This window comes from Budorcas taxicolor, chromosome 17, assembly GCF_023091745.1.
Source record: "Budorcas taxicolor isolate Tak-1 chromosome 17, Takin1.1, whole genome shotgun sequence".
Lineage (NCBI taxonomy): Eukaryota > Metazoa > Chordata > Mammalia > Artiodactyla > Bovidae > Budorcas > Budorcas taxicolor.
This window is the reverse complement of record NC_068926.1, coordinates 61327459-61612198: the sequence shown is the minus strand read 5'-3', so window position 1 is coordinate 61612198 and position 284740 is coordinate 61327459. Positions and strand designations below refer to the sequence as shown.

General features: G+C 48.5%; 8 protein-coding genes and 1 non-coding gene across 10 annotated transcripts in view; 8 read left to right on the top strand and 1 right to left on the bottom strand.

Moving 5' to 3' along the window:
- RPH3A (rabphilin 3A) overlaps window positions 1-41643 on the top strand; it is a 62074-nt gene extending 20431 nt beyond the window's left edge. The window contains exons 4-20 of the mRNA XM_052654804.1: window positions 12504-12633; window positions 14127-14213; window positions 14360-14531; window positions 16509-16547; window positions 16647-16799; window positions 18534-18620; window positions 21116-21178; window positions 23066-23305; window positions 25543-25622; window positions 28756-28830; window positions 30234-30343; window positions 35477-35603; window positions 37579-37635; window positions 38340-38494; window positions 39061-39142; window positions 40449-40545; window positions 41513-41643. Of these exons, the coding sequence (XP_052510764.1) occupies window positions 12504-12633; window positions 14127-14213; window positions 14360-14531; window positions 16509-16547; window positions 16647-16799; window positions 18534-18620; window positions 21116-21178; window positions 23066-23305; window positions 25543-25622; window positions 28756-28830; window positions 30234-30343; window positions 35477-35603; window positions 37579-37635; window positions 38340-38494; window positions 39061-39142; window positions 40449-40545; window positions 41513-41643 (1885 nt within the window). The remainder of the gene's footprint in view (window positions 1-12503; window positions 12634-14126; window positions 14214-14359; window positions 14532-16508; window positions 16548-16646; window positions 16800-18533; window positions 18621-21115; window positions 21179-23065; window positions 23306-25542; window positions 25623-28755; window positions 28831-30233; window positions 30344-35476; window positions 35604-37578; window positions 37636-38339; window positions 38495-39060; window positions 39143-40448; window positions 40546-41512) is intronic.
- A 6736-nt stretch (window positions 41644-48379) lies between these two features.
- On the top strand, window positions 48380-83857 carry LOC128062104 (2'-5'-oligoadenylate synthase 2-like). Its single transcript, XM_052654459.1, is given in 18 exon segments — window positions 48380-48559; window positions 49351-49660; window positions 51353-51537; window positions 53637-53869; window positions 54671-54714; window positions 56518-56627; window positions 59044-59213; window positions 60697-60980; window positions 62682-62872; window positions 64362-64600; window positions 65659-65818; window positions 73860-73867; window positions 76652-76835; window positions 78145-78427; window positions 79814-79998; window positions 82390-82622; window positions 83655-83829; window positions 83831-83857. Coding segments are annotated over 18 exon segments (3201 nt in total).
- A 10775-nt stretch (window positions 83858-94632) lies between these two features.
- Window positions 94633-101816, top strand: LOC128062381 (2'-5'-oligoadenylate synthase 1-like). The gene is made up of 5 exons (XM_052654838.1): window positions 94633-94812; window positions 96123-96399; window positions 97787-97971; window positions 100370-100602; window positions 101636-101816. Exons 1-5 carry the CDS (start codon window positions 94633-94635, stop codon window positions 101814-101816), a joined length of 1056 nt encoding a protein of 351 aa, XP_052510798.1.
- Window positions 101817-111064: 9248 nt separating this feature from the next.
- Window positions 111065-118328, top strand: OAS1 (2'-5'-oligoadenylate synthetase 1). Its single transcript, XM_052654793.1, has 6 exons — window positions 111065-111241; window positions 112048-112339; window positions 113942-114126; window positions 115727-115959; window positions 116786-116939; window positions 118097-118328. Exons 1-6 carry the CDS (start codon window positions 111065-111067, stop codon window positions 118226-118228), a joined length of 1173 nt encoding a protein of 390 aa, XP_052510753.1. The 3' UTR covers window positions 118229-118328.
- A 5584-nt stretch (window positions 118329-123912) lies between these two features.
- Window positions 123913-140910, top strand: OAS2 (2'-5'-oligoadenylate synthetase 2). Its single transcript, XM_052654458.1, is given in 11 exon segments — window positions 123913-124089; window positions 125863-126139; window positions 129820-129998; window positions 131697-131848; window positions 131850-131930; window positions 132425-132566; window positions 133644-133703; window positions 135426-135708; window positions 137422-137612; window positions 139453-139691; window positions 140742-140910. Coding segments are annotated over 11 exon segments (1950 nt in total).
- A 25167-nt stretch (window positions 140911-166077) lies between these two features.
- SLC8B1 (solute carrier family 8 member B1) lies at window positions 166078-195254 on the top strand. Its single transcript, XM_052654736.1, has 16 exons — window positions 166078-166770; window positions 167362-167602; window positions 177521-177673; window positions 177777-177829; window positions 177986-178042; window positions 178175-178281; window positions 178376-178543; window positions 179491-179598; window positions 181471-181530; window positions 181823-181953; window positions 183956-184097; window positions 186826-186947; window positions 188783-188936; window positions 190043-190123; window positions 191516-191580; window positions 194136-195254. Exons 2-16 carry the CDS (start codon window positions 167447-167449, stop codon window positions 194331-194333), a joined length of 1755 nt encoding a protein of 584 aa, XP_052510696.1. The 5' UTR covers window positions 166078-166770; window positions 167362-167446; the 3' UTR covers window positions 194334-195254.
- On the top strand, window positions 176468-176539 carry TRNAC-ACA (transfer RNA cysteine (anticodon ACA)). Its single transcript has one exon. It is a non-coding gene; the product is annotated as a tRNA-Cys (tRNA).
- Window positions 195255-195555: 301 nt separating the features above from the next.
- TPCN1 (two pore segment channel 1) lies at window positions 195556-259342 on the bottom strand. 2 transcript variants are annotated; one of them, XM_052654321.1, is made up of 28 exons: window positions 259220-259342; window positions 256202-256438; window positions 230250-230377; window positions 224295-224471; window positions 223784-223897; window positions 222878-223008; window positions 221398-221486; window positions 219321-219355; window positions 218745-218803; window positions 218386-218485; window positions 216008-216124; window positions 215605-215729; window positions 214759-214807; window positions 214223-214286; window positions 212947-212991; window positions 207959-208015; window positions 207502-207555; window positions 206390-206462; window positions 204967-205074; window positions 203925-203996; window positions 203347-203436; window positions 202006-202121; window positions 201214-201260; window positions 200586-200654; window positions 200408-200492; window positions 199480-199619; window positions 198892-198972; window positions 195556-198036 (listed from the first exon to the last, which is right to left on the bottom strand). In XM_052654321.1, the coding sequence occupies exons 2-28, from the start codon at window positions 256311-256313 to the stop codon at window positions 197917-197919; spliced, it is 2457 nt and encodes an 818-aa protein (XP_052510281.1). In that variant the 5' UTR covers window positions 256314-256438; window positions 259220-259342; the 3' UTR covers window positions 195556-197916. The 2 variants fall into 2 exon arrangements, with proteins under 2 accessions (XP_052510281.1, XP_052510282.1); XM_052654322.1 differs by lacking the exons at window positions 256202-256438; window positions 259220-259342 and adding an exon at window positions 239769-239809.
- Window positions 259343-273354: 14012 nt separating this feature from the next.
- IQCD (IQ motif containing D) lies at window positions 273355-282451 on the top strand. The gene is made up of 4 exons (XM_052655061.1): window positions 273355-274083; window positions 276708-276941; window positions 280505-280576; window positions 282149-282451. Exons 1-4 carry the CDS (start codon window positions 273355-273357, stop codon window positions 282449-282451), a joined length of 1338 nt encoding a protein of 445 aa, XP_052511021.1.
- The last annotated feature ends 2289 nt before the right edge of the window (window positions 282452-284740 follow it).

Below are 284740 nucleotides of genomic sequence, written 5' to 3'. Positions count from 1 at the left end.
AAACTTGTGTGTGCAGGGTTTGTTTTTGTTTTGTTTCCCTGGTAGGTTCCTCCATGTCTTTATCATATTTCTTTCTTTCAGAGCCTCTCAAAGGCATTTGCTCACATATTCTGTCTGCAAGGGGACAGGCAGCCTGGTGGTTTCCTTTCGAGGTTGATGTCCCTCAACAGATGGATCCGAAGAAGTAATTAGGATTTGTCATTAACCTTGGTGTCCAAACACTGTGATGGAGGAGGAAGTCAAAGAGACACCAGGAGACCTGTTGTTGACAAAATCTGTTGGATTTCTGTCACCTCCCCATCTCAGTTCCACCATCCCCTATAGTCTTAGCCCAGAATTTTTCTCAAAGTGTGGACAGAGGGAGAAGTGAGTAATAATGCTTGGAATTGCTGCATCTAATTAGCTAGGCATCTTTCCTATGGCTTGACAAGCTGACAGCAAACCAGGTCATCTTCTCCTCCCTGCTACCTTTTTTTTTTTTTTTAACTTGGAGTCCTAGACATTCTGTGGCTAGAACTCAGGGGTTCTGGGGCATCCTGATGTTATAAACATAGTTATCTGTGTGTATGTGTTCATTTTTAAGAAGAACTATTCATAGATGTCATCAGGTTTGGGGGGATTCTGAACCCCCAAACGTTGAGAAACTGAATAGTACCTCAGTTTTTCAAGGGATCAGATCAACACTTTCTTATGTCCATGCATCCTTAATAATATATGGAATCTGTTTGCACAAGATGAAAACAGTGAGTGAATGAATGAATGTTGCTCAGTCATGTCTGACTATTTGCGACCCCATGGACTATACAGTACTGAAGTAGATAGCTGTTCCCTTCTCCAGGGGATCTTCCCAACCCAGGGATCAATCCCAGGTCTCCCCCATTGCAGGCGGATTCTTTACCAGCTGAGCCACCAGGAAAGCCCAAGAATACTGGAGTGGATAGCTGTTCCCTTCTCTAGGGGGTCTTCCCAACCCAGGGATCAATCCCAGGTCTCCCCCATTGCAGGCGAATTCTTTACCAGCTGAGCCACCAGGGAAGCCCAAGAATACTGGAGTGGATAGCTGTTCCCTTCTCCAGGGGATCTTCCCAACCCAGGGATCAATCCCAGGTCTCCCCCATTGCAGGCGAATTCTTTACCAGCTGAGCCACCAGGGAAGCCCAAGAATACTGGAGTGGATAGCTGTTCCCTTCTCCAGGGGATCTTCCCAACCCAGGGATCGATCCCGGGTCTCCCCCACTGCAGGCGGATCCTTTACCAGCTGAGCCACCAGGGAAGCCCAAGAATACTGGAGTGGGTTGAACCGGGGTCTCCTGCATTGCAGGCAGATTCTTTACCAGCTGAGCTATATGGGAAGCCCCCAGTGAACACAGATGTCTTCCTAATTCGTTAAGCAGTCCAGTGCCTGGCATAAGAAGAAGAGAGCAAATGAATGCATGTTGGATAATTCTAAACCCAACTGACTAAGTCTCTCATTGAATGATTTTAACTTTGAGATTTATCAGACTTCATCTATAAAATGGGGAGTTGGAGTTGGACTATGTCCATCTCCAAATCCATCTAGCCCAAGGTTCTTGAACCTTGGCACTATTTACATCTGGAGACAGATAATTCTTTCTGGTGGGTGTGGTTCTGTGCCCTGAATTTTTTAGCAGCTCCTTCTGGCTCCTTCCAACTGGATGCCTGTGGTAACTGGGACTGTTACCAAGTTGTGATAATCCAAAATGTCTCCCGACATCGCCAGATGCCCCCCTGAGGGGCAAAATCATGTCGCGTTGAGAATCACTGCTCTAGCCTTCTTGCTGAGTGACTCAAAAAAGAAAGAAGAAACAAATGAGAATTTTCCTGCAACTGTAACTCAACTTCTAGGGAAATAATAATAGTTCACCCTTACAAAGCACCATGTGTTGGCAGTGTACTCAAAGCTTTATTCAGATTCATCTATGTAACCCTCTCAACAGCTTTATGCATTAAGCCATATTATTATCATTCCCATTTTACAGATGAGGCAACTGAGGCACAGAGAGGTTAAGCAACTTCCCAGGGTTGCGCAGCTAATAAGCAATACAACTGGGATTGCAAACCCAGACTGGCTGGCTTCAGAGTTAGATGCCTATTCTGCTATTCTATAGAGAGATTTAAGCTATGGTTTTTCCAGTAGTCATGTATGGATGTGAGAGTTGGACCATAAAGAAAACTGAGTGCCCAAGAATTGATGCTTTTGAACTGTGGTGTTGGAGAAGACTCTTGAGAGTCCCTTGGACTTCAAGGAGATCAAACCAGTCCATCCTAAAGAAAATCAGTCCTGAATGTTCATTGGAAGGACTGATGCTGAAGCTGAAGCTCCAATACTTTGGCCACATGATGCAAAGAACTGACTCATTGGAAAAGACCCTGATTCTGGGAAAGATTGAAGGCAGGAGGAGAAGGGGGCGACAGAGGATGAGATGGTTGAATGGCATCACCGACTCGATGGCCATGAGTTTGAGCAAGCTCTGGGAGTTGGTGATGGACAGGGAGGCCTGGCGTACTGCAGTCCATAGCATTGCAAAGAGTTGGACACGACTAAGTGACTGAACTGAACTGACTGATAGAGGGATAATCATTTATAGCCAAGCATTCTATTAGGAACTTTCAAATATGTTGCATTACCTTTGATCCCTACTATGTCCTCTCAGAGTGAGAGACTACTGTCTTTACTTCACAGATGAGATTACCGAAGTCCAGAGAGGTTAAGGCACTTGCCCAGGGGTCCACAGTCTTTTCATGGCCAAACCAAACTCTGAACTTGAATCTGTCTTTCCACATTATCTTATTGCCTTTCAGAGGTGCAGGTAGGAAAGGCAATTGACAAATGACTTCAGAGCTTCAGGGAAGTCAATAATTTACAGGGTGTCTCATATATTCACTCAGGTTAAAAGATTCAGTGTCACACACTTCTTCCTACAGTGGGGCAGTTCACCCTTCTCCACTGTCCCTTGTGGGCCTCAGCATCATATTCTCTCAACCCTACTTTCCATGACAAGAAAGGGCAGGTGCAGGAGTTAGAAGGGGCCCCAACTGTAAGCACTGAAAAGAAACAAAGGCTTCATTCTTCCAAAGCGGGTAACAGTGTCCGAGTAGCTAGACCCAGCCTCCAGTCCCATCTCGGGCACTTGCTGGCTGTGTGCCCTTGGTAAGTGACTTCCTGTCTGTGTGCCTCGTTCCCCGCCCCCCCAGCCCCCCATAAAATGGGAGTGAATAATAGATCTGACCCCACAGGTTGTATGGCTTAAGGAAAACAATGCGCAAGGAATGCTTAGCACAGCACCGGATAACTGGTGCTATTATTGGGTTTAAATGACCCACTTCCTTGCCTGGCTGACTACATTAGCCCCGCGGAGCCCTCGGGCTTTCTCTAGTGGCTCCAACCCTGACCCCAAAGTGCTGGGGTCCAGACAGGAATCCCACTGACCAATCCATCAAGGAGAGAGAGTAGGATCAACAGCTCCCCAGCTAGTGACGGTAATAAACAGCAGTAGAAATTAATGAGTCTGAACTGCGCACACCCTGCATGCCAGCAGCATGGCTTCATGATGGAGGGACTTAGTCATTTAAGGACAGGTTCCCGAGAGACCTTGGCGTTGGAGTCTCAGACCAGCCCCCTTCAGAGCAGCCATGTTCACAGTCTAGATGACCCAGTCTAGACTTCAGGAAATGCCAAGTCTAATAAACCTAGTGGTAGCATCTCCCCACTTGGCAATGGGGTGATGGGGAAAGCAGCATGCCCCTGGAATTAATGGCGCGTGTACGTGAGGGAGAGAGACAACATGACGCACTCTCTCGCTCCCCTGCGTCTTCCGAACCGTCGTGCCGTCACGCTCCATCGAGGCTCTAAAGGCAGCTGTCTGTCTCCGCACCATCAGTGATGGAGGCCCAGCTTTTCGCCATTCTCCCCACCGGTTCAGGGACCAGCATGTAAAGCCAGCACACCTTCACAGGCAGGGTGTTCTCAGCTCTGCAGCTCACCCCTTCAAACCTACTTTCTGGAGCAGCTGTACATCTGTTAGGCTTCTCTTCAACATTCATCAAGATGTTGCAGCACTGCTGGTTTGAAAGCTCTAAAGCAGTTGCCTGAACATTTCTGGGGCCAATTTGGATTTTTTGAAGGGAGCCTGAGCTCAGCGAACAAGCACTGTCAGATCTGCAGTTGGCTGGTATCCTTGTCGGCAGAAGGCAGCCAACTAGGGCTAGGCTTCTTGCAAAAGCAGAGTGTGTACAGCTGTGTGTGTGTGCAAGCATGCTCTGTATGGAGGTGACAATCACACCCATGCTCCTGTGTGGTTGTATGTTCCATCTGTGTGTGTGATTAGAGATGGGCACATGAGTTCTGTCAGTTTCTAGTCACGGCAGCCCCTTTAAAAGCTTTAGAAAGATGGATTTCATGTGCAGATTTTAGCACCCTGGTTACAAAGAAAAAAAATGTGAGCATAGGGAGCTATTAAAGCCACAAATTTCCAGAAGAAATAATTAGCAGCAGCCACAACTGAGTAGTTACTGTGTTCCGGGCATTTTACAAACACTCTCGTTTTATCTTTGCAACAATTCCAGGAGGCAAGCACTTTGTTTTCATTAAATTTACAGATGGAAAACAGAAGCTCAGAAAGGTTATATAACTTTCTTAAAGTCTCAGAGCCAGGAAATCGCAAAGTCCAAAGCCCAAAGTCCACTTGCACCCAAGCAAGGTCACTGCAGAATGGACATCCCAACTCCTGCATCATAAGTGCCTCACATTTCTTAATTCTGAAAGAGAGAGAGAGAGAGAGTGTGTGTGTGTGTGTGTGTGTGTGTGTGTGTGTGTGTGTGTGTGCGCGCGCGTGTGTTCATGTGCGGAGTCTATGTTTTCCTGGAGTTGAGTACCCAGAGAAGGTGATCAGAAACTCACAGAGTCCAAAAACTTGATTTGTCTGACATCCACAGCCAGGCAGGGAGGAACTGCCCAAACCCTGCTCCAGAGAAGAGAACCTGAATCTGATTTTGACCTGAACCAGGTGGAAACAGAACTTGCATGCCAGATGGGGCAGGAATATAGGTGTAGTGGGTAGAATAATGCTACCCTGCAAAGATGTTCACATCCTAACCCCTGGAACCTGTGACTGTTACCTCTCATGGCCAAAGAGACTTTGCAGGTATGATTAAGAATCTGGAGGTACAGAGATTACCCTGGAATAGCCAATATAATCACATGGGTCCTTATAAGATAGAGGTGGGAGGGTAACAGCAAGCTTGGCAAATGCTACCCTGCTGGCTGAAGATGGAGGGAGAGGCCACAAGCCAAGGAATGTGGGCAGCCTCTAGAAATTAGAAAAGGCAAGGAACAGGTGTTCTAGAGCTTCCAGGAAGAACACAGCCCTGCCTGCCAGTACCTTGAGTAAGTGAAACCTGTGTCAGGTACGTAATCTCTAGGACCCTTATGCTGTCATAAGCCACTAAGCTGTAGTTTGTGACAGCAGCACTAAGAAGCTAGCACAGAGGGACTCCTGAAGCCAGCTAGCAGGCAGTGGCATCTCATGGGCTTCCCACTAGTGTACCCTTTCACCACTGAATTAGAGCCACTGGGGACAATCTTATAGTTTCAAGAGACCTGGTCCACTCCCATGTGTAGACAAAGTCTGGTGACCTGCCTGCCTCATTCCACCTAGAACCACTTTGGCATTTGAAACTCACTGTTCCAAGACTGCAGGGGCTCCATCATATGTCCATACATTGTCTCAAAATGGGGGAAGTTGGGTTTCCTCTACCTAAATCCCTTTCATGCTTTCCCATCACTGTTAGACTCAAGACTTTGAGGGAATGGCCCCTGCCCACCTCTCCAGCCTCATCTTCTGCCGTCCTGCCCGAGGGCTGTTAAGCAACTCTCAACTCCCTTGCACTTGCTGTTCCTTCTTCTTCCAGTGCTTTTCCTCACCCTCTTTACTGGTCCAGCTCCTCTTTATCCTCAGGTCTCATTTCAGTGGTCACTTTCTCTGAGGCCCCATCCTACTTAATGTCCCTCCCTCTGAGTTCTCACAGTTGCCCGTGCTTGTTCTGCAGAATATACTCTGAGCCTAATTATGATGATCAATGTGATCATTTAAAAAATGTCCGAGTCTCTCACTAGAATGCCAGCTCCGCGACGGCAGGCGCCTCATCTGTTTTGCTCCCCGTTGTGTCCTCGCTGTCTACTGTCACATAGTAGTTTCTCCATAAATATTCGTCACATGAATGAATAGCCCATTTGCGTCTATTTGGACAGCAAGGTCAGAGCACCTCGGGAATCCACTTCCCACCACCTCCAGGGGTTGTCTGTTGGTGCCCAGAGGAGGAGACCATTAACCTTTCTGGTGCCTCCGGAAACATCCTGGGAAACGGGAGATGCCCACCCAACTTCACTGAATCACCATCAGCTCCCCTTAAGCACCCAGCCTGGTGATGGACGGGTTTCCTGGATCTGAGGTACGAGTAGGAATCATAAAGTTAATCAGGCATGTAAAGACACAACTACAGAGTGACAGCCACGTACAGTGTCCAGCTAATTGGGCGCTTAATGTGGAGACATTAGACAGGCAAACAAAGCTAGCCTGCCAATGCGGATGGGTCTTCTCTCTGTCAGTGAAAGTCCTTCAGTTTCAAAACACAAGGAGAAATCTTGATGCTTCAGCCTCAGCATCTGAGAATCCCTGAATGTTGCCCAGGGGAGGAAGCTTGAGGTGCGTCTCATCTAACTGCTCACATTATTGTTTGGGGTGAAAGCACGCAGAGCACAAAGCTTTTTCTAGGTCATTGACTGGATAAGGGGTAGGATTTAAGGCCATGGCTTTTAACCGTTGGCTTACATGTTATCTATCTCCAAAAATGCTAATTTTATCGTGTAACATAAAGTAGCTCATGTTTATCACAGAAAGTTAAGAAAGTATAGAGGAGTCCAGCTAACTGGGTGCTTAAGGGAAGAGGGTAGCACAGGTATAAAAGAAGGGGGAAAAGGTACTCATAATCCCACCGCCTGGAAATATTCATTGTGAATATTTCAGTGTGTTTCTTTTATACTTTTTTTTCCCCCTGGTGCACACTAGGCAAATGTATTCAGATGAGCATATTCCAAACCCAGCCTTATATCACGATCACAGTTCTGCACAGACTTGGGGGATTTTCCTCCACTTAACATAATGCGGAGAGCATTTTCTCATGTGGTTTGTCCCACTGCTTCCTTCCCTACTGAAGCATTTCTCAAAATGTGGCCAAAAATTCACCAGCACCAGGATCCCATAGGGAGCTACTCCAAACTACAGACACTTGGAACCCATCCCAGTCCCACAGAATCTGAATGTTGAACACTCTTCTAGGGTAATCTAGATGGACCATCCATTTGCAGAACATACCCCCATGCAGTGGCTCTCAACAGGACCGCAGGCTGAAATACTGGTTTCCGGGTGTAATCAAATCCATAACTGAGAAGTTTTAGAGCTGGGGCCCCAGGCGTTTTTTTTTTTTTTTTTAATTTTTCTGGGTCATTAACATGCATTGAGGGTTACAGGCATCCTTCATAGTGCATATAGGACTTTCCTGCCAAGCCTGGTAACAAGAAACATTCCTTATGGGGTGAAGAAACTGAAATGTTTGATCACCAGGATAAAGACCCATCTATGACTCATGGTCTTCATGACATCATTTGGACTTAGTTCCCTGCAAAGTTTTATTTCCAAATGTATGCTTCTTGGCTATTCAGGCCCTCCCTGTTGCGCCCTAGCATCTGGGGCTGCAGAGAGGTTGTCCGAATGGTCAGGCTACGGGAAACACCCCCGCACCTGCCACCCTGCTCATCCCTGTCTTTGAGCAGAGAAGGAAGGTCTGCCCAGCCCTACTCCACTACCCTCTCTCTTCATTGGTCTGTACTGAATTCATGAGTAACAAGGGGTCGCTATGCGGAGAGATCTGGATAATGAGCTTCCATCTGTTTTTCCATGCCATTTGCTGCCACTGATAGAAGCTAATGAGACACTCCCAGTACAATGCCTGTTAATGGGGCCTTTTGGAGTTGAGGACTGAATGATGGAAGGAGCAAGCATCTTGAGAGGGATGCAAGAGTGTGGGTTTGCAAGTGGCAACAGGTGAGCCTTCTAGGTTTCCTGAGTAAAGCGTGCTGCAGTTTAGAATTGGGCTGTCTAGCCCATGCGCTCTTCCTGAGCTGGGTTGGCAAAGCTTGACTTGAGGCAGGAGGCCACGAGGGGATTTCATGGAAAGCAAAGATGGTTCACTGGCTCAGAGAACTAGATTCTAGCCCAGGCTTAGTGCTTTCTGTACTTTGAGACTGCCCCCTTCACCACCATCACCACCACTGATAGCGTGAGAAGAACAAAATGTAACTACTTTCTGGCTAGATGAATCACTTCATCTGGCTGTGGATGAAGGGAAAAAAATGTGAGAACAAATGTGTGTCCAAAAAAAAAAGAAAGATATATATATGACACTGTGCAATTACCATCCCCTGCCTCCATTAGCTTACCTCATTGTCTCATAACATTTTGTAATTGTATGGCATTGAAAAGCATCTTCAAATTTGTCTGCTCCAGACAACTTCAAACTGTTTCTTTAAATAGCGGAACCAACTTTCTGAAGGAAATCTAATTCGAAAGCTCAAACAAATGGAAGAGATACACACAGATATACTCTGAATGAAATAGCTCTCAGCATTACTCTCGCTATAGCACTCCAGTGAGTGGCCCCAAGATGGTCTCTGAGGAGCCTCTGGGGTGCCATAAAGCACAATTTGACAATGACCAACTTAGCCCAACACCTCCTTTACAGATGAGGAAATTGCATCCCAGAGAGGCAAAACTCAAGGCCAACATCCCGATTTCTCCATCCGACATTGGGGACTTTTTAGGGGAACAAGATGGCAGCTCAGTTGTTGGTGTCTTATCCCAACTTCTGAGAAGTCAGAGGCAAAAAAGATAGAATCATGTGTGCAACTTGGTACCTACCAGTGATCGAGGCCCCACTGGTGTGAGAAAGGCAACGGAACAGAGCAGGGGGAGACTGGACTGTTCAAGAAGGCCCCCGTGGCTCTGCTTGGCAGTAGCAGCTGCGAGGTCTGAATAAGAACAGGGACTTGAAGGACTTCCCTAGTGGTCCAGAGGTTAAGACGCTATGATTCCACTGCAGGGATGCACAGGCCCATGCCTGGTCAGGGAACTAAGATTTTTTATTTACTTAAATGTAGGGGAAAAAAAGAACAGGGACTCAAAAACCAGACTGCCAGACTGCCTGGATCTGAGTTCAGGCTTTCCCTACCCACCTCCCAGCTGTGTGACCTGAGTACCTCACATCACCTCTCTGCGCTTCACTTTTCTCATTTGGAAAATGAGGAAAAGAATAGTCTTCCGCTTGCAGTGCTGCTGGAAGGACTTGTTGAGGAAATCCACGTGGAGTACCCACCTCTGTGCCTGGCACACTGTAAGTGCTCAGTAGACACTGGCTGCTGGTGTACTGAGACTGAGCACCGGGAGCCCCTGGATCTGGTTACCTCGCATCATTGCGTCGTCCTATAAAAGCCATTTGTAGGGAAAATGTGGGGAGGGCCAGGGCAGAGGAGGAGGAGGAGCGTGTGCTGCCTTTGCTTTTTCACATGCTGCCTCCCTAAACAGCCCTGTCAGATCAGGGTCACAGCGGGCTCTAGCGCCCACAAGCTGCTTTTGGCTCCTCCGTGGGCTCCCCTGTTGAATGGAACACAAAAAGAGAAGCTGCTATTTATAAGACAGCGACTAGAGTGCTTTGAGTGGATGGCGGGACCGAGGAGAGATGGCCGTGGGGAGAGTTGGCATCAGGTGGCTGCCAGCAGGGCTGGCCAGGGACCTCCTGGACCCTGTGATGCCTAAGTGCCATCCCAGGGGTTCTCATGCTTCTGGTGTCCACAGCTGAGAGCCAGCACGTGGAGGGGTGGGCAGGATCCAACTTCATCTGAGTCCACTGGCGGTGGCTGGAACAGAAACAGTAAGGTTTTGTTTGAGGGAAAAAGCAGATGACTTCAGGCTGCTGTGTGCATACTAAGTCGCTTCAGTCATGCCCGACTCTTTGCGACCCCATAGACTATAGCCCTCCAGGCTCCTCTGTCCATGGGATTCTCCAGGCAAGATTACTGGAGTGGGTTGCCATTTCCTTCTCCAGGGGATTTTCCCGACCCAGGGATCGAATTTGTGTCTCTTACATCTCCTGCAGGGATGGCAGGTGGGTTACCACTAACGCCACCTGGGAAGCCCCTCAGGCTGGTAGGAAGTGTCAAAAACAACGCACTTGAGATCAAAGCAGGATGCCCCCACAGGTAGAGTCATCACGTGCAGCCTTGTGCTATTCAGAGTGTGTCCTGGGACCAGTAGCATAGTGTGGAATCACTTGGGAGTTTTGTAGAAACACAGCACCTCAGGCCTCACCCCAGACCTGATGCCTTGGAATCTGCATTTTAACAAGACACCAGTGTGACTGGTATGCACATTAAGTTTGAGAAGGGTTAGCGTAACACATGGGCTTCCCTAGTGCTCAAAATGTCAAGAATCTGCCTACAGTGCAGGAGACCTGGGTTCAGTCCCTGGCTCAGGAAGATCCCCTGGAGAAAGGAGTGGCAACCCACTCCAACATTCTTGCCTGGAGAATTTCACAGACAGAGGAGCCTGGTGGGCTACAGTCCATGGGGTTGCAAAGAGTCAGACATGACTGAGTGACTAACAGACACACACACGCGCACACACACACAGTGTAGCACATAAGATACATGGGTTTCAGTTTTAGCTTTGCTACTTCCTAGCTGTGTGACCGTGGGCAAGCAATTTAACTTTAAAGAAAGTGCCTCACTTTCTTTACCTGCAAAATGGCTTATTAATAGTACCTCCTAGGGTTGGATGGCAAAGCACTTCATGCCATGCCAGGCATATAATAAGCACTATGTATTCATGAAGTATAAGATGCTATTATATGTCACTAGACATTGAATTCAGCTTGCTTTTGCTGAATACATATTTGGGAGGCGGGCTGCATGCATTCATTCATTCATTTGACCATCATGTGTGAACACTCACTGTGGACCAGGCACTGTTCTGGCCCTGAAGACAAGATCCCTGACCCAGGGGAGTTCTTAGTCTAGAGATGGACTCACAGTTACCTAATTACTTAATGTAGACAATCCCACAATTACTTATACATGAGACAAGTGTTATGCAGAAGGGTTGCAATTAGAGTAAATAAAATGGGTAGTCAGAGACGTTTTCTAAGGGAAGGGGATATTGGAATATGAAATATATATGGAATATGAAGGATAAGGGGAATCTAGACAGGAAAATTGTGTGTGTGTGTGTGTGTGAGAGAGAGAAAGATCACAAAGATGTGCAATGGGCAAAGGCATGTTTCAGGCACAAAGAACAAAATGTACAGAAACACTGAGGCAGTTAGGAAAACTAGAACTCAAAAAGACCAGGGTAACCAGAGCAGTGGTTCTTAAACTTTTGCCAGAATCCCCTGGAGGGGTTGCTAAAGCAGATTGCCAGGCCCTACCCCCAGACTCTCTGATTAGGTTATTCTGGAGTGGGGCCCAAGAATTTTCATTTCTGACAAATATCCAGGAGACACTGGTGCTGATGGTCTGGTTATCAGACTTAAAGAACCACTGAACTATAACACTGAAGTAAAACTAAGAGGGAGAAGAAGTTTAGGGTTTTATCTAGGGCCAGACCACACAGGATCACGGAAACCTTGTGGAATGGGAACCAGCTGAAGGTTTTAGGGGGAAGAGGGGGTGCCACGATCAGATTTATGTTTTAGGAATCTCTCCATGGCTGTGGTGGGGAGAACAGACGATAGAAGGGGATGAATGAAGACACAGAGACTGAGAGGTTCCTGCAGTCACCTGGAGGAGAGATGTCTGTGGCTTGGCTGAGGTGAAGACAGAGAAGTGGGTGGATTCTGGAAGTGGTGTGGAGTTAGACACAATAGGACTTGGTAGGGTCACTGAATGTCAGGAGAGTAGGGGCTCAGGAAGACCCTCAAGGTTTCTGATTGGAGCCAGTTAGTGGGTAGCGCTACTGCTCCCTGAGAATGGGAGCAGATTTACTGGGGATGGAATGAAGAGCAGCCAAGATGAAGAGTTGAGCTGAAAGTGCAAGTTTGAGACCCAAGTGGAGACATCGTGTAGACAATTAGATAAAAAGATCTGGAGTTCAGAAGACAGTGTCCCTGGAGGAGGTGACAGGAGAAAAGATTAAAGTTCTTAATCTGAAGTTAGTAGAATAGATAGGCTTTGGGGTACAAGGAAGGGGTTCCATGATGTTCTGAAATATATCAGAATGTATGTACCATTTTTCTGGGGAGTGGCCCAATTAGTCATCATCAGATACTCGAGAATATGTGCCCCAAAGAAGGTTAAGGCCATTAGCCAGATATTGAGGGAGCTGCTGGTGGCCCCTGGTCCTGTAAGGTCCATATAACGCTGACTCTGCTTCCAGGCGCCTGGTGGACCGCCTAGAGAACATGAGGAAGAACGTGGCCGGGGACGGGGTGAACCGCTGTATCCTGTGTGGAGAACAGCTGGGGATGCTGGGCTCCGCCTGTGTGGTGTGTGAGGACTGTAAGAAGGTACCATCTCCCTCTCCTTCCCTGCTTCCCTGGCCATCCCATGCAGAGGGCCTAAGCCTGGGGTCCAGCCTTTTGGGGGCCTTGGGTCTTAGCGATGGAGCTTGGATCGATTCCTTCTAGCATGCTCTTGTGCCTGTTCATGGTTCCTCCCCTAGATGTCATGCTGACCCTTCTGTCCCCTTGGAGCTCTGCTCCATACAGGATGAACTTGGGAGAATGAGGCAGAACATGAACTATGGTTGAACCTACAGGTATTCTGGCTTAGCAAGATATTGGTCATCCTAAAGAGGATACTGGGGGACTTCCTGGTAGTCTAGTGGTTAAGACTCCATGATTCCACCACAGGAGGGTGCAGGTTCAATCCCTGGTTGGGGAACTAAGATCCCACATGGCAAAAAAAAAAAAAAAAGTATGCTGGGCTTATGTCTATATACATGTGTACATGGAAAGCATACACAGCATGCTCTACCCTGGGTTATAGTACAAGCCATTTTAGAAAGCCCGTCTCTAGCCAAGTTAGGCCAAGTTAGACTTTGGTCTTCTTAAGCATTCACTTTTTTTTTCCTTAAGAAAAAAAAAGTACATGTTTTGACATGTACTATTTTTAAAGTCTTTATTGAATTTGTTACAATATTGCTTCTGTTTTATGTTTTGGTTTTTTGGCCATGAGACATGTGGGATCTTAGCTTCCCAACCAGGGATCAAACCCACACCCCCTGCATTGGAAGATGAGGTCCTAGCCACTGAACTGGCAGGAAAGCCTCAAGCATACACTCTTGGGGCTTGTATGCTTTCCACCTTGTACCCTCTGCTCAAGTTGTCTGCACGTGACCATTTCAGGACAGAAACACAACTGTCCTTGAGTCTGTCTGATTCCCAGGAAAGGAATTCAAGGGAACAATCCAGCTGGAGAGATCCATAATATCACCTGACTTCTCCTACTTGGGGTCCCAGTTAGCATTTAGAATGGAGTACTCCAAAAAAACCTGTCTTCTGTAGTCAACTAGATAGTGAGAATTTTGTGACCTATTTGTTTTGACTGGCAGGAAACTCAGCCAAAAGTATACTGTTCCATCACATAGTCACAGCATTTACTCAGATAACTTCCTTCTTTGTAAGGAGTTGAACCTGTAGTCATAGTCTAGCTTGTCTCCAATTCATTTGGGAAAGAAAGAAGAAATAAAGAAACAGATAAATAGTGGCTCTTTAAAAAATTATGTCAATGATCTCCCTGGTGTGGATGCTGAAAACTCAGGCCCCACAGAGACTCTTGGAGAATCCCTGCTTTGAGGGCTTGGGAATGATTCCAGTTCTTGTTATCAGAAATCAAGACTCAAATTAGAACTTTATTCTAACTGGCCTTGGTCATGGGAGGCAGGTGAGGAACAAGGGAGAATAGGGCTCCATTGCCACCCTTCCCAGCCACTTCTGATTACCAGCAGCTCCGAGCCTGACATATCTTGAGTGTGCACTGGGCTGTGTTTTGTCTCCAGAATGTCTGCACCAAGTGTGGGGTGGAGACCTCCAACAACCGCCCACACCCTGTGTGGCTCTGCAAAATCTGCATCGAGCAGAGAGAGGTGAGTGGACGGGTCCCATTCGGTTCCTGGAGCCTATTGTGTCGGTGCTCTGAGGACAGGGAGCGAAGTGGAAAATTAGTGTTCATCAAGACCGGAGCAATAGTGCTCAGCTGCCATGTCTTCATCTTCTACCTCTCCTCCTCCAGGTGTGGAAGCGCTCTGGAGCATGGTTCTTCAAGGGCTTCCCCAAACAGGTCCTCCCACAGCCTATGCCCATAAAGAAGAACAAGCCCCAGCAGCCAGTCAGTGAGCCTGTGCCCGCTGCCCCTGAGCAGCCTACTCCTGAGCCCAAGCACCCTGCCCGGGCTCCAACTCGAGGTAGGAAAATACAGCTGCTGCTTTCAGGACCAAGGGCAGATCTTGGCTAACTGGTCTACCTGAAGGGTGTCCTGGCATCATGTCTGTGTTTCTACCCAGCTGGTGGACAGCCAGCCAGCCTCTGGGCTTTGGTCTAGAACTCCTGTGTCCCTTTCACAACTCACCATGGACCCTTATCAAGAGAGTAGCACAGGGAACTCTCCAGCAATGCCAGGCTGCCAAAAGGCTTTGTTGTCATCCCTGATGGAATATTTAGAGGTACAGCAGAGGTGGAAGTCAAAATCAGGAACTGAGAAAGACTCCCAGCACCAAAGTACACACTGGAGTCTGGAGGGCAGGGGATTGGAGGCTTGCTGAAAAGGCCTTATTTTCTCCTGTATTTCTTATATCAATCACCAGCAAATCTGAAACTGGACTAATTAAAAGTGAAAGATGAATAAAAAGGAAATTAGCAAAAAGAAAATTACTGCTACTATGGATATTATCACTATTATCTATTATTACTAATTATAAAAATGATAATAAAAAGAGTGACAAAACAGTAAAAAGAAGAAAAAAATGCAACCTCAATAGAACATATTTTAATTTAATAAGGCCACTAAGACTGACCACATAAAGCTCTTGCAGTACTTTTGATTAACCAAGTGATAAAAACTGGTCTGAATGACAGTTCCAGAGTTGAGTGCAGGCAGTACTTCTGAAAGGAAAGTTATAGTTGAAGATCGCAAAAATTGAAGTGCCCAATCGTAGCTTCTCAAGGCACCCAGTAACATGTCTGACACTCAAAAGGCACTCAACAAATACTTTTATCCTGGCAAGGCATGAGCAATTTCTGCTCTTTGCAGAGACTCACCAAACTGTCAACATACCCTGTAGCCCTGGGTTTCCATCACTAGAGCATCTTTCTCCCTGGTTAAGCATTACTCCCTCTAAGACGAAGACTATAGCATAACTGTCAACATCTTGAACATCTGAGCCCAGGAATACTTGAATTTGAATTCCAGCTTTGCAGCTTACAAGTTGTGTGAGCTTGGATGAGTAATCTAACTTCTCTGAAACTCTTTCCTCATCAATGAAATGAGGTTAATAACTCATGGGGTTATTTTGAAGATTAAATGAGATGCTACAGGCATACCTCATTTTATTGCACCTTGCTTTATTGCACTTCACAGTAATTGCAGTTTTTCACACACAAAAAATGATTTGTGATCAGTGGTCTTTGATGTTACCATGGCAATTGTTTTGGCATTTTTTAAGCAATGAAATATTTTTAAATTAAGGCATGTACATTTTTTAAGACATAATGATATTTCACACATAATAGATTTAGAATTATGCCTATGATATGAACTTTCAATATTCTTTTAACAAGCAATTACTGAACACCTAATGAGTTCCAGGCTCTGTTCTACACCCTAGGGAGTCAGTGAATGAAGCAGATAAAATCTGTACTTTCATGCAATTAAAGTTTGATGGGACAAACAGATGCTCAACAAACAGCAAATGCAAATACAATAAATATCAGGTAGTTATAGGTGCCTGGAGGAGAAGTGAAACAGGTAGAGGGGATAGAAGCTTCACGTTGGGCAGAATGGTCAGAGAAGGGCTGTCTGAAGAGATGATATTTGAGAGAAACTGACCAAGGTGGTTAAAAGTGCCCATAGAATCTTTGGGAATATCGCTTGCGAAGGGCTTGAGGTTGGAGCATGCCTGATGAATCCTGGGGAAAATCAAAGTAAGTGAACAAAGCACATTCTAGAAAGAATACAGAGGTGATGATCCCAACTCATTTGCAAAGGAAATAATGTGATGTTGTAAGCAGTCTCTACATTAGAGGGGAAATTGGGAGAGGAAATTTTTAATTTTTTTTTTAGCTCTTAGGAATGGTGGACAGACCCTTTTGTGAGCTCCTTAAGTGATGCCTCTTCAAAAACATCAAATACATACCCCTGGTCAGTTTTTTCTCTCTCTCTGCAGGTGACACTGAAGATAGGAGGAGCCCAGGTCAGAAGACAGGTGGGTTCTGCTGACTCTGTCTTCTACTCTGGGGACAAGAGTCCTTTCCCCCATTCCTCCAGTCCCCCTTTCTACATTCCATTCATGCTTTCCTTCCAGGCCCTGACATGACCTCAGCTCCTGGGCGAGGAAGCTACGGGCCTCCTGTGCGCAGGGCCTCTGAGGCACGAATGAGCTCCTCTGGCCGAGACTCAGACAGCTGGGACCAGAGCCACAGCATGGCTGCTGGGGACCCTAGCCAGAGCCCAGCAGGTGAGAGAGATGGGCAAATCCAAACAGGCTTCCTGGCGGAAGAGAATCAAAAGGAATGGGGAGGACAGTGTTTTATCCATTTATTCACTGGCCATTGGTAGACATTCAGGGAACACTTGTTGAATGAGTGAGTGAGTCAATGGATGGATGAACAAAGACCAAAATGAACAAGCAAACAAGCTGTGCTAATGCAGGACCCTGAGGCAAGGCCTGGGGACTAGTTAGCCCAGCCAGGAGTGCAGGAGTGGCCAGGTACTTTCTGTTCTGAGCGTTCAAGCGCCTCTCCTGTGGAAACGGTTTCAATTCAGGACTTACCGGGTGGTCCAGAGATTAGGACTCAACACTTTCCATTGCAGGGAGCATGAGTTTGATCCCTGGTCAGGGAACTAAGATCCTACCAGCCACTCAGCATGGGCAAAAATAAAAAGAAAAATAAATAATCAGGATTTCCCTGGTGGTCCAGTGTTTAAGACTCCATGCTTCCAGTGCAGGAGACACGGGTTTCATCCCGGGTTGGAGAACAAGGATCCCACATGCCACAGGGTGCAGCCTTCCCCAAAAAAGAGAATTTCCTATAAAGCCTACACATTTTTATTTCTGGAAATAAAAGTTATACATTTTTTTTAAAGATCTAAATTCAGGAAAGGTAGGATCCAGCTCAGCAAGGTGAGCGAGGACAAGGCATTCTTCTGGGAATGTCTTACCTTCTGGGCACCAGGAGCTGCTATGTGTATCATCCACATTTGATCCCCAAGCAGCTCTGCAAGAGGCAGTAGCGCGTAAAAGTTTCAGGCAGACTCCAGAGGTCAAACACCTGACTTCAAACCCAGGCTCTGCTACTAACTAATCAGGAGACACTAGGTGAGCTCCTTAACCCCTCTGTGCCTCAGTTTACCTGCTTGTAAAATGGAGCTCATAAAGCACTACCTCACAGGGTGTGAAATTAAATAAGTTCTTATAAATAAGCATCAGCCCATTGTTATCAAGTGGGTAGAGTTATTGCCTGCATGAAGCATCTGAGGTTCAGCGAGGGTGAGTGACCAGCCCAAAGACACACAGCTTATAAAAGAAAAATCTGGGATGCAAAACTAAGTCCTCATGAAGATAAGAACAGTCTTTCAGGACTAACTCAGCCATGCAGGGGTTAAGACTCAACACTTCCACTGTAGGAGGGGCACGGGTTCAATCCCTGGTTTGGGAACTAAGATCCCATATGTCACAAGGTGTGACAAAAAAAAAGAAATCTGCTTGACACAAGTACCAAAATAAATTCTAAATTGATTTTTAAAATCTACCAGATGTTGAGTGTTTACTACATGCCAGGCACTGTTCTGAGCACTTTGCATGTATTGTATCATTATGGGTCTCCACCACAGCCTTGTGAGCTAGGTACTGTTATCCCATTTGACAGATGAGGAGACTGAAGCCCAGAGAGGACAGGTCATTTGTGCAAAGTCATGCAACATCACAGAACCTGGGCTTTTCAATACCCACACTGCTGCTGTGACTTCTCAGGGTGATCTAAGTACTGAAAAGAGAGAACACACTGAGGAGGGGAGTAGAATGTCTGAAAGAGCCGAGAATGTCAGGGAGCTGCCTCCAGTTCATACCCAGAGGACCGTACCTTATGCCAACTCACCAATCCCAAGCTTCTTCCTGCTTTGACTGTATATGTGTGTGTGCGTGTCTGTGTGTGTGTGTGTAACATGACAAGCTCTTTTCTTTCCCCTACAGGTTTGAGACGGGCCAACTCAGTCCAGGCTTCTAGACCCGCCCCGGCCTCAATGCAGAGCCCAGCACCTCCCCAGCCTGGGCAACCAGGTACCTGCCACCCACCTGCCCACCCAGGTCATCACTCAGCTGTGACTGCGATACCTCCCACCTTTGCTTGAAGAATCCGCTGGGCTTTTTGCAAAGCTGCAGCCATTGCCAAACTCTAAACTCTTCCATGACCCTTAGAATGAGTAATACTAGAATAGAACGAGGCTGAGAGCCCAGCATGGGTGGGAGGGTGTGGGTAGCATCATATCCACCTAAACGCAAAAAGTGACAATATTTCATCCCCCAGTGTGCCCCGCCTTCCAGTAATGTCACCCCACTGTCACAATTCTCACCACGTACGTCTACCATCTGCCCTCTTATTTCCTTAATATTTTCTCCACATTGACCTCCTTTAAAAACATAACTGAGAGAAGTTGTTACCATAAACTCTCTCTCAAGGAAAATTTAAGGACCTTGGACTTTAACAAAAAGGCATGTTCTCAGACAGGTATGTGAGATTCATGAAGAAATAGTGGGCCAGAGATTAGTAATATGAGAAAATTTGAGCACATGTGTCTTGTATAAAAGAATGGAAATAATTCCTAATAGGTGCATTTAAAAAGCTGTTATTTTAGGTACTTCCCTGGTGGTCCAGTGGCTAAGACTCCATGCTCCCAATGCAGGGAACCTGGGTTCAATCCCTGGTCAGGGAACTAGATCCCACATGCTGCAACTAAGAGCTGGTGCAGCCAAATAAATAAATAAAATATTTTAAAATTTTTGTCATTTTAAAAGAAACCTATAATAATGGGAAACCAGTATTCCATACCAGAAAAAAAGAGAGTGTGTTATTAATAGTTTGCTAGGGCAGTCATGAATATTCATTGGAAGGACTGATGCTGCAGCTGAAGCTCCAATACTTTGGCCACCTGATGTGAGGAGCCAACTCATTGGAAAAGACCCTGATGCTGGGAAATATTGAAGGCAGGAGGAGAAGGGGACGACAGAGGATGAGATGGTTGGATGGTGTCACCAACTCGATGGACATGAATTTAAACAAACTCCAGAAGATAGTGAAAGACAGGGAGGCCTGACATGCTGCAGTCCATGGAGTCTCAAAGAATAGGACACAACTTAGTGACTAAACAGCACAAAGGACAATCGTAACAAATATCACAGCTGGGTGGCTTAGAATAAAAGAAATGTATTGTGGCCCAGTTCTGGAGGTCAAAAGTCCAAAATCAGGGTGTTGCCAGGGTTGGCTCCTTCCATGAGCTGTGAAAGAGAATGTGTCCCATCCTCTTCCCTCGCTTCTGGGAGCCTCAGGCATTCCTTGGCTTGTAGAGGTATCTTCACATCATCCTCCTTCCATGCTTGGGCCCTGTATGTCCAAACTTCGCCTCGTTATAAGGGCATAGTCATATCGGATTAGGGCCCAGCCTAATGACTGCGTCTTAACTTGGTCATCTGCAAAGACCCTCTTCCTAAATAGTCACATTCACAGGGACTGGGAGTTTGGACTTGAACATCTTTGGGGGAATGCAATTCAACCTACTGTGAAAGCTATTATAAAAATTAGTATACTGGGTCTTCTCTGGTGGTCTAGTGGTTAGGAGTCTGCCTGCCAATGCAGGGGGACATGGGTTTGATCCTTGTTCTGGGAAGATCCCACATGCCATGGGGCAAATAAATCAATGAACCACAGCTACTGAGCCTGTGTGCAGAGCCCGTGCTCTGCATCAAGAGACACCTGGGCGATAAAAAGCCTGCGTACAGCAACAGAGAGTAGACCCCACTCAGCACAGCTAGAGAAGGCTCACACACAGCAACAAAGACCTAGATATTAAATTATAATTTAATTTATAAATTAAATACAGCTTTAAAAGGTTAATGTACTGAAGATAAAAGAGCACAGTGATATTCTCAGTACACTGGCCTACTGAAGGTTTGGAGCCTGAGGCCTGTCCTCTTTGGCTTTTTCAAAAGGGACACTTAAATAAAGGTTAGAGACGTGTTAAAGAAAAGGAGCACTGCAGTAAGACTTTTCCCATGATGGGATCAGTATCGAACCAATGGAGCCCAGATGGCTTTCTCACTGCATCGTGGGATGTTATTTTTATTTCATGCCCCAAGCCTGTGGCTCTCTCCCACATCCCAAGCTTTGGAAATGTAGAGAATCCCCTGGACTGGTAATGACCCTGTAATAATGGTGGACACAAAACATGGGCTCGCCTGTTACCTTGCAAGTGGTTCTTATTCCATTAGCTCGTTGCCCTCATAACAGCCAGCAAAACGTGAAGAGCAGGTATCACCAGCCCCACTTCACAGCGGGGAGGAAGCTGAGATTCAGGAAGGAAGGACTGAGGCTTGAAGCTAGGCCTCTCCAACCCCAGGATCCCTGCAGTGGGACTGTTCCTGCACCCCTGGATACCTCTGCGCATCATCCACCACCCCGGGCCTGTGTCTGCACCGTGAAATGAGGAGAGCTTGGGGCAAACCCTCCAATGATGTCACTGTCTCTGTTCCAAGCTTCTTTCTCTCTTTGCCTCACTCAGGACCCCCAGGAGGCAGCAGACCCAGTCCGGCACCGACGGGACGCTTTCCAGATCAGAGACCAGGCGAGTGTTTGTTTGCTTCTTTTTTGTGCCTGTACGGGTGACCACCTCTGTTTCACCAATTGAGAGAGAGAGAGAGTGACAGAGACAGAGATAGAGAGACAGAGGTGGAGAGAGAGAGAGAGAGAGGGCTACCAGACATTGGCCCATTCTGCATCCTGAGAGCTAGCTGATGATCTCTAAGGGATCCCCCGAATTCTAAAACTCTAGAGAGTCTGTACTAACATTTGATGGACAGAAAATGACAATGCATTTAGTGGTTAAGAGCACAGGCTGCCTGGATTCAAATCACTGCTTCTTCACTTCCCAACTGTGTGACCCTAGGTAAGTCACTTAACTTCCCTGAGCCTCAGTTTCCTCATCTTGAAAAAGAGAATAACACAAAGACCTACCTCATAGAGTTGTGAGGATTAAGTAAACTGAGACATAGAAAACCTTAGCACGTGGCCTCTGCCCATCACCTGCTGCCCCTAGGCCTGTGTCTACACTTGTGAAATGGAGGCAGGGCGGTGCATGGGGCAAACACTCAAATGATGTCGTCCTCTCTGTTCCAAACTTCTTTCTTTCTTTGCCAAGATCACTCCAAGTGACAGTGATTATCACTGATACATATGTAACAGCCCCAATCAATACAGCGTATTCACTGCTTGCTAATGCACCAGTTACTGTGCGCCGTGCTCAGTTCCTCAGTCACGTCCGACTCTTTGTGACCCTGTGGACTGTAGCCCACCAGGCCCCTCTGTCCATGGGATTTCTCAGGCAAGAATCCTGGAATGGGTTGCCATTTCCTCCTCCAGGGGATCTTCCCGACCCAGGGATCGAACCCGTGTCTCCTGCATCTCCTGCATTGGCAGGTGGATTCTTTACCATTGAGCCTTCTGTGCAAATATTAGAAAAAAAAAAGTTTAAATAATTGCTATTACTTTGTCAACAAAGGTCCATCTAGTCAAGGCTATAGTTTTTCCAGTAGTCATGTATGGATGTAAGAGTTGGACTATAAAGAAAGCTGAGCTCCGAAGAATTGATGCTTTTGAACTGTGGTATTGGAGAAGACTCTTGAGAGTCCCTTGGACTGCAAGGAGATCCAACCAGTCCATCCTAAAGGATATCAGTCCTGAATATTCATTGGAAGTACCGATGCTGAAGCTGAAGCTCTAATACTTTGGCCACCTGATGTGAAGAACTGACTCATTGGAAAAGACCCTGATGCTGGGAAAGACTGAAGGCAGGAGGAGAAGAGAATGACAGTTGGGTGGCATCACTGACTTGTTGGACATGAGTCTGAGCAAGCTTCAGGGGTTGGTGATGGACAGGGAAGCCTGGCGTGCTGCAGTTCATGAGTGGCTGAACTGAACTGAACTGAACTACTATTTGAGCACATTCAGGTCTTAAAATTCCCCATTTGGGGGATGAGGAAACTAAGGCTCAGAGACAAGTCACTTGCTCCAGGACACACAGCTGAGATTCAAACCCAGGCTGCCTGGCTTCAGAGTCCACACCAGTGAGTGCTCTCAGTGCGGTCTGTTTTGCCTCCATTTGAATCAGCCCACAGGTCTTGCTATAAAACATAGATTCCAAGGCCCCATCACAGGGCCTTTAGATTCTAGCTGGGGCCCGGGAACCTGCAGTTTTGCAGACCTTCCTTGGGTGGCTTTGACAAAGGCGACATTCTGAGATCTGGGGAGCAGCGCAATGTGCACCCCCCCACCGTCCAAGGAAAGTGACAGTCCCCCCATTGCAGAGCAGTGGGTGATTCTGGTGCAAAGCCTGACAAGCTCCTGGTTCGTTGGTGCTCGTCACTCGCAGTAACACTGCAGCAGTTGTCATTGCTAGAATTCCAACACAGGGACTCAGCTGCCTCTTTCTCACCCTCTCCCATCTCCCCTGCAGAGGCGGCTCCCAGTGACCCAGACTATACAGGGGCCACAGCCCAACCCCGGGAGGAGAGAACCGGGGCCATCGGAGGCTACTCAGCGGCTGGAACCAGGGAGGACCGAGCGGGCCACCCCCCAGGCCCCTATTCCCAAGCCTCTGCGGCTGCTCCCCAACCGGTGGTGGCCCCAGCCCGTCAGCCCCCACCCCCTGAGGAGGACGAGGAGGAAGCCAACAGCTATGATTCGGATGAAGCAAGTAGGTGACTCGTAACAGAGGGGTGGCTGAAAAAGTCGCTTCAGTGGTCACCCCCTGGGAAACAGGAATGGGTCTGGGGACAGCCCTGTATACCCCAGCCCCCCATAAACATATTAGCCAAGCTATAAACATACAAATTTGTGTTCCTAAATTCACAAAATGACATCAGCTTTCTAAAGTATAGGTGCTGTATGGTTTTGCATCATGGTAAAGCATACATAACATCAGTGTTACCTTTTACATCATTTTTTATGAGTATAATTCAACTACATTCACAATGGTCTACTGGGTGATTTCATAGAATTATCATATGACCCAGCAATTCCACTCCTAGGTGTATACAAAGAGGCGTGTGTTTTAATAGTTTCCCAAACTCTTTAGTGTGTCTTCTAAAAGTCGTTTTTTTAACCATGGTTTAAAATTTTCTGGTATTTCCTCTTGCATCCATCCACTCGATGATTTATGAAGTGTTGGCTCTGTGCTTCTCTCACTCAGAGCTTGAGTCCCAAGGGGACACACACGCACACACACACACACACACACACACACATACACACACGCGCGCACACACACACACACACGCCAGTGGCACTTCTCCTGGGTGTGGCTGGGTGCTTCAAGGGAGAGCTGGGGTGGCCCTTGTGAGCTGGAAGGAAGCACAGATGGGTCGTGTCTGGACCTGATTCTCGTGGGGTTGGAGGGATATTCCAAGACCTGCTGGTTGGACGGGGAGCCTGGACCCGCTCCAAAGAAATGGACCAGTGGCTGTAATCAGTGGAATGGCTTTGGCCCTTCACGTTATCTCTCCTCATTGTAAAAAGGGGAGTGAATACTGCCTCCCATGTGGGGCTGAGGGGAGGGTAAACTTAGTTACCTCCTGAGAAAGGGCATCGAAAACCAGAAATCATTTTATATAGTACAAAACACACATGGGGAATTATTATTATGCAGCATGAGCATCAGAAGTAATAATAGTCATAGTCAACACTTCGTGAGCACTTACTTTGTGCCAGGCACTTTTCTAAGTGTGTTACGTGCATTGCTCACTTTAACCATCCCAGTGAGTCTAGGAATAGTCGCTTTTCTTATTCCGATTTCACAGATAGGGAGATGGAGTCTCGGACAGGTTCAAGGGCTTGTCCTAGTTCCCATGGACAGTGAGTGGAGGGGCCGACGGTCAGCCTCAATGCTGCAGCAGATCGGAGGCCAGACCTGGAGGAAATATGAGCTGTCCTGTCTCCCCCAGGGGTCGCGGGGCTGCAGGCTTGGGGGAAAGGAGTCTGAGCTGTCGGCCACAGGCTGCTTCTGCTCTGGAAAGGCACCATGTCTATCCCACCTTTTGGCTCTTCAATCCTGGCCCCTCTGCCCAGAGCAGTGACCACTGCTCCTTCCATCCACCTGAAGTGTCTCTTCACTGACCTGCCAAGCCTAGAATATCCCTCCCAGCCTATGTATATCCCTAATAGGAGCTGTCCTTGATGATTTATAACAAGCCTGTCTCTGTATTGGCTCCCTCCCTCACTCATCTGTGTATTGACAAGTATTTATTGAGCACCAACTAGGTGCCCCTAAACTATTATAAGTGCTAAGGATACCATGGCCAAAAAAAACAAAAAGACAGACAAGATGGCTGATCTAATGGAACTAGCATTCTAGTGGAAAGACACATAATGTACCAATGAGTTGATTTCAAACAGAGACAGAGCATGGTGAAAGAAGTAAAATAGGGTGAATGACCAAGAAGGTAGCTGCTTTAGATGGAGCAATCAGAGAGGGCTTCTCTACGGAGGTGGCATTTAATTTAAACTGAGAAGTGGATAATGAGAAGTCACCAGCCACATGAGGATCTAGAGGAAATGCATTCTCGACACAGGCAACAGCAAACGCTAAGGCTCATTTATTCCTTCAGCAAGTAAGTGAGCCAACTGTGTGCCCTGCGCTGTGCCCAGTGGGGACATAGCAGTGAACAAGACAGTCACAGCCTTACCCTCACGGGGTTCTCAGCCTAGCGGATAGAAGTCATCAACTAGGCAATTGCACAAATGATTAACTGATCATAGGTGTGCCGAGGGCTCCAGGGAGGAGGAGGGTCTATGAGGATGAGGAGTCCAGATAAATCTTCCTCTCCCCTGTAGGCTCAATGCCTTTCCCAGACTGGGCACATGGTAAGTGCTCAGGAAATGTTTGTTGAATGACTGAACGAGTGTCTTCTTGGTACCTGCCTCTGTCCTCTTCAGCCACCCTGGGTGCCCTGGAGTTCAGCCTTCTCTATGACCAGGACAACAGCTCCCTGCACTGCACCATCATAAAGGCCAAGGTGGGTGAGGCGCCAAGCTGGGGACCGCTCAGTACGCTCTGGCATTTCTAGGGGACTTGGGGAGGGCAGGGGATATTAGGCCTGTCTCCTGCCATGGCCTTGTCTGTCTGTGACAGTGACAGTAATGAGAAAAGAGCAGGAATTGGCCACGGCTAATTCCTTTCGGGGAGGACTTCCTGTGGGAATGGCCCGGGAGGGGTTTTACTTAACTGTATCTGCCTCCTGGGAATGATGGCAACCAAGCTTCAAGGGCAGAGCTGAGACCTGCCCCATCCACGGCCTCTGGAGGGCACTGCAGAGGTGTCACCCGGGAGGCAGTGACAGCCGATCCTGACAGCTGACATGTCACTGAACAGCTCCTTCTACAGACGTGGCTGTCAAGCTGGAGTAGGAGACAGTCAGGGGCCTGTTGTTGCAGGTCAGGTGCGCTAAGTTACCTCAATAGCGTCTGACTCTTTGCAGCCCTATGGACTGTAGCCCACCAGGCTCCTCTGTCCATGGGATTTCCCAGCAAGAATGCTGGAGTGGGTTCCCGTTTCCTACTCCAGGGGACCTTCCCGACCCAGAGATCGAACCCACATCTCCTGTGGCTCCTGCATTAGCAGGCAGATACTTTACCGCTGAGCCGCCTGGGAAGCCCTGTTGTTGCAGATACAAGGACAGTCATCTGGCCTTCTGAGGGGGCGGGAAGGGCAGACCAGGTTGGAAGAGCATCTCTACACTGCAGGTTCCAGGGGCAGTGAGCCGACTCCACTCTAGCCCCCAAGGAAAGCTGGATGATGCCAGTGCCAACCCCAGGAAGTACTAAAAACTAACCAGGATCTCCCCTGCCCGAGTCTGGTCTATAGAGAACAAGCAAGGCCCAGGAACCAGACTTCCTGAGTTCTAACACCAGCTCTCCTGCTCCTGGCTGTGGGACTTGGGGGAAGTTACTTAACCTCTCTGTGCCTCGGGGATAATAGTAGAGCCTCTCCCATAAGGGCGATGGTGAGTATTACACAGGAGGTAGCTGGGTATCCCAGTTTGCACAGATGGCCCCCATTATGCCTGTTGCCTTGCTAAAATAATTAAGAACTCTCCTTCCCACTCACAAAATGTCCCAGTTTGGATGATCAGTGATGTGTGAAATACTTAACACAACTTCTAGATCAACACACCCAGGTCACTTCTTCAGCAGGTGTTTAGATGCATTTACACCCCTTCCCCAATAACATGGTGAGGTAAGGCCCTACATTATCTTGTTTAATTTTCACAGGAACCTCTGAGGAAGAGATTATTATTAGCCCCATTGTACAGATGGGAAAACTGAAGCTTAGAAAGTTAAAGCCTGAGGCTACTCAACTGGTAAGGGACAGAGCTGGATTTGAATGCAGATGTAATGGCCTCCAGCTTCAGAAATGGGAGAAAGCCACACCATCACAGCCCCCTTGAGACAGGGGCTTAATGACTTACGGGCTAGGTTGGTAATAGAGACAAGAAAAGCATGTGGAAAGCGTTAGGGAATGGTAGTAACTTCGGTAAACTGGTATGTTTACCAAACCAACATGTTCCCATTTCAATTTGAAAACCACGACATCTGCTGATTTGCAAACTCACAATCCAAGCAGACATTCCAGAAATGTTTATTAAATAGCTACTGTGTACCAGGAACTACCCTAATGCTGGAGAATGTTAGAATGAGCGAGAATAGCCTGTGCGCTCATGAACTTTGTTCTAGAAATGGATAAGAAACCATCACCTGAATATTATTCAGGCTTCCCTGTTGACTCAGCAGTAAAGAAGCCACCTGCAGTGCAAGAGACACAGGAAACCCAGGTTCCATCCCTGGGTCAGGAAGATCCCCTGGAGAAGGAAATGACAACCCACTCAAGTATTTTTGCTGGGAAATCCCATAGACAGAGGAGTCTGGTGGGCTACAGTCCATGTTGCAAAAAGTTGGACATAACTGAGCGGCTGAGCACTCTTGCACACATGAGTATTATTCACCCTCCGGGGCTTTCTACAGATTATTTTGTCCCATTTAATCTTCACAACAAACCTATGAGGATGGTTCCATCATCATTCCCATTCTATAGATGGGGAAACTGAGACGCAAGGAAATTAAGGGACTTGCTCAGGTCACAAAGCCCGGAAGAAGTGGAGCTGGGATTTGAACCAATGTTGTCCAGCTCAAAAGCCTGTGCTCTTACGCACTCGGCTCCCTGGCCAGATTTACCCCTTGCACCCTACTTTGTGGCCTCCTGTCCCCATACAGTACTAACAAACACTGATCATACTCAACTTATGCCAGGACCAGAGCCCAGCCTTCACAAATGAGAGCTCCTTTACTCCTCCAAGAATCCCATGAAGCATTGGCTGTGATCAGCCCCATTGAACAGATGGGGAAACTGAGGTTCCCAGAGATCACAGAACGAAGCACATGGGATTGGAGATTAGTGCTTTATAAGGAGACTGTGGGAACCCAGAGATAAGACACCTGCCCAGCCAGGGCCTAGGGAGTGGACAAAGTGTATCTGAGCCCCAAGAATTTTGGAATTGCTCATACTAACAAGCCCAACTTAACTCCTATCCCAGACAGACTCCTCTCCCTATGGTTGATTTGAGCCCCATGTCAGCTCTGAGAGGGACCAGACAGAGACTGTGATCTCCATCACATGGATGGAGAAACTGAGGTCTCAGAAGCGAGTGAAGAGGCCAGGGCCAGAACGCAAGCTTCCTCTCCCTAGCCTTTCCGCCTCTCCCACCCATTCTGGGACATGTCCCTCCATCTCAGCAATAACAATCCAACCTTAATGGAGCACTTCCAGTGTGCCAGGCACTGTGCCAAACACTTTACAAGTGGGAATGCATTTAGATCTTTGACAGGTGTTTTGCACCGCCGTTTGACAGGTGAGGAAAATGAGACTCAGAGAGGTTAAGACACTTGCCTAAGGTCACACAGCCAGTGAGTGACATGACCAGGCTTTAAAGCTCATCTGCCTGATTCCAGTGCTCATTCTGAGATGCTGTATTTCCTTTCTCTTTCTTCAGAGGAGGAAGCACACAGGGTGGACCGATAACTGCACGTTGCCTTTGATAGCTGAGTGCCCAAGCCCTCCCCAGGCCCTCACACCTTTGCTTTCTTTTCTTACAGGGACTGAAGCCCATGGATTCGAACGGCTTGGCCGATCCCTACGTTAAGCTGCACCTCCTGCCAGGAGCCAGCAAGGTACCATATGGCCTGGGCCTCTTGGCAAGCCGGGTACATGGGCTCTGGAAAGCACCCAAGGTTCCCAGCTCAGAGCCTAAAATAGCCCTATCTGCCCCCAAGCCCCCTCTTCCCTGATTGGCAAAGTCTTTGCCCGGGGTAAGGCATGGGCCAGAGCCATCCTCCTTCAAGAGGCAGGGGCTCTGCTCATTTCTCCAGCTCAGAAACCGGGACTCCAGTAGACAGGCAGATGCCATGATTAAGCCCTGACCTGCTCAAACACCTATAGTGGCTCCCCAGTGCTGACTGTGGTCACCCCTCCCACGCATTTTGTGCCTCAGCCAAACATCTCTCAACAGGGTGAATAACTCTCTCCAGATAACCTGAGAAAATATTCTGTCATTAAGAGAAAATGGGCCCCCATCCCTCCTACCTTTCTCTCCCATTCCACCTCACCTGCTGATCATTATTTTGCTCTGGGGAGGAAAAGTGGGATTAATTCTCCTTTCTTTGGATTGACCCCCTCAGAACACAAGGCTGGAAATGAAAGTGTGCCTTCTTGAGTTTCATTTTTTGCTTTGTGTTCATTTGACATGAATGTCCTAAAAACAAAGCTGACTCTATACTTGGTATGTACTATACACATGATCTTAGGAAAACGCCTTTTCAAAAATTTCTGTGAGTATCAAATGCCCCATAAGACAAAAGAGGATACACTTACATGTGTGCAGGCATACACACACACCCCCACACACACTTTATGTCACTCTTTTTTTTGTTTAGATCAAGAAAAGACAGTCCCATCGCTTCTCAGCCTTTAGGCTAAGATCAAGTAAAGAAAAGACAGTCCCATCTGGCCATGGCCAAACTAGCTGGCCACTGCTGCTTCTAATCCGAGTGACATTTGCTTCTCCTTGACACTCTCTCCTTTGCCCACTCCTAGATCCAGACCTGCTTTTCCAGGGAATCCAATCAGTCATACATGTTAGTATGAATTAGACTTGTCACCAGGTGTATTTCTAGCCTTCACTCCTAGAGTAAAATAAAAAATTTTGTTCCCTCCGAGGAATTTCCAGCATGGAGGATTCTGTTTGGGGAAATTGAGAGAATTGTCCCAATATCCCCAGATGACTCTCATTTCTGCCTCCCTGTCCTGGAAATAATCATTTTTCTCAAAGAAAGGCATCGTAGCTTTCTAATCTTTATGGAAAGGTCAACGAGAGGGCCTGGAGGGAGGGGTGGCCCACCGTCCAGCGTTGCTGATGCACCCTAGAGCCTGACCCCGACTCCCCCGAGAACAGAGCCCTGACGCCCCTAAGGGGAGCCTAAGTCACGCAGCCACCCTAAATGGGCCCAGGGGTGTGGCTGCAGGGCTGGCTCCCCACTGAGGCAGGTGTCTGTCTGTCCATCTCTCTGGGTTCTAGTCCAACAAGCTTCGTACAAAAACCCTGCGGAATACCAGAAACCCCATCTGGAATGAAACTCTGGTCTACCACGGCATCACAGATGAGGACATGCAAAGGAAGACCCTCAGGTGCCTGCTGGGTGGGAGGGCAGATACGGGGCCGCGGCTGGGCAGACAAGCACGCACGGTCCCCAGGAGCTATGCCTTAAAACATCTCAGGGTAGTTTTACTTCTAAAAGATGTTATCTATTTCAAGTGGACTTTTTTTTTGAAAGTACAGATAAGTGAAGCTGGTAACATCTTGGTGTCTTGACATCTGGGTTTAGCGTGTGTATTTGTGTGTGTGTGTGCGCACAAAAGTATTTTTTTAATAAAGTATTTTTTAAAATGTTTATAAGAATGGACCATCCTATTGAATAATTAGCCAGCTTCACTTAACAACATACTGTTGCCACTTCATATTCTTCTATAATGTATTAAAATGCATTAATGAGGCGGGCATGGCAACCCATTCCAGTATTCTTGCCTGGAAAATCCCATGGACAGAGGAGCCTGGCAGGCTACAGTCCCTGGGGATGCAAAGAGTGGGACACGACTGAAGCCACTTACACACAATAAATGAGTATATCCTTCTTGTGAAGAATTACTGAGAAAACAAAGCTGCCTTTAAATGTTCATCCCTTCCTCAGCCTGGGTCTCTTTTCCCCTTCTGTGAGTGTGTGTATATTCATTAGATATATACATGGTGGTGGCGGTTTAGTGGCTTCAGCCATGTCCAACTCTTTGCAACCCTGTGGACCACAACCCGCCAGGCTCCTCTGTCCATGGGATTCTCCAGGCAAGAGTACTGGAGTGGGTTGCCATGCCCTCCTCCAGGGGATCTTCCTGACCCAGAGATCGAACCCACATCTCTTAGTCTCCTGCATTGGCAGACAGGGTTTTTACCTGGTGCCACCTGGGAAGCCTCATATACATACATTTAGTGTACATATATATGCAAACACCGTCATTTACAGTATAAGAAATATCTTCTCGAATATATCTGGAACTTGCCTTTTTCCTTAACAATATATCTTAGGTTTGTGGCCATGAGAAGACATTTAGGTCCACCTAATTTTTTTCAGGATATTTATTTTACTTTTTAATTAGAGTATATTTGCTTTGCAATGTTGTGTTGGTCTCTGCTGTACAACAGCGTGAATCAGCTGTATGTATACATATATCCCCTCTCTCTTGAGTCTCCCTCCCAATCTCCCATCCCAGCCCTCTAGGTCATCACAGAGCACCAAGCTGAGTTCCCTGTGTTGGACAGCAGCTTCCCATTAGCTACTTTATATATATATATATAAATGATCTTTTATTTTATTTATTTTTTTCTTTTTCTCTTTCTTTTTAAAATTATTATTATTATTATTTTTACTTTACAATATTGTATTGGTTTTGCCACACATCAGCATGAATCTGCCACAGGTGTACATGTGTTCCCAATTACGAATCCCCCTCCCACCTCCCCCTCCACACCATCCCTCCAGGTCATCCCAGTGACCTGCATCCTGCAGGTCAGCCCCAAGCATCCTGCACCCTGCATTGAACCTAGACTGGCGATTTGTTTCTTATATGATATTATACATGTTTCAATGCCATTCTCCCAAATCATCCCACCCTCTTCCTCTCCCACAGAGTCCAAAAGACTGTTCTATACATCTGTGTCTCTTTTGCTGTCTCGCATACAGGGTTATCGTTTCCATCTTTCTAAATTCCATGTATATGCATTAGTATAGTGTATTGGTGTTTTTCTTTCTGGCTTACTTCACTCTGTATAATCAGCTCCAGTTTCATCTACTTCATTAGAACTGATTCAAATGTATTCTTTTTACACATTTTACACATTAGATCTACCTAATTTTTAACTGTTTCAGAAAATTCCACGGCATAGATTTATCACATATTTTTAAATGCTTTATTATTAAATATCATGAATATATATACAGGCTTCCCTGGTGGCTCAGATGGTGAAGAATCCACCCGCAATGTGGGAGAGCTGGGTTTGATCCCTGAGTTGGGAATATCCCCTGGAGGAGGGAATGCCACCCACTCCAGTATTCTTACCTAGAGAATTCCATGGACAGAGGAGCCTGGTGGGCTACAGTCCATAGGGTCGGAAAGAGTCAGACATGACTGAGCAAGTAACACTTTTACAGAATATAAAAAAAAAAACCGATCTTTCAAAAACCTTAATATTTTGTTGAATTTGCTTCTGCTCTTTTTTTTTTGTAAAGAATTAAGCACTACAGATGCAAACTGAAGCTCCTCTTAATACTCCATCCCCCACCTCCTTTCTTCTTCCTTCCCCAGGGCTAACCACTATTCTGAATTCTATGGGTATCATTCCCAAGCGTATCCTATGCTTCAGCTGCATAATTATGTGTCTATAAACAGTATATGATATTGTTTGGCCTGTCCTAAAGTTTTATGTGACTGTTTACCCCTTTATTTATCCAGTTCCCTGTGGACAGGCGTTTAGACAGCTCCCAGCTTTTCTCTATTATAAACGCATTTTCAGTGAGCACTCTTCATGCTTCCTTGTGTTCATATGAGTATTTCCTTAGGATAGAAATCAAGGAGGAGTATTTGCTGGATCAGAGGATATAGGGTGTGGGTCTTTTTAATTTTACAAGACATACAAACTCCTCTTCAAAGAGGCTCTTCCAAGTACATTCTTGTCAGCTACAAAATTTTCCTAAGCACACATTTTTATAGCAGTGTAATATCCACTTAGAAAAGTGCGCATGAGAAAAGCGTACAGGTAGATGAATTTTCACAGTGAACACACTGAGTTAAGAAAACAGAGTGGCCCTGGGCCACGGAAGCCCTCCCCTGGTGCCCCCTTTCAGTGAGGACCTTTCCCCGCAGGGGGTCCCCCACCCTCACTGCGAGCAGGACAGGCTCACTTAGTCTAGTTCTGCACTTTATACAATGAAATCACACCACCTCCTCCTTTTATGTCTGTCTGCCTTCATTTAATTCCTGTTTGTGACAGTCACCCGACTTGTATGTAGCTGCAAGTTGCTCTTTCTCATTGCTATTTAGTATTCCAGTGTGTGGACATAACACGGTTTCATGTATTCATTCTACTGTTAATGGGCATTTGGTTGATTTTCTGTTTGGGGCTATTACAAATAGTGCTGCTGGGAACATAGTAGTAGCTGTTTCTTGCATGCGTTTCTGTCGTATATACACCTGGGAGGGTAATGACTGAACCGCAGTATATGTATATGTTTAGCTCTAGTAGAAACATAGCCAGTTTCCCATAGTTTTAGCAGAAACTGTTCTTTACACTCCAACAAGCAATGTCTGGGGGTTCCAGCCACGTTCTCATCAACACTTCTCCATGTTGGCCATTCTGGTGAATGTGTAGGGGTGTCACATTGTGGTTTTTGCATTTCCCTGGTGAGTGAGGACATTATTTTCAATGTGTACTGTTAACGTTTCCAGGATTATTTCATAATTTTCTTAAGATCTCTCCCCATTATAGAATACTTGTGTTATTTCTGCTTTTTCACAATTACAAACAAAACTATAGGAAGGCTCTTAAGTTACGTATTTTTGCACTTGTATCTTGAAGATAAATTCCTAGAAGTGGCATTGCTAGGTCAAATATGGTGACTATTTTTAAGTCTTTGGAGACACAGTGTCCTGTAGAAAGGATGGTGTTGCTCACACCCCTACTGGCTGCATGGTGTGTACACGTGGGGCTCAGGAGGGTGTTCTGACCCTCTAGAGCTATGAACCTTGTTCAGCAATTTTTTTTTAACTGGAGTATACTCATTCAACAAATGTTGATGGCCAGGAGCAAGGGGCTGTTAGTTCCTATCTGCCTCCCATGCTGGTGAGGGGGAAATTCCTTCCTTCCTCTTAGTATATGTCAGGGAGAATTATCATGCCTCAACTTGTCCTTTGGGCCTCCTGAGGTACCTTTCTCATGACCAGCCAGTTTTGTGTCTCTAGTGTGCTTAATGCTGTACAGAATGGATAGCGAAAGACGATACAGTGTTCTGGGATTCAGGAGCTTCAAATTCTGGTTCTGCCCCTTGTGTGATGTTTAGTTGTGTCTGACTCTTTGTGACCCCATGGACTGTATGTAGCCTGTCAGACTGCTCCGTCCATGGGATTCTCCAGGCAAGAATACTGGAGTGGGTTGCCATCTCTGCCCCTTAGTAGGGAAAAATTATTCAACCTTTCTGGGCCCCAGTTTCCTCTGCGAAGTGGGAAACTTAGAGGTTTGGGAGAAGAGAAAGAATTAAATGAAAAGAGGTCCTAGCCTAACTTTGGAAAACATGCTGCTGAAATGGCCATAAAGCAGATGAAAAGGAGGCTGAGCAGGGAAATGTAAATTAATCAGGGAAATGTAAATTAATACTACAAGGAGATAGATACTATGGCCTACTCAGAAATGCAAAAGTTAAAACTGACAAAATCGAAATTAGAATGAAGAACAACCAGGACCTGCGTAAACTACTGGTAGGAATATAATTGGAGGAACCACTTTAGAAAACTGTTCAGACATTTCTACTGAGGTTAAATTTGTGTGTTAACCTCAGGAGAAGCTTGGCTCAGCAATACCCAATAGAAACACGTGCATATACAAAATGACATGAAAGTGAATATTCCCTTGCAGCTTCATTCATAACAACTAGAAATAGCTCAAAACCAAATGCCCATATGTAGCAACATTATTAGAGTATATTTACATGATGGAATACTATACAACCAAAACAAGGACAAATTACACGTGGCTGAATCTCACAGACATAATGTTGAACAAAAGAAGCCAAATGTAAAAGAATCTATACATCTGATTTTATTTATATGCGGGTCAAAAACAAGACACTGAATCTTGCCAAGGGAACAAAATGGTTATCTTTGAGGAAGTTAGTGACGAGGAAGAATCATGAGGGTCTTCTGGCAGCTGAAATGTTTTACATTTTGATCTGAGTGGTGGTTACATGGGTGTATGCATATTCAAAAATCCAGCAAGCTAAAAATTTAAGTTTTGTTGCATGTTACTGCTCATTCAGTTAGACTGCTATCAAGAAGAAATGTGAAATGCCTGGCCTAGTGTTCAATAAATAGGAGGTTGTATTATTCCTGTGCACATTATACGTTCCCTACCATCATGAATCACACACAGCTCTTGGTACACAATATGTGCTCAGTATATGCTCTTTTTTTTTTAATCCCCATCCTTTATATTGGCCACAGAATTTCTGTCTGTGATGAGGACAAATTTGGCCATAATGAGTTTATTGGTGAGACCAGATTCTCCCTCAAGAAACTGAAGCCCAATCAGAGGAAGAACTTCAATATCTGTCTGGAGCGGGTGGTCCCGGTGAGTGCCTATGCCCTGAGGGTCCAGTGAGGGAGAGGATGGGATAGATCTGTCAGGCGCCAGACAGGAGAGGGGCTGCGGCAGCTCTGGGGAGGAGGGTGAAGATTTCAGCTCAGAACATCATGGTTGCCTCCTGGCTATGCCTTCTTCCGACCCTGGTTGGCATCGCTTCTGAAGGGCAGTGTGGTGTGGCAGGGTGGTCTGCCTGAGTTCAAAGCCCTGCCATGTCCCTGCTCCCTGGCCTTCACCAAGGGTCTGAACTATTCTGGGCCTCAGTTTTTCTTGTCTATAAAATGGGCATTACAGTAGCACCTGCCTCGTAGGAGGGTTGTGTGAAAGACATAACTAAAACAACCTTGCGCATAATGAGCATGCATAAACTAACTGTTGTTATTATAGAAAATAATGCTGCCTTACCCACCTGTCAGTCAAGAAGTTCGTAAAGCATCGCAGAGGTACGCGGAAGGCAGGATAGCAGAGTGCTTAAGAGCATGGGCTCTGGAGCCAGGCTGGGTTTGAGTACCAGTTTCTGCCACTTGCAGTATAACTTGAATCCCTTGACTTAACCCCTCTGTGCCTCAGTTTTCTTATCTGCAAAACGGGAAAATACAGTACTAACCTCATAGGGTCTTTTAAGGATTGAGGTGACAGTACATATAAAGCATTGCAACTGCTATTTCTCACCTTTTGAGAAAGAATGAGAACCGCACTGAGGCTGTTCAATTGGGCTGCACCTCAGAATCAACTGGAGATTTTAAAACCAGAGCTTTACAAAACAGATTTCACGGGAGATCTCCCTGGATATTCTGACTTAGCGAGGAAGGGTGAGACCTAGCAATCTGTATTTTTACAGATAATCCAACCCACCCAGTTTTTTTTTTTTAACCTCTGAGCCACCTGGGGCCTAGAAAGAGGAGGGAGTTGCTAAGATATGAGTCGGTGATTCTGCTCTCTGACACCGGCCGTAGCCCAGCTTTGCTGCGATGACCAGTGCGCCTCCTCGCTGGGCAGTGAGCCAGTGCCCCCATGGCGAGGCCTGCAGCATCCTCCCACCAGATGGCCAGCCTCAGGAGGGGCTCTCATGTGTGCCACGCCATGTTCCATAGCACCAACAAAACAACAAGGAGAACTTTACACCGGATGCCAGGCTCCAATAAGTCACCAGATGTGCTAGGAGGAAGCCTTTCCTCTGGGTCTTTGCCTGGTAACAGCTGGCTTCTTCAGGCTTCATCTCCTTCCCCTCACTCAGTGAGTCCAGTCGGTCAGGACAGGGCCAGGCCCCCATCTGGGTCTTCAGTTACTGGGTCTGCTCATCTTGCTCTGATGGGCACAGCCAGTCCCAGTGGCACAGAGGTGGCAGGACAGGCCTGCGCTGGCCCCAGAACCCTGCTGATCTTTGCTCTTAACCCTCTCACCATTGACTCCCTTCATGTGTCCCACCAAGGACAGGGATCTCCTAAGCACTGTGCCCTTTCCTCCGCACCTCAGTTTCCTCATCTCTAAAGGGGAGAGGTTGGATTTAACCAGCGCTTTTCACATTCTGTTCCCCAGAGGAGCCGTGGGGGAAGAAGCATCTGGTGGACCAGATCTCAAGGCCCCTGTGCTGCTTCAACCAGAGCAGACAAAACCTTATTGGTTTTGTGGATCCTGTAGTCTGCCACTTACTGATCGGGGCAGGTGGTTTGACCACTCTGACCCTCAGTGTCATCATCTGCGAAATGGGGACATTAATACAATCTACATCATAGGCTGTTGTGCATTAACATGGTCTCTCAAATGGTTAGCATTTTATATACGTATATATTAGCTGAAAGGAGAGTGCTGGAGGGCTCCTGAAGCTTGGAGGACCTCTCATCACGGCTCTGGATGCTAGTGGAGGGGAGAAGAAGGGGTCTCTGGTCTTTCTTGAGTAGGGCGATGAGCCCCATTGACAGTGCTGTTTTTCTTTTCTATCTTTTCTATCTCCCTCCTCAAGATGAAGCGTGCCGGAACCACTGGGTCAGCCCGAGGCATGGCCCTCTATGAGGAGGAGGTGAGTGCCGAGGAAAATGGAAAAATAGAGTTGAAGCCACAGACAGGGTTTGACATCTCCCCTTTCTCTCCCTCCCTGGCCCCTTTCCCACACTTTCTCCCCAAACCACCTGCCTGTTGGCTCATGATGAGAGGTGCCCTTGCCCAGGGCATTAGAACATGAGACCAGGAGCATGCTCTTCACACCTGGAGCCCCCAAGATGGGGGAAGCCCCATCCTCTTGCCCGCAGGAGACACCCTCGTGTTCCCTGGCCTTGTTTGCAGAAGCTCTTCTAGTAATTCTTCTGCACTAGGGCAATGCCACGCTCCCCTTGGGAAGGCAGGGCAGGTTCTTTAAGCTGTGCATCTGGCAGAGGCTCAAGTTGGGCTTCACAGCCATGCCCTTGGTCCCAGGCACTCCACTTTTGAGAAGACTGGTTGGATGGGGGGTTCTGAGCTCAGAGTTGGGCTGGCGTCAGGGTCAGGCTCAGTCTGTGACTAAGTCAGAATAAAGCCACCGGCCCCTGTGTGCCAAGGGCTGGGCCTCTTGGCTTTCATCCTTTGCTTCTCCCTGGAGGTTGGAGGGGTGTGTCTGCTGTTTGTGGTGCTGAACTGCACTTGTGCTGGCCCAAGTCCTCCTACTCTCCACAGACTCTCTCTTAATGATCACCACCCATGTTCCCAGACCCTGTCCATCCTAGACCCACTCAACCTCTTCTCCTGCAGCAGGTGGAGCGTATTGGTGACATAGAGGAACGCGGCAAGATCCTGGTGTCCCTCATGTACAGCACACAGCAGGGAGGCCTCATCGTGGGCATCATACGCTGCGTGCACCTGGCGGCCATGGATGCCAATGGCTACTCAGATCCATTTGTGAAGCTGTGAGTCAGTGCCGGGGCCTGTCAGTGGGCCCGAGAGGGGATCCTAGGTCCTTGCAAATGGAGAACTAGAGAGCTTCCCCAAGATCATTTTACATTGAGGCCCCGAGAGGGCAAAGAACCTGCCCAAGGTCACTCAGTGAGACAGATGCCCAGCTTAAGAGGTAATCAGTAGTGAATCCCCAGACACCATCATCCAGGTTCTCAGTGATCCACTGGGAGAAAGTCCTGGCTAAGAGCACAGACTCCAGAGGCAACAGCTGCCTTGAGCCCCCAGCTGTGTGACTGGAGGCACATGTTTCAACTTCTCTGGTCCCTCAGTTTCCTTATATGTAAATGGGCGGTTGTACCATCTAGGGTTTGTTGAGGATTAAATGTGCATAAGGTGCTTAGGTAATGTCTGGCATCAGGTAAATGCTCTAATGCACACTGGTCATTATTACTGTTGATTCACTTTCTGATCTGTTCATTAATTATTCTCCCGACACTAGTTGGACATTTAGGGTCATCCGGAGGCTATTCCTATTCATTAAACTTCATTCATAATAGCCTCTTATGTCTGCACTCAGCTGGCTGAAACCAGACATGGGAAAGAAAGCCAAACACAAGACTCAAATTAAGAAGAAAACCTTGAATCCTGAATTTAATGAGGTATGGTTGTCCTATTTTTTGTCATATGCTGTAATAGTTCCTATATGTGAAGGTGGAACAAATTCCCTGCTAGAAAGTTGTAAAGCACATTTTTTTTAAGAAATAGCTTTTTTTCATAGATCACCTTGAATTATCTAAAGACGAAGGAATGAGTTCCTCATCACCGGTGGGAATCAAGCCTAAGACAAAAGCCTATAGATTTGGAATGTCAAAGGGAAGATGCTGCGTTTGGGGAGAGAATGTCTTTACTAACTCTAATTGTGTGTAATACTAATATTTGAGGAAATAAATAGGAGCAGTTGTCCCCCTTACCAGCCACCTGGTTGGCAGTGCCCTCTCCCTCTCCCTCAATTCCCAGATCCATCCAATGCATCCAGTCCTGCTAAAGCCACTCTCCAGATGCCCATTTAAGGTGTTCCTTCCTCTGTATTGCACTGCGACTTGTCAGGGACCTAAATCCTCAACTCATGGGCACGAGGTTACGGTCCAGGCATGCAGCTGGTAGATGAAGCCATTGAAGTGGTGATTTGGGAAAAAAAATATTAATAAATAAAGAATAAAGTGGTGATGTAGAAAAAACTGCTAACATGCAAAATTGGTTCTTACCATCTGTTATAAAATGGAAAAAGGAAACCACAGTACAGTATATTCATATTATATTTCTATAATTTAATATTTGAATATTTCATATGATATAAAATTCAAATTAATACTCACATTGGTTTTTTAAGACATACACCAATATGGGTGACACATGGGGAACGTTGACCTTGGTCATTCTTGGGTGGATAGATTACAAGTTTGGTTTGGGGTTTTTGTAGGAGTTGCTTCCATGTTTGTTTTAAAAGTGAACATGAGTGAATTCTATGATTGGGCAGAGGAGTTATTGAAAAAATCAGGTTATCTGAAAACATAAACACCTAAACCTCAACTACCTTTAATCTCTGAATGATGAAGAGGAAGGAAAACCACTTCAGAAGCTATCAGAATGTCAGGACTGAGTTCATGTCTGTCTACCTTCAAGGAAATGTGACCAGAATCAGCCTTCTTAGAAAAACCCCACCAGTCTTCCCAACTTCAAGCAGAGTCATTGAAAAGAGAATTACAGGGCCTGGGGGGCTTTGTTATACAGAGTGTTTGTTTAAAGGGGATTATCAGGCCTGGGGTAAAGACCCCCTTGATTCCAAATAACCAATACAAGGGCCCCTGCCTTGGTCCATGCACCCCTCGGACTCAGCCTCTTAGCTCCTGATGTTGAAGGCTCAGAGAACCCTGTCACTCACATACCTTCCTCTGCTGCATCTAGGAATTTTTCTATGACATCAAACACAGTGACCTGGCGAAGAAGTCACTGGACATCTCAGTCTGGGACTATGACATCGGCAAGTCCAATGATTACATTGGTGAGTGGTCCCAGCCCCCGGGCAAAATGCTATCTTCTATCCTCCTAGGAGAAGAGAGCCTTACCCAGGGATACAGAGGTTTGAGGACCCTGCTTTACTCTGGCAATTACTTTGTCCAAATGCAAAGTCAGGACCCAGGGTCCTCATTTGGGTCCAATTTGGGTTACAAAGCTGGGAAGATTGGATCATGATTGGTTATTTGCTGAACAGATCACCTCCAGTGGAATAAACAATTGCAGAGGAGAGGAGTGTGCGGCCTCTGCAGAAAATAGGGTGCAAAGGACGTCTCCTTAGTCTACTGGCAAGTCCAGGATGAAGGTTCTGTTGTTCCCAGTCCCCCTCCAAATAATGAGGAAGCACCATCATTACCTGTGGAGCAGGGAGGGAATTCCCGACAATGGATACAGCTCCAGCAAAGGAGTGCAGGCGGGACTGAGCGGGGCGATGAAACGGACTCCTTGGAAATGCATGATGAGTCCCCAGAAGTAGTGAGAGAGAGTTTCAGTGAGCAGAGTGGTGATTTTAAAAAGGTCTTTAGGGACTTCCCTGGTGGTCCAGAGATTAAGAATTCTCTGGATTCACCTCCCAATGCAGAGAATGTGGGTTTGATCCCTGGTCAGGGAGCTAGGATCCCACATGCCAAAAACATAAAACAGGAGCAATATTATAACATATTCAATAAAGACTTTAAAAAAATAAAGGTCTTGAAAAATAGACGGTATAGTTATGACTTGATGCCATAGTAGGGAGCCGTTGCAGGTTCTTAAGCAGGGAGTCTGTAGACAAAGAAAACCAGTGGTAATAATAACATCACAACCACAACTTCCAGGAAAAAGGATGGATCCCAAGTGGCTGGGTGGGTGGGTGATCACTGCTTGGTGGCAGGTTTTCCCCCAACTAGACATTTGGGTCTAGAATGAGAATCCACTCCGACCACCTGCCCCTGTCTTCCCTTCTTGTCCTCCAGGAGGCTGCCAGTTGGGGATCTCAGCCAAGGGAGAGCGCTTAAAACACTGGTACGAGTGTCTGAAAAACAAGGACAAGAAGATTGAACGCTGGCACCAGCTACAGAATGAGAACCACGTGTCAAGCGATTAGGATGGTGCCCAGGTCCCCAGGTCCATGCCCCGACCTTGTGCCCCTCACCCCCACCCCAAGCCTGCCCCAGCTGCCCGTTGCATTCTCATCTCTCTTCTCGACACCTTCCCCACCCATCCTTCCTAGAGCCTGCCTTTGAGGTCTCCCCTGCACCGTGGACATTGTCACCAATAACCTCCACTCTCCATGATGCTGTGATGCAGGCTCTGAATCCAGCCTGTCTCAGATCCCTCCAGGATGGAGCTGTAGGGATGAGGAGAGTTTCACAAGAAGGTTATTCATTTAACAACCTCTCAGCCCTGGTGAATTACAGAGGCTCTTCATCATTTAGGACTGTTTTTAGATCCTCCTGGCCTTGGACACACCTAACATCCATTTGCCTATACCTTCAGCTGTCAGCAGAGCCAGACAAGGTCATGAGGATGAGCCCTGGGACAGAAATGGAGCACCCCGGCTCCCCGCGCCCCCCTCCCCCACCGGCTTCTTCACATCGTGCACTCAATTGCCACAAAACAGACCCCCGTGTTTAAACTCTCCAGTGACTAGGAACACACTTCCCAGCTCTAGATGCATCAAGAAATGACCATGCAGAATACCCCAAGGGACTGGGTAGCCCCCTCTTTGAGGATGTTCCCTATTTGCTTCCTAACAATAACTAGCCCCCATTCTGTACCACCCCTCTCCTACTTCTCCTCCTGCCTTTTGCCTGATGCCACATTCATCTTTTTCTTCTCACCTCCTTATCTCTTCTCTCCACCCCCACCTCTCGCCCCTTCTTCTTTCCCCTTCTCTGAGGGGATAGAATAGCAAAAGCAAAAACATATATCTTAACACAGGCTCACCTCCTCGCCTCCTCTCACCAGCCTAACGAGCAAATGCTGAGAAACTGGCAAAATCCTGAATTACCACGTAGGTCCCTGCTTCTGTAACCACTTCTCCCCTTGGCAGAGCTGGGTGTACTTGGACCTTGGGCCGCTCACTAGCACTGCTCTGGGAGCATGGCAGCATCCAGCAAGCTGCGTAGATGCTCCGCTCAGAGGGCCTTTCTCAGCCCCTGACCTCCCCAAGTGGGCGCAGGTGTTCAAACCAGAGCCCTGGTTTCCAGGGGGCCTCTCCATAGAAGCCACCAGTCTCCTTCCTTTGCTCCTAGTTAAATGAACACATGACCCGTTCCCCTCACTCTCTCTCTCTCTCTCTCTCTGACTGTCTGTATCCTGCCTCTAACTCAGAATCATCTCTGGTCTCTCTGTGTCTCTCTGTCTCTTTATCTCTTGCACTCTGTTCATTGTGTTGGGAGAATAAAACACCATCGTGCACATAAAACATTAGAAAGTGACAGATCCTGACACCAAAGGCTTTTGTTCCATTCTGGACTGTTCAGTCGTCCTAAAATTTTTTTAAATTGTTTTAAAGGAGGAAAAGGCAATGAGGCCAAACTTTATAAGATTTGAGTCCAGGTCATCTCCAGTGCCCTGCAAGAAAGGTTGGATTTTTTTTCCCCTATTTCCAGTAAGTCTTCCTCCATGAAAATCACCCCATTCTCTCCAAAACACCACCATTATCTACAGAAGTAGCCAAATGGACACTAAACTCTCACTGTCTCCAAACGCACACCTGTTAACCTTCCATTCAGGGGCTCCCACCCCTAGCTCCCCTGACAAGTCATTGGAAGGCATCGATTTCTTGAATAACCATTTTCTAGATGCCAGGCACCTCGCCTTCTCTACAGTGGCCAGCAGCTTCCTGGCTGCCATCTTCCCCACTGACCCTCCCTCTCCCCAGGGACCCCCTTGGTGCCCGTTCTCAGCCCACCTCCTTCTCATGGTTTGCCCTTAGGAGAAAGCACTCTGGCTGTGTCGCCCAGGCCTAACGCTGGCATCGGCGCTGGACTCAGCATGCAGCTAGCTCACAGTGCCTCGGCCCAGGCGCGCCCCCTCCCTGACAGATGCAAGCACCTCCCTGCCTAGAACACACACACACACACACACACACACACACACACACACACACACGCCCTCTGGTGCATGCAGAACCACCCATCGCCTTTCTTTGTGATGATGTAGCCAAAAATAAAGTAGGAATATCCAGGAAAACCGGTGGCCTGGGTTTTTGTCCTCTCTGGTTTTTGGAAGCTTTCTCTTCCTGCCGACATGTATGATGCCTACTCGGATAGTCAGTATTTAATGAGCATCTGCTGTGTTGCAGCCACTGGGGTCACAGCAGTGAACAGGCAGATGTGGTCCCCGAGCCCGTGAAGTGTGCTTCCTGGTGGATTTCATCTTGGAAAGGTAGACTCCAGCCAGCTTGGCTGAGCTCACACCCTCCTGGAAGAATGCTCTTTGCTGGTGTCCACTCAATAAGAAGGGGACATCCTCCTCTTCTTCTGCCTAACCCAGCCTTGGGGAAAAACCCCTAGTGGTTGTGGAATCAGATAATGTCAAGGCTGAAAGAGACCATAGAGTTGAGCCAGAGTCTAGTTCCGTGAACTCGCTTATCTGACAGATGAATAATCCAAAGTCCGGAGAAGGGAATGGCACACCCAGCATCTCATGGCTGCAATGCCAGGAAAGGAGCAAGATCAGTGAACTCCATGCGCACTGCTCTTAACGCACCAATCCAAAAAGGCAACTCACCAAACACCTCCTTTGTATTCTAGCACTTTCCATCCTGCGGCGAGCCTTTTCAGAGAGGATCCCTCACTTGAGATTCTCAATGGTCCTGAATGTGAGCTAGTAAGTAAACTAACTTTTCAGAAGGATTTGGAAACTCCCTGTAAGTGAAATTTTTCAGCTTACACCAAAAGTGCTTAAGCAACTCACCAGGAAGGTTGGTTACCTCTCAGAAGGAGCTGGCAATTCCATCCAAGTGTAACTTCTCTTCATGCCAAGTTTGAGGCAGTTTCCTTTTCTCATCCCCCAAAGGGTGGTTTTCAAGGTTGGAGACAGAAGCTGGCATATTAGAATCATCTGGGGAGATTCTTTTTTCTTTTTTTCAAACTACTGTGTTTGCCCCGTCACCTTCTCTGCTCCCTTCAGATTCTGCTACACCCTGGGGACGGGAGGTATATTTGAAAACGTTCCCTGGTTGATGGCCTGGTCTTCCCACCTCTATCATGATTTTGCAAACCTCTGCCCTAAAAGTCCATCATTTTGCCTCCAATCCCGTCAGCTGCCACCAGGTGGAGAGAGGTGCCCGTTAGGGCCACAGAGCTTTCTCGGAATGGCAGGAGACCCGAGTTACCACTCTCTTTCCTGTGCTCATGGTGTACCACTGGACACTACTGCTGAGAGAGACTGAGGGCAGGAGGAGAAGGGGACGATAGAGGATGAGATGATTGGATGGCATCACCGACTCGATAGACGTGAGTTTGAGCAAGCTCCACTTTCCTGATGGACAGGGAAGCCTGGCATGCTGCAGTCCATGGGGTCGTGAAGAGTCAGACATGACTGTGTGAACTGACTCACTTCCCACAGAACCTACGAGCAGCATCTGTGTCCTGCTCAACACAGCACTCTACACCCAGCATCCACCATCGGTCAGTCCCTGAGCAGCTGAAAGAAGCCTAATTTCCACCTCTAAAATGGTTCATCTCCTTACCTGGGCGTGGGGACATCCTTAATGGGCTGAGATGAATACACACGAGGAAAGTTGTCATATATATCAGTACACTTAACTTGGCTAATTTTCTTTTTCCCTACTGAAACCAAATATATCATAAGAGGGGATGCTGTGTCCTGAAAATCACCCGACCAGGAAAGTACACCAGCTATTTAATCCTCTCAGTGTGACATTCAGATCCTGACTGTCACTTCCTAGCTGTGGAACCTAAACTCTCTGAGTCTCAGTTTCCTCATCTGGAAAATGGGGACAATAATAAAGACCTCAAATAGGTGAGACCAAGTTGTCAAGGTCTGATCTCCCCTCTGGGTTGACAAAGGTGAAGGTCAAGGGGCTGGTGGCTCCTGGTGAAAGCTGGGCACAAGCCAAGTGGGTTAAACACCCAGGGCTCTGAAACACCCTGGGCTGGCCCCACCTCAGCTCAATCAAACTTGCCAGGGGCCTTGCCTGATAAGGTTAATTAATAATAATAATACAAGCACCATGGAAACAGAAATGGCTGTCCATGCACATAACAGGTATAATATTTTGCTTGGCTCTGGCCCAAGTTTGCTTCTTGAGCTTGAAGACCCTTCTATGGGTCTTCAATTCTGTAGGCAGGACATCAGAGTGTCCTGATTCTCTCACTTCGTTCCCCAGGCCCACAGATGTGCCTTCATTTCCCAGTCATTCGAAGAAGACCTAGACCATATCGCTGAAGGCAGACCCCCTGGCTGAAATCCTGCGTAATCTGTCTCATAAAACACATGAGAATGAGCCATCTATGATTTCCTGCGCCTGTTTCTTTAAAGGAGACAAGAACATAAAAGCCACTTGCAAAGGCATAAGGGCCTAATTCTGGATTTTTCCAATTATGCCCTCAGCTCTTTCACAATTGTCTCACTCGTACTTAACTCTATGCGATGTTTTAGGGAACTTGGCTTTATTACATCTTGCCGAAGAATTCAGTGCTGGTTTTCTAAGGACAGATCTCTTTTGCATTAGGGGCATCACCGACTCAATGGATAGGAGTTTGAGCAAACTCCAGGAGATAGCGAAGGACAGGGAAGCCTGGCGTGCTGCAGTCCCTGGGGTTGCAAAGAGTCAGACATGACTTAGCGACTGAACAACAGCAAGGATTTGTTTACATATACTTTGTCAAAAGTATATATTTCATTAATATGTATAATTGCCCAAAAGTCATTTGGGAACAAACAGAATCTCTGATAAACATATATTCCAAATGGCTGTATAGAGTGTCACATAGATGGATACCCATCCCCTTTATGGTTCCAAATATCTTAGGCATGTCAATATGTTACACAGAAGAAGTGGAGAGTGTCAATTAATTGATGAACTGGTTAAGACAAGGGTGATTCAGAAAGGTAGCTAATTATCACTTACAGACCACTTCACCCAACAGCCAAATACACATGTCTCTCAAGCTCACATGGGACATTCACCAAGAAAGACCACTGTTGGGCCCACAGGATGCACCTTAACAGATTCAAAAGAATAGACAGCATAAAGTATAGAATTAAGAAATGAGGAAAAGAAAAATACTTGGAGAATTCCAGCATCTTTGGAGATTAACTAACACATGGGTCCAAAAGTCTAAGAGACATGGAAAAACTTTTGCACTCAAGGAAAAGAAAAAAAAAAAAACAATTAAAATCTCGAGATGCAATGAAAGCAGCACTTAGAGGAAAACTTTTAGCACTGAATGCATATATTAGAAGAGGAGAAACATCTAAACTCAGAGAGAGATGAGCTGGTGGAGCAAGAGGTGGAAACATTCTGGGGTGATTTCATAATTGGTGGAGATAAGACATGATTTTGGCAAAGTCATAAAATGTACAACATAGAGTGAACCATAGAGTAAACTTTGAGCTTTGTTTAATAATAACATGTCAATATCAGTTCATCTTACCACTCCAAAGTCAAAAATAGGGGAAATGATGGGGACATAAGTGAACTCTGTTCAGTTCAGTTCAGTCACTCAGTCGTGTCTGACTCTTTTCAATCCCATGAACCGCAGCACACCAGGCCTCCCTGTCCATCACCAACTCCTGGAGTTTACCCAAACTCATGTCCATTGAGTTGGTAATGCCACCCAACCATCTCATCCTCTGTCGTCCCCTTCTCCTCCTGCCTTCAATTTTTCCCAACATCAGGGTCTGTTCAAATGAGTCAGCTCTTCGCATCAGGTGGCCAAAATATTGGAGTTTCAGCTTCAAGTGAACTCTGTACTTATACTCAATTTTTCTGTAAACCTGAAGCTTCTTTAGGAAATAAAGTCTATTAATCAAAAGGGGGAGGAAGTACAGGACAACGTCATTTAGGAAAAAGAGACACATGGTTGTCCGTTAAGCTGGGGCGAGGGGGGATATATATATACCTGAAAAGATCTACACCAGAATGCTTATAGATGTAGTTCTTGAGGTTTGGGATCCTAGATGGTCTTTACACTCTCTTATTTTCCTGGCACTTTTCTTTTTGAAATATGCAGGTAGTGCTGTAAAGATCACAGGAGACTATAAAACAGTTTGGTAAAAAAAAAACAGTTTGGTAGGCAACCAAAAACGACAGAGGAAATCTCCCAAAATGTTTTTACCTATAATTTCTCTTGAGTTAGGTACTAACCTGGGTTAAAAAAGCAACATTTTCAGAATAGTCTCAAGAAAGGCCTAATGCTCTAAGGCAGGGGTCCCAACCAGGCCACACAACAGGAAGCAATTGGCTGGCGAGCAAGCAAAGCTTCATTGGGGCTCCCCATCACTCACATTGCTGCCTGAACCCCCTGCAAGAATTCATATATCTTCCAAGAAACCAGTCCCTGGTGCCAAAAAGGTTGGGGACCGCTGTCTAGGGGGCTGGTTAAAAACAAAAAGTCTCAGAAAACAAGAGACAAAGGTCAGGATCAAAGAGACGCTTAATTTCTTCAATGCAAAGAACAAGAGTATGGCTCCTCCCTTCTAAAGAGATGATAGCCCAGATTCTGGCAAGGCTCTGCCTTTCCAAGGAAATGAAACTCATGGCAGCCTAGTCCCAGGCAGCAGAAAAGACAGCAGCCAACAGGTTTTGGCTACTAGTTCTGCCTGCCTCCAGTGGCTCTCCTGCCCCTTCCTGCTTGAGCATCATGAAGAAACTCAGAAGAACCCAAGCCAACAAACTGGACGTGTTCATCAAAGGCCACCTCCTGCCATACAAGGAGTTTCGAAGGCAGGTCAATGAAGCCATTGACATCATCTGCACTTTCCTGAAGGAGACGTGCTTCCCAGAGGCCGCCCACCCTGTTCGGGTGTCCAAAGTTGTGAAGGTGAGTCTAGAACTGCCTGGCTGGGGAGAAGCAGGGCTGGTCAGCAAGCATTTCCACAGAGACAGACAGACAGCAAGAGGTTGAGGTCTCTAGGGCTGGTGGTTTCTGATTTAGCCATGCCAAAACTATAACCACACTTGTGAAAACAGCTTCTGGGGAGAGGGCATCCAACTGTAAGTTTTAAACAAATGCCCTGGGAAGTGTATAAACCACCTAGATCACAAATCTAGGCAATCTGAATCCTGGCAGTATCTACAGTCCGCTAATCTTTGACCAGGCTGGGGTCTCACTGTTTCTGCAGAGTCATGAGCTGGTTAAGAGTATAGGTTTTGAAAGCAGATAGCATCTGCTGGCTGTGAGGTCTTGGGCAAGTCACTTAACCTCTCTGTGCCTCAGTTTCCTTATCCAGAATTTTCAGCAGATCAAGTAAAGTCAGCCATGGGCCAGTTTATAGTATTAATCACATAAGGTCATAAATTACAAGACGTAAAGAACACAGACTTTAGAAAAAGACAACCAGGGTGTGAACTGCATCCCTGTCACCCACTAGCTGTGCGACTTGACTGATACACAATCTCTCTCAGCATCTGTTTCGCCATCCAGAAGATGACAACAGATAATAACAGTAGCTAGATCCCAGAGTTCTTGTGAGCATTCTAGGAGTTACAGCCTCTGATGCCTTCAGAGCAGTGGCTAGCACTCAAAATGTTAGTGATTGTTCTCAGCATTTTATTTAGGGAGGCTCTTCTCAAATGATAAATGTCAGTTCTCATTCTCATCACCTGTTTTAGGGCGGCTCCTCAGGCAAAGGCACGACCCTCAAGGACCTCTCAGATGCTGACCTCGTCGTCTTCCTCACCAATCTCACAAGTTTTCAGGAGAACTTTAAGCACTGAGTAAGATTCATCAAGAAAATTAGGAGACAGTTGGAAGCCTGTCAAAGAAAGAAAATGTTTGAAGTGGAGTTTGAGGTCCAGAAGCGGCGAAAGAGGAAGTCACGTGCTCTCAGCTTCGTGCTCAGGTCCTCTTGGTTCTGCCAGGGGGTCAAGTTTGATGTCCTGCCCGCCTTTGATGCCCTGGCTAAGCACTCCCAGTCACAAGGTATTTCAGTCTTTATCCTATGTCAGGGATTCTTTCTTTCTTTCTTTCTTTCTTTTTTTTCATGATTTTGAGCAGAAATCTCCCTCAGTTCAAGAGCCTTTTAAAACATCCCGTCAACACGGGGAGGAGATCTTAGTATCTCTCTCAGAGCAAGATAATTAGGGTCATACTCAGCCACCATGACAATATTAAACAGCAAATTGGTAGAAATTCCGGGTAAGATGTTTCTTATAGCCAGGCTTACTAGTTCTACTTATGCCAAAGTGTGTGAATCTTACCTTACCAAAAATGAGGAAGTTACACATGAAACAGATCACCAACAAGGATTTACTGAGTAGCATAGGGAACTATTGGAAAAGGACATGGCAACCCACCCCAGTATTCTTGCCTGGAAAATTCCATGGATGGAGTTGCCTGGTAGGCTAGTCCATGGGGTCACAGAGAGTCGAACATGACTGAGTGACTTCACTTTCAAAAGGGAACTATGTTCAGTATCTTATAGTATATCTTATCTATTTATAACTGAATCACATTGCTGAACACCTGAAACCAACACAATATTGTAAATAAATTAACTTCAATAAAATATTAATAGATAAGTGAAAGTTTTAGTCGCTCAGCTGTGTCCAACTCTTTGTGACCCCATGGACTGTAGCCCACCAAGCTCCTCTGTCCTTGGGATTCTCCAGGCAAGGATACTAGACTGGATTGCCATTCCCTTCTCCAGGGGATCTTCCTCACCCAGGGATCCAACCTGGGTCTCCTGCATTGCAGGCAGATTCTTTACCATCTGAGCCACCAGGGAAGCCCAAGAATAGATAAATCCCATCCTCCAAAATGAAGCAGCATAGATCTGATGTAAGCTCAGAATGTTAATTTCATCTATTTTTCAAAGCATGAGGAACCTCAGCAAACTTATGCTGAGCATTAGCGTCTATAGACAATCTGCAGGATCACTGGGACCAGGAGCAATACATCTCTGAGGCTCAGTTTCCACTGTGCACCTTGGAGGCGCAAGGCCTATTCCATGGCCTAAATGAGACAGACAGGGAACCTCTCTCCTGGAGCCTGACCATGTGAACACCAGGAATGAGATGATAACTCGCTCTGACAAAACCTGAATATGGGGGTCCAAAAGAGAGAGGTGGGGGTCAGAGCACTTTCACAGACAGGGCGACAAGGGAGGTGACCTCTGACCTGAAGCATGTGGGATGAGAAGAGGCCAAGCACTCAAAGATCTGGGGGTTCCAAAGGAGGAAACAGCAGGTGCAAAGACAGGAATGAAGGTGGCATATTTGAAGAAATGAAGTAACCAGGAGAGTCAGTGGCAAAGGGATTGAGGCAGGAGGGAAGACGGAGGAGGAGGCAGGTCTCACCATCTGTGTGGGCCACTGCGAGGACTTGGGATTTTATCCAGAGGTCCTGGGAAGCAAGAAGTGGAAGGATCAGGTTTAAAGGCCTCTATATGGGCTGTGGAGGATCCAGGGAGGAGGGTGCCACCACCTCTGCTGAGTCCAGGTGAGAGACGATGGGTGACGGCGGTAGAGGCGGGAGAAGGGAGGACCGGGGATGGACCTCAGGCCTCCTGGCTCTGGGCCTGCTGACCTCCCCACTGCCCCCCTTGGCCAGTGAGCTTGTTGTCTAGAGAAGAGAAGAGCTGATGCCTTAAAGTTCTGTATGCCGCCTCCATAGGTCAGGTGACTGAAGATTACAAACCTGACCCTCAAATCTACGTCCAGCTCATCCAAGAGTGCGAGAAACTAAGGAGAGAGAGCGAGTTCTCCCCCTGCTTCACAGAGCTGCAGAGAGCCTTCCTGAAGGAGCGTCCGACCAAGCTGAAGAGCCTCATCCGCCTGGTGAAGCACTGGTACCAACTGGTATGGCCGGTCTCATCTGGGCAGAGAGCCGAGGAGGAGGAGGAGGAGGGGAAGGGAGAGAGTGAGGCCAGGAGAGGAGGGGCGGGTGGCGTGGAGGAAGGGAAGGAGCAGGGAGAGGTGTGGGAAGGAGAAGAAAGAGGAGAGGAGGGAGGAGGGGAGGAATCAGAAAGGATGCAGGAGGCAGGAGGGAGCCGGACAGAGATGAATGGAGAGGAGGGAAGGGCGTGGAGGAGGGGAGAGGGCAGGAACAAGAAAGAAAGGATGAAAGGAAGAAAGTGGAGGTGTAGAGGTTGTAGGGAGGGGGGAAAAGTTAGGGAGAAAAAAAGGTAGGGCCTGGGACGGCTGCCAGTGGACATCTCATTCTTCCTAGTCTTCCCATATCACGAAACGAGAGCTCCATCCTTCCGGCTACACTGGGCAGAACCATGGGTCTTTATCTTTTTCACACACATACCCACACACACACCCATCCAACCAGTCTGCAAATGGCTTGGTCCTGTATCTAAAATAAACCCATTATCATCAATTGCTACCATCTTGGTCACTTCCACTGACCCCCATACCCTCCCCGCCACCGTAATCTCGGAAGGCTCACAGGATCTGCCCTCAAGCTCCCTGAACCCCTCTCTCTGCCCTCTCACCCCCACTCCCAGGCTGTCTCTCCTCTTCATTAGTTCTCCAAGGAGGAAACTCTCCTCCAGCCTCAGGGCCTTTGCATGAGCTTATTAGTTTGTTTATTGTCTATCTCCCCACTAAAAATGGCCACAAAAGAAAGGATTTGTATATTTTATTTATATATGTTGTATAAATATACAATATAATATTGTATGTTTTATTCACTGCTGTTGCCGCAGAACCTAGAATAGTGCCTGGCACATAATAGGTGCTCGCTGGGTAATTATTCAATAAATTAATGAGTGCTAACCCCCTACTCGCCTCCTCCCAACCCACACTCTTTTGATCACTTCCTGACTATCTGAATTAGGGCAAATGAAGTAACCTCTTGTGCTTCCCGTTTTGTCACTTGTGAAGAGTAACACGGCCCACCAACACTAAATCATCGGCCATGACGACGCGCTGATGGTTTGTTGGGTAATTTGCACATTTTAACATCAATTCCTCAAAGCTGTCGTCACTCTATCTTTCCACTTACGTTTGTCATCTTCAGTTTCTCTCATCAAAGTCTTATACACTGCAGGGTCTTTCACCTCTATGGTTAAATTTATTCCTAGTTTTTAAAATTCTTTTTGATACAGTTATAAATAGGATTGTTTTTAAAGGTCTCATTCCAATAGTCTGTTATTCACGTATAGAAGTACAACAGATTTCCATGTATTGTTTTTGTATCCTACAATATTTCTGCATTCAGTCTTTGATTGTCTTAAGTTTTTGGTGGTGTCTTTTGGGTTTTCTACGTATAATATCATGTCATCTGCAAATAGCAATAGTATAACATCCTCCTTTTTACTCTGGATGTATTTTGTTTCTTTTTCCTGCCTGCTTGCTATGGACAGACTTCTAATACTACATTGGATAAATGTGGGGAGAGAGGGCATATATGTCTTGTTCCCGATCTTAAAGTAAAAGCTTTGAGCCTTCACCACCGAGTGTGATATTAGCTGTGCACTGGTCGTATAAGGCTTATATTGAGTTATGTTCTCTCCATACCCACGTTGGAAAGAGTCTGTATCACATATGGCTGTTGAATTTTCTCAAATGTTTTTTCTGTGTCTGGGCAAATGGTCATATGCTTTTTATCCTTTATTTCCTTAATACAACTGTATCAATTGATTGATCTGTGATACTGAAGCATCCTTGCATCCCTGGAATATATCTAAATTGATCATAGCGTATGACCTTATAATATATTGGAGAATTTACTTTGCTAGTATTTTGTGGAGGATTTTCCCATCTATGATCATCAGGCCTATTGTTTTCTTTCTTGTGCTGTATTTGTCTGGTTTTGCTATAAAAGGAGTTTGAAATCATCTCTTGATCCTCACGTTTCTGGAATAGTTTGAGAAGCATTGGCATTAACTCATTAAGTCTTCATACAAAAGCTGAAAAATTCATGTTTCTAATTTTTTTCCTCTTCTCAGTGTAAGAAGAGACATGGGAAAAAACTACCCTCACAGTATGCCCTGGAGTTGCTGACTATCTATGCCTGGGAGCAGGAAGGCTCAAAAACAAAATTCAGGACAGCTGAAGGATTTCGGACTGTTTTGGAGTTAGTCCTGAAGCATCAGGACCTCTGCATCTACTGGAAAAAGTATTATGACTTTGAAAACCATGTTATTAGACAATACCTGAGGAGACAACTTGAAAAACCCAGGTACTCTATCCTCACATGGCTTATCCCCATATAAATGAAGCTCTGATTACAGCTGTGGAACCCTGGAAATTTAGGAAGAGAAAGGGTTCCACATTTATTGATCATCAGCTATTGTCAAACATGCTGAGTGCTCTACTCTTACCATGCAATTTAAATAATAACCTGCAACCCTATGAGGCTGGCACTGTGCTAACCATTCCACAGATTAACTGAGGTTTGGTGAAAGAAGAGCTTGCTCAAACCTTTACAGAAAATGAGTGAAATAACTGAAATTTTACTGACATAACAATAGCTGCAGCAATGATAAAAATTGCTTCCAGGAAGTAAGAGCTTGCTGTAAGACAAAAACACTGATAGAATCATGGAATCTTGGTTATTAAACCTGGCATGTATAGACCCCTTATTATGTTTCAGTTACGGTTAGGAGCATGTCAAGTACTTCTCTAGATCCTCATACAACATCCTTTGAGGTAGGGATTTTCAAATCTGCCCATTTCACACATGAGGATACTGAGGACTAGAGATTCAGGTGACCTGTCCAAAGAGACAGCACTACTCAAGAGCAGAGGTGAGATTGAAAACAGGTCTCTCCAGGCCCAAATGCAAGCCTCCTTCACCTCGTGTTCAATGCCCACTGTAGGGCAGGGCACCCAGGTCACAAGCCAGAGAGAGGTGTCCATGGGGCCCTCCAGCTGCCCCCAGAAACAGTCTACCCAGGCTGGTATTTTGCCCTGCTGGGAGCTCTGAACCCCCCAGACACAGCCCATGTACTCACCTGTCCTCTCTGACTGTTGTTTCCAGGCCTGTGATTCTGGACCCGGCTGACCCAACTGGAAATGCGGCTGGTGGAGAGCCACAGAGGTGGCAGCTGCTGGCACAGGAGGTTACAGTCTGGCTCAAGTATTCGTGCTGTAAGAACTTGGATGGGACGCCAGTGAGCACCTGGAATATGCCGGTGAGAACTCCTGATTTCTTCATGTGACCTGATACTGATGGCATGTTGAGATAACAACTTCTAGAAATGCTACTTAAATCAAATGGAATTTCATCTTGGTCTTTGTATTCTTTCCTTGTGGTTACTAGAAAATGTAGAATTACACCTGTGTCTGCCCCAGAATGAATCCCTTGGTTAGACAGCAGGCTTACCAACTTACATTGTCACCCTGTCTTGGTACCCAAACCAACGTGTCATTGACAAAAGTTCATTCCAGAAAAACTCCCATAAGGACACACAAAAGATCAAGATGTTCTTACCACCTGAGTCACTGGTCACCTAAGTGGCTGGAAGACAGCCTTTGGCTTCTCCATATTGCTGTTCCTCCTTTGAGGCCTCCAGCACCCCCGTGACATGGGTTTTACTCTGATTCTCATAATAATACATTGAGACATGGCCACTCACTCAGAGTCCCCTGGTGAGTGAGAGACGACAGTGTGAAGTTGAACCCTGGTCCTTCTTGCTGTGAAGCTCCTGCTCTTTGTTGCTGCTCTCAATGTGTCTTCATACACTGGATTTTTCTGTTCCCATTTGGAAGCCCATTACGGGCTTCCCTGGTGGCTCAGAGGTTAAAGCGTCTGCCTGCAATGCGGGAGACCTGGGTTTGATCCTTGGGTCAGGAAGATCCCCTGGAGAAGGAAATGGCAACCCACTCCAGTATTCTTGCCTGGAGAATCCCATGAAGGGAGGAGCCTGGAGGGCTACAGTCCACGGGGTCGCAAAGAGTCGAACCCGACTGAGCGACTTCACTTTCACTCTTCACTCTCATTTGGGGACCATGACAAGGAATCTAGCAGAGCCTCAGTGGAGGAAACATACTCGGCTGAGCATACCAGCTACTGCCCTTCGTGATCCATCTCCACGTTGACACCAAAGCCACGCTGCCTACCTGCAGCTCCCAGACAATGACCACGGGTGCCAGAGACACTCAGGCAGCCCCATTCCTGAGAGTCAGGGGAAGCTCCGACATGGGACATTGGCGAAAGGACTCTCCACGAACTTGCTGGACTTTGTCTTGACTGCAGAGCCAACTGTCCTTCCTTCTTGCCTTCACCCAGAGTCAGATTAGATCAGGGTTGTCAGCTTGCACAGCTTCTATAAGATCCCTGATCATTGTCTCTCACCTGGCTGTTTCCCCAAACAATCTCCCACATTTAATCTCACACTGGCATCTGCTCCTTAGAGTGACCCAGACCCACCCAAGCACCTCTGCCACCACCCTCAAGGTAGATGTGGGCTCTTCAGCAAATGCTAGCTGTGATGATGACCCGAGGTACCATCCTGGTCATCCTCAGCCGTCACCTCTTCTCAGTCAATGTCACTGCCTCCGAGGTGGCTCCTAGACGAAGCCACCATCTCACCCTCTCCCCACCCCATCGCAGCCCTCATCCTGCTCCTTGGCCGGGGCTTCTGTGTTTATCGTTTCTATATTTGTGTTCTCAGATGCTTTGACATCTGGGCCCTGCTGATCCTGGAGAGACTGCCCTCCCAGGGTTGGCTGGTTCCTAGACACAGCCAGCAGCTCACCTGTTGGCCTTTCCCATGCAAACCTGTCGAGCATTTCCTCTCTGCTCCACTGCCCAGACTCAGAGCCAATCTGAGCCACAACCCACCCTGCCCCACTCATGCTGGGACAAGGTACCAGGTGACTCAGGAAATGTGAGCACGGATAACACCTGCTGGCTACTGCTAAAACAAGAAGCTCAAAACTCGTTGCATTCTCTCAGGGAGAATGAGTCACCCGGACCATCTTGGAATGTTCTGGTGAGAGGACTTTCCAGCACAGCTGGTGTGCTGCTGCAGACAGGGCCCGCCTGACACTTGGACTACAGTCTATCCAAGATCACCCTAAGTTGGTTGCCCAGAGCTGCTGTGACAAAGTGCCACACACTGGTGGCTTACAGCAACAGGGATGTATTCCGTCTCAGTTCTGGGGCTAGAAGCCCAAGATCAAGGCATCAACAGGACCGTGCTCCCTCTGAAGGCTGCAAGGGAGAGTGCCTCCATGCCTCTTCCAGCCTCTGATGGTTGCAAGAAATCCTTGGCGTGTGGCAGTGTCACCCCAGTCCCCGCCTCCGTTGTCACGTGAGCCTCTCTCGTGTTTTCACAACATCTTCCCTCCATGCTTGTCTGTCTTTGCGTCTCTCTGCTCTTCTTATAAGGACCCCAGTCATACAGAATAAGGGGCCTACAGGAACGACCTCATCTCAGCTTGATTCTTTTCACTGTTTGCTCACCGTCCGACTCTTTTGTGTCCCATGGACTAGCCCCCCAGGCTCCTCTGTCCACAGGATTTCCTGGGCAAGAATACTGGAGTGGGTTGCCGTTTCCGGCTCCAGAGGATCGTCCTCACCCAAGGATCAAGCCAGCACCTCCTGCATTAGCAGGTGGATTCTTCACCACTGAACGACCAGGGGCGGCCCCTTAACTTGATTACCTCTTTGCAAAGACTCTGTTTCCAAATAAGGTCACATGAATAGAGCCCAGAGGTCGGGACTTCAATGCAGTTTTTAGGAGGACGCAGTTCAGTCTGTACACACACCCTTAGGGGCCTTCCCTTCCATTAAAATGATGGTGAAGTGTAAAGTTGAACAAAGGAACGGGGGCATCTGCAAACGAGAGGTTAGTTTCTGCAAGAGAAGAGCAGGTGAGAAGGTGGAGACAGGTGAAATGGAGCAGAGCCCAGGAGACGTGCGTGGTGGCCCCCTAGCAGATGCTGGATCAGGCCCTGAGCTCCCTTCACACACTGTGGGGGTGGGGTGAGAGTGAGAAGGGAGGCTGGAGATGGGAGCTAATGATGCGGCCAGATGCATTGACTTCCCCTCTCCCCTCCCCCAAAGGAGAAGCACATCGATCCGCACATGTCTGGTCATACCTGCAAGGTCCCACCTTCGCATAAGGTAGGCAGAGTCATAGAGCAGGACGCTGACTTTGGGGAGGCGTATCGCTGTTTCCCCCCACCCCTCACCCGGAGCAAGAAGCAAACTGCCTCTGCAGACTGAGGCCTGAGCAAAACAGCAAAGAGAAGAGGCTTGGGTGAGCTGTCTTGAGCTGTGGTCCACAGGGCACATGCCATCTGACGTTTTCTACTGAAGAGGAGAGAACCGCACTTCTGGGCGGGTGTCAGACCCCTTTACCCATCAGAATATGGTTTCCTTCCAGAAGCGGCCTCAGGTGCGAGGGAGTGAGCAGGTCCACTCTTCACGACCCCATTTGATTTGAGAGCAGGGAACTGCCCCCTTCAGAATGAGCACACAGCCCCTCTGACCCCAGGACATCCCTCTTTTCAACACACTTGGAACAACATCCCCTGCCGTGAAGGGTCGAATAGTGTCCCGGAAAATTCACGTCCCCCCAGATCCTCAGCGTGTGACCTTCTTTGGAAGCAGGGTCTTTGCAGATATCATCAGTTAAGGGGTTACCCTGGATCAGCGTGGGCTCTGAATCCAATGGCTGGGTCTTATAAGAAGACACTCAGGGACAGACATAGAGGGGACGAGGTCACGTGACAACAGAGGCAGGGGTAGGCATGATGCCGCCACCAGACAAGGAAGACTGCAGGACTGCCAGAAGCTGGAAGATGCGAGGACGGATTCTCCCCAGAGTCTTGGGAGAGAGCCCGGCCCCGCCTGTGCTTTGATTTCAAGTGTTCAGTCTCCAGAACCGTGGTTTGTTACAGCAGCACCTGGAAACCCAGTCCACCTGGGCACAGGGTGTTTAACAGAAGCTGATAGAACCTTGACAGAAGGAATCAGTGTGATCGTCAGGAGTCAGCAATACCCACAACCAATGGGAAAATAAGGAAGGAATATGGCAGTAGGAGAAGCAATTCATAGGAGGTACTGGCAATTGGCAGACGAAGCCAGAACAGAAAGTGGAAACGAGAGAGTGATTTAGAGCCCAGGGCATCACAAACCTGTTTGGGAGAAGGAGCCAGATCCCTCCTAGGGGGTAAGGAGGAGCAAGGAGGGGAGCTTTTGTTTCAGGTGGATCTTGGGTACCACCTGGAACTCTCAGGCACGCTCTTAGGGTATGTGATGTGAGCACTCAGATGACAAAGGAACCAGCAGCAGGGCTGAAGAGCAGGAGGGAGGGGTCGGTGGAACAGAGAAGGCAGGGGAGGACGCGGGCTGGGGGGTGGTGGCTGGCAGGGGCATCTCCCGGCTGGCTCCTTCCACAGCCTGCGCTGCTCTACATAACCCCAGGCCATCTGCTAGATAAGTTCATCAAGGACTTTCTCCAGCCCAACCAGACTTTCCAAGACCAGATCAAGAAAGCTCTTAAAATCATCTGTTCATTCCTTGAAGAAAATTGCTTTCGACATTCAACTACAAAGATTCAAGTTATCCAGGTGAGCCCTGGCCTTTTTCTTTGTTCCTGGCGGGGAATTAAGCAGTCCCTGGATCTCGGCAAGAGTTGTGACCACCGGAAATGTGCGGCAAAAAATGCAGGAGGGAAGCTGGGGAGAGCAGCGCCTGGGATCCCGGTACTCAGCGGGGGGTGCTGAGGCACTGCTTAAGTCACCCGTGATAGGCCCTGGGGCGGGGCACGTTGTGTGTCTCCCAGGGTCTTTATTCCCCCACCAGATATCGAACCCACGGCATTGAGAGCACTGAGTTCTAACCGCTGGACCACCGGGGGTTCCCGTTCACGACAGACTTCCGATTCTGCGTTAACCTCCAAGGCTGACACAGAGGTGAAGGATCGCTGCTTGGCCCTCCTTGCCCATCCTTGGCTTGTACTGTATCACTTGCAGTGGGAAAATTTTAGATTTTTACTATTAGTTGAGGATATTTTTTTCTCACTATGGTCTCTTTTTAAAGTGATTGTTTTCAAGTATAGTTGCTGTACAATATCATATAAGGTACAGTAAGCTATAAAGTAAGTTGGGCTTCCCTGGTGACACAGTGGTAGAGAATCCACCCGCCAGTGCAAGAGAGGCGAGAGACTCAGGTTTGATCCCTGTGTCCGGGAAGATCCCCTGGAGGAGGAGATGGCAACTACTCCAGTATTTTTGTCTGCAGAATCCCAGGGATAGAGGAGCCTGGTGGGCTATAGTCCATGGGGTCACAAAGAGTCAGACACAGCTGAGTGGGCACACACACAAGGTGTATGATACAGTAATTCACAATTTTGTAAGAGAATGTAATTTAAATGGTGGCTCAATGGTAAAGAATCCACCTGCAACCCAGGAGATATATGTTCAATCCCTGGGTTGGGAAAATCTCCTGGAGGAGAAGACGACAACCCACCCCAATATTCTCGCCTGGAGAATTCCATAGACAGAGGAGCCTGGCGGGCTACAGTCCATGGGGTCGCAAAGAGGCAGACAGGACTGAGCAACTGAGCACCCTCCATTTACAGTTATTATAAAATAGTGGCTTTATTCCCCATGGTGTACAGTATGTCACTGCAGCTTATTTCATCCCTAATAGTTTACACCTCTTACACCCCACCTCTATTGGCCCTGCTCCCCGCCCTTCCCCCACTGTAATCACTAGTCTGTTCTCTGTGTCTGTGAGTCTGTAAAGCTATGCAGTCTTTACCGGAAGTATTTAGGACGTTGACTTGAGAAGGAGGTCATTTAAAACTAACCCATCCATTGTTTGTGGGTAAATTCACACATCAGAAAGTGTGGAATAAACCACCTTTGGAATCAGAGGATTCTATTTCTTGGGAAAATGAAACACTCTGCTTAGGACTCAGCCCTAATTGGAGACACAAACTTGGGGCTACCCCTGGCAACCTCATCAATTAACCCGACAGGAGCCAGCCCACAGGGGCGAGGGGCGAGCTCTAGAAAACGCTGCATCTCGATTTGCCTTTCTTCCCTGGGGGGGTCGACTGCGAAAGGCACAGCTCTGAAGACTGGCTCTGATGCCAGCCTCGTAGTGTTCGCAGACTCGCTGAAAAGCTACACTTCCCCCAAAAACGAGAGCTGCAACATCATCAAGGAAATCCATGAGCAGCTGGAAGCCTGTCAGCAGCAGAAGGATTTTGAAGTGAAGTTTGAGATTTCAAAATGGAAGCCTCCCTGGGTGCTGAGCTTCACTCTGAAATCCAAAGTCCTCAATGAAAGTGTTGACTTTGATGTGCTGCCTGCATTTAATGCCCTGGGTAAGACTCCCGAGATTTGAGCCTCTGGAAGAGGCTTCTGGCATGATGGAAGAAGGAAGAAGGATTCTGGTGTGATGGAGGCAGGGGCGGGGTAGAGGGAAAGTCACGTGACTCACTAATCAGTCTTGGGTCCAGTGCCCCAACAGGTGACATAAGGACACCAGCATCTTACACCTGTGTGCATTTTTATCCTCATTCAGGTATCCTGACGAAGGCCAGAGAGCTTCCCTGGTGGTTCAGTGGTAAAGAATCTGCCTGCCAATGCAGGAGATGCAGGTTCGATCCCTGGGTTGGGAAGATCCCCTGGAGGAGGAAATGGCAACCCACTCCAGTACTCTTGCCTGGAGAATCCCATGGACAGAGGAGCCTGGAAGGCTGCAGTCCATGGGGCCGCAGAGTCTGACACGACTTAGTGACTCAACAACAGCAACAGCCAGAACCTGCATCGTATATTCCCAGGATATCACTTGCTGCTGCTGCTGCTGCTAAGTCACTTCAGTCGTGTCCGACTCTATGAGACCCCATAGACAGCAGCCCACCAGATTCCCCTGTCCCTGGGATTCTCCAGGCAAGAACACTGGAGTGGGTTGCCATTTCCTTCTCAAATGATGAAAGTGAAAAGTGAAAGCAAAGCTGCTCAGTCGTGTCCGACTTGCAGCGACCCCAGGGACTGCAGCACAACGGTTCTCCGTCCATGGGATTTTCCAGGCAAGAGTACTGGAGTGGGGTGCCATTGTCTTCTCAGATCACAGGAATTCAGTACACATTTACAGATAAAATGCCTCAAGTATTAGGGAAGGAAATTTTAAAAATAGACTCTGGGAGAAATTCTGAGGCAAAAACAGGAAATCTGGGTGTTCACTTTCAATCATAGGCAAAAAATTTCCTTTGGAAATTCAATTTCTAAGTGACAGATACACAATGATGTATTAAAAGAAACCAAGGGTGTGTCAGGCATTTTCCAAATCAAAATCGAGAAGACTCTGGTCCTTTCCTTCTGAATGGTTCTTCGTGTCTTTAGAGAGGAAATGACAGTAGGTAGATTGGGGGTCAGCTAACTTTTTCAAGCCTGGGTCTCCTGCGTTGCAGGCAGGTTCCTTACCATCTGAGCCACCAGGGAAGCCCTATAAAAGATAAGAGAGCAAATATTTTCAGCTTTAAGGACCATAGTGTATCCATCACAACTACTCAACTCTGCCTTTGTAGCTTGAAAGCAGTCATAGGCAATACATTAATAAGTGAGCATGACTGTGTTCCAATAAAGCTTTATTTATAAAAACAAGAAAGGGGCCAGATGTCATCTGGGGGCCAGAGTTTCCAAAGTTCAGGTTAGCACTGTCCAGAAAGCCTTTCTGCAATAACAAAAATGTCCTATGGAGAGCTTGAAATATGGCTAGTGCTACTGAGGAACTAAATTTTTCAGTTTTCCTTTAATGAGTTTGAATGCAAATAGCCATCTTGGCTGATGACTACCCTATAGGACAGTGCAGATCTAGGTAACCCTTTAATAATGCCATCTATAGTCATATAAACCATATAATTTTTAATAACTCACTACTCAGCAGATATTAGGCATCAGTAGTTTACATACACTAATAGAGTTAAAGTAATTTCCCAGGATTAAATTATAATAACAGTGTTTTGAGATCTGTTACTGTCTAGAGAGACTATAGCATAATGTAAATTTCTCGCCCATGCTAGGTGAACTGAAGTCTGGCTCCACACCCAGCCCCAGGACCTATGCTGAACTCATCTATTTGTATAAACCTTCTGATGTTTTCCTGGGGGGAGAGTTTTCTGCATGTTTCACGAAGCTACAGCGCAATTTTGTTCGCTCCCTGCCCCCAAAACTGAAGGATTTAATCCGCCTGGTGAAGCACTGGTACAAAGGGGTATGATGGCTCATTTCCTAGAGCCACCTCATAATTACTATTTTTAATTCTCTATTTATTGTATTTTTAAAAATGCTTCTACTTATTTTTGGCTTTACCGGGTCTTGGTTGCGGCCTGGGCTTTTCTCTAGTTGCGGCAGGTGGGGGCTACTGTCTGGTGCGGTGCACGGGCTTCTCACCGTGGTGGCTTCTTTTGTGCTGGAGCACAAGCCCTAGGCATGCAGGCTTCAGTACCACTTGGGGCTCAGTTGCCCCGCTGCATGTGAGGTCTTCCCAGACCGGGGATTGAATGCGAGTCCTCTGCATTGGCAGGCAGCTTCTTAGCCACCGGACCGTCTTGGTCTTTATTTTTATCAGTACTCTGTGACCACAAAACCAGCACTTATCTGGTGCTCACACTTGCCCATGCTGGGAGGGGACAGAACCACATTAAGAAATCTTCCCACTCTTAACCTGCGTGTCTTAGTGGCGTTCACATCCCTGACCCCATTGAGTCGGGTCACATGCAAGCCCCTCATACCCCCAGAGCTGCTGCATGTGGCTTATTCTGCCTCTGCTCTGGCACCCAAAGAATTCTGGAGCCGAAGGGAGGGTGAAGTCGGGATGTGCATGCCTGCAAGTCGCCAGCATGGCTTACCTACTGATGAGTGCCCACAACACACACAGACGCTACTCTTGGAAGGCAGGTTGGAGTGACAGGCGGCACCAGCGGCTGCATTTTCTATACTGGTTTACCTCCATTCACTTCCATCAGCTCATGGGGGCACTTTCTGAGCCCCACACAATAGCTGCTCTTTCGGGAGATGTTCCCTTTCTGTGTCCAGATTCCTGAAGCTGGAAAAGACTGAATCTGAGTCTATGCCGAGCCCCAGGGAGCTCAGAGGACTCAGGGCTCCTGGGTGACCTTGGGCAAGTCACTTCACTTCATCGTGGTGACCTCTGCCTGCTGGGTAGGGACATTGGAGGATCAGGAATGAATGATGCAGGTGGAATGTCTGGCCACATAATTAGCACAGACTGGGGCTTTTGGAAGTGGTGAAAGTGTTAGTGGCTAAGTTGTGTCTGACTCTGCGGCCCCACAGACTGTAGCCCACCAGGCTCCTCTGTCCATGGCATTCCCCAGGCAAGAATGCTGGAGTGGGTTGCTATGCCCTCCTCCAGGGAATCTTTCCAACCCAGAGATGGAACTCGGGTCTCCCTCATTGTAGGCAGATTCTCTACCGTCTGAGCCACCGAAATCCACGACAAGACTGTGTTATAACTCTGGGAAGGCACATACAGGCAGAGTTCAACAAAGAAGCCTGCTCAGCTGCCTTTGAGCTGCAGAGCGGCCCTTCTCAGGCCCCAGCAGACCGGTCCCCCCAGGGCTGAGTCTCATGACTCGGTTGTTCTGCTGTGGCCGCAGCATCCTTCGGTGCACCTTCTTGTTACGTGCGTGTCACCTCCCTGCTTTAACCGGTATCGTCTGATGTTTCCACTCTTCCCTCAGTGTGAAAGCAAGTTGAAGCAAAAGGTGTCTCTTCCCCCTAAGTACGCCTTGGAGCTGCTCACCATCTACGCCTGGGAGAAGGGGAGTGGGGCACAGGATTTTGACACAGCTGAAGGTTTCCGGACGGTCCTGGAGTTGGTCATACAATATCAGCATCTCTGTGTCTTCTGGATGGTCAACTACAGTTTTGATGATGAGATTCTGAGGAACTTCCTCCTGACCCAGATCCAGAGAACCAGGTGCCCCAAACCCCTCTGTTTCTTAACCTTATTCCCTCCAACACTGTTTTGGTGATCAGAATTCACCTCCCAGGGGCCCTGATTCATTATTCCTCATATGAAACTGAGAAGGGAACTGTGCTGACCGTCAGAACCTCCCACGGTCTCCAGGGAGGCAGGGGAAATGTCATCCAGGAGGAACAGAGAGGGAAGGACCAGGGTACCAGGTCCTGAGTTGCTTTCATCTTTCTAGGTCAGAAGGAAAAGCAGGGATTCTTTAGCAGGTCTAAAAGGTGTGGGAGTTGGAAGAGTGTCCCTGAGAAATAGTGCTTTTGGAAGCACTTCACTGCTGAAGGATCCTGCAGGTTATTTTTTAGATCGGGTTCCCATCTCCATCCTACAAATCGGTTATCCTCAAGAATAGGAAGGAATCTTCGTGCATCCACTCAGCGCCAGCAGCAGGGAACCAAAACAAGGGAAGCAAGAGAAAAGAAAGGAACATTGAGAAAGAATGGAGGAAGGAGGGGGAAAAAAAGAGAGAGAAAGATACCGTGGCTTGCCAGCCATGGTGTGACCAGCTTGACAGTGTGCGCCCAGTCACTCAGTCACGTCCGACCCTTCGCAGCCCCGTGAGGCTCTAGCCCACCAGGCTCCTCTGTCCATGAGATTTCTCAGGCAAGAATACTGGAGTAGGTTGCCATTTCCTCCTCCAGGGGATCTTCCCAACCCAAGGATCAAACTTGCATCTCCTGTGTTGGCAGACAGGTTCTTTCTTTAATCACTGAGCCACCTGGGAAATAGAGTTGATTAAATGATAAATCATATTTCAGTTGCACCAGGATGGGGAGATGTTTATATCATGCCTTCATGTGCGTAATAACAAATAGCTTTCTAAACTTTTCTGACAAATATGATTTAATTCTAGGAAATCCTTTCGAACTGTTTCGGTACATTGGAATGACTGATATCTAAGCTAGAAAGACGCATTGTTTTATCATGGAAAAGAGAATGGGCCCCTAATTCTGAGGCCACCATTTCCGAAAAACCATGTCTCCAATGACTCCTAACCTCTCGTTTAGGCCTGTGATCTTGGACCCAGCCGATCCTACTGGCGACGTGGGTGGAGGGGACCGTTGGTGTTGGCATCTTCTAGCGAAAGAAGCGACTGAATGGTTGTCTTCTCTCTGCTTCAAAGATAAGTCGGGATGTCCCATACAACCGTGGAAAGTGCCCAAAAAAGTCATCTGAAGTAGTGTCATCTGGAGATTACTCTGGGTTGGGCTTCCATCCAAGAGCTTCCTCTGCTCTAGGAACTTGAGATTCACTCAGCCACACATTACAGATAGCCCAACACAGGCGCTTAAACGATTGGCTTTTTTTGGTCCCATTTGATGAAATCCTAAGGCAGGCAATACAGGACTCACTCAACAGCTCCATCAGGCTTTCCCCGGGAGCAGATTGTCTCCACCATGACAGTTGGTATTCGGGCCTAGATAGTTCTTCATGGTGTAAGCAGTGTAAGATGTTGAGCAGCAGCCCCTGGTTCCCTACCCAGGAGATGCGGGCGCACCACCCCCGAGGGCAATAGTCAAAAATGTCTCCAGGGATTTCCCTGTTAAGAGTCTGCCTTGCAGAGCAGCACACATGGGTTCGATCCCTGGTCAGGGAATTAAGATCCCACGTGCTGCAAGACAGCTAGGCTCACACACTCTAGAACCCATGCAACACAACCGGAAAGCCCGTGTGCCACGATGAGAAAGACCCGTCACAGCCAAATAAGCAAATCAATTCTTTTAAAAAAATGTCTTCAGAGATGGCCGAGTGTCACCCGGGGGCACGCTCATCCCTGGCTCCTTCTGGCTCCGCCCTCTTGAGTTGTCTAGCTGAGTCTTCCTGGCACTGAGAGTAGCTGTTGCACCTCTGCGTGGGGGGTTCACCAACAGGCTGGAGGGACAGAAAAGTGGAGAACACCTACCCACAGGGTGTCTTATTTGAAGCCTGATCTAGCAAAGTCTTATGTTTCATTACCCGGAACCGTTGCAATGCGTTGCTTGCAGCTTTAAAGTGACTCCATAAAGAGGGGTGGTGAAGACAGCCATGGGTGGGATTGAGTCAGTCAACCAAGAGTGCCTGTATCTGTGTTCTCAGATGCTTTGACATCTGGGCCCTGCTGATCCTGGAGAGACTCCCCCCCCGCCCCGGTTTGGCTGTTTCCTAGACACAGCCAGCAGCTCACCTGTTGGCCTTTCCCATGCAAACCTGTCGAGCATTTCCTCTCTGCTCCACTGCCCAGACTCAGAGCCAGTCTGAGCAACAACCCACCCTGCCCCTCTCATGCTGGGACCAGGTACCAGGTGACTCAGGAAACCCCTTCCTCTCCACAGCCCTCTTACATTATTTATACTTGCCGTCCAAGACTGCTTTCCCTGCCTCGCCTGCCTTTCCCAGAGAAATGACCATCAGGGTCTTGGCCTCGTTTTCCTCTAAGTCAGTCTGCCTCATGGAAGACCCTGGGGGTTCCCGTGTGGCCTGGACACAGGATGACAGGCTGTGTCTCCTGTTTCTAGGGACCTGGGAGGACCATAGTTGGTCATTGATTTAAGCATGAGAGTGAGAAATGTTTTTGTTTTTTAAAAAAGAGGAAGAATCCCAAAGTGTCTCGAAAATTTGGGACCTTTTCTTTTCTGTCTCAATTTCCATGTCTATGTTGAGTCTTTCTGAAAATGGGATTTTACCCCAGATGGGGTTTTGTTACCACTGTGTTATCTTTAGCACAGGTATCTCTTCATGCAGAGAGGACACTTTGGAATCACATGTAATTACCATGTGGGTGGCCCCCTTGTATTGTTTTCTGAGGGTGTTTCAGAATTATACATAAATCCACAGTCACTAGCAGATTAATTAAACTGGGAAATAGCTGCTCAGCTGAAGAGCCACATGGATCATATGGCAGAACTATTGGTAATTCTTGGGGAACTCTCCTACTGTTTCCATAGTGGTGGCACCAAAGTGCGTTCTCAGCAAGAGTGGTCAGGAGTTCCAGGCCCTCCGCATGCTCACCAACACGAGTGTCCTTTAACACATGTAACAGCTATGCTAACAGGTAAAAGCGATGTCTTATGATTTTGATTTCCATTTCCCAGATGATTCATAATATTGAGTATGGGAATTCCCTGGGGGTCCAGTGGTTAGGACTGGGTGCTCTCACTGTCGGGGTCAGAGTTCAATCCCTGGTTGGGCAACCAAGATCAGGCAAGCTGCACAGTGTGGCCAAAAGAATAACGACGCGCATCTTTTCATATACCTGTTGGCCATTTGTAAAGCTTCTTTAGAGAAATAAAAATTCAATCTTTAGCCCATTATATAGTTAGGATATTCGTCCTTTAGCCATTGAGTTGTCCAAGGCCCTCATTATTTGCTCATTTACCCCTCATCAGATTTGTGGTTTGCAGTCATTTTCTCCCTTTCCATTACCTTTTCTCCCTTTCATTTCACACATTTTTTTTCATCTTTAAAATTGGAGTACAGTTCATTTGCATTGCGTGTTGCTTTGACTGCGCAGCTAAGTGATTCAGCTATACATGTGTCTATTCTTTTCCATCAGTTACCTTTCCACTTCATTGGGGTTTTTTTTTTTCATTTGCTGGGCAGAGGCTTCTTAGTTGGATTAGTTCCCCGCTGTCTATTTTTGCTTTATTGTCAGTGCTTTGCTTACACAGTCAACGACTCTTTGGCAAGGTTGTCAAGAACATACAATGAGGAGAGGACAGTCTCTTCACTAAGTCAAGCTGGGAACATTGGATATCCACATGCAAAAGGATAAAATCACACCTTTTCCTCCAGCATGCACAAGTATCAACTCAGGATAGATAAAACTTGAAACTGTAAAACTCCTAGAAGAAAACACGGAGGAAACTTCATGACATGGATTTGGCAATGACTTTATGAACGTCAAATCAAAACACAGAGAAACGGGTGTGAGTTGGGGGTCCCGCACCAGTTCTTTTTCTTTTTGTTTTAACTTTTTATTTTTACTTTATTTTACTTTATAATACTGTATTGGTTTTGCCATACATTGACATGAATCCACCACGGGTGTACATGCGATCCCAAACATGAACCCCCCTCCCACCTCCCTCCCCACAACATCCCTCCAGGTCATCCTTGTGCACCAGCCCCAAGCATGCTGTATCCTGCATCAGACATAGACTGGTGATTCGATTCTTACATGATATTATACATGTTTCAATGCCATTCTCCCAAATCATCCCACCCTCTCCCTCTCCCTCTGAGTCCAAAAGTCCGCTATACACATCTGTGTCTTTTTTGCTGTCTTGCATACAGGGTCATCATTGCCATCTTTCTAAATTCCATATATATGTGTTAGTATACTGTATTGGCCGCACCAGTTCTTCTATGTGGATGCCAAGCATTCCAGCAGCACTTGCTGAAGGGACCATCCTTCCCACTGTTCTGCAGAACCACCTCAGACATATGTGCGGAGTCCTCTGTGTGTGAGCCTGTGTTGGTCCATTGGTCAGTTTTTGTGTCCTTGAGTTAATACTACCTTGACTAATTATGATATCCTGATATTCTCAGTGTCTTGTGGAAAACTCTATTCTATCCTAACTAATGTCTTGTCTTGGCTCTGTCTATTTCTATCATAATATTATAATCGGTGAATTTTCACCCAAAATACAGGGAGGCATTTGATTAGAATTCCATAAATTAGTTCAGGGAAAATGACATCCATGTAATATTGAGAATTCCAGTCCACCAACTTGGAACTTCTTTCCATTAATTGTCTTCTTTAATTACTCTGTAACTACATTGTATAGTTTTTCCCTGCGTTCCTAGTACATATATTTTGTATTGCTAGTACATACATTTTACACATATTATTCCTAGATACCCATTTTTATATTAGTGTACTTAGCAAGTTTTCCTTACTTTCATTTGTAATGTTGGTTTCATGAAGACCTCAATGTTTTCAGTGGGTATGTGGATTATAGTATGATGAGTGAGCTTTATAATTCTCTGAAGTTTGTGGTTTTATTGTATGTTGCTCTAAATCTATATTCCTGTATGACCACAAGAAACAGTAAAGCATTTTCTTTCAAAACTTTTTTGGATGAGTGTTTGTCAGCTGAACTCTGATGATTTGGTCAAAGCTGGCAGAAGCAGGTGACGCAAAGCTCGAGGGTGGTGCACTTCAGAACTGCTGGTTCAACCACAAATTCATGAGACTCAGCAACAGAGAAGAGAGCGTGTAAGGGATGATGGACATGCTCGCATGAAATCTGAAACAGCCAAGTCGTAAATGCCTCATAGCCCCGACCTGAGTGCCCCCCATTCTGGGCCACTTCCTGCCGAGGAAACAAAACTGGGGAGAACTGAGACTAAGGCAGGAGAGGGGAGGGTGGAGTGCTCTGAGCCTCCCTGGAGGCTCAGCATCTTGTCGGGGGCCCCAGCCCCACCGGGGGTGCGGTCTGCTGTGCTACCTGCCTTCTGGGGCTCCCCGCTCCATGGGAGCTGTCCTGTCTCAGGGCTTCTTCCTCTCTCTGTTCATGTTTCTGAGCACAAGTCTCCCACAGTTCGAGAGCCTTACCAAAATGAGGGGTCTCTAAAAAGTGGAGCAGAGATCATCGTATCTCTCCTGGGGCCATCGTGCCTAAACCAAGCAGGCAAGAGGAAACGGTAAATTGGCCCAATTTGGGGACAAGACATTCTTTATGGAACCCCCACCAGCCTTACTCGTTTGATTGAATGGCAAAGTGTGTGAACTTAATTTTTCTAACAAAGGGGCAGCATAGATCTCTCCTCTGCAGCTGGGGACCTGAGAGGTACACTTTTCGATTTTTTTTAGAGGTGTACTTTTGTGGGACTTGATACATGGGAAGTTTTTAATTAATACCTGCCATAATGATTATAAATGATTACCATCACTATCTTATTCACAGCAAAGAGTGTTTATTAATGATCTCTCCAGCCTGGTTCAAATTGTGGTGCCTGAGAAGCCTCTTGAGAGTCCCTTGGACTGCCTGCATGGAGATCAAACCAGTCAATCCTAACGGAAATCAACTCTGAATATTCATTGCAAGGACTGATACTGAAGCTGAAGCTCCAATACTTTGGCCACCTGATGGGAAGAGGCGACTCATTGGAAAAGACCCTGATTCTGGGAAAGATTGAGGGCAGGAGGAGAAGGAGACGACAAAGGATGAGATGGCTGGATGGCATCACCAACTCCATGGACATGAGTTTGAGTAAACTCTGGGAGTTGGTGATGGACAGGGAGGCCTGGTTTGATGCAGGCCATGGGGTGGAAAAGAGTCAGACATGACTGAGTGACTGAACTGGGACCATTAGCCAATTTAAGATCCAATAAAGACTTTTTTGAGGGGCTGCTCAGGTAGGTAACGAATCTACCTTCCAATCCCTGGGTCAGGAGATACCCTAGAGCAGGAAATGGCAACCCACTCCAGTATTCTTGCCTGCAGAATCCCATGGACAGAGAAGCCTGGTGGCTGGAGTCCAAGGGGTCACAAAGAGTCAGATATGACTTAAAGACTAAACTACCAAAAAGATTTTTAAAGTCAGAATCGCCCTTTATTTTGGTTCAGTATTTGATACCTTTCCAATCCCCTTTTGTGTCTCCTCTTTCAGATTATCCTGTGAAATAGTTCCCAGAGTGATAACAAAAAGTTTCTCCCGAGAAATGGAATATTTCCTGCCGTATCAGTAGAGACTTATGAGACCTTCAAGAACTAACACCCGAAAAAGATGTCCTTTCATTATAGGGGAATGAAATGCAAAAGTAGGAAGTCAAGAGATACCTGGAGTAACAGGCAAATTTGGCCTTGGAATACAAAATGAAGCAGGACAAAGGCTAACAGAATTTTGCCAGGAGAACTCACTGATCATAGCAAACACCCTCTCCAACACCACAAAAGGAGACTCTACACATGGACATCACCAGGTGGTCAATACCGAAATCAGACTGATTATTTTCTTTGCAGCCGAAGGTGGAGAATCTCTGTACAGTCAGCAAAAACAAGGCTGGGAGCTGACTGTGGCTCAGATCATGAACTCCTTATTGCCAAATTCAGACTTCAATTGAAGAAAGTAGGGAAAACCACTAGACCAGATATGACCTAAATCAAATCCCTATGATTATAGAGTGGAAGTGACCAATAGATTCAAGGGATTAGATCTGATAGAGTGCCTGAAGAACTATGGATGACACTGTACAGGAGGCAGGAATCAAGACCACCCCTAAGAAAAAGAAATACAAAAAGGCGAAATGGTTGTCTGAGGAGGCCTTAGAAATAGCTGAGAAAAAAAGAGAAGCTAAAGGCAAAGGAGAAAAGGAAAGATAGAAGCATCTGAATGCAGAGTTCCAAAGAATAGCAAGGAGAGATAAGCAAGCCTTTCTCAGTGATCAATGCAAAGAAATAGAGGAAAACAATAGAATGGGAAAGGCTAGAGATCTCGTCAAGAAAATGAGAGATAGCAAGGGAACATTTCATGCAAAGATGGGCTCGATAAAGGACAGAAATGGTCTGGACCTAACAGAAGCAGAAGATACTAAGAAGAGGTGACAAGAATACACGGAACAACTATGTCAAAAAGTTCTTCATGACCCAGATAACCATGATGATGTGACCCTAGATAACCACGATGGTGTGATCAGACATCCTGGAATGAGAAGTCAAGTGCGCCCTAGGAAGCATCACTATGAACAAAGCTAGTGGAGGTGATGGAGTTCCAGTGGAGCTATTTCAAATCCTAAAAGATAATATGCCAGCTCAATATGCCAGCAAATTTGGAAAACTCAGCAGTGGCCACAGGACTGGAAAAGGTCTGTTTTCATTCCAGTCCCAAAGAAAGGCAATGCCAAAGAATGTTTAAACTACCACACAACTGCACTCATTTCACACGCTAGCAAAGTAATGCTCAGAATTCTCCAAGCCAGGCTTCAACAGTATGTGAACCATGAACTTCCAGATGTTCAAGCTGTATTTAGAAAAGGCAGAGGAACCCGAGGTCAGATTGCCAACATCTGTTGGATCATGGAAAAAGCTAGAGAGTTCCAGAAAAACATTTTCTTCTGCTTTATTGAGTATGCCAAAGCCTTTGACTGTGTGGATCACAACAAACTCTGGAAAATTCTGAAAGATAAGGGAATACCAGACCTCCTGACCTGCCTCCTGAGAAATCTGTATGGAGGTCAAGAAGCAACAGTAAGAACTGGACATGGAACAACAGGCTTGTTCCAAATAGGGAAAGGAGTACATCAAGGCTGTACATTGTCAGCCTGCTTATTTAAGGTCTGTGCAGATTACATCGTGAGAAATGGTGGGCTGGAGGAAGCACAAGCTGGAATCAAGAATGCTGGGAGAAATATCGATAAACTCAGATATGCAGATGACACCACCCTCATGGAAGAAAGTGAAGAACTAAAGAGCCATTTGATGAAAGTCAAAGAGGAGAGTGAAAAAGTTGGCTTAAAATTCAACGTTCAGAAAACTAAGATCATGGCATCTGGTCCCATCACTTCATGGCAAATAGGTAGGGAAAGAGTGGAAACAGTGAGCGGCTTTGTTTTGGGGGGCTCCAAAATCACTGCAGATGGTGACTGCACACATGAAATTAAAAGACACTTGCTCCTTGGAAGAAAAGTTTTTGACCAACCTAGACAGCATATTCAAAAGCAGAGACATTACTTTGCCAACAAAAGTCCGTCTAGTCAAAGCTATGGTTTTTCCAATAGTCATGTATGGAGGTGAGAGTTGGACGATAAAGAAAGCTGAGCATGGAAGAATTGATGCTTTTGTACTGTGGTGTTGGAAAAGACTCTTGAGAGTCTCTTGAACAGCAAGGAGATCCAACCAGTCTGTCCTAAAGGAAATCAGTGCTGAATATTCATTGGAAGGACTGATGTTGAAGCTGAGATTCCAGTACTTTGGCCACCTGATGGGAAGAGTCGACTTATTGGAAAAGACCCTGATTCTGGGAAAGATTGGGGGCAGGAGGAGAAGGGGATGCCAGAGGATGAGATGGTCAGATGGCATCATCAACTCGATGGACTTGAGTCTGAGTAACCTCTGGGAGTTGGTGATGGACAGGGAAGCCTGGTGTGTTGAGTCCATGAGGTCACTAAGAGTCGGACACGACTGACCGACGGAACTCAACTGAACTGGTATCAGTAAACAAGGTTGTCAGAGTCATCAGCAATTGCGGCCCTTCAGTGTGACTGGTGAGCCCTGTGGAGACCCAGGAAGAAAGGTGAGCCCTGAGGGGAGGCAGCTCAGGATGTGGAAGCAGGAAGGGTGCACTTGTCGCTCAGTTGGGTCTGACTCTCATCCCACAGACGATAACTGGGGCTTCCCGGTGGCTCAGTGGGTTAGAATCCACCTGAAATTCTGGAGACCTGGCTTCGATCCCTGAGTGGGGAAGATCCTGTGGAGGAGGGTTTCATACCCCACTCCAGTATTCTTCCCTGGAAAATCCCCATGGACAGAGGAGCCTGGTGGGCTGTAGTCCGTGGGGTCGCACAGAATTGGACATGACTGAACAGCTAAGCACAGCACAGACTGTAGCCGCCAGGCTCCTCTGTCCATGGGATCCTCCAGGCAAGAACACAGGAGCGCGTAGCCATGCCCTTCTCCAGGGGATCCTCCTAACATTAGCCCCAGATAGCGGAGGCGCATATCAAAGGAATGATTTCAGTGAGCGCCTACTCTGACATCTTCCCATATAGAGAAAAGCACTCTATGCCTAAACTTGAGATTGTTGCTGGCCAAAATCTTGGCTTTCTCAGCCCCACAAAGCCAAATAAAAAATACAGAGACAGAGTTTGGAGGAAACAGACAGGTGGCTTTAATTCTCAGCCGGCAGAGAGGGGTGCTCCATAAACTCATGCCTTAAGAACTGCGCCCCCCACCTTGAGGGGTCCAGGGACTTTTATAAGATGAGGGCTTCCAGTTCAGGAATCAATGATGAGGGACAAAGGTGTTAGGATCTTGACGTGTTCCTTTTGCCCTATTTCAAACACAGTCACAGGCTGGCATCAGTAATCCAGTAATTGAGTCTGGCAGTTTGGCGGCTCTGTGGCTGTCTTTCCAATATATAAAAAGAAGAACTTTAAGGGGAAGAGTGTTGCAAGCGTAAACACCAGATACAGGATGTATTTAGCCCACCAGGCCTCAAAGAATTGGCACTGACTAAGCACTCTCGAGCACACGCACAGAAAGGAAAATGGGGGTGAGCTGTAGCCCCTGCAGAGTGAGGAGGCAGAAAAGCAAATTTACAGACATGCGCAGTCAGGAGCAGTTACAGTTGAACAAAAAGACCCTGGTGCTGGGAAAGATTGAAGGCAGGAGGAGAAGGGGACGACAGAGGATGAGATGGTTGGACGGCATCACTGACTCGATGGACATGAGTTTGAGCAAGCTCCAGGAGTTGGTGTTGGACAAGGAGGCCTGGCGTGCTGCACTGAACTGACAAAGTGAAAAAACTAAGAATGTTCAGGCCTCTCACTCTTCTCTTTATCTTCTTTGTTCTCCGGAAAGGGAAAGCAAAAAGCTCATTCCTGTATTTTTTTTTTTTTTTCTCTTTTCACCTCAATGGGATATCTGGTTTTCTTTAATTTATTCAAAAACTTTTGATGTCCAGACTACCTGACCTATGTTGCGAAACTTCTATACAACCTGGCTCCTCCCCTCGCCTCCTTGGAACAGTCTTCTCAGGGTTACTTGAGAGGCTGTCTCCCCGGCTTAAAGTGCTAAAAATTCCCATCGAATAAAACATATGTCAACTTTTATGTTGTGAATACTTTTCAGGTCGAAAGTCCTCTTTACAAATTAAGACAGAGAGGCATGCCCGGTTACCTTCGTGTTCAAAGCTGCACAGCTAGGGACAGCTCACAATTTTTCTGTCAACCTAAAGAACTAAAGTTTATGAAAAAGCAAAACATATAGATTCAAGCCATTAAAAAAAAGAGAGAGAGAGAAATTATGTTTGTGTGTATGTGTGCGTAAATCTAGAAAAATATCTCGCAAGACTACACCAGAGTAGTTCTGGTTGTAGTCTTTGAGGTTTAGGATCAGGGGTGGACTAAACAATGCTTCCGGATTTTTCTGACTGTTTCTGTTTGCAATATACATGTACTGCTGCAAGGATCATAGGAGACTATAAAACAATTTCATCCACAATGAAAAGAGGAAAGGGAAACCAGAAATCTATCTGTAACTGTGATTAGTCTTGGGTGAAGTACTAACGTGGGTTTAAAAGCCGATTATACAGAGTAAAATAAGCCAGAAAGAAAAACACCAACACAGTATACTAACATATATGTATGGAATTTAGAAAGATGGTAATGATAACCCTGTATGCGAGACAGTTAAAGAGACACAGATATATAGAACAGACTTTTGGCCTCTGTGAGAGAGGGAGAGGGTGGGATGATTTGGGAGAATGGCACTGAAACATGTATACTATCATGTAAGAAACGAATCACCAGTCTAGGTTTGATACAGGATACAGGATGCTTGGGGCTGGGGCACTGGGATGACCCAGAGAGATGATATGGGGAGAGGGTGGGAGGGGGGTTCAGCTTTGGGAACTCATGTACACCCGTGGCGGATTCATGAAAATGTATGGCAAAACCAATACAGTATTGTAAAGTAAAATAAAAATTAAAAAAAATAATAATAAATAAAATAAAAATAAATAAATAAAAGCAGCTTTTCAGAGTACAGTCTGAAGACAGACCAGACATGCTAGTCTGCCTGGTAAAGGCAGGGAGTAATTCTGGGATTCTGGAGGAAAAAGCTGAGAGACCTGACAGGTTTGTGGGATCGCAGGAGCGTTTCATTTGCAGAGAGAAAAACTAGAAACAAGGATTCAGGACAGAACTCCTCCCTTTCAAGGAACCGAAACCAGCAGCAGCATAGCTCCTCCCTGCCAGTGAAATGAAACTTAACAGCCCCCTAGACGCAGGCAGCAGAGGAGACAGAAGCTCACAGCTTCAGGCAGCAGCTCCGCCGCCTCTGGCTCTCCGGTCCCCAGTGTGACGATGGAGCTCAGAAATACCCCGGCCAGCTCTCTAGACAAGTTGATCAAAGGCCACCTCCTGTCAAACACGGAGTTCCACAAGCAGGTCAAAAGAGCCATCAAAATCATCTGCACTTTCCTGAAGAAGAGGTGTTTCCGATTTCCCCCTCGCCCAGTTCGGGTGTCCAAAGTTGTGAAGGTGAGTCCAGAACTGCCTCACTGGGGAGAAGGGGGGCTGGTGAGCAAGCCTTTCCACAGAAACAGACAGAAAGCAAGAGGTTGAGGTCTCTAGGGCTGGTGGTTTCTGATTTATCCCTGCCAAAACTATATCCACACTTGTGAAAATAGCTTCTGGGGTGAGGGCTTCCATCTGTAAATTTTTTAAATTAATTTATTTGTTTTAATCGAAGGATGATTACAATATTGCGATAGCTTTTGCCGTACATCAGTGTGAATCAGCCACAGGTGTCCATGTGTCCCCCCATCCTGAACCCCTCCCACTCCCTCCCCACTCCAACCCTCTGGGTTGTCCCAGAGCCCCAGCTTTGGGTGCCCTGCCTCATGCATCGAACTTAACAAATGCCCTGATGAAGTGTATAAATCACCTCTGAAACATCCACTAGGCAACCATTAAAAAAGAAAGATAGAGAAACTGTGTGTGTGTGAATGTGTGTGTTGACTGAGAAAGATATCTCACAAGAGGTCCAGAATCAGCAGTTAGAGAATGCTCCTGCTCGCACCTGTGGGCTCAGCTCCCCCCAGCTCCACCTGTCGGTGAAGTTTGATGTCCTGCCTGCCTTTGATGCCCTGGGTGAGTGCTCCCAGTCATAAGGCGTTCCAGCCTTTGTCTTAAGTTGGGGCTTATTCTGGTCTCTCTTTAGTTCCCTGAGCAGAAAATGCTCACACTTTGAGAGTCTTATGGCATTAAAATAGGCAAACTGAAATCTCTCTGTATCAACAATCCTTACTAGTCTTTGACAGTCTAAGGTTTCACCAGTTCTGCAGAGTCACAAGCTGGTTAAGTGTATACGTTTTGAAAGCAGATAGCACCTGTTGGCTGTAAAATCTTGGGCAAGTCACCTAAACCTCTCTGTGCCTCAGTTTCCTTATCCAGAATTTTCAGGACCTCATGGGCTTGCAGGTCAAATAAACTAAGCCATGGGGCCGCTTTAAGTATTAATCATGTCAGATCACAAAACAACAGGGAGTAAAGATCATGGATCCGGGGGGAAAAAACGGTGTGAACTGCATCTCTGTCACCTACTAGCTGTGTGACTTGACTGATAACATGATCTCTCGCAGCATCTGTTTCCCCATCCAGAAGATGACAACAGATAATAGCAGTGGCTAGATCTCAGAGTTCTTGTGAGTATTCTAGGAGTTACAGCCACTAAATGCCTTCAGAGCAGTGGCTAGTACTCAAAATGTTAGTGATTGCTCTCAGCGTTTCATTTAGGGAGGCTCTTCTCAATGAAATGTGTCAATACTCATTCTTCTCACCTTTTTAGGGCGGCTCCTCAGGCAAAGGCACGACCCTCAGGGGACGATCAGATGCTGACCTCGTCGTCTTCCTCACCAATCTGACAAGTTTTCGGGAACACTTTGAGCGCCGAGGAGAATTCATCGAAGAAATCAGGAGACAGCTGGAAGCCTGTCAGAGAGAGAAAAGATTTGAAGTGGAGTTTGAGGTCCAGAAACAGCAGAATCCCCGCGCTCTCAGCTTTGTGCTGAGGTCCCCCAAGCTCAACCAGGTGGTGGAGTTCGATGTCCTGCCCGCCTTTGATGCCCTGGGTGAGTGCTCCCAGCCACAAGTTCTTACAGTCTTTGTCCTATGTCAGGGCTTCTTCCGCTCTCTTTCCTTGTCTCTGAGCAGAAATGTCTCTCACTTTGAGACTCTTATTAACCAAGGTATCCCTTCAGGTGGGAGGAGATCCCAGCGTCTTTCCTGGGACAAGAATGCCCAGGGTCACACTCAGCCACTGAAGTGGCTGAGTTAAACAAGAAATTGGTGCAATTGAGGGGATCAAGATATTTGTATAGAACACCTGCCAGGCTTACTAGTTTGACTTTTGGCAAACTGTGTGATCTCTTTCTAAAAACCAAGTCTAGGGTAAACTCAATATGTTAATTTCATTTTCTATGCAAAATGTGAGGCAATCATTCAAACTTTCACTGAGAGCTGGAATCTTGAGATGACGTGCAGGAGCACTGGGACAGGAAGCAATTCATTTTTGAGGCTGTTTCCACTGTGAACCTTAGATGCGGGGCTTCCCTGGTGCCTCAGTTGTTTAGAATGCACCTGCCAAGCAGGAGATGCAGGTTCAATCTCTGGGTCAGGAAGATCCCCTGGAGAAGGACATGGCAACCCACTCCAGTATTCCTGCCTGGGAAATCCCATGGACAGAGGAGCCTGGCAGACTACAGCCCAGAGGGTCTCAGTGAATTGGACAGGACTTATCAACTGAGCAGGAGCACCGACTCAGAGGCGCAAGGCCTATTCCATGGCCTACATGAGACAGACAGAGAGCCTCTCTCCTGCAGCCTGACCATGTGAATACCAGGAATGAGATGATAACTCGCTGCAACAGAAATGAAATAGGGTGACCCAAGAGAGCAATCAAAGGAATCAAAGGACTTTGGAGGCAGGGTGACAAAGGAGGTGACCTCTGACCTGAGTCCTGAGAGATGAGAAGAGGCCAAGCACTCAAAGATCTGGGGGTTCCAGAGGAGGAAACAGCAGGTGCAAAGACAGGAATGAAGGTGGCATATTGGGAGAAGTAAAGTAACCAGGAGAGTCAGCGGCAAAGGGATTGAGGCAGGAGGGAAGATGAAGGAGGAGGCAGGCCTCACCATCCGCGTGGGCCACTGTGAGGACTTGGGATTTTATCCAGAGGTCCTGGGAAGCAAGAAGTGGAAGGATCAGGTTAAAGGCCTCTATATGGGCTGTGGAGGATCCAGGGAGGAGGGTGCCGCCACCTCTGCTGAGTCCAGGTGAGAGACGATGGGTGACGGCGGTAGAGGTGGGAGAAGGGAGGATGGGGATGGACCTCAGGCCTCCTGGCTCCGGGCCTGCTGACCTCCCCACTGTCCCTCTCGGCCAGTGAGTCTGTGTCCCCGGGGCGACAGAAAGAAACTCAGAAAAAAGCTGACATTTAAACTTGAATTCATTCCCAACAGGTCAGTTGACCAAAGGTTACCGACCTGACCCTCAAATCTACGTCCGGCTCATCCAAGAGTGCGAGAAACTGGGGGGAGAGGGCGAGTTCTCCCCTTGCTTCACAGAGCTGCAGAGAGCCTTCCTGAAGGAGCGTCTGCCCATGCTGAAGAGCCTCATCTGCCTGGTGAAGCACTGGTACCAACTGGTATGGCCGGTCCCATCTGGGCAGAGAGCCGAGGAGGAGGAGGAGGAGGAGGGGAAGGGAGAGAGTGAGGCCGGGAGAGGAGGGAGAGGTGGTGTGGAGGGAGGGAAGGAGCAGGGAGAGGTGAGGGGAGGAGAAGAAAGAGGAGAGGAGGGAGGAGGGGAGGAATCAGAAAGGATGTGGGAGGCAGGAGGGAGCCGGACAGAGACGGATGGAGAGGAGGGACAGCGAGCCAGGAGGGAGACGATGAGAGGAGGACCGTGGAGGACTAGACATGGTCAGACGGGGAAAAACATGGGGAAGAAGGGTAGGGTCTGGGGCATTGCCAGTGGACTCAGGTATCTTCCTCTTTCCGGTTTCCCATATCAGCCAATGACAACTCCATCCTTTCAGTTGCTCTGGACCAAACCATGGGCCTTTCTTATCTTTTTCATAAACACACACACAAACTCCACCAATCTACGAACACCTTGGTCCTGTATTAAATATCATCATCAACTACCCCCTCGCCCCTGCTCCCAGGCTGGTCTCTTCTCTGCATTGGTCCACCAAGAAGGAAACTCTACTTCAGCCTCAGGGCCTTTGCATGAGATAATTTGTTTGTTTATCATCTGTCTTCCCTCTGAGAATGTACATAAAAGAAGGCATTTGCTTATTTTATTCATGCATTGTGTAAATATATAGTATGATACTGCATGTTTTATTCACTGCTGCTGCCCTAGAACCTAGAACAGTGCCTGGAATATATTATATTCTCAGTAAGTAATTATTCAATGAATTAATCAGTTCCCCCCCATCCCCGTCCCAACTCCCCTTTGCTCACTTCCTAGCTGTCTGAATCTGGGCAAATGAATTAACCTCCTGTCCTTCCCATTTTCTCCCTTGGAAAGAGTGGCATGGCGCAGCAACACTAAATCACATACCCTGAGGCCATGCACACAGATTGCTCCAGGTAGGATGCATGTTTGAAGAATATTAACCCCTCAAGTCCAGGAGCGTGGTACCTCTTTCCATTTATTTTTGTCATCTGCAGTTGCTCTCATCAAAGTCAGGTATAGGTCTTTCACTGCGGTTGAATTTTTTCCTAGTTAAAAAAAATTTTTAATGTAATTGTAAATGGGATGGCTTTTAAATTTCTCTAATGAGGTGGATGAAACTGGAGCCTATTATACAGAGCGGAGTAAGCCAGGATGAAAACCACCAGTACACTATACTAACGCATATATATGGAATTTAGAAAGATGGTAATGACAACCGTGTATGCCAGACAGCAAAAGAGACACAGATGTTGGAACAGTCTTTTGGGCTCTGTGGGAGAGGGCGAGGCTGGGTTGATTTGGGAGATGGTACTGAAACATGTAAATTACCACATGTGAAATGAATCGCCAGTCCAGGTTCGATGCATGAGACAGGGTGCCCGGGGCTGGTGTGCTGGGATGACCCAGAGGGATGGGATGGGGAGGGAGGGGGGAGGGGAGTTCAGCATGGGGAACACATGTACACCCATGGCTGATTCATGTCAATTTATGGCAAAACCAATACAATATTGTAAAGTAAATAAATCAATAAAACAGATTAAAATAATAAATAAGTTTCTCATTGTGATAGTTTGTTACTCAATATAGAAACACAACATATTTCTATGTATTATCACTGTATCCTGCAATCTTCCTAAATTCAGTTTTTATTTCTAATAGTTTTCTGGAGTTGCCTAGCGTTTTCTATGTATAGTGCCATGTCATCTGCAAATAGCAATAGTTAAACTTCCTTTCTAATTTGCATGGATATTGTTTCTTTCCTTGCCTGATTGCCATGGATGGACTACCAATACTATGTTGAATAAGTGTGAGGAGAGTGGGCATATGTGTCTTGTTCTTGATTTTAAAGAAAAAGCTTTCAGCCTTCACCACTGAGGGTGATGTCAGCTGTAGGTTGGTCATATGCGGCCTTTATCGAGTTATGTTCTCTCCATACCCACCTTGTTAAGAGTTTGTATGACAGTGGTTGTTGAATTTTCTCAATTTTTTTCTATATATGGGAAACTAATCATAAGTTTTTATCCTTTATTTTGTTAATAGAAATGTATCTCTTTGATTGATTTGTGGATTCTGACATCCTCGCCTCACTGGACTATATCCAACTTGATCATGCTGTGTGACCTTGTAATATGTTGGTGAATCTGCTTTGCTAATATCTTGTAGAGGATTTTCCCGTCTATGATCATCAGGCCTGCTGTTTTCTTTTTTGTTCTGCATTTTCCTGCTTTTCGTGTAAAACGAGTTTAGAATCATCTCCTAATCCTCACTTTTCTGAAATAGTTTGAGGATAGGCATTACCTGTTCTCCACACAAAAGCTGAACATACTCATGTTTCTAATTTGTTCCCTCTCCTCAGTGTAAGATGAAGTATGAGCATAAGCTGCCCCCACAGTATGCCCTGGAGCTACTGACCATCTATGCCTGGGAACAAGGAAGCTCCAAACCAAAATTCAGCACAGCTCAGGGATTTCGGACTGTTTTAGCATTAATCCTAAAGCATCAGGACCTCTGCATCTACTGGAAAAAGTATTATGACTTGGAAAACTCTACGATTAGCCAATACCTGAGGAGACAACTTGCTAAACCCAGGTACTCTATCCGCACATGGCTTAGATCGCCACATAAATGCAGCTCTGATTACAGCGGTGGCACCCTGGAAATGTAGGAAGAGGGAGGTTTCCACAATTATTCATCGTCATCTATTCTCAGTCACTATGCTGGGCACTTACTCCTACCGTCTGATTGAAATAATAACCTGCAACCCTGTGAGGCAGGCACTGTGCTAACCACAGATCACAGAGGTATGGAAAAAGAAGAGCTTGTGCAAACTTTACAGAAAGTGAGTGAAAGAGCTAAAATTTGACTCAAATTGCAGTAGCTATGAAAAGTGAAAGTGAAAGTGAAGTTGCTCAGTTGTGTCCGACTCTTTACGGTACTGTGGACTGTAGCCCACCAGGCTCCTCCGTCCATGGGATTCTCCAAGCAAGAATACTGGAGCGGGTTGCCATTTCCTTCTCCAGGGGATCTTCCCGACCCAGGGATCCAACCCAGGTCTCCTGCACTGCAGGCAGATGCTTTAACCTCTGAGCCACCAGGGGAACCAGCAATAGCTATAGCAATAATAAAAATGCTTCCCGGAGGTAAGAGCTTGCTATAAGACAAAACCACTGAGATAGAATTGTGGAATCTTGGTTATTAAACCTGGCATGTATAGACCCCTTATTATGTTTCAGTTACTGTTGGGAGCTTGTGAAGTGCTTCTCCAGATCCTCATACAACATCCTTTGAGGTAGGGATTTTCAAATCTGCCCATTTCACAGATGAGGATACTGAGGACTAGAGATTGAGGTGACCTGCCTAAAGAGACAGCACTACTCAAGAGCAGAGGTGAGATTGAAACCAGGTCTCTCCAGGCCCAAATGCAAGCCTCCTTCACCTCGTGTTCAATGCCCACTGTAGGGCAGGGCACCCAGGTCACAAGCCAGAGAGAGGTGTTCATGGGGCCCTCCAGCTGCCCCTAGAAACAGTCTACCCAGGCTGGGTATTTTGCCCTGCTGGGAGCTCTGAACCCCCCAGACACAGCCCATGTACTCACCTGTCCTCTCTGACTGTTGTTTCCAGGCCTGTGATTCTTGACCCGGTTGACCCGACTGGAAATGTGGCTGGTGGAGAGCCACAGAGGTGGCAGCTGCTGGCACAGGAGGTTACAGTCTGGCTCAAGTATTCGTGCTGTGAGAACTTGGATGGGAAGCCAGTGAGGACCTGGAAGGTGCCGGTGAGAACTCCTAATTTCTTCATGTGACCTGATACTGACGGCATGTTGAGATAACAACTTCTAGAAATGCTACTTAGTCAAATAGAATTTCATCTCGGTCTTTGTATTCTTTCACTGTGGTTACTAGAAAATGTAGAATTACACCTGTGTCTGCCCCAGAATGAATCCCTTGGTTAGACAGCAGGGTTACCAACGTACATTGTCACCCTGCCTTGGTACCCAAACCAACGTGTCATTGACAAAAGTCCATTCCAGAAAACCTCCCATAAGGACACACAAAAGATCAAGATGTTCTTACCACCTGAGTCACTGGTCACCTAAGTGGCTGGAAGACAGCCTTTGGCTTCTCCATATTGCTGTTCCTCTTTTGAGGCCTCCAGCATCCCCGTGACATGGGTTTTACTCTGATTCTCATAATAATGCATTGAGACATGGCCACTCACTCAGAGTCCCCTGGTGAGTGAGAGACGAGAGGGTGAAGTTGAACCCTGGTCCTTCTTGCTGTGAAGCTCCTGCTCTTTGTTGCTGCTCTCAATGTGTCTTCATACACTGGATTTTTCTGTTCCCATTTGGAAGCCCATTACGGGCTTCCCTGGTGGCTCAGAGGTTAAAGCGTCTGCCTGCAATGCGGGAGACCTGGGTTTGATCCTTGGGTCAGGAAGATCCCCTGGAGAAGGAAATGGCAACCCACTCCAGTATTCTTGCCTGGAGAATCCCATGAAGGGAGGAGCCTGGAGGGCTACAGTCCACGGGGTCGCAAAGAGTCGGACCCGACTGAGCGACTTCACTTTCACTCTTCACTCTCATTTGGGGACCATGACAAGGAATCTAGCAGAGCCTCAGTGGAGGGAACATACTCGGCTGAGCATACCAGCTACTGCCCTCCGTGATCCATCTCCACGTTGACACCAAAGCCACGCTGCCTACCTGCAGCTCCCAGACAATCACCATGGGTGCCAGAGACACTCAGGCAGCCCCATTCCTGAGAGTCAGGGGAAGCTCCGACATGGGACATTGGCGAAAGGACTCTCCACGAACTTGCTGGACTCTGTCTTGACTGCAGAGCCAACTGTCCTTCCTTCTTGCCTTCACCCAGAGTCAGATTAGATCAGGGTTGTCAGCTTGCACAGCTTCTATAAGATCCCTGATCATTGTCTCTCACCTGGCTGTTTCCCCAAACAATCTCCCACATTTAATCTCACACTGGCATCTGCTCCTTAGAGTGACCCAGACCCACACAAGCACCTCTGCCACCACCCTCAAGGTAGATGTGGGCTCTTCAGCAAATGCTAGCTGTGATGATGACCCGAGGTACCATCCTGGTCATCCTCAGCCGTCACCTCTTCTCAGTCAATGTCATTGCCTCCGAGATGGCTCCTAGACGAAGCCACCATCTCACCCTCTCCCCACCCCATCGCAGCCCTCATCCTGCTCCTTGGCCGGGGCTTCTGTGTTTATCCTTTCTACATTTGTGTTCTCAGATGCTTTGACATCTGGGCCCTGCTGATCCTGGAGAGACTGCCCTCCCAGGGTTGGCTGGTTCCCAGACACAGCCAGCAGCTCACCTGTTGGCCTTTGCCATGCAAACCTGTCGAGAATTTCCTCCCTGCCCACTGCCCAGGCTCAGAGCCAGTCTGAGCCACAACCCACTCTGCCCCACTCATGCTGGGACCAGGTACCAGGTGACTCAGGAAACCCCTTCCTCTCCACAGCCCTCTTACATTATTCATACTTGCCGTCCAAAGACTGCTTTCCCTGCCTCGCCTGCCTTTCCCAGAGAAATGACCATCAGGGTCTTGGCCTTGTTTTCCTCTAAGTCAGTCTGCCTCATGGAAGACCCTGGGGGTTCCCATGTGGCCTGGACACAGGATGACAGGCTGTGTCTCCTGTTTCTAGGGACCTGGGAGGACCATAGTTGGTCATTGATTAAGCATGAGAGTGAGAAATATGGTTGTTTTTATTTATTTTTGTTTATTTTTTTATTTTTGGTTGTTTTTAAACAAGAGGAAGAATCCCAAAGTGTCTTCAAAACTTGGATCCTTATTCTCTAGTCTCTTCTGTCTCGATTTCCATGTCTATGTCGAGTCTTTCTGAAAATGGGATTCTACTCCCCGTTGGGTTTTGTTACCACTGTGTTATCTTTAGCACAGGTATCTCTTCATGAGGAGAGGACACTTTGGAATCACATGTAATTACCATGTGGGTGGCCCCCTTGTATTGTTTTCTGAGGGTGTTTCAGAATTACACATAAAGCTACAGTCACTAGCAGATTAATTGAATTGGGAAATAGTTGCTCAACTGAAGAGCCACATGGACCATATGGTAGCTGCTGCTGCTGCTGCTGCTAAGTCGCTTCAGTCGTGTCCGACTCTGCACGACCCCATGGACTGCAGCCTAACAGCCTGCTCTGTCCATGGGATTTTCAAGGCAAGAGTACTGGAGTGGGCTGCCGTTGCCTTCTCCGTCATATGGTAGAACTATTGTTAATTCTTGAGGAACTCTCCTACTGTTTCCATAGTGGTTGCACAAAATTGCATTCTCAGCAAGAGTGGTCAGGATTTCCAAGCCCTCCACATGCTCACCAACACGAGTGTCCTTTAACACATGTAACAGCTATGCTAACAGGTAAAAGCGATGTCTTATGATTTTGGTTTCCATTTCCAGGGTGATTCATAGTACTGAGTATGGGAATTCCCTGGGGGTCCACTGGTTAGGACTGGCCACTGTCACTGTTGGGGCCAGGGTTCAATCCCTGGTTGGGCAACCAAGATCAGGCAAGCTACACAGCGTGGCCAAACTAATAACAGCGATGAGCATCTTTTCATATACCTGTTGGCCATTTGTAAACCTTCTTTAGGAAAATAAAAACTGAATCCTTAGCCCATTATATAGTTAGGTTATTTGTCCTTTAGCTATTGAGTTGTCCAAGTGAAAGTCGCTCAGTCATGTCTGACTCTTTGCTACCCCAGGCACTGTATAGGCCAGAATACTGGAGTGTGTAGCCTTTCCCTTCTCCAGGGTATCTCCCAACCCAGGGATCGAACCCAGGTCGCCTGCATTGCAAGTGGGTTCTTTACCAGCTGAGCCACCAGGGAAGCCCAAGGCCCTCAATATTTTGTCATTAACCCCTTATCAGATAGTGGTTTGTAATCATTTTCTCCATTTCCATTCTCTTTTCTCCCTTTCATTTTATACCTGTTTCTCATTTTTATTTTATATTGGAGTATAGTTGATTTACATTGTGTGTTAGTTTGAATGTACAGCAAAGTGATTCAGCTATACATATACCTATTCTTTTTCATCAATTACCTTTTCACTTCACTGTGTGTTTTTCATTTGCTGGGCAGAAGCTTTTCAGTTGAATTAGTTCCCCTTTGTCTATTTTTGTTTTCTTGTCACTGTTTTGTTTACACGGTCAATTACTCTTTGGCAAGATTGTCAAGAACATACAATGAGGAGAGGACAGTCTCTTCAATAAATCAAGCTGGGAAAATTGGATATCCACATGCAGAAGGATAAAATCACACCTTTTCTTCCAGCATGGACAAATATCAACTCAGAATAGATAAAGGCCTAAACATAAGAGCTGAAACTGTAAAACCCCTAGAAGAAAACACAGGGAGAAAGCTTCAAGACATAAATTTGGCAATGACGTTATGAACGGCATGTCAAAACACAGACAAATGGGTGTGAGGTGGTGGTCTGTACTAGTTCTGCTGTGTGGATGCCAAGTATTCTGGCAACATTTGCTGAAGGGACCATCCTTCCCCACTGTTCTGCAGAACCACCTCAGACATATGTCCAGAGTCATCTGTGTGTGAGCCTGTGTTACATCAGTGACCAATTTTTGTGTCCTTGGTTTAATACTACCGTTACTAATTATGATAGCCCGATATTAATTCTCAGTGTCTTGTAGAAAACTCTGTTCTATCCAAACTAATGTCTTCTCTTGTGTCTATTTCTATGATAATATTATAATCAGTTGGTGAATTTTCACCCAGAATCCAGGGAGGCATTTGATTAGAATTCCATAAATTAGTTCAGGGAAAATGACATCCATGTAATATTGAGAATTCCAGTCCACATACTTGAAACTTCTTTCCATTAATTGTCTTCTTTAATTACTCGTAACTACATTTTATCATTTTTCTCTGCATTGTTAGTACATATGCTTTCTCATATAATTCCTAGATATCCATATTTATATTAGTGTACTTAGCAAGTTTCCTTACTTTCATTTGTAATGTTGGTTTCATGAAGACCTCAATGTTTTCAGTGGGTATGTGGATTATAGTATGATGAGTGAGCTTTATAATTCTCTGAATTTTGTGGTTTTATTGTATGTTGCTCTAAATCTATATTCCTGTATGACCACAAGAAACAAAGCATTTTCTTCCAAAACTTTTTTGGATGAGTGTTTGTCAGCTGAACTCTGATGATTTGGTCAAAGCTGGCAGAAGCAGGTGACACAAAGCTCGAGGGTGGTGCACTTCAGAACTGCTGGTTCAACCACAAATTCATGAGACTCAGCAACAGAGAAGAGAGCATGTACGGGATGATGGACATGCTCACGTGAAATCTGAAACACCCAAGTCATAAATGCCTCATAGCCCCGAGCTGAGTGCCCCCCATTCTGGGCCACTTCCTGCCGAGGAAACAAAACTGGGGAGAACTGAGACTAAGGCAGGAGAGGGGAGGGTGGAGTGCTCTGAGCCTCCCTGGAGGCTCAGCGTCTTGTTGGGGTCCCCAGCCCCACCAGGGGTGCGGTCTGCTGTGCTACCTGCCTTCCGGGGCTCCCCGCTCCATGGGAGCTGTCCTGTCTCAGGGCTTCTTCCTCTCTGTTCATGTTTCTGAGCACAAGTCTCCCACAGTTCGAGAGCCTTACCAAAATGAGGGGTCTCTAAAAAGTGGAGCAGAGATCATTGTATCTCTCCTGGGGCCGTCGTGCCTAAACCAAGCAGGCAAGAGGAAACAGTAAATTGGCCCAATTTGGGGACAAGACATTCTTTATGGGACCCCCACCAGCCTTACTCGTTTGATTGAATGGCAAAGTGTGTGAACTTAATTTTTCTAACAATGGGGCAGCATAGATCTCTCCTCTGTAGCTGGGGACCTGAGAGGTACACTTTTTCTTTTTTTTGAGAGGTGTACTTTTGTGGGATTTGATACATAGGAAGTTTTAATTAAAACCTGCCATAATGATTATAAATAATTACCATCACTATCTTACTCACAGCAAAGAGTGTTTATTAATGATCTCTCCAGCCTGGTTCAAATTGTGGTGCCTGAGAAGCCTTTGAGAGTCCCTTGGACCGCCTGCATGGAGATCAAACCAGTCAATCCTAATGGAAATCAACTCTGAATATTCATTGGAAGGACTGATACTGAAGCTGAAGCTCCAATACTTTGGCCGCCTGATGGGAAGAGGCGACTCATTGGAAAAGACCCTGATTCTGGGAAAGATTGAGGGCAGGAGGAGAAGGAGACGACAAAGGATGAGATGGCTGGAAGGCATCACCAACTCCATGGACTTGAGTTTGACTAAACTCCGGGCCTTGGTGATGGACAGGGAGGCCTGGTTTCATGCAGGCCATGGGGTGGCAAAGAGTCAGATATGACTCAGTGACGAACTGAGACCATTAGCCAATTTAAGATCCAATAAAGACTCTTTTGAGGGGCTGCTCAGGTAGGTAACAAATCTACCTGCCAATCCCTGGGTCAGGAGATCCCCAAGAGAAGGAAATGGTAACCCACACCAGTATTCTTGCCTGCAGAATCCCATGGACAGAGAAGCCTGGTGGCTGCAGTCCAAGAGGTCCCAAAGAGTCAGACATGACTTAGTGACTAAACTACCAAAAAGATTTTTAAAGTCAGAATCGCCCTTTATTTTGGTTCATGTTTGATACCTTTCCAATCCCCTTTTGTGTCTCCTCTTTCAGATTATCCTGTGAAATAGTTCCTAGAGTGATAACAAAAAGTTTCTCCCGAGAAATGGAATATTTCCTGCCGTATCAGTAGAGACCTATGAGACCTTCAAGAACTAACACCCGAAAAAGATGTCCTTTCATTATAGGGGAATGAAATGCAAAAGTAGGAAGTCAAGAGATACCTGGAGTAACAGGCAAATTTGGCCTTGGAATACAAAATGAAGCAGGACAAAGGCTAACAGAATTTTGCCAGGAGAACTCACTGATCATAGCAAACACCCTCTCCAACACCACAAGGGAAGATTCTACACATGGACATCACCAGGTGGTCAATACCGAAATCAGATTGATTATTTTCTTTGCAGCCAAAGGTGGAGAATCTCTGTACAGTCAGCAAAAACAAGGCTGGGAGCTGACTGTGGCTCCGATCATGAACTCCTTATTGCCAAATTCAGACTTCAATTGAAGAAAGTAGGGAAAACCACTAGACCATTCAGATATGACCTAAATCAAATCCCTATGATTATAGAGTGGAAGTGACCAAAAGATTCAAGGGATTAGATCTGATAGAGTGCCTGAAGAACTATGGATGACACTGTACAGGAGGCAGGAATCAAGACCACCCCTAAGAAAAAGAAATACAAAAAGGCGAAATGGTTGTCTGAGGAGGCCTTAGAAATAGCTGAGAAAAAAAGAGAAGCTAAAGGCAAAGGAGAAAAGGAAAGATAGAAGCATCTGAATGCAGAGTTCCAAAGAATAGCAAGGAGAGATAAGCAAGCCTTTCTCAGTGATCAATGCAAAGAAATAGAGGAAAACAATAGAATGGGAAAGGCTAGAGATCTCGTCAAGAAAATGAGAGATAGCAAGGGAACATTTCATGCAAAGATGGGCTCGATAAAGAACAGAAATGGTCTGGACCTAACAGAAGCAGAAGATACTAAGAAGAGGTGACAAGAATACACGGAACAACTATGTCAAAAAGTTCTTCATGACCCAGATAACCACGATGGTGTGACCCTAGATAACCACGATGGTGTGATCAGACATCCTGGAATGAGAAGTCAAGTGCGCCCTAGGAAGCATCACTATGAACAAAGCTAGTGGAGGTGATGGAGTTCCAGTGGAGCTATTTCAAATCCTAAAAGATAATATGCCAGCTCAATATGCCAGCAAATTTGGAAAACTCAGCAGTGGCCACAGGACTGGAAAAGGTCTGTTTTCATTCCAGAAAAGAATGGCAATGCCAAAGAATGTTCAAACTACCACACAACTGCACTCGTTTCACACGCTAGCAAAGTAATGCTCAAAATTCTCCAAGCCAGGCTTCAACAGTATGTGAACCATGAACTTCCAGATGTTCAAGCTGGATTTAGAAAAGGCAGAGGAACCAGAGGTAGGATTGCCAACATCTGTTGGATCATGGAAAAAGCTAGAGAGTTCCAGAGAAACATCTTCTTCTGCTTTATTGAGTATGCCAAAGCCTTTGACTGTGTGGATCACAACAAACTCTGGAAAATTCTGAAAGATATGGGAATACCAGACCTCCTGACCTGCCTCCTGAGAAATCTGTATGGAGGTCAGGAAGCAACAGTAAGAACGGGACATGGAACTACAGGCTTGTTCCAAATAGGGAAAGGAGTACATCAAGGCTGTACATTGTCAGCCTGCTTATTTAACTTCTATGCAGATTACATCATGAGAAATGGTGGGCTGGAGTAAGCACAAGCTGGAATCAAGAATGCCCGGAGAAATATTGATAAACTCAGATATGCAGATGACACCACCCTCATGGCAGAAAGTGAAGAAGAACTAAGGAGCCGCTTGATGAAAGTGAAAGAGGAGAGTGAAACAGTTGGCTTAAAATTCAACATTCATAAAACGAAGATCATCTGGTCCCATCACTTCATGGCAAATAGGTAGGGAAAGAGTGGAAACAGTGGAAACAGTGAGCGACTTTGTTTTGGGGGGCTCCAAAATCACTGCAGATGGTGACTGCAGACATGAAATTAAAAGACACTTGCTCCTTGGAAGAAAAGTTTTGACCAACCTAGACAGCATATTCAAAAGCAGAGACATTACTTTGCCAACAAAAGTCCGTCTAGTCAAAGCTATGGTTTTTCCAATAGTCATGTATGGAGGTGAGAGTTGGACGATAAAGAAAGCTGAGCATGGAAGAATTGATGCTTTTGTACTGTGGTGTTGGAAAAGACTCTTGAGAGTCTCTTGAACAGCAAGGAGATCCAACCAGTCTGTCCTAAAGGAAATCAGTCCTGAATATTCATTGGAAGGACTGATACTGAAGCTGAGGCTGCAATACTTTGGCCACCTGATGGGAAGAGTCGACTTATTGGAAAAGACCCTGATTCTGGGAAAGATTGGGGGCAGGAGGAGAAGGGGATGCCAGAGGATGAGATGGTTGGATGGCATCATCAAGTCGATGGACTTGAGTCTGAGTAAGCTCTGGGAGTTGGTGATGGACAGGGAAGCCTGGTGTGTTGGGTCCATGAGGTTGCAAAGACTCGGACACGACTGACCGACAGAACTCAACTGAACTGCTATCAGTAAACAAGGTTGTCAGAGTCATCAGCAATTGCGGCCCTTCAGTGTGACTGGTGAGCCCTGAGGAGACCCAGGAAGAAAGGTGAGCCCTGAGGGGAGGCAGCTCAGGATGTGGAAGCAGGAAGGGTGTGCTTGTCGCTCGTTTGGGTCTGACTGTCATCCCACAGATGATAACTGGGGCTTCCCGGTGGCTCAGTGGGTTAGAATCCACCTGAAATTCTGGAGACCTGGCTTCGATCCCTGAGTGGGGAAGATCCCGTGGAGGAGGGCTTGGTAACCCACTCCAGTATTCTTCCCTGGAAAATCCCCATGGACAGAGGAGTCTGGTGGGCTGTAGTCCGTGGGGTCGCACAGAATTGGACATGACTGAACAGCTAAGCACAGCACAGACTGTAGCCGCCAGGCTCCTCTGTCCATGGGATCCTCCAGGCAAGAACACAGGAGCACGTAGCCATGCCCTTCTCCAGGGGATCCTCCTAACATTAGCCCCAGATAGCGGAGGCGCATATCAAAGGAATGCATTCAGTGAGCGCCGACTCTGACATCTTCCCATACAGAGAAAAGCACTCTGTGCCTTAACTTGGGATTGTTGCTGGCCAAAATCTTGGCTTTCTCAGCCCCACAAAGCCAAATAAAAAATACAAAGACTGAGTTTGGAGGAAACAGAAAGGTGGCTTTAATTCTCAGCCGGCAGAGAGAGGAGCTCCATAAACTCATGCCTTAAGAACTGCGCCCCCCACCTTGAGGGGTCCAGGGACTTTTATAAGATGAGGGCTTCCAGTTCAGGAATCAATGATGAGGAACAAAGGTGTTAGGATCTTGACGTGTTCCTTTTGCCCTATTTCAAACACAGTCACAGGCTGGCATCAGTAATCCAGTAATTGAGTCTGGCAGTTTGGCGGCTCTGTGGCTGTCTTTCCGATATATAAAAAGAAGAACTTTAAGGGGAAGAGTGTTGCAAGCGTAAACACCAGATACAGGATGTATTTAGCCCACCAGGCCTCAAAGAATTGGCACTGACTAAGCACTCTCGAGCACACGCACAGAAAGGAAAATGGGGGTGAGCTGGAGCTCCTGCAGAGTGAGGAGGCAGAAAAGCAAATTTACAGACATGCGCAGTCAGGAGCAGTTACAGTTGAAAAAAAAGACCCTGGTGCCGGGAAAGATTGAAGGCAGGAGGAGAAGGGGACGACAGAGGATGAGATGGTTGGACGGCATCACCGACTCGATGGACATGAGTTTGAGCAAGGTCCGGGAGTTGGTGATGGACAGGGAGGCCTGGCGTGCTGCACTGAACTGACAAAGTGAAAAACTAAGAATGTTCAGGCCTGCTTACTCTTCTCTTTATCTTCTTTGTTGTCCAGAAAGGGAAAGAAAAAAGCTCATTCCTCTATTTTTTTTTTCCCTTTTCGCCTCAATGGGATATCTGGTTTTCTTTAATTTATCCACAACTTTTGATGTCCAGACTACCTGACCTATGTTGCGAAACTTCTATACAACCTGGCTCCTCCCCTCGCCTCCTTGGAGCAGTCTTCTCAGGGTCACTTGAGAGGCTGTCTCCCCGGCTTAAAGTGCTAAAAATTCCCATCAAATAAAACATATGTCAACTTTTATGTTGTGAATACTTTTCAGGTCGAAAGTCCTCTTTACAAATTAAGAGAGAGAGGCATGCCCGGTTACATTCGTGTTCAAAGCTGCACAGCTAGGGACAGCTCACAATTTTTCTGTCAACCTAAAGAACTAAAGTTTATGAAAAAGTTAAACATATAGATTCATGCCATTAAAAGAGAGAGAGAGAGAGAGAAATTATGTTTGTGTGTATGTGTGCGTAAACCTAGAAGAATATCTCACAAGACTACACCAAAGTAGTCCCCAGGTGTAGTCTTTGAGGTTTAGCATCAGGGGTGGACTAAACAATGCTTCCGGATTTTTCTGAATGTTCCTGTTTGCAATATACATGTACTGCTGCAAGGATCATAGGAGACTATAAAACAGTTTCATCCACAATGAAAAGAAGAAAAGGAAACCAGAAATCTATCTGTAATTGTGATTAGTCTTGGGTGAAGTACTAACGTGGGTTTAAAAGGAGCTTTTCAGAATACAGTCTGAAGACAGACCAGACACGCTAGTCTGCCTGGTAAAGGCAGGGAGTAATTCTGGGATTCTGGAGGAAAAAGCTGAGAGACCTGACAAGTTTGTGGGATAGCAGGAGCATTTCATTTGCAGAGAGACAAACTAGAAACAAAGATTCAGGACAAAATTCCTCCCTTTCAAGGAACTGAAACCAGCAACTTCAGGCAGCAGCCCTGCCGCCTATGGCTCTCCAGTCCCCAGTGACATGATGGAGCTCAGAAATACCCTGGCCAGCTCTCTAGACAAGTTCATCGAAGACCACCTCCTGTCAAACGCGGAGTTCCGCAGGCAAGTCAGACAAGCCATCGACACCATCTGCACTTTCCTGAAGGAGAGGTGTTTCCCATGTGCCCCTCGCCCAGTTCGGGTGTCCAAAGTTGTGAAGGTGAGTCCAGAACTGCCTCACTGGGGAGAAGGGGGGCTGGTGAGCAAGCCTTTCCACAGAAACAGACAGAGAGCAAGAGGTTGAGGTCTCTAGGGCTGGTGGTTTCTGATTTTTCCCTGCCAAAACTATATCCACACTTGTGAAAATAGCTTCTGGGGTGAGGGAATCCATCTGTAAATTTTTAAAATTAATTTATTTGTTTTAATCGGAGGATGATTACAATATTGCGATAGCTGTTGCCATACATCAGCGTGAATCAGCCACAGGGGTCCATGTGTCCCCCCATCCTGAAGCCCCTCCCACTCCCTCCCCACTCCATCCCTCTGGGTTATCCCAGAGCCCCAGTTTTGGGTGTCCGGCCTCATGCATCAAACTTAACAAATGCCCCGATGAAGTGTATAAATCATGTCTGAAACACCCACTAGGCAACCATTAAAAGAAAGAGAAAGAGAAACTGTGTGTGTGTGTGTGTGAATGTGTGTGTTGACTGAGAAAGATATCTCACAAGAGGTCCAGAATCAGCAGTTAGAGAATGCTCCTGCTCGCACCTGTGGGCTCAGCTCCCCCCAGCTCCACATGTAGGTGGAGTTTAATGTCCTGTCTGCCTTTGATGCCCTGGGTGAGTGCTCCCAGTCATAAGGCGTTCCAGCCTTTGTCTTAAGTTGGGGCTCATTCTGGTCTCTCTTCAGTTTCCTGAGCAGAAAATGCTCACACTTTGAGAGTCTTATGGCATTAAAATAGGCAAACTGAAACCCACCTGTATCAACAATCCACCAGTCTTTGACAGTCTAAGGTTTCACCAGTTCTGCAGAGTCACAAGCTGGTTAAGTGTATACGTTTTGAAAGCAGATAGCACCTGCTGTCTGTGAAATCTTGGGCAAGTCACCTACACCTCTCTATGCCTCAGTTTCCTTATCCAGAATGTTCAGGACCTCACGGGCCCTGCAGGTCAAATAAACTAAGCCATGGGCCGCTTTAAGTATTAATCATGTCAGATCACAAAACAACAGGGAGTAAAGATCATGGATCCGGAAAAAACGGGTGTGAACTGCATCTCTGTCACCTACTAGCTGTGTGACTTGACTGATAACATGATCTCTCGCAGCATCTGTTTCCCCATCCAGAAGACAACAACAGATAATAGCAGTGGCTAGATCTCAGAGTTCTTATGAGCATTCTAGGAGTTATAGCCACTAATGCCTTCAGAGCAGTGGCTAGTACCCAAAACGTTAGTGATTGCTCTCAGCATTTCATTTAGGGAGGCTCTTCTCAATGAAATGTGTCAATACTCATTCTTCTCACCTTTTTAGGGCGGCTCCTCAGGCAAAGGCACGACCCTCAGGGGACGATCAGATGCTGACCTCGTTGTCTTCCTCACCAATCTGACAAGTTTTCGGGAACACTTTGAGCGCCGAGGAGAATTCATCGAAGAAATCAGGAGACAGCTGGAAGCCTGTCAGAGAGAGAAAAGATTTGAAGTGGAGTTTGAGGTCCAGAAACAGCAGAATCCCCGCGCTCTCAGCTTTGTGCTGAGGTCCCCCAACCAGGCGGTGGAGTTCGATGTCTTGCCTGCCTTTGATGCCCTGGGTGAGTGCTCCCAGCCACAAGTTCTTACAGTCTTTGTCCTATGTCAGGGCTTCTTCCGCTCTCTTTCCTTGTCTCTGAGCAGAAATGTCTCTCACTTTGAGACTCTTATTAACCAAGGTATCCGTTCAAGTAGGAGGAGACCCCAGCATCTTTCGTGGGACAAGAATGCCCAGGGTCACACTCAGCCACTGAAGTGGCTGAGTTAAACAAGAAATTGGTGCAACTGGGGGGATCAAGATATTTGTATAGAACACCTGCCAGGCTTTCTAGTTTGACATTTGGTACACTGTGTGATCTCTTTCTAAAACCTAGGTCTAGGGTAAACTCAATATATTACTTTCATTTTCTATGCAAAATGTGAGGCAACCATTCAAACTTTCACTGAGGGCTGGAATCTTGAGATGACGTGCAGGAGCACTGGGACAGGAAGCAATTCATTCTTTGAGGCTCAGTTTCCACTGTGAACCTTAGATGCAGGGTTTCCCTGGCGGCTCAGTGGTTAAGAATGCACCTGCCAAGCAGGAGATGCAGGTTCGATTCCTGGGTCAGGAAGATCCCCTGGAGAAGGACATGGCAACCCACTCCAGTATTCCTGCCTGGGAAATCCCATGGACAGAGGAGCCTGGCAGACTACAGCCCAGAGGGTCGCAGTGAGTCGGACAGGACTTAGCAACTGAGCAGGAGCACAGACTCGGAGGTGCAAGGCCTATTCCATGGCCTAAAGGAGACAGACAGAGAGCCTGTCTCCTGCAGCCTGACCATGTGAACACCAGGAATGAGATGATAACTTGCTGCGACAGAAATGAAATAGGGTGACCCAAGAGAGCAATGGGGACTCAGATGACTTTGGAGACAGGGTGACAACGGAGCTGACCTCTGACCTGAGGCCTGAGGGGTGAGAAGAGGCCAAGCACTCAAAGATCTGGGGGTTCCAGAGGAGGAAATAGCAAGTGCACAGATAGGAATGAAGGTGGCATATTGGCAGAGGTGAAGCAACCAGGGGAGTCAGCGGCAAAGGGATTGAGGCAGGAGGGAAGACGAAGGAGGAGATAGGTCTCACCATCCGCGTGGGCCACTGCGAGGACTTGGGATTTTATCCAGAGGTCCTGGGAAGCAAGAAGTGGAAGGATCAGGTTAAAGGCCTCTAATGGGCTTTGGAGGATCCAGGGAGGAGGGTGCCGCCACCTCTGCTGAGTCCAGGTGAGAGACGATGGGTGACGGGCGGTAGAGGTGGGAGAAGGGAGGACCGGGGATGGACCTCAGGCCTCCTGGCTCTGGACTGCTGACCTCCCCACTGCCCCCCACGGCCAGTGAGTCTGTGTCCCTGGGGCGACAGAAAGAAACTCAGAAAAGAGCTGACATTTAAACTTGAATTCATTCCCAACAGGTCAGTTGACCAAAGGTTCCAGACCTGACCCTCAAATCTACGTCCGGCTCATCCAAGAGTGCGAGAAACTGGGGGGAGAGGGCGAGTTCTCCCCCTGCTTCACGGAGCTGCAGAGAGCCTTCCTGAAGGAGCGTCCGGCCAAGCTGAAGAGCCTCATCCGCCTGGTGAAGCACTGGTACCAACTGGTATGGCCGGTCCCATCTGGGCAGAGAGCCGAGGAGGAGGAGGAGGAGGAGGGGAAGGGAGAGAGTGAGGCCGGGAGAGGAGGGAGGGGTGGTGTGGAGGGAGGGAAGGAGCAGGGAGAGGTGAGGGGAGGAGAAGAAAGAGGAGAGGAGGGAGGAGGGGAGGAATCAGAAAGGATGTGGGAGGCAGGAGGGAGCCGGACAGAGACGGATGGAGAGGAGGGACAGTGAGCCAGGAGGGAGACGATGAGAGGAGGACCGTGGAGGAGTAGACATGGTCAGAAGGGGAAAAACTGGGGAAGAAGGGTAGGGTCTGGGACACTGCTAGTGGACTCAGGTATCTTCCTCTTTCCGGTGCTCCCATATCAGCATATGACAGCTCCATCCTTCCAGTTGCTCTGGACCAAACCATGGGCCTTTCTTATCTTTTTCATAAACACACACAGACCCCACCAAATTACGAACACCTTGGTCCTGTATTAAATATCATCATCAACTACCCCCTCGCCCCTACTCCCAGGCTGGTCTCTCCTCTGCATTGGTCCACCAAGAAGGAAACTCTACTTCAGCCTCAGGGCCTTTGCATGAGCTTATTTGTTTGTTTATTGTCTGTCTTCCCTCTGAGCATGTACATAAAAGTAGGCATTTGCTTATTTGTATGCATTGTGTAAATATATAGTATGACACTGCATGTTTTGTTCACTGCTGCTGCCCTAGAACCTAGAACAGTGCCTGGAATATAATAGGTTCTCAGTAAGTAATTATTCAATGAATTTTCAGCTCCCCCTGCCCTTCCCCGCCCCAAGTCCCCTTTGCTCACTTCCTAGCTGTCTGAATCTGGGCAAATGAATTAACCTCCTGTCCTTCCCATTTTCTCCCTTGAAAAGAGTGGCATGGCGCAGCAACACTAAATCACATACCCTGAGGCCATGCACACAGATTGCTTCAGGTAGGATGCATGTTTGAAGAATATTAACCCCTCAAGTCCAGGAGCGTGGTACCTCTTTCCGTTTATTTTTGTCATCTTCAGTTGCTCTCATCAAAGTCAGGTATAGGTCTTTCACTGTGGTTGAATTTACTCCTAGTTAAAAAAAATTTTTTTAATGTAATTGTAAATGGGATGGCTTTTAAATTTCTCTAATGAGGTGGATTAAACTGGAGCCTATTATACAGAGCGAAGTAAGCCAGAACGAAAACCACCAGTACACTATACTAACGCATATATATGGAATTTAGAAAGATGGTGACAACAACCCTGTATGCGAGACAGCAAAAGAGACACAGATGTCTGGAACAGTCTTTTGGGCTCTGTGGGAAAGGGCAAGGGTGGGATGATTTGGGAGAATGGCATTGAAACATGTAAATTATCACATGTGAAATGAATCGCCAGTCCAGGTTCGATGCATGAGACAGGGTGCCCGGGGCTGGTGTGCTGGGATGACCCAGAGGGATGGGATGGGGAGGGAGGGGGGAGGGGGGTTCAGCATGGGGAACACATGTATGCCCATGGCTGATTCATGTCAATTTATGGCAAAACCAATACAATATTGTAAAGTAAATAAATAAATAGAACTGAGAATAAAATAATAAATAAATAACTTTCTAATTGTGATAGTTTGTTACTCAATATAGAAACACAACATATTTCTATGTACTATTACTGTATCCTGCAATCTTCCTAAATTCAGTTTTTATTTCTAATAGTTTTCTGGAGGTGCCTAGCGTTTTCTATGTATAGTGCCATGTCATCTGCAAATAGCAATAGTTAAACTTCCTTTCTAATTTGCATGGATATTGTTTCTTTCCTTGCCTGATTGCCATGGATGGACTTCCAATACTATGTTGAATAAGTGTGAGGAGAGTGGGCATATGTGTCTTGTTCTTGATTTTAAAGAAAAAGCTTTCAGTCTTTACCACTGAGGGTGATGTCAGCTGTAGGTTGGTCATATGCGGCCTTTATCGAGTTATGTTCTCTCCATACCCACCTTGTTAAGAGTTTGTATGACAGTGGTTGTTGAATTTTCTCAATTTTTTTTTGTATATGAGAAAATAATTACAAGTTTTTATCCTTTATTTTGTTAATAGAAATGTATCTCTTTGATTGATTTGTGTATTCTGACATCCTCACCTCTCTGGACTATATCCAACTTGATCATGCTGTGTGACCTTGTAATATGTTGGTGAATCTGCTTTGCTAATATCTTGTAGAGGATTTTCCCGTCTATGATCATCAGGCCTGCTGTTTTCTTTTTTGTGCTGCATTTTTCTGCTTTTCGTGTAAAATGAGTTTGGAATCATCTCCTAATCCTCACTTTTCTGAAATAGCTTGAGGATAGGCATTACCTCTTCTCCACACAAAAGCTGAGCAAACTCATGTTTCTAATTTGTTCCCTCTCCTCAGTGTAAGATGAAGTATGAGCATAAGCTGCCCCCACAGTATGCCCTGGAGCTGCTGACCATCTATGCCTGGGAACAAGGAAGCTCCAAACCAGAATTCAGCACAGCTCAGGGATTTCGGACTGTTTTAGCATTAATCCTGAAGCATCAGGACCTCTGCATCTACTGGAAAAAGTATTATGACTTTGAAAACCCTACGATTAGCCAATACCTGAGGAGACAACTTGCTAAACCCAGGTACTCTATCCGCACATGGCTTAGATCGCCACATAAATGCAGCTCTGATTACAGCGGTGGGACCCTGGAAATGTAGGAAGAGGGAGGTTTCCACAATTATTCATCGTCATCTATTCTCAGTCACTATGCTGGGCACTTACTCCTACCGTCTGATTGAAATAATAACCTGCAACCCTGTGAGGCAGGCACTGTGCTAACCACAGATCACAGAGGTATGGAAAAAGAGGAGCTTGTGCAAACTTTACAGAAAGTGAGTGAAAGAGCTAAAATTTGACTCAAATGGCAATAGCTATGAAAAGTGAAAGTGAAAGTGAAGTTGCTCAGTCGTGTCCGACTCTTTGCGGTACTGTGGACTGTAGCCCACCAGGCTCCTCTGTCCATGGGATTCTCCAGGCAAGAATACTGGAGCGGGTTGCCATTTCCTTCTCCAGGGGATCTTCCCGACCCAGGGATCGAGCCCAGGTCTCCTGCATTGCAGGTAGACGCTAAAACCTCTGAGCCACCAGGGGAGCCAGCAATAGCTATAGCAATAATAAAAATGCTTCCCAGAAGTAAGAGCTTGCTATAAGACAAAAACACTCTGATAGAATTGTGGAATCTTGGTTATTAAACCTGGCATGTATAGACCCCTTATTATGTTTCAGTTACTGTTGGGAGCTTGTCAAGTGCTTCTCTAGATCCTCATACAATATCCTTTGAGGTAGGGATTTTCAAATCTGCCCATTTCACAGATGAGGATACTGAGGACTAGAGATTGAGGTGACCTGCCTAAAGAGACAGCACTACTCAAGAGCAGAGGTGAGATTGAAACCAGGTCTCTCCAGGCCCAAATGCAAGCCTCCTTCACCTTGTGTTCAATGCCCACTGTAGGGCAGGGCGCCCAGGTCACAAGCCAGGGAGAGGTGTCCATGGGGCCCTCCAGCTGCCCCCGGAAACACTCTACCAAGGCTGGTATTTTGCCCTGCCGCGATCTCTGAACCCCTCCCAGACACAGCCCATGTACTCACCTGTCCTCTCTGACTATTGTTTCCAGGCCTGTGATTCTGGACCCGGCTGACCCAACTGGAAATGTGGCTGGTGGAGATCCACAGACGTGGCAGCTGCTGGCACAGGAGGTTAAAATCTGGCTCAAGTATTCGTGCTGTAAGAAGTTGAGTGGGAAGCCAGTGGGCACCTGGAACGTGCGGGTGAGAACTCCTGATTTCTTCATGTGACCTGATACTGATGGCGTGTTGAGATAACAACTTCTAGAAATGCTACTTAGTCAAATGGAATTTCATCTTGGTCTCTGTATTCTTTCACTGTGGTTACTAGAAAATGTAGAATTACACCTGTGTCTGCCCCAGAATGAGTCACTGGGTTAGACAGCAGGCTTACCAACGTACATTGTCACCCTGCCTTGGTACCCAAACCAACGTGTCATTGACAAAAGTCCATTCCAGAAAACCTCCCATAAGGACACACAAAAGATCAAGATGTTCTTACCACCTGAGTCACTGGTCACCTAAGTGGCTGGAAGACAGCCTTTGGCTTCTCCATATTGCTGTTCCTCTTTTGAGGCCTCCAGCATCCCCATGAGATGGGTTTTACTCTGATTCTCATAATAATACATTGAGACATGGCCACTCACTCAGAGTCCCCTGGTGAGTGAGAGACGAGAGGGTGAAGTTGAACCCTGGTCCTTCTTGCTGTGAAGCTCCTGCTCTTTGTTGCTGCTCTCAATGTGTCTTCATACACTGGATTTTTCTGTTCCCATTTGGAAGCCCATTACGGGCTTCCCTGGTGGCTCAGAGGTTAAAGCGTCTGCCTGCAATGCGGGAGACCTGGGTTTGATCCCTGGGTCAGGAAGATCCCCTGGAGAAGGAAATGGCAACCCACTCCAGTATTCTTGCCTGGAGAATCCCATGGAGGGAGGAGCCTGGAGGGCTACAGTCCACGGGGTCGCAAAGAGTTGGACCCGACTGAGCGACTTCACTTTCACTCTTCACTCTCATTTGGGGACCATGACAAGGAATCTAGCAGAGCCTCAGTGGAGGGAACATACTCGGCTGAGCATACCAGCTACTGCCCTTCGTGATCCATCTCCACGTTGACACCAAAGCCACGCTGCCTACCTGCAGCTTCCAGACAATCACCACAGGTGCCAGAGACACTCAGGCAGCCCCATTCCTGAGAGTCAGGGGAAGCTCCGACATGGGACATTGGCGAGAGGACTCTCCACGAACTTGTTGGACTTTGTCTTGACTGCAGAGCCAACTGTCCTTCCTTTTTGCCTTCACCCAGAGTCAGATTAGATCAGGGTTGTCAGCTTGCACAGCTTCTATAAGATCCCTGATCATTGTCTCTCACCTGGCTGTTTCCCCAAACAATCTCCCACATTTAATCTCACATTGGCATCTGCTCCTTAGAGTGACCCAGACCCACACAAGCACCTCTGCCACCACCCTCAAGGTAGGTGTGGGCTCTTCAGCAAATGCTAGCTGTGATGATGACCCGAGGTACCATCCTGGTCATCCTCAGCCGTCACCTCTTCTCAGTCAGTGCCTCCGAGGTGGCTCCTAGACGAAGCCACCATCTCACCCTCTCCCCACCCCATCGCAGCCCTCATCCTGCTCCTTGGCCGGGGCTTCTGTGTTTATCCTTTCTACATTTGGGCCCTGCTGATCCTGGAGAGACTGCCCCCCCCACCCCCGCCCCGGGTTTGGCTGTTTCCTAGACAAAGCCAGCAGCTCACCTGTTGGCCTTTCCCATGCAAACCTGTCGAGCATTTCCTCTCTGCTCCACTGCCCAGACTCAGAGCCAGTCTGAGCCACAACCCACCCTGCCCCACTCATGCTGGGACCAGGTACCAGGTGACTCAGGAAACCCCTTCCTCTCCACAGCCCTCTTACATATTCATACTTGCCATCCAAAGACTGCTTTCCCTGCCTCGCCTGCCTTTCCCAGAGAAATGACCATCAGGGTCTTGGCCTTGTTTTCCTCTAAGTCAGTCTGCCTCATGGAAGACCCTGGGGGTTCCCATGTGGCCTGGACACAGGATGACAGGCTGTGTCTCCTGTTTCTAGGGACCTGGGAGGACCATACTTGGTCATTGATTTAAGCATGAGAGTGAGAAATATGGTTGTTTTTAAACGAGAGGAAGAATCCCAAAGTGTCTCAAAAATTTGGGACCTTTTCTTTTCTGTCTCAATTTCCATGTCTATTTTGAGTCTTTCTGAAAATGGGATTTTACCCCAAATGGGGTTTTGTTACCACTGTGTTATCCTTAGCACAGTTATCTCTTCATGCAAAGAGGACACCTTATAATCACATGTAATTACCATGTGGGTGGCCCACTTGTATTGTTTTCTGAGGGTGTTTCAGAACTATACATAAAGCCACAGTCACTAGCAGATTAATTGAATTGGGAAATAGCTGCTCAGCTGAAGAGCCACATGGATCATATGGCAGAACTATTGGTAATTCTTGGGGAACTCTCCTACTGTTTCCATAGTGGTGGCACCAAAGTGCGTTCTCAGCAAGAGTGGTCAGGAGTTCCAGGCCCTCCACATGCTCACCAACACGAGTGTCCTTTAACACATGTAACAGCTATGCTAACAGGTAAAAGCGATGTCTTATGATTTTGATTTCCATTTCCCAGATGATTCATAATATTGAGTATGGGAATTCCCTGGGGGTCCAGTGGTTAGGACTGGGTGCTCTCACTGTCGGGGTCAGAGTTCAATCCCTGGTTGGGCAACCAAGATCAGGCAAGCTGCACAGTGTGGCCAAAAGAATAACGACGCGCATCTTTTCATATACCTGTTGGCCATTTGTAAAGCTTCTTTAGAGAAATAAAAATTCAATCTTTAGCCCATTATATAGTTAGGATATTCGTCCTTTAGCCATTGAGTTGTCCAAGGCCCTCATTATTTGCTCATTTACCCCTCATCAGATTTGTGGTTTGCAGTCATTTTCTCCCTTTCCATTACCTTTTCTCCCTTTCATTTCACATATTTTTTTTCATTTTTAAAATTGGAGTACAGTTCATTTGCATTGCGTGTTGCTTTGACTGCGCAGCTAAGTGATTCAGCTATACATGTTTCTATTCTTTTCCATCAGTTACCTTTCCACTTCATTGGGGTTTTTTTTTTTTCATTTGCTGGGCAGAGGCTTCTTAGTTGGATTAGTTCCCCGCTGTCTATTTTTGCTTTATTGTCAGTGCTTTGCTTACACAGTCAACGACTCTTTGGCAAGGTTGTCAAGAACATACAATGAGGAGAGGACAGTCTCTTCACTAAGTCAAGCTGGGAACATTGGATATCCACATGCAAAAGGATAAAATCACACCTTTTCCTCCAGCATGCACAAGTATCAACTCAGGATAGATAAAGACCTGAACATAAAACTTGAAACTGTAAAACTCCTAGAAGAAAACACAGGGGGGAAACTTCATGACATGGATTTGGCAATGACTTTATGAACGTCATATCAAATCACAGACAAACGGGTGTGAGTTGGGGGTCCCGCACCAGTTCTTCTATGTGGATGCCAAGCATTCCAGCAGCACTTGTTGAAGGGACCATCCTTCCCACTGTTCTTCAGAACCACCTCAGACATATGTGCGGAGTCCTCTGTGTGTGAGCCTGTGTTGGTCCATTGGTCAGTTTTTGTGTCCTTGAGTCAATACTACCTTGACTAATTATGATATCCTGATATTCTCAGTGTCTTGTGGAAAACTCTTCTATCGAAACTAATGTCTTCTCTTGGCTCTATTTCTATGATAATATTATAATCAGTTGGTGAATTTTCACCCAAAATACAGGGAGGCATTTGATTAGAATTCCATAAATTAGTTCAGGGAAAATGACATCCATGTAATATTGAGAATTCCAGTCCACAAACTTGGAACTTCTTTCCATTAATTGTCTTCTTTAATTACTCTGTAACTACATTGTATAGTTTTTCCCTGCGTTCCTAGTACATATATTTTGTATTGCTAGTACATACATTTTACACATATTATTCCTAGATATCCATATTTATATTAGTGTACTTAGTAAGTTTTCCTTACTTTCATTTGTAATGTTGGTTTCATGAAGACCTCAATGTTTTCAGTGGGTATGTGGATTATAGTATGATGAGTGAGCTTTATAATTCTCTGAAGTTTGTGGTTTTATTGTATGTTGCTGTAAATCTGTATTCCTGTATGACCACAAGACAATAAAGCATTTCCTTTCAAAACTTTTTTGGATGAGTGTTTGTCAGCTGAACTCTGATGATTTGGTCAAAGCTGGCAGAAGCAGGTGACACAAAGCTCGAGGGTGGTGCACTTCAGAACTGCTGGTTCAACCACAAATTCATGAGACTCAGCAACAGAGAAGAGAGCGTGTCAGGGATGATGGACATGCTCGCATGAAATCTGAAACAGCCAAGTCGTAAATGCCTCATTGTCCAGAGCTGAGTGCCCCCCATTCTGGGCCACTTCCTGCCGAGGAAACAAAACTGGGGAGAACTGAGACTAAGGCAGGAGAGGGGAGGGTGGAGTGCTCTGAGCCTCCCTGGAGGCTCAGCGTCTTGTCGGGGGCCCCAGCCCAACCGTGGGTGCGGTCTGCTGTGCTACCTGCCTTCCGGGGCTCCCTGCTCCATGGGAGCTGTCCTGTCTCAGGGCTTCTTCCTCTCTCTGTTCATGTTTCTGAGCACAAGGCTCGCACAGTCCGAGAGCCTTACCGAAATGAGGGGTCTCTGAAAAGCGGAGCAGAGATCATCGTATCTCTCCTGGGGCCGTCGTGCCTAAACCAAGCAGGCAAGAGGAAACGGTAAATTGGCCCAATTTGGGGACAAGACATTCTTCAGGGAACCCCCATCAGCCTTACTCGTTTGATTGAGTGGCAAAGTGTGTGAACTTAATTTTTCTAACAAAGGGGCAGCATAGATCTCTCCTCTGCAGCTGGGGACCTGAGAGGCGGTGCGTCTTTATTTCTTTTTTATTTTAAGAGGTGAACTTTTCCGTGATCTGCTACATAGGATGTGCTCAGTAATATCTGCCATTACGGCTCTAATTACCGTCACTATCCTACTCACAGGAAAGAGCGTTTATTACCAGTCTCTCCAACCTGGTAGGCACTCCCTCCCATGCCCTGGCCCCACAGTGTTTCTGATAATAGACAGCAATGCTTCCCTTGGGAACCTGGCTAAGAATCAGGCCAGTGTGGATGTTGCTACAGATTTTCTTCAAGTAAAAAATTCTTAACAAAAGAATATGCATGTCAGGGCTGAGTCTGGGTTTTCACGTGCAAAGTCTCTTCAGTTGTGTCCAACTCTGCGTGACCCCATGGATTGTAGCCTGCCAGGGTCCTCTGTCCATGGGGATTCTCCAGGCAAAAATACTGAAGTGGGTTGCCATGCCCACCTGCAGGGAATCTTCCCAACCTAGGGATCAAACCTGCGTCTCTTACGTCTCCTGCATGGGCAGGCAAGTTCTTTATCACTAGTGCCACCTGGGAAGCCCTGGTCTTTCACAACTTGGTGTAATTTCTCATAGAGTGCAGCAGAGAACATGAGCTTCTGGACTCCTCTACTTTACTCCCTTAAATCCCAGCCACACGCAAATTGCTTTCTTCACCAGCTGCCCCTGCACCCTGTCTACCCCACCCTCCAGAAAAAGGCGAATTACAGCGGCCACCAGTGAAAGAGGTGCCCTGATGACCATTGTGAAAAGGGGAACAGGAGACCTAGTGATCTTAAATTAGCCAATTTAAGATCAGAGGTGGTGCCGAAAAATGAAAGTGAAAGGTAGCCACTCAATCGTGTCTGACTCTTTGTGAGCCCAGGGACTGTAGCCCACCAGGCTCCTTTGTCCATGGGGATTCCTTTGTCCAGGAAACAATACTGGAGTGGGTTGCTATTCCCTTCTCCAGGGTATCTTCCCAACCCAAGGATCAAACCTGAGCGTCCCGCATTGCAGGCAGATTCTTTACTGTCTGGGCCACAAGGGAAGTCCTAAAGGTGGTGCTGGCTGTAAAGAACTCGCCTGGGTTAGAAAGCTCCCCACTCCAGTATTCTTGCCTGGAGAATCCCATGGACAGAGGAGCCTGGCAGGCTACAGTCCATAGGGTTGCAAAGATTCAGGCACAACTGAAGCGAAGCAAGCAGGCCAAAGAATTTTAAAGTCAGAATTGCCCTTTAATTTTGCTCAGCTTTGATACCTTTCATCTCTCCTTTTGTGTTTCTCCTTTCAGATTATCCTCTGAAGTAGTTCCATGAGTGAGAGAGAAAAGTTTTTCTGAGAAATGGAACATTGCCCGCCCTATTAGTAAACAAGGATGGCACAGTCAACAGGGATGGTGAGCTGGTGAGCCCTGAGGGAACTCGGGAAGGAATAATACCTGCCATCTAGCAGCCACTCCCTGCTGTGGGCCCTGAGGAAGGAAAGGTGGAAAGTGAAAACAGGACCCATGCCCCAGAGAGCTGAGATGCTTTTGAAAGGAAATACTACACTGAGTCCAGACTCTTATATACATAGAAAGTGCTAAATTGCTTAACTTAGAATATCTGGTTTTCTTTCATTTACATAAAAACAGCTTTTAATGTCCAGACTACCTGACCTATGTTGAGAAATTTCCATATAACCTGGCTCCTCCCCTCACCACCCTTGGAGCAGTTCTCTCAGGGTCACTTGAGAGGCTGTCTCCCCGGCTTCAAGTCCTAAAAATTCCCACCAAATAAAACATAACTCTCAACTTTTAGGTTATGAATACTTTTTAATCGGCCGCCCCCTTTACAGATTGGGACACTGAGGCATGCCAGGTTACATTCGTGTTCAAACTGCACAGTTAGGGACAGTTGGCAATTTTTCTGCCATCCTAAAAGTGCCTTAGGAAATGTTAGGTAGTTAGAATAGGAAACAGGAGTCCAGAATGGCAGTGGCTAAAAGACAAGGAGGGGAAAAGCCCGCGAAAATAGAACAAAGGAAGGTCCGAGGACTGGAGTGAGGACCTCAGGGAGGACAAAGAGCACTCCTGGCTGGCCCAGTTTACATACAGCAGGCCCGGGGGAGGCAAAACATATAAAAAGAGGAGACCAAGGGCTCTCTCTCTTCTCTTTGCGTCTTTTGGGTTGGCATGCCCTCACGCCTCGAGGATGTATTTTCCTTTTCTTTTCTAAATAAAACTGAGCTGTAACTCAGAGCTGTAACGCTGATCTGTCCAAGAGCTGTAACACAGTCTGTCTGAGAGCTGTGGCACGCCAAGGGCTTTAACGTCCGTCACTTCAAATTTTTGTTGTGACGTGCCGGGGTCCAGCCCCGGTGGATCCAGGGTAATTCGAAGGGGAGGCGGAATCGGCATCCTAGGAAAAAACTGATTTAATTACAGACATAAACAGAGATTAGAAAGGAATAGTGTAGTAGGAAGATTAGTGGAGAAAAAGAGGCTGAATAACTTGGTTTATGTGGAATACCAATCACTACCTACGTAGGCCACAGGCATCTTTCCGTTCTCCCGAAGGAGAGGAGGCAATGAGGCCTCCCCAGTCCGATCTTAGAAGCCCAGGCAAAATTAGCAGGCTTGGTGAGTACCCACGTTCCAGATGGGAATTCAGCCAGAAAAACGGGGAGCAAGAAAGAAACGACACGAGGGAATCAGTCTTTCCAGAAACTGATCCAATTTCTTTATTTTTCAGGTTTGCTTATATACCTTTTGTTACACATAGAGACAAATGGAAATTTTAAAGTCACGCTGGGGTCAGCAGTCCTGACCTTTATCAAAATCAGGTGCTTCACATAAATGTATAAAAAAAAGTCTTAGGGGTTTTACATCATCTTCTGGCCATGAGGCCTGCTGACATTTTACGACCCTTTCTTTCTGAAAATGGTCAGTTAACCAGAAAACTTATTTTTTCCAAGGGTGTTTTTTCTTAAACCAGGTGCCACCCTCTGAAGGCACCAGATAAAGTTGCATTCCTATAGGGTGAGGGTGTAGTGGGTTATAATCAAGAAAGGAATTTACTTAGTCTAAGATTTAACATGATTAATCTTAACGGTTAATACTTATTTCTCCTATATGTTAGTTATATTCATTATAAGGGCAGGGAATATGGAGATTTAGCAGCAAATATTGGCTCAACAAATGAAAACCCTTCACCAATATAATTTCTAATCAATCTACTATACTATACTAATAATTTTCTAACTTCTCAAAAGAGTCTGTATTTAGAAAGTTTTAAAGCATCTTGTGCCTCTCACAGCTGGGAGGCTGTAAACAATCACATGTGGCTCGACGAACCCGCTCAGGCAGGCTAGAGAACCTTCAGAGGAGTTTGTAAGTTGAAACACTCTTGTCACGCCCAGGAATGTTTATTAACTGGAGCTGCAAGTTAGCTCCTTCTCCAAGAGAAATGGTGATGGGGGAGAGCCCCCTGTAAAGTCAGAGGTGTAGGTGAGAGCATAAAACAGTAAAGTAGGCAGACTCTGGTTTTGGGGGTAGATGCTCGGGAACAGGGGGTTTCCTGAGGCTCGATTCCGCCTTTGCGTATGCCAAAGCCTCCTTCCTCATGACCTTTGCCATGGGCCGAGTTCCTCACGCTGGCTCCCGGCAGTGACGAGACAGAACCGAGGAGATTACACTCCCCTGACAGGAAATAACGTCTATTAATCAAAAAGTGAAATATATGGAGTTAGGCCATTAAAAGAGAGAAAGAGAAATTATGTTTGTATGTATGTGTACATTAACCTAGAAAAATATCTCACAAGACTACATCAAAGTAGTTACACTTCTAGTGTTTGAGGTTTAGGATCAGGATGGAATTTATGCTTCCAGATTTTTTGACTGTTTCTGTTTGCAATATTCATGTACTGCTGCAAGGACCATAGGAAGCTATAGAATAATGTTGTCTGCCACAAAAAAGAGAGGAAAAAGAAACCAAAAATCTGTTTCTACTTGTGATTACTCTTGGGTGCAATGCCAACCTGGGTTAAAAGTACCTTTTCAGAGTACATTCTGAAGAAAGACCAGATGTTCTAGGCTGTTGGAGAGAGTGTTAGTTGCTCACTCCTGCCTGATTCTTTGCAACCCTCTGTATAGCAGCCTGCCAGGTTCCTCTGTTCATGGGCTTTCCAGCAAAACTACTGGAGTGGGTAGCCATTCCCTTCCCCAGGGGATCTCCTGATCCGGAGATTGAACCTGGGTCTCCTGCATTAAGGCAGAAGTAAATCTGGGATTCTAGAGCAATGTGCTGGGAGACCTGACAGGATGAAAGGAGAATCTGATTTACTCAGAGCAAAGGAGAGATTAAAGACTCCAGCCAAAGCTCCTCCCTTTCAAGGAAATGAAACCAGCAGCAGCCCAGACTATGGGCATAGCTCCTCCCTGCCAGTGAAATGAAACTTAACAGCCTCCTAGATGCAGGCAGCAGAAGAGCCAGAAGCTCACAGATTCAGGCAGCAGCTCCACCACCTCTGGCTCTCCAGTCCCCCAACACCGTGATGGAGCTCAGCGATACCCCGGCCAACTCTCTGGACAAGTTCATCGAAGACCACCTCCTGTCAAACACGGAGTTCCGCACGCAGGTCAAACAAGCCATCGACACCATCTGCACTTTCCTGAAGGAGAGGTGTTTCCAACGTGCCCCTCACCCAGTTCGGGTGTCCAAAGTTGTGAAGGTGAGTCCAGAACTGCCTGGTTGGGGAGAAGGGGGGCTGGTGAGCAAGCGTTTGCATAGGGACAGACAGAGAGCAGAAGGCTGAGGTCTCTGGGGCGGTGCTTTCTGATTTATCCATGGCAGAACTATAATCACATTTGTGAAAATAGCTTCTGGGGTGAGGGCATCCATCTGTAAGTTTTTAACAAATTCCCTGGAGAAGTGTATAAACCACCTAGGTCACAACTGCTATAGAGATTAGCAATCTGAATCCTGGCAGCATCTACAGTTCACTAATCTTGACCAGGCTGGGATCTTACTATTTCTGCAAAGTCACGAGCTGGTTAAGAGTATATGTTTTAAAAGCAGATAGCACCTGCTGGCTGTCTTGGGCAAGTCACTTAATCTCTCTGTGCCTCAGTTTCCTTATCTATAAATTTCAGTACCTTAAAGGACTTGCAGTTCAAGTAAAGTCAGCCATGGGCCAGTTTACAGTATTAATCACATAAGGTCATAAATTACAGGGAGTAAAGAATATGGACCCTGGAAAAAGACAAGTAGGATGTTAGCTGTATCTCTGCCACCCACTAGCTGTACGACTGAACTGATACATGATCTCTCAGCATCTGTTTCCCCAACCGGAAGATGACAACAGATAATAACAGTAGCTAGATCCCAGAGTTCTTGTGAGCATTCTAGGAGTTACAGCCGCTGATGCCTTCAGAGCAGTGGCTAGTACTCAAAATGTTAGTGATTGTTCTCAGCATTTTATTTAGGGAGGCTCTTCTCAATGAAATGTGTCAATACTCATTCTTATCACCTTTTTAGGGTGGCTCCTCAGGCAAAGGCACGACCCTCAGGGGACGATCAGATGCTGACCTCGTCGTCTTCCTCACCAATCTGACAAGTTTTCAGGAACAGTTTGAGCGCCGAGGAGAATTCATTGAAGAAATCAGGAGACAGCTGGAAGCCTGTCAAAGAGAGGAAACATTTGAAGTGAAGTTTGAGGTCCAGAAACTCAAACAATGGGAGAATCCCCGCGTTCTCAGCTTTGTGCTGAGGTCCCCCAAGCTCAACCAGGAGGTGGAGTTCGATGTCCTGCCCGCCTTTGATGCCCTGGGTGAGTGCTCCCAGCCACAAAAATAAAATGTCTTATTAACCAAGGTATCCCTTCAAGTGGGAGGAGACCCCAGCATCTCTCCTGGGACAAGAATGCCTAGGGTCACACTCAGCCACTGAAGTGATGTTAAACAACAAACTGGTACAGTTGGGGGGTCAAGATATTTTTATAGAACACCTACCAGGCTTACTAGTTTGACTTTTGGCAAAGTGTGTGATCTTCTTTCTAAAAACTGCTGCTGCTGCTGCTGCTGCTGCTAAGTCGCTGCAGTCGTGTCCGACTCTGTGCGACCCCATAGATGGCAGCCCACCAGGTTCCCCCGTCCCTGGGATTCTCCAGGCAAGAACAGTGGAGTGGGTTGCCATTTCCTTCTCCAGTGCATAAAAGTGAAAAGTGAAAGTGAAGTCGCTCAGTCGTGTCTGACTCTTTGCGACCCCATGGACTGCAGCCCACCAGGCTCCCCCGTCCATGGGAGTTTCCAGGCAAGAGTACTGGAGTGGGGTGCCCTTGCCTTCTCCATTCTAAAAACTAGGTCTAGGGTAAATTCAATATGTTAATTTCATTTTTTATGCAAAATGTGAGACAACCATTCAAACTTTCACTGAGGGCTGGAATCTTGAGATACCATGCAGGAGCACTGGGACAGGAAGCAATTCATTCTCTGAGGCTCAGTGTCCACTGTGAACCTTAGATGCGGGGCTTCCCTGGTGCCTCAGTGGTTAAGAATGCACCTGCCGAGCAGGAGATGCAGGTTCCATCTCTGGGTCAGGAAGATCCCCTGGAGAAGGACATGGCAACCCACTCCAGTATTCCTGCCTGGGAAATCCCATGGACAGAGGGGCCTGGCAGACTACAGTCCCTGGGGTCACACAGAGTCAGACAGGACTGAGCAAGTGAGCAGGAACACAGACCTGGAGGTGCAAGGTGTGTTCCAGGGCCCTAAGTGAGGCAGACAGAGAACCTCTCTCCTGGAGCCTGACCCTGTGAACACCAGAAAGGAAATGATAACTCACTGCGACCAAACTAAACATGTTGACTTGAAAGAGAGCAAAGGGGATCAGAGGACTTTGGTAGATAGGGCAACAAGAGAGGTGACCTCTGACCTGAGGCCCAAAGAATGAGAAAGAGCCAAGCATGGGAAGACCTCCCAGGAAGAGGAAACAGCAGGTGCAAAGACAGGAATGGACTTGGCATATTTGAAGAAGTGAAGTAACCAGGGGAGTCAGTGGCAAAGGGATTGAGGCAGGAGGGAAGACGAAGGAGGAGGCAGGTCTCACCATCTGCGTGGGCCACTGTGAGGACTTGGGATTTTATCCAGAGGTCCTGGGAAGCAAGAAGTGGAAGGATCAGGTTAAAGGCCTCTAATGGGCTGTGGAGAATCCAGGGAGGAGGGTGCCGCCACCTCTGCTGAGTCCAGGTGAGAGACGATGGGTGACGGCGGTAGAGGCGGGAGAAGGGAGGACCGGGGATGGACCTCAGGCCTCCTGGCTCTGGGCCTGCTGACCTCCCCACTGCCCCCCACGGCCAGTGAGCTTGTTGTCTCAGAGGGAATGAAAGAACCTCAGAAGAGCTGACGTCGAAACACGGATTCATTCCCAACAGGTCAGTTGACCAAAGGTTACAGACCTAACTCTAGAGTCTATGTCCGGCTCATCCAAGAGTGCGAGAACCTGAGGAAAGAGGGCGAGTTCTCCCCCTGCTTCACGGAGCTGCAGCGAGACTTCCTGAAGAGTCGTCCAACCAAGCTGAAGAGCCTCATCCGCCTGGTGAAGCACTGGTACCAACTGGTATGGCCGGTCCCATCTGGGCAGAGAGCCAAGGAGGAGGAGGAGGGGAAGGGAGAGAGTGAGGCCGGGAGAGGAGGGAGGGGTGGCGTGGAGGGAGGGAAGGAGCAGGGAGAGGTGAGGGGAGGAGCCAGGATGAGGCAGTGGGAAGAGGGAGAGGTGACGGAAGGGAGGGAAGAGCAGAGGGGAGGGAAGGGGAATCACAAATCCATCCTTCTAGTTACCATGGCCAAACCAAGGGTCATCCTGGCTTCTTCACAGACACCCACATCCAACCAGTCAGCAAATGTGGTTGATCCTGTATTAAAAGATATCTGTGATTCATCCACAGCCACCACCTCTGTTACCCCTCAGTCCAGATCATCTTGGGAGGCTCAAGGGATCTGCCCTTGACCTCTCTGAGCCCCCCTCTCTGTCCGCTCACCACCACCCTCCAGCCACGCTCTTCTCTTCACTAGTCCTGGAGAGAAACTCCACACCCCAACCTCCGGGCCTCTGCATCTGCCTATTTGTTTGTTTCTTGTGGTGGTGGTGTTCAGCTGCTAAGTCATGTCCGACTTCTTGTGACCCCAGGGACTGCAGCACACCAGGCTCCCCTGTCCTCCACTCTCTCCCAGAGTTTGCTCAGATTCCTGTCCATTTAGTCGGTGATGCTTTCTAACCATCTCATCCTCTGCCACCCCCTTCTCCTCTTGCCCTCAATCTTTCCCCAAATCAGGGTTTTTTCCAATGAGTTGGCTCTTCCCATCAGGTGGCCAAAGTATTGGAGCTTCAGCATCAGAACTTCCAGTGAATATTCAGGGTTGATTTCCTTGATGATTGACTGGTTTGATCTCCTTATAGTCCAAGGGACCCTCAAAGAGTCTTGTCCAGCACCACAGTTCAAAAGTGTCAGTTCTTTGGTGCTCAGCTCTCTTTATGGTACAAGTCTCACATCTGTTCAGAACTAATCAAAGCTATGGTTTTTCCGGTAGTCATATTTATTGTCTGTCTCCCCACTGTTCCCTGGTGGCTCAGATGGTAAAGCATCTGCCTCCAATGCGGGAGACCCAGGTTCGACCCCTGGGTCAGGAAGATCCCCTGGAAAAGGAAATGGCAACCCACTCCAGTATTCTTGCCAGGAAAATTCCACGAACAGAGGAGCCTGGTGGGCTACAGTCCATGGGGTTGCAAAGAGTCGGACAGGACTTCACTTTCACTTTCCCCTCTATAAATGTACAAGAACAGAAGGATTGATATGTTTGATTCCCTGCTGTATCCCAGGAACCTAGGACAGTGCCTGGCACATGAGAGAAGTTCAAAAAATGATTGTTAGGTGGATTAATGAGTGCTATGTCCCCCCCCCCAACACCACACACACACACACACACACACACACACACACACACTCTTCTGTTCACTTCCTAGCCATCTGGCTTTGAACAGGTGAGTTAATAGCTCTGTGAATGCCACCTTAGACTATACCTAAATGGATAGGTGTGGATTTGCTCTCAGAAAACTTTATACCCTAAACCAAGTGGCAGGCTGAACTTGATCCATGAGAAATGTGCTTTACACAAACGCTAGACAAGCCCATTTTCCTGATTGTTTTCCCTCTACTCAGTGTAAGGAGCAGCTTGGAAAGCCGTTGCCCCCACAATATGCCCTGGAGCTTCTGACGGTCTATGCCTGGGAGCAAGGGTGCAAGAAAACAGCATTCGTCACAGCTCAGGGATTTCAGACTGTCTTGGAATTAGTCCTGCAGTATGAGAAGCTTTGCATCTACTGGGAAAAGAATTATAACTCTGAAAACCCTATTATTGAAGAATACCTGACGAGGCAACTTGCAAAACCCAGGTACTCTATCCGCTCATGGCTTAGCTCCCCACATAAATGAACCCCTGCTTACAGCTGTAGCACCCTGGAAATGAAGGAATTGGGAGGGTTCCACATTAATTGATCATCTTCTGATACTTACCATGCTACTGGGCACTTCACTAGTACCATCTAACTTTAAAAACAGTGCAAACAGCCACGTGAGGCAGGCACTATGTTAACTGCTTCACAGATGAGCAAACCAAGATTCTGAGCAGTAAAGAGTTTGTCCAAACTCTAACAGAAAATGAGCGAAACAGCTGAAATTTCAACTAAAATAACAACAGCTGCAGCAACAAGAATAATTGCTCCCAGGAATTAAGAGCTTGCTATAAGACTAACACACTCTAATAGTATAGTAAAAATCATGACTGTTGTAACTGTCAGGCACTAACCCCTTACGATGGCCCAATTACTGTGCTGAGTATTCCATGTTGCTTATCTAGATCCTCATAGAACATCCTTTGAAGTAGGGATGTTCAAATCTGCCCATTTCACAGATGAGCATACTGAGAATTAGAGAGACCAAGACATCTACCCAAGGTCACACTCGTACAGAAGAGCAGAGGTGAGATTCAAGCCCAGGTCTATCAAAGCCCAGATGCAAGGCTCCCCCTTCCGTTCACTGTCCTCCATGGAGCAGGGCACCCAGGACACACCCCAGGGAGCGGTGCTCTGTTGGAACCCTGATGCTGCCTGAGTCTGAGCCTGTGCCAGGCTGGTTGCTTTGCCCTTCCTGGGGCATCTAGACCACCCACCAGACAGAACCCAGCTTCGCATCTCTCTCTCTCTAAATATTACCCTTCAGGCCTGTGATTCTGGACCCAGCGGACCCTACAGGAAATGTTGCTGGTAAAGACGCACGTAGCTGGCAGCAGCTGGCACAAGCAGCTTCGGTCTGGCTGGATTACCCGTGCTTTAAGAAACGGGACGGGTCTCCCGTGGGCTCCTGGGATGTGTCGGTGAGACCTTCTGCTTCTTTACTGCTGCCCTGCCCCTACCCCTTCCACGCAGCATGGGGTATGTAGCTAGAGACCATTCCTTCCAAAGAAATTGCCTCTTGCTAGAGGTCACTAGGGCAAAGAGTTGGACACGACTGAGCAACTTTCCGTTTCACAGAGGCCACTCCCATTCAATCATGCCAGGCTGTGCTCCCTGTTTTACAGTCATCTTGACCCCAGTCAGAGGGTTCCTAGACTTCTCACATCCCTATCCAGAGCATATTCCTTAATTAATGCCTCCTTGGCCAGAAGTAACTTTTTTAACAGCGCCAATTGGCTCATTCCACTAAGAAGAAAAAGAATTACAACCACCACTTATGAATACCTGCTTTGGGGTCAGGCTCTGTTCTTAGCCCCTTAAATTTCATTGTTTCATTAAATCCTCACGACACCCCATGAGCCCTGATTTCTACTCCCATCTTACTGATGAGAAAAGGAGGCTCAGAGAGGTGAAGTCACCTGCTCAAGCCCACTCAGCTAGGGAGCCGCAGAGCCAGGAATCCCACTCAGCAGACTCCAGTGCCAGGGCTTACTCCACTGAGCTAAACAGCCTGCCTCGTATCCCCTCCCCCCTCCATATCACACAACAAATGGGTGACTCAGAGTAGGTGAGGATGTGGGCGTGTCACACAGCTAAGTCGGGGCTGAGGGCCCCATCTTTCCACTCCAAGAGAAGGGATCTTTCTCAAGCTGGAGTGGAGAGGGCTGATGATGCCAGAGATGGGTTTCCCAGGAAACAGGCTCTGGGATGAAGTTCACGTACAGGATGTTTCCGGGGAGGACCATTGGAACCAACATCTGAGTAAAGGAGGGGAGTGAGGTGGGTACCAACACAAGGAGAGGGGCATCTGGGATGCTGGCCATCTCGGACCATCTCCCTAGGGAGCCCTGGGGGCCCCAACAGCCTCCAGAGTTGTCCTATAGAAGACTGAGGTGGCCAGGCCTTTATAGCCCCAACACAGGCCAGCCACTGAATGTGGTCAACCCAGGAAGGGGCGTGGCCTTCCTTGAAGGGCATCCAGGCGGCCGGTCACAGTGTCCACCGTGAATGCTCACTGAGACCTGGCCGAGCGGGGAGGCCCAGCTCTTCAGTGTGACCATGTGCTTCTCCCTTTCAGCCCCAAGAACACAGCGACTCGATGTTCCCGGGCTATGATTTTAGACAGCACCATAGATCCTGTCCAAGAATCCAGCTCCGCGGAGAAGCCCATCCCCAGGTGGAAGAGAGCTGGACATGTACCATCCTCTGAACGCCAGAGTATCTTGGAGGCAAGGTCTCCAGAGCCGTCTGGGCCAGCCCTCTTCATTTCTAGGGCTGGGGGCCTGGATCCAAAGACAGCCGTGAATTGATGTCAGACCTGGGACCAGAATCCAGGTCTCCTGACCCCCAGCCTTCCCACTGTTCTGTGCTCTCTTTTCTTTCATAGACAGCATGCTCCCCAGTGGAGCCTGACAATAGCCTCTCCGAGACACCAGGAGAGACTCAGGCAAAAGAGCGGAATGCCAGCCTTGACTTTCTTCTGTGAACCTGGGGGGAAAGGTGATGGTCCAATTTATTGCCAATAATAACAAAAATAGTAGCAAATGCCACTTGGTGGGTGTTAATTAACTCAAGGGACAGAGCCAAGAAGAATATCTGCATATCATGTGTGTGCATATTCACTGATGCAACTAAAGATATTAATTGGGCACCTGCTCTGTGCCAAGCATTGTTCTGGCCACTGGATCACTGTTGTGGTTCAGTTGCTGAGTTGTGTCCGACTCTTTGTGACCCCATGGACTGCAGTACGCCAGGCTTCCATATCCTTCACTATCTCTCAGAGTTTGCTCAGATTCTTGTCCATTAAGTCGGTGATGCTACCCAACCATCTCACCCTCTGCCACCCTCTTCTCCTTTTGCCTTTAATATTTCCCAGCATCAGGGTCTTTTCCAATGACTCGGCTCTTCTTATCAGGTGGCCAAAGTATTGGAGCATAGCAATGAGTGAAGCAGGCAAAAATCCCTGCCTGGCGGAGCTGACATTTTGTGGAATACTCTACTATTGGAGAGATGAGGGTCCTTTCAATTCTCAACTACAGATAATCCTGAGACAAGCATCTTTGGTTCATACTTTGTCCACATCTCTGATTATTTACCCAGGAAAAATTGTGGAACTGCCCTGTGTAATTCAGTAGTCACCAGTCACGGATGGCTGTTGAGTACTTGAGATGTAGCTGAACCCAACCGAGAGATGCTCATCTTTATACTTTCCTGAGTTTTCAGATTATTACTAATTTGGGGCTGTAATTTATACTACTTATATGACCACAAGAAACAGTAAAGCAAGGTTTCTGGTTCAGAACTATCCCATCCACCCCTGCTATTAAAAGCTGGCATCTGCCCCCTTGCAAGGAGACTCTTGCAGAGGTTTCTCGTCCATGAGACTCCCCCCAATTCCGAGGACCAGTATCCACCTCCCCTCCTGCCCACTAGGACTGTAAGTATGGTCAAGTCCCAACACAGCCCAGCTGGGGACATGCTGGGCCTGCTGAGGGAGGATAGACTTGTATCCGTAATGGCCGGAAGACCCGGCAGCGTGTACCAGCACAAGTCAGGTGGGTGTGTGTGGGAGGGACCCCAAGGGCACCTCATCAAGGGGCTGTGGAGTCAGGTCAGATGACCTAGAGCTTATTGATTTGGAAGTCCCCTCCTGGACTTCAGGAGTTCATACCCTGGCAAGGACCCCAGAAGAAGGTGCAGACTCGCTCTTAGCCAGGCTCTTAGAACAGATAAAGTGCGAGCATCTGCCAGGTGATATTCCCAGGAGAGATGGTGGGCTGCTGCTGCTGCTAAGTCGCTTCAGTCGAGTCCGACTCTGCGACCCCATAGACGGCAGCCCACCAGGCTCCCCCATCCCTGGGATTCTCCAGGCAAGAACACTGGAGTGGGTTGCCATTTTCTTCTCCAAAGCATGAAAGTGAAAAGTGAAAGTGAAGTTGCTCAGTCGTGTCTGACTCTTAGCAATCCCACGGACTGCAACCTACCAGGCTCCTCCATCCATGGGATTTTCCAGGCCAAGAGTGCTGGAGTGGGTTGCCATTGCCTTCTCCGAGAGATAGTGGGAGATGGGATTAAAAGGTCAGGGAAGTGGATGTGCTGGGGGCTGATGTGCTGTATAAATCCAGAAAGAAAAAAGAAAAACCCCACCAAATTATCTCCCGTGGAAAAGCAGAGAATACAGCTCTACCAAGGCCATAAAGGATACGCTAGCGAGGGACCTCCCTGGTGGTCCAGTGGTTCAGAACCCGTCTTCCAAGGCAGGGCACACGGGTTCGATCCCTGGTCCCAGAAGATCTCACATGCCTCGGGTCAGCCAGGCCCCGGTGCACCACAAATACTAAGACTGCTGTCTAGCGCCCACGGGCCACAGCTGCTGAAGTCTGCGCGCACCCTAGAGCCTGTGCTCCGCAGCAAGAGAAGCCAGCTCAACCAGAAGCCCGCACACCACAGCACCACAGCTAGAGAGCAGCCCCGGCTAGCTGCAACCAGAGGGAAGCCTGCACAGCAACAAAGACCCAGCACGCCCAAACATAAATAAACAGATAAAATTACTCTTAAAAAGAAGAGTAGAGGAGTCTGGGTGGTTATGATGTGTCCGTGTGGGTTACTCGGTTGTAACAAGTGTCCCACCCTGCTAGGACTGATGTGAAACTGAAAATGAACTCGGAAATGGGAAACCCCATCTTAAGTGAAGCCAGGAGACCAGAAAGGGGAGCTCTCACTTCTCAAATCAGTTCAGTTCAGTTGCTGTTGTGTCCGACTCTTTGCCACCCCATGGACTGCAGCAAGCCAGGCTTCCCTGTCCTTCATCAACTCCTGGAGCTTGCTCAAACTCATGTCCATCGAGTCGGTGATGCCGTCCAGCCATCTCATCCTCTGTCGTCCCCGTCTCCTCCTGTCTTCACAGTCTTTCCCAACATCAGGGTCTTTTCCAGTGAGTCCGTTCTTCGCATCAGGTGGCCAGAGTATTGGAGCTTCAGCTTTAGCATCAGTCCTTCCAATGAATATTCAGGACTGTTTTCCTTTAGGATGGACTGGTTTGATCTCCTTGGGAATCCAAGGGACTCTCAAGAGTCTTCTCTAGCACCACAGTTCAAAAGCATCAGTTCTTTGGGGCTCAGCTCAAATACCACTGCAGAATGTTGTTGGGGGTGGGAGGAGGCTGGCGTGATGGTGATTGTGGTGGGGTGGTGGCAGTGAGGTATATAGGAAATCTCTTGGCTTCTGCCCAGTTTTTCTAGGAACCTAAAACCACTCTGATAAACTAAATTTATATATATATATATATATATATATATATATATATATATTTTAAAAGAGTAAAGAGACATAATACCTGCAGCATACAACTCACATGACTCAGTGATAATAATACTGATAATACAATGTACACAGAGAATGAGGAGCAAATATGGTGAAATATTCAGGATCAAGAATATGAGAGAGATCTTTGTGTTTCAGATGATTTCAAAATAAAATATTTTTTAAAATTAAAAAGCACAGACTTTAGAAAGCAGATAGTTAGAAGCTAGCCAGATAACTTACAAGCTGTATAACCTCAGACAAATATTTTTCAGCTCTGAGCCTCTATATTTTCATTTAGAAAAGAAGCCTTATGACCTAAGCCCAGCCTACCTCTAGGTGTTTTGGAAGTCAGAAAAAGGCAGGGAAGGGCCCTTTATAGACAGGAGCGATCATCAGGTTTCTCCAGGGAAACCAAGCTGTGAAAATGAACTCGCAAACGGAAACCTCATGGAGTCAGAAGACCAGAAGAGGGCGCTCTCACACCTCAAATGCCTCTGGAGACCAGTCCCAGGAAAGACAAAGTCAGTTAACACACCCCCAAAAGGAAGATGATCAACAGGGAAAAATCGTCAGTGACGGGCCAGGACAGGAAAGATGTACACTGCATGGCTCCTGGAGGAAGCCAACTCCCCTGGCAACTGAGCCAGCGAGAACCCATCATCACCCTGAATTCTTGCTTTCCTCCAACAGACATGTGTTCAAGCAACCCCTCCTAACTTCCTCTTTTTTCTCTATAAAGCAATATTCCTCTTTTTCCTTGGCTGGACTTGCCTATGGCTTTTTGCTATTGCCTGCTTGTCCTAAATTGAAATTCTTTACTGTTCCCAAACAAACCCATTTTGCTGGGTTTGCTTTAAACGGTTGCTTTACTTTTGAGGTTAATAGAACCAATTGGTTTTATAAATCTAGATTAGAGAAAAATTTGTTTTAAAGAATTGGCTGTGCCATTGAAAGGGCCAGTGAGTCCAAATTCTGCAGGGTAGGGTGGCCAGGGTAGCTGGAAACCCAAAGAAGTAACTGCTTGTGGAATTGCCTCCTCCTCAGGGAGAGATCAGACCTTTTTCTTTTCATCCCTTCACCTGATTGGATGAGGCCCATCCATATTAGAGTGAATAATCTGCTTTCCCCAAAGTTTACAAATGTTGATCTCATGTTAAAAGTATACTGCAAAAAAAAAAAAAAAAATTCTAGAAGAATGTTTGACCAAATATCTGACTACCTTGGTCATAGTCAAGTTGACCTACGAAGCTAGTCATCCCAGGACTTTCCTGGTGGCCCAGTGGTTAAGAATCTGCCTGCCAATGCAGAGGACAGAAGTTCAACCCCTGGTCTGTGAAGATCCCACATGCCACAGAACAACTAAGCCCTGTGTGCCACGACTACTGAGCCTGCATACCCTGGAGCCCGAACTCTGCAGCAAGAGAAGTCACGGTAATAAGAAGCCCGTGTACCACGGCTGGAGAGTAGCCTCCACTCGCTGCAACTAGAAAATGCCCGCTGACAGCAACGAAGACCCAGCGCAGCCAAAAACTACAGATAAGTAATCGCCATTTGAAAGATAATAATAACAAAATCAATCATCACAGCAGAGAAAGGGGTCTGTTCCTGTCCCACCTTGGAGATGTTTGCCTTCTGTGTTACAGAGGGAGCCAGTGGGAGCTGCCCAGGAGTTTCGTTCTCATGGTCCTGGACACAAGAGTTGGACTCCTGTCTCCTCCCTGGCCTATGTGCTCCTGGGCATGTTTTCCTTCCTTGCTGGGGATGGTTAAATGCCCAATGAAACCTGGCAGGTGTTCATGTGTGTGCTGAGGGACTGGGCATCCAGAAGCAGGCCTCTGGGGACCTGGGTTTGTTCAGGGGCAGAACTAAAATCCAAGTGGCTGAACCCTTGCCTTGCTGTGTGTCCCGAAACAAGTCAGGGCCCTCTCTGGTCTCTTCTCCTCACTGTTATCATCAACTCTGAATTCCCAAACCATTGGGGACAGGGAAAAGGGGAAGGAGCCTCAAAAGATGACCTCTGGGAAAATGATTTTTTACATTATATATATATATGTAAATATAACTGAATCAGTTTGCTGAACTCCTGAAAACTAACACAATATTTTAAATCAGCTATACTTCAATTATTAAAAAAAAAAAAAAAACACGACCTCTGGCCCCCTATGAAATTACTTGCTTTACAAACACTTTACAGCACTAGCCATATACCAGGTCCTGTTCTAAGCACTTTGCAAGTGTTTTAATCTTTGTATTAAGCCTGTGAGATAGGGACCACTGTTACCCCCATTTTACAGATGGGGAAATCAAGGTACAAAAAGGGCTGGCAGTGTGCTCAAAGACACAGACCTAACCCATATCAAGCCCTCATAATCCAGCTCAAGGGGCCATGTTTTTAACTACAAGCCTCCCTTGAGAGCAGCGGACAGGCTGGGGGCGAGGCCTGGGTTGGGCCGGAAGACTCTGAGTTTCCTTTTCCCCTGGTGTGAGTTTTGGTTTTCTCCCCTCTCCTCCCCCTGCACACAGAAGTTCCTTATTCTCCTCAGCCTCCCGCTCTGCCACTAGCTCTCATCTCAGCAGCCAGTCAGAGCCATGGGCAGCTGGGAGTCCCATCTCTATGAACAGCCTTCTGAGAAACTGGAGGAGTTTATCCAGAACTACCTGAGGCCCTCTGAAGACTGTCAGAAAGACATCGACCAGTCAGTGGACACCATCTGTGCAGTCCTGCAGGAACCCTGCCAGTCCCTCACCGTGACAGGGGTGGCCAAAGTGAGTAGATGGCTGGAGTCAGTGCTTCTGGGACCCAGGAGGCAGAAGGACTTGGTGCTGAGCACCTGCTGTGTTCTGGGCCCTGGGTGCACAAGAATCACCTTGTCTAAGCCCATACTTGAGTGACATGATGGAACAGGGTGTAGAGTTTAGGGGTACAGGTTGGGAGAGCGCTGATTCTGCCCCTTACTGCTGTGTGACCCGGGGTAGGTTGCTTAACCTCTCTGTGCCTCAGTGTCCGAATGTGTAAAATGGGAGGGGAATAATAGTCAGTGCCAAGTGTTAAGAGGCTTAAACACATAATGTTCTGGCAAGAACTTGGTACAAAGCCACAGCAGTAAATTAGCTGTGGTTACTTATGTCATTTTTATCCTCCCCATTTTACAGACGAGTAAACTGGGCCTACGAGAGTTCAATAAAACTATTCAAGGATGTTCTGTGATTTCTCAACACTGAGGAGGTGGGACGCCTCATCAGTTAGACATGTTTGGTGCTCTGGCACAAACCCCAGGGTGGAGGCTGAAGAATCTAGAATTTTGATAAAGAAATGATGCTGGGAAGCTGCCAGGACCCTAGGGTGGGGAGGGGATTATGTATGCCCGGCCCCACCCCCGTGCTCTCCAGCACCAGAATCACACTTCTCAGCCATGTGCTTTCTGGCCTCCGCCCTTACACACACCCACTAGCCCTAGGAGTAAAGACACCTGGACACATGGTGTCTCCTGTCTTGGCCCAGATAAGGAAAATGAAGCTTGGGGAAGTTATTATTTGTTGGCATTCGACCTGGGATTTTAAGCTCAGGTAATCTATTTGGAAGGCCTTCCCTGGTGGCTCTGTGGTAAAGAATCCACACTGAGGTGCAGGAGACATGGGTTCGATCCCTGGGTCAGGAAGATCCCCTGGAGAAGGAAATGGCAGCCCACTCCAGTATTCTTGCCTGGGAAATCCCGTGGACAGAGGAGCCTGATGGGCAACAGTGGGTGGGGTTGCAGAATTGGATACGACTGAGCGACTAAAGGGGCTTCCCTAGTGACTAAACAATGGCGACAATTTGGGAGAGTGCACCCTTAACCACTGTGCAGTCCTACCTCTCAAATTTGTTAACTTTTTTCTCATTAAAAAAAATACGTACAACAAGTGCACAGATCTGTGTACAGCTTGATGGATTGCCACAGACATACATGTGTGACCTATACCCAGATCAAGAAATAAAATTTTCCCAGCCCCTACCCAAGAGTCCCTGGGTCCCTTGTCCAGTCATTACCCTCAACCCCAGCCAACCACTCTCCTGACTTCTAACAGCATAGATTAGTTTTGCCTGTTTTTAAACTTCGTATAGAGTGACCAACCTTCCGGGTTTGTCCGCGACTGAAGGGTTTTCTGGGACATGGACGTCTCGGGGCTAAAACTGAGCAGGTTGGTCTCCCCATCTAAAAGGCTTCGTGCGCTGCGCGGCTTTAACGGGTGGGCTTTGTTTTCGACGCACCGGTCGATGAAGGGCACGTCGTTGCGTGCAGCTGTTGTTTTCTCACTTTGTTGTTGCCATGTACTCCGTTGTGTCTGCTCTCCTGCTGATGGTCATCCAAGTTGCCTTCTGTTTGGGGCTTGTGGGGGAAATGTTGCTGTGGGTGTCCTGATTCAGCTCTTTGGGTGGACAGATGAACCCCAGACGTGTGGGACTTCTGCTCGAGTTGAGAAATACCTCTGCCTGTTTGGGTGCCCAGTGACCCCAGAGGGTTCAGACTTTCACATCTGCCTGTCTGTTGCTGGTAGGGCGGCTCCTACGGCCGGAGAACGGTCTTGAGAGGCAACTCCGATGGTACCCTTGTCGTCTTCTTCCGGGACCTTGAGCAATTCCAGGACCAGGAAAAAAGACAATATGAACTCCTTGGCAAAATCTGGGCACAGATGAAGCACTGTGAGTCCACGCTGAATCTGGCAGCCAAGATGGAGCTCCAGAACACCAATAGGACCTCCAGGGTCACTGTCCAGCTTTCCACAAAACAGCAGAGCATCACTTTCAACGTGCTGCCTGCCTTCAACGCTCTGGGTGAGCCCTCCTGGGTGTGCAGGGTGGTAGGCAGGGTTGGAGGTATGGGTCTGGAAGGGCTTGTCAAGAGAACAAAGCCAATGAAAGGGGTGGTGGGTAGCATGGGGATGGAATAAATACCACTGAAAGTGAAAAGAAAGTGAAAGTGCTAATCACTCAGTTGTATCCGATTCTTTGTGACCCCATGGACTGTAACCTGCCAGGCTCCTCTATCCATGGAATTCTCCAGGCAAGAACACTGGAGTGGGTTGCCATTCTCTTCTCCAAGGGATCTTCCCCAGCCAGGGATCAAACCCTCGTCTCCTGCAGTGCAGGCGTGTTCTTTACTGTTTAAGCCGCCAGGGAAGACTTTCAAGAGAGAAGACCCCTCCTACCTTGAACTTACTCTGTTCTTTAGGACCTCTCCTTTAACTCCTAACTGACTTTGGAGGAAATGTTCTAGACTCTAGAACCTAGAGTTCCTCAAATTGTGATATGCACACAAATCCCCTGAGAAACTTGTTAAAATGATGGCTCTGATTCAAGAGATTGGGGTCCAGAATTCTGTATTTTCAACAAGCTTCATGGTGGTTGCTGCCCTTCTGTGGACCATAGTGAAGATGTAAACTAGAATAAACGTTGGCTAGAGGTAGAGGATAGGGAAAACATCTGAGAAAAGTTCAGCTAGAGCAGGTTTGCAGTTGCCCTCTAATCAGGTCAACATCAAGGCAAGGATCTTCCATAGGCAACAGTTTGAATGGATCAATGGTTGGATGGAAGGATGGTTGACTGGATGGATGGATGGATGGGTGGATGGATGGTTGACTGGATGAATGGATGAGAGGATGGTTGACTGGGTGGATGGATGGATGGATGAGAGGATGGTTGACTGGGTGGATGGATGGATGGCTGACTGGATGGATGGATGGATGGATGGTTGACTGGGTGGATGAGTGGATGGTTGACTGGATGAATGGATGAAAGGATGGTTGACTGGATGGATGGATGGTTGGTTTATTGGGTGGATAAGACTCACCATAGTCACAGCTTAGTCTCAAGCATTAGGTATACATATTATCACAAACTTAATTATCAGAGTTGACATCCAACCCCTCATTAAACAAATGGAATCAGAAAGACATGACTGTATCCAGGGCCACACACCCAGTTACTGACAGAACTAGAATGAAAGCCCGAGTCTTGTAAGAGTCAGGCCTGGTGCCTTCAAGGTGGACACACACACACACACACACACACAGAACCTGATGACTCACATTCACAGAAAGGTGACCTAGTTCAGAGGAAAAAAGGCAGCAGTTTGTGAGTTAGGCAGCCCTAAATTCTCACCCTGATCCTACTACTAACCCACCTTTGTCCAACGGTAAGATTAAAGCTAGAAAAAGCTAACTTCCAGGGCCTTTCGGACAGTAAGGATTCAGAATACATGCCTGACTCAAAGTGTTACTCACTCAAAGTGTGTGGGTCCAGCTGCTCACCGTCCAAAGTCAATAAATAGGCCAAGCTGATGGAAAGGAAAGTTAGGTTTATTTCAGATGCCAGCAACTTTGGGGGAGGGCAGACATCTGTCCAAAGGTCAACGCCTCCCGCTGATCGTCAGTGGAGACGAGCTTTTTTAGACCAAGGGAGGGGGCTACATGAAGAAAAAGTACAGTCAGCTCTGACAGTCATCTTCAAACTGGTCATCAGTGATCTGAGCAGCGTCATCTCAATTGCTTTAGGTGCAGTTTGTCTTCAGTTCTGGGGTCGGCTTGTTTCCATTTTCTTTGGGGTCCATTCTCAGAACTGCGGCAGCTCGTGTAATGGGCACAGTCTGGCCGTCGTGTAGTTAACTTTTTCCACCTGGAGTTTCAGTATCTATATGACAGCTCATGGATATGGCTCAGAATGTTATCTATAATCCCCGAGAAGGAAACTCTGAATGGTCCTCGACTAAACTTAATGTTGAGTTAGTCATTTAGTGGAGTCTGAATCTTTGCAACCCCATGGACTCTAGCTCAATTATGTTTAATGACTACATTATTATTATTTGGTCCCCTTTGACTCTTTTCCTTTGTTTCTGCATGTTCTCATCTCTCTGGTTAAACTTATCCTTTGACTAAAGTTTTCCTCAGGCAAAAAGCAGACAGAGAGCATGGTGGGGGTGGAAGGAGGCAAGGACCATTGTGTCCTGCTCCATTTCAGCAGAAGGGGCTGGAGACAAGGTGAAGAGACAGTGTGACTCAGAATTCGTAGGATATCCTATGTTCTCTCCTCTGGTTCATGGCAAACAGATGGGGAAACAGTGGAAACAGTGGCTGACTTTATTTTGGAGGGCTCCAGAATCACTGCAGATGGTGATTGCAGCCATGAAATTAAGATTCTTACTCCTTGGAAGGAAAGTTATGACCAACCTAGATAGCACATTCAAAAGCAGAGACATTACTTTGTCAACAAAGGTCCGTCCAGTCAAGGCTATGGTTTTTCCAGTATCATGTATGGATGTGAGAGTTGGACTATAAAGAAAGCTGAGCGCCGAAGAATTGATGCTTTTGAACTGTGGTGTTAAAAAAGACTCTTGAGAGTCCCTTGGACTGCAAGGAAATCCAACAAGTCTATCCTAAAGGAGAGCAGTCCTGGGTGTTCATTGGAGGGACTGATGTTGAAGCTGAAACTCCAATACTTTGGCCACCTGATACGAAGAGCTGACTCATTTGAAAAGACCCTGATGCTGGGAAAGATTGAGGGCAGGAGGAGAAGGGGACGACAGAGGATGAGATGGTTGGATGCCATCACCGACACAATGGACATGGGTTTGAGTGGACTCCGGGAGTTGGTGATGGACAGGGAGGCCTGGCGTGCTGCGGTTCATGGGGTCGCAGAGTCGGACACGACTAAGTGACTGAACTGAACTGAACTTCTCTGGTTCACAGCAGGGTGGTTGGAGATAAGGCCAGAGCGCCCTCTGCTGGTTTCTCCCCGTCATGCAAGCATGATGTAAGAACGGAAAGACCAGGTCTTCCTCACATGTAGTATCCAGGAGCTGCCACGAGATGGCGGCAGAGTGACACATTCCAAACTTGAATCTCTCTCTTTTTTTTTTCCCCCTGATGCTGCTAACTCACTTCAGTCGTGTCCGACTCTGTGTAACCTCATAGACGGCAGCCCACCAGGCTCCCCCGTCCCTGGGATTCTCCAGGCAAGAACACTGGAGTGGGCTGCCATTTCCTTCTCCAATGCATGAAAGTGAAAAGTGAAAGTGAAGTCGCTCAGTCGTGTCCGACCCTCAGCGACCCCATGGACTGCAGCCTACCAGGCTCCTCCGTCCATGGGATTCTCCAGGCAGGAATACTGGAGTGGGGTGCCATCGCCTTCTCCTAGGCTAAACAGTAATTGTTGCTTCCTGAGAAAAGCAGGGCTTCCTTGATGGCTCAGATGGTTGGTCACAACTGAGTGACTGGCATTTCATTTCATTTCTGAGAAAAGTAAAACTACAGGGGAATTTTAAAATTACATTCTTTACTGAGTATTAGCCTAACTACATTTTATTATCCAGCAGGACAGACCACCCCTCACCTTTTACCCCCACCCTCTTCTAGATGAAGCAGTGAGCGCGTGCTATCTAGCTGCATCCAGCCTTCTTTGTGGGCTCACCAAGCCTAGGTTCCCTGAAAATCAGAAGTTCTGCTTCTCTTTCACACCAGGCTTAGGTGAGAAGTCTAGCCCCTGGAGCTATCGAGAGCTCAAAAGATCCTTGGATATGGTGAAAGCCAGGCCCGGTGAGTTCTCAGTCTGCTTCACGGAACTCCAGGAGAAGTTTTTTAGCAACTATCCCAGCAAACTAAAGGATTTGATCCTCTTGGTGAAGCACTGGTTTCAAAAGGTAAATTTCAAATTGTGTGTCCATTGCTATTGATCATCTGTTTCCCTTTGACTGAGATGATTCATCTTGGGTAAAGTGTCAATACAACAGCGTTAAGAATGGTGGCAGTCAAGAAGCCGCCTGCAATGCAAGAGACCCTGGGCCAGGAAGATCCCTTGGAGGAGGAAACCCACTCTGGTATTCTTGGTTGGAGAATCCCACGGACAGAGGAGCCTGGTGGGCCACAGTCCACAGGGTCACGAAGAGTTGGACACAACTGAGTGACTGAACTGAACTGAACTGAACTGAACTGAACATGTTCACATTCAAGAATACAGCTCAGGACTTTACTGGTGGTCCAGGGGTTAGGATACTACTGTTCCAATCCAGGGGCTGCAGGTTTGAACCCTGGTAGGGGAAGTAAGATCCCACATGCCACACACACACACACACACAAAGGAATACATCTCAGTGCATTATTGTAGCCTTTTAGGCAATCCTCAGATCAAAATAGGGCACGTTTCCTGCACCCCAGCAGGCTGCGCACTTCCAGTCTGTACTGCTCCCAAACAAACCTCTGTCCTAACATCTGTCACCACAGTCTAGTTTTGTTTGTTTTTAAACTCGATGTCAATGGAATCATACTAACTGTACTTTACGACTGCCGCGTTTTGCTCAGTATTAGGCCTGAGAGGTTTTCCCATGGTGTTGCAGGGAGTCGTGGTTCTTCACTGTTTGCTACTATTCCATCGCGCTAATACACTGTACTCGGATGCAGTCCACTGCTAAGGGACATATGGGTCGTCCCCAGATTGGGGCTATCATGAGTTAGGCTGCAATGGATATTCCCCTACACGTCCTTTTTTTTTTTGGTGACTTTAAGCAGTCAGTTCCTCTTGGGTAAAACTGCAGGAGTGAAGCTGCTGTGCTATAAGGCATGCTCTGTGTGTGTGTGTGTGTGTGTGTGTGTGTGCATGTGCGTGCACACTCAGGTGCTCAGTCATGTCCAACTCTTTGCGACCCCATGGGCTGTAGCCCACCAGGCTCTTCTGTCCATGAGATTTCCCAGGCAAGAGTACTGGAGAGGGGTACCATTTCTTCCTACAGGGAATCTTCCTGACTCAGGGATCGAGCCCATGTCTCCTGCATCTCCTGCATTGTCTGGTGGGGTGGAATCTTTTACTACTGCTCCACCTGGGAAGTCCATATACCTTATATATGTAGTATATATTCATATATTATATATATATATATGGATGAGTAGGGCATGGCAACCCACTCCAGTATGCTTGCCTGGAGAATCCCCATGGACAGAGGAGCCTGGCAGGCTACCGTCCCTGGGGTTGCATAGAGTCAGACAGGACTGAAGCGACTTAGCTACATATATGACTATGTATGTGCATGTGTATACATGTACACATGGCATATATGAATAAATATATGTGTGGAGTATGTAGATATAAATTTAACTTTAGTAAATACAGCTGAATATTGCTCCCAAACGGTTGCACCAGTTCACACTCCCGTCAGCTGTGTATGATAGTTCCAGGTGCTCCCCGTTCTTGCCAACACTTGCTATTGTCAGTCTATGGGGTTTTAGCCATGATATCATTTCGGTCACTAGCAGGGGATGGTGACTTCCTATAGACTTCTAGTTTCTTGCTTTCAGACCCCTGGCACGGGTCCCAAGTTATCTGCCAGCCTTCTCTCCTCTCACAGTGCCAGGAAAAGCTGATCAATTCCTCCCCGCTGCCTCCATATGCCCTGGAGCTGCTTACGATCTACGCCTGGGAACAGGGGTGTGGAGCGGAGGACTTCGATATGGCTGAAGGTGTCAGGACTGTTCTGAGGCTCATCGAGAAGCAGAAGCAGCTGTGTCTACTGGTCAGTCAACTACAGCTTTGGAGATGAGACTGTCCGCAACATCCTGCTGAGCCAGCTCCAAGCCCCGAGGTACCAAACTTCCCATTCCGTCTCTCCTTCCCTCTTCATCTGCATGCCAGGCTGTGCCCCCTTAGAATGAGGGTCCATCTACACTTTCCCCAGACAGGGGATCTGTCAAAAGAACACCAGCTGCAGTGGTTAAGGAGGCAAAGAGAGGTCTGTCTGAAAGAGGAATGCTTCAACATTTCTCACATTCTAAACTATTGTCCCCTTTTGTTCGCAAAGCAAGCACTTCCCCTCATAGAAAGAAGGGGCTAAGGAGACAGGTCAGCAAAAAGAGGAGACCCTCTTATTAGCTTATGAATGGAACATGTCCGTGAAGCAGAGCGAACAGGACCAGAGGCTAGACATCTTAGACAAAGCACTTCAGCAACTGGGAGGAACTGCAGGAGGTAAAATGCAGATTCCTGGGTGCCCAGTCCAGCCCTCTTTCCCTTAAACTGGTTTCTTCTCCCACTAGCAACTCAACTGATTATTATTTTTTAACCTAATGGAATTTATAGGCCAGTAATCTTGGATCCAACTGACCCAACCTATAATGTGAGCACGGATAACACCTGCTGGCTACTGCTAAAACAAGAAGCTCAAAACTGGTTGCATTCTCTCAGGGAGAACGAGTCACCCGGACCATCTTGGAATGTTCTGGTGAGAGGACTTTCCAGCACAGCTGGTGTGCTGCTGCAGACAGGGCCCGCCTGACACTTGGACTACAGTCTATCCAAGATCACCCTAAGTTGGTTGCCCAGAGCTGCTGTGACATAGTGCCACACACTGGTGGCTTAAAGCAACAGAAATGTATTCCGTCTCAGTTCTGGGGACTAGAAGCCCAAGATCAAGGCATCAGCAGGACCGTGCTCTTTCTGAAGGCTCCAAGGGAGAGTGCCTCCATGCCTCTTCCAGCCTCTGATGGTTGCAAGAAATCCTTGGCGTGTGGCAGCATCACCCCAGTCCCCGCCTCTGTTGTCGCGTGAGCCTCTCTTGCGTCTTCACAACATCTTCCCTCCATGCTTGTCTGTCTCTGCGTCTCTCTGCTCTTCTTATAAGGACCCCAGTCATACAGAATAAGGGGCCTACAGGAACGACCTCATCTCAGCTTGATTCTTTTCACTGTTTGCTCACCGTCCGACTCTTTTGTGTCCCATGGACTAGCCCCCCAGGCTCCTCTGTCCACAGGATTTCCTGGGCAAGAATACTGCAGTGGGTTGCCGTTTCCGGCTCCAGAGGATCGTCCTCACCCAAGGATCAAGCCAGCACCTCCTGCATTAGCAGATGGATTCTTCACCACTGAACGACCAGGGGCGGCCCCTTAACTTGATTACCTCTTTGCAAAGACTCTGTTTCCAAATAAGGTCACATGAATAGAGCCTAGAGGTCGGGACTTCAATGCAGTTTTTAGGAGGACGCAGTTCAGTCTGTACACACACCCTTAGGGGCCTTCCCTTCCATTAATATGATGGTGAAGTGTAAAGTTGAACAAAGGAACGGGGGCATCTGCAAACGAGAGGTTAGTTTCTGCAAGAGAGGAGCAGGTGAGAAGGTGGAGACAGGTGAAATGGAGCAGAGCCCAGGAGACGTGCGTGGTGGCCCCCTAGCAGATGCTGGATCAGGCCCTGAGCTCCCTTCACACACTGTGGGGGTGGGGTGAGAGTGGGAAGGGAGGCTGGAGATGGGAGCTAATGATGCGGCCAGATGCATTGACTTCCCCTCTCCCCTCCCCCAAAGGAGAAGCACATCGATCCGCACATGTCTGGTCATACCTGCAAGGTCCCACCCTCGCATAAGGTAGGCAGAGTCATAGAGCAGGACGCTGACTTTGGGGAGGCGTATCGCTGTTTCCCCCCACCCCTCACCCGGAGCAAGAAGCAAACTGCCTCCGCAGACAGAGGCCTGAGCAAAACAGCAAAGAGAAGAGGCTCGGGTGAGCTGTCTTGAGCTGTGGTCCACAGGGCACATGCCATCTGACGTTTTCTACTGAAGAGGAGAGAACCGCACTTCTGGGCGGGTGTCAGACCCCTTTACACGTCAGAATATGGTTTCCTTCCAGAAGCGACTGCAGGTGCGAGGGAACGAGCAGGTCCACTCTCCACGACCCCATTTGATTTGAGAGCAGGGAACTGCCCCCTTCAGAATGAGCACACAGCCCCTCTGACCCCAGGATATCCCTCTCTTCAACACACTTAGAGGGAACAACATCCCCTGCCGTGAAGGGTCGAATAGTGTCCCGGAAAATTCACGTCCCCCCAGATCCTCAGCGTGTGACCTTCTTTGGAAGCAGGGTCTTTGCAGGTATCATTAGTTAAGGGGTCACCCTGGATCAGCGTGGGCTCTGAATCCAATGGCTGGGTCTTATAAGAAGACACTCAGGGACAGACATAGAGGGGACGAGGTCACGTGACAACAGAGGCAGGGGTAGGCATGATGCCGCCACGAGACAAGGAAGACTGCAGGACTGCCAGAAGCTGGAAGATGCGAGGAAGGATTCTCCCAGGAGTCTTGGGAGAGAGCCCGGCCCCGCCTGTGCTTTGATTTCAGGCGTTTAGTCTCCAGAACCGTGGTTTCCAGCAGCACCTGCAAACCCAGTCCACCTGGGCACAGGGTGTTTAACAGAAGCTGATAGAACCTTGACAAAAGGAATCAGTGTGATCGTCAGGAGTCAACAATACCCACAACCAATGGGAAAATAAGGAAGGAATATGGCAGTAGGAGAAGCAATTCATAGGAGGTACTGGCAATTGGCAGACGAAGCCAGAACAGAAAGTGGAAATGAGAGAGTGATTCAGAGCCCAGGGCATCATTTACATTTTGTAAGAGAATGTAATTTAAATGGTGGCTCAATGGTAAAGAATCCACCTGCAACCCAGGAGATATATGTTCAATCCCTGGGTTGGGAAAATCTCCTGGAGGAGAAGACGACAACCCACCCCAATATTCTCGCCTGGAGAATTCCATAGACAGAGGAGCCTGGCGGGCTACAGTCCATGGGGTCGCAAAGAGGCAGACAGGACTGAGCAACTGAGCACCCTCCATTTACAGTTATTATAAAATAGTGGCTTTATTCCCCATGGTGTACAGTATGTCACTGCAGCTTATTTCATCCCTAATAGTTTACACCTCTTACACCCCACCTCTATTGGCCCTGCTCCCCGCCCTTCCCCCACTGTAATCACTAGTCTGTTCTCTGTGTCTGTGAGTCTGTAAAGCTATGCAGTCTTTACCGGAAGTATTTAGGACGTTGACTTGAGAAGGAGGTCATTGAAAACTAACCCATCCATTGTTTGTGGGTAAATTCACACATCAGAAAGTGTGGGACAAACCACCTTTGGAATCAGAGGATTCTATTTCTTGGGAAAATGAAACACTCTGCTTAGGACTCAACCCTAATTGGAGACACAAACTTGGGGCTACCCCTGGCAACCTCATCAATTAGCCCGACAGGAGCCAGCCCACTGAGGCGAGGGGCGAGCTCTAGAAAACGCTGTATCTCGATTTGCCTTTCTTCCCTAGGGGGGGTCGACTGCGAAAGGCACAGCTCTGAAGACTGGCTCTGATGCCAGCCTCGTAGTGTTCGCAGACTCGCTGAAAAGCTACACCTCCCTAAAAAATGAGAGCTGCAACATCATCAAGGAAATCCATGAGCAGCTGGAAGCCTGTCAGCAGCAGAAGGATTTTGAAGTGAAGTTTGAGATTTCAAAATGGTAGCCTCCCTGGGTGCTGAGCTTCACTCTGAAATCCAAAGTCCTCAATGAAAGTGTTGACTTTGATGTGCTGCCTGCATTTAATGCCCTGGGTAAGACTCCCGAGATTTGAGCCTCTGGAAGAGGCTTCTGGCGTGATGGAAGAAGGAAGAAGGATTCTGGTGTGATGGAGGCAGGGGCGGGGTAGAGGGAAAGTCACGTGACTTACTGATCAGTCTTGGATCCAGTGCCCCAACAGGTGACATAAGGACACCAGCATCTTATACCTGTGTGCATTTTTATCCTCATTCAAGTATCCTGATGAAGGCCAGAGAGCTTCCCTGGTGGTTCAGTGGTAAAGAATCTGCCTGCCAATGCAGGAGATGCAGGTTCGATCCCTGGGTTGGGAAGATCCCCTGGAGGAGGAAATGGCAACCCACTCCAGTACTCTTGCCTGGAGAATCCCATGGACAGAGGAGCCTGGAAGGCTGCAGTCCATGGGGCCGCAGAGTCTGACACGACTTAGTGACTCAACAACAGCAACAGCCAGAACCTGCATCGTATATTCCCAGGGTATCACTTGCTGCTGCTGCTGCTGCTAAGTCACTTCAGTCGTGTCCGACTCTATGAGACCCCATAGACAGCAGCCCACCAGATTCCCCTGTCCCTGGGATTCTCCAGGCAAGAACACTGGAGTGGGTTGCCATTTCCTTCTCAAATGATGAAAGTGAAAAGTGAAAGCAAAGCCGCTCAGTCGTGTCCGACTTGCAGTGACCCCAGGGACTGCAGCACAATGGTTCTCCGTCCATGGGATTTTCCAGGCAAGAGTACTGGAGTGGGGTGCCATTGTCGTCTCAGATCAAAAAATGAGGTACACAGGAATTCAGCACACATTTATAGATAAAATGCCTCAAGTATTAGGGAAGGAAATTTTAAAAATAGACTTTGGGAGAAATTCTGAGGCAAAAACAGGAAATCTGGGTGTTCACTTTCAATCATAGGCAAAAATTTCCTTTGGAAATTCAATTTCTAAGTGACAGATACACAATGATGTATTAAAAGAAACCAAGGGTGTGTCAGGCATTTTCCAAATCAAAATCAAGAAGACTCTGGTCCTTTCCTTCTGAATGGTTCTTCGTGTCTTTAGAGAGGAAATGACAGTAGGTAGATTGGGGGTCAGCTAACTTTTTCAAGCCTGGGTCTCCTGCGTTGCAGGCAGGTTCCTTACCATCTGAGCCACCAGGGAAGCCCTATAAAAGATAAGAGAGCAAATACTTTCAGCTTTAAGGACCATAGTGTATCCATCACAACTACTCAACTCTGCCTTTGTAGCTTGAAAGCAGTCATAGGCAATACATTAATAAGTGAGCATGACTGTGTTCCAATAAAGCTTTATTTATAAAAACAAGAAAGGGGCCAGATGTCATCTGGGGGCCAGAGTTTCCAAAGTTCAGGTTAGCACTGTCCAGAAAGCCTTTCTGCAATAACAAAAATGTCCTATGGAGAGCTTGAAATATGGCTAGTGCTACTGAGGAACTAAATTTTTCAATTTTCCTTTAATGAGTTTGATGCAAATAGCCATCTTGGCTGATGACTACCCTGTAGGACAGTGCAGATCTAGGTAACCCTTTAATAATGCCATCTATAGTCATATAAACCATATAATTTTTAATAACTCACTACTCGGCAGATATTAGGCATCAGTAGTTTACATACACTAATAGAGTTAAAGTAATTTCCCAGGATTAAATTATATTAACAGTGTTTTGAGATCTGTTACTGTCTAGAGAGACTATAGCATAATGTAAATTTCTCGCCCATGCTAGGTGAACTGAAGTCTGGCTCCACACCCAGCCCCAGGACCTATGCTGAACTCATCTATTTGTACAAACCTTCTGATGTTTTCCTGAGGGGAGAGTTTTCTGCATGTTTCACGAAGCTACAGCGCAATTTTGTTCGCTCCCTGCCCCCAAAACTGAAGGATTTAATCCGCCTGGTGAAGCACTGGTACAAAGGGGTATGACGGCTCTTTTCCTAGAGCCACCTCATAATTACTATTTTTAATTCTCTATTTATTGTATTTTTAAAAATGCTTCTACTTATTTTTGGCTTTACCGGGTCTTGGTTGCGGCCTGGGCTTTTCTCTAGTTGCGGCAGGTGGGGGCTACTGTCTGGCGCGGTGCACAGGCTTCTCACTGTGGTGGCTTCTCCTGTTGTGGAGCACGGGCTCTCGGTGCACGGCAGCTGCAGCACGTGGGCTCAGCAGTTGCAGCTCCCGGGCTTTAGAGCGCAGGCCCCGTAGTTGTGGTGCATGGGCTCAGTTGCCCCGCCACATGCGGCATCTTCCCAGACCAGGGATCAAACTTGTGTCTTCTACACTGGCGGGCAGATTCTTTACCACTGAGCCACCAGGGAAGCCCTGATTGTGTTGATTTCTGATTGCGCTGGGCGTGGGCTGCATGTGGGCTGCACTGTTGCTGCACGTGGGCTCTCTCCAGTTGCAGTGAGCAGGGGCTACTCTTGAGTTGTGGTGTGTGGGCTTCTCACTGCGGTGGCTTCTCTTGTGCTGGAGCACAAGCCCTAGGCATGCAGGCTTCAGTACCACTTGGGGCTCAGTTGCCCCACTGCATGTGAGGTCTTCCCAGAGCGGGGATTGAATGCAAGTCCTCTGCATTGGCAGGCAGGTTCTTAGCCACCGGACCGTCCTGGTCTTCATTTTTATCAGTACTCTGTGACCACGAAACCAGCACTTATCTGGTGCTCACACTTGCCCATGCTGGGTGGGGACGGAACCACATTAAGGAATCTTCCCGCTCTTAACCTGCGTGTCTTAGTGGCGTTCACATCCCTGACCCCATTGAGTCGGGTCACATGCAAGCCCCTCATACCCCCAAAGCTGCTGCATGTGGCTTATTCTGCCTCTGCTCTGGCACCCAAAGAATTCTGGAGCCGAAGGGAGGGTGAAGTCGGGATGTGCATGCCTGCAAGTCGCCAGCATGGCTTACCTACTGATGAGTGCCCACAACACACACAGACGCTACTCTTGGAAGGCAGGTTGGAGTGACAGGCGGCACCAGTGGCTGCATTTTCTATACTGGTTTACCTCCATTCACTTCCATCAGCTCATGGGGGCACTTTCTGAGCCCCACACAATAGCTGCTCTTTCGGGAGATGTTCCCTTTCTGTGTCCAGATTCCCGAAGCTGGAAAAGACTGAATCTGTGTCTATGCCGAGCCCCAGGGAGCTCAGAGGACTCAGGGCTCCTGGGTGACCTTGGGCAAGTCACTTCACTTCATCGTGGTGACCTCTGCCTGCTGGGTAGGGACATTGGAGGATCAGGAATGAATGATGCAGGTGGAATGTCTGGCCACATAATTAGCACAGACTGGGGCTTTTGGAAGTGGTGAAAGTGTTAGTGGCTAAGTTGTGTCTGACTCTGCGGCCCCACAGACTGTAGCCCGCCAGGCTCCTCTGTCCATGGCATTCCCCAGGCAAGAATACTGGAGTGGGTTGCCATGCCCTCCTAGAGGGGATCTTTCCAACCCAGAGATGGAACTCGGGTCTCCCTCATTGCAGGCAGATTCTCTACAGTCCGAGCCACCGAAATCCAGGACAAGACTGTGTTATAACTCTGGGAAGGCACATAAAGGCACAGTTCAGCAAAGAAGCCTGCGCAGCTGCCTTTGAGCTGCAGAGCGGCCCTTCTCAGGCCCCTGCAGACCGGTCCCCCCAGGGCTGAGTCTCATGACTCGGTTGTTCTGCTGTGGCTGCAGCATCCTTCGGTGCACCTTCTTGCTACGTGCGTGTCACCTCCCTGCTTTAACCGGTATCGTCTGATGTTTCCATTCTTCCCTCAGTGTGAAAGCAAGTTGAAGCAAAAGGGGTCTCTGCCCCCTAAGTACACCTTGGAGCTGCTCACCATCTACGCCTGGGAGAAGGGGAGTGGGGCACAGGATTTTGACACAGCTGAAGGTTTCCGGACAGTCCTAGAGTTGGTCATAAAATATCAGCATCTCTGCGTCTTCTGGACGGTCAACTACAGTTTTGATGATGAGATTCTGAGGAACTTCCTCCTGACCCAGATCCAGAGAACCAGGTGCCCCAGACCTCTCCGTTTCTTAACCTTATTCCCTCCAACACTGTTTTGGTGACCAGAATTCACCTCCCAGGGGCCCTGATTCATTATTCCTCATATGAAACTGAGAAGGGAACTGTGCTGACCGTCAGAACCTCCCACGGTCTCCAGGGAGGCAGGGGAAATGTCATCCAGGAGGAACAGAGAGGGAAGGACCAGGGTACCAGGTCCTGAGTTGCTTTCATCTTTCTAGGTCAGAAGGAAAAGCAGGGATCCGTTAGCGGTCTAAAAGGTGTGGGAGTTGGAAGAGTGTCCCTGAGAAATAGTGCTATTATTCACTGCTGAAGGATCCTGCAGGTTATTTTTTAGATCGGGTTCCCATCTCCATCCTACAAATCGGTTATCCTCAAGAATAGGAAGGAATCTTCGTGCATCCACTCAGCGCCAGCAGCAGGGAACCAAAACAAGGGAAGCAAGAGAAAAGAAAGGAACATTGAGAAAGAATGGAGGAAGGAGGGGGAAAAAAAGAGAGAGAAAGATACCGTGGCTTGCCAGCCATGGTGTGACCAGCTTGACAGTGTGCGCCCGGTCACTCAGTCACGTCCGACCCTTCGCAGCCCCGTGAGGCTCTAGCCCACCAGGCTCCTCTGTCCATGAGATTTCTCAGGCAAGAATACTGGAGTAGGTTGCCATTTCCTCCTCCAGGGGATCTTCCCAACCCAAGGATCAAACTTGCATCTCCTGTGTTGGCAGACAGGTTCTTTCTTTAATCACTGAGCCACCTGGGAAATAGAGTTGATTAAATGATAAATCATATTTCAGTTGCACCAGGATGGGGAGATGTTTATATCATGCCTTCATGTGCGTAATAACAAATAGCTTTCTAAACTTTTCTGACAAATATGATTTAATTCTAGGAAATCCTTTCGAACTGTTTCGGTACATTGGAATGACTGATATCTAAGCTAGAAAGACGCATTGTTTTATCATGGAAAAGAGAATGGGCCCCTAATTCTGAGGGCACCATTTCCGAAAAACCATGTCTCTAATGACTCCTAACCTCTCGTTTAGGCCTGTGATCTTGGACTCAGCCGATCCTACTGGCGACGTGGGTGGAGGGGACCGTTGGTGTTGGCATCTTCTAGCGAAAGAAGCGACTGAATGGTTGTCTTCTCTCTGCTTCAAAGATAAGTCGGGATGTCCCATACAACCGTGGAAAGTGCCCAAAAAAGTCATCTAAAGAAGTGTCTGGAGATTACCCAGACACTTGGGCTTCCATCCAAGAGCTTCCTCTGCTCTAGGAACTTGAGATTCACTCAGCCACACATTACAGATAGCCCAACACAGGCGCTTAAACAATTGGCTTTTTTTGGTCCCATTTGATGAAATCCTAAGGCAGGCAATACAGGACTCACTCAACAGCTCCATCAGGCTTTCCCCGGGAGCAGATTGTCTCGACCGTGACTGTTGGTATTCGGGCCTGGATAGTTCTTCATGGTGTAAGCAGTGTAAGATGTTGAGCAGCAGCCCCTGGTTCCCTACCCAGGAGATGTGGGCGCACCACCCATGAGGACAATAGCCAAAAACGTCTCCAGGGATTTCCCTGTTAAGAGGCCACCTTGCAGTGCAGGGCACATGGGTTCAATCCCTGGTTGGGGAACTAAGATCCCACATGCTGCAAGACACCTAGGCTCACACACTCTGGAACCCATGCAACACAACCGGAAAGCCCATGTGCCACGATGAGAAAGACCCGTCACAGCCAAATAAGTAGATCAATTCTTTTTAAAAAAAAATGTCTTCAGAGATGGCCGAGTGTCACCCGGGGCACACTTATCCCTGGCTCCTTCTGGCTCCGCCCTCTTGAGTTGTCTAGCTGAGTCTTCCTGGCACTGAGAGTAGCTGTTGCACCTCTGCGTGGCGGGTTCACCATCAGGCTGGAGGGACAGAAAAGTGGAGGACACCTACCCACAGGGTGTCTTATTCGAAGCCTCATCCAGCAAAGTCTTATGTTTCATTACCCGGAACCATTGCCATGCGTTGCTTGCAGCTTAGAAGTGACTCCAAAATAGGCAGCGGTGAAGACAGCCATGGGTGGGGGTTGGGTCAGTCAACCAAGAGTGCCTGCCACACGTGTTCAAAGCTCCACCTCCTTCCAAGATACCTGCCCCAGGTATAGTTGGTTCTCCCATCAGTTTCTCTGTCAACAAGTACCCCCAAATTGTCCCTGGTTATCATTACCTTCTCAGATACACTTCTTTCTTTTTCCTGTGTCTTTTCACCAGTGGTTCTGACTGCTTGGATATGTTTTATTCCTGCACATATATTTCTTTCTTTCTTTCTTTCTTTCTTTCAAGAGAGTGCAGACACCAGGAAGTTGTGGAGCAGGGATGTATTCCATGGTCAATGAGATGCACTTACTCAGAAGTCATAGATTCCTGGACTAGTAATGCTGGGAGAAGCTTCTAGAGGCCATCAAGCAATAGCTTTTAAAGAATCAGTTCATGGTATAAAAGAGTAACACATGCCTCCCTTGACGGGCCCCATTACCTCTTCCTAAGCTTCTTCAGCTCCTCTTGAAATCATCACCTCCACGTCCTCCGTAATGTCTCGCCTCATCTCGCTGAAATCTCGTTCCGTGAGTGACCTCTGCTATTAACATATCTGCTCTCATCCAGCTTTACGTGTGCCATATTTGTGAACCCTTCTGTATTTTTCCGATTAACTCCTTCCTTTTCCTTTAAGTCTTAGAGGAGGGGTCTCTTCCCAGAGTGAAACCCTTTTCCTGGCCCTCGGTTCCTGTGATTCTGTCATCTTGCCCTCACACTCCCCCACCTCGCCCGCCTCCCATCTCTTCCTGTCTGTACACAGAACTCCGTGGGGCCCTGCCAGTCAAGGTCTCCTAAGCCAGTAGTGAGCCAGGCTCTGCTTACAACTGCACACTGATTGTGACTGTTGAGACAGATATTTAGATAGACATCAGCAGTTGTTTAATGCAGATAGACATGTATTACATAAGTGTGACTGCTGTCATTTCCTTCTGAGCCTACCTTTTCCCCCACATCTGTGAGCTTCTTCTTGCCAAATCTAAAGGCTTTCTCCTCTGGCTTTGGCTTTCAAGACACTTGGAAGTCTAAATGTATTAACTTCATAAATCCACTTAATGTTTGATTACTACCACATATACCAACTGTCAGATAAACAAGAATAGATCTGGTCTTTGTCGCCAGTTCCTGGCAAAGAGCTTCAGAAACCCTTGGAACGTCCTGATTTGGGCTGTCTTTTGTATTTGGAGGAGCCCCTTCCAACCCTCCCTGTGTTGTGCTAATGAGGTGTGGGTCCTTAGTTTCAAAGGATGGATTGGCCATGCCTGAAATGCCAAGCATGTGAAGAATCTTGAAACGTTCAGCCCCACCCACTACCAACCTTCCAAGAGGACAGGAGGGCTGGAGATCGAAGCCAAGCACACGGCCAGTGATTTAATCAACTGTCCCTTTGTAATGAAACCCTAATGAAAACTCTAGACAACAAGGCTTCCTGGTTGTCTGGTGAGCATATAAATATATCACAAAGATGGGGGGATGGCAGCTTCTGTGCTCCTGAGCCTGCCAGCCCTCCTCTCCTATGTATCTCTTCATCTGGCTGTTCATTCGTATATTTTATATAGAACAGTGATTGTAAAAATAGCCCTTTCCTGAGTTCTATGAGTCATTCTATGAATTATTTAACCTGAAAGGAGGGTCGTGGGAATCCTTGAATTTGCAGCTAAGTCAGAGTTGTCTGAGGACCCCACTTGCAGCTGGGATGTGGAAGTTCAGTTGCTCAGTCGTGTCCAACTCTTTGAGACTGCATGGACTGTAGCCTACCAGGGTCCTCTGTCCATGGGATTTTTCAGGCAAGAATACTGGACTGGGTTGCCATTTCCTTCTTCAAGGGATCTTCCCAACCCAGGCATCGAACCCAGATCTCCCTCATTGTGGGCAGACACTTTACCATCTGAGCCACCAGGGAATGGGAACAATCTTGTTTGAACTTTGCCCTTTAACCTTTAGGGTCTACACCATCTCCAGGCAGTGTCAGAACTGAATTGAATTGTTGTAGGACACGTGGTTAGTATCAGTGAGCTGATGTTGGAATGCACCACTATTCTGGCCCAGAACGAGGACAAAGGAAAATGCTGTGGCCTGAGGTTGAGGCATGGAAGAAGAACCAGCCTAAGTTCACATCTGCTCAGTTTGCCAGTGACCAGACCCCTCGAGACACCTGAACTTGCCTTAGATCCATAGATAGGGAACTATGGGACATTCGTACAGGGTTTTGTGATGTACTTAAAGGGACCAGAACAAATTCCTTATAGAAGAATGAAGGGCAGTTTATAACCACACACTAAGTGATATGTGTACAGTGGACGAAGACCAGCATGGATAAAGTGAGCAACCCAAAGCCCTTCAGAGAGGCACAACGGGACCATTTTAATCTTCTCAGCACTCAGTAGACATTTAAGGTCATTAACAGCAAAGAAAAGGAAATGTTTCAGTGATCAGGAAACATGCAGCCATCCCATGTACCCTGGTGTTCATTGCAGCACTGTTTACAGTAGCCAAGAGAGGGAACAACCTAGATGTCCATTGCAGATCAATGGGTAAAGAAGATGTGGTACATTATATATATATATAATATATATTATGTATTATAATATTATTATATATATATGGCTGAATATTACTCAGCCATAAGAAGGAATGAATCTGAATCAATTGTAGTGAGGTGGATGAATCTAGAGCCTCTTATGCCCAATGAAGTGAGTTAGAGAAAAACAAATATTGTATATTAATGCATATATATAGAATCTAGAAAAATGGTATTGATGAACATATTTGCAGGACAGGAATGGAGACACAGATGTAGAGAACAGGCTTGTGGATTCAGCGGGGGAAGGAGAGAGTGGGACGAATGTAGCATTAACATATATATTCTACCATATGTAAAACAGGTAGTGAGACGTTGCTTTATAACATAGGGAGCTCAGCTTGGTGCTCTGTGATGACCTAGAGGCGGGGATGGAAGGGGGGAGGGAAGATCAAGAGGGAGGGGAGATATATATAAAATATAATAAATATATAATATATATATTATATATTATATTATATATTATATTACATATAATATATAATTACCACTGACTTGGTTACTGTACGGCAGAAACCAACACAACATTGTAAAGCAATTTTCCTACAATTAAAAAAGTTTTTAATTAAAAAAAAGAAACATGTAGTCACGGATCGTCATTGAAAGCACCTCGGGTACCTTCTCCCCCTCCTTTTTTTTTCTCAGAAAACAATGAATAAGAAATAAACCCAGCCTTTCTCATACAAACTTTATTTCGGGATAAACAAACAGCCACGACTGATAAAGAAACAAAATTTTTAAGTGGAAAATCCTATGTAATGTTTGTTGAAAGTACGACAAGTTAGAAATCCCGCCCTTTTGCAACCTCTGATGAAACAGATGGTTTAAACAGAGACTGTCAGTGGATAAAACCATTAGCTGACTCTCTGGAATCTGTGCCTATGTTGCCTGACATGGCAAAAGAGACACCAAAGATGTGGTTGAAGATCTTGAGGCGGGGACAGGATCCAGGTGAGTCCAGTTGAATCCCACGCGAGCCTTTAAAGGCAGAGAAGTGGTTCCACCTGAGGTCAGACAGGGTCCGCTACAGACGAGGCAGACGAGGCGTCTGAGCTACTCTCGGGAAACGTAAGGCCTCTGGGCGCTCACCCCCCCGCCAAGAGGCAGGCACCTCCATCCTACAGCACGTGGAACCAGGCTTACCCACCAGCGGAGCGACCCCAGAACCTCCAGGTAGGAGCGCCGCCTGGCCAACACCTAGATTTCAGCCTTGTGGGGCCTAGAATGGGGGAAACAGCCAGGCCTGCTGGGCCTCTGACCACAAAACATGAGATAACACACTTGCAAGGTTCTGAGCCGCTAAATGTGTGCTAATCTGTTCGGGCAGCAGCTGCTTCAAGGGGACAGGGGCTGGTAAGCAGCTCGGGGCCTGGGCCTGTAGGAGAATCGGCCTCCTCCAACTCCAGGCCCTGTTAGTCCATCCTGCCCGGCCTGTGTCCAGGGGAAGCAACTCGCACGCAAGAGGGAAAGCTGTTTTCTTCCTCTGCCCTCAGTGTTTCTGACGCCAGTCGCCATGCTTTCTGTTTGGTTGGTTAGCTGGGGTTTGAGGGCTATGCTTCGCGTCTTGTAGAATCCCAGTTCCCAGACCAGGGATGAAACCCCGACCCTTGGCAGCGAGAGCATAGAGTTCCAACCTCCGGAGCACCAGGCAGCTCCCAGGAGGTTTCACAGCAGATTGGGGGCCAGGGGGACTTTCTCTCACCGAGCAACTCCCCGACGCCAGCTGTGTGTCCCACGACTCAATTCCGTTCTGACCCTCTCTGCCTGGGGTCCACGTCAGAACCCCTGGGTTGAGGTCTTAGTGCCCCCAGGGCTGCCCCCACCTCCACTTCAGAATCCAGGCCTCCAGTGTGAAAGTGTCAGTCACTCAGTCATGTCCGACTCTTTGTGACCCCATGGACTGTAGCCCACCAGGCTCCTCTGTCCATGGGATTCTCCAGGCAAGGGTACTAGAGCGGGCTGCCATTCCCTTCTCCAAGGGATCTTCCCCACCCAGGGGTCAAACCCCGGTCTCCTGCATTGCAGGCAGATTCCTTACCCTCTGAGCCACCAGGGAAGCCCCCAGGCCTCTGGTGCTTCTAAATAACCAGTTATAAACTGGGGGTTCCGAGGACTCCCTCCTCAGGCTCAGTAATTTTCTAGAATGGCTCACAGAACCTGGAGAACAGCTTATTTACTAATTACCAGTTATAAAAGTCTACAACTCCGAACAGCTGATGAAGGCCCTCTTCCTGGCTTGAGGGTGGCTGCCTTCTTGATGTGTCTTTGCATGAAGGGAAGAGAGATCTTTCCCTAATTTTCCCCTCACTTCCTCCATCCCCAGTATTAAAGGAAAATGCTGGTTTTCTTTTGTGTGTGTAATATGTGTGTATCTATGTGCATGTATATATGTATTTTTTTCAGATTAAGCCTTTAATTGAGGCATATTAGAGAATTTTGAAAAAATGAAACCACGTTTTTTAACTGATCTTTTTCCATTTTAAAAAGCTTTTTTTTTTTTTTTTTAATTTGGCTGCACCAGGTCTTAGTTGCAGCATGTAGAATCTTTTAGTTGCTCCATTCAAACTCTCAGTCTTGGCATCTGGGACCTAGTTCCTAGTCCAGGAATCAAACAGGGGCCCCCTGCATTGAGAAGGAGGAGTCTGAGCCACTGGATCACCAGGGAAGTCCCTGAAAGCTGCTTCTAAAAGTCACCCCTAACCCTTACCACCCAGGATTGATCTCAGTTAACCTTCCATCTGTTCTGCTATGCATCCATACAAACACATGTATCTTTACAAATGTAGAGTCATCTTGCATATACTATAGTGTGCCTTGTTTTTGCCCCTTAGTATGGAATCATGGGTATTTTCTCATGTCGTCCAATGTTCTTTGAAAACACCATAATATTCCCTCACTCAGGTGTCACTGTGTCCCATCATATGGGTATGCCATCATAGGGATGTAAGTTAGTCATTTTCTTTTGGGTTTATTTATTTTTTTGCTTGTTTACCCTATCAATCAAGGGGTAATTTTAGATAAGTGAATATTATTAGAAGTATTATGTGTGGATATCTAACAACTTATACTGGCCAGAACAAGAATATTTTTTTTCCTTTTGTAATTTTTAAAAATTTTCTATTGGAGTATAGTTGCTTTGATGGTTGAGATGGCTGGATGGCATCACTGACTCGATGGACATGAGTCTGAGTAAGCTCCGGGAGTTGGTGATGGACAGGGAAGCCTGGCGGGCTGCAGTCCATGGGGTCTCAAAGAGTAAGACACGACTGAGCAATTTCGTATCTATTTTAACTTTGAACTGAACTGAGAGTTGACTTACAATGTGTGTTAGTTTCAGGTGTACAGCAGAGTGAATAAGTTATCTGTATATTCACTCTCTTCTTTTTTTCATTTTTAGATTCTTTCCCCATATAGGTCATTACAGAGTATTGAATGGAGTTTTCTATGCTATATAGCAAGTTCTTATTAGTTACCTATTGTATCTATGGCAGTGTGTTTATGTCAATCCAAATCTCCCAATTTAGCCCTAGCCACCCACTTAACCCCTGGTTACTGTAAGTTTGTTTTCTCCATCCACAACTCTACTTCTGTTTTGTAAATAAGTTCATTGGTATACTTTTTTTTTTTGGTTCCACATATAAGTGATACCATATGATATTTGTCTTGTTTATGGTTTCCTTTGCTGTACAAAAGCTTTTAAGTTTAATTAGATCCCATTTTAATAATTTTTCACTTTCGTTTCTTTAGGAAGTGGATCAAAAAAGATCTTGCTGCAATTCATGTCCTAGTCTTTCATTTTTGTTGAACATTTTTGAAAAAGATCTTCCCTTTTGAAAAATTTGCCACAACACATCTTTCCATACATAAACTTCTGTTTCTTTCTATAAATGGACGCATAGTTGATGTACAATCTTATATCAATTACAGCTGTATAATCTGAAAACGCTGACGTGCTAACAATTTCGTATCCATTTTGACTTTGAGCGTGTCCACCCATGGGCGTCGGGCAGCTTCCCGCGCACAGCCAGCGCCCTAGCCCTCCATGCGCGTGACTGATGGAGGGCGCCACCCACGGAGCTCCGCCTGCGCTGCTCACACCTTCGCCCTGGCGTCGCTCCCTTTCCTCTCCCTGACCTTCGCCTCCACTCCTGAACTCTCGGCAGCTCCACCCTCGCTGCCATCCTGGGTCTTCGAGAGAATTAAATTAGCCTGTGCCGAAGGCAGGCAAGTTCTGGAAGGCTTGGAATGCTCCAGTCAGGGCAGGAAGGGCCATTTCGGGTGGTGGTGGTGGTTTGGCTCCACCAGGTCTTGTTGAGGCATGCTGGATCTTTCTTTTATTTTTTTTCAGTTGCAGCATGTGGGTCTAGCTCCCTGACCAGTGATCAGTCCCGAGCTCCCTGCATTGGCAGCATGGCGTCTTAACCACTGGACCACCGGCTAAGTCCTGGGGAGGTTCATTTTGAGTCATGACCCAGACAGTAAAGCATGTCTCAGCAAGCTGGCATTCTCACATACTGCTTGTTGACATATGGGAGGAATCGTGGACCAAAGTCTCTGAAACAAGCTTTGTCTTTCTGCTCGGCTTCCCCCAAGCCTAGGGACACTGAATAGATCCTACTAAATTGATCTGTGGTATTTCTGAAAGCATTCTACGTTGTGTCAGAGAAATGAGTCTTTCCCAGTTGGCCTCAAATTTAACCACTAGGGATTCAAGTCTTTGAGTTGTGTAGGCATTACCACTTTTAAGAATCCCCTATTAAAACGGTAATCAAAGGATTCTAAAAAAATAAATAGAGTCATGTTCACAAATTTGGAGACTTAATATTGTTAAGATAACAATTCTACCCAATGGCATATACAGATTCAATGCAACTCCTACCAAAATCCCAATAGTATTTCTTTTACAGAAATGGAAACACTCATCCTGAAATCCATATGGGGTTTCAAGAAATCCAGATTTCAAAGCTTGGTTCAAAGTGAAAGTAATCCAAACAGGGTGGTATTTTCAGAAGAACAGACATGTAGACCAGTAGGATAGAGTTGAAATCCCAGAAATAAAGCCTTACCTCTATGGGCAGGTGGTTCTCAACAAAGGTGCCAAGATTATCCAGTGAAGAAAAAAATGTTCTCTTCAACAAATGGGGCTGATAAGCACCTCTTCCTTATGTCATATACAAAAATTAACTCAAAGTGAATCAAAGACCTAAATTTTAAGAGCTAAAACTATGAAGCTGTTAGAAGGAAGCATAGAGGGAAACCTGCCTGACCTTAGATTTGGCAGTGGTTTCTTACATGTGACACCAAAAGCTTAGACAACAGAAGAAATAGATAAATTAGACTTCACTAAGATTTCAAATTTTTGTGCCTCAAAGGATACCATTAAGAGAGTGAAAAGACAACCCACAGGATGGGAGAAAATATTTGCAAATACTACATCTAATAAGGGTTTAAAATCCAGAACAAATATAGAACTCTTACAATTCAACCACAAAAATGCAAAAACCCAAATAAAAGGTGGGCAGGGGACTTGAATGGACATTTCTCTAAAGAAGATATACAAATGCCCAATGAGTACATGAGATGATGTTCAACATCCTCTGTCCATGGAATTCTCCAGGCAAGAATACTGGAGTGGGTAGCCATTCCCTTCTCAAGGGGATCTTCCCCACCCAGGGATCGATCCCAGGTCTCTAGCATTGCAGGCGGCTTCTTTACTGTCTGAGCCATCAGGGAAGCCCCATTAGTCATTAGAGAAATGCAAATCAAAATCACAATAAAATACCACTTCACATTAGTTAGGGTAGCTATAATTTTAAAAAGAAAAAAGACAATAGCATGTTGGAGAGGATGTGAAGACACTCTTGCAGACTGCTGGTGGGATCATAATAGGTGTGTGCCTATTTATGTGTCTACAAGCATGTCCATTTGTCTATCCTTATGCTTTTCTATATGTGTCTATACCCAACGTCTATCCACATGTCAAAGCCTGCATCCACATCTTTAAGCAGTGGTAGGCTATATTGATCACACTCTGGTTTCCTGCAGCTGGTTTCTGCTGTTTCTAACTTCAGATAGTGACATTAGAATCAAAGAGAAAAGACGGCTTTCTCGGCAGTGGGTACAGCCTGAACAAGGCTGGTTCTGGGGCAGAGAGTAAAGCAGCTTGGCTGGATCTGACAACACGCGCTATCTTCAGCTTTCTCCCTGCCCCGAGCCTGGCTCAGAGCTCAGCACCTCTGAGACCGTGTGCCTTGTGGACCTGCTGTGAGCGGAGGGTGAGAGCAAGAGATAGTTCCAAAGGGTAGGTTGACGGTAGCTGGTGGGCAGTGAATTTGGGGAGGTATGGGGAGCCATGCCTGGTTTTTGAGCTGGGAAGTGAAGGGCATGAGAAAGGCAGGGTTTGGGGGAGATCAGCCAAGACGTGGTATGTGGTCACAGCCAGATGGGGGAGGCTGACGTGTCAGGCTGCTCTGACACGTCCTGGCTGTTATGGTCTTGGAAGAATAGAAAGGCGGCCCATGAAGGAGGGGAGAGGGTGACTGGACGTAATGGGATGGTCCTTGATTTGCCCAGAGTAACTTCGTAAAGCTTTGAGGATGCCCTCTCGTCACTCCCCGTCCCTTTGGTGAGCTGGAGCAGAGTGGGCAGTCTAGTTCCCTTCCCACCAGGGGAGGATTTCCTCCCTTGGCATGAATACCTGTCATTGTTAACCATTTATTAATCAACCTGTAAGCACTTTCCATTATGGAGTCCTCACCACTACCCAAGAAGTCCTTACTATTACTACCCCCATTTTACAGATGCAGAAACTGAGGCACAAGCATGTGGCGTGACTTGCTTAGGTCATATGCTGTGCTGAGCTGTGCTTAGTAGTTCAGTCGTGTCCAACTCTGTGAGGCCTCATGGACTGTAGCCCTCCAGGCTCCTGGGTCCATGGAATTCTCCAGGCAGGAATACTGGAGTGGGTTGCTATGCCCTCCTTCTGGAGATCTTTCCAACCCAGGGATCCAACAGGTCTCCCGCTTTGCATATGGCAACCTATTCCAGTACCCTAGCCTGGAAAATCCCATGGACCGAGGAACCTGGTAGGCTACAGTCCATGGGGTTGCAAAGAGTCGGACACAACTGAGCGACTTCACTTCACTTCTTCACTTTACCGTGTGAGCCAGCAGGGACGCCCCAGGTCACGTGAGTTCAATTCAGTTGCTCAGTCGTGTCTGACTCTTTGTGACCCCATGAATCACAGCATGCCAGGCCTCCCTGTTCATCACCATCTCCCAGAGTTCACTCAGACTCACATCCATCGAGTCCGTGGTGCCATCCAGCCATCTCATCCTCTGTCGTCCCCTTCTCCTCCTGCCCCCAATCCCTCCCAGCATCAGAGTCTTTTCCAATGAGTCAACTCTTCACATGAGGCAGCCAAAGTACTGGAGTTTCAGCTTCAGCATCATTCCTTCCAAAGAAATCCCAGGGTTGATCTCCTTCAGAATGGACTGGTTGGATCTCCTTGCAGTCCAGGGGACTCTCAAGAGTCTTCTCCAACACCACAGTTCAAAAGCATCAATTCTTTGGCACTCAGCCTTCTTCACAATCCAACTCTCACATCCATACATGACCACAGGAAAAACCATAGCCTTGCCTAGACGGACCTTAGTCGGCAAAGTAATGTCTCTGCTTTTGAATATACTATCTAGGTTGGTCATAACTTTTCTTCCAAGGAGTAAGCGTCTTTTAATTTCATGGCTGCAATCACCATCTGCAGTGACTTTGGAGCCCAGAAAAACAAAGTCTGACACTGTTTCCACTGTTTCCCCATCTATTTCCCATGAAGTGATGGGACCGGATGCCATGATCTTCGTTTTCTGAATGTTGAGCTTTAAGCCAACTGTTTCACTCTCCTCTTTCACTTTCATCAAGAGACTTTTTAGCTCCTCTTCACTTTCTGCCATAAGGGTGGTGTCATCTGCATATCTGAGGTTATTGATATTTCTCCCGGCAGTCTTGATTCCAGCTTGTGTTTCTTCCAGTCCAGCGTTTCTCATGATGTACTCTGCATAGAAGTTAAATAAGCAGGGTGACAATACACAGCCTTGACGTACTCCTTTTCCTATTTGGAACCAGTCTGTTGTTCCATGTCCAGTTCTAACTGTTGCTTCCTGACCTGCATACAGATGTCTCAAGAGTCAGGTTAGGTGGTCTGGGATTCCCATCTCTTTCAGAATGTTCCACAGTTTATTGTGATCCACACAGTCAAAGGCTTTGGCAGAGTCAATAAAGCAGAAATAGATGTTTTTCTGGAACTCTCTTTCATTTTCCATGATCCAGCAGATGTTGGCAATTTGATCTCTGGTTTCTCTGCCTTTTCTAAAACCAGCTTGAACATCAGGGAGTTCACAGTTCACGTATTGCTGAAGCCTGGCTTGGAGAATTTTGAGCATTACTTTACTAGCATGTGAGATGAGTGCAATTGTGCAGTAGTTTGAGCATTCTTTGGCATTGCCTTTCTTTGGGATTGGAATGAAAACAGACCTTTTCCAGTCCTGTGGCCACTGCTGAGTTTTCCAAATGTGCTGGCATATTGAGTGCAGCACTTTCACAGCATCATCTTTCAGGATTTGAAACAGCTCCACTGGAATTCCGTCACCTCCACTAGCTTTGTTCGTAGTGATGCTTTCTAAGGCCCACTTGACTTCACATTCCAAGATGTCTGGCTCTAGATTAATGATCACATCATCATGATTATCTGGGTCGTGAAGATCTTTTTTGTACAGCTCTTCTGTGTATTCTTGCCACCTCTTCTTAATATCTTCTGCTTCTGTTAGGTCCCTACCATTTCTGTCCTTTATCGAGCCCATCTTTGCATGAAATGTTCCCTTGGTATCTCTAATTTTCTTGAAGAGATCTCTAGTCTTTCCCATTCTGTTGTTTTCCTCTACTTCTTTGCATTGATCGCTGAAGAAGGCTTTCTTATCTCTTCTTGCTATTCTTTGGAACTCTGCATTCAGATGCTTATATCTTTCCTTTTCTCCTTTGCTTTTTGCCTCTCTTCTTTTCACAGCTATTTGTAAGGCCTCCCCAGACAGCCATTTTGCTTTTTTGCGTTTCTTTTCCATGGGGATGGTCTTGATCCCTGTCTCCTGTACAATGTCATGAACCTCATTCCATAGTTCATCAGGCACTCTATCTATCAGATCTAGGCCCTTAAATCTATTTCTCACTTCCACTGTATAATCATAAGGGATTTGGTTTAGGTCATACCTGAATGGTCTACCGGTTTTCCCTACTTTCTTCAGTTTAAGTCTGAATTTGCAATAAGGAGTTCATGATCTGAGCCACAGTCAGCTCCTGGTCTTGTTTTTGTTGACTGTATAGAGCTTCGCCATCTTTGGCTGCATAGAATATAATCAGTCTGATTTCGGTGTTGACCATCCGGTGATGTCCATGTGTAGAGTCTTCTCTTGTGTTGTTGGAAGAGGGTGTTTGCTATGACCAGTGCATTTTCTTGGCAAAACTCTATTAGTCTTTGCCCTGCTTCATTCCGCATTCCAAGGCCAAATTTTCCTGTTACTCCAGGTGTTTCTTGACTTCCTACTTTTGCATTCCAGTCCCCTATAATGAAAAGGACATCTTTTGTGGGTGTTAGTTCTAAAAGGTCTTGTAGGTCTTCATAGAACCATTCAACTTCAGCTTCTTCAGCATTACTGGTTGGGGCATAGACTTGGATAACTGTGATATTGAATGGTTTGCCTTGGAGACGAACAGAGATCATTCTGTCATTTCTGAGATTGCATCCAAGTACTGCATTTCGGACTCTTTTGTTGACCATGATGGCTACTCCATTTCTTCTGAGGGATTCCTGCCCACAGTAGTAGATATAATGGTCATCTGAGTTAAATTCACCCATTCCAGTCCATTTTAGTTCACTGATTCCTAGAATGTCGACGTTCACCCTTGCCATCTTGTTTGACCACTTCCAATTTGCCTTGATTCATGGACTTGACATTCCAGGTTCCTATGCAATATTGCTCTTTACAGCATCGAATCTTGCTTCTATCACCAGTCATAGCCACAACTGAGTATTGTTTTTGCTTTGGCTCCATCCCTTCATTCTTTCTGGAGTTATTCCTCCACTGATCTCCAGTAGCATATTTGGCACCTAATGACCTGGGGAGTTCCTCTTTTGGTATCCTATCATTTTGCCTTTTCATACTGTCCATGGGGTTCTCAAGGCAAGAATACTGAAGTGGTTTGCCATTCCCTTCTCCAGTGGACCACACTCTGTCAGACCTCTCCACCATGACCCGCCCGTCTTGGGTTGCCCCGCAGGCATGGCTTGGTTTCATTGAGTTAGACAAGGTTGTGGTCCTAGTGTGATTAGATTGACTAGTTTTCTGTGAGTATGGTTTCAGTGTGTCTGCCCTGTGATGCCCCCTTGCAGCACCTACCATCTTACTTGGGTTTCTCTTACCTTGGACGTGGGGTATCTCTTCACGGCTGCTCCAGCAAAGCACAGCCGCTGCTCCTTACCTTGGACGAGGGGTATCTCCTTACCTCCGCCGTTCCTGATCTTCAACTTGGGATAGCTCCTCTAGGCCCTGGAGGAAATGTCCGAATGGGGATTTGAGTTCAGTTCCATGGCTCTATAGACGCTGCCCATCAAGGCTGCCACCAGAGGGCGCACTCCACCAATTCCCAACTATTTTTCCAATTAATATCATTTCCTGCTGTCCTCAGAAAAGTGATACAAAGGCAGACTTCGACCTGTCTCCCCACCCCAACTCCTATTCACTGGGGGTCCTTGTCCAAAGCGATGGCTCCATTCCGTGCCTCAGTTTGTTCATCTCTATAAAGGGGCCAAGAATAGGACCTACCACTTCATAGCACTGCAGGGAATTAAATAAGACCCTTGCACAGCACCTGAAACTGTCACTCAGTAAAGGTTACTTCTCAGCATTAATGCCTTCTAAGCACACTGCTTGTCCATGGAGAATTCTAGATGACACCTCCCATTGGCATATTGTCTGTGTGCCCTCTGGACTGACCCTCTGAAAGCAAGGGCAGTTCCCTCTCTCATTAGCCAGACAGTGAGGGGTAATCGGTAGGAAGGAGCATGGCATTGTGGGTTCAGACAGACTTGTGTTCAAATCCCAGCTCCATCATTTGCTGGCTATGTGATCTTGGGGAAGCGACCTCACCTCTCTGAGCTCCAATGAAAAGGGTATCATAATCGTTTTGTACTATATGGGCTTGTTGAGATGGCTATGTGCAGTGCCGGGCACTACAGAAGCCCAGAAGACATGGAGGCCTCTCCCATCCCACCCTCCAAGGCCACTCCCTTGGGTCCCTCAGCTGACTTGAGGCCCCAGGCAAAGGGGCAGACCTTAACGTCCTCTGGATCTTGGCCTGTGCGCTCCCCTTCCCCCCACCCTACCAGGGCCCCTATCTACAGGCTACCCTGTTCCAGCCAGTTTTTGAAGTTTGCATTTTTTAAGAGACTAGAGCTCCTGAGCAGAGAGCACCCAGGGATGACCCAGTGAGGATGAAGCAGGCCCTTCTGCTGTGACAGCATTGTCCCAGGACACGGCCTTTGATCCTCCCAATGGGCCATGTGACCCCCTGTAGCCACTGCTGACCAGGCACTGCAGGTGTCTGCATGTGACCACCGAGCAAGTCATGTTCCTTAGACTTAACCCCTGGTAACGACACCTGACATCCACTTGCCAGGCACATGACGCACCTTTTCTCCTTAAATCTTCACAATAACACTAAGAGATCCAGGAAACCCTTAGAATCCTGTTTTAAAGACAAAAAAATAAATAAAACAGAGTCCAAGAAGAGAGGTAACGTCCCCCAGGAACAAACTCTCCTAGATCTCGCTGATACAAAGTCCTAGTTCTTACTCGCTGCATACAGGGGCCCCCAGATGGGAACTGCTGTAGTGTTCAGAGTCCAACCAACACTGATCTAACAGTTTTGTTAATGACACGGTGGCGACCCCATGGACTATACAGTCCATGGAATTCTCCAGGTTGGAATACTGGAGTGGGTAGCTGTTCCCTCTCGAGGTGAACTTCCCAACCCAGGGGTAGAACCCAGGTCTCCCGCATTGTAGGCGGATTTCTTTTTTTACCAGCTGAACCATAAGGGAAGCCCAAGAATACTGGAGTGGGTAGCCTATCCATTCTCCAGGGAATCTTCCCGACCCAGAAATTGAACCAGGGTCTCCTGCGTTGCAGGCGGATTCTTTACCAACTGAGCTATCAGGGAAGCCCACAGTGGCCTAAGCACCATAGAAAACTACTCAAAGAATATGAGCAAACAGTTCACGGAAAAGAAAATGCAGATAGTTACTAAGCCAATGATAACTTGTCAACTTTGCCAACAAGGAAAAGTACAAATCACACCAATGATGACAAAGGTGTTTTTTTTTTTTCCTTACTCAAGAGTTAACCCAGTTGTTAAAAATCAGCACTGGTGAGAAAGCAGGAAAATGGATACTCCCTGATGGGACCTTGCTGTGGGACTGTGACTTGCTACCGCTCTTTATAGAAGGGTGTCGCTGTAGCTGTTGACATTTAAAATCTGCACACCTGCTAATCTGCCTTCCACTTCAGGATTCTGTCCCACTTGTGCCTTAAAGCACGTCTTCAAGGATGTGGACAGAGCACTGTTTGCAAGGAGCGAAACCCAGAAGCAAAGCAAGTGCCCACCCATGTGAGAAAGTTTGCAAAGTTATGGCAACCTCCCTTATCCCACAGAATATCAAGCATCTATTATAACAAATGATTATATTTTTTATTGCCCACACTGCAAGGCTTGCAGGATCCTAGTTCCCCAACCAAGGACTGAACTCAGGCCCTGGCATTGAGAGCACTGAGTCCTACCCACTGGACTGTCAGGGAATTCCCCACAATGACTGATTTTCGACTTAAAAGCACCAGCATGAGGGGTTCCCATGAAGTAGTATTAGTTTTTTTAAAAACACAAGTTGCAAAACAGCATCAATAATATGAGCCTACTTTTTACAAAAGTGGAATGAAATCTAAGTTGGAATTCCTCTATGAGTGTATTTGCATAGAGTCTGTGGTGGGTCCTAGGAAGGAGACAGAGAGCAGTGTTCATTATTTTACTGATTTTCAGACTTTAACGAGCTTTTCTGTCCTTCCAATAAGAAAGTGAAGACAGTTGTAACAAATGACAGGATATTGTGTATAAGAATTCACACTTACTACTCTTCCTTATAAATGTGAATGTCAGTGTTAGGTGTCAGCCTAGCTGGGCTACAGTCCCCTGTTATTGAATAAGCACTAAGCTGGGTGTTGCTGTGAAAGGATTTTATAGATGTGATTAAAGTTCTAATCAGTTGACTTTATGCAAGGGAGGCTATTCTAGACTTTCTGGGTGGGTCTGATCCAACTGTTTCCTTGGTGATTTAATCGCTAAGTCCTGTCTGACTCGTGGGACCCCATGGACTGCAGCCTGCCAGGCTCCTCTGTCCATGGGATTCTCCAGGCAAGAATCCTGGGGTGGGTGATCATTCCCTTCTCCAGGGGATCTTCCTGATCCAGGGATCAAATCAGTGCTGCCTGCATGGGCAGGTGGATTCTTTACCACTAGTGCCACCTGGGAAGCCCAGCCCGATTGGTTGGAAGGCCTTAACTGCAGAGCTGAGGCTTCTGGGAAGAAGCAGTTCCCCCTATGGTTGGCTGGTGCCCAAGAATTTCCAGCCAGGCACCCTGCAAATTTCCAACTTGCCTAGCCACCCCCACAGTCACGGAAATTCATTTCTTGATATAAAAATATATTTTTTTTAACTAGTGATGATCGACTCTTACATTTCTGTGATAAATCTCTTAAACTTGTATCTCCTACTGGTTGTTTCTCTGGTTGAACACTGACCAAAACGATACTCTAGAAAAATTATTTTATAAATGTACCAGAAGAAATGTAAACAGATGCCATTGGTAGCAAAAACCTGGTAACAACACATATATTCATCAACAGAAAAAAGTGGAGAGATCAGCATCTGTGCAGTCATGCCGTGAACTAATTATTACACAGCACAGAAAAGGCACAAACCGCCAGCACAGAGACAACAGGGATGAAGCTCACAAACAGGATGATGAAAGAAAGAAGCAAGTCACAGAGGATTCATAAAGTCCTCTTTGATTTACATAAAATTCAGAAACAGGGAAAACTAAACAAGTCATTGCTTCTGCTGCTCTGCGCTCAGTCATGTCTCACTGCAACACCACGGACTGTAGCCCGCCAGGCTCCTCTGTCCGTGGGATTCTCCAGGCAAGAAGACTGGACTGGGTTGCCGTTCCCTTCTCTAGGGGATCTTTCAGACCCAGGGATTCATCCCTGGTCTCCTGCATTGCAGGCAGATTCTTTACGATCTGAGCCACCTGGGAAGCCCAAGTCATTGCTTAGGAATACTTACCTGTGAAAGTCACTCAGTCATGTCTGACTCTTTGTGACCCCATGGACTATATAGTCCATGGAATTCTCCAGGCCAGAATACTGGAGTTGGTAGCCTTTCCCTTCTCCAGGGGATTGTCCCAACCCAGGGATTGACCCGAGTCTCCCACATCAGCAGGCAGATTCTTTACCAGCTGAGCTACAAAGGAAGCCTACTTAGGAATACTTACATAGTGGTAAAGCTATATGGATAGGTATATAAAATAGATAAATAGACATATAACACAATAGGTATATAATATATCCATTAATAGATATATAGTGAAGTTGCTCAGTCATGTCCGACTCTTTGCGACCCCATGGACTGTAGCCTATCAGACTCCTCCGTCCATGGGATTTTCCAGGCGAGAGTGCTGGAGTGGATTGCCATTTCCTTCTCCAGGGGATCTTCCCGACCCAGGAATCGAACCCAGGTCTCCCACATTGCAGGCAGACACTTAACCATCTGAGCCACCAGGAAGATAATAGATATATAATATATATAAATTATATAAAATTATTTTATACATCAACTCTATATAGCTATATAGTATATATAATATATACCATACATTATAACATTTTATATATTATATAACATAATGTATATATTATATGTATTATATATAGATACCATCTTATAGAGGATACATATATACATAATATGTGTGAATATATATGTTTATAGAACAAAAGAAAGTTTTACACATATAATGATGGAATGATTTACAATCAGCAGTTTGATGGTGATTTCAGGGACTCCTAGGGCTTCCCTCGGAGAAGGCAATGGCAGCCCACTCCAGTGTCCTTGCCTGGAGAACCCCAGGGACGGGGGAGCCTGGTGGGCTGCCGTCTATGGGGTCGCACAGAGTCGGACACGACTGAAGCGACTTAGCAGCAGCAGCAGAGTTTCCCTGGTGGTAAAGAATCTGCCTGCAAATGCAGGAGACCTACATTCAATCCTGCTTTGGGAAGATCCCCTGGAAAAGGAGAGGGACCCTGGAAAGGGAAATGACAGTCCATTCCAGTATTCTTGCCTGGGAAAGCCCATGGACAGAGAAGCCTGGCAAGCTACAGTTCATGGGGTCACAAAGAGTCGGACACAACCGAACTACTAACACTTCCACGTCACTTTCAGGGTTACTGATAGTTCTGTTTTTTTAACTTGAATGGAGGACATTGTTCGTTTCATTATTTTTAAACTTGTAAAGACAGAATGGTGCTGCCATTCCAGTTCTACAAGGATCAGGTCATTAGCCACAGCAGTGGCCCACCTCCAGTGCACCCTGAGGGAAATTCAGGATGCAGAAAGGCAGGAGGGAGCTCTCTGTGTTTGGGATAGATGGCCCCTACAAGGTCAAGATGGATGCATATCTAGGGAAGAATTTCAGTGACCCCAGATTCTTGTATCTTCTCGCCCATAGATAAGCACTAAAATCATTAACTTGAGAAGTCTGCTTTTAGTGATTCTCAGTAATCTTTTATCAAGATGAATGTTCAACTACTTGTATTTCTCAGGCCCCACCTTACTTGTCTCCTGAGAAACGTGTATGCCGGTCAAGAAGCAACATTTAGAACCCGACGAGGAACAATAGCCTGGTTCAAAATTAGGAAATGAGTATGTCAAGGCTTATATTGTCACCCTGCTTATTTAGCTAATATGAAGAATGCATCCTATGAAATGCCACGTTGGATGAATCACAAGTTGGAATCAAGACTTCCGGGAGAAATATCAACAACCTCAAATAGGCCAATGATACCACTCTAATGGCAGAAAGTGAAGAGGAACTAAAGAGCTTGTTGATGGGGGTGAGAGTGAAAAAAAAAAAAAAACTGGCTTAAAACTCAACGTTCAAAAAACTAAGATCATGGCATCTGGTCCTATCACTTCGTGGTGAATAGATGGGAAAAAAGTGGAAACAGTGACAGATTTTTACTTTCTTGGGCTCCAACAATCACCATCTCTGAGGATGGTGATTGTTGTCATGAAATTAAAAGACGCTTGCTTCTTAGAAGAAAAGCTATGACAAACCTAAACAGCGTATTAAAAAGCAGAGATATCACTTGGTCAGCAAAGATCCATTTGGTCGAAGCTATGGTTTCTCCAGTAGTCATGTATGGATGTGAGAGCTGGACCATAAAGAAAGCTGAGTGCTGAAGAATTGATTCTTTCAAACTGTGGTATTGGAGAAGACTCTTGAGAGTCCCTTGGACAGCAAAGAGATCAAACCAGTCAATCCTAAAGGAAATTAACCCTGAATATTCTTTGGAAGGACTGATGCTGAAGCTCCAGTACTTTGGCCACCTGGTGTGAAGAGCTGACTCATTGGAAAAGATCCTGATGTTAGGAAAGATTAAGGGCAGGAGGAGAAGGGGGTGGCAGAGGGATAAGATGGTTGGATGGCATCACTGACTCGGACATGAGTTTGAGCAAACCCCGGGAGATAGTGAAGGACAGGGAAGCCTGGCCTGCTGCAGTCCATGAGGTCGCAAAAAGTCAGACACGACTTACCCACTGAACAACAACAGAGTTTATATATATTCTGAGTCCTCCCAACTCTTTGGAGCAGTTCCTCAGAGCTATCTGAGAGGCTGTCTCTCTGGCTACAGTCCTCAGTGAGGACTTAACCCTATAAAACCTAACACAGCTCTTACGTTGCGCATTTTTATTTCAGTCAACAAACTGTAAACAAGTTTTGCCTCTTTTTGCAAGTATAACACGGTCCACAAGAAAACATTTTTAAAAACTAAGCAAACAAGCAAAAATAAGTTACAAGCCTCCACAGAGAGATGAAGCAGAACATATCTGGAATATCTTGGTGGCGATTAACTGGGTGTTCTCCAGGAACAGGAGGGAATTCTGTAGTATGACGCTGGGGAGAGGCCAAGGAGAAATCAAGGAGCTGGGGGTGGCCTGATCTCTGGCCTCATCCCTTCTCCCCTCAGTTAGTTCAGAGTTCTTCTGACTTCCGGATACCACATAGCGATCTAAACTGCTTCCATGAGTTTAAAAGACACTTGCTCCTTAGAAGAAAAGCTTCTAAGATATGCATGATCTAGAAGAGCAGATTTCATCTTTCTGAAGGAGGCAGAGGAGGAAACGGAGAAGAATCACCACAGGGACTTCCCTGCGGGGTACAGTGGATAAGAATCCACCTACCAATGCAGGGAACATGGATTCCATCCCTTGTCCAGGAAGATTCCATATGCCTCGGAGCAGGTAAGCCTGTGCACCACAACCACTGAGCCAGTGGGTTGCAGGGCCCTCAAGCCACAGCTAATGAGCCCCTGTGCTGCAACTGCGGAAGCCCACGTGCCTAGAGCCCGTGCTCCGAAACAAGAGAAGCCACCCCAGTGAGAAGTCTGTGCGCTGCAGCTAGAGGAAGCCTTCGTGCAGCGTGAAAACTCGGTGAGACCTAAATAAATGAATAAAAATAAATAAAATCCCTCTGTTCTTTAAAAAAAGAAGGAACAACAGAGTATTAAATGGCCGCACAACAGTATTTCACAGGAGATACATCAACTATTTCCTTGGTCCGCCACGGATGGAGATTTAGGATATTTTCAGTGTTTGCACAAACATGAAGATGACACAGTAAACACTCCCAGGCTTAGAGTGTCGTCCAAATGGTCTCCTCTTCAGAAAAGCTCCGGGAGCGACTGAGGCACAAGAAGTGAAGAGAAGTGAAGTCACTCAGTCGTGTCCGACTCTTTGCGACCCCATGGACTGTAGCCTACCAGGCTCCTCTGTCAATGGGATTTTCCAGGCAATAATACTGGAGTGGATTGCCATTTCCTTCTCCAGCGGATCTTCCCGACCCAGGGATCAAACCCGGGTCTCCTGCATTGTCGACAGACGCTTTACCGTCTGAACCACCAGGGAAGTCCTGAGGCACAAGAAACACCTATGTTTTCAAGGCTCTCAAGATTGACATTTAGCAATGGGCAAGTCCCCTTCTAGAAGGATTATTCCCATGCGAACTCCTGGCAATGGCAATGAAAACACTTCCTCGAAGTTGGTACTGTTTGCTGGTTACTGGGCTGCCATGGGAGGTAATGAGCACCCCGTCCCCAGGGGAGTTCAAGTAGGTGTGGTACGACGCTTTGCCCAGGGCTGCTAGGATCGAGAGGGAACTTGCATTGGTTGCAGATGAGACTCAGGTATGCTTAAGGCACCTTCCAAGTCTTTGGGCCTCTTTAGTAAAGACTGGAAGCTCTAATTCTCTCCCTTTTTCCTCTTTTAAGTCTATTACTTGGGCTCACGCTTTCCTCAAACATTTGCTTTGTTCCTGAAGCTGCCACTGTCGATAAAAAGAACAGACTCTGGCTCATCTTCCAGTTCTGCAAAGGGTTCAATCATGACCCACTGCAGGGCACCCTACGGAGCATTTAGGGTTAAAAGAGCATTCTGGGTTTTGGATATATGGCCCCCAGAAAGCTAAGATGCATAACTAAGGGAAGATTTCAATGACCCCAGATTTTTGCATCTTCCCATCCATAGAAAAGCACTAAAATCATTAACTTGAGATGTCTATATTTCTGTCATTAACAATAAACTTTCACCAAGATGTATGCTTGACTACATGTATTTTCCAGGCCAAAAAAATTATATATATACTGGCTTCTCCCCCACCTCTTTGGAGCAATTCCTCAGAGCTATGTGAGAGGCTATCTGTCTGGCTATCGTCCTCAGTAAGGTCCCAATAAAACCGAGATGCCAAGGTTGTGTTTTTTTTCAGTTGACACCACACAGGCCCTGGGCCTTCTGAATACAGCTGCAGAATGTCGGATAGATCTAGCCTTCCTGTGGAGTGATGCAGGACATTTAGTCCATAGCGGTGAAGGGGACTCACCTGGGGTCACTCAGACCTAGGTGCAAAGCTTTGGGTGCCTTGAGGACATTTCCCTCGTCTGCGAAATGGGGATCTCTGTAGCCCTCACCCCACAGTGAAACCACTAGGTGGAATTTCAGGGGAGCTCCTTTATGTCTCAGTGTAGAAAGAATTCAGTGAGAGGCAAAGTGATAGATAGGTGATTTTTTTCAGGCAGCTGAGAGGGTGCTGCACCCCAAGAACTTAGGGCTACAGTTTTATAATCAAAAGTGGGGAGGGGGGAAAAAGACCACCACCTTCTTCATTCTTGAGTAGACGTCATGTTTCCATCATCAGCTCCTCCTCCAGGTTGGGCAGGAGAGTTTTCTTGCCCTACCTGGAGGACTCTTACAGCACTATGGAAAAATTATTTTAGGTCTCAATACAATGATGGTCTTTCACTTTGAAATGTCACCTTTCCATAAATCACTGTTTTTTTTACGTGTGCAGAGAGCATGTTCTAGGGGTCATTAACTTTCTGAGCTCACCGGGCAGGATGTGGGGCTCAGGCCACCATTGTTTTATTGTTTGGGGCCATGACTTATGGTCCTGTTGCTAAACAAACCTGCTTGGTTTTGTGGCTAAGCAAGCCTGCATTCTTGAGTGATTGTTAACTTCCAGGGATCTCCCATTCTTTTTTCTTTACTTACAGTCCCCTAGTGGATTAACTATTTAATCACCTACTTTGCCCCTTTACTCGGTCCCTATCCACAGGGCTATTAAATGGGACAAGCAGAAGGACACTGTCACCTATGCAACTGTACTCTGTAAATCACTATTATCTACAGGCTGAGATTCCAAAGATATGCTCTAGACCACAATGTCATCCTCTCTAGGGTGGGGAGCTAGAGTACTCCAAAGGCAAGGAACTCGAGGGTGGTGGGAGGGGTGGGCAGGTAGGAGAATGAAAGACCACCCAGAGGTGGTGGCCCTTGGGCAGGGTCTAGCACATAAGAGTCTGTCAGGGAGACAAGGGAAGGGCTGGCAACCCAGGCAGGTGGCTCTGGAGGAGCAGAGGTGTGGCTGACTGCTAAGTCCCCTACTTCCCTGGCTAAAGCAGGAGAGGTGGAGGTGGGGATAAAAAATGAAATCAGCAAGGGGAGCTCGGGCTAGACGGTAAAGGCCTTCGATTGATCGCTGGGCTCAGTGTTGGGCCTCGGTTCTCAAGGTGATGAGGAGGCAGGACAGACTTGGAGAGAGGGAGGTGGTGAGATGAGATGTGTGCAGCCTGTGGTAGCGGAGGCTGTTGGAGGAGGAAATCCCCAGACCCCTCTTTCGGTGCCCTACCCCACTCCAGGGGCTTCCCTGGTGGCCCAGACGGTAAAGAATATGTCTGCAATGCAGGAGAAGAGGGTTGGATCCCTGGATCAGGAGGATCCCCTGGAGAAGGGAATGACAACCCACTCCAGTATTCTTGCCTGGAGAATTCCCTGGACAGAGCAGCCTGGCAGGCTCTAGTCCGTGGGGGTCGCAAAGAGTTGGACACGACTGAGCAACTAACACTTAATTACCCTACCCCAACGGAAGGAAAGGAGGCTGGGAAACGGGAGGAGGAACTAGATCCTCCAGGGTGAGTAGGCCAGTCACCTGTTTTGACCTATTTGCCATATTCGTCGTCGTCGTCGTCGTCTTTTTTGGCTCCACTGCGAGGATCTTAGTTTACCACCCAGGAATGGAACCGGTGACCCCTGAAGTGGAAGGGCAAAGTCTTAACCGCTGGACCACAGGGGGATTCCCTGCCATGTTCTTTTAAAGACCAGCCTACTAGATGGAAACGCTGAACCCAATTAGGAGATCTCACAAACAGGCATTACAGGCAGGGCAGCCTGAGTTTGTGTGTGCAAGGCAGAGCGTTCACCAAGTGAAAGTGTCAGTTGCTCAGTTGTGTCCGACTCTGCGATCCCATGGACTCGAGCCCTAAACTAGGGTCCTCTGTCCATGGGAGTCTCCAGGCAAGAATACTGGAGTGGGTTGCCATTCCTTTCTCCAGGGAATCTTACCAACCTGGTACCTTCTCAGATACTTATCACCATTGATTACAAGAAGACTTTTGACGCCGACTCGACCACCCCTCCCTTGGGAAGAGAACCCCCTAGTTTCACCGTATAAAAGTTCCTCTCCGGCCTCCTATGGTTTATATGCATGAGGTTTCATCTCAGCTTCTGCTTTAGCAGCGAAAGCAGAACCGACCTGCAGGTGACTGAGAACAGGAAGGAGAGTGGGGAAGACCCTCGGGACCGCGCAGGGTGCCTGCGCCTTTAATACAAGGGATGAGCCCTTGGGGGCGAGTCCGCTGGGCGGGGTTGTATGAGGGGCGTGGCCGGCGCGGGGAGAGCCGGGGCCGTGCCTGGGGCAATCCCGCGGACTAGACCCGGATGCGACTGCGGGAGGGGAGCGCGAGTCCGAGCCGTCTGGGGCAGAAGGTCAGGCGGCGCGGGCCGGCGGGCGGAGGCTGGAAAGGCTGTGAAGCCCAGCGGGGTCGAGGTGCGGAGTTTGCGGGTCCGAGGCCCGGCAGGAGGTAAGAGGAGGCTCCCCGCCCGCCTAGGCGCGGCGGTAGGATCACGCATCCGGAGTTCATCTGCTCAACATCCGCCAGGATTGGGAAACGGAGCACTTGGACGTTCCCGGGGTCTCGCACCTAGAAAGTGCAGCCGCAGAAGTGATCGTAACCCCAGTTTCCTGCCTCTGCTCCTCCCGATCAGGTCTGCAGAACTTCCGATCATCTGAAAGTCTAGCCTCGGAGAAGCGCACAGCCGCGCTCAATAAATGCTCCCTTGTGAGCGAGCACGAGAAATCGGCTGCCAATAGAGAGGAGACTCGTGTTGATCCTTAAGTTGGGAACACTTGAGGGCGTGAGCCCTTGTTAAATTTTAAATGAACCCTTATCGTTTGCTCTGACGCGCCAGCGTTTGTCTTCATTTTACGGATGAAGAATCAGAGGCTCAGAGACGTGGAGTGACCTCCCTAAGGCCGCATAGCGCCCCAGTGGCTAAGCCTGTATTGCAGACCTGGAGTGTCGGCTCCAAGTCAGTGCCAAGTGCGGTTACAGAGAACTGCGGAAGGGAAGAGCCTGTCAACAGGTGAGTAAAGAGTGCTGAGACAGGCCCTTCTGCGCCCCTTTCCTTCCCCCAGGCACCCCCTCCCCCGCCAGAACTTTGAGCAAAGATTTACCAAAAGAAAAAAAAAAGCGTTGTTTTCTGGGTTTTGTTTTTCTTGAAAGCAAAGCAGTCTCATTAGCAACACGTGGAAGAGCCAAAAGAAGAAAACTAGCATGCCAGGGACTTTTTTTTCTTTTTCCCCATTCCAGTTTAATTTCTTTGGAAGAAAAATTAAGCTAGTTTTTCCCTAGTGTTGAGGGAAAAGACATGCTAAAGTCCAGCCCAGCTCTGCTGCTAACGGGCTGTGTAACTTTGAGCAATTCATTTCCCCCTAGGCCTTGATTTCCCCATCAGAGGCAGTTATTGCCCTGGGTTTCCATGGAAACACTACTGGGGGCTCAGGAGGAAGGGCTATGTACTCTGCCTGCTAGATGAGTCAGGCCCAGCCAGAATGTGGCTTCTACATCAGCTCTCTTTTGGAGGGGGATGGGAGAGGGGCATTCTTCAGGCCCCTCCTGTTGGGTCCTGTGGTCTGGTCTTCTGTGACACTGTCCCTTTCTCACTCCTACCCAGCAGGCCACTGGAGGTGCCAGCTGTTTGGAACTGAAACACTACAGAAGGGGAAGCATTGGGTGAGGGCCGGGCCCCTTGGGGGCTGATGGCCGGAGGACTGCTGAATGTGTCCTGGGTCCTGAGTTTGCTCTGTGTGCTGCAAATGGTGGAGACAGTGTCCGGGGCCAGGGCCGCATCTTCAGGGTCCCACATTAGCTCCCAGTTTCCAGCCTCAGGTGTGAGCCAGACCAGCGTGGTAGACGTGAGTATCCACGCAGGGAACTGGTATCTGGTGGGGACGTATTCAGATGATTTGGTATTTATTGAGCACCCACTCTGTACCAGGCACTGAGCTGAACCCTGGAATATGCCAGGCAACATATACTGTAGACAAAAATCCCTGCCCTGATGGAGTGAACAGTCTCCTAGGAGGATGGCTAAATAAACATGTAGATTTCAGGCAGTAAGATGCTAAGTTCTCTGCAGATGAAGAGGATGAAGTGGTATTGTGGAGTGGAGGCTGTGAGGTACAGGGAGTATTTACAACTGTTTCAGATTGGGTGGTCACACATGGCTTCTGGGAGGAAGTGACTTTAAGCCAAGCCCTGAGTGGAGAAAGGAAGCCACTTGTAACAGACACCAGAAGGAAGAACATTCCAGGTGGAAAGAAAAACATGTGCAAAGGCCCTTAGGCAGGAACAAGCTTAGTGGATTTCTAGAACTGTGAGGAGGCCAGAATGGCTGGAACAGGGTGAGTCAGTGGGGAGAATGTTAAGAATGAAGATGGAGATGTAGTGGTGGTCAGATTACCAAAGGCCTTAGGAGCTAAAGCTAGGAGGTGAGATTTGTTTTATGACAGTGGGGGGCCCATGGAAGGTTTTCAGCAGGGAATTATCATAAATCTGATTTATTTCTTCCAAGAATGTCTCTGGCTTCTCTGGAGAAAATGGACTGAGAGGATTGAGGGTAGCAGCAGGGAGACCAGTGGGAAAGCTCTGGCAGCTTCCCAGGTGATGGTTGTGCAACAGAGGAAAGAGGTGGCGGGACTTGGAGTAAGTGTCGGAAGCACAACAAGCAGGAGGCACTGATGGTTTGGATGGAGGGGCAAAGTGGTGGAAGAAAGGAGTCAAAGATGGCTCCAGATTTCTGGCCTTAGTGTCTTGGTGGGTAGTGCCTTTGATTTGGATGCACCAAAGGAGAAACAGTGATGAGAGCAAGGAGGCTTCCTCCTGAGACAGGGAGGTATGCAGGCGGTGGAGACAGGCTGCAGGGAACTTGCATCATTCTGTTCTGATGTCTGTAAGGGGAGGGGAGGTCACAGTGGATCCAGAGTGAAAATCTGAAGGCAGGGGGCTGGATTCTCACTTCATATTTTCTTCGGTGGGAGGACAAACAGAGTAACAAACTCCCCCCCACCTGAATGGACAGCTGAGAGAGTGTTTAGCGCCCACGGCAACTTTATGGGGCCGCAGAATACCTTCATGCCCTTTGTTTGAACCAGGCAAACGGTAATTATGCCCATTTTATAGATGGGAAAGTGATTTGTGGTTACTCTAGGTTATAAAATTGACTGCTGCCTCTTGGAGGCAGGAAAATGGGGGTTTCTCTGTGGCTTGGGTCAGATAATCTCTCTGAGTTATTGAGCCAGCGCTGTGCAGAACTCACCAAATCCTGCCCTTAACCCCCTAAGATGAGTCTGATGATTTCTGTGTTGCCCATGAGGAGGCTGAGGTTTAGGGAGGGGAAGTTGGCCATTAGGGAAGTTGCAGAGCCAGGACGCGAACTCATTGCTGCCTTCTGCTGAATCCAGATCCTTCCTCTCTGGCTTACCGTCTCCCAGGACTACACAGGTGGCTGCCCTTTTGAAAGTCCTGCCAGCCTCTGGCCAGGGAGCCTGCAGGCTAGGAAAGGCCACCCACTCCTCACCTAGGTCCTTTATGTAGTCACTCATTCAACAAATATTTATTGAGCACCTATTATGTGCCAGGAACCGTGCTACACGTGAGGAGTAAATCATTCAGTTCCTGCCCTCATGGAGCTTATGTTTCTAGTTGGGGACGCACATGAGCGACAGGCTCACAGGTCAGGTAAATCCACAGGATTTCACTGAGCGACAAGGATCACAAAACAGGGTAGGAATGTGATGGTGTGAGATGGAAAGAGGTGACCACTTTTTCCTTGGGCTGTCAGGACAGGCCTCTCTGTGTACAGAGGCCTGAAGCTTTGCAAAGATATAGCAGAACAGCACGTGCAAAGGCCCCAAGACAGGAGCAGAAGGCATTGTCATGTCGCAAACTTTGGGAGGCCGGAGTGGCTAGAACAGTGAGCTAGGGGGTGAAGGATGAAGGAGGAGACAGGAGAGGGAAGCCAGATTGCCTGGGGCTTTGTGGACCACTGGAGAAAGCAGTGGCAACCCACTCCAATATTCTGGCCTGGAAAATCCCATGGACAGAGGAGCCTGGTAGGCTATAGTCCACGGGGTCACAAGGAGTTGGACACAACTGAGTGACTTCACTTTCACTTTGTGGACCACTGTGCAAAGTGGGTCCATTCCTAGGCATAAGATGGGAGCCATGCTAGCTTTTAGAACACGGGAGGGACATGATCTGGGTTTTTGTTGTTGTTGTCACTGGACTGCCAGGGAAGTCCCCAGGAGGGACATGATCTGATTTCAGTTTTTACAAGGATCCCACTTGCTGCGGTGGGAGAATCAGCTGGAATGGGCAGAGGCAGGGAGCAGGCTGGCAAAGCCCCTGGGGGAGATGGTGGTAGTAGCTTTGGGAAGGGGACCAAATTAAGATTTTTTTGTCGGGGGGTGGGGAATAGTACTGGGCCACCCAGTGCCTTCATCCTTCCAAGTGTGACCTCAGAGGGCAGAGACTTGTTTGGCATCAGACTACCAGGGCCCAGTAATTCCAGGACACTCCTTTTGGGAAGAAGGAAATCTGAAAAAAAAAAAAAAAATCTCTACAGATCTGACAGACTGGACATTTAGGGCTGACCCTTGTGGTCCCGAGGGGAACAAGCTAACAGGTACAGAGAGCTCTTTATCTCTACTCTCAATTTTCACCTCTGGAAAAAGTAGTAATCAACGCTTGTTGTACTGAACACTGAGTATGAACCAGGCACTGTTTGAAGCACATGGGTGAGCTGGTTTAGCCCCTCATTTTAGGATCTGGCAAAGTTCAGCCCACAGGTCAGATCAGGTCCACTGCTGGGTTTTGTACAGCCCAGGAGCTGGGGATGGTTTTCACTTGTTTTAATGAAATAATTAATTTTTGGCTGAGCTGGGTCTTCGTTGCCGTACACAGGCTTTCTCTCATTATGCTGAGGGAGGGCTAGTCTCTGCTCGTGGAGCGCGGGCTTCTCACTGCGGTGGCTGCTCCTGTCGCAGAGCACAGATCTAGAGCTCGCGAGCTCAGTAGTGTGGCTCATGGGCTTAGTTGCCCCATGTGAATCTTCCTGGACCAGGGATTGAACCCGTGCCCCCTGCGTTAGCAGGCAGGTTCTTAACCACTGGGCCACCAGAGAAGGTCTTGAGAATTGTTTTTATATTTTCAAATGATCGAAAAAATTTTTGAAATAATGGTATTTCGTGATGCATGAAAACTTAATTCACACCTCAGTGTCTGTTAAGTACACCTTTATTGGTATGCAGTCATGCCTGTTTATTATCACGGCTGATGCTTTCACACGATCAGCCAGAGTTGAATGGTTTCAGTAGAGAACTTTGGGCCCTCAGAGGAGGAAGCATTTAGCCCTTCACAGTTTGCCGACCCCTGCCTCGTTTTATAAAGGCGGGAACTGAGGCACAGAGAAGCTGAGTTGCCCAGAGTCGCACAGCTCTGAGTGGGGAAGCGGGATGTGGAGCCAGGCTGCGTGGCTCCAGAGCCCTGTCCTCAGAAGCAGGGTGCCGCCTGGCCTTGCTGAGCGGTTGTCACAAGGCCGAGGGGCCTCTGGAAAATAGTGTTTTCTACTCCTGGGTTGGGGTCCTGGTGGGAGACCTGTGATTTTCCACTCCTTGGAGGACTTGCCCTGTTGGGGTCCAGCCGTGGGGCTGGGAGAATAGAAGGACGTATGCTGACAGGAGCTAGGAGAAGGGAGTTTCCACCCCAGGTCACATCCATCACTCCTCTTGCGGGAGCTGGTCAGCGAGGTTCAGAACGTGAGATGTCTTTGAGTGTTTTAATGTCGGCAGGTAACTGACTCTAGATGAGTGCTGTCACTTCCAGTTGCTGCTGTAACAAATTGCTACAAACTTAGTGGCTTAAAATGAGCACACGTTTGTTATCTGGGGGGTCAGAAGCCCAAAATGGGTTTCACTGGATTAAAATCAAGGTGTCAGTACCGTGTTCCTTTCAGAGGTTCCAGGGGAAGGTCCGTTCCCTTACCTTTTCCAGCTTCTAGAAGCTTCCTGCATTACCTCCTTGGCTTTTGGCCTCTTCCTCCATCTTCAAAGTCACCAGCCTAGCATCTTTCTCTTTCTCTACCCCCACTTCCTCCCTCTGCCCCTCTCCCCACCTCTCCCCTTCTCACTCACTGTCTCTCTCGCTGTCTGGACCTCTGCTTCCTTCGCATCTCTATCACTTTGACCCTTGTACCTCTCTCTTATAAAAATCCTGTGATGACATCTAAAGCCCTCCAGGTAATTCTGGACAATCCCCCCATCCCAAGAGCCTCAATTTAATCACCTCTGCAAAGCCCCTTTTGCCATGTGAGGTCACACTTCACAGGCTCTAGGGATTAGGACTGGACATTTTTTGGGATCACTCCTCAGCCAGGGAGGATGAACCAGGAGCTTGTGATTCCACACTGTCCCTCCCAGCCTCTCATCCCTGCTAAGCCACCCACTGTCCTGCTCATGCACAAGGAAGTGCCTTTGGCTGCAGGTAACAACATTTGGAGAGAGCATTGAGGTAATGAAAACCCGAGCCTTTCTTAATGGGCCCCGACCAAAAAATGGAAACAATTTAGAATTGTCCTCTAGGTACTGGAGTTGTGGAATTGTTTGGCTTCTTAATGGAGGCAGCGTGGACTTTGATAGTCTACATTCTGCGTGCACGCGTGCATGCTCAGTTGCGTCCGACTCTTTGCGACCCCCTGGACTGTAGCCCACCAGGCTTCTCTGTCTATGGGATTCTCCAGGCAAGAATACTGGAGTGGGTTGCCATTTCCTCCTCCAGGGGATCTTCCCGACCCAGGTCTCCTGCATTTCTTGCACTGGCAGGTGGATTCTTTACCACTGAGTCACCTAGGAAGCCCCCATCTACAGTTTGATAGTCAATTATAAAGGGTGTGTGCAGAAGCACTTAACAAAACATGTGGCACCAAGATCTGATGGCCAGGCTGGGTTTGATGAAGACTGCCCTGTAGGTGAGGAAGGCAAGGTCCAGACACCTTAAAGGGGCCGTTTCCCTGGTGCTCAGATGGTAAAGAATCTGCCTGCAGAGTGGGAGACTGGGGTTTGCTCCCTGGCTTGGGAAGATCCCCTGGAGAAGGGGATAATCTCCAGCATTCTTGCCTGGAGAATCCCCATGGACAGAGGAGCCTGGCCGGCTGTAGTCCATGGGGTCACAAAGAGTCGGACACAGCTGAGCACACAGCGCAGCAAGGGTCACCCAGTGAGCTGGTAGCAAAACTGGGGCGCAGACTCAAGGCTGCCTTTCCTCTCAGCTACCTGGTCTTCCACACCAGTCTTACTGGTGTAGGATGGAAAACTGACAGCCCGTGGGCTAATCTAGCTGCTGTGGTTTTGGTTTTGGCTTCGTTTGGTTTTTGGTAGTGTGGGGTGGTGGTGGTTCAGTTGCTAAGTCATGTCCGACTCCATGACCCCATGGACTGCAGCACGCCAGGCTTCCCTGCCCTGCACTGTCTCCTGCAGTTTGCTCGAACTCACGTCCATTGAGTCGGTGATGCCATCCAACCATCTCGTCCTCTGTCGCCCCTTTCTCCTGTGGCCTTCAGTGTTTCCCAGCATCAGTCTTTTCCAATGAGCTGGCTCTTCACCTCAGGTGGCCAAAGTATTGCAGCTTCAGCCTCCCACCTTGCAGTGAATATTGAGGGTTGATTTCCTTTAGGATTGACTGGTTTGATCTCCTTGCAGCCTTTCGTTTTGTAACTTGGATGCCTTCCAGCAGGGCACACCACCTCCAGCTCATCACCACCCTTGCCAGCAGCCCCGGTGGTTTTAGACAGGCTGTGTGCCCTGGGGTGAGTCCCTTTGCCTCTCTGTGCTTCAGTCTTCTCATTTGTGAAGTGGGAACAATTGTACCAACCTCCTAGGTCTGTTTTGAAGACTGGGCGAGTTGGGGTCCAGCACAGTGTGTGGCAATGGCAACCCACTCCAGTACTCTTGCCTGGAAAATCCCATGGATGGAGGAACCTGGTAGGCTATAGTCCACGGGGTCGCAAAGAGTCGGACACGACTGAGCGACTTCACTTTCACAGTGTGTGGCAAAAAATTATGAGTCCTGACTGTGTGCGAGACTTTGATGGGGGAGGCGGACATTAAGTCAGTCTGTCATCCTACAAATAACGGGGGATTTCAAAACCCAAGAAGTGCTTTGAAAAGGAAGACCAGGGGTGAAGAGAGTTTGTAACTGGAGGATCTGCCATGTTTTGGGTAGGGTGGTCAAGGAAGACTTCCTGGAAGAAGCATCTGAGGATTGGAGGATGAACCAGTGGTGTTTTCTTGAGGAAGATGCCCCAGGCAGAAGGAACAGTGCATGAAATAGGTGTGGCGGGCTCAGTGTGGCATCTAGAGAGAGCCAGTAAGCAGGGGATAGAGGTTACCAGAAATCGCACCTCCAGCATTGCCTTGGTAGAAGTTCAGAGAGGGCTTGTGGAGGGGTTAGAACCATTAAGCGAAGAGTTCAGTGGCATTCAAGACATTCTCATTGTGCAACCATCACCACCATCTATCTCCAGGACTTTCTCATCTTGCAAAACTGAAGCTGTTCTCATTAAATAACTCTCCACTTCCCCTTCCCCAGCTGGCAGTCACCATTCAGGTTTCTGTTTCTGTCTCACTGCTCCCAAGTACCTCGTATAAATAATGATGGAGAAGGGAATGGCTACCCACTCCAGTATTTTTGCCTGGAGAATCCCATGGACAGAGGAGCCTGGCAGACTACAGTCCATGGGGTCCCAGAGTCGGACACAACTGAGCATTAAATACTTTCCTGTTTCACTTCACATGATGTCTTCAGGGTCCGTCCATGTAGTAGCTTGTGTCAGAATTTTCTCCCCCCTTTTAAGGCTGAATAGCATTTCATCATATGGATAGGCCACGTTTTGCTCAGCCTATTCATCCACTGATGGACACTTGGGTTGTTCCTAAACCTTTTGGCTATTGCGAATCAGGCTACTATGAATACGGGTGTGCTAATGTCTCTTTGAGACCTGACTTTCAGTTCTTTTTCATGTATACCCAGAAGTGGATTTGCTGGATTGTATGGTAATTCTATTTTCCAGGTATTCTATTTTTTTTTCCAGTTTTTGTTAAGATACAATTGACCTACAGTACCATGTAAGTTTAAGATGCATAGCGCAATGCTTTGACTGACTTATATTATGAAATGATGACCACAATAAGTTTAGAGAACATCCATCATCTTCTACAGACACAGAAGCCCCAGGGGCAAGGGAGCTGGGGTATTATACACCAACTCCTATCAGTCATCAGGTGAGCAGAGCACCTGATGAGAACTCTTGGGATCTACTGCCTTAACATCTTTCATATATACCATCCAGCAGTATTAACTATAGTCATCACTTCGTACATTACATACCTAGAACTGGTTATTGTATTTTTAATTTGGGGAGGGGGGCCTGCCATGCTCTTTTCCACAACATCTGTACCATTTTTATGTCCCCAACAGGAGTTGCACAGGGGTTCCATTTCTCCCCAGCCTCTCTCACACGTGTCAGCATGAATCTTTCTAATGAATATTCAGGGTTGATTTCCTTTAGAACTGACTGGCTTGATCTCTTTGCCGTCCAAGGGGCTCTCGAGGCTTCTCCAGCACCACAATTCAAAAGCATCAATTCTTCGGCGCTCCGCCTTCTTTATGGTCCAACTCTCACATCCGTATGTGACTATTGGAAAAACCATAACTTCGACTATACAGACCTGACCCAGGAATTGAACCTGCGTCTCTTTGTGTCTCCTGCATTGTCAGGCAGGTTCTTTACCATTAGTGCCACCTGGGAAGCCCCAGGTAGAGCTTTGGGGAGGGTATTTTAGCAAAATCCCTCAGAGGTTTAAGATATTTCTCCTTCTGCGACAGACACTCTTAGGGCTCTGCCCATATCCTTTGGACCTCCTTTTTTTTTTTTTCTTCCAGCCATGCTGTATAGTTTATGGGATGTTAGTTTTCTGACTAGGGTTTGAACCCAGGCTCTCGGCAGTGAAAGCGCAGAGTCCCGACCACTGGACCATCAGGCAGTTTCTGACCCTGCCATTTTGATGGGCTTCTGTTGACTTCAGGTCACCAGCATCTTCTTCCAGAAGCACCTGCAAGCATGGCAGGCCAGAAGTGCCGGGGACCTAGCAGCTCTCTCCCCGGCTCTGCTCACCTGATGACTGATAGGAGTTGGTGTATAATACCCCAGCTCCCTTGCCCCTGGGGCTGCCAGCCCATGGCGGGCACCATCTCAGCCCAGCCTGCGCTGGTTGCTTCTCCCGTCCCTGGCTCACTTCCCTGTCTTGGTGCTTGTGCTTTCCACACCTCCCCACTGTGCTGCTTGCTTAGAAATCCTTGTCTCTAGGGCGCTTCTGGAGGAACCCAGGCTGTAAGACTGTCTGACTCAGCACTTTCACTTCTGGAAATCTCTCTGACCAAACATTCTCACATGTGCCCAGAGAGTCACGTGCAAGGACATTGACTGTTGGTGCTAATGGAAAAGTAGACACACTCAACTGCTTGTCATTAGGGAAATGTTCCCTCTATTGCAAGTCATCCATGGCATGAACTCCAGAGAGTACCGTGAGCCAGGAATGGGGCAGTAATGGTCAAGGACAGGAAATTTAGAAGAACCTCAAATTGCCTGGATTCCAGCGCTTTCTCTACCACTGAGTGGGCCCTGAAATACTGTCTTTTAAATCTCCTTATCTGTGTAATAGGCTTCCCGGGTAGCTCAGATGGTAAAGCGTCTGCCTACAATGCAGGAGACCCGGGTTCGATCCCTGGGTCAGGAAGATCCCCTGGAGAAGGAAATGGCAACCCACTCCAGTATTCTTGCCTGGAGAATTTCATGGATGGAGGAGCCTGGTGGGCTAATCTTATCTTTCTTATAAGATCAGTGTGTAGATTAACTGAGGTAACCTTTTAAGCTCAGCACTGTGCCTGGCATATAGAAATCACCCAGAATGTTTTTACTTTCTTCATTATGTCTGTCAATATGTTAATAAATGGCACGTCTGTGAAGTGGTAAATGTCAAGTTTTAGAAACGAGAACTTTAGGACAGACCCATTTCTATAAAACAAAACAAACTCTGTACTAAGATGTATCTACAAATGTCATTAAACTGAGAAATGTCTGTAAGGGTCTGCTTCAAGCTGGTCATGGCAGGAGAGAGGTGGGATTATGGAGGGCAGGGATGAGAAAGGAGAATTTAGAAATCGTTACATATTCTTTTCCTTTTTCTTTTTTTTGCCATGCTGCGTGACTTGCTGAATCTTAGTTCCCCATCCAGAGAATGAACCCAAGCCCTGGCAGTGAAAGCTCTGAGTCCTAACCACTAGACCACCAGGAAATTTCCTGTTTTGTTTTAAATATGTGTATTCATGACTTGCTTCCCAGGTGGCTCAGTGGTAAAGAATCTGCCTGCCAATGCAGGAGACACGGGTTCGATCCCTGGGGTGGGAAGATCCCTTGGAGGAGGAAATGGCAACCCACTCCAGTAATCTTGCCTGGAAAATCACATGGACAGATGAGCCTGGTGAGCTACAGTCCTTGGGGTTGCAAAGAGTCAGATGCAACTTAGCAACTAAATAACAAATTCATGACTTACTTGTGTTCAAGTACAGGTTTATTTTTAAACATGAAAGCGTGCAGCTGGAGCCTGGGAGATTTAGGGACCAGGCTGAAGGAGGTTGTCTTCATTGCTTAGGTGGGGCTGGTCCAGTGGATCATGGGGTGGTGGGTTCTGATGTCCACCCCCCGCCTCCCTTTCCAGTGTCGAGAAGTGTGTGGCCTGAACGCCTCTGACCGCTGTGCCTTTGTCCGCACCAACCCCGACTGCCGCAGTGACGGGGGCTACCTGGACTACCTCGAGGGCATCTTCTGCCACTTCCCAGCCCGCCTCCTCCCTCTGGCCATCACCCTCTACGTGAGGCTCCGCTCTGGGTGGGGGGCTGATGAGAGAGGCCCGTGGCCCCAGCAGGACTTAACGCTCTTTCCCATCTCTGGCCTCCCCCTCTACCCTCGCCCAGGCTTTCTGGCTGGTTTATCTGTTTCTGATTCTGGGAGTCACCGCAGCAAAGTTGTAAGTTTGGGCCTGGCCTGATGTCCAGCTTGTAGATGGGAGAGTGGGGGTCCCGGGGTGGGAGGTTGACTTGGGGAGGACCCACCCTGGGCTTGGGGGGAAGGACCGGGGGCAGGAGCCACTCGCCGTGGAAACACTCACCGCTTTCCTCCGTAGCTTCTGCCCTAACCTGTCGGCCATTTCCACCACACTCAAGCTTTCCCACAATGTGGCAGTATCCTTTTGGTCCAGTTTTGGTACCCTGGAGGGAGGGCCAGAGGGTGTGAGGGCCTGGGAGATGGGGGATGGCTCGTGGCCTGGGCAGCCTGGAGCGCCTGTACTGAGGCCCCTTGACATGTCCCTCCATGGCGTCACCTTCCTGGCGTTTGGGAACGGGGCCCCGGATATCTTCAGCGCTCTAGTGGCCTTCTCGGACCCGCGCACAGCCGGCCTGGCCTTCGGGGCCCTGTTTGGTATGAGTGAGCGGCCCCGGCTGCAGGTGAGGGGGCTGGGAGGGCAGCCGGAGGTGGGCGCGGGGCGGACCGAGCCTGGCCTCCTCTCCCGCAGGCGCGGGCGTGCTGGTCACCACCGTGGTAGCCGGCGGGATCGCCATCCTGCGTCCCTTCACGGCGGCCTCCCGGCCCTTCCTCAGAGACATCGTCTTCTACATGGCGGCCGTGCTGCTGATCTTCACCGCGCTCTACCGTGGCAGGGTCACGCTGGCGTGGGCCCTGGGTGAGCTGCTGCGGGACCAGGGCGGGATCCCCCAGGGCTGATGGCTGGGAGGCACGGGGTTGGGGGGTGACGGGAGCGGGTGGTCTGCAGGGCAGAGAGTCACTTTTGTTTCTGAGTGATGGAACCACTGCTTGGGACCCTGGTGGCCTGGGCGTGAAAGGGGACTTGTGGTTCTGATCACCAAAGAGGGCAGGGCGAAGTCGGGGTGACATTTGGGTTTTCACAATCTCCAGTTTTCACTAGCGGTACAGCCACAATGCTGACTGTGACCCACAGGGTCACTCCATCCAGATGGTTCCAACGACATGATGGAGGGGCGACTTATAGAGGGTTGAGAAAAACCAGGGAGGGTGGCTGCGATGCAGAGATGCTACGGGTCAGCAACAGTGGGAGCCCCTGAAGTGGGCAGAGAATGGGGTGGCTGGAGCCTGCTGAGGGCTCCAGGCCCAGACCTGGGGTCACCCAGCCTGAGCGAGAGTTGCGGAAGGTCACGGGTCCTGCCAGAGACAGGGCCCCACAGCAGGGTGGGGGTGCCCCAGACCCTCCCCTGCTGCCTTCTGATTACTCTTGGGGCTCCATGCGCAGGCCCAGGGCAGCCAGAGACTGGGGGATACAGTCTGCAGGGGCTCAGCCTCTCAGGGCACAGAGCCGCACACTAGCCCTTTGCACTTGAACTGTGTCCTGGAGGCCACTGTCTGTGCCAGGGTTACACCCACTGTTGATGGATGGATTGGTTGGGTCGGGGGAAGGCGGGGTGACTTTGGTAGGGAGAAAATATGGGCCAAGGAGGGGAGGGGAGGCAGTGGGGCTCCAGGAAATGGCCCTTTGCCGGCTGGGCTGGGCTAACACAGCCACTGCCGCCAGGTGCCGGTGCCAGACTGGGCGCACTTGCTCTCTGGGCCCTGCGGCCAGGACGCCACTTGGTGACGGCGTGCCCTTGTCCGCAGGTTACCTGGGCTTCTACATGTTCTATGTGGTCACTGTGGTTCTCTGCACCTGGATCTACCAGTGGCAGCGGAGGAGATCCTTGGTCTGCTCCATGCCAGCTACCCCAGGTGAGGTCTGAGTGGAGCCCCCGAGGGAGGACCCCGGGTCTGGAGCCCCCTGTGCCCAGAAACTGCTGCCTCTGCTTCTGGAGGCCTGTGCCAGTGCCCATCTCCTCTTCCTACTTTTTCTACTTGTTCTACCAAGGTCCCCCCTCTGTGCCTTCGCTTGTGCTGCTAAAGCCTCGTCATTATCTGCTTGTCCAAGTTCATTAGTTCTTCGTGCTCCTGCCTGTTGCTGGGGCAAATCTTCCTAAGAGCCGTCACCTCCTGCATCCCAGAACGCGCTCCCTGCCAGGTGCTTCCACATACACAAATACATGCACACACACATCCAGAAATATGCAATACACACATCCATTCACAAATGCATAAACAGCGTGAGCGTACATAACACATACACAACACGTACAAATACACATTCACAAATACATACACATATACAACCCGCAGGCTTCCCAGGTGGCGCAGCGGTGAAGAATCCTCCTGCCGACGTGGGAGACCCTAGACACGTGGATTTGATCCTTGGGTCAGGAAGATCCCCTGGAGAGGGAAATGGCTACCCACTGCAGTATTCTTGCCTGGGAAATCCCAAAGACAGATGAAAGAGCCTGGCGGACTACAGTCCATGGGATTGCAAAGGGTCGGACACGGATGAGCGCACACACACACACACACACCCCCCACACATATATAGATACATGTCTCAAGCTGAATGGGGCTTCTGCCTTAGGAAAAGGCATGGTTCCCCCATTTACCCCAGTCCCCAGTGCTCTCTGTCGTCAACCCCAACGTGCACAGACCTGATTATGTTGGGAAACCGGAATTCTTCCCCCAAGCCTCTTTCACTTGGTCCCATGATGTGCTTGGCCCTCTTTGGCATGTGAGCCTGAGAACCTTGCCCTTGATCTGTTGCCATTTGTGCTGGGCCTCAGCTTTCTTCTCCAAACTCATTCACACCCCAAACTCCACTCCCCAACTGTGCAGGGCCACCCCCACCTCCCTGAACATGCCACGCTCCCTCTGGCTGTCTCCAGGCTTTGCCTGTGCTGTCCTTTTTCCCTGGTGTGTCCTTGTTCTGAAAAGACTTAAGGACTCAGCCTGGAGGGAGCTCTGCAGAGACCCCCAGGTGTCTCATCTGGGCTTGCACAGCTTTCAGACTCACTCCAGCACAATCTTTATCTCTCCATTCTGTTATTAATTTGCTTATGTTTCTGTCTGTTGGACTGTGAGCTTCCAGAGGGCCAGACTGTATCATTTCCTGAGGTCCTGGCACAGGTGTTGGTGACTCCTACAGGAGGTCTACCGTGATTTTTGCTCTCTTCTCTTTATCTGCTAGGCCTTCAGAATTCAGCACGTAGTACCCTGTGCTCTCTTCTAAACCCATCCTAGCTCACTGGGCTGGAACTAAAGGGGAAAATGAGGCCTAGAGAGTCATACAGAGGCAGAATCAGGGCTAGACTCTTCACTTGAGAACAGCCGTTTTCCTTTTGGGAAGCCTTTCTTTGCAGGGCTCGGTCCTCTAATCCCAAGGACTCCTGAGAAAAGTTTCAGACTGGAAAAGAAAAATATGTTGGGTTCCAGGTTCTGGAAGGTGCAATGTGGAAGTCAGTAAATGTTTGAGTGTTGTCTTCAGACGGCCGTATTAAATTTGACCTTACTGCCGCATCACTATATCTGAAAATGTTTTGTGAGTTAGACTTCTTGAGTCTGTAAGAATTCCTGAGCATACAGGGTGATTGCTGAGAAGTCCACGATACAGAGGGGGCCTGGACACTTGCACCCTGAATACCGAGCGGTCCCAGAGGTGCCCTACGGTAGAATAATGGTGGGAGGGGCTGGGTGCCCCACCTGGCTCATGGGAAAGTCCGCTCTGTCCTACAGAGATACTGTCAGATTCCGAGGAGGAACGGGTGTCTTCTAACACCAACAGCTATGACTATGGTGAGTCCAGGGGCTCTGTGTCCAGCTGGGGTGGGGGTGCCAGCTGGACTGGGCTGGAGAGGTCGGCGATGGGACCATCCAGCAACCCCCCCACCCCACCCCCAGCCCAGGGAGGAGGCAGTGAACAGCTCTCACTGCAGGCTGAGCTGGGTTTGCCTTTCCCGCCCCCTACCAGGCTCTGGGCTTTTTCCTTCTTCCCAGGGGTTGGGGGCACTGGTGGGAAGGAAGGGAGAGGGTTTCCCAGAGGCTGAGCCAGCCACAGACACCTGCCTCTCCCCGCTTGCGCCCCCAGGTGAGGAGTACCGGCCGCTGCTCCTGTACCCGGAGACCACGGCCCAGATCCTGGTGCAGGCCCTCAACCCCCTGGATTACAGGAAGTGGAGGACCAAGCCCACGTACTGGAGGGTCCTCAAGGTGTTCAAGGTGAGGGGGGCCCCTGGGGCCAGGCTTCTGACTTGGTGCTGGCACAGGGCACTGGCCCCTCCACCTTCTCCAGAGCAGTGAGGTTGGGGGGCGGGATGGGGGCTCTGCTGAGGACCTGATGGGGAAATAGATGAGACTGGGACTCCATGGGGAATGGAGTCATGCAGTGTGGCTCAGACTCCTCCCCACAAGGAAGGAAGGGGAGCATCTTCCCAAGGACAGAGAGGAGGCTGGCGACTCCTCCGGACCCGCTGAGAGCCAGGAACTGGGGCAGGTGAGAGTGGGTCACAGTGAGTCTAAATGAGATCAAAATAGCACTTTTCTGACCGCTCACTGCTTCCCTGTGCTACCTGTCTCCTGAGGTCTGGATGTGAGCAGGCTGGTTTCCATGAGGCAGGACTGCAGTGCTTTCTGCCACCCAGACCCAAAAAGTCAGAGGCCTCACCTCATAGCCCCCCAGCATGGATACCTTTCAGGCTTCCTCAGACCCAGGGGGCAGGTAATGAACAACAAATATTTATGCCCCATGACAGCTCTGGCTATATCATGATCTCAGGCAAGTCCCTTCATCGCTCTGAGCTTCAGCTTCCTTCACTGTAAAATGGGGGTAGTGATGGCGCCTTTCTTCTGGAATCCTTGTATCAGTGAGTTAGTGCTGCAGCTGCTGCTGAGTCGCTTCAGTCATGTCCGACTCTGTGCTATCCCATAGATGGCAGCCCACCAGGCTCCCCCGTCCCTGGGATTCTCCAGGCAAGAACACTGGAGTGCGTTGCCATTTCCTTCTCCAATGCAAGAAAGTGAAAAGTGAAAGTGAAGTCGCTCAGTCGTGTCCGACTCTTGGCGACCCCATGGACTGCAGCCTACCAGGCCCCTCCATCCATGGGATTTTCCAGGCAAGAATACTGGAGTGGGGTGCCATTGCCAGCAGTGCTATGTAAAAAACAGCCCCCAGCATCTCACTGACATGTGACGACAATATTTATCCTCATCCAGTCATCTGAGATGACTCTGGTTGGTGGTTCAGGTCTGCCCCGTACCTCCTTCTGGGGCCAGTGGGAGTATGCTCTTTTCTTGGCAGAAGAGACCAAGGCAGACTCCCCAAGCACAATTTATGCCTCGTTCACATCACATTCACCAATAGCCCATTGGCCAAAGCAAGCAGCATGGCCAAGTTCAACATCAGTGGGACAGGGAAATATATTCTGCAGACTCTAGTCATTTGACAAAAGTGTGGGGGTGATCAGTTCTGTTATGGGTGGAGGAGGATTGAAGAGTTGGGAACCATATGCAGCCTACCACAGTGGTTGTGACAATTTGATGAACTAATCTATGCGAAGGACTGACTCTGGTGCTTAGCATATGGTAAGCACTCCATACGTGTTATTAGTTTAGCTGCTGGCTAAAAACACAAGTGAAAGCGAAACACAAGGTATCGAGTCTGTCAGAGCTGGCCCTGTAGCCTGGTTTCAAAGCCTGTGTGGCTTTGGAGAGGTTTTAGCCTCTCTGAGCCTCAGTTTCTTTATCCAAAAGGTAGGAAAATTAAGAGTTCCTGTTCAGTGTTGGCAGTGGCCTGCACTAGGTTGTTGGCGGCGTGTTAACGGCAGCCGTCAGGAGCGCTTGGGGGCCTGCGCCAGGCGGGCGCTTCAGCAGTAGCGCCTTGTTCTTTTGTTGATTGGTTGATTCATCGTTGCACTGGGTCTTCATTGCTGCGCGGGCTCTTCTCTGGTTTCGGCGAGTGGGGGCTACTCTAGTCACAGTCTGTGGGCTTCTCATGCAGTGGCTTCTCTTGTTGCGGAGCGTGGACTTCAGGGCACACGGGCTTAGTTGCCCCATGGCATGTGGGATCTTCTCTGACCCAGGATCGAACCCATGTCCCCTGCATTGGCAGGCGGATTCTTAGCCACCAGGGAAGTCCAGCCTGGTTCTTGAACGACTGAGCTCAGGGTGGAGGCCAAGCACAGGCCTCCCTGCCTTCACCCTCCTGCCTTCCTGCACTTCACAGCTGCCCGTGGAGTTCCTGCTGCTCCTCACCGTCCCCGTCATGGACCCTGACAAGGAGGACAGGAACTGGAAGCGGCCCCTCAACTGCCTGCACCTGGTCATCAGCCCCCTGTTCCTGACCCTGACCCTGCAGTCGGGGGCCTGTGAGTATCCCTGCCCCTGGGGGGTGCCTAACCCCCCTCCTCCCCACAGTCCCGAAGTTTTCTTCTCAGCCACCCCAGGGGACCCTGGACCAGCGGGGCAGTCCTGAACATACAGCAGACGCTTAATATGTGCTTGTGCCTCGAGCCTCCGGTGGTCCATTGGTCACACTGGTTTCAGAGGCGAGTGACACACTGGTGGCCCCTGGACCAAATCCAGCCCTCTGGCACATTTGCTTGCGTTACCAAATTTACAGAGTTGATGATTTCTCAAGATAATCTGAGCCACATTCCTAACAGCAAAACTGGCAGAAGCTGAGAAGAGGCACCCCGCCCCCCTCCCCGGTGCTGGTGCCCACTGACTAGCTCCTCACAAACCCTTCCACTGCCTATTGAGTGACCTGAGTGGTCCCTGCTGGCCTTGAGCCTTCCCCCGTCTGCCCCAGGCTTTCCTTTTCTGACCTGTTTTGGCTAGAGCACTGCCCAGTCTTGTCAGGTGTCTTCTAACTCCTCCTGCTCAGGTTCTTCCTATTGTCCGACTTGAGTATCTCATGCTGCCCAGTCCTCTCTCTGTCATCTGAGCTCCTGTCCCTCAACCCAGGGGCATCTCCTGGAGGTGGCGGTAGGGTTTTGGTAGCAGATACAGGGCTGAGTGTGGCTTTTTTTTTTTTTTTTTTTGGCTAATGAGCATCAGGATGAAAAGGCTGCCAAATTCTGTTTGTCCTCCAATTTTATGGGAAGACATGGTCGCTGAGGAAGGAGACAGTGTGAACCCAGAGATGGGAAGGGCTCCCCCTAGTGGTGCCAGCGGGCTGGTTCATGACAGCCCTGCCTCTCCAGTCCCCCGGGACTTGGTTCATCATTCTTGTGGCTTCTTAAGAGAAGGGTTCCCAAGCATTCAACATTCAAGAACATCTTGGTTTTTCTCCCATTCTAAACTGTTTTATTTGATATTTTTCTTTAATCAGTTCTTTTTTTTTTTTAACTTCAGTGTACTGGAAAGGAATCTGTTTCACCGGCATCAATAGGAAACCAGCCTTGTTTCCAGTACACTTAAGATATTTAATTCTGTTACAGTGAGAGTACTGAAGAGGGAATCCGTTTACTGAGATGTGATTCTGTGATATTTACTGTCTTGTCCACCTGCCCCAGCACCGTCTAGTGGTAGCAGGTCCATGCTGGGGAAAGACTGGTTCAGGCTAACGCATTTGTGACCCCTTCCAGGTTGATCCCTGCATAGAGAGAACCCCCAGACTTGGCACCTTGCCCAAGGTCTGGGGGTTCTCTCCATCCAGGGGTCAGCCCAGCATGGGGTCACCTGCCCAAGGAGGTGACGTGTCCGCCAGTTAGACCTCCCAATCTCACTGCCAACTTCCATCTTCCTTCTCAAGGCCACCCTCAGAGCCCTCTTTCTTCTTCTTTTTTTCCACACCACCCAGCATGCAGGATCTTAGTTCCCCCATCAGGGATCAAACCCGTGCCCCTAGCAGTGGAAGCACAGTCTCACCACTGGACCACTGGGGAAGTCCCCAAAGCCATCTTTCTAAAGTGCCACTTGTCACATGTTGCGATCACTCCCCCACTCTAAGACCTCCATGGCTCCCCAGTGCCTCTTGGAAAAAGGCCACGTCCCCCAGCCATCATCCGAGATCTCTGAGATCCCGAGCCAGCCACCTTCCCCAGCCCTTTATCTACTTTTGGTGACACAAATCTGCTCAACTCCTTCCCTTCCATCTCTTCTCTCTGCCTGTGGAACCCTTGTGCCCCCCTCTGTTTACAGCTCAACTCACATCCTCAGCCTCCAAGAAGACCCTCCTAACCACCCCATGCCCCTCTCTCCTCCTGAAATGCCTCCAGCACAGGACTGAGAAATACAGAGAAAGGACCTCTCACCCAGGTGTCAAGGTCCAAAGCCAGCTCTGCAAGTGAGAGTCACATCTGTCAAAATTGCCCCCCAAAAATCTCCCGCTATGTATTATGTGCATAATTTTATATATTCAGCCCCTTATGTTATCCTTAGTGCACTGATGTTTATGAGCCCATGAGCTGGACTAAAGAAAGAAAAAAAGTCTTGTTACATGTGTCTGGGCAATTGAATCATCCATTGCCTTTAAGACTGGTGATGAAAGGATGGTATATGGAAATTTCTAGAGCGTTCTGCCAGCCTGCAGGGTTTCCTCCCTTAGGTGTTTTAACATGAAACCTCTAAAACCTTTGTAACTTTGTAGTGGATTGGTTCATAGAGTAGACTTCTCCAGAGAGCCAGAATTAGTAAGGTTGAGTTCGACTGTACAGGTCATCTCATGGAGCCATGCCTATCCATTGGTAATGCCTGGCGGGAGGGTGCTCCCTTTAAGCTCAAGTGGACCAAAGCATCATGGTTGATTAGTGATGTCTGCCTTGGGCATAAGAAAGGATAGCAGGAGTGAGTGGTCTTAGCCATTCCTATCTCAGTTCCAGGCTGGAGAGTCTGTTTTTCATGTCTGTCTTTCCAGTGTGAGTAGCTCAAGTGCAGGGATATGCTATGTCTTCAATTTCTCTGTCTCTCTGAAGTGCCTAGGACGGGGCTGGGCTCACAGGAAGTCTCTACCTTATATCCAAACAGTTGTTTGAGTTTTATCTGTGGGTTTTATCCCCTCCACACTCTCTCCATCATGCCAAGGGGCTTTCAGGAGGAGGTGCCAAGTTGAAGCCGTGGAGAGGACCAGCTCCCTTTCTCATCCCTCTGCAGATGGCGTCTATGAGATAGGTGGCCTCTTTCCTGTCTGGGCCGTGGTGATGATTGCGGGCACGGCCTTGGCTGCAGTGACCTTTTTTGCCACGTCCAACAGCGAGCCCCCCAGGTTTCACTGGGTAAGAAACCTCGGCTCTCCAAACTGGGAGGGGGGGACACTGGGGTCTCCCAGGCAGATATCCTGGGACTGTTAGGCCACTAATCACTTTTCATGATAACAAGTCTTAAAGGCCACTTTTAAGAGATTTTGTGCCTGTTCAAGTTCCTCTTTTTTTTTTTTTGGTAACAACTTCATTTTATTGAATTGCAGTTCATACACACATACAAGTCAGCCATCTGAGGCGTACAATTTAACTGTATTTATTATATTCATAGGACTTCCCCAATGGCTCAGATGGTAAAGAGTCTGCCTGCAATGCAGGAGACCTGGGTTCACTCTCTGGGCTGGGAACATCTCCTGGAGAAGGAAGTGGCAACTCCATTATATTCATGGAGTTGTACAACCATCACCACCATTTGGGATTCATCACCCCAAAAAGCCCTGTACCCGCCGACAGTCCCTCTCCATCCTCCCCCATCATCCTCTGGCCAGCGCAGTCTTTCAGTCCCTCCAGATTTTTCTGTTCTGAATATTTCACATACATGGCATCACACAATATGTAGCTTTTGTTGCCTGCCCTCTTTCACTTAGCAAAATGTTTTCAAGTGTATCCATGTTGTAGCCTGTGTCAGGACTTCATTCCTTTTCATGGACTACTATTCCATTGTACAGGCATAGCATATGTTGCTTCTCCATTCACCCATGAATGAACCCTGCGGTTTTTTCCCCCCACTTTTTAGCTGTTATGAATAATGCTGCTATGACCATTGGTTTAGAATTTTTTGTGTAGATATGTTTCATTTCTCTTAGCTGTCATCCTAGGAGTGAAACTGGTGGGTCAAATGTGAACTATTTGTTCACTTTTTTGAAGATCTACCAGACTTTTCCACCACTGTAACCAGAAAGCACCTGAGTTCCTAATGATCACATCCCAATGGTGGAATTGTTTTGTTTTGGGGGGTGTTTCCCCCACCACCATTCTCTCCATTCTGCAGGATGCTAAATAATTTTATAGGCAGTTTGTCCAGAGAATTTTTTTCTAAAGTTTACTTAAACTAATTATTGCTTTTAAAAATTCTAGTCTTTATTTTTAGAAACTCTGAATGAATTTGAACCGAAAGGAATTTGAATTTTCAGCAAATCGATTATTTAAGGAAATGTTGCTGTTTTTTAGTCAGTCATGTCCAACTCTTGGCGACCCCATGGACAGAGTAGCCCACCAGGCTCCTGTCATGGGTTTCTCCAGGCAAGAATACTGGAGAGGGTTGCCATTTCCTTCTCCAGGGGATCTTCCCATCCCAGGGATTGAATCTGTGTCTCCTGTGTTGGCAGGCAGATTCTTTACCACTGAGCCACCAGGGAAGCCCAGAGAAACATTAGCCAGTGTTTCTTACTAGTCTTTGAGGTACTCACACATGCTCCAAGATGAATGCATCTTGAAAACACGATGCTGAGTGAAACAGGCCAGTCACAAGGGCCCACATACTGTATGCCCTGTTTTTATCATGTGTCTAGAATAAACCAATCCAGAGCCAGAAAGCAGAGTGGTTTCCAGGGGCTGGGAGGAAGGTTGGGTGGGCTGGGGAGCACCTGCTCATGAGTATGGAGTTTCTTTTTGTGGTGATGGGGTGGCATTTGGTCCATCAACTAGAAGCCTGATGAGAGCTGTGATGTACCCCTTTTTGACAAAATGTTAATGCTGAGCTAGCATTTTATTGAGCACTTACTGTATGCTAGGCCCTAACTGCTTTGCGTCAACTAACTCATGCTCATGACTACCTCACAAGGTAGGTACTATGATCATCCCATTTTATAGCTGAGGAACTGAGGCCGTGTTCCTGTTCCCTCCCCCAGCTCTTTGCTTTCCTGGGCTTCCTGACCAGCGCCCTGTGGATCAATGCAGCTGCCACAGAGGTGGTGAACATCCTCCGGTCCCTGGGCGTGGTATTCCGGCTGAGCAACACTGTCCTGGGGCTCACGCTACTGGCCTGGGGGAACAGCATTGGAGGTGACTCGGGGCCGGGTGGGCTTCTGGAATGAGCATGGCTACCTCACTGCTCTTTGCTCCCCGACCAGAAATGACATGTGGGCAGGGCTTCCAGGACATCCACCCTCAGCAGCGCTCAGTGCCTACTGAGTGTGTTTGGAGTGACCATCACTGGGCTTCAAGTGGGATGGTCTGGACTGTACCTGAGACTGTAGAAGCTCCAGTCTCGTCTCTCCTTGCTGATGCACAGATACTTGATGGCTCCCCAGAGTTCAGGCAGGACGTGGAGCTCATTGTAGTCAACCAGCAGAATATATCCAGCTGAGCAACACCTACCCATGCTCATAGGTGTGGCATGGGTAGGCATTCATGCATACATATTGAGTTAGCCAAAGAATTCATTTGGAGTTTTCCATTTGACAGTAAAGAAAAGGCGGAATGAACTTTTTGGCCAATCCAATACGTATGTCCTTCTTTGGTTAGGGCAGCCAAGTACGGTTAATCAGGTTGTACATGGCCCAAGGGCATGCTGACAAGGGGTCAAAGGTCCCAAAACTAGCTCCCCTTCCACTCACCTTTTTGGGCCCCTTTTCCTAATTTGCACAGAGGCACTGTGTATGCTGGGGCTTCCCAGGTGGTACTAGTGGTAGAGAACACATCTGCCAATGCAGGAGACGCAAGAGGTACAGATTTGCTTCCTGAGTCGGGAAGATGCCCTGGAGGAGGGAATGGCAGCGCACTCCAGTATTCTTGCCTGGACAATTCCGTGGACAGAGGAGCCTGGCGGGCTACATACAGTCCACGGGGTTGCAGAGTCGGACACGACTGAAGTGACGTAGCCTACGCGTGCTGTGCTGGCAGGGTCAGGACCTGGGTGAAAGACTGGCGCTGGCTTGTCACACCCACAAGGTTGCCCCTGGTGGGAAGGAAGCAGGTGCATTAAGGAGGGAATTGTGTCTTATGGGACAGTGTGGCCTCCCACAGCACCCGGACGAGCTAGTGCCAGAGTCAGGCAGACATTCATCAGTGTGTGTTGACTGAATGACTGGGTGAGAATGAAGGAGTAGTGACCGACAAGGCCCAGGGAGGTCTCGCACCGCTCAAGGCCTTCTCTCGTTTCCACACAGATGTCTTCTCAGATTTCACGCTGGCCCGCCAGGGCTACCCGAGGATGGCGTTCTCGGCCTGCTTCGGTGGCATCATCTTCAGTATCCTTTCTGCGGTTGGCGTTCCCTCAGTGCTGGGAGCCAAGGGTGGGCTCTATTCCGCCCCCTTGGGACAGGCTTTCACTGGAACCCCTGCGGCAGGTGACTTGGCTGCTTGAGCCTCAGCTTTTTCATCTATAAGATGGGGATGTTGAGAGGACTGACCTCATTGGTTGTTGTAAAGATCGAATGAAGTGACAGAAGTGCTTGGTAAACAGCAGTGACGGCAGATATTCCTCTTCTTAGGGCAGAGGTATTGTCAGCAGGCACCCACACACTGAGCTCATGGAAGACCTCTCTCCCTCTTACAGATGTCATGGTCTGTAGATGTCAGGGGTGGCACATTTTTTCTTTTTCCTGCTAATTATTTACTTGTTCTTGACTGTGCTGGGTCTTTGTTGTTGCACAGGCTTTCTCTAGTTGCAGCAAGTGAGAGCTACTCTCTAGCTGCGGTACACGGGCTGCTTCTTGCAGTGGCTGCTCGTGTTGCAGAGCATGGCTTCTAGGGTGCATGGGCTTCAGTAGTTGCAGCATGCAGGCTTGGTAGCTGTGGCACCCTGGCGTAGTTGCCCTGCAGCATGTGGAATCTTCCTGGACCAGAGATCGAACCCACGTCCTCTGCATTAGCAAGCAGACTCTAAACTGTTGAACCACCAGCAAATTCTGGCAGATTTTTTCTTAAAGGGTCAGAGAATACATATTTTAGATTTTGTGGGCCATAGGACTCTTTTGCCACTCCTCAACTCTTCTACTGAAGTGTGAAAACAGTCATGGGCAATACATGAACGAATGGGCCTGACTGTCCCAATAAAACTTTATTAATAACAGCAGACAGTGGGCCGGATTGTCCTGTAGGCTTTCATTTGCCTGGTCTATATAGAAAAGAGAGGGTCAGGCAGCCTGGGGCTGTGAAAAAGGCAGGGCTTGGAATCCAAGCAGTCTTGGGTCCCGGTTCCAGCACTGCCACGTGCCAGCTGTGCGACCTGTGTGCAGATGCCTCCTGCCATTTGTCATGGCCTGTTGCCGCCGTGACCTGCTCCTGGCTGTAGGGCTGTGGCCTGTCCTGACCTCTCAGGTTGGGGTGGGAAGGATTGAGCCTTGGCTGCAGCAGTGTCCCCCATGCCATGCTCCATCACCAGTCTTCCCAGTCACTTCACATGACCTCTGTTTCTCCATCTCACCAGGCCCCAAGTGTTTGTCACTTCCTGCGATCCTTACAGATTGAGGCAAAATGTACACTGGACACTCTTAGAGGTGCTAAGGATAAGGCTTCCTCAGCGAGGGCTTTTGAGGGAAGGGAGCGGGTGGCAGGCAGACATCAGAAAGAGCGTCAGTGGGCTGCGTGTCGGGGTTATGGGTGTTATGTTCCAACAGACTTCCTGAACTGGACTGCAGATGTGCTGGTGGGAGTGGGGCTGGGCTGCCTGCTCCAGATCTCCAGGGCCCACATGGAGGTGAAGGTAAGTGCTGCATGGTTCAACAAGGAGCTGCTTCATAAGGGCCTCCTCCTCCCCTCCCCACTCTGGACCAGAGGCCATTCACATCTCGGCAGGTTACACTTACTGGGGAGAGGACTTGTCTAAATGTGTGATGTCTGATTTGTAGCATATCTTTAAAATATTTTGCATGTAGGGTTAAAAGTCTTCCTTGCAAGGTCATGGAGTGATTATTAATAAGATGTGGCTTTGAGGGAAGGGGGCAGGAAGGCTCTGGACTCCTGACTTGGTCTCATCACTGAAGTGTCTTGTTATAGGACTTTGACTGAAGTAGAACTCTGAGGGTCTCTAAGCCTCAGCTTCTTCACCTGTGAAATGGGTTGATCCCACCCCCCAACTTCCTGGATAAGCACACACGAGTTAAGGGCCAGGCTGAACTTATCCCACCCCTGTTGGGAGAGGACAGGCCGGGATGGGAGAGTGTTGACGACAGCCCCAGAAGGGAGGAACCTCCATAGATTTGAAATGCACAGAGCAAAAGAGGCTCTGTGGATTCAAGGGGCTCTGCAAATTCCCTGGGGGCACATGAGACCTCTTGACCCTGGCATTCCAGGGGGTGGTGGGCTGGAAATCTGCATTTTAAAATATACTCCCTGGAGACATATGAAGGTTAGGACCCTTGAAGGACAGGTCACCAGCAAGAAAACACTACTTGGGGGCAGGTAACCCAATTGTGTAGGTGACTTGGATGGGCCTCCCTATGGCCAGATCTTCCAGCTTTTTTCAAGGAGAAGAAATTGGGATTCCTAGGTGAGCTTTTCTCTTTGGAAATATTGCATAGGCAGATGCAAGGCAGATGTGACCCAGATTTGCCCAGAGTTTACATTCCCAGGCACTCGAATTCCGAGGCCAAACCAGAAAATGATGAAGATGGGGTGGGGCATGTGGCCCAGGGGACAGTTTTAAGGTGAATCTTGTGGAAGCGCTTGGAACGTGCAGCTGAATCATGGAGTCATTCATGGGAACAAAGTCGCCCAGCTCTTTCTCGGGGAGGCAGCTAGTTCTTGAATAGCCGCACGGACTATGTGTAATGAACTGGCTGTGGGCCAGCCTTTCACAGTGGCCACACCCATAAGCCAAATAGCTTCTGCTGGAAAAGTTCACTTTTCTAAGGGGTAAACACCCTCTGTCTGCAGATTTTGTTTATACTTCTCATGGGTTTAATGGGTTCCTTTCATTCCTGATTCTCAGACAGCTCCAGATAATGAGGCTTCAGGGTTGGCCCCCCGGGGGCCCTGTTTCTTTCCTTTGGCTCCTTGTGGAGTGTGTGTCTGCATTTCCTCTGCCTTTGTGCTGAGTTTAGGAAATGCTCCTGCAGTTAATTGCGTAAGACACAGGGCATCACAAGAGGTCATCACAGAAGGAAGTCCGAGCCGTACTGTTGGCTGAAAAGCAGGTTGCTCTTAAACATGTACCTACTGTCTGGTCCCATGTCTGGTTGCAGAATACACGGGGCTTTTGGTGCACACATGTACCCACACATCTGTGGACTTCGGATTTGGGCTGTCACGTACTATGGTCGATCCTTGACAGGAAGTAGGGATGCAGGAATTAGGGGTACTGACCGTCCCACGTGTCACAAATCTGCACAGTGCTGTCTCTGCCTCAAAAGCGAGTGAGTGAGTGAGAGTGTGTCCGACTCTTTTCGACCCCATGGACTGCAGCCCTTCAGGCTCCTCTGTCCATGGGATTTCCCCGGCGAGAATACTAGAGTGGGTTGCCATTTCCTTCTCCAGCCTCAAAAGCAAAGGAATTGATAAATGAATGGCCCAGGGGCAGGATACTGAAAGAGTTAGGATGGAATCTGGACTCAAACCCTAGCTGTTTTTCAATATTTATTTGTCTGTACCAGCGCTTCACTGCAGTATATGGGATTTAGTTCCCTGACCAGGGATCAAACCCCGGCCCCCTGCATTGAAAGCACTGAATCTTAGCCACTGGACCAGCAGGAAGTCTCAGACCCTAGCTCTTTGGATTCCACGTATTGTGATCTCTAATCCACCATGGACTTTCCCCCCCTGGCTTAAAGATTGTGAAATGAGAGTACGGATGCTGTGGTTGAAAGAAACCCACACGCGTGGACTCAGGCGGTTCAAACCAGTGCCGTTCAAGGGCCAGCCATACTCGCTTTCCTCGACAGCGGATTGGTGATTTTACACAATGGGGAGATGAGGGGGCATGGTGGGTGCGAAATACCTAGTGTAGTGCCTAGGGTTAAGCCTTCCATATGTGTTAGATAGGTGCTAAGTCTGGAGGGGAAAGAAGTGGGAAGGGGACTATTTCCCATGGACAGTGGAGCTGGGGGGCTACAGTCCCTGGGGGTTGCAAAGGAGTCGGACACAACCGAGCATGCGCACGTTCACGTTCAGGTGGTTTAAAAACACTGAACTTCAAGTTGGGGGAGCTATCTCACAGGGAGGCCAAAAGTCCTCCCTGGTCCCTAAGGAGGGGCCCTCAAACCTCGGTTTGACTGTCAGCTGCTGTAACCCAGCCTCTCTCCCCTGTTCCCCCCCCCGCAGCTGGAGCCGGACGGACTGTTGGTGTGGATCTTGGCCGGCACCCTGGGCCTCAGCCTCGTCTGTTCCTTGGTCTTGGTCCCGCTGCAGTGCTTCCAGCTGAGCCGAGTTTATGGCTGCTGCCTGCTTCTCCTCTACCTGACCTTCCTCGTGGTGGCCCTGCTCACTGAATTTGGAGTGATTCACTTGAAAACTGTGTGAGTGAAGCTGCGTCAGAGTCCGCCTGGTGGTCGGGAGGTGTCACTGCAGGCGATGAGACGGAGGATGAAGTGCCTTCTGCAGAACCCGCGCGGCCCCAGCCGTGAACAGAGTGTGGGTTCGTGGGGCCCACGCTCTCTGCCAAAGATTCCAGGTCACTGCCGTGTGCAGTGAGGACAGTCAAACCTTGTTTCTGGGACTGTGGCGACGGGGCTTCCCTGTGGACAGAGTCCCAGCGGCAGGCGGAAGACTTCCTTGCATTACCTTCAGAGCCTCTTTTGAAGGTTGGGGTCTGGGTCGAAGGGGGAAGCCTGGGTGTCTTCCAGGCTGGTTCGGGAAGACCCCAAAGAATTCAGGGCTGGAGGCGGTTAGTCACCCCTTGCTGCCTGCCTGCAATGTTTCTCAGGGCCCAGAGGGCTGCCAAACCAGGGTTTAGGGAATCAGGGTGACTCGGACCTGGCAGATAGCCTGTGTCGGGTCAGCATACGAAGTGTTCTGAGTTTTGGAGCTGCACCGTCCAGCAGAAACATAGGAGACATGACCCTAACTGTGAATTTCTGAGTCGCCATGCTAATAAAGCCAAAAGAAAATGGTGAAATTAATCACAATATGTATTGCTCCTCAATGGCAGCCAGTGGCAATGGCCCATCAGCGGCTCCAAATTAGGCGGTGCAGCTCCAGGCCCTGCCTCTAGAACTGTCTGCTGGCTTCAGAGGTTTCCCTAGCTGCAAAACAGGAGTCAGTCTGACGGTACCTGGTGCCTACCTCAGGGGGAGCCCTGGGCTGGGGTTCCCCTGCCTGCAAGCTCTGGGAGGGTGGTGAGCACTCCCGGGTGCCTTCCTGCTGGCAGCCAGTGACCCCCTTTTTAATAAGTCTTTTTCCATTTGCTCGATGCCTTAGGCTAGCAGTAAAGGGATTTGACTGTCTTTTCTTCCAATGAACATAATTATTAAATATTTCAAGGATACAGAAAATAACATACACGCAGCTGTTACTAGTTCTTCTTAACCCAGGCCAGGGTGACAGGCAGTTGGATCCAGGGCTGAAGGGTCTTGGGCCTGATGGATCTGGACTTTGTGGCGCGTCTAGGGGTGGGGCTGAGGTGGTGTCATGGACCAGCACGGCTGGGTCCTGTCCATGCTCCCCACGATCGTGGAGGCCACCGCGTGGTGCCTGCTGGAAGTCACGAGGCAGCAGCCACACGTACAAAGCGGAGGCTCTTTATTAATATGCCGGAAATCCGCAGACATGGTGGGTTTTCTAGGTAACAAATCGCCGACGTACAAAACCTTACAGCATCGTTCCCGCTACCGATACAGAATGATTGTCACATGGTGTGGAGTAAGGCTGGGTTAAGGGAGGGAAGCGAGGAGGAGGGGCCGGATGGCGTCCCCCACCAAAGCTGGGTCAGGGCACAGGGCCATCAGATGCTGACTGATAGGTGGTAAGGGGCCCAGAGCAGGCCGGCACGCCTCACGTCGGCATCACCGAGCTGAGGTGAGAGGGTGTCCGAGCTGGGTGAGCTCACAGCCCTGGGTGACACCCGCTCCCTGCTTGATGGCCTGTGTGCGAGCTGGAAGGTCCACCCTAGGAGGCCCCCAGTGACCCCACGGGGCAGCTGTCCTTGGCCTCAGTGATGAGGGCGCCCACCAGGGGCTGGAGTCTGGGCCATCAGCACTGTTGCCACTTGGCCTCCGTCCTGTCCCTGACTTAAAACAGGGCCTTTCGCAGGACAGGGGTGGGAAGCCTGGACTCAACCCACTCTTCCTGGTAGCAGCCGTCACCCTGGGGGTGGGGGAGTGCGCTCAGCCTCCCTGGCACCCCTCTTCTGAGGGCAGATGCTGAGATCGGAGGACTCATGCCTTCCTTTCAAGGCTGCCCCTTGCCTCCTGCTTCCAGAATGCCCATTTCAGTACACAAAAGCTAAAAGGCACCCGGTTGTGCAAATAAAGTTCCTTCTCTGGAGCGGGGAAGGGGTCCAGGCCTGGGCCTGGTGCCAAGCTGCCCGCAGCAGCCTGTCGCTCCCCAGAGATGAGGAGGACAATGTCCTTCTCCTGATTCCTGGTGGGAACCTCAGTGGTTCTCAGTGATTGGTTTGTTTCCCTAAAGGGCTGTGCTTAAAAGAAAAAAAAAAAACAAACCACCACCACTCCTCCCCTGATGAGGGGCAGAGCTATGGGATGCTGGCTCTGGCGATCAGCCCTCCGAGGCCGCAGTCAAGACTTGGCCATGGAGGTGGGGTAGGGAGCCGGATCCTGCCCCACTGGAAGGAGAATGCGGGGAGGGCAGAGGCTCTGGCCCCCGCCTTCCTAGCTCACGGAGGCAGCTGGAGAGCTGCAGTTGGAGCAGGATGCCCAGCGGGGGCTCCCCCCCAACCCTGTCCTCCCTGCATGCTGCCTCCTGCACCGGTGTGCAGCCCAGGAGCCACCACTGCTAACCCCGCCCTGCTGTGCATTCACGCCCCGACGGCACTCCAATCTCAGGACTCGCCCAAGGTCCCCGGGAAACCGAGGGGCCATCAGAACCTGCTCCCAGGATGGGGAAACCTTGGAGCGAGCCGAGTCCCCGCTCCCACCTCAGTCAAGTCCACGGGGAGTGACTCGCTCAAGGTGAGGGCAGAGCCGGCCAAGGGTACCAATGTGGGCGGCCGTGGACGGCCTGAGGTGAGCCTCTGCCTTTTGTTCCCTTTTCCTCAGCACGCACACATGTGAAGGACCTGCTACGGTCTTTGGCAGAATCCTGAATTAACCAAAATATCTTTTTGCTTGAACAGGACAATTCCAAGGCAAAGGGATTTAAGGAGAAAGCCCATTCACTTTAGGACTTGTTCTGGGGTGGTAGCCACTAGCCTGTTCTCCTCCTCCTATGGGCCATCTTAGAAGCATTTTCAGCAACAAGGGTTGAAACTTATGGTAGGTGAGAAGGCTCACGGAGCCAGGATACAGCATCTCTGGCCGCCCGGCGCTGGCTTAGATCTGACCACGTGGAGTACCCACAGCCCCGGATCACTGGTTCCGGTAGGTGCTTGCTGGGTACTGGTTTCCCAAGGGAACACCCATTCCATTATCACATCTGGAGAAATACCAACCCGAGGATGTGGGCTCTTTCCTTCCTAAGTGGTTTTGTCCCCAAAGCAGGACACAGGAGCCCTGGTCTGTAGGGCAGGTCAGTGGGGAGGCTGCTGGGTGGGGAAGGATTCTGAGAACAGCGTCAGGAAGACGGTGTGACAGGCACGTGGGCCCACTGTGAAGGCCAGCCCTGCAGAGATCAGCAGGTCCATTCACGTGTTCTTGTGAAGGGGCCTTCAGGAGCCTTCCATGTTAAGAGCCGCTCTTGGTGGCCTGACCGCCCCCAAGAAGCAGCCGACTTCCAGGGTTAAATAGGGTAAGGCGGTTATAAACCAAACCCCATCTTGTCGGCCTTTTTCTCCTTTCTGTATATAAATATGTGCATATATATATGGATGTGTATATATATATATATATATATAACATATACATATATACACATACATTACTTTGATACATTGTAGTAAAATAATACTATTGTGTTATTGCATAGAAGAGATGGCTTTTGCAGGCTGGGCTTAGGTGATGGTCTGGGAGCGCTGGCGGCTGCCTGGAGGCTGCTGGGTGGTAGGGACCACGCAGCTGCTGAGCTGTCGCTGATGTTCCTCCTGCTTGCGGGCGTGTTCCTCATACCACTCCTAAAGCGAGAGAGCAGACAGGGTGCTGAGTGGGTCCCGCCAGCTAACCCCAGCCTAATGGGGGTCACCCAGGCCGGGCAGCACTGGGGCCTCCACCTGCTGTGGGCGGCAGCAGAGAGGCTGCTGCTAGGGCCACCCAACTGGGACCGAACACCACCCCCAGACCTGCTGGGAAGGCTGACTGTGCCCCTAAGTGGAAAAATTACTGTGCACTCTTTCCCTTTCTAATTAGAGGTATGCAAACCTCCTTGTCCAGTGTGCTTTGCACAAACCTCTTTGTAAATGAGGCCCAGGTAATAATCACCCTTTACTTGTGAACATAATCTGTGTGGTTCACAAAGAGATGTGGCACCCCCCCCCCCCCCGCCCCCGCAACCCTCCATGGTATATCCCCTTTGAGCCAGGTGTCCTTATCTTACACTTGAAAAACCTGGAGCTCACAAGTTGTATAAAGTTCCGTGCAGTTTCATGCACCTCCTAACTCCCCTCTTTGAAGAGGCTGGTCCTGGCAAGCCAGCCAGGAACCACCCCACCATGCTCTCTCTGCCCTGTGTGTCTCCTGCTGCACGTGTTTCCTTCTCAGTTCTGGCTCAGAGGATGAGAAGGAGATGAGGTCACTGACATGCGGAAGAACAGATGGGGGGCTACCTGTGTTGGGGAACTAATGCTTCAAGGGTTCAAGGCTGATCCCTGAAGGACCACTGGTGGTGGTTCCAACAGATAATCCCCCATAGCTCCCCACCGAGCATGCCCCACAACTCAAGACGGGGACTGGAGATGGGCCCCCGCCCGGCAGTGGGGAGGACCACTCCCACGCAGGAGGAACTGGCAGCGCGGTCGGGGGGGTGCTCCTACCTGAATCTCCTCTTGGTACATCTTTAGGCTCAGGTCGCTTTTGGTCCTTGATCTCCGTCCCAGAAACACCAAGGTATTTTGCTAGGGAAGAATGGGGAGGTTACAGGGACCCGCCCGAGTCTGGGCCCTGGTGCCTGGCTTCTGCAGGCCTCACATGCTCCTCTGGCTTCTGCAAAGGTGCCCCCCTCCCCCCAAAAAAGTCACTAAAACTTGTGGGGACAGGGGACTTTCCTGGTGGTCCAGTGATTAAGCCGGAGAAGGAAATGGCAACCCACTCCAGTATTCTTTCTGGGAGAATCCCATGGACAGAGGAGCCTGGCGGGCTATAGTCCTTGGGGCTGCAAAGAGTTGGACACAACTAAGCAACTCAACACCAACCAGTGGCTAAGAATCCATCTTCCAATGCAGGGGCTGTGGGTTCAATCCTTGGTTGGGGAACTGAGATCTCACATGGCTCGGGGCGACTAAGTCTGTGTGCCACAACTAAGGCCCAGCACAGCGACACAGCCACAAACACAACTTGAGGGGATGGACAGTGGGGGAGGGGTTGCACTAAGCTCCTTCGGACAAGGCCCTGGGGCTCCCCACCTCGTATCTCTCCATCTGGGAGAGGATCTTGAGCAGCTGGGCAATGTCTGAGTTGGCTCCCCCTGCCTCCCGGTAGAGCTTCAGAACTGCGACCAGCTCGTCTTTGGAGAGCTCCTTCTCCAGGGTGATGCCGCCGTCCACTGCGGGAGGGGAGGGCAGTGGGAAGGCGCCTGGCTTGGTCTGGTTTAGCCAGCCTCCCTGCTGCCCCTATAGGGGGCTTAAGGTTCCCTGGATCTGCAGGATACAACCCCCCATGTCGCCCCTACCATCTAGCACTCCCATCCCTCCCGTTTCCTGCCCTTCACAGTTGCTGTGAGGAGCGCTGCTCAGGCCAGCAGCGTACAGGGGACAGGGTTGCAGGAGGCCATCCCCGAGCCAGAAGGAAACAATCAGGTAGCCTGAGAGGACAGAGATTTGGAAACAAGTCGCCATAGGGATGTGGCGGTTTTGATGGAGAATCTGGAAAGAATAGAGGATCAGTACACAGAAAGCCATGCAACCTGGGAAAAGGGAGGCTGTCACTGAAGCCGGGCTTGTCAAGCTGCTATGGGCTCTGCGGCCCACGGTATTTACATCGTTTAAATCAAGAACCAGAGGACAAACATGTTGTTTGGAACACAGGGACGGTAACTAAAAGGAACAGCTAAGGGGTGAGCAGTCTGGGAGATAAGAAAGGTGGGACAGAGGGCTGCTGGGGTCACAGTCGGCCTGTGGCTTTTCTTGATCTCTGATCTGAATTGTTCTGGTTTTTAAGATGAGATCCTGAGCGGTTTTTTTGGTCATTAACTATTTGAAAATAATGCAAATAAGAGGTCAAGAAAGATAAGCCAGACTGATAAGCTGAACTGCCAGAAGACTGGACATCCAGACAGCTGAAAAGCTGACAGCTGAACAGAAAGGCAGACAAGCGGCAGACGCCCGCACTGACCTTCCGAGTCCTGGTTCTTGCGGCTGTAGTTCATTCGGAAGACAAAGGCTTCGAGGATGAAGGCCACAATGATGGTCATCACCACCTGGCCAGGCACAGGGAGGGGAGGAGAGAGGAATGGGGGGTGTGAATTGCGATGGGGCCCCAGAGCCCGGGCACTCTGCGGCCCCCGACCTACCATGGTCACGATGTAGAAGGTCATGAAGTAGAGGCGGCTCCAGTGCGAGGTCTGGGAGGTGACACCTTCCTGCAGACAGAGGGAAGCAGGCGGTGAGCGAGCGCCGGGGGCGGGGGGCCGGGGGCGGGGATGCGCTGTCTACCCAGCCTTCTCTGTGGCCCCCGCTCTTTACAGACCCTTCCTGATTTGCCTTCAGTTGTGGAGACAAAGGAGGCCAACCTGGCTCCTTAGGTGCAAAAACTCCTCTGTGCTCCTTAGGCCTGGACGCCTCCCCGTTCAGAGCTAATGGCGCAGGACTAAGGCAGCCAGCCTTTGGAGAATTTAAAGGATGGGAAAAACCAACCAAGCACCTTGGCCACACTGTTCCTTGATTGGCAAGTTCCCCCCACAGCAGTGGGAGCAGGACAGAGACCAGAGGCTGCCTGGCCTCTCCTGGCTGGTGAGGGATATGCAGAGAGGGTGGGGAGCAAGGCCACGTTCAGCTAATGGTGGGGTGGCCCCGGGATTCAGCCCATATCCTGGTCTCCCCACAGAACCCCGGCCCCCTGTGGGGGACAGGAGAGCAATGCACCCCATGCTGGGCTGGATGAGGGCAGACACCCCCAGGAGCTGATGGGGAGGTCCTTACCATGATGATGTACCAGTTGTTGACAACCGTGAGCTCGAACAAGGTCACTGCCAAACAGAAGGGAGAAACAGAAATGTCTTAATCAGACCCGCTTTTGCAAAGTGGGGTCAGTGGCCTCTGTCCACCTATCCTGGGTACCAGGCACCTGTCTGCCAGCCTGGGCTGTGAGCTCCAGAGAGAGCGGCCAAGACCCTTCCAGAGCGCCTGCCCCATAGGAAGTGGTCCCGTCTCGGCCTGGCCCCTAAAGCATGCGTCTTTTGCCTCAGAAGCTCGAGATGCTGGGGTGGGGATCCTGAGGAAGAGCCCCCCAGACCTTCCTCGGTCTAGGGATGTCATGAGGGGGTACTCTGAGAAAGCTGCGTCTGGCAAGGCCCCTACCGTCTGTGGCCCACTGCCCTTCCAGCTTCTCCGTGGACACCAGGAGCAGAGCTGTGTGGGCCTGGCCTGGGTGCACAGGGCACTGTGGCTGGGCCCCCCTGTGACACTGGGGTTGTGACAAGGGGGGTGGCTCCCCAACATCAGGCTGTACCCGTCCCAGCCAAGCGTGAAGCCCTGCTGCTCCCCGATGCTGGGAAAGGGACAGCAGATGCAGGAAAACCTGGCGACCGAGTGAGCCCTGGGGTCTGGCTTGGGCTGCACCCCAAGCTGGGCAAACCAGAGGCTCCATGGGGGCCAAAGAGGACTCGAGCAAGTGTGGCAAACGCCCTGGGGAGGGGGAGGCCTCAGCCAGCTGCACTCCCCGACACCTGGGACCTGTGGGTACCATGGCCCACCTGGGCTTCCTGCACTCACCAAAGCTGTTCAGGATGTTGTCAAAATTATTGAGATAGTAGTAGCCCTCCTCCACGATGGTCCTGTTGCCCACGGTGTGGTTCAGCCAGCGGTAGGCATCTGCCACTGTGCTTGTACTGGCCGGGGAGATAGAGGGGTGGGGGGAAGGTTACAAGACAATTGGTCACCTTGACAGAGGACAGAAAATTTAAACAAACCAAGGTCTGACCGAGGAGCATCTGGCCTGGACCAGCCTGGTTTCCTGCCCAGCACCGCCCCTGCCAACCCTCAGCTCTCTTGCCCATCTTCCTGTCTCAAGGGGAGTCCCCAGGGTACTGGTGGGAACCCCCGGACTCGCCCCCCACATCCTCCTCCACTTGGCATTTCTCTGCTGCTAAAACCTTCTTCCTCTCAGCAGCTGGAGGAGGGGAAAGAAAGACAGTGCCTCCTCTAGGCAGCTCCCCCACCCCAGTCCCCACCCCGCCAGTCTGCAGGGTGCTCTGGAGGCCGGGTGCCAGCAGAGCCTGGAGAGAGGCCCACTCCTCACGGGGTTCCCCCAGTACCTGGCCGAGCACTGTATATTCTCTTCTGTTGTAATCAGTCACCCCTGTTTTGAGAGCTTACTTGCTACTTCCCTTCCAGCCTTTTTATGACTCATCTGCTGTAAATCACGCTGATGGTTTGACACGTTTGGTCCTTGGGCCCCCAAGGAGCTTGTTCAGAGGGCAGCACCTGACAGGGTGGGGTCTAGAGTTTAAACTTTAAAGCAGCTGCCCTGGGGGTTCTGGTGTGCCCTAAGATCTGTGACCCACCACTATGGGCTCTGGTTCTGAGCCCAACATGCTGCTGGTGGCTCTGGGACCTTTATCCATTAGGGCTTGAAGCTACAAGGACAGATTCTAAAGAGAATACTGGATGCATCATGGGGGCCTGGGAGGAAGGAAGGGATCACAGGAGGTTGTGTTCCCCGCTCTCTGTCCTTCCCGCGTGTGTCTGTCTCATCCTGTCAGTCCACCCCTAGCTGACCTGTCTGCCCGTGGCCCCTGGCCCACACTCCAGCAGTGGAGCAGCCTCCAGTGTTCAGCATGAAGGGAAAGCTGACAGAGGCCTTTGGGAGAGAGGCTCCCGGAGCCTGCCTGGGGGACGGGGTGAGTGGCTCAATGGCCTCGCTTCAGAGAGGCCCCTCTCCTAGCTGCTGCACTGTGCTGACAAGCCCTGGAAGCTCGGCACAGCGATCCCAGGGCTGTAACGGGCGCGGTGGCTTCGGGGGTCAGGTCCCTGGGGAAAGGCAGCTGTGCCAGTCCCGTCCGGGGCCCTCCAGGAACGCAGGCTGCCCCCGGGGGGCCCCGGCTGCAAACTCACTTGCAGCAGTTGGTGTAGAGGATTCCACAGAAGAATTCCATGCCCACGATGGCGAAGGAGTAGTAGAAGATGAGCAGGGTGAGGCCCAGGCTGGGGAGGAGGGGCAGAGCGTGATCGAGGGCCCGGCGGGAGAGCCCAGCTTGCCCGGCGGCCCTGGCACCTCAGACCCCCGAGCTGACACAGGGGAGACGTGCGCCCCTAGCCAGGTGCGCCAGCTGGAGAGCGCCTGCAGGGGGCGGGCCTCGGATTCGGGTCGGGGGGTGGAAGAACGCCCGGGTGAGGACTCGCACCAGACGCCCCTCGACCAGCAAGTCACCCCTTACCTGTGAGGGCAGACACAGGTGGTAAGTGAAGCTGACAGATCCCCGCCCTCCCTGACTGACGGCTCAGTGAAGACAGTGGAGCCAGGGAGACCGGTGGTGGTCAAGACCTCGGGCTCCCTGAAGACCCTCGATGTCCATCCTTTCTGGGACTCCTCCTCGCCCCTCCCCTGCCCCCCGCACCCACCCAGCTGCCCGCCCCGAGAGGGCACAAGCCTCGTGGCGCCTGGCCCTGGGGGCCCAGAGTCAGGGCGCTACCTGGCCATCCGGGGCAGCAGCTCAAACATGGTGTCCAGCACGTTGCGGTAACGTTTCTTCAGCTTAAACAACCTGAGTGAGGGAAGAGGGAGGCCAGCCGGGTCACTTGCAGACACCGGGCATGGCCGCAGCCTGGCCAATACACTGCACCAGGGGGTGGGGTCAGGGCAGGCCCGGGGCCTCTCTGTCCCCTGAGTGCCTCCTCTCCCCCAGAGTCACCAGCTGGGCACTCGGCTTAGGTGACTGGCACCCTGGGAAGGGCGGTGGGAGTGCCAGGGTGTTGGGGGCGGGACGGGACGGGCCCCTCCCTGAAGGGGTTCAGGGCAAGACTCTGATGGCACAGCTGCAGTGGTTATTTGCCTCCACTTATAAATGAAGCCTGAGGCTCAGCGCAGGGCGAGGCCTTGCCCGAGACACTGTAATGACCCCGGGAAGAGGGGAGAAGGCCCTGCCCAAGGAGGCTCCTCCAGATAAGAAAGAGTCACCCCGTCCCTCACCTCCACGCCTCCCTCCAGGGAAGGATGGGAGGGGGCGATGGCCGTGAATGGGCTCGCAGCTGGATATTTTAGAGGAAAACGAGGCTTCAGAGGACACAAGGAGACCTCTTAACTGGCAAAGGACAACGTCTATAGATTTCTACAGATCTGTGCTGGATTCCTACACTGGTGCCTGGGGGGAAAGGTGAGACCAAGTGATGGTTTTTCATGACAAGAGACTGCCAGAAAATCATGACTGGGGCGCCGTAGGGTCTCAAAGGGTCTCTTTGGACCCTCGGGGGCGGTGGCTCCCTGGTCTGTGACTGAGCACATGGGTTTCTGTGGCTGCAGCTGATACCAGCACAGGCCAAGTTCACTGGAGCCCTGAGCTATGGTTCTCTTCCACTGTCAGAGGCAGCAGGCCACACAGGACAAGGCCCCTCAGCACCCCACAAGCACCAACCCTGGGTGCTCTTGCAGGGGCGGGCCACCTCTGACGCCCAGCCGGTGAGACTTCAGGCTCCATCTAGTCACTGCCCACCCACCAGACCCAGCCCTGCCATCACCTCAGCAGCTGGAGGGGACGCAGGACCACTATGAAGTAGAAGGGCTCCATGTTGAAGGCCAGAGCCAGCAGTCCCAGGAAGGCAAAGGCTGTGACGGAGAAGTCGAACCTGGGGATGGAGAGGGAAGCAGGAAGAGAAGCTGAGGTCTGCTCAGCCCACCCCCCCAGCCTCCCCCACTGCAGGGAGACCCTCCCAGCTGGTAAGGGACAACGTCCCCAGGCTTCTACAAACGTGTACTGTTTCCTACGCTGGTGGCCTGGGGAAAGCTGAGAGCAAGGGAGGGTTTTTCTTGACAAGAGACCAAAAATCAGGGCTGAGGTGCAGTAGGGGCTTGGAAGGTCCCCATGGACCCTCAGAGGTTGTGGCGCTCTGGTTTATGACTCTGAGCCCACACACCAAACCACCGCAAAGGCAGCTGCAGGCCCTGCAGCCGTCCAGCTTCCTGCCGCCGTTGGGTGCCCTTGAGGCTGCCATCACTGGGCCTCTGAATCAACAGCCCATCCCTCAGGGGTCGGAAACCCCTTCCTGAAGGTCTCACGGCAGACACAGGATACACCAGTAACCTTGGTGAAGGGACTGCGGGATGGGGCAGGACCACAGCGGAGGCCCTCCTGGAGGCCAGCTCCCCCCACGCAGGACAGAGGACCCCCCCCAGATACATATTAAAACCCTGCACCTGCCAACTGCGAGCACACACCCTGCTGCTCTGCCCAGCTCCTCTCTACTTACTAACCTATTTCACGCTCATGACCCGAGACCACATGAGCGAGGCCTGACTTTGCAGGTGAGTTAACTTTCGTGGGCAGTGAGCGACCTCTTGGGGTCTCTGGAACAGGGAGGGGGGCCTCCAGCTCGATGCTGACCATGCATCAGGCTGCGTGCCACCACCTCTGTGAGTGTTGTGGTTTTCATGGAGGATAAGAGAGCTTAGTTGTCAGGGAGGGGTGTGGGGTTCAGTGACTCAGAAAGAGCCAGGCAGCCTAAGGACTCCCAAGAGGCCTCATCCAGGAGGGACTAGTGGGGTGGTCCCAGAGAGGAAGATGAGGGCCTGACCCTGGCGGTGCCCGGAGCCACAGGCAGAACCCCTCCAGGGGACAGAGACCCAAGCTGGCCTCGGACCTTCTGGTGGTGGGTGAGGAGGGAGAGGGCCCATGGCTTTCATCAGAGTCTCTGACATGGTTGAGAAACATGCTCTAGGGACTTCCTTGGTGGTCCAGGGGCTAGGACTCCTCACTCCTGAAGCAGGGGGCCCGGGAACAAGATCCCACATGCCGCAACTAAAGACTTCACATGCTGCAACTAGAGATCCCACGTGCTGCAAAGACTGAAGATGCGGGTGGCACAACTAAGACCCTCCACGGTCAAATAAGTAATCAAATAAATTAAAAAAAAAAAAAAGGAGCGACACATGCTCTGTACTCACAGGTTCCATCCAGAGGACAGGTACTCGACAGGGCCCAGGCCGGCAACTTTCAGGAACAGCTCCACCGCGTAGACTGTGAGCAGGAGGAGGCAGTGAGCGGGGGCCCTACTGCAGCCTCCCCCACACCTGGCCTGTCTCCTTTCTCAGGACTCTCCTGAGGTCTGGTCGCGTGCCCTGCGGACACCCACATCCCACCTGCGCCCCCAGTGGAAGTGTGGGCTCTGGAGCAGGGCCAGGCCCAGATGCTGGCCAACCAGGGCTGCCTGCTAACAAGACCAGCATGCGCTCCTGCTGCCTGGGGGGTTGCCAGGCATTGTCTGTCCATCCGACGGATATTTCCTGAGCACAACTTCCGTGCCAGGCATTGCACTGGATGGTTAGAGTTTAGAGGAAGACAGGGAATGAGTATGTTACACTGGGGGAGGTGTTACATTTGAAACAATCAGGGGCCAGCTTGGATGTGATCTTGGCCTGCTTGAGAGGCGGAAGGAAGGTGGGAGTCCCTGGAACATGATGAAAGGAGGAAGTGAAGGGGGAGCTGCGGCGGGGGGACTTCAGGTCACACGAGAGGCACAGCCGGGAATGGACCCCCAGGGCCCTCTAAACTGAGTGTGTACGCTGAGTCCCTATGCTACTCTGAACTCCGCATAGGATGCCAGAGGGCACTGATCAAGGCAGTCGAAGTCCCACTTTTTAAGAAGAATGAAAACAATTTAGGACGTGGCGTTACTAGTCATGTCTAATGTTTAGACGTGATGGGGGGAGAGGGGTGTCAGGCAGAGGGGTGTGGTGAGGGGATGAGTGCACTGGCAGAGAAGACACCCAGGCAGAGGCCCAGGGCTAAGAGAGGGCAGGGGGTCCTGGGGGACAAGGCAGGGGGGGCGGTGCTGGTGAGAGACGAGGCCTCAGATGAAGGCTGAAGCGGCCCCACGTGGCCCTGTGAGTCACGCCCAGCACAGGGACTTGGTTAGAACAGGGACGGGGGAGAATCAGACTCGATTTTTGCTTCCCGCTGCTGTCGCTTCCCTGCTTTAGAGAAGAGCCACGAGACCCTAACCCAGGAGGTTCCAGCCAGTGGTGAGGACACGAACAAGGCCATGTCAGAGACTTACTAGTCAGGAAGACGAGGTAACTCCACGGCACGTGCCTGGAGACGAAGTTCCCACCTGTGAGAAGAGGGGCAGCAGCTGAAGAGGTGGGCCAGGGGCTTCCCTGGTCCAGTGGTTAAGAATCTGCCTGCCAGTGCTGGGGACATGGGTTCAATCCCTGCTCGGGAGAGACCCCATACGCAAGGGAGCAACTAAGCCCGTGCTCGAAGAGCCCGGGAGCCACAGCTACTGAAGCCCGCGTGCCTAAAGCCCGTGCTCCACAGCAAGAGAAGCCACGGCAACGAGAAGCCTGTGCACCACGAGGGAGACAAGCCCCTACTCTCCACAGCTAGAGAAAACCCGCACCCAGCAACAGAGACCCAGCACAGCTGCAAATAAATAAATATAGATCTTAAAAAAAAAAACAAACAGGTGGGCCAGGTGTGCCCACAGGACAGGCCAGTCCCCTTGCCGGGCTCACCTTTCAGCATGAAGGTCTCCACAAGGATCCAGACCCCGTTGACTGCCACCACCAAATCTGCAACAGACAGGCTCATGAGAGAGAGAGCACAGGTGGGTGCGGAAATCCACAGGTCACAGCTGCAGCCCCTGGTTAGTTTATAGGGAACTCTGAGCGAATGCAGGGCAGCTCCCCACACCCAGATAACAGGTGACTTCCTGCTTAGTGCTTTTACCATGAGCTACATCGACCAGTGGTTTCACTTAGAAAACAGCTACAGGTTTCCAAAGACACGCTCTGGGTCACTGTAGGGATGCCACTTAAGACGCTTCAGCACAGTAGAAGCTAACAACACTGCAAAGCAACTGGACTATTTTAATTGATACAAATTAAAAAACCTGTTTCCATAAAACCTGCTGCTTATTCCAAGCTGATGTATAAGATGGACCACATACATTGGGTTTGAGTACTGACAGCATCTGTTTCTCCCTAGAGACATCTGCTCGTTCAATGACTCCAGGAACTAATTAGCAAACTTGCACATGCACTTGGCCTTTCGTCTAGCAATCCTGCTTATGGGACCCACCCCAATGAGACACTGGCAAAAACAGAATGACATATGCTGCAAGCTATTTACTGAAGAGCTATTTGTGGTTGCAGAGAAGCTGGAAAAACAGCCCAAATGATGGATAGGAGGCTGGATGAGTAAACTATGGTACATCCATGAAATGGTATACTGTCAACCATAAATCTTAATTATGTTGAACTGGTTCATAGGGCTTTTCAGGTCTACTATATCCTTCTACTTTTCTATCTATATCATTAAATTTTTGAAGAGTTTGATATTGAAACTCCAACTAAAAATCTTATTGTATCTACTTAATTGTAATATATAATATATGATATATATATGTATCTACTTAATTGTAATATATAATATATAATGTAATCTACAATTGTAATATATAATGGAACCATATGTAACTTTGTTCTGTGTTTTCCAAGTCTCCTGTAAATGTGTTATCACACTTTCACAATTTAAAAAAATAAAACAGAAGTTTAAAAAAAAAAACCACTCATGAAGTAAATGTATAATACCCATATAAAAGAAAGAAAAAAACTATCATCAGGAATTAAACAGTTAAATATTAAAAAAAATTAACATTTCTATGTATTAATGTGGTGTGGTCTCTAGGACATATTGTTAACTAAAAAAAAGCAAAGTTGAAAAAAGTTTATAAACTGTGCTAGTTTATGTAAGACAGAAAAATGTGCATATATGCATCTACTTACAGTTTTACAAATGGAAGGATAAAGTATAATAAAAGTTACCCACTGGGGGAGGTGATAGGATTAAGTGAGACTTCCTTGAGTATATTTTGTCTGGTAGATCTGACTTGTAATCACATATATATATATATATATATATATATATACACACACACACATAATTATAAAGCAAAATTAAATGTAAAAAGCAATCTCTAAAATAATGTTTAAATGCTCCATCATTCCATTTTATTTTGGCCGTGCCACATGGCATGTGGGATCCCAGCTCCCCCAACCATGGATCAAACCCGCGCCCCTGCAGTGGGAGCGCAGAGTCTTAGCTCCTGGGCCGCCAGGGAAGCCCCCTAAACATTTTTTTTTTTTAATGAAATAAACGGCACTGATGAACCTATCTGCGGGAAGGAATGGAGATGCACATGTAGAGAATGGACTTGTGCACACAGTGGGGGAGGGACCAATGGAGAAAACAACAGCACAGACACGTTATCGTGTAAAGTGGACCCTGGTGAGAAGCTGCTGTTAACACGGAGAGCCCAGTCTGGTGCTCTATGCTGACCTAAAGGGGTGGTATGGGAGGAGAGGGAAGTTCAAGTGGGAGGGGATATATGTATAATTATGGCTGATTCGTGTTATTGTAAGGCAGAAACCAACACAACATTGGAAACATTAAAAAACAAATTTTTTTTAAATAAAATGAAATAAATCTAAATATGCATCTAGATGGTGACATACCCACATGGAGAAAAACTATTCCGGGTGACCTTAAGACATAGTCATCTAAATGTATATCCCTACAGTGGTGTTTCTAACAATTTTAATGGTTAGGGTTGTGCTGGTGTTGTTCTTTGAAGACTGTGTGTGGACTGTGTGTGGAGACACAGTGTGGACTGTGAGATACAGCAAGTGAGTGGTTGTGTCAGTATTGCTGGGAACTAGAATTTTAAGCCTGGGAATTTAGATATGAAAGAATGATGGACTTAGGTAAAAACCCAATAGTCCGAAATTTCAATTAAGAGTATCAAGAAAAACTCACAAGCTAGTTTCTTTACAAGAAAAAAGAAAAAACCAAAATCCTACCTCTGCCCATGGAAAGTCCTGGAAACAATAACCAACTCCAAGCAACATGTACTGTTAGCATCTCTGACTGTGATCTCTAAACACCATTTCCCATTACATGGAACCAGAGCTCCTGAGAAAGGTGAACCCCACCAAACCTCTGGATGAGTAGACCAGTCTGCATGTGTGCAGTCCCATTGGTCATCATTAGCCAGATGTGGTTACTGAGTGCTCAAACATCGGCTACTGTGATGGGAACTGAATTTATAATTTTAGTTGGCTTAAATTCAAATAGCCATGTGTGGCTAATGGCTGCCATGTTAGACAACACAGCTCTAGCTCTAACTACCAAACTCCAGGGCATAAGCAACAGTTCAGTTCAGTTCAGTCGCTCAGTCGTGTCCGACTCTTTGCGACCCCATGAATTGCAGCACACCAGGCCTCCCTGTTCATCATCATCTCCCGGAGTTCACTCAGACTCACGTCCATCGAGTCAGTGATGCCATCCAGCCATCTCATCCTCTGTCATCCGCTTCTCCTCCTGCCCCCAATCCCTCCCAGCATCAGAGTCTTTTCCAATGAGTCAGCTCTTCGCATGAGGTGGCCAAAGTACTGGAGTTGCAGCTTTAGCATCATTCCTTCCAAAGAAATCCCAGGGTTGATCTCCTTCAGAATGGACTGGTTGGATCTCCTTGCAGTCCAAGGGACTCCCAAGTCTTCTCCAACACCACAGTTCAAAAGCATCAATTCTTCGACACTCAGCCTTCTTCACAGTCCAACTCTCACATCCATACATGACCACAGGAAAAACCCTAGCCTTGACTAGGCGGACCTTAGTCGGCAAAGTAATGTCTCTGCTTTTCAATATACTATCTAGGTTGGTCATAACTTTTCTTCCAAGGAGTAAGCGTCTTTTAATTTCATGGCTGCAGTCACCATCTGCAGTGATTTTGGAGCCCAAAAAAATAAAGTCTGACACTGTTTCTACTGTTTCCCCATCTATTTCCCATGAAGTGATGGGACTGGATGCCATGATCTTCGTTTTCTGAATGTTGAGCTTTAAGCCAACTTTTTCACTCTCCTCTTTCACTTTCATCAAGAGGCTTTTTAGTTCCTCTTCACTTTCTGCCATAAGGGTGCTGTCATCTGCATATCTGAGGTTACTGATATTTCTCCCGACAATCTTGATTCCAGCTTGTGTTTCTTCCAGTCCAGCGTTTCTCATGATGTACTCTGCATATAAGTTAAATAAGCAGGGTGACAATATACAGCCTTGACGTACTCCTTTTCCTATTTGGAACCAGTCTGTTGTTCCATGTCCAGTTCTAACTGTTGCTTCCTGACCTGCATACAGATTTCTCAAGAGGCAGGTTAGGTGGTCTGGGATTCCCATCTCTTTCAGAATGTTCCACAGTTTATTGTGATCCACACAGTCAAAGGCTTTGGCATAGTCAATAAAGCAGAAATAGATGTTTTTCTGGAACTCTCTTGCTTTTTCCATGATCCAGCGGATGTTTAACTCAGATGTTTAACTCAGATGACCATTATATCTACTACTGTGGGCAGGAATCCCTCAGAAGAAATGGAGTAGCCATCGTGGTCAACAAAAGAGTCCGAAATGCAGTACTTGGATGCAATCTCAGAAATGACAGAATGATCTCTGTTCGTCTCCAAGGCAAACCATTCAATATCACAGTTATCCAAGTCTATGCCCCAACCAGTAACGCTGAAGAAGCTGAAGTTGAACGGTTCTATGAAGACCTACAAGACCTTTTAGAACTAACACCCACAAAAGATGTCCTTTTCATTATAGGGGACTGGAATGCAAAAGTAGGAAGTCAAGAAACACCTGGAGTAACAGGAAAATTTGGCCTTGGAATGCGGAATGAAGCAGGGCAAAGACTAATAGAGTTTTGCCAAGAAAATGCACTGGTCATAGCAAACACCCTCTTCCAACAACACAAGAGAAGACTCTACACATGGACATCACCGGATGGTCAACACCGAAATCAGATTGATTATATTCTATGCAGCCAAAGATGGCGAAGCTCTATACAGTCAACAAAAACAAGACCAGGAGCTGACTGTGGCTCAGATCATGAACTCCTTATTGCCAAATTCAGACTTAAATTGAAGAAAGTAGGGAAAACCGCTAGACCATTCAGGTATGACCTAAATCAAATCCCTTATGATTATACAGTGGAAGTGAGAAATAGATTCAAGGGCCTAGATCTGATAGATAAGCAACAGAGGAATGCACAAAAACAAGGCTGAAGGACAAACAATCCTGTTTCTTCAACTAAATACTGCAAGAGGGAAAAAATGGATGGGGCAGAAACCTACAGATTAAAACAGGTCAAAGTGATGTGTCAACCAACCACAATCTGTGGTTCTGGAATTTGATTCCCAAAACCCCAGGTCTGGAGAAGGGGCGATAAGCTGGACTGAGGGGATTAGATGGACAAGAAAGACTGGCCAGGAGACGATCATTGTTGAAGCTGGGGGATGGGTGCGTGGATGCTCATGACGGTCCCTCCACTTTCACACGTGCTTGGAATTTCCTCTGATAAAACGCCAACGGCATGACTTATCCCTTGCCCCTCCACCTTCTGGAGCAGTAAGACTCAGGAGAGAGACCTAGAGCCGTGGCACTTCATACTTACACATGAAATACTGGAAGGCCTTGGACTTCACAAGGATATTAATTCCTGTTTGAAGAGAAGAAATGGTAACAGTGAAATTTTCACGTATAAGTACATAATCACCAACCACATATGCCATGCATGTAAGCAAATGGGGTGTTTATGTCCAGGGGACGAAAAAGGAAGGGTCTGCTCTCAGAGGAACGCCCATTCTTATGCGCCCAGACAACAATGCATTGGCAACAACTGCTCTGGGAAGAGCCTGGGCAACCTGGAGCTGTGACAAAACAGAACAAGGTTTTGCTGGCCGCTCCTGAAACTTCAAGTTTGCTCCTGGCCTAGACCCAGCACTGTTTACTCATCCACTTGAATAACATATCTTCCCAATGGAATGGAAAACTCGCTAAAGAACATGGAATAGTAACAGCTGTGCTCAAAGTTCTACTCTATCTTGGGAGAAATCCCAAAATAGGATATACCATTTTAACTTTTTTTTTGGGGGGGGGCCACACTGAGCAGCATGGGGAACTTCCCCAACCAGGAACAGAACCTGAGCCCCCTGCATTGGAAGCATGGCATCTTAACCACTCGACCACCAGGGGAGTCTGGCCATTTTAACTCTTGTTCAAAACGGCTGAACTGTAACCCCTGTGAGCTAAGCATATCCTGTGTGGAACTTCAAAACTGGCAGGAAATTCAGAGAAAACTACTAAATAAATGACACAGTGGACTCAAATGTTAAAAATTTTAATTTTATATGATACAAGCGTCATTATGAGATCAGATACACTAACTATATATCCTGATACAAGAGGAAGGTAAAAACTCTATTATTAGGTAAAAGGCATGTTTCACAACAGAATGTACAATGTAATCCCCTCTACTGTTTTTAAAAGGCATAGAAAATAACCCGTAACAAAAGAAAACACGTCAGAAAATTAATACTGATTATCTCTGTGTGGGAGACTTTCCTTTTCTTCCAATTATCTAACTTTGTATACATTTCCTTCAATGAATAATAGTTCAATATTGATTGAACTATTCAATAATAGTTGAAAAAATAATCCACAGTTCTTTTTTGTTTGGTTTTTACGTTACTGATTTCCCTCCCTAGTCCAATACTCATTCTCTGCTGGGGTCATCACACTCTCTTCTACACAGACAGTTCATACGCATGTGCGCGTGTACACACACACACCCAGCCACTCTGGTCATGTTCTTTAAACGCTCATCAGCGGCCTCTGGAAACCTCCATTCGTCCCCAGCAGTCAGGACGCAATGTTCAGGTCAGCCTTACCTTTGAAGATGAGGAATGCTGTTCTGGGAAGCTCATCAAACCAGTGTTCTCGATTTCTCTTTGCCTGATCAAGTAACAGGGCCGTGGGGGAGAGAGTTAGGACCAGGAACTGGAACCCAGCCCTGGGGGCCAGGATGCTGCTTTCCTTTCCTGCTCTCTGACTAACTCGGGAAACCATGAAGATACTCGGGGATCTACAGAACAGCTGAGGCCTGCTGGCCTTTTCACTGTGCTGTGCACTGGCATTATTTTATATGACCCTGAAACTAACGCAGCGGGGTAGGACTCTCACGGCCCCACTTCCCAGGCGAGACAAGCCTTGGAAAGGTTCCATAACCTGCCGGACGCCACACGGCGACTAATGGGGTCTGAGACGCAGGGCTCTGAACTAGGACGGCACATTGCAGGGGGATGGGCAGGTTTGGCTGGGGGCCACCTGTTCTCTCTACAGTGCACGGCGCTCAGCCGAGAGCTGGACTGGCCTCACCCCCCTCCCCTGGAACCGTCGGCCTAGTCCCTCCCCGGAAAGCACCCACCTTCCACTTTAAGGCGGCAACTTCATAAATATCATGAAAGTCCTTCAGGCTGTCATAAGCAACAAGGGCAAAAGAAAAAAAATCAGGGCACGTTCCCACAGAGCTTCAGTGGTTCTCACACCCGCCTGCCTATGGTCACCTTTGAGAGGTGGAGGGGGTGACATCTGGGAGCCCCAGCCCGTTGGGGCCCAGGGGACGGGTACCTCCTGGCTTTTCATCTCCTCCTTCCCCCAGACTATTGATACTTCATCCACTCAGTCTACACTGACTACCACTGGCTTGTGTCCCCCAGAGAGCCAGCCCCCGAATGACCACCGCTGTCAGACGGACCAGGATGGAGCATCCTTTAGTAGGGGACTAACTAGAACGACGGGGGCTGAGAGGTCAGCCCAGACCGAGCTCTCTCGCCCTCGTCTCTACAGCAGGCCTGCTGCTTCTCAACTCGAAAAGAAAAGGGTTTTGGTCATCAGCAGTCAGACCAAGACTGACCATGGACAGCTCGGGGCCCGTTCTGAGGCTGTGCCAGGGCTGTGTGTTTGTGTTGTTCACGTTGCTCTGTGGCTCTGTTCACATGCAACTACCCCAGCTTGCTCATGGCTCGAGGGTGAGCAGATGGGCCAGTCCATTCCACAAGCCAATACATTCCTTTCTTGTTGTGAATTTAAGCTGGACGTGGGTTGGACTCTGTCATTTGTAAAAAGAATCCTGAGCAATAGGGTCTAGGTGCATAAAAAGCTCTGCAAAGAAAACTAAGTCTCTGAGAGCCTCTTTGCCCACCCAGTCACCTCAGGGCCTCTTGTCAACGCCTCCTTCGGCTATACTGCACCCACTTGGGATCCCTCTCACCTGAGCAGTGGTGTGTTGCTCTGATTCAGGGCCTTGAACGTGAGATAGCGCTCCCCTGCACTCATCCGGGGCTTGTAGAAGCGCATCAGGCCTTCAAAGTGCCTGTAGGAGATGCCGGCGGGCCTCTGGGGAGAGAGGGAAGATGGCCACGTGGAACACGGGAAAACGCAGAGTCCAGCTGCCCCTTCCCTTGAGGGGAGCCATGCCCGATGTCCCGCATCATGTGGGATCCCAGGGCACCCTGTTCTCTCTCTGTTCTCCCAAGGGTAGGACCCCTGGTTTCTGAAGCTGCTGGCCCTTCTATGCTTAGGAGATATTGGGAGGTGGGGTGGAGGTAGGGGTTGGAAGGGCAGGAGAACAAGGACCAACCCCCCTCCCTGGCTCAGCCCCTGGCCCCCCCTACCCGCTGGCTAACGAGCAGGCGGTAGGCGTGCTGGATGGCGGTTCGCTTGTGTAGCAGCAAAGACTTGAACTTGCGTTTCTCAATGTCATTGAAGGTGTCAAATACCACGGCCAGGAGCTGAGAGCGAAGAGCAGAGACCTGGTACCCATGCCGACTGGGCCTCAGGGAGCTAGGGAACAGTTCCCCAGCCTCCAGAGGGCACTCCTCCAGCCAGCCCAGAAAGGCAGGTTGAGAAGAGCCTCTCCCCTGGCCATGTGGTGTAGGAAGTTCATCTCCAAGTCTTAGGAGAGGAAGGTCATTCATTGCCGCTTGTAAATTTCCCCTCTACAGATTCGTGAAAACACTTACATTTTGCCCCGGTTTTTCTTCTCTGCCTGTAGCTCATCCCTGCCTGGGCAGTTTTTATAAGGGGAGAGAAGCTGTGAGGGGAACACACTGGGGCTTTTGCCCCATTTAGCTCTGTGTGATGGCTGGGGAGGCTGTGTGTCCATCCTGTGCCCTCCCAACCTCAGAGCAGGGAGGGACATCACTGTCCCTTCCTCCCCTGTCCCCGTGTCCCTTCTCCTGCTCAGTCTGTGTGGCCCTAGAAATGAGGGGTGAGAGGCGGCCTGCACCCAAGGGCACAAGGTTCTGGAATTGCCCAGTTCCAAAGTCAGCATGTGGACAACACAGCCTGCGTTATCAGAGGGCGAAGGGAGGGTGGGAGCAGAATTTGAAAGAAGCCTTTTTGAGAACACTTTCTTTCAAAAATATTTTGAGGGGAACTCTCTTTGCCTTTCCATCCCTTCAAACTGGCCCCCTACATTTCCCTTTAGATCAAGGGAGTTAGCAGCCTTTTTCTGCAAAGGGCCAGAGAGCAAATATGTTAGGCTCTGCAGGCAAGACAGTCTCTGTAGAAATCACTCAACCTTGCAGGTGCGGCATGAAAGCGGTCATAGGCTATATGCAAATGAATGGGTGTGGCCATGTGCCAATAAAACTTTATTGAGAAAAACAGGTGGTAGGCCAGATTTGGGCCCCCAATGGCTGACTCATACCCTGTATTTTCACAGTTCAAAATACCTGTTAAAGCAAATAATTACAGATAATGCTATTTTTAGGATTCTAAACTAACAATGGTACAAAAGAACTCTAAGATGTACAAACAGATATCCAACATACTTGTTTTGGGTCTTGAGAAATAAAAAAAAGAAAATATTTTCCTGCTTAAGACATCATATTTTAAGGCAGGGAAGAAAGCCTGGTGGGCTGACATCTATGGGGTCGCACAGAGGTGGACACGACTGACATGACTTAGCAGCAGCAACACAAGTCTACCCCCAGAGAAAGTGTTTTCCATTTCTATACGGGCCTGACTGTGGTGACTGGTGTGGGGATGCTCATCAGAAGTATAAAAATAAATGCAAGACTTGGTAAGTCCTCTTCCTTATAATTCTGGCATTCACGTGGTCTCAGCACCAGCCTGATGGCCTGGTCTGGGAGAAGGTGATCTGCTGATGGCAGGAACACTCCTGGTGGCCAGTCGAGCCTCCAAAAACACCTCCAAAGTTCCCAGTGTGCATTGGGACTGCACATTGTCCTTAAAGGAACGTGTTCTGTATTGGGTTTCCCAGTGGTTCATAATAAACAGGGTAAAAATACACAGGACATTACTGGCATGTGCGTGCAGTGGGATGGGGTGGTTAACAGCAGGGCTCTGGAACCAGACCAGCTCACCTGGCCACCCGGGCTGTGCAGACAAGGGTGACTCACCCTATCAGTCTGATCCTCAGTTTCCTCAACTATAAATTGAGAATCATAAGAAGACATCTAGGGTTTGAGTGTTAAATTATTTAACCCCTATCCATAAAGCACTTGGCAGAGTACCTGACTAAGGCTTCCTAAGTGTCAGCTTTTCCAGTTATTATAGGTTTGTCGTGAGAAGGAGAAAGTTCCAGGGTAGTTTTGGTTTAAACTCTAGCTCTGGGACTTCCGTGGTGGTCCAGTGGTTACTACTCTGTGCTCCTAACGCGGGGGGCCCAGGTTCGATCCCTTGGTCAGGAAACTAGATCCTGCATGACACAATTAAAGAACCCACGTGCCGAAATAAAGACCCACCCAGTGCAGTCAAATAAATGAAAAAGTGGATGAACAAATGACAAGCTCTAGCATCGTCAGCAGCAGCAGCACTAACCCAGAGAGGCTAGTTACTGCTGGTAACCGGCTGAACTCAAGTCCTGACAGGGAATTCCTAGTCACGCCACACCTGACTAGGGTCTAGGACTTCCTTCCCCTACGTTCCGCCCTCGGAGGTGGATGGCCACCCCTACTTTATCCCCACAATGCCCAGCACGGCAATGGCTGGGGCTGGTCCACAGACACAAGCCAAGGCCACTCACCAGGTTCATGATAAAGTACAGCTCGATGGAGAGGTACACGATGAAGAAGACGCAGGACCAGGGGTTCCGGGAGTAGGAGGGCATCATCACATCTGGGAAGCTGTATTGCAGAGCGTCACCCGCAAGGCCCATGTCTGCCAGTCTCGGCTTTCTCTAAGGACATCCCTCTTTCTGCCTCCCGCCCCCCACCCCCCCCCCCAAGCCTCCCCTACTCTCAGCTCACCAGGCCACTCCCATCCCTCACGGTGGCTCTGAGCACCTGTCTGAGCCAAGACGTGGAATGCCCTTGGCTGAAAAGAGGAGTCAACCCTGGGCACTACCAGAGGGCAGGCAGAAGCCAAAGCAGAGCCCAAACTTACTTGGCGGTGGTCAGAAGGACAAACAGACTGACGATGCTGTTCTCCAGGGTGCTGAAGTACTGCAGGGACAGGAGGACCAGAGGACACGTGGGTGCCAGGCCGAGGGCACACATCACTGGGAACAGGCTGTGTGCAGTGGGTCATATCCAGAGCCCCTTCCTCCACCCGCGGGATCCCTTAAGGATGGCAGAGGAACAAACAAACTCCGAGTCCAAGGCCTCCTCCTTCCTGAGCTCAATGCTTCTGGCAGAAGCAGACACCTGGCCTTGAGACTTGTCTCCCAGAGAATCACATGTTTTGCACAATGAGCTGGGCTCTCCTCCACCACTCCTCTGCCAAAATGTTTCTGTGTTCCAGATCTGATCCTGGAAACATCCCTCTCAACGACAGGACAAGGGATCCCCTTAGCACTCGAAGAAGGAAATGAACGTTCAGGTGCCATGAACGATGATGAGAAACCAAGCCGGGCATCCCTTCCTACTACGGCTGGTGGCGGGGAGGTCAGTCCAGCCACCGGGCCTGAAGTGAAAAGGCCCCACATACAGGAAGACACAGACAAACGTGTTGATTACTTACGGGGTCTGAAGGATTAGGGGAGAATAAGTAGAAACCTAGAAGAAGGTGGTGGGAAACATAGGTTAGAGCAGAAGTCCCAAACCCAGATGTCAATACTAATAAATGCAAATGAGTGCAGTGGGCAGAGGGAAAGCACAAGGAGTGGCGGGGACCGCGGCAGGGCACTATGCATGCTCTGTCTGAAGGCACCAGGTAACTGCTGCCACTCGGGAACGTGATCCAAGCACCACAGAAGCTATTACTAAAAAAGGCTCGTTGGGGACCTTCCTGGTGGTCCAGCGGTTAGGACTCTGTGCTTCCACTGCAGGGGGCTGGGGACCCCTGGTCAGGGAACTAAGATCCTATGTGCTGTATCCTGCAGCCAAAAAACACAAAGGCTGGATGTGCCACACAGTGACTCTAGTTATTGATACCATTATTGTGTGTTTGAAAATTGTTAGGAGAGTAGATCTTAATAGTTCTCATCAGAAGGGAAAAAAAAAACTATAAATATGTATAAAGATGATGTTGTTAACCAGATCATTCTGCAGTATGTACATAATAAAGCATTATGCTGTACACCTAAAACGAATACAGTGTTATGTCGATTACATGTCAATTTTTTTTAAAAAAATGGAAGTTTAAAAAAATTTAAGATTTTAAGGCTGGAAATCTGTATTTTCATGTTAAAAAATCTAGTTTTAAAAATGCTGGCTCAAGGGACTTCCCTGGTGGTCCAGAGGCTAAGACTCAGCTTCCAATGCAGGGGACCAGGTTGGATCCCTGGTCAGGGAACTAGATCACAAATGCTACAACTAAGACTTGGAGCAGCCAAATAAATAAACAAATATTTTAAAGTAAATATTAAATAAAAATTAAAAGTAATTAACTTTTTTTTTTAACACTTCAATTGCCAGTGGAAGGGGTGCAGGTTCAATCCCGTCAGGCAGCTAAGATCCCACATATCTTGTGCCCAAAATACCAAAAAAATGTAAACAGAAGCAATGCTGTAATAAATTCAGTTAAGACTTTAAAAAATGGTCCACATTAAAAAAAAATCTTAAAATAATAAAATAAAACATAAGATGCTGGCTCAACAGTTTCAGACCAAACAAAACTCATCCGTAGGCTGGGTCTGGAACCCAGACTGCTGGTTTGCAATCTTTGGTTTTGAGAACATGACAACCAAGTGATAACTCCAAAGGAACCCCACTGTTCTCCTGCAGCTGAGGGTCCAAGGTGGGCGTACCATTAATGTCCTCCCTCTTGGAATGGGCTATTCCCCTGAGTCCTTGAAATCCTGAAAGTGTGCCCCTAAGGGAAGTCAGCCCCTCGGAACACCAAGGAAATTCTATCCAGAGTGAGGCAGGGGAGGTGGAGTCAATGGCTCAGGGAACAGAGTGTCACGAGGGCCTGGGGATTTCAGCACTGGGGGCGGCCTTAGAGTCAGTGGCCTCTGGCTCCACTGCCTCTGCCATCTGAGCACCATGGAAGGGACCTTGGTCTTCCCTGCCGTGTTCTGAGACCGCCACTATCTAAAGCCCGTGTCTGAATGTGGGAGTCATCAATACTTGATCTTATCTGAAGAGGCAAGGCCTCCCCGGTGTTAGAAAGGGCGTGACCTTGCTTTAACACCTAGTGAAGCTGAACTATGTCGACCCTAAGGTCCCAGGCATATGCTGTAGAGAAACTCCCCTGTGTGCGCGCCGGGAAAGACAGGAGAATGTTCGCAGCAATGTGATCTGCAACCGAGGAAAATGCCCACCATCGGAGGAAGTGATAAATAAACGTGGGTATATTCACGCACTGGATCATGACGCTATAGTGAAAATGAATGGCCTACATCTCCACGCATCAGCGTGAATAAAGGCCGGGGGCACCCCCTGGGAGCAAAAGGGAACTGAGATCAAGAAAGGTTACAAAGGTGGCTTCTATTTTTTTTCCCCCCAATACCGCATTTCCTAAGCTGGAGTCTACAAGTGTTTCTATCGTTCTGAAAACCTTCCCGAATCTCTAAAACTGTCAAAGTGCCTTTTTTCTCAACGATGAGTTTGCTTTTGGAGAGTGCCTGCGTACTGGGGCTTGGGAAAAAACTCACCGAGGATGGCGAAAATGATCATGAAGAAGAGGAGAAGCAGGAGGATGTCCATGAAGGGTGGCAGGGACTGAAACATCTGACGCAGGTTGCTGGGGGGAGACAGGGCCAGGAGGGGTGAGGGGCGGTGGGTGGCAGGCTGGGGCCCAGGGGCACGGTCTGGGACTCCTCAGTGCAGGATGCCCTGTTGAGATGGGGGCCTGGTGCTCCCAACCCCTGGAACACTAAATCCCACCGCACCCTGGCTTATGACGCCACGCTCAGTGATCTCCTAGGACTTCCACTCTGGGGGTGATGGGGAAAGAACCAGGGCAGGCGTGGCGCTTACTGAGCCCAAGCAGGCAAGTGCCTGCAAGGGATGGAGCAGGCAGGCCCAGGCCGGGTGCATGGCCTCGGGTGCCAAGGTCAGTCTGCATGGGATGCAGGAAGACATCTCAGGGCCACTCAGTCCGAGGACATGTGTCCCGGTTTTGTGGACGGGGAACCAAGAGTGACCCCATGGGCTTCCCCAGTGGCTCAGATGGTGAAGCGTCTGCCTGCAATGAGGGGGACCTAGATTCGATCCCTGGGTCTGGAAGATCCCCTGGAGAAGGAAATGGCAACCCACTCTAGGACTCTTGCCTGGAAAATTCCATGGATGGAAGAGCCTGGTAGACCACAGTCCATGGGATCTCAAAGAGTCAGACACGACTGAGCAACTTCACCAAGAGTGAATGGTTAGCCCGCTCTCATTCACAGGACCCCAGCCAAGAGGTTTTCTAGATGGATTTTCAAAACTCAGTCCAGGGCTTCCCTGGTGGCTCACTGGTGAAAAATCCACCTGCCAATGCAGGGGACATGGGTTCGATCCCTGGTCTGGGAAGATCCCATATGCCTCAGAGCAACAAAGCCCGTGCACCACAACTGCTGAGCCTGTGCTCTAGAGCTGGAGAGCCACAGCTACCGAAGCCTGAGCGCCTAGAGCCCATGCTCCGCAACAAGAGAAGCCACCGCAATGACAAGCCCTCGCTCTGTAACTAGAGAAAAGCCCGTGCAGCAAAGACCCAGCACCAACAAAAAATACACACTATCATTAAAAAAAACAAAAAACTCAGCTTGAACTTAGGTTAATGGCCTGTTTTGAGTTCAGTCCCCCAGTCCCAGGGGAGGTGTCAGGACCGCCTGCTGAGTCGCGTGGACTTCACTGAGTTCCTGCTGCAGGCTGTGTCTGGGCAGATACTGTGCAGGGAGCCCCAGAGAAGCACAGGTAATGACAGGAGAGCGCCCTGGACCCGGAGGAAGGAGACCTGAACTGCAGTGGGAGGCCCACCCTCCTCTCTGTGGGGATCGAATGGCAGAGGGAAGTGATCAGGACTGTGACCTAGCCAAGTGCAGGAGGGACCTAATCGCTAGCTGACTCACTGGCTCCTGCGCCACCACGGACCCAGGGGGCCGGGCCGGGCCGTGAGAGCGCCTGAGTATGCAACTCCTCCCTAGGCCTTACCGCCGGACGCCGCCACAGTACCGACAGTCCACCAGGAAGATGCAGCGCAGCGCCCGGGTCACCCGCACGTGTGACGTCTGCCGTACCAACACCACGATGGCCTCCACGAACTGCACCACCAGCACGGAGGTCTGGGGGAGGCCGGGCACAGCGCACTGTCAGCCCCTGCGACCCAGTCCCAGATAGAGGGCCTGCTAGATACTGGCCCCCCCAGCCATCCCCATCCCCGAGGGGAGTCCAGAGAAGCCCTTCCCTCGCCCTCTGTCACCTCCCCCAACATCAGGCAGGCCCCAGGGAGAAGTCCACTGCTGCTGGCCCAGGAGAACAAGCTTGATTGATGCTCCCAGCAGCTCATTAGAGGGTACCCGCTGAACAAAACCACCACTCTGCAGGCTGCAGCCACCCACCCCCTGGTTCTAGCTACCCCCTGAGGGCCCCTGGGGTCTTCGGCATGTCCTGATCTCTAATTCCTTGGGCACATCCTCCCCATCAAGTGTGTGCGCTTCTGACACTGCTAAATACCGCTCTGACATATCCCAACTTATGTCTCTCTCTGCTACAGAGAAAGTGGACAATAAGGCACTGACTGGCACGGGTGTGAAGGCCACACCAGGCTGGTTTGGAATCCCAGCTCTCCGGGATCCAGATCCCATTCTCTTGCGACTGGCTGGATGTAAACTAGGAATAGTAATACGTTTCCCACAAAGGTCACCATGCTGGTGCTTGGCCTGAAGTAAATACCAGTAGCTACTGTCAGCACCACTGTGACACCCAGAGCAAAGCTGGAAGCATGGTGAGGTCCGGGACCCAGAGACACGCTTCACAGTGCACGGGGGATTTGCAGTTGAATTGACGATACAGGCTTGAAGTTGACAAGGAAATGCTGGAAAGAGATGGACACATCACCTTGACCATGGTCCTTTTGTGCCGGATGAAAGTGTGAAGGCCCAGCCACCGCAACTTCATGCAGAGTTCAAACACGACCACCACCAGGGCGAACAGCTCCAGGGTTGCGTGGACCTGCAGCCACAGGGCGTGAAGGAGACGCAGCGTCACCGGCCACTCCCCAGTAGAAGTGAGCGCACCTGCCGGCTTTTCTTTGGAGATAGCGGGCGGGACTGCTGATCAGTATGCTGTTCACCTGGAGCCAAAGCATGGCCACGGCGACCCCCGCCCCTCCTTGGAAGTTACAAGGGAACTGAATCCCAGAGAGACTCAGGGTGGTGCATTCCGTTGGGCGTTGGGCGGGGACCCCAGGCAAGACTGGTGAGCCAGCTACTCCCAGGGCCTCCCCGTCTGAAATCCGCGGGGTGTCTCCTCTTCCAGAATGCTCCCTTTCAGGCTTGAGTTACTCTGCCCGCCTTCCCACCCCCGACACCCCCAGAGAGCCGCGGCTCGCGGCCACCGGGACACTCACGTAAATGCCCAGCCGGAGCGCGGGGACGGCGGGAGCCTCGCACAGGGACAGCAGCAGCAGGAGCAAGGCCGCGGACAGCTCCATCAGGTAGAAGAGGTGGTTGTGTGCGAAGAGGTAGGCCGCCAGCGCTTTGGCGTTCTTGGGGTGGGTGAAGAACTTGTCGTTATTCTCGCCTTCCTGAAAGAGTGAGAGTCCGAGAGTCGCGGTGGTGCGTGACCCGGCGCGAAGCAGGGTGCCTGGGAGGCAAAAGCGGCGGGCACGTGGGATGTGTGGTGGGCGGGGAAAGGGGAGGGCCCTTGGCAGGTGGGTGGAGCTTCAGACCAGAGAGGACGGAAAATTAAGTGTTATCTTCACAGCTTAGCACACCCCTCAGGTCTCGCCCTTGCCGCTGATGGGGCTTCAAAGACTTGCTTCTTTCCAAAACTACTCGGAGGAATCAAAGGATATTACGCCCAAGAGATCAAAGGGAAGCGGGCGCATGTGGTCCCTTCTGAGACCGAAGTCTCACTCAGGTGTGGGATGTTAAGTGTTCGGGGTCTGGGGTAAGCTAGTCATGACTGTGTCCTGGCTTCGCCCCCTTCTCCCTGGGTAACATGGAAACTGTTCTTTCACCTTTACAACTATCCATGGGTTAACGATCGACCGTACTTACTCCCGGAGAAGACAATGGCAACCCACTCCAGTACTCTTGCCTGGAAAATCCCATGGACGGAGGAGCCTGGTAGGCTGCGGTCCATGGGGTCGCTAACAGTTGGGCACGACTGAGCGACTTCACTTTCACTTTTCACTTTCATGCATTGGAGAAGGAAATGGCAACCGACTCCAGTGTTCTTGCCTGGCGAATCCCAGGGACGGGGGAGCCTGGTGGGCTGCCGTCTATGGGGTCACTAGGAGTCGGACACGACTGAAGTGACTTAGCAGTAACATGGAGGGGAAAGCTTGAGGGTCCCTTTATCAGAATCCTGCTTTACTCATCTTTCTCCATCCCATTTATCTTTTTTTTTTTTAACTTTACAATATTGTATTGATTTTGCCACACATCAACATGAATCCACCACGGGTGTACACGTGTTCCCAATCCCGAACCCTCCTCCCACCTCCCCCCCCACCCCCCCCCCCCCCATTTATCTTTTTAAAGAGTTTTTGGATGTGGGACCATTTTTAAAGTTTTTGTTGAATTTGTTACAATATTGCTTCTGTTTTATGTGGGGATTTTTTTGTTTTTGTTTTGCTTTTTGACCATGAGGCATATGGGATCTTGGCTCCCCAGCTGGGGATGGAATCTGCACCCCCTGCATTGGAAGGCAAAGTCTTCTCAATTACTGGACCAACAGGGAAGTCTCCCCACTTCTTAACTGACTCTATTTCCACCTAATTTCCTAACGCTTTGATGCTTTCACCCCAACAGCAATGAGACAGCGGCTGACCCCCACTGAGTGCCCTCCACTGAGCCCCGATATTCCTTTCAGTCCTGGCAATTTGCCTTCCAGGCAAGTGCTTCTATTTCTTCTCATTTGACAGCAATGACAGGGAACCTCTGTACCACCCAAGCCCATAGAGCCAGGCAGCCTGACTCCAGCAGCCCTGTTCTGTCTAGTCTCGGCCTCCTGCTGATGATGCAGAAAACAAATGATGGAGCGCGGGGAATGGTCCACTTGAGAATACAAGCTGATGACCCTCCCTGTTAGGGTCGGTCTTCTGGGGGAGGTAGGGGATCTTCACTGCCTCCCTGGGGTTGGTGGGCACAGGCCTAAGAGAGGTCCCACCTCATCAACTTCCTCACCTCAGTATCCCATCCAGCAGTGTACACATAGACAGCATTTACTTTTCATGCATTGCCTTGCTTCAGTGCTTCTCAACTGGGGACAGTGTTTACCACCTGCCCTCCCCTGACTCCACCCCAGGGCTGGAGACACATGTAGTTGTCACACCTGGGGGGTGTTGCTGGCATCCCGAGGGTCAGTTCCAGGGATGCTGCTAAACCTGCTAAAATGCACAGGGCAGCCCCTCACAACAAAGAATTATCGGGTCCTAAACACCAGTGATGCTGAGTCAGGAGAACCTATCTCAATCACTCTCAGCGCACTCAGAACAGAGGCTCTTGCCCTTGGCTCCAATCTCTAGAGGAGAAAAGGGTCAGAGCCCCAGAAGGGATATCCAGAGCCTTTCCAAAAGCATTCCGGGTGTTCTAGAATGCAGGCAGACCTTCAACTATTTCAATATTTGGCTCTTCTGGGATGAGGCCACATGCACCCATCCTCATAAACCCTTATTCTGACAAAAGTGAAACTAACCCATGCATGCCCCGTGATTCCTGCAGAAGTTACAAAGCCAGGCTAACAGGAAGAAGTGTCTCTGGGCCAGGTGGCACATGGTGCCATGGAAGGAGCTCTGGCCAGTGGGCTCCCGTGCTAGCCGGAAGTGGCTTCAGCTCGCCAAGCTTGTTACAGAGAACTGGGAGCGCAAGAGATATAGTCAAGACCTCAGTTGGCACAGTGCCTGATGCACACAGTGGGCGTTTAATAGATGTTTGGTAAGATGAAGCATTTCTGCAAGAGATCATTCTCCAGGCGCCTGCCCAGCCCAAGGACTGTCCAGTAGCTGGGAGGCGGCTGGGAGCTCTGACCTTGGCTGTGGTTTGCAGCAGAACTTCCAGCGAGTCACTTCCCTGAAGCCGGATACATCACTATCCTCGTGATAAAAAAATAAATAAAAGACAAACCACAGACTTGACAGGGCAGGGAACAAACATCCTGGAGTCACACGGAGGGTGAGCTGGGCAAGCCTCGCTCCCTGTCCTGTGATCTGTGCTGGGCTGTGGTTTTCACCACCACCGCCCTGGCCACAGGGGTCACACATGGTTGCCTGAGGAGCTTCTGGCTTGGACTTCTAGAAAATGCAATTCTCGGGTAATTTCTTCCAACAGGTAGCCAGGGATGAAGGTCTGGCAAGAGCAAACCACTGACATGGGGCTCTCAAATCTGACCTCGGGGACTTGGAATTCCCTCAGGGCAGATGGAAGATGAGGCCTTCCCCAGCAAGGACCGAGTGAATTAGGATCTGAGTCTCTATCCTGACCCAGATGCTAAGGCCTCCCAGGTGGCACAGTGGTAAAGAATCGACCTGCCAATGTTGGAGACGCAAAAACCTGGGTTCGATCCCTGGGTTGGGAAGGTCCCCTGGAGGAGGAAATGGCAACCCACTCCAGTATTCCTGCCTGAAAAGCCCCAAGGACAGAGGAGTCTAGTGGGCTACAGTCCATGGGGTCGCAAAGAGTCGGACATGACTGGGCACGCATGCACTAAGGAGAACACTGGCCATATTTCCTAGCTGCTGACCATGAAGTAGGAAATTTATGATTAGGAAAAATAAGGCAGGCCAGTTGTACATGACTTCCAGGCCTTTAATCTCTGCTCCCTGGGGCAGAAGTCCATAAAGAAAACTCGGACCGTCTTGGTGGCAACAGGAGCTCCAAGCACACGGCTCCTGTGGGTGAGTGAGTTAACACGTAAATTTAGGAAGAGAGGAAACCGCAGGCACCAGATAGACTCAAAGCAGCGAGGGGCCAGTCACCCAAGCGCACCAGCAACCTGGCTCGGGGGCTGTGCTGCAGCCCATCCACAAGCGCGAAAGCAGCTATCGGACACCCGCTAACACCGTCCTCCAAGCCAGAAACCACTGTCCACGGGGATCCAAGTTCTGCTTTTAGTTTTAATTTTACACGAGGATGCAGCTTTTTGAAAAAAAAAAAAATTCAAGTAATACACAGAATTATAAGGTAGTAAAAATTCCATCAGCCAAAAATAATCACCTTTAATATTCTGACAAATAAGTTTCCAGATGTGAATGGGTATCTGTGCATACATAGACACATATTATGTAAAATTATATATAACATATATTAAAAGTCACCATATGATACCTTCTGTTCTGTAACCTCTTTTTCCCCAAAGACATGACCCATTTTTGAGTGACTACATGGGGTCAGGTACAGACATGTGGCCACCACGTAGAGAAGAAAGAACATCATTTGGAGGCTAGATGGACATGGTTCAAATCCAAGCTTGGCAGTTTACTAGCTGGCTGGCTTTGGACTCACTAGCCCCTGGGAGTCTCAGGTGTACAAACTGGGAGATGACCAAACTGCTTGGTAAGGTTGTTAGAAAGATCAGCAAGGACATACTTAACTTAGTCTTTTTGTGGTATATAGATTCATTTGTATTATTTTTTAGATTCCACTTAGAAGTTATATTTCTCTTTAGCTGACTTCACTTAGTAATATTCTCTAGGTCTAGCCACACTATGGCACATGGCAATATTTCATTCTTCATTATGGCTGAGTAATCTTCCACCGCTCATATGTGTGTGTGTGTGTGTATGTGTGTGTGTGTGTATTACATACCACATCTTCTTAAATCAATTGTCTGTTGAGGGGCACTTGGGTTCCTGGGTTGTTTCCATGCCTTGGCTATTGTAAACAGTGCTACTATAGACACTGAGGTGCATGTACCTTTTTGAATTAGAGGGTTTTTTTCCCCCAAATATATATCCTGGAGTGGGGTTGCTGGATCATATAGTAGCTCTATGTTTAGTTGTTTAAGACACTTACCTACTGTTTTCCTTAATGTCTGTACCAATTTACATTCCCACCAACAGTGTAGGAGAGTTCCCTTTCCTCCACACCCTCTCCAGCATTTATTATTTGGTGATAGCCATTTTTATTACTAATGTTCTCGCCTGCTTAAGGAAAGAAGGAATTACCAAGCAGCGATTCTAATTCCATATTCTGATCCATTCTGGCCTCTTATCTAGCGCCTGTTCAACCTTAAAGAGGGTGACAGTGTATAGGGTGATCCTGCCACGTCAACAGGCATGCCCAAGCTTGCTAAAATCTCCTGAAAACATTTCTACTTAACCTGAATCATTTCTGCCTTAACCTGAATCAAAACGCATTCCTTTAGGAGTACAGCCATAAAACGTGAGAAACACACAGACACCAAAACAGCTATCAAATAAGTATCTGAATTCCATTAAATTTTCTTTGAAAATAGCAAAGCAAATACTTAAAAGGGAAAGCTGCTTCAAAGAAAAAGAAAGATTAAGGGAAAGTGATCATTCAAATGAACTTGAGAAAAATCCCATTTCTTCACCCAAACCCTTACTCAATGCTGAAATTTCAGCAGAAGCTGAAATCTTATAATGGCAAAAATGACAAGATTAAGGTGAAAATGCCACAGACAGTGAGATTAGCAGTTAACAGGCAATATTCCCTCTGGAGAGTATTCAATACAATATACCAAGGGCCCTAAAAAATGTCGATTCCTTCAACCCACTGATTCTACTTCTTGGAGTGTTTCCTAATAAAATAATCCTTGATATTAAAGAGAAAAAGAGAGAAATAGCTGAAGACATAGATTATCCTCCTATTATAATTTATAACAGGGAAATGCATAATATACAGTAAGGGAAATATAAACAGAGAAAATATCCAACCTTATCAGGATAGTTACATGCATTAAGATACACTTAGACAGAATTATAAAGACTTTAAAATTTGTTTAAAAACAAAAACCAGGCATGGAATAGCAAATATGAAAGCAGCAGCAGGATAAACAGGAAGGAATAAACATCTCCAGACTCCTCACACTAAGTCACCTGGACTCAGTAGATAAAAGAAGAACCAGCCTCTCCAGAAGAGGGGGCAAGGCAGGGGGAGGCCAAATGGACAGACTAGGGGAACCTGGGGGCAGGCAGGGCCACACACTGGGGTCCTGGGAACAAGCCCACGGGCACAGCCAGCTTGGCTCTCCCGGCGTGATCTTATGAAACGAGAAGCTCACACACGGAGCACTAAAGCCAGAACTGGATTTCTGGGCATGCATCCAACACAGCCTGGCTCCCCGTCTCCACCAACACGTGGCAAGAAGGGCCAGGTGCTGCCCGGGAGATACTCACCTGGAGGTAGATTGCTGCCTCTTGATAATTCATCTCCCAGTCATGTCCGGTGAGGCTGGAGGGGGAGTTCTCGCCCTCTAAGCTCAGAATGGGGGCCTGGGAGTCGTGGACGGTATATTTGCCTCCATCTGCAAGAGGAGATTCACTTACAACCCAGGTTTGGGAGAATAAAAAGACACCATTCACCAGAGAGAAGGTTGGCAGTCATTCACATGCTCTCGCCCATATCCTATTATATAAGTCAACACTCCCTTGTATATACTTGGGCTTCCTGGTGGCTCAGGCGGTAAAAAATCCGCCTGCACTGCAAGAGACCTGGGGTCGATCCCTGGGTTGTGAAGATCCCCTGGAGATGGGCATGGCAACCCACTCCAGTATTCTTGCCTGGAGAATCCCCATGGTCAGAGGAGCCTGGCAGGCTACAGTCCACGGGGTCCCAAAGAGTCAGACACGACGGAGCGACTAAGCACACTTAAGTCTACACATGATCCCGTATATTAGGCTGGCTGAAAAGGTCGTTCAGGTAACATATTTTGGCAAAAACCAAAAGACCTTTTTGGCTAACCCAATACTAACGACAGCAAGAATAGTATGTCTAGCAAAAATGTTTTCCCAATGCAGATGGACCTGGAGGGTATTATGCTGAGTGAAATAAATCAGAAAGACAAACACTGTTATGAGACCACTTATGTGTGGAATCTTAAAACTAAAAGAAACTAGAGAATGCAACAACAAAGGCAGACTCATAGATACAGAGAACAAACCAGTGGTTTCTTTGGGGAGAGGGAAGGGGGAGGGGCAAGATGGGGGAGGGGACTAAGAGGTACAAACTACTATGGATAAAATAAACTACAAGGATATATTGTGCAGCAAAGGAATATTTTATAACTACAAAAGGAGTATAACGTTTAGAAATTGTAAATCACTATATTACACACATATAATGCTGTATATCAACCACACCTCAGTTAAATTTTTCTTTCTCCTGTTAAGTGAAGAAAGCAAATATAAAAAAAGCACACACCCAATGCTATCGTTTGTGTAAATAAGGGAAAAAACAAGAAAGCACAGAGATATCTACTTATCTTAACGGAAGAAATAGAAGAATAAATTAGAACTTGATGAAATTGATGACCTACAATGGATGGAGAGAACAGGGTGGAAGTCCTAAGAGGGAGTGATCTTTTTGATGACTTTTGACTTGTGGAAGCATGTTAATATACTACCTTGTCAGAAAAATAAAGATAACTGGATTTGTTCCCTGATGCAGGGTCATCCGTGGCTCTTCCCTGCTGAGACCCATGCCCTTTCCTTCTGGTAACTCAGTCCTGTCTGCCTTTGAAGAGTGTCCGCCCCCGACTTTTTGTCCTTATTCTTTGGCTCTGGCCAACTCCACCCCTGGCAGCCGATCCAGTGCAATGAGATCCCCTCAACACCCGCCCCACCCTGCCCCCGTCTCACCCCAGACAGGTATTGGTTCAGCCAATGGTGCTGACAGAAGTCTAGCCAACGAGGGTGAACCCAGAACTTCTCCAGGACCAGTTTAGAAAGGTGTGTGTGTGGAGGGATTGGGGAGCTCTTTCCCTACTGCTGCTAGAGGCTGCCTCTGCCACCAAGTGGGGAAGACCTGCCTGAGTTACACCCCTGGGATCGAGCTGTGCCTGAAATTTACCTCAGAGCATTTCCAAAATCTGAGCCCACAAAGATCCTTTTATACCTAAGCCTCTTTGAGCTGGGCTTGTCACAGCACTCAAGTACGTCCATTGATACATGCCACGGCACCGAGAAACAAGTCTCAGCTTTTAATTAAAAAAAATTTTTTTTTACTGTTTATTTATTTGGCTGCAATGGGTCTTAGTTGTGGCACTTGGGATTTTTAGCTGTGCCACGTGGGACCTAGTTCCCCACCCTGGGCCCCCTGCATTGGGAGTGAGGAGTCTTAGCCACTGGACCACAGGGGAAGTCCCATGGATGGACATTTAGACCATTGCCAATGTTCGGCTACTTCAAATGAAGCTGTTATGAACGTTCATGTACAGGACTTGGTATGGATGTAAGTGTTCATTTCTTGGGGGTAAATACCAAGGGGTGAAATAGCTAGATCACCCATTTAACTTCTTACGAAACTACGAAACTGTTTTCCGAAGTGACTGTACCATTCTACACTGCCACTCGCAGTAAATGAGCGTTCTGGGTCTTCCACTTCCGCACCACCAATTGATATGCTCACTGCTTGAAGTCTTAACTACCCTAAAATATTGTGATGTTACTGCATTGTTTTAAATCCGATGCTTTTAATTTGGATTTCCTCAGAGACTAATAAGGTTGAGCATCTTTCCATATGCTTAGTTGCCATTTGTACAACTTAACTGAAGTGTCTCCAACTCTTACCTGTTTATTACATTATTTTCTTCTCTTTTAAAATTTTGAGTCACATATATATAATGTAGTCTATAAATATGCAAATCTTTGTCTCTGATTATAATATCTACTCCAGTTTTGATTATTTCTTTGGATTAGTGATTATTGTAGCTTTTTCCATTCTTTTCATCTCTTTGTGTCTTTTTATTTAAACTTTGTTTCCTATAGGCAGCATGTAGTTTGGTCTTGCTTCTTTCCTCCAGTTTGAAAAACTCTGCCTTTTAAATGGAGTATTTAGAGTATTTACATTTAATGTAATTACTAATATGGTTAGGCTTAAATATTATCATCTTGCAATTTGCTGCATATTTATCCCACCTGTCCTTTGTTCTCCTGCCTTTGTCCTCCAAGACACTTCAATTAAGTACCTTCCTGAGGTCATGCAGTCGGTGAGAAGCAGCGCTTGGATGCCAAATTAGGCTGGTTAGCTCCTAATTGGTAGGTTGCATGCCTCTCAAGGGCTTCCCAGGTGGCGCTAGCAGTAAAAAATCTGCCTGCCATTGCAGGAGATGTAAGGGATGTGGGTTGGATCCCTGGGTTGGGAAGATCCCCTGGAGGAGGGCACAGCAACCCACTCCAGTGTTCTTGCCTGGAGAAACCCCATTGTCAGAGGAGCCTGGCAGGCTACAGTCCATAGGGTGACCAAGAATCAGACATGACTGAAATGCCTTTGCATGCATGCAAGCATGCCTCTCAAGAACTGGAAGCCCAGAAAGGAGGACAAGGCATAGCTGAAAGGATTAAAAACATGGCAGCTATTCCATCACATCTGACTGCAGCCAGCCCTTCTCATTCTGGTCCTGCTCTCCCAACACCAGGATCTCCTAACTCTGATCCCCATGCCCATTGCCCCCGTGCCCATTTCTGAAAGAACTGAGCCCTAGGTGGAGCCAGGGGAAGGTCAAAACCACCTTCTTCCACCCGCTCGCAGGCAGCTGGCGCTGGGATCTTGGGTGCCTGTGCTGAATCCTCCATGCCCTCCACACGGCAGGAGCCAGTGCCCGGGACACAGTAGTCCTAGGTAAAGAGTGGTGCTGGTGCAGGGTGGGTGGCAATGGCTGGCACAGATGGCAGGGGACATTAGTGCCACTTTCCCAGCCAGAGCTAGACATAAGCATCTGCATGAGCCCCTGCCTCAGAGATCCCCCAGTGTGAGCCTTCCCAGCCCTTCCTCTCATGTGTGTGTGTGTGGGGGGGGGTGGTTATCAAAGCAAATTGAGCTGCCCGTGGGCCAGCCCTGCCACAACTGGTGCAGACCCCAGCCGCCTGGATCCTGCTGACTACCAGAAGCCTTCCACCCGGCTGCCGTGGTGCAAGGAGAGGGTGACAAGGGTCTTTCTTAGCACACGTGTCTCACCCCCACCCTAACGAACCTCAGCCCTACAAATCTATGTAGCCCAAACCTCATCAATTCGGCTTCTGCTGAAACAACAAACACACTTCCAGGGCATACTCTGTGTGCCAGGCTACTCTCAGCATGATATATGTATCATTGTAAATTTCATCCTCACAATAGCACCATTACTGTGTCCATTTTACAGATGAGGTACAGGAAGCCCAGAGAGTCCTGTGAACTCACCCAGGCTTCACACACTTAGAAGGTCAGCAGGGTCTATGCTGAGAATCCCCATGCTTAACCAAAGTGCAGGAACTGCAAAGAGACCAAACCAGTCTATCCTAAAGGAAATCAACCCTGAGTGTTCACTGGAAGGACAGATGCTGAAGCTGAAGCTCCAATACTCTGGTCACCTGATGTTAAGAACACTCATTGAAAAAGACCCTGATGCTGGGAAAGATTGAAGGCAGGAGGAGGAGGGGATGACAGAGGATGAGATGGTTGGAGAGAGAGCATCACAGACTCACTGGACGTGAATCTGAGCAAACTCCGGGACATAGTAGAGGACAGGGAAGCCTGCAATGCTATAGTCCACCAGGTCGCAAAGAGTCGGACATGGCTTAGCGACGGAACAAATGGACTATGGGGCTTCCCTCCATGGACTCTGGAGGACCTTCTGCTGTCCATCATAGAAAGGATGAGTGTCGGGTCCAGGGTCTTAGAAAGGATGACGCTTAAGTCTGGAATGGGTTGGCGAGACCATTTAATTGAATGCTCATCTCTTAGAGATGGGAGGCGGAGGTCACAGCAGAGAGCGTACCTGTTACTAGGGCTGATTCGTCAGAGACCCAGCTCTAGCACCCGGGCCTCCTGGCCGCCTGTCTAGAGGCCTCTCCACCACAAACTCTGGTCACTCGCCCCTCACTCGAGTAATGTGGATGGTGGTCTGCCACACGGTAACTACTGCCGTGTGCAGCCCGGAGTGAGACAAAACCAAAGCGAACAAGTGACTGGGCCTCCACAGATCATCATTCCCATTGGCCAGAGCTCTTGGGATGTGCCAGTGAGGGCCATGAGTGATCAGTGGACAGGCGGAAGGTCTTGGTCAGCTGGGGAATATTTTTCTTGACCTACAAGTGCTGAACAGAAAGGCTGTACCTTGGCTTCCCACGTGGTGCTAGTAAAGAACCCACCTGCCAATGCAGGAAATTCAAGAGATGCAGGTTCAGTCTCTGGGTGAGGAAGATCCCTTGGAGGAGGAAAGGGCAACCCACTCTAGTATGCCTGCCTGGGAAATCCCATGGGCAGAGGAACCTGGCGGGCTACAGTCCATGGGGGTCACAAAGAGTCAGACCCGACTGAGCACAGTACAGGCAGAGAATCCCAGGGCAGGAGAGGCCCCAGGGATTCAGGAGGCTCATCCCCTCACATCCCTCCTCATCCATTATGTGGAGTGACCCTCCCCAGATACTGTCTGCACTTTCCCAGCCCCTCACCCCACCGGGCACTGCCCCTGCTGCTGGTCTGGCTCCCCGTCCTGCCCCTCTCTGCCCTTCTCTTCTCTACGCCGATCAGAGAAATCCTTCGGTGTGTGTATGCATGTGTTTTAAGTAAACTTTTTAGCTCAGTATAACAGTAATCCTTTAAAAACCTAAGTCAGGTGGTAGCACTCCTATGCCCCAAACATGCCACCGCCTCCAGCTCCTGAGAAAACTTGGAAGTCCTCCTCTGGGGGGAGCAGGTCCTGTGAAACCCGGTCTGGGGTCTCATCCCAGTCACCCCTCATGGTGGCCATGCCAGCCTCCTTGTCCCCCTGGGACAGGCCTGGGACGTTCCGCTGAGGGCCACTGCACTTGCTGTGCCCTCAGCCCTGCCCCCGGACCTCTGAATGGCTGGCCTGGTCACGTCTCCCAGGTGTCCACCCGAAGGTCATCTTACAGAGGCTGCCTCTGGCTTCCCGGGGCACACCGCCATGCCCTGGCCTCCTCCCACAGCCCCCGGCTTCCTCCTGGGCTTCTATCACCACCTGGGAGGGGGTCATGGACTTAACTCGTGGGCCTGCCTGTTGCCTGCTTCCCTGCCTGGAGTATCAGCTCCATGAACTCAGGGGTTTCGTCTTGGTCATTGTGGTATCCCCAGAGCCCAGAACAGGGCCAGGCATGATGTGCAAAAGCTCCACACACATATCTGAACAGAAATGAAATGCAAGATGCCCCAAAGATGACAGAAGCACACCCACCGTGCTGGGCAGGCTTCATCCAGAGCACAGTGGGGAGTGCCCTCGGGTGGTAAGAAGGGGTGTGACATGACCTCTCTGCCTTTTCCAAAGATCCTTCTTAGGAGGATTTGTGCAAGAGGGACAATTTTACACAAGAGTAATTCAGGCAGAACCTTGAAAAAGGGAAACAGGATTCAAAGAGCTGAGGACACAGAACAGAGAGTCCTCCCCTCCAGCGGGGAGGACTTTGTTCATTGCTTCTGATCGGTCAACCTTCCCCTTGCTCAGAACACAGAACTTGGCTGGCTTTCCAGATGCAAAGCCTGAGTGCCTGTTGGTGACTGTGATTCGAGGACAGGGTTGAAAGGCCCTCGGTGACAAGGGCCACAGCAGGGAGTTTCAAGAAGGCCACAGGTGACTTCCAAGAGCGTCCCCCCCCCACCCCATGTTCCAAGCAGGGGCAGCTGGGGAGCCACATTTAGGGATCACAGAAAGGGTGACATGGAAGGCAGGAACCACGGTCCAGCCCGCTCCTTGCACATGCAGTCTTCATTCAGAGGCGGTGGGCAGCCCAGCGGCCAAGACCGGAAGCGTTTTCCCTGCGCTGTCATGAGGAGGGGTTTAGGGGCTACGGGGTCTAATTCTTTTTTTTTTAAATATATTTATTTGGCTGCACGGGGTCTTAGTTTGCAGCATGTGGGATCTAGTTCCTTGACCAGGGATGGAAGCCGGGGCTCCTGCAATGGGAGTCCAGAGCCACTGGACCACCAGGGAAGTCACCTTTTTTGGAGGAGGGAAGGGGGGTTAACTCCAGATTCCCGGCCCCATTCTCCCACTTCCCAGGCTGGAGAAGTGGCCAAAGAAGCAATGGAAAGCCTCCAGCCCCCAAGTGCTTTCTTGTTGATGAGGAATGCTCAGAGGGTCGGCGGCCTCCCATAAAGAAACATGGCTAGGGTAAAAGAGAGAAGAGGGGAGGGGGCTGGTGCAAGGGGGCAGGTCAGAGGTCAGACCGTGGGCCTGTAGTTCAGACAGGGGGCATGTATCCAGTGAGCTTCCTCGGAGTGAACTCCACTGAAGCAGAAGGTGAGGCTGTATGGGAATTCCAGGGTCCTCTGACTGATCACTACTGAGCATGATGTCCCAGGGGATGGTCTGTCCCCGTGTCGCTGTGGAGGTCCCTCCATTACGCCCACTGAATCTGCTCCAGGTCACACCTGGGGAGCCTCAGACCCTGCTGACTGTGAGCACCCACCTGCCCTGACGACCTGGAGCCCAGCCCTGGCCTATTCCTAACCACCTGGGGTGAATCTGCACTTCCTGGGAGAAACAGCGCTGCCCCCTGACCCCAGCCAGGTTTCCACATAAAAAGTGGGTGATGCAACTTTCGGGGCATCTCCTGCACAGGGAGAGACCGGACAAGGCCATCTGGAGGGCTCTCATACAGCACCCCGGGTCCACCCCGGCCTGCAATCAGGGACCCGCCCTCACGCCGGTGATTACATTAGAGACCCCGTAAGAATCAACATGTCCGATCTCTGATCCTGGTACCACCTTTGGTGCCACACTCACCCATGGCCAGGTCAAGGCATACCGCAAGGGCCCAGCTGGAGGAGACAGGATGACCTCTCCACGGGGCTGTTGGGCAGCTGGCCCTCTGCTGCCTCCTCCAGGAAGATGATGGCTGGCCCTCGCCTCTGCATTTCCGCCTCTCCTGGGAGGCAGCTGGAAACGGGAGGAAAGAAGTGGGGGAACAAGATACACAGCAGCACAGGAGGGTGGGAGCGGCCGTCTTCTTGGCAGCTCCTGGGCTCCTAGAAGCAGCCAGCTTCTCCAATCCCGGGAGGTTTGAAAAGGGCCAGAGAAAGCTGAACGCTCTTGGCAACCTGGAAGTTCCCACTCTGCGCCTCTGGGAAAAGTCACCCCCTGCCCGGTCCCCGAAGAGAAAAACACTTTGTTCCGAACTCCGGGTGTCCTGGGCAAAGAGCTCTCCTGTAAAGCCGGTCTGCAGCCTTTTCAGGCCCTGCCGACCTTCGCCACTAAACATTTATGCAACACCTACTCCTAAACTCCCCTCCCTACATCCTGGCAATCAGCCCAGGGAGCTGAATGTGGAGAATACGGAACAGAAAGAAAACGGCTGAACTGGCAGGCGGTGGAATACAAAACAGCGTAACGACAACCACAACAACAAAAGCTGCCTCCAAGTAGGAGAGGCGTTCCCCACACAGAGGACAGGCAGATAAACCAGGATGACCTGTTTGCACAGATGGTAACGCTTCCTCTGCGCTGATGTAATAGGGCCCAGACACTCCCTGCAAAACAGCTGGCAGCTTTGCATGCAGCCTCGCAAATGACCCAGCGGGGAATCCAAAGTTTCCGTTCACTGGAGCACAGCGCACAGCAGCATCGAGGTAGCTCTGGGTAAACAGAAGCAGTTTCCATATGCCGGCTATAAAGCAGCGCCAGGGAGGACGGGGAAGGACGGGCGGGAACAGAGGGCTTTTGTGACCCACCCAACATCCAGCAAGCGCAGGGTCCGCTAGGGCTGGGTAGGTCACTGGGACTTTCCTTGGGGGCCTGGGCAAGAGGGTGCTTTGGATAAAAGGCATATGAGCTCCTTGTGGGAGGCAGCTCTGAGCAGAAAGGATGTGAGGCGGTGACAGTTCTTTTGCAGGTTTACACTGAGGTCCCTCTCTCCTTTCAATCCCGTTCCTTTTATTCTCCTTCTCTTACATGTACACAACTTCATGCATTTCCGCCCACCCCGCACCCTTCTCACACACACACACACATAGGCACGCATATACCGTGCACATCTTCTTCCAGACAGACCGCAGCCCCGAGACTTCCTTGGTGGTTCAGGGGTTAAGACTCTGCTCCCAAAGCAGGGGGTCTGGATTCAACCCCTGGTCAGGGAACTAGATCCCACATGCCTCGACTAAATATCCTGCGTGGCACAACTCTAAGACCCAGCATAGCCAAATTAAAATAAAAAAAAATTATGTAGCCCTGAACACCCAAGTTCTCTCCCATCTGTGCCCCTCCCCGCCCCTGGTTCATGATCTTAATCGCCAGAGGATCAGCTTCTTCATCCATTAACTGGGACACGTGCCAACTGTGCTCTCAGCATCTCAGAGACAAATGCAAAAACCCACAAAGTGCCCGGAGCCCTCCAAACACTGGCGCCCACCAGAATGACAACGAGCCATCGCCCGACCATCTGCCAGTGGTCGCTGAGAGCCCCACTCCATGGGGTGGTAGGGGGGAAGCTTAAAGAGGAGAGGAAAATCAACCCGAGTGGCACTGATGAATTTTCCAGGCACGCCGTTGCCACCCCGCTTCCGTGCGGGCTCTTTAAAAGACCCCTGGATAAAAATCGGGGAAAAGACACCGTGCCAAAAGACAGCAGAGCATGTATTTCCTTCTGCTCAGGCTTCCTCTGCTGGTGACTGACTGCACAATGGTGTGGGAGGTAGGCCTGTGTCATCCAGGCATGTTAGGAAAGGCTGTGAACCTTGGCAGAACCCCGGGCTGATAGACCGACCTCCAGAAGGGCAAGAGCTGGCGCACGGCCCTTCCAGTTGAATTGCTGGCCTCCGGCCCAAACCTTGTCCTGCCAAAGGCTTTATCCAGAGGAAAGATGAAAGGCTCACCCAGGCCGGTACTCGGTCAGGCACTGTTCTAGAAGAAGGAAGCCCTGGTTTGGAAGCAGCCAGGATTACGCCCTGTGCCACCTCCAACTTCTTTCCGGCCAGCTCACAGGGACCTAAGTGGCCACATCCAGGGGGATTCCCTGTAGATACACAAGGCCTGCCATGGAAGGGTGTAGAGCTGGTGAGAAAGTTGAGAGCAGCGGCTATAAACAGAGGAGGTGAAAAGGCAAGAGGGGTGAGGATTAGAAATGGCAGACTCTTGGCAGGGGCCAGGAAAATAAGCACTCATTGGTAATTCAGGGTAGCAATGGCAGTCCCAGGGGCCCACCCCCAAACTGGCCACAAAGGGCACTCGCAGACTGAAGCTGCAAACGAAACCTTGAGAGCAAGTCTCTAGTCTTAATAAATCATGCAGTTATTTGGGAGAGAAAAAGGGAGGGGAGAAAATGTTTTTAAAAGGCTGACCTTCTAGATGGAGATAAATGTGGTTTCATGTGAGGAGACATTTATTCCTCACCTACTGTATACCAGGCACTAGGTTAGGTGTTGGATTTGAAAAAGTAAAACCGTGGGCTTTGTCTTCAAGGAGCTCACAGTCAGGAGGCAAAAGAAGGGATGATTCTGGGGCATTAAAGGCATTTGTTACAGCAGCCTAGAAAATGATGTGACCACAACTACCGTCCACGAGGGCTGGAGGGAAGAGGCAGAGAGAGAGAGATTCAGGGGCCTTATCAGTGCTGGTTTTAAAGGATGAAGGATGAAAAAGTGTTCTAAAAGGGGTTGGGAATGGGGTGAGGGCTACCTTCCAGAAACAGGAAGGTCATGCAGAAAGCACAGAAAAGCAAATAGGAGGACATGCTCGGGAAGTGTGGTGGCGGCTGAGTCACCAAACTGTGTCCTCTCTTGCGACCCCATGGGTTGTAGCCCACCAGGCTCTTCTGTTCGTGGGAAACTGCACAGGTTTCAGTAATTCTGAAGCTTAAAGGACCAGAGGTATAAGGCTGATATGTGCAAATGAGGGCAAGAATAACAGCTCACACTCAGTGCTTTACCCTTGTTAATTCCCCTAAGTATGAAAAAGCCCCCTGAACCAGAGACTATTACTATCTCCAGTTTCCAGAAGGGAGGAAACTAAGGCCCAGAGAGGCTAAGTGATTTTCCCAAGGTCACAGAGCAAGAAGTGGCCAGGCTGGGTTCGAGCCCAGCGGCCTGGCCTTTGTAAATCAGGAGGAGCGGGCAGGCTGTAAGCCATGATAAGGAGACCGGACTTGAGCCGCTGGGTTTTAACAGAGAGCAGCTGGACCAGTTGTGACAAGCAGAGATATGCAGGACAGTCAGGCTGTCTTGGTTTCACAGTAACTCCGTCTACATTCTGCACAGGCAAAAAAGGCAGGGTCCTTTCCCCAGGGGAGCCATGGTGAGCTCACATTTACAGAGCAGTTAACTCGCCAGGAGCCCCCTGGGTCACTTCCATTGTCTGATGGTCCTCACCACCTGCCGGGGGAGAAGACTTCCTCTGGCCACTGCTACACAACCCACGACCACCCTCTGCTGAGGCAGAGACAGAGGGAGGCGTTTACCAGATGCCAGCAGATAGTCTCTTGGTGGGGCTGGAAATGATTTCCATCTCCTTGAATCTGTGCATTTCAAGGCTCAACTTGAAACTGTACTTCCAAATACAGCTGTACTTCAACAGGAACTGTACTTCCTACGCCTGTGCTGCTGGGTTTATTATGAAACAGAAGGCTTTGACTCCCACTGAAAACTCATCACAAAGCATTTATTGAGCACCTACCACGTGCAAAGTATATGGGATGCTTTGAGAAACATCTGTAAAGGCTCCCTCCATCTCAAAGACCTATGCTTCTCTCTCTCTCACACACACACACATACACTCACTTACACACATACACACACAGAAAAACATGCAAACTCCACTGTGTTTATCCAAGGAAGAGTATAGCACCTGTGTGAACATCTGTCCTGCATTCACTTGGAAACACTGGAAACACTAATTTGAAATGCACAGGGGTGGGGCCAGGAGCAGTGCAAGAGCAAAGGAGACAAGGCATACTTCCCTGGCAGTCCAGAGGTTCAACTCCGCACTTCCAGTGCAGCGGGTGCAGGTTGGATCCCTGGTCAAGGAACTAAAATCCCACATGCTGCGTGGCGTGGCCAAAAAATATTTACAATAAATAAAAGTAAAATAAAATGAGGCTTCTATTTTTTAAAAAGTGTGTGCTTACCCACTGAAAAATTTTTTACTTTGGTAACTTTTTGTTTTCACTGATCTCAAATTACTAGGTTGGAAGAAGCTCTGACAGACAGCTATGAAATTATAATCTGTGGTTGCCGTTTAGTTGCTCAGTCATGTCCAACAACCTTTTGCGAGCCCATGGACTGTAGCCTGCCAGGCTCCTCTGTCCATGGAATTTTCCAGGAAAGAATACCAGATTGGGTTGCCATTTTCTTCTCCAGGAGATCTTCCCAACCCAGGGGTCAAACCTGCATCTCCTGCATTGGCAGGTGGATTCCTTACCACTGAGTTACCTGGGAAGCCCCACGGAAAATTATTTTTAAAAAATGGAGACAAAGGCATTGTCCACTGCAAGCTGGGGCTCCCTGGGCCTCTGCAGGGGGTCAGCAGATGAGCAATGCTCAGAGGAACAAGCCTGGCTGTGAGACTCCTTTTCTACTTGGGGTACTGATCAGAGGTCTGCTCTAGCCTCTGCCTGGGAACACTTGGGGGACTGGCTAGACCTGGATCCCATGACCACTGGCCACACCCCAGCATCTGGATCTGCTGTGAGCAGGAGGCTATGCTCAGAAGAGCAGCAACAAGGGGCAAAGTGGCCAGCTGGGAGACACAGAGCTCCTTGGCAGAATGACAGCTGGGAGGAAGTCTATGTCCTGCAGAGTTTGATGGCCTGGGCACGCCACTTCTCCAGGGACCTGGGTTGGGCTGGCTGGCGTGCTCCCAGGGAAGCCGCCAGGGCCTCAGAGTCTGAGTGGTCAGTGGTCAAGTCCTGGGCTCAGCCTTCTCTTCCTCTTCTTCAGCTTCCCTTTCCACCGAGTGGGGGAAACAGCTCAAAAGAGGTGTTGTGGGGACTTCCCTGGTGGTTAAGACTCCACCTTGCAAAGCGGGGGACGTGGGTTTGATCCCTGGTTGGCGAACTAGGATCCTGCAGGAGCAACTAAGCCTGTGGCTGCAACTATTGAACCCATGAACCACAACTAGAGAGTCCGTGTGCCTCAAAGAAAGATCCTGCAAGATGCAAGGAAGACGCCGTGTGCCATAACTGAGACCCAGCTAGACAAGTAAATAAATAATTAATTTTTTTTTTAAGTGGCAGCATGAATAAAGAAAAATACAATAAAGGCCAAAAATCCATCCTAAAGAGCAGGCAGGAGATGGAGTTACTTGAGGTAGATTGTCCTGCAGTGCACCTGGATGGTCGAGGAAGTTAACATACAGTTCCCCATTTGCCACAATGGAACCCCTAAGAAAATCCAAACCCCAAATACCAATCCTTGCTAAGTTGCTTCAGTCGTGTCCGACTCTGTGCAACCCCATAGACGGTAGCCCACCAGGCTCCCCTGTCCCTGGGACTCTCCAGGCAAGAACACAGGAGTGGGTTGCCATTTCCTTCTGCAATGCAGGAAAGTGAAAAGTGAAAGTGAAGTCGCTCAGTCATGTCCGACTCAGTGACCCCATGGACTGCAGCCTACCAGGCTCCTCCATCCTTGGGATTTTCCAGGCAAGAGTACTGGAGTGGGGTGCCAAGAGGAATGTAATAAAAGTGAGCTCAAGTCATCCACTCGGAGAGACCTGAAATTATCTACTCATAGGCTCAAGGAGAAACCTTGGACTGGAAGAAACACAAGCTAGAATCAAGATTGCCAGGAGAAATATCAATAACCTCAGATATGCAGATGACACCACCCTTATGGCAGAAAATGAAGAGGAACTAAAAAGCCTCTTGATGAAAGTGAAAGAGGAGAGTGAAAAAGTTGGTTTAAAGCTCAACATTCAGAAAACGAAGATCATGGCATCCAGTCCCATCACTTCATGGGAAATAGATGGGGAAACAGTAGAAACAGTGTCAGACTTTTTTTGGGCTCCAAAATCACTGCAGCTGGTGACTGCAGCCATGAAATTAAAAGACCCTTACTCCTTGGAAGAAAAGTTATGACCAACCTAGATAACATATTCAAAAACAGAGACATTACTTTGCCGACTAAGGTCCGTCTAGTCAAGGCTATGGTTTTTCCAGTAGTCACGTATGGATGTGAGAGTTGGACTGTGAAGAAGGCCGAGCGCCGAAAAATTGATGCTTTTGAACTGTGGTGTTGGAGAAGACTCTTGAGAGTCCCTTGGACTGCAAGGAGATCCAACCAGTCCATTCTGAAGGAGATCAGCCCTGGGATTTCTTTGGAAGCTGCTGCTAAGTCGCTTCAGTTGTGTCTGACTCTGTGCGACCCCATAGACGGCAGCCCACTAGGCTCCTCTGTCCCTGGGATTCTCCAGGCAAGAACACTGAAGTGGGAAGGAATGATGCTAAAGCTGAAACTCCAGTACTTTGGCCACCTCATGCGAAGAGCTGACTCATTGGAAAAGACTCTGATGCTGGGAGGGACTGGGGGCAGGAAGAGAAGGGGACGACAGAGGATGAGATGGCTGGATGGCATCACTGACTCGATGGACATGAGTCTGAGTGAACTCCGGGAGTTGGTGATGGACAGGGAGGCCTGGCGTGCTGCGATTCATGGCGTCGCAAAGAGTCGGACGCCACTGAGCCACTGAACTGAACTGAACTGAGGCTCAAGAAGGGGTGTCATTGCTACTTTGTTGAAAATTTGCTACTTTGTTGAAAATGAAACCCTGACACTTTACTGTTGAGTTAAGAGTTTTTCCACTTACTGAGTTGGTACCTGGAATGTTACCTGAAATTTCCTATGTCAACCCTGAATGGGGACATTTTTATCCCCATTTTACTGATGAAGAAACTGAAACTCAGAGGAAAGCCGAAGCTTAGCTCCTCATTCAAGGCTGCACACTTGCTAAGACAGGGCACTGGAAATTCAACCCCATCCTTTGCTGTAGACCAAGAGACTCTGAAGAAACGTTAGAATGAACTAGATTATCAGCCCATATTATCACTCCACCAATGCATACACATTTCTAACCACCTGAGGATTCTCCCAAGCCCTTTCCCCGTCTCCAGACTGGGGAGCTCCTGGCCACCCCAGGGCAGTGTCTGAGCTCCCAAAAGGAAACAGGCAGCAAAAGCAAACAGGTCAACTGGCCTCAAGGCTGAGTGAGCTCTGTGACTGAGAAAGTCTGAGCCCCGTGGAGGCAACCAGACGGGTTCCAGGGTGCTCAGTGCAAGCTGCCATTCGCAGCAAGGCAGGCCAGCCAAGAGCAAACAGCAGAGCTGGCAAGAGGGGACCCTGGGGTGTCACAGAGAGAAGGCATCATGCTTGTCAACGACCACCCACAAGTAAAGAGCCAACGCATCCGGCAGCTTGGAGCGGCTCCAGGCCATTAGCCGGTGCTGAGCACAATGGCTCTCCCAGAGCTGGTTTCCAGCAAGAGCTAAAAGGATAAAAAAATAAATAAATAAAAACCCAGTCTAACAAAAAGAGGGATTAGCAAGAGGGAAAGGCAGCCTACGAGTGGTGGAGTGGTGGTGGGTGAGTTCAGAGGTGGGTGAAGGTGGGACCTGGGCTGATACAGAAATTATGGCCCATGTGAGGCTCCTTGAGAATTTTGAAAGCAGAGACCAAAGACATGCCCCAGGCCGGCTGCTCCTAGGGGAAGCAGAGGCCAGGGTCCACCTGGGCTATTTCTGACCTGATCATGTGGGGATGAGTCTTCTGGTCAACCCAGTGGTTTCCACAGGCAGTTAAGATGTAACAGACTCTTCTGGGTGTTGGGAGAACCTGGTGACTCACTCCCAGATCCCTTACTTCACATGTGTCTGTTTATTAGGTGTCTGGGGTGTGTGCAGGAAAGATGTGGTCTGTGCTTTTGCCCAAACATGTGCTCCTGGAAAGAGGCACAACACATCAGGACCCAAAACAAGAGCACCTACTTAAATGTTCCTGTCTTGTGCAACCAGCCCACCCCAAATGGGCATCATGGAGACATGAGAAAGAAATCCACCAATGGGTTAAACCCTGATTAAAAGGAACACGGTTGGGGACTTCCCTGGTGGTCCAGTGGCTAAGACTCCTAATACAGAGAGGCTGGGTTCACTCCCTGGTCAGGGAACTAGACCTCACATGTTGCAACTGAGACGTGGAGTAGCCAAATACATTAAAAAAAAAAAAAAAAAAGGAACATGGTTTACAAAACCCAGCTCGATACTGGATGAACCAAGGGGTATTAATCATACTATGAAAGGATGCTTTGCCAAACTCAACCCTCCTGCTCATATTTTAAATCGTCTACTTCACCAAAATTTCATTTTCTCATAACCTTTAGGAATCCATCATGGCACAAAGCAAACTGATTCAGTACATGAGACATTAATCAAATCTATCACGTGCAGGTGCTGGGGAGGGAGTGGGCCTCCGCGCATCTATTCAGAGGATTCAAAGGTGCAGAAGTGCAGTCGTGACCCTGGTCGCTTAGGGAAGGCTCCATGGAAACAGAGGACCTGATCTTCAGCTGAAGAAAGCTGAAGGGGGATGGATCAGGAGTAAGAGACAGCAGCCGATGGGAAGTTTTGGTAGTGAAAGTGGTTCAAGTAAAATTTTAAAAAGTGAGATTGTGTGATTGTTAAACAAATGAGATGACAGTGGAACTTACTTGGCAGTCCAGGGGTTAATACTCCATGCTCCCAGTGCTGGGGGCATGGGTTCAATCCCTAGTCAGGCAAGTAACATCTTGCCTGATGTGTGGTTTGGCCAAAAAGTAGACAAATAAATGAGATGGCGTGAGCAGCCCCACAGTTAAGACTTTTGCTTGTTTGTTCTGATTGCTGAGGGGGTGGAGTGAAAGAACAGAGGCCAGTCAGGCAGGGGTGTAACTGAGGGAGATGTTCTCCTGGCCTGGAAAGTGCTGGGGCCACTGCCGGCTGGGTGGGGTCACTGCCAGGTGGGTGGGGTGAGGCTGGGAAGGTGGATCAGAGGGCTTGGCCTTCAAGGGCTTCATTTTCATTTGATCCAAGAATTGGGCCTAACTGTTACCAAGTGATGAAAGTGCAAGAGGAGAGTGAAAAGGTTGGCTTAAAACTCAACATTCAGAAAACTCAGATCGTGGCATCTGGTCCCATCACTTCATGGCAAATAGATGAGGAAACAATGGAAACAGTGACAGACTATGTTGGGGGCTCCAAAATCACTGCAGATGGTGACTGCAGCCATATTAAAGGACGCTTGCTCCTTGAAAGAAAAGCTATGACCAACCTAGACAGCATATTAAAAAGCAGAGACATTACTTTGTCAACAAAGGTCCATCTAGTCAAGGCTACGGTTTTTCCAGTAGTCATGTATGGATGTGAGAGTTGGACTATAAAGAAAGCTGAGCGCCGAAGAATTGATGCTTTAGAACTGTGATGCTGGAGAAGACTCTTGAGAGTCCCATGGACTGCAAGGAGATCCAACCAGTCAATCCTAAAGGAAATCAGTCCTGAATATGCATTGGAAGGACTGATGCTAAAGCTGAAACTCCAATACTTTGGGTACCTGATGCAAAGAACTGACTCATTTGAAAAGACCCTGACGCTGGGAAAGATTGAAGGCAGGAGGAGAAGGGGACGACAGAGGATGAGATGGTTGGATGGCATCACCGACTCAATAGACATGAGTTTGAGCAAGCTCTGGGAGTTGGTGATGGACAGGGAAGCCTGGCATGCTGCAGACCATGGGGTCGCAAAGAGTCGGACACAACTGAGCGACTGAACTGAGAGCTTGGAGGGAGAAACATTACTTCTGGGCAAGGCCTGAAAACAGAAACGGCAGGTCTGCACTCCGAGACCAAGAGGGCAGCACGGGCCTGCCTGTATGGACATGCGCTGGGCGTGCAGCAGCCCAGCAACACTGATGATGAATGAGGCCCACTGCCCCACTATCCGCCCCTGCAGGTCACTTCCTGCCCCACCCCTCCAATTACACATCTGAAAAACAGGGATACTCTTACTTCGCAAGGGCTCTTAGGAGCCACCACCTATGTAAACATTACTGCACACACAGTCACCAATTGCAATCAACTGTAATAGGGCTTAGGACTTCCCTGTTGATCCAGCGGCTAAGACTCCACACTCCCAATACAGGGGGCCTGGGTTTGGTCCCTGGTCAGGGAACTAGATCCCACATGCAGCAACTACGAGCTGGCATGCAGCAACTAAGACCTGGCACAGTCAAATGAATAAATAAAAATATTTTTAAAAAACTGTAATAGGTTTACAGTGTTGCTGCCTCCAACAAGAGAGAAACAAGATTGGCTCTGGGGAAGACTTCTACTTTGAGGTGGTATAATGGATGCCCTGATTTGCAGCTTCTGGATTCATCTTTGAGCCAGGATGCAGGGGTGGTACCCACGGAGCACTAAAGGGAGATACTTGCATCTGTTGTTCCAAATGCAGGCTGAGCCACCATACGTTCACCTGGGAGACTCCCCAGGCATTACTGATTCTTCCAGGGAAAAACAAAGCCCCTAAATCTTGCCTTAAAAAAAAAGATGCGAGGGCTTCCCTGGCAGTCCAGTGGTTAGGTATTCACCTGTCAAGGCAGGAAGACAGACACAGAAAGAGAAAAAAATGCCCAATCTGGCTTGATTGCAAAGCTGAATGAAATCTGATCTTTCTTTCTGTGAAGCACGAAGAGGCAGGGACAAGTGCCCCCAGCCAGTTCTGAATCTCTCGGCACCCAGAACCTGAGTTTCCCCGATCAGAAGAGCGCGGGGTTTCCAGAGCTGCGTGGCCCTGGGTAAGTTTCAACCTCTCAGGGTGTCCGTTTCCTCTGCTGTCAGAGACAGATGCTGAACCAACAGCACAGCTCTGCTGGGAGGATCCAGTTACAGAGACAGCACAAAGTGCTTTCAGACGCTGCCCGGCAGTTGATAGGGGCTCAATACCCATGAGCCGTTATTTTTATTGTGAATGACCTTGCACAGCTTGGACTGAGAGGGAGAGAAGGGAGAGTCAGGAAACAATCAGAGAAGTCACCCAGGAAAGGGAGTCCAGAGGGCTCCCTTCATAGGTGGGATGGGGCGGTCTGAGGACCAACTTTCCTCCAGGGGCCTGAGGGATATGGGGTGGTGGGGGCAGGGGGTGATCCCTTGGTGCCTCGTCTGGGTTTCCTTCCAGGTCCACCGTGCTGTGATCTGCGAGGCAGCCCCAGGCAGGACACTGCGGCCAGGAGCCATCAGAGCCCCACCTCCCCCGCTCCCTCCCTGACTCAGAAGCTGAGAAGTTGGCTGTTGTGCCTCACGAAATGCTCTTGGAGCAAATGTGAACATAGAGACCACCTAAGGGGACGGGAAAGAGCAATGGAGCCGGGGCTCCAGCCCACGCCCAGCTGCCATTGCTGCCATTCCGATGCGGCAGCTTCTCTGCGTGGCATTTCATGGCAGGGGGGCCCAAGGAAACAGACAGGATCCCCCACGAAGACTTGGAGTGGGGAGGAAGTGAAAAGCTTCAAGTGTCGCTTATGAGGCTGGAACCCAGGGTGCCGGGTGCGTGTGCATTTTAATTGGTGTCTCTGCCAGCCTGGCGACACGACCATCCTGTCGTGTCCCTGGCGAGGCCCTGGGAAAGCCCGGGGGCCGACTCTAGTGGAGCCAAATGCCCAAGCTCCCTGGGAGGCTGGGAAAGCCTGAATGCTGTTCAGCCTCCAGCTGCCATGCTGCCTCCCCTTCCCCACTTGGTGGTGGCCACCTGCCGGGCCAGCAGTGAGGCACCTTTGCCTCAGTTCTTGGCCTGGGTTCAGCACCCCAAGAAGCCCTGTCTCTAGGCATGACAATAACGTCTACAACTGGCTGAGCACCCACCACGGGCACCACACGTGTGACCTCACTAAATCCCCACAACAACTCTCCTGGAAGATGCTATCATGATCCCACCCTACAGATGAGGAGGCTGAGGCTTGGAGACACTAAGTCCCATACTCGCCTAGGTCAGGAAGCCTGCAGTTTGACTCCAGAGCCCGAATGCTTAACCACTCCACTGCCCAGTGTATCACGGGTGACAAAAGCTACCTGGGTCCTTGGGCTTTACTTTCTCTCTGGCGAGTGTGCTGGGGAAGCTTGGTCAGAGAAAAAACCGCAGACACTGATTTCTGTGATGGAGAGCCTGCCTCGGGGTTAGGTCTCCCCTGGGTATTTAGCCCCACCACTCTCTCCCAGCTCAGGTTGGCCATGTCTGCCCTGGGGCCAACATGATGGAGATGGGTGCCAGCTAGTTCTAGCTGCCATGAAAACTTTGGAAAGGGAGCCAGGGTGGCCGCTGTATATCAGCCCCTGCAAGGGAGCAGTGGCCCACCTGGATGGAGATGGCCCACCATGACAGAGATGGGTGCCAGCTGGTTCTGGCTGCATGAAAACTCTGGAAAAGGAGCCAGGGCGCCCGCTGTATATCGGCCCCTGCAAGGGAGCAGTGGTTCTCCACCTTGTACTGGGTCCCAGGTAAGTGCCAATGAAGTCTTAGGAATCAGGGTGAAGGAGGCAAAAGGGTCCTGTTACTCTATCACCTTAGGTCTTATCCCCACAGGACTTGTCACCAGGGAACCATGAACCACCAGCGCCAAGGTATCTCGTGAGAAAAAGTGCCCTGCTCCAGCCTCAGCCCCGGCCTTGCCACAATCCCTTCCTCACCCAATAGCATAGGCCCATCTTAGGCAGCGGCTGGGCTTAAAGGCAATAAGAAGGTGAAAGCTGAGAGTGAGCAGAATTCCCCAAGAAGATACTTTGTATGGCCCACCACACTCTACAGTCCAGGAACAGTCCAGATCACTGACTGCTGCGCAGTGCAGACAGCAGGCTATCTCTAAACCACGCTGTCGGACGCCAAACCCACTGACTATTTTCAAGGTTACTCCTAATTTCTAGGCTTTAAATACCTCTGCTCATACCTTCCTCCTTTATCAACCTGACATCTCCTGCCTGTGAGTCATTCATTAGCATTTCAGCTGCCACATTTATAGCCCAGAGATGTTTTAAGTCTTGGATACAATCCATCCTTGCCCAAATAAGGGGGAAAAAAAAAAATCCAAGCCCTCTGGTTTCCTATAGGGACAATTCCCCAGCTTCCAGCATCCCTAGCATAGAGTCAAAGGTCACAAGCAGCACAGCCAGATTCCTGGGGACCTCATCTAAGGAAAGGGCAGGAGTGCTACGGACTGAATTACTGTCTCCCTAAAATTTCTATGTTGAAAGTCTTACCCCCAGGGCCTCAGAATGTGATGGTATTCAAAGAGCAGAGCCTCTAAAGTGGTAATTGAAGCAAAATGAGGTCATAGGGGTGGGCCCTAATCCAACAGGAGGGGTAGCCTGATACGAAGAGATCAGGACACACACTGCAGACACGGTGAGCAGCAGCTGTCCGAAAGAGGCCTCAAACACACCAATCCTATTGACACCGTGCTCTTGGGCTTGCAGCCTGCAGAACTCTGAGACCATGCACTTCTGCCACCGTGGAGCTCTGTCATGGCAGCCCGAGCACACGGAGACGGGAGGGTGTGGGACACGGCACGGCTGCGGGGGCGGGGTGGAGGCCCAGGCTCAGCCAAGGCTCCTGCCCTCAGAGAGCTGGCTTAGCTCTCAGCAGCTGTTGTGCCCACATAGCTGCCAACTTTGCTGAAGGCATCGGGCTGCAGAAAACTCCTTAACCCCTCAAGGGTTTAGATTGGCCACAGACTGGGGGAGCAAGGATGACAGCCTCCCCAGGGCAATCAGCTGTGCTGGGAGTGATGAGACCCCAACCACTGGTGAGCAGAGGCAGGAGGGGATGCCACTGATCTCTGATGGGACCCTCAGACAGCCCCTCCGCTCCTGCGACCTGAGACAGCTATTGTGTTTAGTTGCTCAGTCAGGTCCGATTCTTTGTGGCCCCATGGAATGTAACCCACCAGGCTCCTCTGTCCGTGGCATTATCCCAGCAAGAATACTGGAGTGGGTTGCTATTTCCTCCTCCTGGGGATCTTCCTGACTCAGGGACTGAACCCACATCTCCTGTGGCTCCTGCCCTGGCAAGCAGATTCTTTACCTCTGAGTCACCTGGGAAGCCCCTCCCATGAGCTCTGAGGTTCCAGAAACCCAGCTAGGTTTATCTGGACCATGACTTTTTTTTCTTCTTACCAAATTACATCAGGCTTAATAGTGGCCCCCATAGGTATGCCCAAGTTGTTACTGCCAGAACCTGCAAAGGTGACCTTGTTTGGAGAAATGATCTTTGCACATGTGATCACGGATTTTGAGCTGAGATCACCCTGGATTTATGGTGGGCCTTTGTTTGTTTGTGCTTAGTCATATCTGACTCTGTAACTCCATGGACTGTAGCCTGCCAGGCTCCTCTGTCCATAGAATTTTCCAGGCAAGAATACTGGAGTGGGTTGCCATTTCCTACTCCATGGACCATGCTTGTTGAATGCTCACCTACAGTAGGCATTGAGCTATGTGATATGTGGATGAATGAATACTTGGGGCCTAGGAGGTGATCAGATGGTTAAACGGTTGCTTCCGCACAGTAAGCTGGTGTAATAATAATGGAAGCCTAGATCAGATACCACAGCAGAAAAGGGCGGTAAGTAGTCAGCCCATCAGGAAATTGTGGTTCAGTGAAGGCTTCAAAGTGATGGGATTATCAGCAGGATTATCAAGATAGAACTGAAGCTCCTGAGTAAACAAGCGCCCAGGGAAAACATGCCAGGCAGTTACCAGCAAGGCAGAGAGGTCTGAGAATGTACCGGGGATTCACAGAACTAGAAGTGTGGGGTAAGGCAGGAAATGGAACTGGTCAGGCAAGAAGACGCTAGAACATGCATATGCTGGCTAAGGAGCTGCATCCTGCCGGGCACAGGAAGGTCCTGAGAACCTGAGCAAGCTGGGGAAATCATAGGCAGACCTCAGAAATATTGCGGGTCCAATTCCAGACCACTATGATCAAGTGAAGACTGCAATAAAGCGAGTCATGTGACTTTTTGGTTTTCTAGTGCATAAAAAACTTATTTCTACAGAACTTCCCTGGTGGTCCAGTGGCTGAGACTCCATGTTCCCAATGCAGGGGGGCCAGGTTCGATCCCTGGTCAGGGAACTAGATCCCACATGCCGCAACTAAGAGTTCACATGCTGCAACTAAGACCTGACACAGCCAAATAAATCAATTTGAAAAATGTGTGTGTGTGTGTATATATATGCTATAAAGCATTATATAGCATTATGCTTAAAAAACAATGCACATACCTGAATTAATTTAGCAAGCAAGTGAGTAACCATCATCTGAGCCTTCAGTGAACCGCCAATTTTTTTTTGCTGGTGGAGGATTTGAAATAATGCAATAATTACCAAAACGTGACACAGAGACAGGAAGTGAGCAAATGCTGTTGGGAAAACAGTGCTGAGAGACTTGTTCGATGCAAGGTTGCCAAAAACTTTCAATTTGTCGGGGGAAAAAAGTATGCACAAAGTACAGTAAAACAAGCTTTGTGTTTTAGATGGACCACTCAGACAAGTGGGAGGTGGACCTTGAGAAGAAAGTCAGTGCCAAGATCCAAGAGTGAAACAAGAGAGGCCCAGATGGGGACTTCCCTGGTGGTCCAGTGGTTGAGAATTCACCTTCTGCTGCAGAGGACACAGGTTCGATCCTCAGTCAGGAAGCTGGGATCCCGCAAGCCACGGAGCAACAAAGCCCATGCACCTTGATTACTGAGCCTGCATGACACAGCTAGAGAGAAGCCTAGTGTCATAGTGAAAGATCCTGCATGCCACAGCCCAGTTCAGCCAAAAATAGAATATTTTTTTTAAAAAGAAAGATACCCCAATACAAAATAAAAAGTTTATAAAGTTGGAGAAAAAAAAAAGTTAAAAGACTAAGAGGAATTGATGTTTAACAAGGTTAAAAAAAAGAGAGAGAGAGAGAAAGCAAAGCCCGCACAGAGGAGGTGGAGCATGCAGGCCTCCTCTGAAATCTTCCCTTTTCTCCAAGAGGCGCTGTTATTTTTCTCAGCCAAGCTGGGTGGGTTACACCCATTAGTTTTTAGAGGTTTTAGCAAATATCTCAGGAAAAGGGTGAGAGAGTAAACTGATGCGCCAACGCACTTCCCAGAGCGCATCATTTCCCTGGACCCTGTCAGTTTATATTGTTTTTCTTAAACAAACTAAAACAAGCCATCAACTTTGCCAAGAAAGGGACAGCCTCACTAGTGGCCAATCCAACGTTAGTTTTATTGTCTACTTGGCCTATTTCCTAGTCATCAAGCACCGCCATCGCTTCAAAACCTGATCTTGACGTAGAGCTATGCCTCTCTTCCCACTTTGATTCTGCAGGAGAGCTAGACACCCTGCCATCAGCTCTGACACTTGGGAGGACTTAAAAGTGGCACCCGCGACAATGATCAAGAGTCCAATTCAGAACCCTGAGCCTGGCTATTTCCAGAATGATCCATACCCTCGGATGTCAACCACCTTCCCTCCAGCCCAGTCCCTCACTGGCCATGGATGGAACCACTTCCCTCTCTAGTGGGCAGCCTACTCTGAAGCTGAGACTATGTCACATTCATTTACATCCCATTCCCCAAAGCACCTTACACAGGGTGATGGGGAAAGATCAGCGAGGCATTGCTGCTTGCTAGCTATGTGACCCTGGACAAGTTACCTAACCTCTCTGAAGCTTTTCTTCCCCAGCAAATATGGATGATAACAATAACTCCATTCTGAGGTTATATGATGAGATAATATATGTAAATGCTGAGGGCCAGCACTTACATTTATTAAGGCCTTGTGAAGAGAAAAGGAGGAGGAAAAGAAGAGGGAAGAGGGGAGGAGAAGGAAAAAAGGGAAAAGAGGAAGGGAAGAACTTTGGGGTCAAACAGTCTTATGTTCAAATCTCTGCAAAACTGCTACTTGGCTATGCAATGTTAGGTAAGCTCCTTAACCTCTCTGACTCACAGTTTTCTCCTCTGTAAACTAGGGATAATACTGCCTACTTTGCCAGAAGGATCTTAGTTAAGATAACAGGTAAGAAGGAGCCTAACACTTAGCTTGCTGACTCTGGGGTATTTAAGAAGTGGGCCTGAAATCACAGCCACTGATATTTTTGGTCCTGAATGGCACTTAGGGAAAAATCTGGTCTCTATTCTAAGCTTCCTGGATCACCCAGCTCTGCCACTCTAGATGGGTGAACTGGCTAAAGCGGAGAGAGGCCAGTTTAGAGGAGTCAGGCCTCCCACTGCACTCCCATCCGTGGGAACAATGCTGTCCTTTACCACTTTCAAATGCAGGCTGTTAAGCTCCCTGTGAGCCAACTGTATTCTCTCTGGACAAAGGAGATGAGAGAGCCAGGCCTGCCTTTCCCTGGACCCAAGCAGTACCCCTCTTTCCTAGCTCAGGAGCATGCCTGGTGGGTAGCACTCCCATCTGCTAAGGAGATCCTAAAGCACTAGCCCCTGACATCTTAGGACCTTCCAGAAGGCAAGTTATTTTAAGCTCTCCTGGACCCGAGGCCTGAGCAAATGGAACAAGTGGCTTTGGAACAAAAAAGGTTTTTTTAAGACCTTTCATTCTGCCAGAAACACACTTAAAATCTAAAAAATTTAAAGCTCATCACCTCTCTTGGGTTCACTTTGTGCTTCTGGGCTTTGGTTTAGAGGAAGACAAAGTGAAACAAACCCCAAACCCTCTGATCAATGGATTATGACAAATGCTTGCCCTCTTCCACTCCATCCTGTTCTGGGCGGTGCAGGGACTGAACGCCAGCGGGGAGAAGCAGTCAACGCCACTTTCCTGCCAAAGATCAGGCAGACGGAGGCTGATGTTGAAATCTGGTTCTTTTTTTAACAAGGAATGGGACAGGGATGCTAGCCAAGGAGCAGGTTTGCCTGAGGTCTCCACGAAGCATCCACGAACAGAACCAGGGTACCACAGGTGCAAGGGAGGGGTGGGGCTGTGGGAAGCTGGGCAGGCTAGTCCCAGGGAACATCCCTAAATTGGGGCTGCAGGATTAGGACCCCACAGAATTAGTCTCCTACTAGCATATGTGTCAGAACTTGGGGGTCAAACGTGGAGTCAGGCATTCGGGTACATGAATCTACCATCAGACCACCAAGCCCACAACAAAACAAAAGCTGCACTCTCCCCCGCCCCCAGCACACCCTACCATCTTACTTCTGCTGGGCAGATCATCTGGGCCCAGGCCGTTGGAGGGAGCCAGTGGGGCGCTGCCACTCTCATCCAAGGTCAGGATGAGGGGAACGTCATCATCTAAACTCACAGCCATGTTCTTCACTCCTGCAGCCCTCAGGAGGTGATATCCAAGGCTTTAAATAGTCTCTGCTTTGAGCTCCCGGTCAAAGCCACTGGCCCCGAGGTGCTTCTCAGAAACTCCTCCATCAGTGGCATCTTCTAGAGTTTGGGGGATTAAAAAAAAAAAGAAAAAGACAATGATCATAATACAACCATTGATGAAAATGTTCTGGAATCAGACAGTGGTGATGGTTGTATAACTTCACAAGTATACTAAAAATGGTACCCTTTAAGATGGTGGATCTTACGGTAATGTGAATTGTATCTTAATAAAAAAAAAAAAGATGTGCACATCACAGGATGTGCCACTGTGCTGTGCTTAGTCGCTCAGTCATGTCCACCTCTTTGCGACCCCATAGACTGTAGTCTGCCAGGCTCCTCTGTTCATGGGGATTCTCTAGGCAAGAATATTGGAGTGGGTTGCCATGCCCTCCTCCAGGGGATTGTCCCAACCCAGGCATCAAACGCAGGTCTCTCTCACTGCAGGCAGGTTCTTTACTGTCTGAGCCAATAATATCACTGAAATATGGGGGATGGGACAGGAACTCTACAAGAATAAATACTAAAAAGCTAAGTGTAATTATGTCTGGAGATTGATATTATGGCTAGTATGTTCCATCTCCACCCCTCTTAACCCTTGTTTGTGTGTTTTGTAAAGATTTTAAATACTTTGTGAAGTGTGTGAAGTCGCTCAGTTGTGTCCAACTCTTTGCGACCTCATGGACTGTAGCCTACCAGGCTCCTCTCTCCATGAGATTCTCCAGGCAAGAGTACTGGGGTGGGTTGCCATTTCCTTCTCCAGGGGATTTTCCCAACCCAGGGATCGAACCCGGGTCTCCTGCATTCCAGGCAGACACTTTAACCTCTGAGCCATATAAATGTATATAAATGTATATACTTTATATATATATATATATATATGACCGTTCATATAATAGTAATTAGTACTCAGTGAGGGTTTACTATGTACTGGGGCTCTTCTAGCAAGTTTTAAGTTGACTGAAAGTCAATAATAGTAAGTAGGATTATTGTCCCACTTTAGAGAAGGGGAGACTTAAGGCTCAGAGAGGTTAAGTGACTTGTCTAAGATCCCACAGCAGGAAAGTGGGAAAGCACAATCTGACTCCAGACCTGTGCTCCCAGCCACCATGCTACAATTCTTCCAAGTCCAGTCCTGGTATTTAGGCAGCACTAGCTCCAATGACCTATAAATAGTGTGCCAGGTCATCTAAACTTACCCATATCATTCTTACAAAGGCACTATTCTCCTAGATTTAGGTATTTGGGGAGAAAAGGGAAGAGACTAGAATATTTTTTTAAATGAAATGCTTATTTGGAACTTCCAATTCAAAACAGTCAGAACTAGCCTTTTACAGTTCCTATTTATACACATTCCTGTTTCCGTTGAGGACCAAAAGAAATGCAAGCACTCAGCAGATCTAACAGCAGACCTTTGAACTTGAAAACAGCAGCAGGTTCCTTCCTCAAACTGCAGTGTTCTGGTCTCAATCAAGTTTGCCTCCAAATCACCCCACTGAATGGCAAGCCAGCAATTTACCTCCTTCAGAAACCTCCACGACCATTTGAGGCAGGCCCCTGTGCATCAATAGCTTCTTAAAAAGTAGACAGTTTAAAAGTGAGCACTCTTCTTTGCTGCTAAGACTATAGCGCTCTACCCAGCAAACTTCCTGTGAGATTTTTTTTTAAAGTTTCCTCCAGATCTGGGGATTCATTTTACTTTTAAATCTCAGTAGTGGGAAAACAGAAAAGGAAATTCCAAATGAGATGCTACCATTTGGCTGTCTTAAAGCATTTTATGTCTTTTTTATTCTTTTTGGCTTAAACTTTTCACCACAGATACTTTCAAATATACTCAAATGTAGAGAGAATATGTAAATGAACTTCCTTGTATTGATCACTCAGCTCTGACAATTATTAACGTCTTGTCCTGGCCAGTATTTATTTTGAAGGCTGGAGAGGCTATTAACCTTTTCAACTCATCAAGAAGAGCTTTCCTAATTGTATCGTTGTTATTATAGTAGCTACTGGCTTTTATTTTAACTGTATAATATATGACTGTTTGCTTGTAATGAATGCATTAGTTTTGTGGCTCTCAGAGGGGGTTATCACAACAGAGACATATGTGCTTCAAAATGTGAATAGTGTTGCTGTTAGGAAATTTTACTGAGCTGATGTCCCCACTTCACAATGAGGAAAGTGAGGTTTAGAGGGGTTAAGTTAACCGACCTCTTGTAAGTAGACCACAGGGAAGTAAGAGCCCAGATTTCAACCCAGGCAGTCTGACCCTCCCTGCTTAACCATTACCCTTCCTCTCTTCCCAGACCAGTCCCCTCATCTGAATTCAAACCCATAATTTTAGAGAGGGGAAACTGAGGCTCAGGGAAGAGAAGGGACGTACTTAAAGTCACAGTGCTTCTCCCTCTAGAGAGGACCCAGAATGGAAGGGTCACCCCTTAGGGAAAGGTCCCAGGGAAAGCCGGCAGGCCGTCCCGCGCTCCACTCGGGCAGACGGACCTGGCAAGAGTCTCTTGCAGGGTGGGTGGACTGAGGGCTCCAGGGAGATGAGCATTTGAGAGAGAAAGGGGAGCGAAGAGGCGTGCGGGATCCTACTCCACGTGTTCGACTTTGAGCCCCCTCTCCCGCCCCGGGCTTCCTCGGGCGGTCCCCACGCTGGGCCCCCTCCCCAGATCAGGACTGGAGGGAGAGAAGCGCAGCAATGAACTTCCCCGCAATCCCTCTTGGCCCGACCTGCCCGCCTCCCACACCCAAATACCCAGCCGCAACCTTTCACTCCGAGCCCCCTGCCCCTTGACCTCTGCCCTCTCCTCTGACCATCCCTCACATGCCTCGAATTCTTACACGCGCCGCCCCAGCAACTCGGACCGACCGCCGGGGTCCGCACAGCACAGCACAGCCCGCCGGCGCAGCCGCCAAAGCCCCGAGCCCGGAGCTGTTGCAGCTGCAGCAGCCGCCGCAGAAACCGCCACCTCAGCCGCTGCCACCACGGCAGCTGCGCCAGCTCTCCCATCCGCCGCCTACTGTCCCCTTCGCCTGGCCGGCACCGCCCCATTCCCCCCTTCGCCGCGCTCTATTGGCTAACTCGGGCGTCATGATGATCTCTGATTGGCCAACCCTTACGTCCTTCTCCAGTTAACACACGCCTCCTTGCCCGCCTCCTTGGGGAAGAGAGGCGGGACAAAGAAGCTCCGCCCCTTTCACGCCCATTCTCCCCGCCTTACTCGTTCAGCTTAAGCCTGAGGGACGCCCGGCTCTTTCAATTGGTGGAGAGTTAGACACACCTTGTTTCTGATTGGTCAGTCCTCAGGAGGTGGACCAAACCGAGGGGAATAAGGAATCGAATGGCGAAAAGGAAAGTTAATCAGACACCGAGTCCCGCCTTCTGAGATTGATGGGTAACCTAGCAACGCAGGAACAGCTGTGGTAACCAAGGACAGAAAAACTTAAAGACCACCGAGCAGGTGAGTGATCATGTGGGGAAGGGCTGGAGATGATGGGGAGATGTTGAATGGGATCTAGTCCTCTTATCTTTTTGACACTCTGAGGAATCAGCATCCCGTCCCCCCTCCCCCCACCGCTAGCCCGTCCCCAGCTCAGGACCCTGATCTCCAGCCCCTGCCTCAGTCTGGACCTCCCTCTCGATCTTCTGCAAAGACGACTGGGCGTCCTCTTTGGTGTCTCTGCCTCTACTCTGCCCTTCCTCTTGTCCACTTCATGGTTCCACTTCCTCATCCGTAAAACGTGGATGATATTAGTCAAGTGGACTCACACCAAAGTTAAACTACTTTCAAGTTACACATAGGTGTTGGGGGTGAGAGAGTAGTTTTATAAGTCCCCTACCATTCTGTCAACAGCCTATAAATCCCAAGGTGAGCATGCAATGACAGTGAGTGTTTAAATTATGTACCTTTGTACCAATGTTGGCCTTTTGTGCTATAATAACTTTAGACCTTAACTTCCATCGCTGTCCTTAAAATATAATTTCATTTACATACTCAAGAGAAAGGGTTTGTTGCAAGGATTAACTAAAACAAAGTAGAATAGTTGTCGCCAGGGGCTGGGGGAGTGGGAAACGGGCAGTTATTACTTAATAGGTACAGAGTTTCAATTTGGGATGATGAAAAAGTTCTGGAAGGCAGATGGTGGTGATGGTTGCATATAGATATGAATGTAACAATTTAATGCCACTGAATTTTAAATGGTTACAGTGGTAAACTTTATGTTGCCTGCATGAGTGCTCAGTTGCTTCAATCGAAGTCGGTCGCTTCAGTTGTGTCTTGACTCTGCAAACCCTTGGACGATAGCCCGCCAAGGCTCCTCTGTCCGTAAGATTTTCCGGGCAAGAATACCTGAGTGAACTGGCATTCCCTCCTCTAGGGAATCTTCCCAACCCAGGACTCCAACCCGGTCTTCTGCACTGAAGGTGGATTCTTTACCCCTGAACTTATGTATATTTTAACACAGTAATAATTTTTCAAAGCAACTATAAAGCTAGACAAAACCATCTATTGCTAAATTAGCACTCTGAAAATCAGCCAAAGTCATACAACAAACTGAGAGCTTTTATTCATAAAACCACCGAACTTCAAGTTTGTTCTGTACTTACCTGGGACTTCTCTGATTTCCCCATACTCAGTTCTATCTGGCATAATAGTTCAACCAGGCGGGTAGCCCCCTGAAAACCAAGAGCTTCACTGTCGCTGTCTGATGGGGCTCACTTGATTTGGAGGACTCTTGGCTAAAGTAGCAATCTTGGTGGGACGAGAACAGGGAACGCCAGCGGTTGTAGCAGTCCAAGGTTGTAGTTCTATTCAGTGCCAACAGTGCACTGAAAACTTGGAGTTCTGGGGAATGGGGCATCCATGCGGAACCTGATGAGCTCTGTCTTACCTTGACTGACTAGAGGTTATGCGCATGTGCAGCAGAGACCTGCTCAGGCCCAAGTGACTTAGAAATGCTTGGCTTTTGGAGCCTGGTGTAGAGAGGTGTACTGAGTGCACAGGGTACTTGCCATCCAAGAATAGGAGCCTTACTGGTTCAAAGTTTGAGCACAACCCCTCACTGATTTTTGGCTGAATATTAAACTATGTGGATACATAGGTGACCCCTAGGAAGCCAAGTTTTAAAATAAAAATATGCAAAAAAAAATTAAGCAGAGATATCAGTAGCTGCATACCATGGAGGAGACTGACTTGACAGATTTAGTCCAGGAAGTAAATTACCAAATGCCCAAGCAAAACAAAAGCAGCAATCATTAGGAAAAAAAAATACTGTGTTGCTACCAAAAAAAAAAATTTCCCTCTAAGATTTCCAGTGTTCAATAAAAATTGTGAGATGTGTGTAAACATACTCAGGGGAAAAACACAGTCAACAGAAACAGTCTCTATGTGTCCCCAGATGTTGGTTTCAGCAGACAAAGACTTCAAAAAAGCTATTATAAATACGATCAAAGAACTAAAGGAAAACATGTTTAAATAACTGAAAGAAGACAAGATAACAATGACTCATCAAATAGAAAATATTTAGTATCCCAGAATAGATTATGATAAATTAAGGTGTACATTATAATCCCTAAATCGACCACTAAAAAAAAAAAAAAAAAACCACTCAAAAAATATTTTAAAAATCAATGGAATAATTAAAAGAATGGACTAAAAACATTTAACACAATAAAAAGCATTTGGTAAATAGCATGGGGACAAAAAAGAAAAGGCATGAGATGAAATGCCAGAAGCCAGTGTGAGGAATCCTGCCCGTGACAAGGTCATGAGGAAGGAAGCTGACATACGCAAGGTTGTGATCAGACTTCAGAGTTCCCCCTGGCATTTCCTGAGCATGTACCCCCAAAAACCAAAAATCTGCCGGCCTTTGTACTCTGCTTTTCCACTTTTCTGATATTCTCTGGAAAAAAGTCAATTCAGGGCTTTAGTCTTCTGCATTTGAAAGGAATGTTTCAGTTAAACCCCCTCTGATTGCTCTCTAGCTTGCCTAACAGGTTCCCCGGACCTCTTACAGCTTGTGAATTGCTTACAGCCCCCCAACCGTGAGAGGCACAAAGCTTAAAAGCATCTTAAAGATACAGAGCCTTTTCTAAAGAGTTAAAAATTATATTGGTAGAGGGTTTTCGCTGTTGACTCAATGACTGCTGCCAGGCCTCCATATTCTTTATCTTTTAGGCGCCTGGGAGGATATTAATCAATGTAAAGGGGATATGGAAAAAGATATATAGTAGTTCTGATGTTAGCAACACTAGACTTTTGAGTTAATTACTTCTCTTTGTTATATATCACTGCCCTCCTCTTGTGTCCTTGCTATGTAAGAATGTAACTTTATTTAGTGCTTTCTGAGAGTGGCACCAAACCTTGGGAAGATCAACACAAATAAGTCTTCTGGTTGACAAACCCTTATCAGAAAAAAGGCTGTAAAATGTTAATTGGCCCTTTTTGGCCAGAAGATGATGTAAATCACCTAAGACTTGTGTATACAATTAGGTATGCAGAGAGAAAAGCCTGGTTTTGATAAGAGTCTGGACTGCTAACACTGCATAATGTTGTATTACCCATTGATCCCTATGTACAATCAAAAAAGGTATAAAAGGCTTTTCTAGACAATAGGGGCTGGAGCCAGTCGCTGGACTGGTTTCCCCCGTGTCTCTCTCTCTCTCTTTTTCCTTTTCCTCTTTATTTTAATTTCAGGCTGAATTCCCATCTGGGGCGCAGAGGCTCGCCAAGTCTACTTACTTGCCCTGGCTGTTAAGACCCGCGCGAAAGGGAGCCTAAGGCAAGGCACCCTTAGATATTCAAGCGCGCGCCGGTGGCCCAACGTAGATGGTGCAAATTCCTTGTCTGGAATTTTATTGGTCTTCCACATAATCCAAGTTATTCAGCCCTCTTTCTCCACTTAATTTTCCTACTATACTGTTTCTTCCTAATCTAATCTTATATCAATCAATAAATAAGTTTGTCTCATGCCAACACCGTCCACGCTTTGAATTCCCTGGATCCACCGGGGCTGGACCCCGGCAATGAAATAAATAAAAATTAGTAAGTCAGCAGATGTAAATCCAACTATATGAATAATTTAATGTAAATTATTAAATGGAAAAAAACACTCCAATCAAAACAGAGGTTGCCAGACTAAGTTTAAAAAATGAGACTGAGGAATTCCTTGGCAGTCCTGTGGTTAGGACTCAGTGCTTTCACTGCCAAAGGTGCAGCTTCAATCCCCGGTCAGGGAGCTAAGCTGTGCGGCACAGTCAAAAAAAAAAAAAAAAGAGAGAGAAAGAAGTGCTTCAAAATAAATAAATACATAAGTGAGACTGAAATATATTCTGCCTACAAGAAATTCATCTTAGATTAAAAGACACAGATAATGAAAAAAATTGGACTCCATGCAAACAGTAACCATAATAAAGCTGGAAACGCTAAACTGCTATCAGACAAAATTGATTTTAAGACAAAAAGAAAATATTACTAGAACAAAGAGGGACCATTTGATATTGATAGGAAGGCTAATATACCAGGAAGATATAGCTGGACTGACCAAGAAAATAAAAGGCACAAATTGCCAAAATCAGAACTACAGAAACTTAAAGAATTATAAGGAATATGATGAAAAACTTCATGCCAAAAAAATAAGACAACTTAGATAAAATGAATGAATTCCTCAGTTCACTTCAGTCGCTCAGCTGTGTCTCTTTTCAACCCCATGGACTGCAGCACGCCAGGCCTCCCTGTCCATCACCAATTCCCAGAGTTTACCCAAACTCATCTCCATTGGGTTGGTGATGCCATCCAACCATCTCATCCTCTGTCGTCCCCTTCTCCTCCCACCTTCAATCTTTCCCAGCATCAGGGTCTTTTCAAATGAGTCAGCTCTTCGAATCAGTTGGCCAAAGTATTGGAGTTTCAACTTCAGCATCAGTCCTTCCAATGAACACTCAGGACTAGAAAGACAAATTATTAAAATCGACCCAAGAAGAAAGAGAAAATTTGAATAAACCTATAATGAGTAAACAGATTGAATTATAAATAGTCTTCCAGAATTACCTGGCAGTCCAGTGGTTAAGACTTGGCGCTTTCACTGCTGTGGGCTCACGTTTGATCCTTGGTTGGGGAACTAAGATCCCACCAGCTAGACGGTGCAGCCACAAAAAAAAAAAAAAGAATTAAGAACTGAATCTTTTCTCCCTACTCAATTGCTAAGTTCCCTGCCTCTACATACTTCCCTTTCTCCCTGAGAGAAAACAGCTCTGGGCAGTGAGGCCAATGTATAACCTGATTTATCCCTCAACATATAATCATAATCATAATCACTCCACTTGAGAGAGAGCTTTTAACCCTCCAAAGGGCCTTCCCATCTGTTAAACCATCCTTCCTCAACCCAGTTCCCATTTGATGGCTATGACAGGTGTGTGTTCCCATGTGCAAAAGAGATAAGGGACTTGCCCAGACTTATTCCAAGAGCCCCTGGCAGGGGAGGATCCTGCACCCAGGGCTCCTAAGACCCAGCTGGTAAATCTGATCTTGATTCTGTAACTGGTGGTGGTTTGAGATGTCGCTCATCAGACAGAGTGGGCAAGGCATGAGCAAGCCTTTCTTTGAATCTGGATAGAGCACTGGACTTAGCATATAGGCGGGCAAGAGTTTTTTTGGGGAGCCAGGCCACTGTGGTCCAAACCAGTGGTTCTCAATGAGGAGCACCGCACACCCACCCCACAGGACCATTGGGCAATGTCTGGAGATATTGCATTTCCAACTGATTGGAGCTAATGGCAAGAGAAGGATGCTACTGGCATCGAGTGGGTAGAGGCCAGGAATGACGCTAAACATCCTACAACACACAGGACAGCCTCCACAACCATTATCTGACCCAAAATGACAATAGTGTGGAGATTGAACAACTCTGTTCTACACTGGTATTTTCACACAAGTGCTACACACATATACACCTCCCCCCCAATCTTTCCCCTTCAAGCCCTAGTTAGTGGAACTGAAAGCAAAAGGGATTAAAAATCAAGATCATTTGAAATACAGAACATCAGAGGAAATTATCTCTTTGACCTTAGCTTTCAAACAATGGCACACATTATTTGTTCCGTCTGACTCTTTTTTGATCCCCTGTACTGTAGCCCACCAGGCTCATCTGTCTATGGAACTTTCCAGGCAAGAATACTGGAGTGGGTTGCCATTTCTTCCAAGAAATATTTCCAACCCAGGAACTGAACCTGCATCTCTGGCGTCTCCTGCATTTGCAGGCAGATTCTTTACCACTGAGCCACCTGGGAAGACCCTAGCAGCAGGTTATATCCTATGGCCAATCAAATGCCTTTAACATAAAATCTTTTGGATGCAGGTCTTTTTTTTAACCACAAGCCAGGCAAAGAAATACATTTTCCTCCTCAACCTGGCACACAGCACAAGCCTGTTTAAATGCAAAAGGATACTTACTACATGCAGTGTGCTCTGATATTTTTTATTTCATTTATTTTTAATGCTAGTCTCAACAGCCAAACTGATTCCACCATTCACTAAAGGGTCACAGTTTTTAAAAGACTCTTTTGCAACATCTGTCAGTCAGGAAAAGCCAGTGTTTTGCATCTGATAAGATTATGATTTAAATGTATACATATATTTAAGTGGGGAAGTCTATTTTAGAAAAATCCAAATTCACTGCTAAGAAATTCTTCCTTCTGTCTGAAACAACCAAAGTGATACTACCCACAGTTGCAGAGAACCAGAAATAAACACTTTGACAGCTACATTGCCAAAAGAGGAATTAAAAATTGTGATGAATTAATTTGTAAGAGGGAAGAGCCTGGAAAATGGTGAGTGGTTTAAGCGGTCTCTGTCTTCTTCCATTACTTACAGAAAGTCGTGAATAATGCAGAAGCCTGCATAATTAAAAACAGAAATAGTAAAAAGGAGTAGAAAAATGGATCCATGTTGGCTGTTTATAAACCTTTCTGCGCAAAAACAAATATATATTATTTTGAGGAAAAACACACATTCTGTTTTAAGAAGTATTCAAATGTCAATATTAAATCATATCATTTTGGAAGTCCACCTAAAAGCCCAACATGATTGAGTCCGGACTTCACGTCATGCTCACAACAGTTTTATCAAGCATGGCGTCTGTTATTATCCCCATGTCACAGGTGAAAGTGAAACTCTAGCTCAGTCATGTTTGACTCTTTGTGACCCCATGGACCATAAACCTGCCAGGCTCCTCTGTCCATGGAATTCTCCAGGCAAGAATACTGGAGTAGGTTGCCATTTCCTTCTCCAGGGGATCTTCCCAACCCAGGAATTGAACCCAGATCTCCTACATTGCAGGTGGACTCTTTACCATCTGAGCCACCAGGGAATGTCACAGTTGAGGAAGCCGAAGATGCTCAGAGACCTTAATAGACTTACCTAAAGCCACGGAGCAAGGAAGTGGTGATCCCCTAGGACTGAACTTCAAATTCGTCTATCATGGGAACCCCCAAACTTAATCACCATGCAGTGGGCTCATGTTTTCCTATCCAGATTCAGAGATAAGGGCCCAGAAGGTTAAGTGAATTTGCCCAGGGCTATAGCCGTGGCCAGTAGCCATAGAGAGTTATTCATTATAAACCTAACCAGCAGCTTGGAAATCTGTCCCGTGGAGCGCATTCCGTCCCAACCTCAGACACTATTCAGAGCCCTCTGTCTCCAAGGCCCAGGGTAACACTGGAGCCTGCGGTCACAGAGTCATCTCCGCTGATGAGATTCAGTCTGTTACTACCGCCAGTGTTCACGGCTCCACCTCCAGCCCAGGAATCTTCCGCAAGCCAGAAGCCATCCAGGGAACACAGGTTCTCAAAAAGGACAAGAGAGGACTGAGTAATCCTTCAAAAGTGGCCATAGGGGGACTTTCCCTTGCAAAAGAGTCGGCCACGACTGAGTGACTCAACAACAACAACTGCTTGCTAATCTTGCTTTTTAAGGATAGCGTTCCAGTCTCAGACTCATCTTGCCTGGGTCCCAGTAACTAGCTGGAATGAAATAACATCAGGAGGTAGACATTGTCATCTTCTGTTTAATGAGTTGAAACAGATTTTCCAGTTACAGCAGAGATATAAAGTTTCCTTTTTAATGAGAAGTACTTAAGAATGAAAGTGTACTTAAAGAAAATAACTGAGTGGATAATAGCACAACCTGGTCTAGAGATCTGGTAGAAATCACAAAGCTGACACTCCAGTGAGAGGGATTTGGGCGACACTGAGTTGGAACCAGCGGTCATGAGGATATCTCTTGTTACCCATCACTGTGGCATCATGCTGACCTGTGGGCCCCATGTCATCATCAGTTACATGGTGTGTCTTTGTAATCTGCCCATAATGCCTGTCTCCTGAGAAACCTGTATGCGGGTCAGGAAGCAACAGTCAGAACCCTCTAGGGAACAACAGACTGCTTCAGAATTGAGAAAGGAGTACCACAAAGCTGTTGTCACCCTGTTTATTTAACTTATACGCAGAGCACATCATGCAAAATGCAAGGCTGGATGAATCACAAGCTACAATCAAGATTGCCAGGAAAAATATCGATAACCTCAGATGTGCAGATGATACCATTCTAATGGCAGAAAGTGTTGATATCTGGCAGAAAACAACAAAATTCTGTAAAGCAATTATCCTTCAATTAAAAAATAAATTAATTTTTAAAAACTCAAAAAAAAATAAAATGAAGAGGAACTCAAGTGCCTCTTGATGCAGGTGAAGGAGGAGAGTGAAAAAAACAGCTTAAAACTCAATATTAAAAAAACTAAGATCATGGCATCTGGGCCCATCACTTCACGGTAGATAGAAGGGGAAAAGGTGGAAGCAGTGAAAGATTTCCTCTTCTTGGGCTCTAAAATCACTGCAGATGGTACTCCAGCCATGAAATTAGAAGACCATTGCTTCTTGGCAGGAAAGCTTTGACAAATCTAGATAATGTGTTAAAAAGCAAAGATGTCACTTTGCCAACAGAAGTCTGTCTAGTCAAGGCTATGGTTTTTCCAGCAGTCATGTATGGATATGACAGCTAGACAATAAAGAAGGCAGAGCACCAAAGAACTGATGTTTGTGAATTGTAGCGCTGGAGAAGACCCTTGAGAGTCCCTTGAACTACATGGAGATCCAACCAGTCAATCCTAAAGGAAATCAACTCTGAGTATTCATTGAAAGGACTGACGCTGAAACTGGAGCTCCAATACTCTGACCACCTGATGTGAAGAGTTGACTCACTGGAAAAGACCCTGATGCTGAGTATGATTGAAGGCAGGAGAAGGGGATGACAGAGGATGAGATAGTTGGATGGCTTCACTGATTCAATGGACATGAACTTTGGCAACCTCCCGGAGACGGTGAGGGACAGGGAAGCCTGGCATAGTGCAGCCCATGGGGGTCTCGAACAGTCGAACATGACTTGGCAACTGAATAACAGCAGCAACAACAAAAATTTCCAAAGTATGTGATTGCTTGACTCCAAAATATAAAACCCAATGAGAGGTGATTCAAAGCTTACCCTGAGATGATTTAGTCTGTCTCCCTCACCTGCTTGTTTTTTTTTTTTTTCCCGGCACTCAGCTTGTGGGATCTTAGTTCCCTGACCACTTATCAAACCCAGTCCCCTGGCTGTGCGAGCACCGAGTCCTCAACACTGGATTGCCAAGGAGTTCCTAAGAGTTAGTTAGTATTTAAATGGCATTCCTTAAAGTGAGATGCCCCTCATACCCACCCACACCCACACCCACACCCACACCCAGACACACACAAACACTCTGTCTCTCTCTCTCAAGCTTGTTTTTTCACATCCTTTGACTTCTCCATGGACTAGCGCTGGATTTGAGGGTACTTGTAGGTGCTGGATTTTCTTCTCCTTTTTCTCCCCAGGGGGAAACATACATAATTTACCTCAAATCTTTTTTTTTTTCAAACTCAAAAATGTTCCGAGAGGGAATGTAATACAACATCCAACAAGCCCATTTGAATGAAAACGAGGTATAATTTGCATGATAAAGATATATTTCCATTTATAAAGTTCAGCAGCAGAATTAATAACAAATAAAGGGATGATCCAATTAAAGTCTCCCCTCCATTAACACCAGTGCTTCACTCTCAGGGCAGGAATCTTATAAGGAGAGGCTTGCGTTGGAAGCGATTTAAATATTAAGGTTGGTGGCATTAAAAAGGACATGAAGTGATCGCATTAGAATTCAAGGAAAAAAGATTCTCCAGTGATTTTTGTCATCAGAAGTCAGACGCATTTCCCCCAGTCCCAGTGCCACTGGCTTTTTCTTGTTCACCCAAATGAGCTGTCAGGAACTGACGGGCATCATCATAATCAAAGAAAACAAGCTTGCCCTTTAAAGCAAAAGAGGTAATTTGGCTGAAAATGGGAACATTTTCTTCAACACTGCATTCAATGCCCTAAAAACTTCGGGCATTCTGATTTATGCTTGAGAGCTTTGGTGGACAATGGGGAAACGTGCCTTCATGAAACACTTTGTTCACATCCATCCTGTGGCTGGAGGGGGCGGCGCAGATTTCCTTCATCCCCAGAGAGGCTGAGGACCCTCCACGGCCATCCCTAAAATGTTATTTTCAGGAGAAGCCTGAAGCAACTCACAAGATTTATTAAGGCGTAGGAAGCGGGTGGGAATCAAAGACAGGCAAGACAGAGCACCCCCCTCTCGGTCCAGTGGTTAAGACTCTGACTCCCAGTGCAGGGGACATGGGTTCAAAATCGGGTCGGATCCCACATGCTGCATGGCATGCAGCCGAAAAAAAAAGAAAAAAAAAAAACCAAAACAGTGTGAGAGAGAGAGGATTGAACATCTAGATACCTCCTTTTCAGCAAAGCAAAGAGTAAACAGAAAGAAGCGGAGGGAATCCAAGAAACAAGAAACACCTAAAGGGCCAGAGAATAGGAAGAAAGGCAGCCAGATCAGGTGCTAAGCAACTGCCAACACAGCTTCATCCCCTCCGTCCATAGTTGCTGAACTTTCACATGTGCCTGTTCCACATCCCAAACTAGGTTATAAACTCTGGGAGGACAAGAAATACCTTGCATCTTTTTTAATATCCCTGGGGGCTCAATAAATACCCAAATGGGTGACTACTCGGACGATCTTTCTTACCGGGAGCAGCAGCAGATGTAAGCAGACCAGTTAAAGAACTCTTTAATCACGAAGCGAGCACCATCAAGGGCCCTGCTCGGTGGCAGAGAGGCTGCTGAGGAGGAAACAGACTGGGAGCTCTCAAGGGGGAACACAGATAATTGGGTGGTGCGTTGGATATGGGAGAGGAGGCAGAGTTCGGGTGGCACTCAGGTGTCTGGCTTGAGCAATTCGGATGGCAGAGTTGTTGACCATCCAGACAAGGGGTACTAGACGGACAAGGTGAGGAGTGGAGACGTGGTGGGGTCCATCTTCGACACAGTATGTTGGGAGGTCCAGCCGATCCCAGCCATCTGGATCTCCGGGGAGGGGCGGGGTGGTGGGAGATGAAGACTGGGAAACCAGTGAAGTCCTGAACTTGGGACTTCGTTTTCCCCTAGATAACAATACTCGTTATTTATCGAGCACTCACAACGTCCAGGATCTGTGCCAGATACTTCCCCTGTGATGATCCTTGTCTAATGACTGAGGAAGCCCAGGCTTCAGTTCAGTTCAGTTCAGTCACTCAGTCGTGTCCGACTCTTTGGGACCCCATGAATCGCAGCACGCCAGGCCTCCCTGTCCATCACCAACTCCCAGAGTTCACTCAGACTCACGTCCATCGACTCGGTAATGCCACCCAGCCATCTCATCCTCCGTCGTCCCCTTTTCCTCCTGCCCCCAATTCCTCCCAGCATCAGAGTCTTTTCCAATGAGTCAACTCTTCGCATGAGGTGGCCAAAGTACTGGAGTTTCAGCTTTAGCATCATTCCTTCCAGGCTTAGTGGGATTAAATAGCCAGGCCAGGGTCCCACAGCGAGGATCTGAAACTCATATGGGGTTGCTGCAAAGCTTAGTACTCTTAGCCATCTGGCCATATAGGCAACACTGATGACCGATTTCTGAATGCCATCAGAGGTTTTTTTTTTTTTTCCTGAAAGTCTTTTAAACTTTTAATTTTGTAGTAATTATAGATTTACAGAAAAATAGCAAAGATAATACAGAGAATTCCCCTGTAACCTTCATTCAGCTCCCCCAGATGTTAATATCTTACATAGGTTTGTCAAAACTAAGAAATTAAAATTATACAATGCTAGGAACTAAACTATCAACTTTATTTGGCTATCATAGGTTTTCCTACTAATGTCCTTCTTGTGATCCAGGAGCCACTTCACTATACACTGTTGCATCTAGCAAAACAGTTTTTCTTTTTTTTAAAAAAGTATTTATTTATTTGGCTGTATCAGGGCTTGGTTGTGACACACAGGATCTTCATCACAACACTCTGGCTTCTCTCTAGCTGTGACATGGGCTGAGTTGCCCCCTTGGCATGTGGGATCTTAGTTCCCCAACCAGGGATTAAACCTGAGTCCCCTGCATTGGAATGCGGATTTTTAACCACTGGGCCCCCAGGGAAGTCCCTAAAACAGTATTTTTTTTTTAAATATATAGTTTTAAAGAGTGAAGTATACTTGACTTACAATATTTGTCAGTTTCAGGCATACAGTACGGTGGTTCAGTTTCATATATATACATATACGTACAACTTTTAAGATTTTTTCCATTATGTTATTACAAGATATTGAATATAGTTCCCTGTGCTGTACAGTAAATCCTTGTTGTTAATCTAGTTTATATACAGTAGTGTGGATCTGTAGATCCCATACTCCTAAATTATCCCCACCTCCTTCCCCTGTGATAAACGGAAGTTTGTTTTCTATGTCTGAGTCTGTTTCTGTAGCAAAACAGGTTTTTAAGTTGTGCTTTGAAGCCACTGGTCATCCCCACCCCGATTTTTAAAATACATTTCTAAAAGCCGGGGCGGATACGCTGTGCTTGTCCTCGTGGTGCTTGCTCTCAGCGCTATTTCGTGCTTGTTTCTCTTCTGCTCTCTCTGGCTGTCCACCCCTGCTGGCTGCACTGCCCAGGCTCCCTTGCCAGCTGGTTTCCCCCTGAATTTGGTCAAGAGGAGGTGCTGGTGTTAGATTGGAAGGCTGGACGAAGGGAGGAACCAGATTTCCGCCCCTTCTCTCTGCTTTGGGCTGCATTTCCAGCAGAGGCCACAGCTCCTCTGGGGCTACAGTGACTCCTGGACAGGAAATGGCTGTGGCTCCAGCTTCCCCCAGGGGACCCTGATCCCCAGACCCGCCCCTCCTCCTCCTGCGGTGTGGCTTCCGGCCACCGCCAGTCGCTGGGTAGCTTCCCGTTCCCCTCGTTGGCCACTCAGCTTTTCCATCACCCATGTCACTGGTGTGCGTGCTCAGTCATGTCCAACCCTTTCCAACTCCACGGACTGTAGCCCACCAGGTTCTTCTGTCCGTGGGGTTCTCCAGGCAAGAATACTGGAGTGGGCTGCCATGCCCTTCTCCAAGGGATCTTCCTGACCCAGGGATCCAAACCACGTCTCCACTGATGTCTCCACTGACGTTCCCACTGAGCCACCTGGGAAGCCCAGGGTGTGTTTAAATACTTAGAATGATGTCTGCATTCCTGCTTGGCCCCTGCCTGACACACGTGCCTGAGACCCACCTCCTTATTTGGTCCCCTTACCCTTGGGGCCCTGACACTGTCACAGAGCTAAAAACTGCTTTCCGTGAGAAGTTCTGGGTCAAAGATGCAGAAAATCTAGGTTAACTCTCCACGTCAATAGTTTACAGCTGCTATGGCCACGCCAGCCATCCCGATGTCAGCGTGACTCTGCTGACTGCCTTCTCCTTCCTTTTTCAGGGTGGCCGGACATAATCAAAGCAGGAGGCCCAGGGAGCCTACCCAAGTCTCAATCTGTCAGGGTGTGCAGAGGCAAAGCCCATAAAATGGCTCTGGACGTCCTAACCGTGGCCCCCCTCTACCAAGGTCTTGATATCAACAAAATAAGGCTGATAGCCCAGACAACCAAAAAGTCCACCACCCCGCCGAAAGCCCTGACCCCCGCCAAGACCAAACTCACCACCATCGAGACCAAGAGGATCATGTCTGTCCTGGACGAGACCATCCACAAGGTGGAGCTGGTGAGCCTGCTGTCCCACGCGGCGTCCGATTCCAAGACTTCGGAGGGGATGCTGGGGCCGGACATCGCGAAGGCAGTGAGGGAGCACGAGGACCTCTGCCAGACCTTCCTGGGCCGAGTCAGTTACCTGCAGGAGGAAGAAAGGAAACTGAAGGAGGCGGAAGAGTTCGAGGATGAAGCGTGGTTCCGAGAGCGCCTCTTCGCCATGGACGTGCAGAAATCCCAGCTCCCGCCGCTGATGCAGGGAATCAAAGAATCCACCAAGAACGTCGTGAGACTCCTGCTCAGTAACCCCCAGGCCGCCAGCCTGCTGCAGGCGCAGACCTTGGGCAGGAGCAAGGAAGCCCAGTGTTTTATCGATAGCCTGGTAGAACTCCGAGGTTTCCTGTTTGAGAAGTTACTCACCAGTCCCATGGAAGCCAGAGACAAGATCCAGTTCATCCAGGACATCACCCGACGGAATCGGAGGCACCAAGAGATCATCGACACCCTGGAAAATGAACTGGCCGCCTGTGTGAGGAACAGGAATGCGGAGGTATGAATACACGGTACTGGTCAGATTACAGCGGGAGCCCCGGGGAGAGGTCCCACGTCTTTTGGCAATTGAGGTTTCTTCCCTCCACGGTTTAAATAGTTGTTTTCATTCATTTGCTCCATAAATATTGTTTTGAGTACTCACCAGGTGCCAGGTCTTACAAATGATGAGTCCACATGGTCCCAGCCTCATGGAGTTCATGAGAGGGAAGGCAGGTCTTAAAGAGCTGATTTATTTACAGTCTTGAGAAGTACAAGAAAGGGTTAAGTACAAGGTGCCATAAGAGAGTGTTATAGGAGACCTGAACTTGGAACTCAGAGAGGTGGAAGCCATGACTTGAAGAATGAGAGGGTGTAAACCAGGTCGGTGAAATAGAGAGGGACCTTCCAGGCCAGGGCTGGGTAATAGGCATTTAAGACTTTGCTGAGAGATCACCTTTGAGGTGATCTTTGGAATGTGATCTTTGTCCTGAGGGCAGGTGAGAGGGGTGGAAGTTCTAGAACAATTTTTAAGAGGGAAAAGGATAACACGATCCCAACCTAATAACCATCTGGGGACACCTACTGTGTTATTTTATTTTAAAAATTATTTTTGTTCATTTATTTTTGACGACCTGAGCTTGGTCTTCGTTGCTGCCTGTGGGCTTTCTTTGATTGCAGTGAGCCAGGGCTCTCCTCTATTTGTGGTGCGGCAGCTTCTCATTGTGCTGGCTTCTCTTGTGAAGAACAAACTCCAGAGCATAGGCTGGGAAGCTGTGGCGCTTGGGCTCAGCTGCCCCACAGCATGTGGGATCTTCCCAGATCAGGGATCAAACACATGTCCCCTACATTGGCAGGCTGATTCTTCACCACTGGACCACCAGGGAAGTCCTATGTGTTATTTTTTTACATACATTTTCTCACCAACATCTTACAAAGTCCCTGGAGATGAAGTATAAGTATAGGTTTAGCTGCTAAAACAAAGAGACCCCAAATAATAGGGGCTTAGTCAAGCTGGAGATGGATTTCTGTTTAACAGAGAGCCGGCATGGAAGTTCTGCTTCTTAAACTTGTCAGGGGCCCAGGTTCCTTCTGGCTGGCTTCTCTGACATCCCCTACATGAGACTTCAAACCGTGGACCCAACAGGCTGTTCCAGCTTCCCCCAGTCATATTGTCATTGGTCCAGCCAGCAGAAAAGAGGAAAGCAGAGAAGGGGGCTTTGACCTGCTCTTTTGGGCCGCCGCCTGGAATCAGTTCTTAGCCAGTGCTAGAGATGCTGGGAAAGTGGTCTGTAGCTGGGGCCAGGCTCCCAGCAAAACATTTGCTCTACAGCCTTGCCAGGGAGAGCAGGTCCTGGGGGACAGCTGCTATCTTTTCATCGCCCTGCGATAGATGAGAGGCCAAGGCCACTCTCCCTCCCTGGCGCACTGGTTTCCTGACTTGGTCCTGTTCGGCATTCGCTAGGGCTTGTTGATGACTACTTGTGTGATGATTTGATTGGGGTCTGGGTCCCCCACAAGAGGACAAGGACCTCGTCTCTCTCAGCCCCCCACTGTGTCCCCAGCAGACCTGGCATGAAAAGCAGGCATGCTGATTATTTGGTGAGTGCAGAGATGACAGGCTCCCAGGAGCTCAGTCAGAGGAGGTCACTCAGAGGTTGGAGGGGTGACTTAGAGACAGGGACAGGACCCAACCCTGCCAAGTATCTTTGCTGATCTCATTCCGGTGGTGGAAAACAACTTGGGGCTGCCAAGGTGGACAGATCTGGGTGGGCAAATTTCATTTCTGCCAGGTGGGCAAATTTCATCAGGTCATCGGATCTCAGTGTAAAATGAGGGGGTGACACCAATTAGGCAGGCTTCAGGGGTCCACACGAGAAGCTCTGACTCCTCATAGCATTGCCTGCCTTCAAACCCAGCACCTGAAGGTTGAAGAGTTGCCCACAGGACTGGCTGGCCTCAAACCCCCTCCCCAGCCCTACCTGCCACTCCCTGAGTCCAGGAAGTGAGCTGAGACCCACTTCGGCCCCCCTGCCAGCCGCCCCCCCAGCCCAAGGCTGCCGGCCTGAGCCAGCCACAGCACCAGTGTGTTCAGAGGGAAACTCTCGCGCTTGTGATCAGCCTTTGGAGCTTATTTACGGAACAGCCCCAACTCCCCCGCCCCCAACCCTAATTCCTGTTTCAGAACCCACTGTGGGCAGGAGCCAGGCCAGGCCCTCAAGGGGAGAACCGGTGGCATTCCCTGTGCTGGGTGTTTATCTCACACCTTCATGCATCACGCCAGGTATCTCTGCCAACTGGGTACTTCCCATTGCGCCTCAGGCAGGAGCATGGAGCTGTCTCAGGCACGCTGAGCCCTTGGCTCACGCCAGGAAACAGAGGGTGGTGGCCACAGACGTGGGCTCCAGATGGAACAGACCCAGCTTCAAATTCCAGTTAAGCTGCGCAACCCCAGACAGACTCAACCCCTCCATTTTCTCGTCTCTAGGCAGGCGGTTCCGTCTTCATCCTGGGCCAGGGGAAAGATGGGGAGACATAATAATGCCCCCCCCACCTCCAAGAGCTGCAGGCACGCCAGCCTCTCTTGCCACGGCGACCCACGATGGCGGGCGGTATCCTCCAGAGTCTCTCCTCTTTCCGGTCCAGGTGGAGAAGGAGAACTTTGTGATCCAAGAGCTGAAAAACCACCTGCACCAGGTGCTCAGGTTCTCAGAGAACAGCCTCCTGCGCACCAAGCAGGAGGCGGAGAAGCAGCAGAAGGCGGACTTCCGGGCCTCGCAGGCCAGGGTGGCCGCGGTCCAGCAGGAGATCCTGGTGCTGCAGTCGCAGTTCCACAACCTGGTCATGGAGAACCGGGACACAGAGCAGGCGCTGAGGAAGGTGCCCTGGGGAGGGGGGACGCGGGCAGGGGGGCCACCAGGGTGGGGGGAGGGCAGAGGAGCCGGGGGGCACTGGGAGCAGAGACATGGGGTCCCACTACATGCCGGCTCTGTGATCTCGAGCAAGCTCCCAAGCTCCTCTGAGCCCCGCAAGGAGGAGGACACCCACCCACCCATCCTGCAAAGAAAATGAAGGCACCTGGAAACCTCTGGCAAATCTCTCAGCCCCCTCCAAGCCTTAGTTTCCATATCTTGAAGACGATCACGATTGAATAGGCCTCAATGAGTTATTACGAGAACTAGATGAGATGGTGGGTGGAGAGCTGGTGCCTAGTAGATGCTCAGTAAGTAGCCTTTCTTCATCCGCCTTCTCCCTCATCTCAGCCAGGACCCAGGCCCCGCAGGCACCCCGCAAGCACCAGTTTGCTGTGGACTCCCTTTCCACACAAAGGGCACCCTTGCTATCACTTATCCTCACTTTGTTTTCATTTCACAACTCTTTGGAGAATCTGCTGGAAGCCCTGGGCCTCTCCCCCATGAAAAGGCACAGGTGCCCCTGCACACAGGGGTGGGCAATTCTTGGGTCACAGGCTCCCTGAAGCCAGCCTGTGCATGGTGCGCAAGTTAAGAACTTTTGCACTATAAGGACTGTGTGTTTAGTCACTCAGTTGTGTAGGACTCTTTGCAAGCCCATGGACTGTAGCCCGCCAGGCTCCTCTGTCCATGGGATTCTCTAGGCAAGAATACTGGAGAATACTGTCCGTTTCCTTCTTCAGGGGATCTTCCCAACCCAGGGTTCGAACCTGGGTCTCCTACATTACAGGCAGATCCTTTACCATCTGAGCTACCAGGGAAACCCGTAAGAACTAAGGAGCCGATTTTTAAAAATTGAGGTGAAATTCACATCACAAAACATATAACCATTTTATTCAGTGGCACTTAGTATTCACAGTGTTGTACAACCACAACCTTTCTCTAGTTCCAAAACACTTTCATCACCTCCAAACACACCTTGTACTCATTAAGCAGTTTCTCACCCACTCCCCTTCCCCCAGCCCCTGAAAACCACTAATCTTTCTGTCTCCTTGGATTTGCCTATTCTGGACTCTTCATGTAAATGGAATCATCAAATATATGGTCTTTCTAGCATCTCCTTTTCAAGGTCTGCCCACATAACATCTGCCAACACTTCACTCCTTTTTATGGCAGAATAACATTGCAGAATTCCAAAGAATAGCAAGGAGAGATAAGAAACCTTCCTCAACGATCAGTGCAAAGAAATAGAGGGAAACAATAAAATGGGAAATACTAGAGATTTCCTCAAGAAAATTAGAGATACCAAGGGAACATTTCATACACAGATGGGCTCAATAAAGGACAGAAATGGTTTGGACCTAACAGAAGGAGAAGCTATTAAGAAGAGGTGGCAAGAATACACAGAAGAACTGTACAAAAAAGATATTCACGACCCAGATGATCACGATGGTGTGATCACTCACCTAGAGCCAGACATCCTGGAATGTGAAGTCAAGTGGGTCTTAGGAAGCATCACTATGAACAAAGCTAGTGGAGGTGATGGAATTCCAGTTGAGCTATTTCAAATCCTAAAAGATGATGCTGTGAAAGTACTGCACTCAATATGCCAGCAAATCTGGAAAACTTAGCACTGGCCACAGGACAGGAAAAGGTCGGTTTTCATCCCAATCCCAAAGAAAGGCAATTCCAAAGAATGTTCAAAATACCGCACAATTGCACTCATCTCACACGCTAGTAAATTAATGCTCAAAATTCTCCAAGCCAGGCTTCAACAGTATCTGAACTGTGAACTTCTAGATATTCAAGCTGGTTTTAGAAAAGGCAGAGGAACCAGAGATCAAATTGCCAACATCTGCTGGATCATCGAAAAAGCAAGAAAGTTCCAGAAAAACATCTATTTCTGCCTTATTGACTATTCCAAAGCCTTTGACTGTGTGGATCACAACAAACTGGAAAATTCTGAAAGAGATGGGACTACCAGACCACCTGACCTGCCTCTTGAGAAACCTGTATGCAGGTCAGGAAGCAACAGTTAGAACTGGATATGGAACAACAGACTGGTTCCAAATAGGGAAAGGAGTACGTCAAGGCTGTATATTGTCACCCTGCTTGTTTAACTTATGTGCAGAGTACATCATGAGAAACACTGGGCTGGATGAAGCACAGGCTGGAATTAAGATTGCTGGGAGAAATATCAATAACGTCACATATACAGATGACACCACCCTTATGGCAGAAAGTGAAGAAGAACTAAAGAGCCTTTTGATGAAAGTGAAAGAGGAGAGTGAAAAAGTTGGCTTAAAGCTCAACTTCAGAAAACTAAGATCATGGCATCTGGTCCCATCACTTCATGGCAAATAGATGGGGAAATGATGGAAACAGTGTCAGACTTTATTTTGGGCGGCTACAAAATCACTCCAGATGGTGACTGCAGCCATGAAATTAAACGATGCTTACTCCTTGGAAGGAAAGTTATGACCAACCTAGACAGCATATTAAAAAGCGGAGACATCACTTTGCCAACAAAGGTCTGTCTAGTCAAGGCTCTGGTTTTTCCAGTAGTCATGTATGGATGTGAGAGTTGGACTAGAAAGAAAGCTGAGCGCTGAAGAATTGATGCTTTTGAACTGTGGTGTTGGAGAAGACTCTTGAGAGTCCCTTGGACTGCAAGGAGATCCAACCAGTCTATCCTAAAGGAGATCAGTCCTGGGTGTTCATTGGAAGGACTGATGTTGAAGCTGAAACTCCAGTACTTTGGGCACCTGATGTGAAGAACTGACTCATTGGAAAAGACCCTGATGCTGGGAAACTTTTAAGGCGGGAGAAGGGGACGACAGAGGATGAGATGGTTGGATGGCATCACAGACTCAATGGAGATGAGTTTGAGTAAACTCTGGGAGTTGGTGATGGACACGGAGGCTTGGCGTGCTGCAGTCCATGGGGTTGCAGAGAGTTGGACATGACTGAGTGACTGAACTGAACTGAACATTTCATTGTATGTACAGGAGCTGATCTTTTAAAGACAAAATTAGAGCACATTCCTCTGCTGTGTCTAAATCCATGCAACAGTGAGCGTCCCCTCCCCCTTACACTAGAAACCAAACTCCTCCCGCTGCAGACCCTCCTTGTGCGACATAGCTTCTCACTCTGAACTCACTGGGACCATGCTCACCTGCGGCCATGCCATCCCAGCCACACAGGCTCAGGTGCCTATTCTTTAAACATCACGAACTTGTTCCCAGCTCAGGGCCTTTGCACCTGCTGCTCCATCTGCCTAGAATGTTCTGGAGCCAGACAGCTGGCTTCACATCCGAGCTCTGACCACCCATCAGTTCCGTGGTCTTGGGTCCAGTGAGTCAGTACTCCTGATCTTCCGTGCCCTCATCTGTGAAATGGAGAACCCGCCTCGTAGTGTGGATTCAAGTAGGCGAGGCGTGACATACTGCCTGCTGACACAGAGCAGCCTCGGTGCAGTTCATTGTTACTATAGGTCCATCAAACAATGACTAATTGATTTTTTTTTTTCAGAAAAAATATAAAGTGGAAACGGAAATTGAGAACTGGATCCAGAAATACGATTCAGAGATGAGTGAAAAGCAGGTATTTGTCTGCCTAATTCTGTCTCAAGTGTGTTTCCCAAGACCTTCTAGGAATTGGGGTGAGGCGGCAGGGGAAGAGAAGCCCTCAGATGGTCCATGGTCTACGCCCAGTTCTGGGCCTCCCCAGAGTGACTTCCCTGTCCCTTCCTTAGGCTCAAGGGTTTGTCTAGCCTGGGGCAGTGAGGGCAGCAGTGGCAAAGGAAGGAAACAGAAGCGGCCAGCCACCAAGTGGCGTTTGACACCAGATCCAAAGATCTCGGCTCCATCTAGGGTCAACATCCCAGGCTCCCTGTCCCCTCCTGTTCAGCTCCCTCCAGCAGCCCCGCCAGCCAGGACTCATCTGTGCTGGATTCAAGTACAAGTTCACCTCCACCACTTCACTCAGTTACCCGGGAACTTTCCACCAAGTGCTTGAGATGGGCCAGGTGCCAGCCTCCAGCAGTGAAGAAAGTCCCCATTGTCATCTGGAGGTTCCACTCTAGTGGCACTTATGTCCCAGTGTGACCTTAAGCAAGGGACTTGACCTTGGATTCTGCATGTGATCAACATAAGCAGTAACACCCAGGCCGGGACCATGGTGGGGATTCACTGAGGCTTGTACAACACAGGATCTGGCCTGGAGCAGGTGCTCAGGGGACAGCGGCCTATAAAACAGGGATGCCCTGAGGCCTCCATGCAGCTCTGTGCTGACATCAGCGGCCCAGAGCCCAGAGCCCCAACTTTGGGGCCACGAAGGCCTGGTGAGCACTGGAGAGGACCTCAGCCTCTGAGTGGCCCAATGTCAGGCGTGCTGTGAAGAGTAGGGCAACTCGGGGTCTGTCTGATCCCTAGCGCTCTAGGAAGGGGGAGACTGGAGGCTGTGCTCATTTCTCTGTTCCCAGTGAGGGTGGTGGGTTAATGATGGCAAAGACAGAGTCCACTTAGCTTGCCTCCTCTGGAAGTACTGTGCTTCTAATAGATACTTGGTGGGAAAGAGGGAGGGAGGGAGATAGGTGTGAATTACAGCAGGAGAGGCTATGGTTGTTAGAGGTAGGGAAGAACTGTGGGGTTCCATCACCCGAGGAGGGTCCTCTCTGGGTATCTCTGTGACACGGACCACGTTGATGGCAGCAGCTGGCATTTTTTTAAACGTCCCCACTGTGTGCCTGGCGTCACCATCTAGGACGTTGCATCCAGCCCAACATTTAATCAGGGAAATAATTCCCACCCCTGCTCCTGGGTTTGGAATTGTCTCCACGTTTCAGATGAGGAAAAAGAGAACGCTTGGAACAAGGTGAAGCCCCTCAAGATGTGGCCAAGCTGAGATTAGAAGCCCAGTCGGCCCAGCTCACAAGCTGGCTGTTTTCCTCACTCCTGAAATTATTTAAGCCGGGCCTCACACCACAAGCTGGGGATGGACCGCTACCACCTCTCCCCTTCCCATCCGTGCCTGGGATGCAGACAAGCTTTGCATTGGCGGCCATGGCTGGGGGCGGCAGCACCTGCAGGGAGGCGGGGAGCCTGCGCACAAGTGGGTGGAGACGGGAGCTCTGAGCCTGGCGGTGGCCCACCCGCTCCCTGCCTCTCGCCCCAGGACGAGTACGAGGAGCTGGACATCATCCACCAAGAGGAGCAGCTCCAGCTGGAGGAGCTGAAGAAGCGGTACGACGTGCTGGTGGAAGAGTTCTCCCAGATCCAGGCCGAGCGCGAGATCTTGGCCAAGAAGAGGCTAGAGGACGAGCAAGAGATGGTGCGCATGGCGCGGGCCGCCACTCTCATCCAGGCCCTGTGGAAGGGCTACCTGGTCCGCTCCATGCTCAAGTCCAAGAAGAAGAAGCGGGGCAAGGGCAAAGGAGAGAAGGAGAAAGGCAAGGGCAAAAGAAAGGGCAAGAAGTAAGTCCTCCCTTCGCGCTTGCCATAATCTAACCTCTCACTCAAGAGCCTGCCTGGGAAGCCCCTGGGATGGGGAGCCCCGTGGTTTATGATTTTAACGCTTTTTCAAAATTAAAAACCATTGTCAAGCACAGCCTACAGATAAACTTCATTTTCCCTGGGGCCCCTGGGTGGTGTGTCCACGCTGCAGATGCTTTGTCCATTGTCGGGGGCGGGGGGAGGGGGCGGAGAGGCGGTGGGGAACACCCCGGGCTGCACCCCTCTCTCCTGCCCGCCTCGGTCCCAGACCGGAAGTTGCCATGACTGCGACGGACACATCACCGGCCAGGACAGCTGGGTGTGGGTCATAGCCGTCCCCAAAGGCAGGCGGGGCGAGCAGAGAATTCTTAGAGGTACAGGGAGGGTTTCGAGCTGCCCTCAGTCCCTGCTCTGGGAATTACTTTGTTTCCAAATTTGCCCCCATTTAAAACTGTGAAAGCACAGGGTCAAAAACCTGCAACCTCACATTGGCCTTATTTGGTATCCAGGGGGGTCGAACAATGTATTTTTTAATTCACTTCTGGCATTAAAAAAAAAAAAAAAAAGAACCCAGAGGCTATTGCTTAGAAATGCCTTTTCTGGGGGAAAAAAAAAAAATCTTAGCATCCAGATAGCTTGGGCCTTATGCCCACAGATGGCAGAGACAGGTTGCCCCAGTCCCCACCACTCCCAAATGTCTTCCAGCCCTCACCGCCTCAGGGTCAGTTGCCTCTTTTCATCATACTTGGGCAGTCGCTTCCTTTTTTTTTAGTACAGTTTGGAGGAAAGAGGTACTTGTGGCCAATGTCTGTTAAAACATAGGGGGAGGGGATGAAGGCAAATTAGAATTTCAAGTAAAACTGAGGAGAGGAGGGTACTAATTCTGTTAGAGTTCAAGGAAATTTAAACATCCACGTTTAAAAAGCTGTGTTTGTGCTGAGAGCGCAGCTTGCTGGCTTCCCTCATGCCCCACCCGACTTGCGTAAGCATCTGTACATGCGCCCCTGGTCCTAGTCACCGTCGGCTCCTCCCACAGTTCCCCAGGAGTGTGTGCGCATCTTTTCCCCCAGTGTAGAGGTACAGAACCCAAGATGTGGCCTCCAGCTGGCCTGTCTGGAATATCCGTGCTTCCTGGAGGTGCGTCATGGGAAAATGGGCACAAGGAAAGGCCTGAAGCCTGGCCTCCACCCAACCCACTGGGATGCTGCGATTCTGGGTGCAACTCCATCAGGGCGAAGGTGTTGCTGTTCTTCCTAAGGGGCCTGACCCAGGACAGTGCAGAGCAGGGAAAGGTGGGCCCTGACCAGTTAGGGCTCCATCCTGAGTGCTCTCCAGGTGCCATGTGTAATTTTGTATTCTTACTGTAATTTTGTATTCTTATTCAATTTGGCAAAGTCCAATAATTGTGGATTTTGCTTTTTGTTTTTAAGAGCTTTGGTGTTGTAGTTCAGTCGCTAAGTCGTGTCCAACTCTTTGTGACCCCATGGACAGCAGCACGCCAGCCTTCCCTGTCCATCACCAACTCCTGAAGCTTGCTCAAACTCATGTCCATTGAGTAGGTGATGCCACCCAACCAACTCACCCTCCATTGCTCTCTTCTTCTGCCTTCAGTCTTTCCCAGCATCAGGGTCTTTTCCAATGAGTCAGTTCTTCGTATCAGGTGGACAACGCATTGGAGTTCCAACTTCAACATCAGTCCTTCCAATGAATAGTCAGGATTGATTTTAGGATTGACTGGTTTGATCTCCTTGCAGTCCAAGGGACTCTCAAGAGTCTTCTCCAACACCACAGTTCAAAAGCATCAGTTTTTCGGTGCTCAGCTTTCTTTATAGTCCAATTCTCACATCCATACATGACTGCTGGAGAAACCATAGCTTTGACTAGATGGACCTTTGTTGGCAAAGTGATGTCTCTCCTTTTTAATATGCTGTCTAGGTTTGTCATAACTTTTCTTCCAAGGAGCAGCTTGTTTCTTCCAATCCTTTAATTTCATGGCTGCAGTCACTGTCCAAAGTGATTCTGGAGCCCAAGAAAATAAAATCTGTCACTGCTTCCACTTTTCCTCCCTGTGCCATGAAGTGATGGGACTGGTTGCCATGATCTTAGCTTTTTCAAATGCTAAGTTTAAGCCAGCTTTTTCACTCTCCTCTTTTGCCCTCCTCAAGAAGCTCTTTAGTTCCTCTTCCCTTTCTGCCAGTGGTATCATCTGCATATCTGAGGTTATTGATATTACCCCTGGCAATCTTGATTCCAACTTGTGATTTATCCAGCCTGG

Bases quoted from the DNA above. Each gene is read 5' to 3' on its own strand.
- TPCN1 (XM_052654321.1), bottom strand. From the start codon at position 256,313: ATGGCTGTGAGTTTAGATGATGACGTTCCCCTCATCCTGACCTTGGAT. The intron at 218,804-219,320 runs GTAAGTAATCAA...CTGTCCCTGCAG, and splicing joins CCCCTAATCCTTCAGACCCC to TACTTCAGCACCCTGGAGAA. The intron at 208,016-212,946 runs GTAAGTATGAAG...TGTCTGTTGCAG, and splicing joins GGCCTTCCAGTATTTCATGT to ATTTGGTGGTGGCAGTCAAC.
- SLC8B1 (XM_052654736.1), top strand. From the start codon at position 167,447: ATGGCCGGAGGACTGCTGAATGTGTCCTGGGTCCTGAGTTTGCTCTGT. The intron at 177,674-177,776 runs GTGAGGCTCCGC...ACCCTCGCCCAG, and splicing joins CTCTGGCCATCACCCTCTAC to GCTTTCTGGCTGGTTTATCT. The intron at 191,581-194,135 runs GTAAGTGCTGCA...CCCCCCCCGCAG, and splicing joins GGGCCCACATGGAGGTGAAG to CTGGAGCCGGACGGACTGTT.
- IQCD (XM_052655061.1), top strand. From the start codon at position 273,355: ATGGCTCTGGACGTCCTAACCGTGGCCCCCCTCTACCAAGGTCTTGAT. The intron at 274,084-276,707 runs GTATGAATACAC...TTTCCGGTCCAG, and splicing joins TGAGGAACAGGAATGCGGAG to GTGGAGAAGGAGAACTTTGT. The intron at 276,942-280,504 runs GTGCCCTGGGGA...TTTTTTTTTCAG, and splicing joins CAGAGCAGGCGCTGAGGAAG to AAAAAATATAAAGTGGAAAC.
- OAS1 (XM_052654793.1), top strand. From the start codon at position 111,065: ATGGAGCTCAGCGATACCCCGGCCAACTCTCTGGACAAGTTCATCGAA. The intron at 112,340-113,941 runs GTGAGTGCTCCC...CATTCCCAACAG, and splicing joins GCCCGCCTTTGATGCCCTGG to GTCAGTTGACCAAAGGTTAC. The intron at 116,940-118,096 runs GTGAGACCTTCT...TCTCCCTTTCAG, and splicing joins TGGGCTCCTGGGATGTGTCG to CCCCAAGAACACAGCGACTC.
- LOC128062381 (XM_052654838.1), top strand. From the start codon at position 94,633: ATGATGGAGCTCAGAAATACCCTGGCCAGCTCTCTAGACAAGTTCATC. The intron at 94,813-96,122 runs GTGAGTCCAGAA...TCACCTTTTTAG, and splicing joins GGGTGTCCAAAGTTGTGAAG to GGCGGCTCCTCAGGCAAAGG. The intron at 96,400-97,786 runs GTGAGTGCTCCC...CATTCCCAACAG, and splicing joins GCCTGCCTTTGATGCCCTGG to GTCAGTTGACCAAAGGTTCC.